The sequence below is a fragment of the Desmodus rotundus genome, chromosome 5 (assembly GCF_022682495.2).
Source record: "Desmodus rotundus isolate HL8 chromosome 5, HLdesRot8A.1, whole genome shotgun sequence".
NCBI classification, from domain to species: domain Eukaryota; kingdom Metazoa; phylum Chordata; class Mammalia; order Chiroptera; family Phyllostomidae; genus Desmodus; species Desmodus rotundus.
Window position 1 is genome coordinate 8,228,149 of NC_071391.1, and position 269,308 is coordinate 8,497,456.

Here is a 269,308-nt window from a genome sequence, read left to right on the forward strand (position 1 = left end):
AACATGAGTCAGGAGCAACAGTGAGACACCAAAGGCTTCAAGTTCCCGGGGTCCCAACTACAGACTGATCCTGGCCTGCCTTGGCTGAACACTTCATGAACGGTCACATCCCTCTCCACATCTTGCTCTTAAAACTCTTGGGTGTGTCTGTGTGGGGATGGGGTTGGGGCAGGGAGGTAGGATGAGGGTTTAAATGCTGTGGGCCCACCAGGGTCAAATGCACTCCTGCTCTTCCCTGGTTCATCAGAAATGGCGCCCCACCCCCTACATTTAGAGTGTCTTTGCCTCTCCAGACTAGAAGGGGCTTTTCTCCGAAGCCTTGGTGGGGTTACTGATGGGATGATGGAGAGAGCAGAGGCGGTGTGGACCACTCCTATGTTCTCTAGGTTCCATTCTCCAGCTTAGGTGGGCTTTTGCTTCTTGTGGCACCTGGGGGAACATTGGAGAATCTTCTACACCAGCCCATGGGCATGTGTGGCCCTCAACCAATGACTGGGAGTCGTTTGTGGGTTCTGCACTTTTGAGGTTCCGTTTATAGTCCAGAGTACTTTGTGGGAGCAGGTGGGCACTTCATTCGGCAGGACTTGAATGAAATCACACCCACACTGGATCTCATCCCTTCTCTGCCTTGCTTCCTCTGCTCCCTCACTAATTTTTATGGGAGCAACTTGGAAATAAATCACTTGAACATGAAATTTCATCTCATGGGCTACTTCTGGGAAACCTGACCTGAAACAGTCCCCTTTTTCAGGCAATTGACCAGTTTAGCTTCCCCTCCCATGTGTCTCTACGGCACCTTGAAGTTTCCCCGCCATGCAGCTTTGCCCTGGCTTGATTTTCTGAGAGCCCTGCTAGACCACATGTTCCGGAGGGCAGGAATCTCACTTGCCTCATTCATAAGCCCTTGGAAGTAGATACAGTCTCCATCTACCACATCGTCATTGTTAAGTCAAGGCTAATACACAGGTTAGGTATTAGGTAACGGGTATTAGGTTACAGACTCAACTGCTATAACCAAAGCCTACATAACAGAGGCATAAATAAAATACACTTTCATTGCTCTCTCATATAACAGTCCAGGTGGCTCCCCAATGATGGGGACCCAATTCTTTCCTGTTGCTTTGCCATCTTCACCATGAGGTAGCCATCTCTTGGTTTAATGTGGCTGCTCCAGCGCCTGACATTACATCTGTGTGGCAGTTAGCAGGAAATAGAGAAAGGAAAGAAGGATGTGCCCTTTCCCCAAAGGACATAACCAGAAGCTGTAAATAATTCTTCCCCTCACATCTCATTGGCTATAAGGAAGTCACAAGGGCACTATTAGGTGAAAAGGAGGCAAGGAAATGTGCTCTTCAGCTGGATGGTCCTAGACGAGGGGTTTGATTACTAACGGAAGAAGGAGACAATTAGCAGATCCCGTTACACCCTCCCGCTTCAGTGAAGATACGCTGAGTTACATGCACTGGGAAGACGTACAGCCCCCAAATTTCAGGGGTTCCACACAACTGGGGTTCATTTTTCACTCACATCCAACACAGGTTGGCAGGGAGCCCTGCTCCTCACAGCCCTGAGGGAGAAAAGCTGAGGGGTGCTCCCTCTTGATGCAGTGGGGGTGGTATGGCAAACTGGACTCCGGTTCTCAAAGACTGCCACCAGGAAGGGACACACGTCACCTCTGCTCACATGTGTGTGCCAGTGTGAATTCTACAGCCCTGCCCACCCTGGTGGGGGGGTGTGGCGCTAGGTGTGTGTGACCCTGTTACAGATATGTATGGCAGGTAACGATGGCCACCGGCCTCTATTCCCATGCCGAGACTTTATTCTCCTTTGGTCCTTCCCACCCTGCCCTGCAGCCTCCCTTGGCCCATAGACACATATTTGCCTAAGATTATATGAGAAGACATACACTAGGCTTTAACAAGTGGGGAAGCCAAGCAAAAAAACCTCCAAAAACTACACTTTAAGAAAGCATATTTATAATCATAATTTTCTATTTATACAAGAGTTCATATATGTGTGGGTTATGCATCAATTTAATTAAATAATAATGAAAAGAAATTAATGAAATATATATTTTCTAAACCCAACGAAGTAACAATACCAAAGCTGTACCATATTAACCACACAGTAGTATCAGGTTTAAGTTTGGGTGCATGTTACAAAAGGCCAAAAAGAACCATACCTTGCACTAGATAAAACTTGATTATTTCCTCCCACTTAAAACAAATCTGGAAGTAGGCCATCCAGAGCTTGGATGGTTTGCATTTCCAAGGACACCTCATGGTTTAATACAATCACAGGGGTTCCAGCCATCACATCTGAAATCCAGACAGCAGTTGAAGTGGAAGAGGTGAAAAGACTCACCTCCTAAGCTGGATGGGCTCCTTTAAATCTCCCTCCTAAGAAATCCCTCTGCGTACTCTGCTTATATCACAGAGCCACCCGGTTATAACCAACGGAAAAGGAGCTTGGGGAATGCAACGTTTTAGCTCCTGGGCACATTGCTCTATAATAAAACATGCTCTGTTTTTAAGGAAAACCAGGGAATGGATGATTCTGTAGGTAGCTACCAGTCCCCGTGTCAGAGGCACAATACCTTTCTGGCTGAACTGATGCCTCACTGATCGAGAAGGAAGGAGTGAGAGCGAGAAATCAGCCAGACGGATCTGACTTCCAACTCCAGGAAAAAAAAAAAAAAAGAACAAAGTCTTCACTGAAAATCTGAAGACTAAATTGGGGATTATATATATCATATAGTTATACTTCTTTTCAAAACTGCTTTTCCAACCCAGTTCGCAAGTCTTCCTCCCTAGCTCAGCCTGTCAGACGTCTTGTCTTTGTTACCTCAGATGCTGACTTACCTGTGTAGTCCTCCTCAATCTGTTTACCTACTTCTCCACCCAGTCAACCAGAATGGCAAGATCCAGGGCTGAGGGGCTAAGCACACAAATAACTTTGTAGCAAGGGATAGAGGAGGCGCAATGAATATTTCTACTTCAACGTATTTTGCTCCTGATATGTGCAGCCAAGGATGTGACTTTCCTGAGGTTGGAGATGGTGTCTGTTCGTTTTTGTACCCATAGGTCTTAGCAGTACAAGTATTCGGTGAACATGTGAAAGGTATGATTGTCCTTCTGTCTGTCTGTCTGTCTGTCTCTCCATGTATCATAGCCACTCTGAAAATGAATAGAATTGGGTGTAATTGAGGCCTGGTATGCCGCAACATAGGTGCAAGTGAACGGAGACCAGGACAAGGGGGGTGGGGTAGATCCGAGGTGAGGAGAGCAGCTGGGAAAGCCAGAAGTGGCCAACAGCAGGACACAAGGCAAGCAGAGCACACTTTTCCAATGCCACCTGCCTCAGATGACTCGCATTTCCTGCCACTTTTTTTGGCCCTTCTTCCTTTGCCCTTATTCACTAGCTTGGGTTATTCAGAAGGGCCAGCTGCCACCTGCCCCCATTTCTAACTAAAGAGGAGCTTGACATGACCCATTTGATGCAGAGAGTATGTAGCAGTTTGCCATTCCCTCTCAACAGCCCCGGTGGAATCATTGTGTCACATTTACAAGAAACTATTGTCATTTTTCGAGCATCTATGTAGAATGATGTATAAAATAATCTCTGTCTGTCCTTACAGACGTTACTATCCAGGTAGAGTGAACGATTGTAGTAAGTGCTAAGAAAGGAAAATACGTGGGGTATTCGAAGAACATACAGGGGATGGGTACTTACCCTGTCTTGGGGGTACCAGAGGGGCATTCTGGAAGTGGACCCTAAAACCTAAAGTGTGGCAGTGACATAAATCACAAAACAGTGGCTGACGCAGTGGTTTACTTCCCTCTCCTGTGAAAGCCCAGGGGTGGTCACCTAGCAGTGTCATGGTGCTCCCTGGTATCAGGATTCAGGCTCCACCTATTTTGTTGTGGCACCAGGTATGGCCTCCATTCCCAAGGTCTCCTCAGGGTTCAATATGACGACTCTAGTTCCAGCCATTATATCCACATTCCACATTCCAACACAGGACCAGTGAGTGAAAGGATTGCTGAATATATGAGACTCAAGCAAGTCTATCAGTAATGTTTTCTAATCCCCCCTCCCAAACTACTACATGCATAGGAGTAAACATATTGTACAAAAGGGCTTAGGACAAAACATTAATGTCATCTACCTTGGTCCTTCCCACCCCTCAGAAACAGTTTCAGCCCAGCTTTCTGGCAGCTGCTGTCAATGGGAGACACTGACATAACGTTCAAAGTGAAATGTTTGCAAAACCAACCACGGAATCCCTTAAATGAGTTACTGGTGTCTCAGAAGAATCAGTAACTGGAATTGCCTTCCTCACTGATTCCCTTCTGGGCTTTAAGGGATGATGGCTGATTGGAGAAGGGTGATCACTGGACCCAAGGTGGTTAATTGACAGGCTACCTGGCAGCCTATGAAATGGCAAGAAAGGGGACGCTCTACCCAATTATCTTAACCAATCAGATCCATTCTCTCTAGAAACTGAAATATAAATCTTGGGCCTATCTGCGGAAAGGAAAGGGTAATACAAAAGATAAAGAACAGAATCAAGTAAGAAGGATGAGTCTTTGAATACAGACCGCAGCCCTTGGTCTGCATGGTTAGGTGACCCAATGATTCCCATTTTGCAGAAGCTGGTTTGCGTTGCATTTCGGTCACTAGCAAAGATGGTCTTAAATCAACATTTAATAAGTTTCTGCAACTCTCCTCCTGGAGTCCCATTTTTACAAAGCTGCAATTTTGGACGCTGCTGAGAGGCAAAACCTGAAATGGGATTCAACTCTGTACCTTGTTGTCCAGCACAAGGCCCGGAGGGGAGAGTGCAAGCATCAGGACCCTCCTTCGTGGGTCATCAGCCTCGTAATTGCAGACAGGAAGAGGCATAAGGATGCCTGTGATTTGTTAAAGCACTACCCACACGGGTGGACTAAAAGTGTTATCTAGGGCCTGGGGAAACAGGTTCCTCAGGGGAAACTACTCAAGAGTTGTTTTGCGGCGCCTGCCAGTCAGTTCCAGACTGACTTGCACGGCCGTTTCCCAGGAGACACTTAGTTCTGTGGTCCCTCCAGTCTTGGAGCCACGGCGTCAGGAAACTGAGTATTTGGTTAGCGTGGGGATTCCGCAGTCCGAGCTCAGGTCATCTAGGGCGCCCTCTGCGTGCTGGCATTCTATTAGTTTTTCCCTCGGGGCGCCTTTTGCGCTGCTTCGAGGAACCTCCCCCAAGCTGAGCCCTGTAAAACTGCAACCCCTCGCCTACCCAACCGAAAGCAGGCGGAAGATCTGCGCAGGCGCACTCGCCCAAGGGGACCTGGTCTCCACCTCCCGGGCGGTGTTCCCTCCTGGGGGTGGGGCCAAAGGCCTGAGGGGGAGGGGCGGGGCGTCCGCCATCCTGGCGGGGTCCCGTGGGCCTTCCCGTGGGTGTGGTCCCTCGTGCCCGAGAGTGTGTCTGGTAAGGGGGGCCAGTGTGGTGACTCAGAGGAACGTGAGGTGCCCAACGCGGTAGCGGGACGAGCGGTGTGGGCCCCGCTCCCAGACCCGGACGTTGGAGGGGAGTCACATCCGGCAGGAGGGCCTTGCGGACCCCGGAAGTGTGGGCGTGGGCTGTGGTTTACCCGCGGCAGCTGTGGCAGCTGGCGGCGGCCGGGGCAGGTGAGTGAGACCCGGGGAGGGGCAAGGGCCGGGACGGGGGTGGCGCTGCAATGGCCGTCGGCGCGCCCCCTCCTTCCCGCCTCACTCTGGTAGAGGCCGGTGATTGGGCACGAGGGGCGCGTGACTGCCGCCGAGGTCTGGATCCCCGGCCCCTCGCAGTGGGAGGGAGGCAGTGAGGGGAGGGCGCGAGGCGCTGCCCCGGCGAACCCCGCAGGTCGCGCCTCCGGCCCCGCCCATCTCACCACCACGCTTCACCCTCCACTCCCTGTTTGAGCGTTTTGCCGGTCACAGTTCTGGTGACGTTAGAGCCAGTTTGCCCATTGTACAGATGGGGAAGCAGGCCCGAGAGTGGGGTCGAACCGGCAGAGGACTCGCGGGAGGTGGTGGCAGAGTGGGGTCGGAGGGGCACTCTGGTCTTCGACTCCCTGACTTGTGCCGTTTCTCCAGGGCAGTGACAGCATGGGCTTTAAGCCTGGACTCTGTTCTTATACTTTTTCCTGGACCCAGCCTCGGACTGCCCAGCATCACCGACCAGTCCTGATCCTGGCCTTGCTGGGGACCAAGGGCATTGGTGTGTGCATGTGTGTCTGTGTCCAGCATGGGCCTGGTACTTCCTGGGTACAAAGGGCGGTGTGTGTGTGGTGTATGTCTAGGCATACCGTAAACACATAAATAGACTCCTTGACTTACAACAGGCTTGAGTTCTGATAAACCCATGATAAATTGAAAGTAATTCAGAATGCATTTAGTACACCTACCTTTCTGAATGTTGTACCTTATAGACTAGCCTACCTTAAATGAGCTCAGAGCTCTTAGACATGAGCCTACAGTTGGGCACGATCATTTAACACAAAGCCTATTTTATAGTAAACTGTCGAATATCTCAGTTTATTATGCGTATCACTATTGCACCATCATAAAGTCGAAAAATCGGAAGTCAGGACCCTCTGTGTCTCTCCAGCAGGTGCCTGGTTCCCCCACGTTTCCGCCCCCACAGCCAGTGGGGTGCCGATTTCCCACTTTCTGGGTGAGGGGAGAAGTGACCTGGGGCTATGTTGTGCGTTACTGGCGGAGTTCACGCTGTACTTCAGGGTCTCAGCCCCTAAGACAGGTCAGTGCTTTCTCAGCCACGCCGGGTCTGGACTCACTCGTCTGAGCAATGCCCACCTTTAGCTCTGGAAACTTCAGAGTCACTTCCTTTGCTCCAGCAGGATCCCAGAAATCCCGTTGCTGACTCAGGCCTTTGCCGCCCTGTAGATCGGGCTCCCTGCCTTTTATGCAAGAGTCTTCTTTCCTACTGGTTCCTACTGAGACCCACGATGCTGCCACCTGGCTCTCAGGTCTGCGACTGTCAGCCCTTGAGCTGGAGGTGATGGTGACCGAGGATTTGGGATGGAAAGCCTTTTTTTTTGGCTGATTCTGGATGGGAGTGAGGACTTGGGGCAAAATACTGGACACTGAAGTGAGAGTCTTTGTTCTTTTCGGTCGTAGTGCCCAGAAAAGCTTTTTTCCCTATATTATCTTGGAAGTGTGGTTTGGTGCCTTTGTCATTTCCATCAGGTAAAACATTTTTATTGTAGATTTATTTATTCGTCTCGGCAGCTACTGGTGGCGGTATTTTAGGTAGCAGTAACCGATTTCTTGCCTGGCTGTGCATGCTCTCGGCACTGTTCAGAGGGCTTTGTGAACATACTGAACTCTGAGAACACTGCAGGGTAGGTGCTGGTCCCATTTAACAGATGGAAAGTGAGTTCGAAAGATGGTAGATGAATTGGCTGGGGTCACACAGCCTGTAAACAGCTGAGTTGGAATTTTTAACCTGTTACTCTCATTTCAAAGGTAATGTGTACTTGCTGGACCTTAAGAATCATCTGTGATGCTTATTAAAAATCCAGAGCCACACATATGGAGATTCTTGCTCAGACTCTCTGGTGGGGGTCCCAGGAATGTGTAATTTTAACATAGATACTGGGTGATTCTGACATGATAAGGAAGGTTTGGGAAGCACATTACCTGCAGAAGTGCAGATATGCTGAGCTTGGAAGTGATATTTTTCCTAGGGAATCGTGTTTTCTTTTTCCTCATGCCTCGAAATTGGCTAATCTGACCTAAATCCTAAAAGGGCATGGGTGTAACTAGCCATGTGAATCATCTTTGGACACTGCTGGCCAGTACTAGTAGGGTTTTTCCAGACTGGCCTAATCAGGTCTTTGAAGACTTTGTTTTAATCTGATTGAATCTCTGTTGTTTGGAAATACTCTTAGTTTCTGCTTAGGGTCTGGAGTTCTCGGAAGATTCTGACTTGTTCCCGGAAAGTTGTCTCTTATCACAGAGATCTCCGTAGTAGCAGCAGTCTCTGAGGCTTTGGGAGCTGTAAAGGCCTAGTTGCTTCACAGGTGCTTCCTCCATGGTACTTCTTTCACCACTCACAAGCTTTTCCCTTTCACAAGTTTGTGACAGACTTGGGCAAACACCAAACAGGTTTGTCATGATTTATTTGGGGCTGGTGGAGCGGGCCCCCTGGGGCCTAGGATGGGCTGGAAAGGAGAGGAGAGAGAAGCAGAGACTCACCCATGTATGGTAAACAAGTATCCCAGGTCAGGTATACATAGCATGGAGGACATGTAAGTACTTTTAGTCCCACTGCTAATTTATCTGCTCCCTCTTCAGCAGGGTTACGAGTAGCAAGAGTCAAAGACAACATTATAGTGTTTATCCTCTTTCTGTACAGTAAATACTGTTTCCAATTTAATTTCTTTGTAAACAGAGGATGTATTTTACATGATTTGAATTGTTTCGACTGACTGAGACTTATTTTATGGCCCAGGATATGGTCTACTTTCATAAATGTTCTATGAGCACTTGTGAGGAATGCATTTTCTGTTGCCATTGAGGGGAGCGTTCTGTAAATATCACATCAAGTTGGTTGGTAGTGATGTCAGAAGTCTTCTGTGTCCTTACTCCTTTTCTTTCCACTTGTTCTATCAGTTATTGAAAGAGGGGCATTGAAATGTAACTATAATTGAGGATTTGTCTATTTCTCCATGTAGTTTTATCATATTTTGCTTCCTGTGCTTTGAATCTCTGTTATTAAGGGTATAAAAATTTTGGAATGTTATGTTCCTTTGATAAATGGACCTCCTTTATCATGAAATAACCCTTTTAATCCCTGGTAATGGGTTTTTGTTTTTGTTTTTTTTGCTCTGAAATCTACTTTGTCTCATTTTAATATAGTCAATTCACGTTTAAAAAAATTAGTGTTAGTGGATTAATATCCAGAATATATAAAGAACTCCTACAGCTCAACAACGTAAAAGCAACTTGATTGAAATGGGCAAGGGACTTGACTAGACATCTCTCCAAAGAAGACATACAGATGGCCAATAAGCACGTGGAGACATGCAGCATCACTAGTCATCGGGGAAATGCAACTCAAAACGACAGTGAGGTACCACTTCCACCATTAGGATGGTTGGTATCAAAAAAATTAGAAGTGTTGGCAAAGTTGTGGGGAAATTGGAACACTTCTTTGTTGCTGGTAGGAATGTGATATATGCAGCTGCTATGAAAACAGTATGGAATTCCTCAAAAAATTAAGTGTAGAACTGCTGTATGATCCAGCAGTTCCATTTGTGGGTGTACGGCCTAAAGAGGTATAAGCAGAGACTCAAACATATTCGGGCACCAATGTTCACGGCAGCATTACTCACAGTAGCCAAACGGCAGAAGCTGCCCAAGTGTGTCTTGACAGATGAGTGTGTAGATACCCACCATAGACTATTCCTCAGCTTTAAAAAGGAAGGGAATTCTGACATGTGCTACAACATGGACGAAGCTTGAAGAAATAAGGGAAACGAGCCAGTCACTAAAGGAGAAACAGTACACGGACTCTCTTATGGGAGGCTCCTGGGATGGTTACAGCGACAGAGGCAGAAGAGGAGTGGAGGTTTCCAGGCCCTGCGGGGCGGAGGGACGGGGCGCTAGTGGGACGGACTTCCGGTCGGAGATGATGAAAACGTTCTGTAGGTGGAGGGTGCTGATGGTCGTGCGACAGTGGGAATGTGCTTAATGCCACTGAGCTGTACCCTTAAAAACGCTTAAGATGGTAAATTTATGTGTGTTTTACCACAATTAAAGTGATGGGAATTTTAAAAATTAGTGTTAGCACGATACTTTTACTTTTAAACTAGTGTGTCTTTGTATTTAAAAAGGGTCTTTTGTAGGTAGCGTATAGATGGGTTTTGCATTTTGTAAAATCCAGTTTTACAATCTCTTCCTTTTAATTGGGATGTTTAGACCATTTAGATGTAATATGATTATTAGTATAGTGGGGTTTAACTCTTTCATCTTGCTATTTTTTTTTTCAATCTGTTCCATGTTCTTTCCTCCCATTTTCCTTTTCTTCCTGACCGCTTTGGGATGGAGTCACTTTTATGATTACATTTTGTTTTCTTTATTAGTTTATTCGCTGTCACGCTTTTTTGTGGTTGCTTTAAGATTCATGGCATGCATCTTGAACTTGTCGCAGTTCACCAATAAGTGGTATTGTGCCACTTCACATTCAGCACGAGAATCTCACAATAGTATACTTTCATGTACCCCCTCTTGGCCTTAATAATGTTATTGTCACAATTTCACTTCTATATTGTTATAAATCCCACAGTACATTGTTATTATTTTTGCTGTAAACAGTCAATTATTTTGTAAAGAGATGAGAGAGAAAAGCTCTTTTATATTTACTTACATGTTTATCATCTCCAGTGCTCTTCATCCCTCTATAAATCCAGATTTCCAGTTTGTTTCGTGGTCCTTCCGCCTTGAGGGCTTCATGTAATGTTGCTTGTAGCGCTGGTCTGTTGGGGATGCGTTTTTTCATCTTTTGGATGTCTGAGAAAGTCTTATTTTTTTGCCTTTGTTTTCAGAAGGTATTTTCTCTGGGTGTAGAATTCTAGATTTATTATTTTTCTTTCTGTATTTAAAGACGCGGTTGCAATGTCTTCTGGCTTGCATTGTTTCATGTGAGTAATTTGCTGTCATTCTTATTTTTTTGTTCTGCTCATAATGTATGTTTTTCTCTTCTGGCTGCTTTTCTTTTTATCACTGGTTTTAAACACTTTAATTATGTTGTACCTTGGTATGGGTACCTGGTTTTCTTCATGTTTCTTGTGCTTAGGTTAATTGAGGTTTTTGGATCTGTGGGTTTTTAGCCTTCATGAAATTTTGGAAAATTTTCAGATAGTAAATTCTTCAGATGTTTTCTCTATTCTCATTTCTTTTTCCTTGATGACCCCAGTTACATGTCTATTAGGATGCTTAAAGTTGTTCCACAGCTCTCTGATGCTCCTCATGTATTCCCTGAATATTCTTCTCTTTGTGGTTTGTTTCGCATAGTTTTATTGCTGTTTCTGCAAGTTCCCTGACCTCTTCTTCTGCTGTGTCTAAACTGCTGTTGGTTCCATTTGATAGACTTTTTATCTGAGACATTGTAGTTTCCATATCTAGAAGTTTGATTTTTTTTTTTTTTTACATTTTCCATGTCTCTTTAACATGCTCCATCTTCCCTTTAGCTTCTTGAAGATACGGAATATGGTTGTAATAACCATGTTAATGTCCTTGCCTGCTAATTCTGTTATCCATATTTCTGAGTCTGTTTCTATTGATTGATTTCCACCCCCCCTCATTATGGATCATTTTTATTGCTGCTTTGCTAGTTTTTGACTGCGTGTCACATGTTGCAAATTTACCCTGTTGGGTGTTGGATAATTTTATATTTCTGTGATTATTCTTGGCATTGTTTTGGGACACTTCTAAGTTACTTGGAAACAGTTCGATCCTTTACGTTTTGTTAGCTGCGATCAAAGCAGCCTTTAGACCAGAGTCAGTTTTTTGCACTACCAGGGCAGTACCCTCTTCGGTGCTTTATTATGTCTCGTGAATTATGAGGTTTCCCCACTCTGGCTGATGGCAACACAAATTGTTTTTGGCTCAATTTGAGGTCTAAGGATTGTTACCTCTAATTCTGGTGATTACTCCCTGTACTCAGCTGAAAACTGGAGGGGGCCCTCTGCACATTTCTAGAGCTCTCTCTTTGTGCAGCTCTCTCTTTTCTGCCCTGCAAACTCTAGCTCCCGTAGCTTCCCTGGACTCCCAGCTTCCTCTCCCCAGCTTGAGGAGACTGTTGGGCTCTGCCTGGATTCCCCCTCCCTGTGCCACGGCTTGGAAACTTTCTCTAGGCAGTGAGTTAGGGCAGTTGTCGGACTTACCTTGTTTGTTTTCCTCGCTCAGGAATTCCCCGTGCACTGCCTGATTCATTGTCTGACAACTGTTGTTTCATTAATTTGTCTGGTTCGCAGTTGTTTGAGGCAGGGGAGTAAGTCTGGTCTCTTCCTCTGTGTTTGCCAAAAGTGAAAGCCCCTGTCTAGTTAGCAGTCACTGAGTGCCTTGTATGTGCTAAGCATGGACCCGGGTGCCGGAATGCAGACATGAGTGAGACATGGGCTGTGCCCTTGGTGAGCTCATATTCTTGCTGGGTAAAGATGTTGATTCTTACGTAGTAAATGCTGTGTGATACTTACAGAGCACCATGACCATGGAGGGCAGGATGAATTAATTCTTTGGGAGAAGCAAGGAACACTTCCCAGAGGAGCTAACATTTGAAGGATGGGCAGGCATTTTTAAGCTGGAGAAGGCATAGGAAGGAAATTCCAGGAGGAGGGAACAGCAAGAGCAAAGGGCAAGAGGAAGGTGGCACAGCTCAGGACTCCTTAAGGGCAAGGCCCCTATTGTATCGATCATTACGTAGATGTGGAACATTTGTCAAGTGATTGGAAGTCTGCTGTTGGTTCTGGGAATAGGGGGAACAGAAAGAGTCAGGGTTGGGTGGGCCTCCCGTGGGGGAATGTAGGGAGATTTGTCTGAAAAGGGAGGCTTGGGGTCAGCTGATCCAGGGCCTTGTATGCCAAGCCAAGCAGCACAAGATTTTGAATGTCATTCCAAAGCACTGGGGACTATGGAAGGTTTTAATCAGGGATGTGAGAGTGTTGATCGACTGTTCCCTAGTGATTACTGGGGTGTCAGAGGGGTGGGGTCTGTTAGAATCTGGAGGGCAGCTCTGGAGATGTTGGCTCAGAGCAGATATCCTGTGTGAGGGCAAACACGAGTCCAGAGCTCAGCGCTGCATCTGGCGTTGCCACCTTTTCTTGCCTGGTAGATAATGGCCTTCATGGAGTTCTGCCTAAGTCGAGAGCAGAGGCCAAGGAGCTTCTGGCCTGGGTTCTTGTTTTCTGTGGCTACACTATTGCCCTGAACCCAGCGGCCTGCCTCTGGTGGGCCCAGAAGTGTTTTGGCTGAGACACCGCTGGCAGGGGTAGGGTTCTGTAGCTATCCCACCTTATAGTGTGGCCTGGGATGACCCCACATCAGTGAGAGCAGTGAGTGTGACCACCCTGGACTTTAAACAGATACACCTGGAGTGATTCCTTACAGACTCCTAGATATTTGTCCTGAGTGTGCTTTTGCTTTGACCTTAATCTTGATCCTTCCTAAAGGGATGTTGGAACCTGCTAGCTCAGCTTGCTGTGTACAGATTAGATAGTGTGGGGTGGGGGTGGAGGACTGACAACCACAGATCGAGATCCTCCCGAGTCACCTGAACAGTTGGGACAAAGGAGAAACAAATAGAAGTTTGGCGTGAAGCAGCCGAGGGTGATTTTCTTTTCAAGTCAGAGCCATAGGCCTGAGAAGGAAGAGGCTTTGCCAAGTGGGTGGGTTGTGCTTTACAGTCAGGAAGTTTCAAGAACAGGCTACTTATTAAATAACCTGTTTTTGGCCGTCACACTGACTGAAGCTGAATGCTGTCGATCTGAGTTACATCCAGCCACCAGAGTTCTGTCGCTCTGTTGACCGATGCCATCCCTGGAGGGGTCTCAGGTTCTTCCTCTTCAGTGGCCGCGTGGGAAGTGCCTGAGTTGCAGAGGTAGGAGTGGGCTGAGAGTTTGAGTGGCCCACAGTGGTGTGAATTGTGACCACTCATTTCATTCTCACAGACTCCCTTCCCTGTGGAAGAAACCAAGGGACGGAGAGCTCACGTAACCTGCCCCCGCTCCCCAGCCAGTAGGGACTGAGAGCGTAGGGCTTTCTGCTTCCTAGACTCCGAACCTTCAGTCACTGGGCTTCCCCTGCAGGGCGGAGTGGAGAGGAGTTGCTGCTCCCGGTACCACTGGGAGATCTGGGGCACCAGGGCCCTGTGCGCCTGGCCCAGGAGTTTGGCCTTGTCCTGAGGGTAAGGATATCCTGGTAAAGGAGAGTAGGTGCCACACTGGTACTTGCTGAGGACAGAGTTATTCTAGGTTCTGAACATCAAGAGGCCCTGTACCTTAGGAGTGTAGTTGAAAGATAGGAGCAGTAACCACCATTGATTAAGTTTGTACCTGGAGCTGGGCACTGTGTTTCATGGACATGGATTTGACTGAGGTGAGCGACAGTGCAGTGGTGAAGAGTGTGGGCTCCAAAGCCAGGCTGCCTTGGGTGAAATTCAGGTTCCGCAACTTCTCTTTGGCTCAGTTTTCTTGTCCGTCAAATGAGGAAAACCAAGGCATATACAGTGGCGAAGGTCCGTTGTGAGGGTCACACGAGCTGCTAGATAGAGAGTGTCCAGAACAGCGCTCTGCGCGTGGTAAGTGCTGTGCGCGTGAGCTCTGGTCACGGCCATCTTTGCTGTTTCACTGGTGGGGCTGTGAGATTTGGGCAGGGGCGTGTGGTAGGTAGTGAAGCCTAGTTCCATCCCTGCCCTTGAGGAGTCAGCCCCCAGCGGTGCCGCCCTGCCTCTGCTCTGCCTTCCCTCCGCCTGCTGTCCTCTCTCCTGCACCTTCTCTATCCTGAAAGTGCCTGCCCACCCTCCAGGTGTCAGCTCACCTGTGCTGCTTTCCTTGCTCCCTCTCCGCAGACTTCATCCTGCCCCACCCCATGCCCTGTGAGTACCAGATAGCATTTCTTCACTCTGCCCTTTGGGTGGGTGAGACATTGTAGCTGAAAGGGAGTAGGGGAGGGTGGCGTGGGGGCTGGGGCAGTGGCCAGGCTGGGAGGGTTGGGGTCAGCAGAGGTGAGGGGTTAGGACAGCGGTTTTCAAACCACATCTGGGAAGGCGCCTGGGGCAGGGGGCTCTTGAGGCTTAAGGGTAATAGGGCTCTCTCTCTACCCCTTTGCCCAGAGGGTGGCTTCTGATTTGTTCTGTGCACTGAGGGTTTTGGAGTAATGAGTAATGTTTGAAAAAAGCCAAAAATGTCCTCCTTCAGGAAAAAAGTTGAGCCCTGGCCAGATGGCTCAGTTGGTTGGGAGCGCTGTCCCGTACACCAAAAAGGTTGTGGGATTGATTCCCGTTTAGGGCATATACCTAGGTTGTGGGTTCGATCCCCGGTCAGTGCACATGCCTAGGTTGCAGGTTTGATCCCTGGTCAGAGTGTGTTTGGGAGGTAACCAATCTCTCACATCAGTATTTCTTTCTCTCTCTCTCTGTCTCAAAAAAAAAAAGAAAGTTGAAAATTAGAAAAACAACAGGAGTGGTTACGCCAGGTGGGAACAGAGCATGGAGGTGGCATGTCCTGGCACTGTGTCCTGACTGCCCCCGCTGGAGGGATAGGTGGGAGGGGAGGGGAGGAGGGAGGGAAGAGAGGACTAGCTTTAGGGAAGGCAGAGGGAGTGGGCAAGAGTGTTTTAAAAAATTAATCCAGGTGGTTGTAAGGAAGAGACCCTGGAGGTGGGAAGACGCTTTTGGAGTTTGTGGAAGGACAGGGATGGGGGGCACTGAAAAGACGGTAACAGCGACTAGATAAAACCTGGTGATTGGCCCCCAGAGGTCGGGGGGCGGGGCCTCTGCCTCCAAGATGGCCTGGGGGATTGGAAGTGAGAGTCCTGATGGGAACGTGGTGCAGGTGGAGAAAAATTAGATGAGAGCGTCCCTCCCACTTGGTATGGTAATGGGGCTCATCATTCCTGAGTTCTCACTTGGGGGCCTGCCTCTGGGAAAGAGGGGCCAGTTGGACTTATTCAGTGGACACCAGGAGCATTCTGCTGGTTCTGTAAATATTTACGTGCAGATGACATTTCCTTCAGAAGCCTTGTCCTGAGAGATTGTACCGTGCCCCGGAGACGGATGGGCACACTTACATTTGGGGACCTGTGTTCCCTTGGCAACCCTCTGGGACCTGAAGAGCCCTCCCAGATGGTGCCCAGAAAGGTTGTCAGGCAGCGTTTTACACAATAAAGTGTGAGAGGTGTGAGTGCATGTGAATTAATGCTACCTAGCACCTGCTTGGTGCTTTTCCTAGCGCCTCCAGAGACTCTCATTTAATTCTCATTAAATTCTTACAGCAACCGATGATTTTGGTAGGATTAGCCCCATTTTACCAATAAGAAGCAGAATAAGAAAAGCTGAATAATTTTTTAAAAATCCTCACTCGAGGATATGGTTATTGATTTTGGAGAGAAAGGAAAGGGGAGAGAGAGAAAAAAAAAACATCGATGTGAGAGAGAACATCTGTCAGTTGCCTCCCGTATGCTCCCTGACTGGGGATTGAACCCACAACCTAGGTAAGTACCCTGACTGGGAATCAAACCCACCACCTCTTGGTGAGCAGGACGACGCTCTAACCAACTGAGCCGCCCGGCCAGGGCAGAAAGACTGAATAATTTGCCCAGGGTTAAGTAGCTAGGAAAAGGTCAGGCTGGGGTTAAATCTGGGGCCTTTTGTCTCTAAAGCCCTGAACTCATACCTTTCCTGCTGTCTTAACCACTTAGCATTGGGGGTGGGAGGGGTCCTAACCCCAACTCCAGAAGTTCCTCCGAAAGACTGAACACTGGAAAGGCCTCCCTTCTGGGGCTTGCATGCCAGCCTTTCAGAACTGCAGGGTGGGTGAATTCCGTGGTGTTGTGGGCCACGTGAGACTCGCATATGTTTGATTTGTTACCGCCTCCAGTGTGAAGTCAGGTGACTCAACAGCCTGATACTTGGCTCTGTGGCTGGAATCATTTTGGAAGAAGAAAAAAAATAGATCGAATCAACCAGTGTGTCCTCATTAAGAAGCAGGATTAGAAAGTTTGCTCCCGCAGCCACAGGTATTCTTTGACATGAGGAGTGGGATGGGGCCAGGATTATAACACCCTGGGATTGAATTGTGCAGGTTGCTATGGTAACAACTTTCCTATGCCACCATAGGTAGATGTGGGGAATTTGCAAGGAACCCCAAGGCCTTTATAACTCCCCTTGCAGGGCGATTTCAGGCTTGGAAGTAGCTGGCAAGGTCGTGGTGTCTGGTCACAGTGAGGAGGGGAGTGGAGCCAGAGAAGGCGGCAGTGCCAGCCCAGCGGCAGTTCCGTGTTAGGATTCATTAACTGCGGTCGTTTTGCTTGACTCAGCATTGAGCCCCAGGGGTGCCAGGAGTCGCCCCTAAGATTGCCCCCAAGAAGCAGAATTAGTAATGCTTGTTCAGTGCCCGGGAGCCTGCACAGCCCTGCTCAATCGGAGGCACGGAGGCACGCAGGCCCCACGTGGCATTGTCCTCAGAGTGCCCGTGTGCTAGAAAAGGAAACTGAGCCTAAGGGACTTGATCAAGGCTACACAGCTAAATCGCTGTGGAGCCGAAGCGCGAAGCCAGAGCATCTGTTCCCACATTCTGTGCTTGTTCCCTCTGCATTCTGTGGGGGGAGAGCGGGCTTTAACTGTTTTGAGGTGAGGGGCAGCACAAACCATCTCTAGGACTGGCACACCCTACTCTGATCTGAGCACCTTGCACTTAGAAAATGCGACGTTTTGCTTTCGTTTTTTATCCCCCCCCCACCCCTGAATTTATTCTTTAAAGGACCTGGTAACAGTTGAAGCTGTTTGTTTTTGAGTTTTTGAGCTGAACAACTCTGGCAAAGATCCTCATTGAGCAAGATTGATCCATCAATACATTGCTGTCCCCCCAAGCCCCATTATGGCTGGGTCTGGAAGGCTGCCTGAGTTTGAGCCCTCGCCAGCCTTACGTAGACATTCTGCAGCCACTGCCCCCTTCCTCCCCAGGGCAAGAAAGGATACTGCCTCTGGCCTAAATCCACTAGGGTACCATGTCCTCTCCTTTGAGCCTCATCTTCCGCTAGATCACATTCCCTGTGTTCAAGGCATGTGAGATTGATTCAGTCAAGATGCGAAGTAGTGGAAAGAAGTTGAGATCCAGAGATGCCAGCAGCAAGGGCCAGTGGCCAGAAACTTCGGTTTTCAGTGTGTGGGTTGCAAAGGCCCAGGGGTACAGCTGTGGAATGCAGGGCTCCTGTAATGTGTCACCTGGCCCCTCTGCCCTCCCCCTTTCTGTGGAATCTGTTCTCTTGGCAGCTGTCTCTCTTGGAGGATATGTTGATTTCGGGTTTAAACCACAGGCCACCCAGTTTTTGACCACTTTGAATTGCCTACTGGAATTTAAAAATGGGGAGATGGCACATGGGTCTGGATTTCGAGCTTCCTTTGGAGACCAGCCCTCCTACCCGCAGGAGGTGCATGAGCTCTGCCGGAGCCCATGCTTTGCAGAGGGAGACGCTCCCCTCCCAGAGGCTTGGCCTCCTGCATCTGCCTCGTCCTTCTGCGTGCAGGGTTCGTGACTTCCGTGATCTCTGACGGACGTGAAAGCTGCAGAGGAGACAAAACCAAACCAAACAAAGCAAAAAGGAAAAAGAAAGAGAAAGAAAAGAAATCCTTTTTCCCCCTCTCAGGGCTTGGTATCAAGGACTACACAACGTTGTCCCCTCATGACGGAGGGGACACAGGTTAGCCCCTTCCTTCCCTGTCCACCTTGTTCCCTGACTGGTCTCCTTGGAGTTCATGGTGTCATTCCCAAAGGAGGTGTTGTCTTGGCTGTACCTGTGCACGCTTTGCAGCCACCTGCCTCCCTCACCAGCCTTCTCCTCCCATCCGTGGCTCCCACGAGGGCCCTGCTGTTGTCTGCCCTCCCTGCTTGGGCTCCCATCCCAGTACAAGCATCCCCTTTGGTGAGGCCTTGGGGGCTGCTGGCACACCCACTCCTCAAGCTGTCCACCTTCCCACTTCTTACTCCACTGGTCCCCACCCCTGTTACCCTCCCTCTCACCACCATCCGGTGGGTACTGTTTTGCTTTCTGAAACGAAACTGAGGTCCTGGAGAATTAGCTTCAGTTTTTATATTTTAAGGCTGTGTCTGGCATGTAGTAAGAACTCAATAAATACTTATTTACACCCCTCTGCCCCCACTTACCCTTCCTCCCTTTCTCTGGGTTCTTATATGGTACTTGGCATGTAGTTTATTCATTACTACGTGAATGAATACACAATGTGTTTATCAGTAAAACCATGAAGAAAGGAGTGAGGTGTGGAAAGTGGAAGAAGCCCTGTTCTCACATCCTCACGTCACAGATGATGCGTGTACCAGCTGGCCGACTGGTTCCCTCCCACCCTGCCTCTGTCCGTTCTTCTGCAGAGGTGGTGGGGGCTCTCTGCGTGCCACTGGGAGTACAGAGGTGAACACGCCATTTCCTTCCCTTTGTCTTCTCATCTCACCCTTCTTTCCTGTGCCCTCCTTCCAAATAGCAGACTTCAGATGCTGCCCCACCCCCGAGTACCCAGTATCTTCCTGGGTAAGTGGAGGGGGTTCCTGGTCAGGCCCCGGTGCTGGGGTGGGGTGGGGTGAGGTGACTGGACTTGTCAGGCCCTCCAGACACAAAAGCTCATGGCCTCTGGGCCCCCACATGGCTGCCCGGTAACCCCCAGTTCTCTGAGTGGTGACCTCCCTGGAGGTTGTGGCCACTTTGAGTAGCACTGGTTGGGTTTTTCTGCCACGTTGGGTGACTGGGAGGCAGAACGCTGCCAGCAGTAGGGGCCTTGGGCAAAATATTGTCCTGTTCCTTTCTCCTTTTCCAAAGTAAGGATGCAGAGAAGTGTTTGCTGCTTTCGGCCTCCCTGGTTGCTCTGACTTCTGGAAGAAAGGCACCTATAGCTTCCAGGGGCTGGTGTTACTCACAGGACAGGCATTTGCCTGTCGGGGTTTGAGATGTTGTCAGTGGGCCTGGGTAGGGTTGCTGGCGGGGGCCCAGGGGCCTGGGGCTTACAGGCCTGCAATCTTGGCATCTTAAACTATCCTCCTGACTTCCCCGTGAGGGTGAGGGGTGCTGGAGCAGGTAGGCAGAGGTGCTTGTGAAATGTAAATACCAAACAGCTTGTCAGACCTTTCACAATACTTGGCAATACTTTCACCATTTCTCTCTGAGCTTCCTTTCATCCCTGAAATAGGGGAGATTAAGCCTTGTGTTCACTCTGCTTACTAGGGTGGTTATGCAAGCCAGTGATTTTCAACTGGTGTGCTGCATCGAGAGGCACTCTGCTGTGCCCCAGAATCTTGAAAACATGCGATACCCGGCCCTAGCTGGGTAGCTCAGTTGGTTAAAGCACTGCCCCGATACAGCAAGGTTGCAAGTTCAATCCCTGGTCAGGGCACATACAAGAAGCAACCAATGAATGCGTAAATAAGCGGACAACAAATTGATGTCCTTTTCTCTCTGTCCAGAAAAACAAAACAAAACAAAACATGCAGTACCTGACTATTTAGTCAGGGGCACTGACCCCTCTTCCCTTAGATTGTCAAATAAAAGAATGACAACAGCTAACACAACAGTGGCCGTCTGGTGTGAATGAATCAAAGTTATACCTATTTTTTTGTATAAAAAGTATATTTTGGGGGGGTGCTGCAGAATTTAGTAATTCGTTTATGTGTGCCGTGAATTGACAGGTTGAAAATCACTGATGTAACTTAATGGGAGAGTCTACAAGGGCTTTGATCTCAGAAGAGAGGGGCCCTGTGACCATCAGGGATTGTTTAGCCATTTTATAGGGAGGGAGAAGGAGCCCCTAGAAAGTGTTGGCACCTATGGGTGTGGGGTCCTGCCCACGTCTCCTGCCAGCAGTGCCTTGTGAGGTGGTGCGAGAGGAGGCGACTGGGCGGTGGAGCCCGGTGGAAGGAGCAGCAGGCTCGGGTCCCCTCCTTTGTCACCACAGGCAAGTTGCATGCCACCCTGCCTTAATTTCAACACCTGTAAGTTTGGGGGTGTTCGTCTTTGCCAGTCAGGGAGTGCCAGAGATAGTCCCCACAGACAGGAGCTATAACCTCCCGTCCCTTTCGTCTCCTGGGTTCCACACCCTGGAGCTGGGAAGTCACGTTCCCACACAGGATGGAATCCTCTTCCTCAGTGAGGGACCACAGGCTGGGGGCCCGATGCCAGGCAGAGGGTGGTCTAATTAGGACAGCAGTGTGTTTCCCTCATGGCCCACTTTGGGGAGAAGTGTCACTAGAAGACAGCGTGACTCTTTGGATCAGCAGTGAATGTCATAGGACTTCTGCCACACGGAGCTCAAGGCAGTCAAACAGAGCCAGGAGTGGCGCGGCAGATTCCAGAGAAAGGTGGTCATTTGGGTGGTGGTCGGAAGGCACTGGGTCTAAGGGGGCTGTGTGTCATGGTGCAGTGGGCTGCACAGGTCAGCGCACCCCTGAATAATCCGGGGTGCTCACTTGTTCATTGATTCCTTGATTGGCCACCATTCTTTACTTAACACAGGAAAGTCTTTCTTGCTTAATACGGAGTGTGGAAAAAGTAGGTTTAAAGTTGTGAGTGAGTCATAGAGTTTGTGTTATTATTCATTATTCATTAGAGTATTACAACTGTAAACCTACTTTTGCCCACCCCCGTAATTCCAGTCACTGATCACCAAACTTTGGTGACAAGTTACGACCTTGGTGCTGCTGCTGCTCCTGTCCCTGTCCCTTTCCAAAGCAGCAGCAGCAGTAGCCTCACACAAGTTTTAGCACCATCAGGCCCCGCTTTGGGCCCCCTGGGACTTTCAAGCCCAGCAGAGGGGGCTTGGGAACTTTGCTTCCCCAGACTCATCCACCAAACCCCGCGTTCACTACAAGGTCAAGAAGGGTGGATACACACACCAGGTCCACAGAGGTGTCAGTAGTACCCTTTTGTCAGCCCCAGCGGGAAAACAAGTCAGGATGCTGTGAGGTTTTATTTTGGTGACTTTACTGTGATCAGAACATCTGCCTTTTGGGGGGGAAGTAGTGGCTGGTGAGAGCCAGCCAGTTGGCTGAAGGCCGGGTCCTCGTCAGTCAGTGCCTCCTCTCAGGTAAGCTCCGGTGCCTGCCTGGCCCACCCACACAAGCCAGACCAGAGGCACTGAAGGAAAGTGCACCCAAGGTCCTGGCAGAGACTCACTTGGAGCCCCTGCATTCCCGTCCCGCCTCAGAGGGATGGGCTTAAAGCCCTTCTGCTTGTCTTTGCTTTTCCTCTGTCAGATGAGGCCACGCCCACCAGATGAGGCCAGGAGCATAGAGTTCTCTCAGTTGCAGGAGGAAAGTAAGATCATAGATGCACAGCTAGTTTGACCCAGGTGGCTTCATTATTATAACATCATTATAAATTAAATTAGGACCTCCAGTCAAGATGGAGTAATAGGTGGACATGCTTTGCCTCCTTGCGCAACCATAGAAAGAATTGCAATCAGATCTCAAAACTAATAATACCCAGAACTGTTAGAAAATAGAGCTGTATGGAAGTCCAACAGCCAAGGATTTAAAGAAGCCACATTCATCCAGGTGGATAGGGGGAGCAGAGTTGCAGAGATGGACGGAGATGATGTGGCGGAATGACAGTCCCACATTCACGTATGGTAGATAAAAATCAGAAGGGACACTTCGGGAGTGAGTGATCCAGCCCCAGGCCAGACTGCACAGCCCAGGGTCCCAGCACCAGGAAAATAAATTCCCATTACTTCTGGCTGTAAAAACCGGGGGTGGGGGGTGGGGGTTGGGGTGGCGGAAGAAACTGCTGTATTTTAGTTGCTTAAAGGGCCTGCAGAGATTTAGAATGTACAGAAACCCACCCACTCTGGGTTTCACCACTAGGGTAGCAGCTGGGAGGCACCAGTTGCATACGGAAAGTGGTTGAAGTGGCTGGAAATGGGGCGAGTGCTGGACAAACCTCCAGAAGCCAGGCAGCAGCATTGTCCCCTCTCTGAGTCCTCCTTCCTCCCCCAACAGAGCCACAAAGCGGTGAAACGGTTGCCCTGCCCTTGCAATTACCTGAGGCTCTGCCCCACACAATTTACAGGTGCCTTTTCTACAATAGGCCACACTACTAAGACAGGGAGTCAGAGCAGCTCTACCTAATAATGCAGAGAAACAAACACAGGGAGGGTGCCAAAGTGAGAAGACAAAGAAATATGGTCCAAATGAAAGAACAGAACAAAATCCCAGAAAAAGAACTAAATGAAACGGAGGTAGCCAGACTATCAGATGCAGAGTTCAAAACACTGGTGATCAGGATGCTCAGAGAACTCACTGAGTACAGCAACAACATAAAGGAAGATATGAAGGCTACACTAAGTGAAATAAAGAAAAATCCACAGGGAACCAACAGTGAAGGGGAGGAAGCCAGGATTCAAATTAACAATTTGGAACATAAGGAAGAAAAACATTAAACCAGAACAAAAAGAAGAAACAAGAACTAAAAAAAAAGCAAGGATAGACTTAGGAATCTCTGGGACATCTCCAAATGTGCCAAGAGCCAAATCATAGGGATGCCAGAAGAAGAGGAAGAGCAAGAAATTGAAAACTTACTTGAAAAAATAATGAAAGAAAACTTCCCTAATTTGGCAAAGGAAATAGACATACAAGTCCAGGAAGCACAGAGAGTCCCAAACAAGTTGGACCCAAAGAGGACCACACCAAAGACACATCATAATTAATATAAAGTTTGAAGATAAAGAGGGAATCTTAAAAACAGCAGGAGAAAAGCAGAGTTACCTACAAAGGAGTTTCCATTAGGCTATCAGCTGATTTCTCTAAAGAAACCTTGCAGGCAAGAAGGGGCTGGCAAAAAGTATTCAAAGTAATGAAAGTGAGGACTTACATCCAAGATTACTCTATCCAGCAAAGCTATCATTTAGAATGGGAGGGCAGATAAAGTGCTTCTCAGATAAGGTAAAAAAGTTCACCATCACCAAGCACTTATTATAGGAAATGTTAAAGGGACATTTCTAAGAAATAGAAGATGATCAGCCATGAACATTAAAAAGTCAAGAAACTCACAACTGTCAACAATTGAACATAAAAAAACACAAAAATACAAAAAAACCCTAAGCAAACAATTGGAATGGGAACAGAATCATAGATATGGAGATCACATGGAGGGTTATCAGCCGGGAGGGGGCAGGGGGAGAATGGGGGAAAGGTACAGGGATTAAGAAGCATAATTGGTAGGAACAAAATAGACAGGGCCATGTTAAGAATAGCATAGGAAGTGGAGAAGCAAAAGACCTTACATGCATAACTCATGGACATGAACTAAGCGGGGAGATTGCTGGAGGTAAAGGGGTGCTGGGAGAAGTGGGGCAGAGGGGGAAAAACTAGGACAACTGTAATAGCGTAATCGATAAAATATACTTAAAAAATTAAATTAAGATCCTTGGAGTCCTGGCTCATGTGGCTCAGTTAGAGCATTGTCCCGCATGCCCAAAAGTTGTGGGTTGGTTTCCCATCAGGGCACATACCCGGGCTGTGGGTTCAATTCCCGATGAGGGCGCATATGGGGACGCACATGGGAGGCAGACAACTGATGTTTCTCTCTCACATCGATGTTTCTCTCTCTCCTCTCCAAAAAAAGTAAACATTTAAAAATTTTTTAAAGAACCCTGGAGATTCTAAAGTTCTGGGTCTGGAGGAGGTCTCAGGGCTCTGGCTTTCCACAAGGACTCTAGGTGAATCTGACGTACGTGATGAGAACCGCCCCCCACCTCCCACACCTACTAGTGAGGGCACGGCCACTTCCTAGCTGTGTGACCCTGCGTTAGTGCAAGATTCAATGAGATAATGTAGGAAGAGTGCAGGTGTGGCAGGAGACTCCACGGAACGAACTTACTCCTAAGGTTTCCTCGCGCCCACCAGGAGAGCCCTGAGCTGGGCCGCAATTCCCTAGGACGGGCACCAGCTCTCCCCTGAGCCACACCCCAGGGAGGTGTCTGGCTGGGCAGGTACTACACTAGCAGCAGGCAGCAGGCAGCATAGCCTCGGGCAGCAGACTATGCATCTTTTGGTCCCAGGACACCTTTCACTCCTAACATTACTGAATTTCCCAGAGTTCGCATCGATGTGGATTTTAGCTGTTAATATTCACTATATTAGAAATTAAAAGAGAGGGAATTTTAAAACACAAGAACTTGCAAGCACACCCATTGGCTGCCAGAATGATCCCATGATCATGTGCCAGGTCCCCTCTGAAAACTCCATTGTTTGTGAGAAAGGGAGTGAAAAGAAAACTGTTTTGGATTATGAAAGTCATTCTGACCTCTTGGACAGCTTCAAAGGGGCTTAGAGACTGCCCCTGGGGGTTTGGGAACACACTTTGAGAGCCATTGGCCTAGAGTGCAGGAGAATAAACCCTGGAGCCAGACTGCCAGGGTTTGATCCCCCTGGGCCACAGCAGCCGTGTTGTCTAGCCTCTCTGTACCTTAGTTCCACATCTGTCCGAGCAGCTGCACCTGGAACAGAGCCAGTGCTACGGAAGCCTTGGCCATGACTAGGACCCTCACAGCCACTTCCCTTCAGTGCCCCTCCCTGGGTGGAGCAGGGCTGGGCACTCTGCTGCAGAGCCCCAGCAAGCTGGGCCACCCTGGAGGCCGTAGGAATAAGTAAGTTCTGAGGTGTTGCAGTCTCTTGCCGGCCCTTGTTCTAGTTCAGGCCTCGTGCTAAGACAGTGCTCTTGCCTACTGAATCTCACTGAACCTTGCACTAACCCATTTTGCAAATGAGGAGCCTGAGGCTCAGTCAGGTTGCACGCGGCGGGGTCCTGGGGCTGGTAAGTGGCAGGTCCTGGGACTCAGACTTGGTCTGCTGACTGACCCAAGGCTTCCGACATGTTTCTGATCTTCTTGACATGTATCAGAATGCTGCCCTGCTTGTCCCACTGCTGGCGGGGCACTAGGCCTCCAGAGCTCTGCTCCTCCCCAGGGCCTGTGCAGTCTGCTGTCCCTTGCCCCGGCTTCTAGACCACGAGTTCTGGAGCAGCAGGGGGAGGTGTAGACAGGGTGCAGGTTTGAGTTTTGACTCTGCCATCTGCAAGTGGGACAACTGCCACCTCACAGGATTAGGAGGGACAGCACGTGTATTGTAAAACCCATTCTTTGGTGCTCAATATCCAGTAGCCTCCGTTGTCACACGACCAGCAAGGAGCTGTCTACCGTCTTCCTCAGACTCTGGCCCTGGATCAGTCGCATCAGCATTTCCTGGAGAGATTCTGCATTTCTGGGCCCCTCCCTGGCTTGCCCTGCAGGTGGGGCTCAGCTGCACACTGAAACCTGGCATTCCTTCCTTGCAAGGTTGGGGGCTCCATTCCACCCTCGGTAGATACTGGACATGGTTGGTGGCCCTATCTGGGCAGCTCTTTATCAGTAGGGTGGCTGTACCCAGGCATACCTGTTTTATTGTGTTTCCAGAGGTGTTGTGATCTTTACAAATTGAAGGCAAGGTCCTCCACCGGCAAAAAGTTTAGAACTCACGTTACTGTGGCACTTGTTCCATTGCGGTGGTCTGGGACCAAACCTGCACAGTCTCTGAGGTCTGCCTGTGATTTGTCTAAACCAGGATGTTTTTATGTTTTTGAGCGTGGAAAGGGGCACCGTTGATAGCTACACTGGGAGGTCAGGCGTAAAGCAAGACTTTCCTGGAAAATGGCAGCAGGGGGTGTGTGTGGTCAATATTTATCAGTTTCTCTTCTCAGCTCTCAGGACCCTAGGAGATGCCTCTGTTTCTATTCCAGATGGGGAAACTGAGACCCAGAGAAGGTTGCTTCTGGCTATAACCTTGGTCCTTGATTCCGAAACGCCTCCTTGGCCGAGTGGCAGGTGTTGGCTCACTGGAGGCCAGCACTGGTGTGGGGTTATGGGGGACTTCCGATTTCCTGTAGTGTCAGGATCTTCAGAAAACTAACAGCCTTTGTAATGATAAAACCAGCAGTAGTGCTATGAAACGCCTACCTGGAAAAGATAGAGACAGATAAACAGGGAGGGTCCTGCCAGCAGAAAGGAAGTGAGTACTGGGTGCGTTTGTGTGTGTGCTGCCTCTTCTTAGTCCCTGGGGTCTGGCTGGGACCTCTTGTCATACAGACGATCTCTCCGTGTCCCTCTGGGCAGAATGACAGAGGGAGAGGACTGCTGAAACTAGCTCTTTGTCAAAGCGGACGTTCTATTCAGGTCAGTCAATTTTTTCCCTCCTGATTGCCTTGGAAGCCAATTTGGCGACTTTTTTCCCCTGTGGTAATGAGGATGGGGACGTGAATGTGACGGTCCAGTTTTGTGGCATGTGGGGAGGATGGCAGTTGCAGAAAACACTGAGGGGACCCTGTCAGTGGCCTAAATATAACCCACGGCGGCCTTTGAGCCTGTGATGTCGAAGCCCACGGCCCTTGCGTGTGAGGGTTGGGTCTATTTCTGGTTCGGACAGAAATAGACGCCTCCCAGAGTGGCCGCTGTCATCAGTGCTCACAGGCCACCTTGGGCCAGTCTCTTCTCTATCCCTGGCTGCCTGGCTCTCTCCTCCTGCCCTTTCTGCCTGCTCCTTGGGCAGCTTCCTCTGTGTTCTGCCCCTGGCTGCCAAGTGCTTTCACGTGTCCTGCTGTCCATGGTTTGGGTGGAAGGAGTGGCTCCTTGGTCTCTGGGGGGAGAGGCAGACAGGGAGGCAGGAACACACTAAATAGGACCCTTACCCTTCCTTGAGCCACCCCCCTTGAGAGTGGAAGCATCCTCACAAAACTCTTTGTCTTTCAGATAATACAAATGGGCTCGGGGGGTCTATTCCCCACGTGCTTCACTTCCTCACATCAGCATCATTCGGTGTTTACAGGGCAAGATGGAGACCCTGAAAGACAAGACCCTGGAGGAGCTGGAGGCGATGCAGAATGACCCGGAAGCCATTGGCCGGCTGGCCCAGGAGTCCCCCGAGGTAGAGGCAGGCTGTCATAGGGCCTAAGAAGGGCCTATGGATGGGACTGAGACACTTAAGGAGTTTGGGTCAAGTTTATCTCCCTTTCCTGTGGCCTTCCCCATGATTGGGACCCATAGAGATGCCCTGAGGTGGCAGCCCAGTTCCCTCTGGCCCTCTGGGGGCTCTTGGGGGCAGTTCTAGGGAGTCTGGGGCCCTCACTCGAACCTGTACACCCCAGCATTTCTGCACTGTTGTTGCAGCCTGAGTCTGGAAGCAGTTTCTAGAAGCCCTGGTACCGTTTTGTAGCTGCCTTTCCCCGGGGCCTGTGGCCCTGCACCTCCAGGAGGAGGCATTCTCAGGCTGGGGTGTGGGCCTATCTCATTGATCCCGTTTGCAGTCATTCCGTGGGGTGCCTGGTCAGAGTGCTTGCTCAGGGTTTGAACTCACGCCCATCTGACTCTAGCTGAGGGCTGAGTGTTGTGGTTCCCCACTGTGGGCAGTGAGTCCCAGAAGCCTCTGGACCAGCCTGCTGTGCGGTGAGTGGTAGTGGTGATTCCTATGGTCGAGCGTCCTGTTCTTTTAGGTCCAGGACCTGCAGCTGGAACGGGAGATGGCACTGGCCACCAACCGGAGCCTGGCTGAGCAGAACCTGGAGTTCCAAGGTCCCTTGGAGATCAGCCGCTCAAACCTCTCAGACAAGTACCAGGAGCTCCGGAAGCTTGTGGAGCGGTGCCAGGAGCAGAAGGCAAAGCTGGGTAGGGGCGGCTGGATCCCGGGAGGGTGCTCTGGGGGGCTCTGTTAACTCAGGGGCCCACTCAAGGTTAGACTGGGGAGAGCTGCTAGAGTAGCATGGAGGCCCTGACTGGTGTGGCTCAGTGGGTTGGGTGTCATCCTGCAGACCCACAGGTCACTGGTTTGATTCCAGTCAGGGCACATGCTTGGGTTGCAGGCCAGGTCCCCAGTTGGGGTGCATGCAAGAGGCAGCTGATTGGTGTTTTTCTCGCACGTCAACGTTTCTCTCCCTCTCTCCCTCCTTTCCCTTTGCTCTAAAAATAAAGAAATAAAATCTTTTTAAAGAATAGCATGGAAGAATAGATGCCTTCTCCCTTCTCCAGGATGGGAGAGGGCCAGCAGTTCCTGCGGGCCACCATGTCCCAGCCCTGTGCTAAGAAGCACTTCGCGTGCATTTTTGTCCCTACGGCCACAGAAGGGTGGGTCCTGCTGTTGCTCTCATTTCATAGATGAGAAAAAGGAGGCTCCCGGATCCTGGAGTGTGGCCAAGGTCGCACAGCCAGCTAGCAGTGGAGCTGGGATTCGAATCCACAGAGCCTGCTCCCTGTGCTGCCGCTGTCGGCTCGGCCAGCTCATCTTCTGCACTCTGCAGGGCTGGCCCCGGCCTTCTCTGTGCCGGACCTGCCATCTGTGAGGTAGCAGGGGCTGTTGAGGTGTGACAACGAGAAGTGTGGTGCCCTGTGGGGCAGAACAGGGCTGGGCTCAGTTGAGCTCCTCTCTGCTCAGGAAGGTGACCTGAGGCAGCCCCCACAGGGTGGTGGCTCAGCCTCAGCACACACAGGATACTCTGGGGGCCTTGGCGGGGACCTTGGCCTCCAACTCTGAATCCTCCTGAAACGTTGGCCTTTCTGCCCTCTGTTCCAGAGAAATTCTCTTCAGCACTGCAGCCAGGGACCTTGTTAGATCTTCTGCAGATCGAAAGCATGAAAATTGAAGAAGAGTCTGAGGTGAGAGAGAGGGTCATCGGCACCCCCTGTTCCTCGGGCAGCATCAGCCCCCAGAGCAGGAGCCCTGTTGTGAGCACCGGGGGGCCTGCAGGGGGCAGACAAGGGCGCATTAGTAGGTTGCAAAGATGAGTGGTGCCCTTTGCCCCAGTGGAGGCCCTTTTAGGCACAGAGAACAGGGACCCCTTTCTGAAGCAGAAATGGGTGACTGATGGCAAGGTCACAGGCAGCTGGCAGGCCTGGACGGAGGGCAGGGCAGCAGGGCCCACGAGGACTAAGGCCAGGTCCCCAGCCCCTCCGCTCCCCTGGGGCTGCGTGGCCTCTCTGCTTCCTCTGAGCACCTGTCCCTTCTGCTGCTGTGGGCGGGTGGGCAGGTGGCTCTCTCCAGTCTCCGTGCGCTGGGCCCAGGAAGCTGCCAGGCCCTCCCAGCCCCTGGGCTGTCCGTACCAGTGAAACGGCAGCCAGTGTTCCTAGCTTATTCAGCGCCCTCGGGCAGTAGCCATGGGGGTCCCTGCCCTCCAGCAGCTGATAGTCTGGTGAGGAAGACGGAGTGAACCGTGGAGTGTGTTTGTCAGCAGTGAGGGGCCAGAGAGGGCGGGGGCTGCCTGGGGCAGCTCAGGTGGGAGGGTTGGTCTGTGACCTGAGGGACCACGGGCAGCCTCGTTCCCAGCAGGCCTCTGTTGTCACCTGACCTATGTCTTCCAGGCTATGGCTGAGAAATTCCTGGAGGGCGAGGTGTCCTTGGAAACATTCCTGGAAAACTTCTCCTCCATGAGGTTGTTGTCCCATCTGCGCCGGGTCCGTGTGGAGAAGCTCCAGGATGTGGTGAGGAAGCCCAGAGCTTCCCAGGATCCAGCTGGTGACACGCCCCCCCTCCATCCGCCTCTGCCTTCTCGCCCAGTCCCCCAGGCGACGCCCCCTGTGGCAGAAGAGCAGCCACCCCCGCCACTGCCACAGGCTGCACCTGCAGGAGTACCTCCCTACCCTTTGCCCTACAGCCCCTCTCCCGGCTTGCCAGTGGGTCCCACTGCCCAAGGCCCACTCCAGCCAGCCCCCTTCCCGGTGGTGTCCCCACCCTCCCTTTCCTACAGTGGGCCCTTGGGCCCCCCATATCCGTCAGCCCAACCGGGACCCAGGGCTGCTGTGGGTTATTCCTGGTCCCCACAGAGGAACACGCCGCCCCGGCCTGGCTATTCTGTGCCTCCCTCTGGTGCCTCTGTGCCGGGGTACCCCTTGGCGGGGGGCCGGGCTCCCAGTCCTGGTTATCCTCAGCAGCACTCCTACCTCTCGACGGGAGGCAAACCTCCTTACCCAACACAGCCCTCACTCCCGGGCTTCCCAGGCCAGCTCCAGCCCTCAGGCCCCCCTCGACCTCCCTACCCCCCTGGGCCTGCTCCCCCCTATGGGTTTCCATCACCTCAGGGTCCTGCTTGGCCTGGGTATTAGACAGGGTCCTGGCCCTTGGCCCTTCCCTACTTCCACCTGTACCACACCTTTGGCCCACCTACTGCTGAGATTCGAGGTTAAATTGGAATTGGAGTCGGCATTCCCCATGGCCGTGGGGGGACCTGGCTGGGAGTCTACAGGCCCCGGTTGTCACGTCACTTACCAGCCTCCCCTGGGGAAGGACACGCCTCCTTCCAGCGACTGCCTTAGTTTGTCTGGTGCCAGCCCGGCTGGGAGCACAGCACCCCTCTGTGGCCGTCTGCATGAGTGAGCTCCGCATCTGTGACCGTCTGCTGTGTCTGCGCCTGAGCCCAATGCAGACCCATCTCGGTGGCATGGCAGTTGGCGGGTCTTCCGGTCCCTGCTCACCCCCCTCCCCTGGGATGTGGCATATTCGACCTGGTGCCTGCACCAAGGGATGCAGCTTTTTGTGTCTCTGGTCCATTCAAGGATGGCCTGCCCCAGCGCACCCTGGCCAGGGCTGGGTCAAGGGTGAGAACAGGGAAAACGCTCCATGACTCTCAGTCACATAAAGCCATAATGGAACTCTGATGAGCTGGCGTCGGATAAATGTGCTGTGTGCTGGTTTGAATGGCAGCAGGAGGGCCAGTGCAGTGAGAAGATGGGATTGTGAGGGTGGACCCAGACCTGGCTTGCGCTGGTTGGAAAATCTGGGGGGGTCACCTCGGACCCTCTAGCTGGATGGGAGGGGGCAGCTCTGGCCCAGGAGATCGTGGTCACATTGGTGGTCACTTAGGAGTAGAGCACCAGGTCACCTCCCCAGCCACCCTCTCTTTGCTGGGGCCCTCCCCGCCCGTCCACTCCTTGAGTGCCTTGAATCTCTTTCGAAGCAGCCCCTCCCTCATCCCCTTCCTCTGGCTCCCTGGTGTAACCCCCACCCCAACATCCCTCCTAAGACATCAAAAGATGCCCTTACAGTAACCTCCCAAATGGTGCTTCCTGAAACACCATCAGTATGTTGGAGCCCATTTCTTTGCATCTCTCTTGTCTTCAGAATGTCAAAGGCAAGGATGGTGACTCTGAGCCACACACAGCCCCCTGTACACTGGGGGTTTTGAGCATGTTCAATGATAAAAACGACAACAGACCAAAGGGGGCGTGAGGAACGAAGCATTAACTTGGCTGTTGCAGATGTGAACCAGGTCTCAAGGGCAGACCCTGGAGCTGCTACCAGTTAGGGAGTCATATGTGCCTTGAAATGTCCACTACACGAGCACCCAGAGTCTGGGGTGCTGGGGGCCAACAAGGAAACTCGACCTTCTGGTGCCTGCCCCCTCCCAGCCTGCGTGCCACCAGTGGGAGCACAGACGAGAAGCTCGATTCGCGCTGTCGGTCCCTTGCCAATTGTGCTTGCTTCTCATAAGTTATTTATAAAGAGAAATCACTAATGGACTCTACTGGTTCAAGTGCTTTGGAACTGGGTGAATGACCGCTTGTATGTTGTATAAATAATTGCCACAGTAAGCTGAGGTGTCCTGTGCAGTGCTGTGGCTCCGGTGGGTTGGAGAAGTGGAGAGGGCCGCTTGGGGCGGTGGGGGGCGGGCACTGGTTTCTTCTGCCGCCTTCAGGATCACGCCCTGCTGAAAGGCCTCCTTGATTTGTGTCCACAAAGCCCCTCTATGTGGATCTCATCTCCTGAGCTGCCGCCCTCCCCGCCCCCTCACCCCTGGGGCCTGGCTCTTAAGCATTTCCCTTTCCCCTGCTACTGTGGTTTTCCATTTGGGGTATTTCATTCCCATGCCTGAGCCTACACGTTTGCCTCGCCCTTGGTGGAGAGCTTGGACCCTGCAGGGCACAGGGCCTTCCTGCCACCTGCTGGGCTGACGACACCTGCTCTCAGCCTGTCCAGGAGCCCCAGCTGGGGTCTGGGTCTTCCTGTCCAGTTTCTACGCCGGGAGAGGGGCAGTGGGCTGCTAGAGTCCAGTGGTCCCCTGCCATGGGCAAGCCTGCCTCCTTCCCAGCTCCCTGCTAGCTCAGTGGGTTGTCATGAGGCCTGGGAGGGGCTTCTGCTTTCAGCAGGAAGGGCGGCTTCCGGGGAGTCAGGAGACCAGGTTTCTGATGGACCTGCTTTTCCTTTCCTGCACAGTGACACAGGGTGACAAGGGCAGGCTGCCTGTGGACAATGCCCAGAGTCACCAGTATTGACAACAGGGCCGCACACGCTGTGTGAAGCTTTCAATGTGCCTTATCAGGTCCTCTCAACAGCGCTTTGATCCTCCTACCCCCACCCCCGTTTTTACGAGGGTGGGTAGTTCTGTGACCGGGGCGCACAGCCTAGCGGGCAGGAGTGGGGCTTGCCCCCAGCTCTGTCTGACCTGGCCTCGGGCTCCTCTGCATGCCTCTGTGGTACCAGAAGTGGTCAGACTTTGAAAGGCCACAGCGCTGGGGGGAATCAGCCCACGGTTGAGAGCCCCTGGGCTCTAGTCAAATGTTCCCTGCCTTTGTCCCCTCCTGAACTCTGGCCTTGCTTTGCAAGTGTCCTGCGCTGAGGACGCAGGACACCAGGGCACACTGGACAGCCTGGCTTTGTAGGAAGAGGCTGAAAACCTCACTTGAGGGGCACAATCAAGTCGCTTGCTCTGAGTTGGTGGCAGGTGCACGGAGCAGCTGAAGAGGGAGTGCCGCCTTCCAAGAAAGGACTTGGCTCAGAGCGGCTGCAGCTGGTCGCCCAGGGTGTGGCACCCCTGCTGGCCCTTGCTTTTCCTTCTCGCAGGCCGTCCACACCTTAGATCTGGCACACACTGGCTCTCGCATGCTCCCCCGCCTCCCTCCCCGCCCACCCGTCACCACGACAGACCACAGTGGGCCTCTGCTGCAGAGAGAGCAGCTGTACAGGAGACAGGCGCTAAGTGTCAAATGTAGAGCCTCAGAGAGGCTCCTAGCTCAGTGAGAAAGGACGCTTCACTGACAGGTCCTTTTGCCTCAGGTGTGTTCCGTGCAGCACTCCCAGGGCCCAGGCACCTGGCCATGCCAAAACCAGCCTTGTCACTGGGTAGTCCAAGTGTGCTTTCGTTTTAACTTGACATGTAGAGAATGTGCTAGAATCAGGTGGCACACTCGACTGCCTCTAGGGTCAGGTGAGTAACACAATTCAGGGGAGTGGCCTGGGGCGGGGGACACACGGGTGAGTGCTGCCCTGTCTGGCTGCCCTTGACCTCTGGCAGGTGGCTGTAAGGTGGGAATACAGACCAAGAGGTCATCCAGGTCACAGGGCTGAGGGCGAGGCCTGGCTGGTCTGAGGGCCTGTGGGCAGGGTCTACCTGCCCAGGCTGAAACTCGGCCAAAGTGTCCCCAAGGCTGAGACATTCAGTTGCTGAAGCAGGTCTTTTTGGAATGCATCACCTGCAACCACCGGGAAAACAGACTTGTGCCTCAACACCACTCTGAGGGGGGTAGGGCGGGGAGTGTGTTTTTAAGGTAGGCCATGGTCGCGCTGAGGCCCGTGTGATGGCCAGGCTAGAGATTGTCGAGCTTTTATGGAGAAAGGCGCTGGTAGGAGGCATCTGCTTCGCACCCTCTGCCAGACCTAAGAGCAGCCTCTCAGCTCCCTTTTGAGGACCCTCCCCCCTGCCACACATGAGAAGGGGGCAGGTTGCCCCTGTTTCTGGACTCCCAGCTCAGTGGGGGTGGATCTGGGCCCTGGGCTTGGCCCCGGGGCTCTCGAGGGACCCGAGTCCAGAGCAGGGGCAGGGCAGACGCCTGGCAGGAGGGTGCGGGGGGGTGGCAGAGTGCTCACTAGGAGCACCCTCTCTACCCAGGATGCGTCTGGTAGTCCCTGGTGCTCTCCCAGAGTGGCTTCTGAAGCTGGGACCACTGGTGTCTGCTGCTCCCGGCAGGTCCAGTGACCAGTTGGGTGGGGAAAGGCCCCAGGTCCCAGAGGTGCTCTCGTGTTCTCAGGGAACCCTCTGAAGCCCAGGGGCTTAGTGAGGCCCTGCACGGCCTCTCCCGTCACTAGAGCCACAGGCCCTGTGCAGCTGTCCTCTGGCTTGTGTTGGAGGAAACCCAGGCACCTTGGTTCGGTGTGTGTCTCGGCTCTCCTGCCAGTAGGGGAGACTGTTTGTGTTGAAGGAGTTACTTAACCCACAAGGCTGTTCAGCCTCGACCTCTGGTTCTCCAGGGAGGCAGTTAACTGTGACCGGCTGAAACCCCTTGAGTTGTGCACTTCTAACTGCTGTGCAAAGCAAAACCCCCAATCAGCCAGGGTTTACTGGGCCCCCTCTTTGTGCCAGGTCGTCAGGCCGCACTACGGCCTGTAGGGCTTGACAGCCAGCCCCAGTCCCTGCTCTCTTTCAGGGAGGCACCTTGAAGCAAGGGGCTGGGGGAAGCCACAGATGGGGGGTGGAGCAGGGTGCAGGGTTGGGGCCCACACATCGCCCTTGCGGGGGCTGCTGGGCTGCGCTGAGCTGCATTGTGTCAAGTGTGCAGCCCTCCCACCAGAGGACTGCTGAGCTCCCTCGGCGGGCGCCCCTGCCCTCAGGCATCTCCAGAGGGACAAGGGGTGACCCTGGACCGAGGAGGCCGGACACTAATTCTCAGAAAGTAGAAAAGGCGTTATTTACAAAGAACATATTAAAAATATACTAGAGTACTCAGCTCCCACCGCTGCCCCCGGCTGTGAGCTTCCTGGCAGTCCTCACTGGGGTCCAGGTCTGAGGCGACAGCCGATTCTGCTCGGGTGCTACTACCTCCCACAGTCAGGGGCGGGGCCTTCCAGGGCCCGGCCCCCCCAGATGTTTCTGTCCGGGGCGGGGGTGCTTATTTGTGGGCTCTGCCCTTTTCCAGCTGCCACATTTGTGGGGGTCGGCCGAGCTGTTGTGCAGGTCTCCCCTGGTCCAGGCTCCTGCAGGGGTGTCTGAAAGGCCCCCTGACCTCCGTCCATGTTCTGGCGGGGGCAGAAATCAGGGGAGTATTTCCAAGCGGCAAATGCAGAATGTTCTCAGGACAAATGGTCTGGCTCTGAATGTTAGTTCCTATTTTCTGGGTCTGTGTGTGAGAAGGGAACGTGTCAGAAAAGGAAACCTCACACCCTGGAGCTGGTTTTGGGAGGTGGGGGGCAGGCCCCAAGGCCCCTGCTCAATGTCTGGGTCAGGGGCTTCTCCCTCCTGCTGGTAGCCCTGGCGTAAGCGCACCAGCAAACCTCCTAGGGGCTCGTTTGGGCGGTCTCCTGAGATGCAGTGGGAGAAGTAGTGTTAAGGTCTGGGAGTCCTCTGCTCTAATTGCCAGATCAGCTCCCATCCCCTAAATCCTCGAGGCTTGCTTATTCTCTCCCTTCACACGGGCACAGACGTTGGAATCCCCCATTCATGGACGGGCACGTGGGCGGGAGGTAGGAATCCAGTGGCTGGTGCTTATCCCCAGGGCGGTGTGGGGATCCCGTGCTTACCTTTCACAGCCTCTGCGCCCCGTGTAGGTCGTAGTCACTGTCAGAGGAGTTATCGGGCTGGGCGGAGACACGATGCAGGGCCCCTTCCAGAGCTGCGGAGAGAGAGGAGGCCGACTGCAGCCGGGCTCACCCCACCAGGCTACACAGACAGAGCCCTCAGAGCCCAGAGCCCCACGGGGTGTCAGGGATCAGAGGGGCTTTAGGAGCTGGTGGCTTGACAGCCACAGATCTGTTTTGATCAAATCAGCCAAATGTTCGCTAATGATGCTGAACTCCAGGCTCCCTGGGGCTTCATTGTTAGTGCCAGTCTGGGAGCAATCAATACCGGACTCCCGCGGGCCTCCGGGTGGCTCTGTTCTGCCTCGTTTGCCATCTCACCCGCAGCGCCCTGCAGAGATGCCGGTCTGTGGAGTCACAGCGGCGCTGGGGTTAATGGCATCCCAGTGCCTTCTCTCTAGCTGAATGGCCTGCTCAGGCCGTACTCCTTCCACACCCTGCTGTGAGCGCCCTCAGCAGGCAGTTCACCCCCCTCTCCCCAGGTGCCCGTCTCTGGGTGATCACGTGACCCCTGCTCCACCCCTGCCAGGCCGCCTCGGAGCACTGGCTGTGCTGACCTGGGTAAGCTGAGACTTGGGAGTTCCTGGGAGGCCGACTGTACTCATTCTCCACGTGTGAGGCTGTGGGGTTCTCGACCTGGGATCGGCGGACAGTCGTCGCGTGATCACGGTGGAAAGACACTGAGCAGACAGACGCAGGAGACACCGTCATCACACATGCTGACTTCTCCTCCTCCTTCCCAACAGGGGCCCGGAGCTTTAATTTCTTTTCCCACTGTGCAACGGGGAGGGCTGCAAGGGCACCCGCAGCTCCTCTAACACGTCTCTTTTCCTTTCTCTGGACAGGTTCATACTAGCGGGGGTCAGACTTAGAGCAGCTTTGGACTGGCCAGCAAGCTGATTGGCAGGTTGGGCCTTTGGTTGGTCTGTTAAGTCAGTCATCAAGCATGTTTTAAGCAGGGAGTTGAAACAGAAGAGATAGGGCAGGTATATCCCCTGCCCTCCCAGAACTGAGGGCCTTTATTTATTTATTTATTTTTAAAAAGACAACAGGAAGAATATGAAGCGGGAGGGAGGAGGAGAGCCGTGGTTCTGCCCAGGAGGGTGGCCCTGGTGGGGGCTGCAAAGAGAGAAGATGAAGGCTGGGTGGGGGTTGGGCTGGCTGCATGAGAATGTTTTACAAGTGGCCTTTGGAGGTTGTGCCATGACTGAGACATTGATGGAACTGGCTTGAACAACCTTCTTCATGTGTCCCTGCTTTGAGTATGAGCCAGGCAAAAATGCCCCTTAAGGTTCTGATAAGCCCCGCAATGAAGAACCGAGTCCAGCTTTGCTGCACGCCTGGCCGTGCAAATCTAAATGGTCACGGAGTCCTCCTTTCTGAGTGCCACCCGTTCACACCGTCTGGCACAGCCATCCCTCAGCCACACGGTGGAGATGGGCAGCCCCCGGCTCCGTAGTCAGTCAGCATGAGCCTCAACTCTGCCTTCAAGGCTTCCTTCCTGAGCCCCGGGGACACTGGCCGGGCTGAGGGCGGACCCTGCCTCCAGGGACACTTACTGTTCTGGCTCATTCCTGTCGGGCCAATCCATTGGCGCTGCTTCTTCTGGCGGACTGGGCGACAGACGGGAAAGGCACGTCAGGGTGGAGGCAGGAGTAGGGGGTGAAGGGGGTGGGGAGGAGGGGCAGGTGCTGCTGCAGGGGGTGACTACTTCTGGGTCTTTGGGGGCCTCGGTTTTCCGACTCGCTGGGGAGGAAACTGCATCCCTCTCTTGCTAGAGGTGACTGGTTCTCCAGCAGAAACGACTTCAGAACCAGAATTAAGATCTGGGAGGGTGGTAGGGGCCCAGCCAACACTGCCTGCCTCTGGGCCTTCTCTTCGCAGCCCCTCTAATCTCACTTCCTTGTCCTTGAATCATGTTCTGAGTTCTGCAAGACGAAGGCAGCAACCTGCTGTATTCACTAGGCGAGGAATCGCCCATTTTGTAGAGGATACTGAGGCTCCGGGAGGAAGTGGCTTAGTCACCATCAGGTACAGCTGGTAGGTGGTGGCACTGGGCCTGCGACACGTGTCTCCTGAGGTCGGAGGCCGTGCTGATGACCCTCTGGGCCCATCACCAGGTAAAGAAGGCCTCACGCTCCCTTTGGCCAGGAGTGGGTCTCAGCAGGGCCCAGGTGTGGGTGACTCAGCCACTACACTGTTCCTGACTTTCTGTTTCTGGTACTTTGGGCAGAAGACACCCAGGGGATGGGAGAGGGGTGGGGCTGGGGGTCCAAGCAGAGGCAGGGGCCCTCCTCATCCCCCCACACAGGGGCTAGAGAGGGAGGTGGCTGAGGCACCGGCACCTACATTTCTTCACCAGCTTCTTGTAGGTGAGGGGGCCACACACGACCAGCAGCACCGCCAGGAGCACGAGGGCCAGGATGATGCTCGCCACGGCGCCCGCGCCCAGGCCCGCCGGGTTCGGATCCTTGCCTGGGGAGAGGCAGAGGGCTCAGCTCAGTTCCACCCCGTCGGCGTTGAATCTGCCCATTCAGAGGGAAGGGGCTACCCGGCTCCTCCCCGACATTCAGCGGCACGTGTGGAAGGCGGTCACCCAGCGGCTGTCCCTCCACCATCTCCGGGATTCCGCGCTGCACGTTCCTCCGTTCCATTTAGCCTCTAACACTCGACCGTCCGGCTATCACTTGCTGCTTTGGTAATCAATTACTGAACTTCCTACCATGTGCCAGTTATAAGTGATCATCTTGCCACCATGTATGGCACCAGTACATGGTCATATACCCATAGCCGGCCGTCCATCCCTCCGTCTCTCTCTCTAATGTGTTACTCAGTTACCGTTCGTGGAGCAGTTTGTTCCACTTGGCCCTTGCTTTACTGTCGTCCATCCTGGACGAGGAGAAGACAGAATGGCGTTCTGTCCTTCACCGGCTGCCTAATAATCATGGGCAGTCCTCCCTTTGGGGCTCACACTCACTGCTGTCTGAGTGCTCTTGCCTCCCACCTCCCATCTGCCATCTCTCCATCCTTTTCTGGGGGCCTGGGGCTCCCTGTCCTGCTCGCTGACCGGTCCTTACAGGGAAGACCCAGAACTGTCTCCGTCTGCGGTGGGCTGTGGCCGACTCACATGTGACAAACACCCTCCTGCAGCGGCTTGTCTCCTGAAGCTGGTAGCACTGGGACAGCTTCTCCTGGTGACAGACGAGCCCCCGGGAGGTCTTGTCCCCGGCATCCCGCACCTGGTAGGAGCTGAAGCTGCCGCACTGCTGCTCCCCGCACACCTCCTCCCATCGTGAGGAGGCCTTGGCTGGGTTGCTGTGGCACAGGGCCTCCCACTGCCGGCCCTGGCGCACCTCCACGTAGCCTGCACACGTGCCGCTGCCCCGCACCAGGCGGCTCTGCACCTTGGGCTGGAAATCTGAGAGGAGAAACAGTGGGAGATGAGGGGGCAGGCTTGGAGGGAACCACCTCCACCCTGAGCCTGCACTCTGGGCCACGGGACCCCACGCCACTGGCAAAGGAGCGGCCACCTCTCAGGGGCCTCGGTGCCACACAAGATGACTTTCCTTTCTGTCCTTTCCTTTTTCTGCCACCGTCTCCACCACTTCCCCCTTTTCTAGGCAGCTGCCAGCAGCTGTCCAGAGACGCCACAGCCCGGGCCCTTTGATCGGTGGCGATGCCTGTGGCGCCACCAGCAGGGAGTGGGAAGAGCAGTGGGAAGTAGGCTCCCCTTTCCTCTTAGAAACATCCTCTCATTTTCCTGCTGCTCCTTGGGAGGCGGGAGGGCTTTTCAGGAAGGGAAACTGAGGCCCAGGGGTGGGAACTCCCTCCTGCTCCAAGTCCTGGCAGTTCCCGGGTTGGGGAGACAGGAGCCAGAAATCCTGCTGCCCAGGCCCTGCCGGTCAATGTAGAGGGAGCTGGGATCTCACCAGCTTTGGCCAGTTTCCATAGCAACACCCACCTTCAAAGGCCTAGTAAATCTATTTAGAATAAATGTCAAAGGCCAGCTCCCTGGGTGTGGTTTGCGGGTTGCAGCCTGCAGGAGGGCTAGGTGGGGCAGAGAGCCAGCCTTGCTCCCCTCCCCAGGCCACGAGACCCTGGGGGCCAGCTTCTGCCTGGAGGGGGCAGTGTTGACTAAGTCACACTAGACACCCAATAAGTGGGGGCCGCCCCACCCACAGGAGAGCCCTGGGGTCCTGGCTGTGTACCCACACATCCCTGGACCTGGCTGAAATGCAGGCCCTGATTCAGTAGGTTGGGGGTGGGGTCTGAGAGTCTGCCTTTCGAACCAGCCCCCGATGACGATGACGTCCAAGCTGCCGGTCCTGGACCAACCACCCTTTGAGTAGCCAAGGCTTAGATAACAGGCTGTGGCCCGACCCCGCTCGGGTGGAAGTCAGCTAGTGCTCTGTGACAGCGATACTCAGCCTGCGTGCCGCTAGAATGCTTAAAACACACACCACCTGACAGTGTAGTCAGGGGCACCGGCCTCTTCTCCCTTAGACTGTCAAGGAAACAAGTGACAACAGCCACCACCACAATAGCCATCTGGTGTAGATGAATCGAAATTATACCATTTTTTTTTGTCAGATAGGCAAAAAATGCATTTTTTTTGGTGTGTGCAGAATTTTAGTACTTAGTTTCTGTGTGCCAGGAGATGAAAAGGGTTGAAAATTACTGATCTGTGAGATGGGGCAAGAAATGTCACCTCCTTGAGCCTCGGCTTGCTCCTGTGCGAAGCGGGGAGGATAGTAGCTCCCACCTCCGAAGCTGCTGTGAACATGCAGGAATGCTGGAAGACTTCTTACAGTGTGGATCCGCCAGAACCCTCCCTCGGAGAGAAGCCCACCCCTTCCCAGGCGGGCAATGACTTTCTTCCTGGTTTTGAACTGCAGTCTTTTTCCCCTCAGGTTGCCCACTGGTCCTGGTTTCGGGGTCCTGCAGACCAGACTCATCGGCCACCTCCCCTCAACCACACCAGCATCACCAGTTTCTTCCACTTGCTGCTCTGTGGCTGGGAAGCCTGTGCAGGAGGCCCCTGGAGACCTGCTCTGGCTTCTTGGCGTGCTGCACCCAGGGACCTCCCACCTCTCACTGTCTGCAACCTCGCTGTCTGGGGGGGTTTACAAACTCCCTTCCTGCAAGGCTGGTCCTGCCACCTGCCCCATCCTGCTCTGGTCCTCGGCACAAGCCACGCTTCCCACCGGCAAGCCTTCTCTCCTCTGCTCCACTGTGCTCCCCTCCTCCTTCCAAATCCACTGAGCAGATCCTGCCTCCTCCTGGAAGTCCCGCTCACCTTGCCTCCCCGAGTGGTGTGGTGTTTGGGGGCATGTGGACTTGTTCGAGTTACTTTGCAGAGATTCCCAAGGCACCTGGTGTGACTACAGCCTCCCCATCCCTCCCTGCCTGCCTACTGCTTAGAGGCCAACCACCAGCCCCTGCCTCCCTGGTGCACTCCATAGTGCCCTGGACCCTGAGCTACATGCAGGGGTTTGGAGAACATGTGGTGACTGACCTTCTGGGGACGCCCCTGGGCCTGGCCCAGTCTCACTTACCAGAACAGATGAGGGCAAGAACTCGGCTGTCCTTCCGGGGCTGGACTTTCCTGAAACACTGCTCCAGAGAGGTACAGTTGGTGTTCTGGATCTCCCACCGAATTGGCAAGGGCCCGATCTCCCCTGGGGCTTGTGTCCTGGCTGCCTTGGCCTCTGGCAGGCGCTTCAGGAAGGAGCCACACTGCAGGGCCCCACAGATGAGGTCCCCCAGGTCCTTGGGCTCATCCTGGTCCTCATAGCTGATGGTGCCACCCAGGCTGCCCCTGTAGAATTCCACCACGCCCGTGCACCGCAGGCCCTCGGGCCCTGGCACCAGATGCAGCCTGGGAGGCGCTGGGGAGAGAGCGGGAGGGGTGTGCGTCTGAGCACTGACAGCCGGCGGGGGTGCCCTCCTTGCTCCTGGATCTTGGCTCCAACACACAGACATGTGAATGACCAGCCAATGGACCTGGGAAGTGGTGAGGTCCCGACTGCTGCATGGGGCGTAATTCCACTAACACTTTCGTGTTTGACCAAAACTCAAACGTAACTGGGCATCCTGTGTTTCTAATCACTGCGTTGGACGCCCTCCCCGGGGGCCTCAGAATCCTCTTACCCGTGGGCTCTGGCGTGGTGGGCGGCGGCCTTGTGGTGGGAGGGCTCGTCTTCTGTGGCTCTGCAATGAGACATTCTGGTGAGGGGCAGAAAGAGCCGGGAGGGCTGGGGGCAGTTCCAGAAGGACCCGGAACGCATGCTGTGAGTGCCACCTGCTCCACACGTCGTCTCTAAACCTCCTGTGAGGTGGGTGGCACCAGCCCCCTTTACAGTTGGGAAAACGGAGGTTAAGAGGAGACCGTGAAGTCAGCAGGTCCTTGACCTTTTCCATCTTACCAGACAGGTGCCAGCACCCCTCAGCCTTCCCCTTCCAGTTCCCCACCAGTGAATGTGGGGGGCACTGTAAATCTGGGACCTGTTTCCATCTGCCTACTAAGGCCCCGCGTCTGAGGTCCTGGGCCTCAGGGCCGGTGTCCAGGCCGAGGGGACCCACCTGAGCAGATCAGGCCCAGAGGGGCCCTCTGGTTTGCCGCGCTGGAGTTGCAGCTGGAGAAGGACCCCAGCTGTCCGTGGCAGATGACCTGGTTCTGGGGGCTGTTGAAGTAAGAGATGTGGGCCAGGACCAAGGCGTCCCCACAGTTCAGCTTCTGGCAGAGATTGGAGACCTGCTTGGGGTCCTCCCAGCGGTCCGGACTCTGGCCCCAGCTCCGGCTGTCCACTGTGTGCCACTTGCTGTCAAACTGGATCTCCAGCTGGCCCTGGCACCGAGAGCTGGAGCCTTGTAGTCTCAGCTGGAGCTCTAGGGGTCAGAGAGGAGGGGAGGGTCAGGCTGGGAAGGCTCCTCACTGCCTGCCTGTCCCCAGGTCCGGGCCTGGGCCCCCACCCCCAGCCAGGCTCCCTTCTGCCGTGCTCCTGTGACTCATCCTTTGGGGCACTGCAGGGACTTCCCAGAATTCAGCCTGGGGCCTCTCCTGACCCAGGCGGCCCCCTGAAGCCGCCTGGAGCCAGGCCGGGAGGATGGGGCGCAGACCTCAGAGCCAAGGGAAACTTGGAACAGTGGGCGAAGGGCCCTCGCCACCCACGGTGCAGCAGAATCCGCCCGCTCCTGGGAAGTCTGTCTCCGTAGATCCGAGGTAGGCCTGGTGCCTGTTTCTTTTTCTCTAACTGTTAAAATCAACTTTATTGAGGTGCAATTTGCACACAGTGAAACGTACTCGTTTCAGGGGCACTTGTCCAGGGAACTGGACAAATGGCATACATCTGTAACACACCACACTCTCCATGTAGAACCTCTCCATCACCCGGAAGGTTCCCTGAAGCCCGCCTCAGGCCGCGCTGATCTGCTTTCTGTTGCTAAAGATTACTTTCTAAAATGTCATGTGAGTGAAATCATCCAGCATTTTTGTTGTTTGCTGTTTTTTTCCAGCCTGGCTCCTTTCACTCAGTGCTGGAGATTTCCCCCGTCGCTGCCTGGCTCTGAGTCCACCCTTTCGGTGGCTGACCACACTTCCTGTGCGGACATGCCGCGATTCGTGTGTGCATTGGCCACTTGGGTCGTTTCCAGGCTCGGGCTACTATGAACACTCATGTACCTGCCTTTGTCTTTTTGTGGGCACACGCTCCCGTTTCTCCTGGGAGAACACCTAGAAGCGGAATTGCCTGGTCACAGGCGGTAGGAACATGGCTTTTGTGATTTGCTCAAGCTCCGTGAAGGAAAAATATAAGAATATATGTTTGCATTTGCATAAGGAGGTTCTGGAAAGATATGCCAGAAATGAGTGAACGTGGTTATTGCTTGGGGTGTTCAGGATGGGGGAGAACTGGACAGATGGGGTGCTTCATGGCCGTGGAGGGCATCCATGTGCAGGTGGGCATGTTAATGTGTGTGTGTGGTGGGGGGACTCTCTCTCTCTCTCTGTCTCTTTGGGTTGGGGTTCACCCTGGTGGAGGTGCTGATTTCTTCATCGGCTGGACCCCCTACAGCCTGATAGAATCACAGCCCTGCTCCCCTTCCCCACCTCTGCCACCAGGCCTCCCGTGGCTCTTCCTCACCTGAGTCGTGGGGCCTTCCGAGGCAGGAAGTGACTGCGGAAAGGAGAAAGCAAAGTCAGGAAGTGAGTCTCCCTCCTGCTCCCACTTCCTTCGCCCACAGGCTGAGCAATGGCCTTCTCTGCCCGCCCCCATGATCCCGGCGTCTAGGTGTAGGGCTTCGCATGCTACCCTTGTCCTCCGGGTGGGTCATGAAGTCAGTTTAGTGGGTTGCAACCATGATCTTTCGTCCCTGTTTTAAAACGTGACTTTTTAAAAGAACAGACAGTCCACTGGGTTTTCCTTTGGTCACAGTGCTATGGATGTTAGCGCAGACGTGGGTCAGGGTAATCGCCGTCACAATCAGGTCACACAACAGTCCCACCCCACCCCAGGTTCCCTCCTGCCATCCCTTTGCACTGACGAGCAGTATCACAAACATCGATTTTTTAAAAAATGAAATGGACTAGAAGAGAGGATGTCAGAAGGCACCGCGCATTGTGAGGGCAAGGATCCCTTTCCGTGCCTCAGGCTGCAAAGTAAAAATGTCCTGTTATGTTGCTTTCAATCAAAAGAGTTTGTGGTCCTGCCCTGGCTGGTGTGGTTCAGAGCACGGGCCTTCGAACAAAAGCTCACTGGTTCGATTCCCAGTCAGGGCACATGCCTGGGTTGCAGGCCAGGTCCCCACTTGGGGGCGTGCCAAAGACACCTGATCAATGTTTCTTTCACACATCTGTGTGTCTCTCCCTCTCTTTCTCCCTCCCTTCCCCTTTAAAAATAAAAATAAAAAAAAATACTTTTTAAGAAGTTTGCACTCCACAGTTCTAGGGAACCAGGAAACGAGCCAGGGATGGAATCCAAGACCAGGTTGCTGCTCTCTAGTATTCCCAAGCGGGACAAGAACGGCAGCAATTTATCCCTCACAGCTCCAGTTTCCAGGGGAGGGCGTCGAAGCTCAGGCTTGGATTGGAGGGGACTTGGCTCTGGTGGCACAGCCACTTGGTAGGGGAGCCAAGACCACAGCCCCGGTGAGCCTGGCACAGCTCCTGCCTGGGCTCAGCCAGTAGGAGTGTGGGCCATTTGGGAAGTTCCACCTCCTCCCAGCCCCATTGTGGGAAGAGGGGTCTCCCAGCAGGGCAGCCTGTGACTAGCTGACCTGTGGCTGGGCTGTCGGTTGACCGGGGTGGGGATGGGGTGCGGTGGCGTGCCCGTATGTCCTCAGAGCCCACCCTCTGCATTCGCCACCCAGCATCATCACTCACAGAACAGGGGTTTTGACTGCCGCCTGTCTGACCCCTGGACTGATCTTTCCATTGGGGTCCGAGGTCAGCACTGGGTCATGGAGACTACGTTATAGAGTAAATGGCTATGTTTAAGTTCTTTTTTGAGAAATTGTTGCTGGGTGTTCAAATTAATAGGTTTTTTTTAAAGCCAGTTCTTGCCTGAGCATTCTGAACCCGTGGTAGAATTTTAAGGGGAGACTTGCAGCTCACTCTCTCCCCCCAACCAAGATTCCTTGCAGTGGTCATCCTGGCCCTGTGATGCTCGTCCGTCTCGGAGAGAGCCTTTCATGGTTGCCTGGGAATCCTGGGCCGCAGGAGGGGAAGGTATTTCTCATGCAGGGGGAGTGTTGGGCCCAGAGCAGTGGCTGGAGCTTGGGCCCAGGAAGGGAGGGTGTTGACCAGCTGTCAATCATCTGATCTGCTGCAGTGGGCAGGAGGACATGGTGGAGATGTCCACGCTTAGGAGGTGAAAGAGGAGGCAGGAGGCCCCTGGTCATGCCCTCACTCTCACCCCTGACCTCCCACTCCCACCTCCCTCTAGTTCCAGCTCCCCGTAGTGAATGGGGCTGTCCACCTTTAGGGAGTCATTTCTTTGGCTAAACCATGAGGGCTGAGGCAGCTTGGGGGGGCACTTAGGGGCAAAGGGGACACAAGGGTCCGCCCTTTGGTGCTGTGCGGGTTTTCAGACACTGATCCCTTTCTCTGGGTGAGGGCAGAGCCCTGCCACCGCCTGCCTGCGGGCCCTGGGGGCAAGTCCCTCAGCCCCCTGAGTCTCCGTTTCCTCATCCACAGCATGGGGACAAGGCAGGGCCAGCTGTATAGTGACCAGAGGATGAGATCAACGTAAAGGACTTAGCCCGGTGCCTTCCCGGCCCTGTTCGGTGCTCAGAGCTGCAGCTACTGGCAGTGGCGCCGGCGGGGCCTGGGGCGTGTGTGGGGACGAGGGAGCTTTCCCCTCGGGGGACTCCCTGTCTAGGACCCTGGGAGAGCCAGGTCCCAGGGCTCACACTTGCCTTTCTCACCTGGGACCCTTGCATTCCCAAAGTCACCTTGGTCAACATTCATTATTAACAGCAGCTACCATTACTGAGCACTTACTGTGTACTTGGCCCCTGGGGTTGTTCCTTAAGGGTGCCATTATTAATGTCCCGCACGGCCTCACAATGTGAGTCAAGTATGTTCGTGGAAGACATATCGGGAGAGCGTAAGTGCCCCCTCCAGGGCACCACTGCCAGCAACTGGCAGGGCCTGGGTTTGAACTATAAGCTTGCTCTCTACTCTCTGCCCCCACCATTGTGCCTCCCAAGTGCCAAGTTGGGGGTGCAGAGATGAACGTGACCCTGACCCTGACCCTGAGGAGCTTGAGCCCCCAGGCCCGGAAGCCCGGGGGCCTGACCCTTGTGGCAGGTCTCACCCAGAACAGCCCAGGCCCTGCCAGGAAAGACGGAACGAGCTAGACAACCAAGGAAAATTCTAAAACAGAAAATGCCCTGTTGAGAAAAGACGTCTAGGCATCCTAAGGCTTTGGCTCCCTCTGGGTGTCCGTCTGTCCTCAGCTGAGTAGGATTTCCTGTCTGTCCCTCCAGCAGCGTCCTCATCATTTACAGCTTGCACCCATTCCCAGGCATTTTTATACGTGAACTCTCTCAAACCGCATCACAGCTCCGCAAAGCAGGTACTGCTGTTCTAATCCGCATTTTATAGATGAGGAGATGGAGAGCGATGAACTAGCCCAAGCAGCCAGTGAGTGCTGGGGTCGGAACTCTCGGCCAGGCCTCTGGGAGCCGAGTGTGTGCTTTTTGGCCTCCAGGCCAGGCTGCCGCCCTTCCCTTCAGAGCGAAGGCCGAGGCAGCCGACCCTGTGTTGTGCCAGCTCCTGCGTGTTCCTGGTGGGCGAACCTGGTGAGAGGGGCCGAACCTGTGGCTCTCTTCAGTCTGTGAGACATGCCTTGGGGTGGGGGGGACTCCCCCACACGCTTGCTGCTGGCTCGTGGCAAGTCACTCTGCCTCTCTGGGCTCCGTGTCCTTGTCTGTAAGATGAGGACATTGGAGTCCATGATCCCTCACCCTCCCTGAGGTTCAGAGGTGGACGCTGGGGTGCGTCCTGGGTGCTTTGTGCTTTCATTCTGCCCAGGAAGATACTCAGGTTTTGATTGCCCGCAGCTGATTTTAGCTGCTTTGCACAGGGGTCAGACCAACATCCTCCTTCCCTTGAACCTGGTGGATGTGCTCAGGGCTCTCTGACGCCCTTCCTGCCACAACGTACCCCACCGGCCCTCGCCCGCAACCTGAGGTCCAGGTTCTGCTGTGGCAGAATCTGCAGAGAGAAGCCTGGAGACCCTTGAGACCATGGGGGACATGGCGCACGGAAGCATGGTGCCATTTCCTAACCCGCTATCCACAGCGGCACCTCAGCTGCTGGAGCTGGGAACGAAAATTCTCCAAAGGCCCCTTCCTTCTGCGGCCAACCTTCCCTGGAAGCCCAGGAATGTAGGACTTAGACTGACCACATCCAGGCAGAACTCAGGACAAGAAAAAACTGGAGTTAGAAGGCCTCTTAAATCCCTGGCTGGTGTAGCTCCGTGGATTGAGCGCGGACTGCGAGCCAAAGTGTAGCCGGTTCGATTCCCAGTCAGGACCCATGCCTGGGTTGCAGGCCAGGTCCCCCCAGTGTAGGGTGCACGAGAGGCAACCACACATTGACCAACGTTTCTTTCCCTTTCTTTCTCGTCTCCTCTCTCCCTGAAGATGAATAAATAAAATCTTTAAAAGAAGAAGAAGAAGGCCTCCTTACTCCCCCTGAGCCCCGTTTTCATTTCTGCGTTTGCAGGGATTTCATCATTTTGACTCCGCTTGCTCCAACAGGTCTCGGTGAGGAGTAGATGAATTCCTGAGTGGCTCTGAGGCCATGTCTATCTGTCTATCTGTCTATCTCTCACACGTACATCCTCTCCTCGTCTCCTACCTCCCCTCTGCGCTCGGCTCCCAGCGCGTGATTCCAGTTTCGGCAGCCCTGCAGGCCGCATCGGGCCCTGGATGAGTTTCACTGGCTTTGCACGTTAAAAACTGGGTGGCCCATTTTAAAAAAGGTTTCTTTTTGTTTTGTTTTATAAAAAACAATCCCAAGATCCAGATGTTTTTGAAAAAGGTCTTTCTGGCCGTGCTGGGCCGTGTCACCGCCAGCCCCAGGCAGCGGCCTGCCCCTCCGGTTGCCACGGTCCCTGAGGTAGCCTCCTGTCCCCTGCGTCTGGAGAGCCTCGGCCCCAGATACGGGACGGCCCCTGCAGTGTAACGCAGGGATTTTCACACCGAGGAGGACGCGCCGAGACTATGAATAGCCTCCTAGTCGGTCGGGTCAGGGTTTGCACCTAGTGCGTCTGCCAGAAACTTACCACCGCTGCCTGGGTTGGGAATCGCAGACGAAGGATGGCGGGCCTGTGTGGTGGGGCCCACTTTCCATACTCAGGAGAGCCCAGGCCAGCCTGCCTTCGACTCACTGGTAGGCCCTGCCTGGACCCCCGGACACCCTAGGACACGGAGGGCACCCGGGATCCCGGGAGGAGCTGGGACATTGCCGATGGTGACAAGGGTGATAGTGAACACTGACTGAACCCCTCCCCGCTGCAGACCCCAGGGCAGGCGAGAGTTTATCACGAAGACCCTGAGGGCCTCATCTGCGGGGGCTGCCATCACTGTCCCCCAGATAAGGAAACCAGAGGCCTAACTTAGTGAGGTTTGAAGTCAGGTCTGCGTTTCCACAGCGATTCCTCCATCTAGTCCGGGAACTTCTCAATGTACAGCAAACTCCACATGTCTGAGGGCCTTTGGGGGCATTCTGCCTTCTCCTTCCTGTCACCCCCTAACCCCTCTTCCCTGGACAACACTCGTCAGCGAGCCATGTCTAACCTGCATCAGCATCAGGCCTTCGGGGGAACAGAGATCACACGGCCCCAAATTCTGTTCCTCTGGCTGAGCCCCCGAGGAAGTGACTGGTTTAGGATTAGGAGCTTTTTTATGTGCGAGACACGCAGAGAAGCTCACACCAGCAGAGCCAGGGGACTGGAGCCTGCGGGGGGGACGGCAGATCTGGCCGCTCATCTCGCTCCCCCAGGGCCCGTGCCAGTGCGCAGACAGCGAGCCCATCCCGGGCACGGTGGCCCTCATGGTTTAGCTTCTGGCTCTCTCTCCCTGGGGGCCTGCGTGTCTGATGGAATTTGCATGAGCTTCTTGCCACATGTGTCTCCACGGTGACAAGTCTCCTTTTCGTTCAGAGGTTCATATAGCTCAAGACTCTGCCACACATGGGGGCTCATTCTTTCTACCCACAGCCCTGTGTTGAAGGGACCAGGCTCACCCCCATTGTAAGATCAGGAAACTGAGATCCAGAGAGGCTGAGTGACTTGCCCAAGGTCACACAGCTCGCTGGTGGTAGAGTCAGGGCAGAAAAACAATCACCATCACTGGACAGGGTCCCATGGGAGCCTACTGTGGGGAGACGCCGGAGCCTGCTCGCCCCGGGGTACAGAGAGGAGAAACTGAGGCTGAGAAGAGGGAGGGCTCACTCCGGAAGCCTGTGTGGGAATCTGTGGGCCCTTGTTACCTCTGTCAACTGCCACCACTTTCCTCCCCTGTCCCTACCACATCTCTCCCTGCTGTGGCCCCAGGGGTAAGGGAGTATTGGGGTGCCTGCGGGAGCCCTGGAAGTCCAGCCTGGGAGGGAAATAACGATGATGATGATGATGATAGCAGTAGTTATAGAGGAAGTGGCCACAATCCCTCATCTGCAATTCAAAATCCAAACCAAAAGTCTTTCTCACGCCTTTGGCGGGAGGGTACCGGCAGGCGTTAGGGTCCCTCTGAGTGTGTGAAGCCGTGCTTCACTGCAGAAGCAGGCTCCCAGGGAGTGTGGCCTGAGGCCTGGCTGGCGGGCATGTTGGCAGCACACAGCCCATGTACAAGGTACCTTCCACCATCTAAAACATTCTGAACTCCCAAAGCAACTGGCCCGGGGTTCAAGGTAAGGGCTGTGGACCAGGGACAGGTGAGTTACTGTCTCTCTCCAGGGTGCTCAGCACACTTTCTCCTCTGCTCAGTTCGCTGGAGGAGCAGCCCCAGTCCCCGTGGAGGCCCCACAGCCTGCGGGCCAGTGCCCCTCTGCTCAGGGCCCTCCCTACCAGACTGTTCTCAAACATTATCTTCTCGTGAGGCCCGCTGCATCCTCCCAGGTACAGCACAGCCGCCCAGCGCTCCCAACCCTCCGACCACACCACTCAGGACTCCGAGCACCGTGCAATCACCGGCCCACTCCATCTCTCGTCTGTCTCCCCATCACACCCCGACTGCAACGTCGGACCAACCAGGCAGGGTTTTCCTTGTTCACTGCGGTGTCCCCAGCACTTAGAACGCTGCCTGGCACATAGTGGGTGCTCATCACATAGTTGCTGTCTGAACGAATGAATGAAAGAATTAGATTTGATGACTAATTATCCTTTGAGGCAGTGACCCCCATTTTCTAGATGAGAAGGCTGAGACTCAGAGAGGAGTTCTTGTCGTTCGGGAGTGGCCACGTAGAAATCAGACCCAGATCCGTGCTGCTCTGAGCCCCGCGGGCCTTCAGGAGCGTGCACACGACCCTCGGGTACACACGGCACACAGCACAGACGCACGCAGCACGCACACACGGTCACCCGTGCGCCCACATGCACACACAGCAGGGGTTCAGTCAGGCTTGTCAGGCGGAGTTGAAGTCCCTCCCTGGTCGCAGTGGAGAAAACCCCTCTGAACGGTTGGAGCTGGGCACAGCGACCGGAGGGCCAGTGCCGGCCCTCGTCCCTCCGTTCCCCGTGGGGGTGCTGGGGCCTCCTCACACTTTGTGCCCAGAGCCAGCGGGCCTCAGCTCTGCAGCCTGGGACACAGGCTGGGCGGCCCGCGCGAAGCAGGCGCCTCCACCCCCTGCCCCACAGTGAAGTCGGTCACTTGTCTCGACCACTGCTGTTTCCCCGGGTGCACTGATCACAATATTTGCACATATTTCGAGGGCTCGTTTACTTGTGCTCTGTAACGGGTCTCCTCTGTCAGCCTGGCACACAGTACCAGGTCCTGTCTTGTTCACTGCTGTATCCCCAGTGCTGTGCACAGAGCTGGACACATAGTAGGTGCTCAATAAACGTTTGTAGGCGAATGAATGAATGAAGAGCCTGTGCCAGAGTGTTGGGCAGCAGAAAGATGGAGGGGTAGGCCAGCTCTGGCAAGACCCCTTCCCACCAATCTTACCTCACCTTGTTTCTTACTCTGAGAGTAGTAATAATAATTTAATAATAATAATAATAATTACTACTAATGCTTCTTGAGTGTTTCCTCTACGGTATGCCGACATTCTGACTAACTCTTTACATGCATTGATTCATTTAATCCCTAAAAACCTGTATGAGGCAGGTACTACTACATTCCCATTGACAGAGGGGGAAACTGACGCTTACAGACGGGTCGGAGGTCACCCAGCCGGCAAGCGGCAGACAGGTATTCAATCTGCAGAGTCTCTGGGACTGAGGGCAGCGGCCGAGGAGAGCCACTGTGGGAAGCCATGGCCACTGCCACCCCCATTCCACAGGCAGCTTCATGCCCCAAGGTCCCTGAGTCATGGGCACGGCCCAGAAGACCAGGCAAGAGGCTGCAGCATCCCCAGGGCTGTGGTGGCCTCTGTTCTTGGAATGGCTCAAAGGTCCCTGTGCTGTCTGCTCCCAGCTCCAGCCCTGGACCTTGGGGTCCCTAGACCTTGGTGGCTGCAGGTCCACTGGGGGCAGTTGTGTCCTGTGACCATTTTCCTCCTCAAGGGAGTGGCTTTGGCGGCCTCTGCTCTTAGCTAAGGGTCCTGAGGGGTCTCCACGAGAGCGAGAGTGCTGGGCCGGGGTCAGCTCTGCTGCCCACGAGCTGCTTTGCCCTGGGCTTGCTACTCGGACCTCAGTTTTCTCCACCGTGAAATGGGGACCCTGGGCCCGCCTACTTCCTAGACTACTGTGGAGCTTACAGAAGAAAATGGCTCTGAAGGTATTTCCTAAGCGGTGACCCACTGAGCAACAGGGATGTTTATGATCTACCAGTGCACACGCGTGTGCGCACACACACCCGGGGGACCACATGCTCCTGGGGTCCCAGGTGATTCCTGCCCTACATGGGCTGAAGGTGCGGCCGCCGAGCCGCCCTGACTCTGGGCCCCTTCGGGCCATGGACCTGTGTGGCCCTGCCGGGATCCTTGGCCCGCAGTGGGTCCGGGCGGGAGGCCCATGGCCAGGACCCCATCCCATACCAGCCACCAGCGAGGGGCAGGTAGGGATTGAAGGGCCTGGACCTAGGACTGCCCAGGGCCGAGGAGGCCACAGCAGCTCCTCCAGAGGGTCCCGGGGGGCAGCCCGGGGCCCATCTCCAGGCCTCTGCCCTGGAGGCAGAAGGTATTTTATGTTTCCTGCAGTCCCGTGTGAGAATAGCCATGTGAACATGTGTGCCGTCGTCACATGCTCGGGGGAAGGTAAGATGACATTTGGAGGCATGTCTGGCCCTTGAAAACATGTGTAAGCACATTTCTCACACATGCACACACAAACACACCTATTTACACACACACACACACCTAGTCACACCTGCACGCCAGCTTCTCTAGAGGGGACTGAGGGTCTCCTGAGACCTCTCCTTCTGAACTGGGAAGCTGCAAGCTCCTTCCTGTTGCCGCCCATTCCCGTCCTGGGATCACTCACCCCTCTCCCCCACTACACCTTCCAAACCCTCGAGAAGAGGTCAGATCCCTTCTAGTTCACCACCTGCCTCTTATACAAGGGGAGGTGGAGACCCGGAGAGGTTCGGGGACCTATCCTAAGTACACATGGCCAGACTTGGAACCCAGGGCTCAGGCCTTAGCATGAATGGCCACCCCTCCCGACCACTGGCCAGTCAGTGACGGCCCCAGCAGCAGGGCCCTGGTCCTGAGCTAGAGTCCCAAGTCCCTGGGGATGGAGAACCCCCAGCTTCTACCATCTCCCCCCGAGCAAACAGAAGGTCCCAGGTTGTTCCATTAGTGGCCCATGGGGACAAGGGTGGGTTCTGAAACCCTTCCTTTTGGCCTGGAGGATACCCACAGTGAGCTCACAGCCTGGCTGGTGGGCCTGGCTGGGACCCCACTGGGGACGGAACCAGAAGGACTGGGAACTACATCATGTACCTTTGACATCTGCTTAGCTACGTTCTCAAAGGCGGTCCCTACCCTGCCTCAGCCACCCTGCCCAGAGCATCATCAGAACTGCCCAGGAGACCACGACTTTCCTGTCCCCAGAGGCATCCAAGTGAAGGCTGGACACTCGCGGGGCAGCGGGGAGCTGCAGAGGGAAGCCAGAATTAGAGGGAGCTAGCGACTTGATCGCTAAGCTGAGAGCCCAATTTAGCACAGATCCCACCTGGAAGGCCCCAACGGGGCAGAGGCGAAGCAGAGTTGAGGCGCCAGGGTCAACAGGGGTGGGACAACAGGGTCAAGAGCGAAGCAGGGGCTGGGAATTCAGACAGGGATCCTGGTGGCCCCGGTCTTGCATGATGCTCTCGAGAGGAGATGTGCGGGCCTTAGAGTCAGACCATGGGAAGAACTGGCATCTCCCCCCTTGCACGCCAAGCCCAGGTACCCGGGCAGATGCCCCAGGAGGGGTACTCACCCAGCACTCCCAGCAGGCACAGGGCAGCCAGCAGCAGTTGCTGAGACTCCATGGGCATGGCCTCCTCCTGCTTCAGCCTCGGCAAGTTCAGCACCCGTGGGTGAGGCTGTCTACCCCCCGTGTCTCCCTCTCAGGGAGGAGGGGCTGGGGCGGGCAGACGTGGGTAGGGGTGGGACTGGGGAGCAGGCAGCGTAGGGCCTGCGTCACCCATGTTTGAAGTTGAACTGTCAACTTCCTCCGGTAAAACCACCCGTCCCAGTTCGAATGGCTTCTGCTAGCTTCCTGCCCGAGGTGCCCAGGGCTGGGGCAGTGCCCCGATCACGCCACACCGGGGCAGGGCTCCTTCGAGGGAGGTGCCTGGCCCCACTGGGAGCAGGCTGAGGGGACAGAGAGGCAGGGGTCCCACCGGACCGGTGCTCAGCTGTGTTGGGGTGCTGAGGACGGGGAGGTGGAGGGCGCTACGCCAGTTCTTGCTTCAGGCTCAGTGATGAAAACCCCGACGACACCCTCCATCTCTCCTTACAGCGGGAGGCGGGAGCTTGAGGCAAAACCCCACAGGCGGTATTTAACCAGTAGGCCTGGGGGACCGCTCCTCCACAAACGGGGGGCTTGCGGCAGTGTGTGTGTCTGTGCACATGTGTGTGTGTGGGGGGGCGAACTCCACGTCAGTGTGTGTGTGATCGCTAAGTTGGTGTGAGATGGCTGTGTCCATATTGCTCCCAGTGGGCCTGGAATCAACCTCTGGCCTGCGAGAAAGGGCAGGGTGGCTGGATTTCTGTAAAGTGGGTGTGGGGGGCGGGCCTGGGACAGGGGAAGGGCTTCGGCCTCCAGGAGCCTGTGCACTGGGACGTAGAGGCAGAGGCCTAGATTCAGGCTCCTTGGGACTCCTCACAATCTGGGCCATTCCAGGCCAGCGTGGAGACAGGAGAGCTGAGTGCGAAGTGTCAGAGGGTAAGGGTCCTAGCCACTCCTCCCCCGCTCCCCTCCCCGAGGCAGCTCCAGGTCGTCCGGGTCTGGTGCTCTCCTTCGCTGGGCTGGTCAGACTCTCTCAGCAGCTGCCCAAGAATAGCTACTTAGCTCCCCGGCATCTAACACTCCCCAGCCCTTGCTACAAGAGGCCGGGAGGGTTTCAGGCACTTGAATCAGTCCATCAGAGGGAAGAATTGAGGCATGACATCAAGAAATGAGGACCCCCATAATAGGTGTGATTGGGGGCCACACCCACCACCTCCTACAGGATTCGGAGGTACTTCGACCCCTCCTCAGGTGACTGCGGAAGCCTGTAACCAGCCCTTCCCGGCCCTGCAGCCTGCCCTCACGGCCATCCTTCCTGTCCTGTGACTCTGGAAATCCCAGAATTTTCATTCGTTTGTTCGTTCATTCAGTCAACAAATCTACGTCCTATGCCAAGCACCAGGGACAGAGATGAATGGTCTCTGCCCAGCTGTACCCTCCAAGGGCCCCTCTGTATAATTTTTCTCCTAAAGACTCGGTGTTTAGAAGGCTTTCATTGGTCACGTTAGCTGGGTGTAGGAAGTGGCCCTTCACAGCCGGTTTTTACCATATCAGTTTACATACTAGCAGTTTGAAAGGGAGAAAGGCTTCTGTCCGTGCTTGTGTGAGCCAGGGGCGTGGCCTCTTTTCATCTTCCCAACTGACAGGGGAAGTGGGCAGGGTTTTCCATTTCACAGGTGAGGAAACTGAGGGCTCAGAAAGGACCACACTTGGCCTCTGGAGGTCAGAACTAAGACTTGAACCCACGTTTCTCCCACTTCACAACACTTGCCACTACCCTCCACCCTCCACTGTACCAAAAGCAAAGAGCACAAATGAAGATTTTGCCTTTTATTTGATCTCAGAGTCTTCATCACAGGCAAGGTTTTGGTTTCTAATCTTTTTATTTGTTCTTGGAAAACGGAAAGCAGCTCAAGGTCTGGGGTTGCTGCCTTCCAGGCCTCTGGGACTGGTACCACCGATCCCAGGGGCAGGGGTCCGGCCACTCCCAAAGCCTCCCCCCTGGAAGCGCTGCCGCCCACCTCCCTCCTCTGCCTCCTCAAGCCCCTCCCTCCCTGCAGCCCACCCCCATCAGTTACCACACCCTTTCCCCCACCAGGCCTCCAGGCCCACTGTCCCCGCTCAGACCCCAGATCCCTGGCGGGAGTTTCCTGTCCTCATCACCCCCACTTTCCATGACACAAGAGGAAGTCAGCTGAGCCCGGCTGGGTTTTCCATGCTGCCTGGCCGGGGTGGAGGCCGAAGGTGGGGGTGGGGGCGGGGGTTAGCAGCCCCCAGGGCTGGGCGTCAGTACCTCCTGGGCCTCCGCTGGAGAGGCACCTGCCTGCTGCCCTGGCCACACCAGGTAACCACGGAGTGTGTGTTCGTCTGTCAGTGGGACAGCCCAGGGCTGCTTCAGCCCCTCTGGGCTCCTTGATTCCCCGGTGCCCCCAGGATTTGCCCTCCTTGCCAGGGCAAAGGGGCCACAGGGTTCAGTGGGGAAAGAGGAGGAGCTAAGGGCTGGGAGGGAGGGTTGGGTGGTGAAAGGAGAGGGAGGAGACCCTGAAATGTGATGGGCACATAGTAGGACCTTAGTGTTTGTTGAATGAATGAATGAATAAATATATGGGATGGTTCCCAAAGACCAGAGGATGGCCTGGTGGCCAGAGGAGGTGCCTCTGCCCTGAGATGGGTGGGAAGAGCCCGGCAAGTGTTTGCTTGTTGAATGACTCAGTGACCTGAACCCCTGAAAACCTGTACTTGACAGCCTGGACAGGGACCCCCTGAGGGGAGCAGGTTTTGCAGCAGCCCCTACCCCCGCCCTAGCTCAGGAAGTGCATCCCCTCCCCCAGCTTTGCTCCTGCTCAATTACATCACTGGTGGGGGCTGGGGAGGGGAAGGAGGGACATAAGAACTGGCTTCTAGACCTAGATGGGTGGTGGAGGGGCGCTGGCCCAGCTGGGCACCTGCGTTTGAGTCCCACCTCCGCCCAGAACTACCATGTGGCCTCTCACGGCCTCAGCCGACTTATCTGTAAACTCTGGAGTTGGATGGTCGTGAGGCCCGTTCTCCTGTTCTAGGGCTGCACCCCTCCCCGCAGCCACACTCCGGGTGGCAAGGGAGGTGGGTGGGGGATTTGTATTAGAGTTGGGTGGGGGGATTTCTCTGTCCCGGGACCTGGGGCGTTTGACTCTTTCTCTTGAATGGGTTGATGTCAAGTGCCAAGGTTTTGGGGGAGAACAGAGGACAGAGCACTGGAGGAGGCCCGGGGCGGGGCGTGCTGGCTCTGCGTGGTGGCTCCCTGTGTGTGCTTTTCCCGAGTCCCAGGTGGACGTGGGGCCTCCCTCGGGGCTGGCCTGCCCATACCCTCCCGGCCTCTCCCAGGGGTCTGGAAGGTGCTGTCAGACGACACTGGTCTCACATCCCTGTGGTCAGATCTTGAGTAGATGACTCATGCAAGATACCTAAACTCCTCACCTGCAAACTGGTGGCTAGAAGATGAAGCAGGTGGAGTAACTGGTGCAAAGGGCGTAGCACAATCCTCGCTGAGAGCCAGGGCTCCAGGTTATGGTTATAACCGCAGTAATAACCACAACTGACTAGGCGGGTGACCTTGGGCAAGTCATGTCCCCTCCCTGAGCCTGATTGTCTTCCTCTGTAAGATGGGGGTATGGAGAGACCCCTGCACTGCTGGGCTCTGGGAGGTTTCCTTACAATGTCATGAAGGGCTTGTAAACTGTAGTGAACTCCCTTGAGTGTGAGGGTTGGTCGGCTCTGGCTTCGTCCACCCCAGCCTCCGCCCCCAGGATTTGTGCACCAAGGCCCAGCAGCTACCTGTGAATGAATCAGCCTGCGCTTTTCACTCCTCCCCCCACCCCAGGGCCTGCGGCAGGCCTCCCCATGCAGGGTGTTCGGGAAGCATGCGTCCCACAGGCCATGGCCTCCCACCGTGTGTGTGAATCACATTTCTGGAGGACTCAGCGTTCACGGTTTCTCTTCTGTTGCTTCTGTAAGTAAGATTGGACTTGTTCGACCGTGGAGCCTAAGTTTTGATTAAGAAAATAAGGCCACCTACAAGATAGAGTAGGACGAGTGTTAACCAAACCCATTTTTCAGACAAAGTAACTGAGGATCAGACCGCATAGGTGAATTCCCCATGGCACATAACTAATCGACAGTGAGGGTTGGACCGGAACCCCAGGTCTCCTGGTCTGCGGACCACCCTTTCCCAGCACAGCCCCTCTCTCTCTTCTCAGGCTGGTGCTTCCCCTGCCTTTTGGGGGCCTAGGAGGCCCACAGACCCAGCTCTGTGTGCTCGGCCCGTAGCCAGCACTCCTGGAGCCTCAGATCCCATCTGTAAAATGGACACAGCAGAACTATCTGAGGAGTGTGGCGTTTCTGAAGCCCCTGGTGCTGTTGGAATCTCTTGCCTGTCTTGTTTCTTTCTTTTGTTAACCAGCCCAAGGCTTCTCTTCCAGCACCCAGAACCTGCCACAAAGCTATTTCTAGAACAGATGAATGATTGAATGGCAGGGAGGCTTTCAGCAAGGGCACATGAAACAGACAGACCAGCACTACCTCCCCACCCCGCCCCCCGGCCTGAGCTTTCAGTCCACTGGGAGACCACCCGACAAGCAGCTGGGGCCACAGTTGGGACAGTGTGTGAGAAGGGCTGAGCCTGAGGGAGCCTTCAGGAGGAGTGTTGTCTAATCTGTCTTCTGTGAAAGCCAAGGAAGGCTTCCTGGAGGGGGTGACATGCAGACTGAGACCCGAAGGGTGAGTAGGAGTTTGCCAGCTTGGCAGTGAGATTGGTTTTTCTGGATGAGGGGAAAGAATTCTGGGTTCTGTTATTGTAATAACTGTATTACTGGAGGTAAAAAGGGTCTAGAAGTTGGGGAACCTGGGCGTCACTCCTAACTCAGCCCCTCCCCAACTCTGTGACTTGGGTTGAGTGTCTCCCCCAGGCCTCAATTTATCTATAAAATAAAGGGGGTCCACCAGATAGTCCCCAAGACTCCTCAATCTGGAAATTGAGACTTGAGGTCTTACTTTTAAAAAAACATTTTCCAGAAGCTGAAAGATTGACACATCCTTTTTTTGGAAGGACAAAATGGCAAAAGCCACATTTTTTTTTTTTTTAAAGCTCATAGAGTGTTACTTTTAGAGAGCCTTCCTGTGCTTCCCAGGGTTCTAGGCAATATACATAAGGGTGTTCAGGCCACTGAGGGACAGCGGAAAGATGGGAAGACAGGAAAAAGGCAAATAATTTCCACCCCAATTCCACTCTGGAGAACAGAGCAGCCTTCAAGAAAGAGGACAGAGTCACAATGGACTGACATGGAGAGGTGGCCATTCTGCTCAGGGAAAAAACAGTTTGAGGACAATTTGTATCCAGCAATCTTATTTCCATTACATAAAAACATGAGTGAATTGAAAAGTCAGATAAAATGTTTCTGTGTTCACAGAAAAATGTTTTGCAGAATGCTCTTCAAAATAATGATAACAGATTAATTGTAGGGGATGGAATTCAGTAGAGATGGTAGAGTGAAATGGGGTTGGGTTTTAAAAAAATTTTATTTTATGCACTTCTGTATGTAGTTTTTATCAAAGAATGTATATTATGATTTTGTGATGAAACATAAAACATAACAGGGTCTGCAGAAAATCTTTTTTTAAAAAAGTCCCATGTATTTATTTGTATAATTATATATGACATATAACATTTTTATAATACGGGTTTCTTAACAATAAAAAGGATGCACGTTTATTGAGAAAAATCAACACGTATAGTAGAGCAGAACAGAAAATAAAACCACCCCGAATCTTAATGTTCAACATAACCACCGTGGACATGTTAGGGAATATATTTGCACTCTTTTCTCTACTTATAATTATAATTATACTTTGTCTCAAGATTAGTATTATGCATGATACATATCTTTATATTTAAGAGATCTATACTTTATTTAAGTATATAAAGATGTACAGGATGGGGCCAAAGTAGGTTTAGAGTTGCTTGTATGGAAAATGATATAACAATTAATAAATAATAATACAATCATGAACTGTATTTTGTATAGTTACAACTGTAAACCTGCTTTTGCCCCAGCCTCTGTGTGTGCGTGTGTGTCCTGCTTTTTCTCTGAAAATATATCATCTCGGGTGCCTTCCCATGCCCTGGACTTGGGCAACGTGTTTTTTTTAAATGGCTGCACAACAGCTGAAATAGAAAAGCCCGGACGACGTCCTGACGTCTGTGTAACTGACCTTTACTAATGGATATTTGCATTGTGTATTCTCCCTCCCGCTCTCTCTCTGTTAAACAACTGTGATAAGTGTTTTTGCACAAACATCCTTTTTTCATCCTTTTATTTTCTTTAAGTAGAATTATTTGAATCACTCCAACTTCATTCTAGTAAAGCTGAATGCTGATGGGCTGAGTTCACTTAAAAAGGGGCAGACATGAATAGGTTTGAGATCATGTTCAGGGTCAAAGTTGTTTCTATTCTGTGAGTGGTCACTCCAGGCACCCCGTGACAGGCAGTGAGGGAAGGGCCCAGACACACCTGGGACGGCAAATTTGAGAAACTAAGGCACATTTTTGATGACTTACTGAGTGTCCAGGGCTCTCCTATACGATCTCTGCTTGTCTGGTGATCTGGACCCCTTGATGTCTGGTGCCCCCGGCCCCTTGGTGGGAGGCTCTAAAGAGCCGGCCGCTGGCTCTGTTTTAGAGATGAGGAGACCCTGAGAGATGCGGAGGCGGGCCTGTGTGGTCAGCCTTGGCCTGGGGGAAGAAGCAGCTCCACAGGCACCTGGAGCAAAACCAGTTCCCACGTGGGGTGAAGTGTGGGAATGCACAGCCCAGAGCCTTCCTGCCACTTCTGGCCCACCTGCAGGGCAGCCCTCGCCGGGATGTGCACCCCAGCATGGCCTCCGTGGTATTAATCCTGGAAGCCCGGCTGAATGCAGGGCCGGGTTGTTTTGACCCTTTGAGATGGTCTAGAAGCAAGTATTTATTGGCTCTGTAGGTGGAGGTAATGGCGGTGGTGAAGGTGATGAAGGTGACGGTGGCGATGACATCAGTGATGGCGATGACGATGGTGGGACAATGACAGTGATGGTGATGAGGATGATGAGGAGGAGGATGACGATGGTGCTGATGGTGTCAGTAATGACGATAATGACATTGTCAGTAATGATGGTGACAATGAGGTTTGTGACAATGATGGTGACAATGGTCAGCATTCACTATGGGCCCACAAGGTGCTCGGGCCTCTGAGGATTGCATTTTCTCATTTGTTTGGTTTTTTCCCAACATGAATGTGCCATTATCACAGAATGATTTGAGGTGGTTTACAGATGAACTTCTTTGTCTTAATAGCTAAGTGTTTTAATTTATGTTAATTTAATATACTAGTGTAGGGAAGGAAGATACTTTTCTCTACCCATCTAGGTTCTTTTAGCTGGTCTGCTAATTAAATAGAAACGAGACAGATTAACAAGAGAAAATGACCAACTTCAATTGCATATATGTGTACAGACGCTCCACATATATGAGAGACCCCATGTATGAGAGAGGCGCAGGGTCAGAGAGCCCAAATGAGGTGTTTATGGCATTCTGAGCTAAGGATGAAGTAAGGCACCTTGAACTTTAGAGGGGAAAAAAGTCATTCACAGGATGATAAGAACAGATGTTCAATAATTAGAAGTTTGCTCGGCCCTACAGATTGGTCATACAAAATTATTTGTGGTGATAACTCTTATTATGGGCAAAGCCCCCAATTTACATTCTTTAAGGAAGAGGTAAAAGTCTCTTGTGAGATCACAACGGCTTGATTGCCTTCATCTGAAAACAATTCATGGGCGAAATGGCACATCAAGGGGAGGCCTGTTCTGACTTCCCTCGCTAGAAAATAGGTAACCGGCACAAAAACACGTAACTGATGAGAGAGGGTAATAAAGTTATATTTTTATTTTTTTAATTAATTAATTTATTTTTATTAAAGTTTTATTTTTAGATTATTTGGGTAAAACCGCCGAGTTGATTTACAGGAAAGATATTAATACTTGGTACTTGGATAAGGTAAATCCCACGAAGGTGGAATTTAAATAGTTGACATTTGGGACTGTTAGGGGCAGGTGCCTTTGTTTCCCTACTTTGCAGAGGAGAGAGTGGAGGCTAAGAGTAATTAGCCTGAGATCACAATAGGCAAGTGGTAGAGCTGGGATTTGGGCCCAGAGGCTTAATTTCAGACACCTGCTGTTTGAACGCAGGGCGCGGGCGGAAAGGCGCACCCATCACCCGAGTAGGGCTGTGCTCTTGTCCTGACCTCTATCACCGTAGATCGCTGTTGCCTGTTCTTACGCGTTATCTAAACGGCATCGCACAAGTTGTACTTTTGTGTGTCTGGGTTTTTTTTTTCACTCAACATTAAGCTCGGGAGATGCGTCCTTGTTGCTGTGCATAGTATAGCAAGACCTTGTCCTTCTTCGTTGCTGTGTAGTATTCCATGGGTTGATGATCCCATAATTTATTTCCCTGTTCTACCACGATGGGCTTTGGGGTCATCCAAAGTCCTCATTTCTTAACCTTGAGGCTCTGCTGCCACCCACAGATACCTGCACCTCACAGGGTAAACCAGACTTTCTCTAAAGAGCTAGAAGCCGAGGAGGGATGTGAATCACACAAACCCGCAGCTACAGAGGCAGGTGCTTTCCTAGCTGCAGAGCGGCCTTGAGGTGGCCTGAGTGGTGAGTGGTTTAGGCAATCTTAATGCTGCTCTTGCAGCCTTGCATTTTACAAAGCACTACACCACCCCCTGCCTCTCCCCGCCCCAGTGGGGGGAGTGCCTGTCCCCATGCTAAAAATGAGGAAACTGAGGCGGAAGGAAGTGACTCCCACACCACCTGGCTAAAAAGAAACAGAACCAGGATCTGAAGAATTTCCTGATACTAAGTCCTTGGCTATTAGCACCTCCTTCTAGCTGCCGGAAAATCAGGGAGGGGGGTTCTTGCCAGGTCTTGGAGACCCGGGGATTTGAGTGCCTTCTGAGAAGCCTTTAAAGCCAATACTAGTCCTTGGGTTTTTGAAGTAAAAAGCTACCTTCCTGTGAGCCTCACTTTATTTCATTTGCAAAACAGGGGGAGGGTCCGTGCCCCCCCTGCAGGGGGGGGGGACTGTGGTCTCCCTGATCTTGTCGTCCTCACTGCTCTCCTCACTGTTGAACTTTCACATTCAACCACCCAGGGAGGAAGGCAGCACAGATAACACCTACCCTTTTGCAGAGAGATGAATGACCCGTAAGGAACCAGCAGGGACCCAGGGCTCCTGACCCTGCCCAAGAGGATACCTCCTCCCCACTGCCCCAGGGCTTGTCCACTAGGCAAGGCCTGCTTTTAGGACCTGGCTCACCCTGGAGACTGGGGGTCTGAAACACAGGACATAGGGGCACAGCGCCGTTAGGGGCTTCCCCAGGACACACGGCAAGAAGGGTCAGGCCAGGTGGGGGCCTGATGATCCTGCATCCCACTGTTTGCAGGATGGGCCCGGGGTGGGAAGGTTGGGGGATGTGTCACAGAGAACCACAAGGCAGACCGGTTCTAGGGCAGCCTGCCTGGTGGGGATGGGGGTTAAAACGGGGTTCTAGGGCCCCTTTCTGTGGTTTGGAAAACTCTGCAGGCCAGGAGTAATGATACCCACCCCATCGGATTGTTGGGAGGCCTAAATGAGGCAAAGCGGACAGAGCTCTGAGAAGCGCGCCTGGCACAGACCTCCCCCGGCCCTGCTAAGGAGTGCAGCACAGATGGGCAGGCACGTGGCACTGGGGCCAGGTGGACCGGCACCCACCCCTCCCCCCACATTGCAGAAGGGGAGGTGTGACCGTGAGAAAGGTGGCCCAGCTGTCAGAGCAGACGGAACCAGCACAGAGACTGTGACCATCAAGTGCTGTTCCCTTGATTCCGTGACAAGGCCACCCTGCCAGGTTTCCAACAGGCTGCAGAGGGACATGTACCCGTGGCATATAAGCCACACCCGCCTGTGGGCCGCAGTGGGGGGAGCCGCAGAGAAGCTCCTGGTCTAGGCTGTGTGTGTCTGTGGGAGCTGGCCACCCTCTGTGCCCTGTGAAGCTATTGTGACTGATGTGTGCGGGCGTGCAGGGCTGGCCCAGGCCCGGGATGAGACAGGCAAGGGGAGGAAGGCCTGGGGTTGATGCGGGGGCAGCGCACCCGGGGGGGGGGGGGGGGGGGGGGAGGGGGGAGGTCTGGGTGGGGCGTGGGAAGGAGTGTTGGGGCGGAAGGAAGCTGGAGCTGGTCCTGCCCCCTCTATCACCCTCAGCCCCTCAGCCAGGCCCTGGCCCAAATCTTCCTCCCCCAGGAAGCCCTCCTGGGTGTGGCCTGCTTGGTGTCCCTCCATCTTCTTTTCTCCTCTAAGCTCCCTTCCGACTTCCCCTTTCTGACAGAAGGGTTGGTTAGAAAGGCTAAAAGTCTAAAATTCTGTAATCCTGAGAGCTCATTCTTCTCTAGGCTTTGCTAAAGGTACATATAGTGTGGCCACAGGCTGTACCGAGAAGTTCCAGGTCAAGTCCAGATGGTAGGATTGGTGAAGGGGATGGGATAGTGAAATGTGTAATGTCCCAGGGGCAGCCAGCATGACAGCAACCAGTATGGACGGTCACGCAGAGAGCTGCTGGGCCTGCAGCCTGGCTTCTGCCTCCCCGGGGGCTGCCCCTGGCCGGGAAAGCTGTCTGGTGCACGGGGCCTGGGTGGGGCAGGGCTCCCGACCGACCTCTGGGCCCAGGCCTGCCTCTCGGTGCTCCAGTAGCTGTCTGATGTCCTGTGTGTGCATTTGTGCATTTTTCTGGGGAGAAGAGCCCACACCTTCAGTCCGAGCATCTGGGCCTCCCTAGCACCTCAGAAGGTTCTAGAACCCATGGTGCAGGACGAGGCTGTGCAGTGTGGCGGCGTGGTTTCGTGCTTAGCTGATTTGCTGGGCTTTGCTGCAGAGACCGCACCGTCTCCCCACTTAGAAACCCGCTGCTTGGGGACCCGGGCCTGGCGTGTTTTGTCTGTATTGCTGGGCTCCGTGTGCAATCTATTGTCCCGCCAGAGATCGCAGCTCACCCACATTTCTGTGGGCTGCCGGGTCCCACGACGAAGAGGCTCTGGCCCGGGGCTGGCTGTGGGGACCCTGAGGTGAAATGAATGTCAAGTGGCTGACGCAGGCCCACAGTCTGGAATGGCATCTGGGACTTCTGATTCTGGGTCCTGGGTCTTTTCATCCCATCATTCCCCAACCTCACAGCCTTCCCTGTTGCCATGGCAACAAGAACAGGGGCTGGAGAAAGTTACTATTGTGCAGAACTGTTTACTGGTCTTTCTCTGCATGGCTGGTTTACCCACCCCTCACCATGACCCTGCAAGCCCGGGATCTTGTCCCTGCGTGCAGCCACCGGCCAGCGTGGATGGATAACCAGGCTGTGGTCCAGTTGTCTCACCCCTTGCGTCCCCCAAAACTGTGCTGTCTCCTTGCGTTTTCATGGCCTCTTTCTGCATCACCAAGGGCTTCTCACGCTCCAGTCCACAGCCCACTCATTTCAAGCAAAATTCTAAGTTCAACACCTCAGAAGTATGCAGGCTGAGAAGCTCTGACACTGAGCCCCAGCGGTCCCCTACTTTTGGTTGACAAAGGACCCTCTTATGCTTTGTCTGAGGCCCCCGGGAATTTGGGGAGCTTGGGGATCAGGAGAGGGCATCAGACTCAACGTTGCTCGGCCTGGCAGGGAGGAAGGGAGTGGCCGAACCTCACGCCGACGGAAGGTTTCTTTTTCGTTCCTCAGGTCTGTGGGGCCTGGGGACCGTGGGTTTGGGGGTCTTGGAATGGCTAGGCCCAGTGTTGGGGTGCACTCACGGGGGCCGGGAGGGGCAGCCACTTGTAGCTTCTCAGGGGAAAAACATCTCTCAGTGAAAGAACAGTGGCAGATCTGTTATCAGCGACACGAACTGTGAAATGCAAGTTCCTTTCCTATACACTCCGACACTGAAAAATGCAGACTTTTCTGAGAAGCTTAGAAAATAAAAAGGTACCAGTTTCCAATCCAGGTAGTCTGCCTCCATCACCGGGCTCTTTGCCACTGCGTGGGGCCTGAGTCTGAAGGTGGACAAGGGGGACCGAGGCTTTCTCCGTCCAGCCCACCCACAGGCCCAGCGGGGTGGGCCCCTTTTAGGCCATCCAAGGTCCCCTGTGCCTCCTTCCTCCCAACACTCCCCCTTTCCCCTCAGTACCGGACTCAGTTTCCCTCCCCGTCCCTATTTCCGAGCCAATGGGCCCTCATGGAAAAGCAATTTTTATAGATGGCTTATCGGCCCATCGAGTGAGGGACCTGCAGTGAGTTGCAGGCGCTGCCCAGAGGATGGAATTTCAGGCTGGGCTCTCTCCGAATTTATGATGAACTCAGGGACAGACAATCTTTTTGTGTCAAATCTGTTTCTGTATTTGTGTTTCTTTAGCACGTACTGCCAGAAGCTGGATGACTGAGCCAAGGGTTTTTACAGCTCTTGGTTACTAGTGCCGAATTATGTCACAGATGGTGGGGAGCTCTGTACTCTTCAGTCAGCAGCATCCGCTTTATTCCTGATTCGGTGGATATAAAATATCGCCTCGGTTTAATTGTCATTCCTTTTATTCCCGATGCAGTTGAAAATGTTAATGTGTTTGCGAGTGATGTGTTCGCCTTCTTCTGTGAACTGTCTAAGCACTTTCCCACGACACTTCCCGAGCCGACAGAAACAGTTCACATCCACACTGACAGGGTGGGTACCAGTCGAAGGGGGCGTCGAGCACTGGAAATGTGGCTAGCGTGACTGAGAAACTGAATTCTTAATTTTATTTAGATTCAGATTTAATTTAATTTACGGCGTTGGTTTAAATCTAAATGAAGTTAAATATGTGTAAATAGCCAGGGGCTAGTGGTTACCAATTGCAGAGTACGGGGCTAAGTCTTTCCCCGATTCTGTATTGCAGGCTCAGTGGGTGTTTTTTTTATTGATCCGTGGGAGCCCTTTATATGTGATGGCTACTAATCTTTTGTCATGTTTGTTGCAGATATCTTACCCAGCTTGCAATTTGACCTTTACTTTGTTGACTGAGCATCAGAATGCTGGGTAGCCAAATCTCGTGATCTTTTCTTTTGTGGTTTCTCCCATAGCTTCAGGCTTAGAAAGCCTCCCCCTCACAGAGGCTTGATAAAATTCTCTCATCAACTTTATTCGAGTCTTTCTGTGATTTTTTTCCCCCTTTAGCCCTTTAATCCACCCAGAATTAATTTTGCTGTGTGGTGTGAGGTACGGCATGTCTTAGTCATTTCTGCGCCTGGCGTAGAATACACACAGAGTACAGTTCGACTCCGATGGGGCACTTTGGCGCTACAGGTCACGCTGGGTGGCATTAAATAGTAGATAAACTGCCGCTGCTTACACCATGGGCATGTTTTTACATTTTGATGTTTGTGAAGATTTTAAGAACATAAGAGAACAAGCAGTGTACAATGTTGTTTTCAAGGAAAGACACAAACTCCTACCTGCAATATCAACTATTTAAAGAAAATGCAGTGAAGATACTGGAAACAATATTAATAGTGTGGGGAGGGGAGAATTTTCCTCCGTTACCCTTCTGTAGTTCTCCCAGCTGGACCAGTGATAAAATGATAACGCTGACACAGGACTAGACTAACAGGAGCAAAGGTTTAACGGGTGCCCTGGGAGAGTCGCAACACGATGCTCAGCTCACAAAACGAGGCTCAAAGAAATGACGGAGCCTCGCACCTTTGTATCTTTTTTACACAAAGAAATAATACATGCACGAGGAACTGACAGGACAAAGAAAGTTACTGACCATCAGAACGGAATCGAAGCGAGGCTTGGGTATTCATTAATGAGGAATTGAGACAAAGTAGCAAATTCAAGCAGAGGCAACAAGATTCAATTAGACTTTGGGGCTCTGGGTTCACTTGAACATTCAGGGGTGGCTTCCAGGAGCCCAGAGCACACCTTTCACACAGGAGATTGATCTCCTGCATTCAAAGAGGTGAGGGAGGTCCAAGGCGCCTTCTTGACACCGGGTGCTGGTCAAGTAACTTTAATTCAAAGTAATCAATATGCCATCATGGGAGATCTGGGGCCGGCCTGCGTTGGGCCCTGGCCGTAGTGGTTGTCTCTGTGTGGCTGGTATTTTCCCCTGCCTCTCTCTGAGCACGTCTGTGCGTCCCCAGCCCAGGACAGCACTTGCATGATCAGCAATGTTAAACGCCGTACCCGGAGAGGCACTGCATGCACCGGCCACCTCCAGCTCCCACAGCGTCCTCTGCAAAGCCAGCACTTCCCACGGCCAAGCTCTGAGTTTAGGGCGGGGTTGGGGGAGCTGTAAAGGGGAAGGGTCCTCCTGATTTTGGGGGTCTGGCAAGGTGGGACTGAATTCCTTTTCAGCACTCAAGCAGGCGAGGGTCTCAGGCGGGTGACGTAAGCCGGGAGTCCTTTCTCATCTCTAAAGTAAAAATAATGAGGATACAACCTCTCGTTGTTAATCACACACACACACAGCATGCCATGTGCAAACTTACATGTATAATAGAAACATATTCAAAGAACAGCCACATAAATTTTTAGGAAGCGACATTCCCTTATCTCTGTCATTCACCACCAGTCTGTCTCCCTAGATGTAAGTAGCCATGACTCACATTGGGGCTGAATATTTATTTATTTTATTTGTTTGAGGGATGGGGGGAGGAGGTAAAAGGGGAAAGTAGGGGAACATGCACAAAGGACCCACGGACAAGGACAATGGGGTGGGAATTGTCTTTGGGATCAGGGGTTGGCCAGGGCAGGGGAGAGAGCAATGGGGTGGGGTGTGGGGTTGGGGATGGGGACAACTATAATTGAACAACAACAAAAAATTTTTAAATATGATACTTACTACTATAGAATTGCTTTTTTTCTTTTCCACTTCCCAATGCATCGTGGGTGACTTTCCACAGCCATACCTGGGATTTAGGTCAGCCTCTGTGACGTCTGCGTGTCATCCAAGTAAAAATGTGCCGTGACGTGTTTCACCCTTTTCTTTTTCCACACTCAGTCTGCTCCCGGGTTTATGAGGGGAGCACAGCCGACGTGCCTCCAAGCATGTGGGTTCAGTGTCTTTCAGGGTGGATTCCCAGAGAGACGTGATGTTGCTTTGAGTGTGCGAACATCACAGTTTTGAGAGAGAAGGCCTACGGTCGGTTTAAGAAAGTCGGACCCGTGGACGCGATCCCTGTCAAGGTGGAAATGCGCCGGTCGTCCCCCACTCTCTCAGTTCTCGGTGTTCCTGAGAGTTTTTATTTGTATCTGCCTAATAGGTATAAGATATCTAATTATCTTTTACATTTTTATTTCTTTAATTGTCAGGAAAATTGAACATTTATTTCATGTGTTTTTCATGTATTTTATATTTCTTCATCGGTTAGTTATCTGTTTGTGTTCATTATCTATTTTCCTTTCGGATCGGCTGTGCCTTCCTGGTGGACTTATAGAACGCTTTTTATGTAGTTTAGATACTAACTCTTCATCTGTTACATGTGTTCATCCATAATTCTTCATCTATTACAGATACTTTTTACCAGCCCGCCATTTTGTTGGCAGCAATTTATTTTTATGGTGTTTTTCACTACGTATAAGCTTAACATTTTTATGTGATCAAACTTTGTTTCTTTCAGTTGACGGCTCCCAGTTTCTATATCGTGCTTAGGGACAGGCCTTTACCACGCTGAAGTTATAAAATTTTTCTCTTATATTTTCTTCCAATATTTTTGTTCTTTTATTTTGCTCCACAAACATCTTTATTCCACCTGTATTTTTTTTAGTAGGGTGTGAGATGTGACTCGTTTTGATTACTTACAACCATCTTTATAGTTTGTATTTTACATGTATTTTCTCCAAAAGGAGACCCATTGCTTCAACACCACTGCTCGATAACGCGCATTCCCTCACGGCTCAGAACACCGTCACACTATTGTATTTCCCTGTCAGTCTTGGCCTTTTCCCAGAGTTTCTCTTCTTTTCCATTAATTGGTTTATTCCCAAAATGGCACACCCAGTTTTAATTTCCGTAAGTCTGTAGATTTAACTACACTTTTGATATAGGGAAGGACGTTACTCTTCTTAAACAATTCTTAGTTATCCTCGCTCATTTTCAGATGAATTTGTCACATCTCCTACCCCTGGACAAGTCCTAGGAGACTGAAATTCAGTGAATGTGCAGATCGCTCTGAAGCAGTGTTGACGTGATCATAAGCTCGAACCTTCCCATGGAAGGTCTGGTAGCAGATGCAGTAAAAATCTGTGTTCTGGGCCCTCGGTTTTCCCCAGTTATAAAGGAGGAGGTAGGGTTGGAGACGACGTTCCCTTTGGGTTCTACAATTGCAAACAACAGTAAGAGCAAAAGCACCACGTATAGGCCCAGAGCGCCGTGCCGGGCACGGGGACACAGAGGTACAGAGGACAAATCTCGGCCCTCCAGGATCTTCATCTATCAGCAGACACACGGGGGCAGGAAATTATGGCCAATCTCCAGATAAGGTGTTCTAGATTCACGGACAAAAGTAGGTAAAAGAAAAAGAAATCAGTAACAGTGAACGGAGGGAGCTGCACCTGTCAGCTGGGCCAACAGCATCCTTGGGGATGCTCTGTAGGTGGCCCACGCGTTCACTGGCTCTGGTGAAATTTCAGGACAACAAAATGAACAGTGGTGCCTCTGGGGCAGTTGCAATCCTGCTACCCCTGCTCCAGGCTGGGTTGTCCAAGGGTCTGCGGATTGAATGGATAAGTGAGCAGTGTGGGGTGGAGAGTGGGGCTGCCCCCCACGAGGCAAGCTGATACCACATCCTGCTGATTCAGGCCTCTTGGGAAGCCCTGACTTTCATCTAGAAAACTCCCCAAGGTGCACTGCACACGGGGTTGGAGGCCCTGGCTTCTGCTCCCTGACCAGGTCCTGACTTGAGTAAGCCTCCCTTCTCTCTGGGCTGGCAGCAGAGTGGACCGAGCAGATGGTTTCTGGTGCCCCGCTGGCATCTGAGCCACCAGAGCTGGCTTTGCAGTGTTCTTTGGCGTCTCGGCCGAGTGTGACGGCAGTTAGGGTGTATGTGCTGGTGGGTGACGGTGGGCAGTGACTGAAGGTGGCCCTGGTGTAGTGCGGAAGACCAGGGAAGAGTGGGTGTAACCGCCCCACGCTCACACTCTCTGAAGCCATTTTGATACCTTGATTCACCACGTGGCCCTTCTCCCTGCCAGCACCACCCTCTCTGGAATCGGCCTCTTCGATTCCTCCATGCAAGGTGAAACACCTGTGGTCCATCTGTGACCCTCTGCCCCAGGCAAAGGCCCATAGAGAGCTTGAAAATCCCCATGCCACTCAGTCTAAGCAGAGGAGCCCCCCTTCCTTCCCACTAGTGTCTTTGTCGGGTGGGTGACAGCTGCTGAGACGGAGACTTGGGCCTAATTGTCCCAAACCTATGTGAACTGAACTGGCTCTCACCTTCCAAAAGCAGGAAACTGAGGCCCTGCAGCATCCTCATTACCTCCCCCTCTGGGACTGCCCCAGGTGAGGCCCACTTCTTCCCAGAAGCCGACTCCCCCTCCCCCTGCACGGTGGGGTGGGTGGGGTCCTGTAACTGCGCCTCAGCCTTAGCTCTTGAACTAAGATGTTTATTTTCAAAGCAATGATGTGGGTCATCTCTGCAGATGGCTTGTTCGTTCATTCATTCATTCATTCATTGAATAAGGATGCACTAAGCACCGGGCCTGTTCTGGGCACGCTGCATACTAAGATGGATGGAACGCAGTCAGAACCAGTAGGATAGGTTCTGATCCTACTGGATGAGTGCCTTTCCCTTGGCCGTAGCAGGTGATGATTTGGTAAATTTCCCCCAGGCTGTTGGGGAGGAACGTTTCTTGTAGAGGGGTGGGGTCCCATCTGGTGGCTCTGACATGGGGGTGTCTCTGGAGACCAGTGGGGGATTCCTTGGCCTGTAGCCTTGGGCTCGTTCTTGCTTCAGACCATATTCCCTAAAGCCGGGCCCAACCTGGCGACTCTGCAGGGCCTTGAGCGTCATGGGGCGCATCTCCTCTGTGACTCGGCTGGCCTGTGGTCTGACCAGGCCACACCGAGGGCCACACTGCCGCATGAATCAGGGTGGCCGCCACAGTGGTATTTGCTGAGGGAGCCTCCGTTTCTCACCTTGGGTGGACAACTCCCCTCCCCCAGAGCCAGCAGCACCACCCTCTCTGCAGGAAGTGGTTCTTCTCTTTCTGTTCCCCCCTCTTCAGTGACACAGGGAGGCTTGAGGCCACGGAGAGGAGAGGCAGGGCTGGAGTGCCAGGGCCTCAGCTTAGACCACTCTGCCGGGGCAGTGCCAACCCCTGGCTGCACAGACAGCCCGGGGGGGTTTTCAATGTGTGTTTCTGTTTTATTTACTATGAATGTGGGTTTATGGTGACTGTAAAATTATCCGTAAGACGCAGAAAAGAATAAAAAAGAGAGTAGGGTACTTAGCCCTGGCCGGGTAGCTCAGGTGGCTAGAGCATCATCCCCGACACGCCAAGGTTGCGGGTGGTTCATTCCGGGTCAGGGCACGTACAAGAGTCACCAATGCATGCGAAAATAAGTGGAACAACAAGTTGATGTTTCTCTCTCTCTCACCAATAAATAAAACTTAAAAGAAAAAGGAGAGTAGGTTACTTATAGGCTCACTAACGTGGCAGTGCTGACGTTTCCGGCGCCATCTTTCCAGACGCGTTTCTGCACCAACACAGGCCTCTATAGAAAAAGAAAATGAGGTCATGCAGCGCAGTTTTATGCCTGATGTCACAGCCATCGGCCCGAGTTAGGACACATGGCTCCCCCTCGTCTTTTTCACAGGACTCATGGTTTATTCATGGCCTTCCCACGGTGGGGACACTCAGCCGGTCCCTGTGGTTCTCTTACCAGAGAATCCCTTGGGTACCCCCTCCAGTCACGTGGCCGCTCCTTCAGTGACTGCCTTGCAATAAATCTCTAGGTGTGGGGCTCCGGGCCACAGGGATGTGCACTTCAAGGCCAGGGTATCGCTTTCTGTGTTTTGATCAGGATCTGCTTTAGATTGGGGTGGAGGGGGAATGACCCCAGTCCCCTGATGTCCTCTCAGGCCGACTTCAGCCGTCTCCTCTGACTCACTTTCTCCTGGGGCAAAGTCAGTGTGGGTGCCCGTCCTCTCTCCAGTAGGTCACTGTCACCATTGTCTCTGCCCGTGCTGCTCTGGAAGAAGCAGGTGGGAGAGACAGGGTGGAACAGACGGAGCCAGGACTGAGCTTGGTGTCAGGTTGGGGGCGGTCCCCCTCTCCTCTCTGCCATGTGTCATTGGGCCTTAGCCTGGGTGTCCCGACCCGTGAACCAGGGAAGCTGAAACGGTGCTTGGGGCTTACAGAGGGTTAAATGGAAAGAGTGGTGTCCAAGCTCGCTGCAAATTGTGAAAGGTAGACAGATGTGAGGGGGACAGGAAAGCAAGAGGCGTCTTAGAAGTTGAATGAGAGGAGAGGGGAGAGTCATGGGAACCAAGGGGTCTCTTGTCCCCACCTCCGAGGGGGCCCTGCTGGAGACACCCTGCATACCCGCGATCCTGCTCTGGGTGTGGCACTGAGGGGCCAGGAGCAAAGGGAAGAGCTTTGCTGCCGAAGCTGTGTCTCCAGAGGGAGGTCGCTGAGCCTGGACTCATTCATTTATTCAACCTAAATACCTACTATGTGCTGTTTTTGGTGTTGGGGATAAAGCTGTGGATGAAACAGACCTGAAAGACCTCTGCCCTCATGCTTCTTACTTTCTAATTTAGAAAGATGGACAATAAACAAAATACGTAAAAATGCAGTGTGTCAGATGGTGATAAATGCTGTGAAGGGGAATTGCAAAGAGGAATGGCAATTTTAAATAGGGTTGTCAGGGAAGATCCCACAGTAGTTGAAGGAGGGAGCTGTGTGGATATCTGGGAGAAGAGCCTTCCAGGCGGAGGGGGCGGGCAGTGCAAAGGCCCTGAGGCAGGGAGGCAGGGAGGCAGAAACAGTGCGAGCAGAGTAGAGCAGTAGGATGTGAGATTAGAGGTGACTGGCCTCATTACAGGATCGCTCTGTGTGTAGCACCGATGGGAGCAAGGCCAGAAAGCAGGGACACCAGCAAGCAGGCGAGAAATGATGGAGGCTTGGACCAGGGTGGCCGCCAGGGAGGTGGTGGAAGCAATCGGATTTTGGCTACACGTTGAAGGTGGAACAAGTGGGATTTCTGGCTGGAATGTACATGGGAGAGAAAGAGGAGTCTGGGAGACACTGGTGTTGGACAGAACACCTGGAAGAACGAGGGAGCGCTGTCTTGAGGTGGGGACTCTAGTGACCTTGACACTAGAGATGCCAGAGAACACCCAAGCGGAGGTGCTGAGTGGGCAGCCGGCAGTGAGGCCGGGGCCCTAGCTGTCCAGACTGGGGACACGATGGCTTCACCACTGTGAAAGTGAGAGGGATGGTGGGCGGTGGCAGCAGGGTCATGTGAAGTCACTGCCCGGCCGATCTCTTCCCTCAGTTGTGCCTCAGAGAAGAGAGCCAGACCGTTCCACTCAGAGTCCACCCCATTGCACTGGCAGCCATGCCCGCCCCACCCCCTCTCCTGCCTTTGTCAGTCACCTGGTGTCTCTGTGTGGGGTGAGGGAGGGGGTTGCTATTTTGAGCTGCCTCCACCCCACACTGAGCAGAGGAAAGAGCATCAGAGCCCATCAACGCCAGCCCCAGCTCGCTCCAAAGAAACTAGGTCAGTCTGAGCTGGGGGCCTCTACAACCAGGCCCCATTGGTCATTGATCCGAGACTTGCATGTCCCTTTTCCTAGCAGGAGCCATCTGGGTCCCGGGTGGCTCTGGTCGCCCCGCTGCTCCTCTGTTGGATCTCGGAATGTGAACTGGCCAGCTCCTTGTGGATTCCAAGCGTGGGCCAGGGGAGGGTCCTTGCGTCCATCGCATTGCCCCCGGCAGACTCGCGCCCCAGGCTGACTGGGTGCCGGCCACCATGGTGACTAGGAAATTCAAACAGGTTTGCCGAGTCCCCAGTCCTGCATTTCGCCGGAAGGATCAGGCTCAGGCAAAACTGCCTTTGACTAAGACTTTCATCTTTTGATCAAGCAGTTCGCTCTGAAACAGATGTGTACACAGACACTGTCAACGATTTTTCAAAACCAATTTTGATTGAGTTATAACACACTGCCCGCCTTGTGTTCTAGAGCATTCCTGCCCCACCCCAGAAGGCTCCCTCGTGCCTCTTCCGGGCAATAGCGCCCTCCCACCCTGCACCAAACCCCACTCTGACTCTGTCACCATCCATTACTTTTGTCTCTTCTGGAGGCTCGTGTAAATGGAATCAGTGTGTCGATCTCTCGTGTCTAGTTTCTTTCGCTCATAGTGTGCCAGGGAAATTCATTCATTTTGGGTGTAGCAGTGGCTTGTGCCTTTTTATTGCTGTGTGGTTTCCTATTGTATGGATGTCGCACTTGTTCAGTGTTAAAGGTTTTGCTCGAAGCAACCTGGAGGGCTGGATGCTGTGTCTTTCTCAGCATTGAATCCACATGAACCTGACACAGAGCTTGTCCAGTAAACGAATGAATTGTTGTTCCTTCTGGTAATTAGCTGGGACTGGGTCTGGGCCACACAGTGCGTGGTTACCGTGTTTGCAGACCAGCTCAAGGTTGTGCTGGGCTTATCTCTCCAGACCAAGTAGTTGCTCGTGAACACCTCTGGGGAGGGCCTGGAGTCCGGTCCTTGTCCCTCCCTCCCGCTCCAAGGAGTGTGTCCCTTCCTCCATCAGGCACATGGCAGACCATCAGCACCTTGATACAATCCTGGTTTGGGGTTGCATGAACCCCTGATGTGACCCCGTTGTTTTCACTTTGGGAAAGGGGTGGGGACATCCCTACATTAAGTAGTCTGAAGCAGTATGTGCTGCAGAGGTGACATGCCTAAGCCAGAGTGAGAAGACTGGATGCTGAAGCCTTGCTGTGTGACCTCGGCCACACCACTACCCTCTCTGGGCCTTGCTTTTCCCATCTGTACAAGCAGTCTGGCTTTGTCCCATTTTGGGTGCTTTCAGGGGTTCTGTCCACTGTTGCCACACTTGGCTGTGGGAGCTCACAGGGTGAGACAAGTGGGGGACATTTCAGAATGTTCCTCCTCTGGGGTGGGCTGATTCCAGTGCCATCGCAGAATGGCTTCTCCAGGCAGAAAGCGGCTGCTCAGCCAGGCGTGTTGCTGATAAGACAGCTCCCCCAGCCCTGCCCTCGTCTTTGATGGTGAAATGTGAAATCAGGAAGCGGCTAGCTCTTGAGTGAAGTTGTATCGAAATGAATCCTTCAAGGCAAACGGGATCTTGATTTTTTTTTTCTGTTGCGTGGTTGCCATTTCCTGAGTGGGAACATAACAGATGACAGGGTACTTTCAGTTAAAAACCAAGACACATGGATGATGGAGTAAACATTGAGTGGGAATGCTGGAAGCAGGGTCTTTGTGGGGAGACAGGCTCCTCCCAAAGGCCCTGAATCTTCTGCCTTCATACACTGAAGCCAGTCCACATAGTCTAAACATTTGGGTGAATCCAGATGAAAAGAGGATAGATATTTTGTCTACGCTGGCAGCAAATGTATGACATACATATGACCACTCCATTCCTATGCCCATAACAGACATCACTAATCAATCACAGCGTTCTTTTCTCCCAAGTTCAGATGCAGCTCAGATTCATTCCCAGCACAAACAGCATTTCATACCATCTGGTCCGGGATGCAAATTGAAATCTGTTCGTTAACTCCGGTCTGTGCTGTCAGCCTGTCTTTGCCCGCTGTCTTATCTGTGGACTGCGTCCCAGAACTGAGCATGTTAATGCCATATGTAAAATACGTAAAACACAATCTTTCTTTCTCACTGGTAATTCCATGGGGCTTGGCCCCATCTCTTCTTTTTGTGGGAGGTGGCCTGCTTCCCTGCATTTGCCCCAGGTGTTCTCATAGTGCTCCTGGGTTACCTGCAGCCTCGGGTTGAAAACAGAGCAGGCAGGGTACTTGACAGGGGGGCTACTCGGTGCTCTATGAACCTGACCTCTGTGATTAGCTTTCTTTCTCCCTGAAGTGGCAATAACATCCTCCTTATTTTTCCACTGGGCTCTCTCTAAATCGTTTTGGAGGTTTTCTGTGGACCTCAGGCTTCCACAAGAAAATAGACTGCTTTCTAAGTGAGATGTACCCTGAACCCCCAGGGAGAGAACAGAGAAAAGATTTTCTGCACCATCATCCCCAGGTCCATCCTGCATGGACTGTGCTGGGTCTCCTCACCGGTTCCCACTCCAAGCTTACGTTCTGTCCAGCTCTTCCTGCAGAGAGCTGCCAGCGATCTCTGTCCAGCAGGGATCTGGTCACATCACCGTTGCCCTCCCCCCACTTAAAACCCTCTATTCCAAGCTCTTCGGTCCCTCCCGCATCATATATACCAGCCAGGTAACATCAGTGACATAACTGGATCAGACAGGGGAGACAGCAGGCAGTGATAGGGTCTTCAGTGAACTCAGGGCAGGGGGCCGGCTGTACCCCATCTGCGGAGAACCATCCTAATCCTGACTGTTGACACAGAAGGGTATGGGCTCCATGTTCCCAGATCTCGATTACCAACACAACCTGGGAAATTTGAGTTTTGGTATGAAATCTTCCAATGTTTAAGTGTTGGTTTATCTTTTTGAAAAGGCACCATGTGGGCCTCATACCCGCGTGTTGTGACCTTTGCTCGTGCTATACGCTCTCGAGATGCTGGCAGTCCTCCGCAATGCCACGTCCTTTCATTACCGTGACTTCCCACACCCCGACCCCTACGCTGATTTGGAAGGTCACCTAGTCCTCACTCATGCTGTGCTCATATCAGTTATGTGACTTTGGGCCAGATGAGGGAACCTCTTGGTGACTTAGGTCTTTTCCTCATAAGATGAAAATAATAATGGCACCTACCTCAAAGAGAGATGGGGAAGATTACATGAGTTAATGAATTGTAAATGTTAGAATTTGTTTGGTATATTGTAGGTGCTAGGACAGAGGTAACTAACCTTCTACTGTTGGTTGTCACCTCCTCCGAGAAGCCTTCCTAGACAATCTGAGGACAGACTGGCCCCCTCCCTTGATCCTGAAGCTCCTGTGCACCCACATCGCAGTACCCATCTCACTGTATTAATGGTTGGCTTCTCAGTCTCTCCTGGACGGTGACCACCTCGGGAGGAGGAACTGTGTCCGCCTTTCCATGCACAGCTCCCACCAACACTGGGCCAGGGAAGGCCTCTGTAGAGGTTTATTAAGTAGGTGGACCTTGAATGAATGGTGGGCTGGCGGTCTGATGAGTTGTCTATTTCAGGCCAGGCCAGAGATATACTCCTTCTGGAGGCACAACATGGGGGGCTTGTCTGGCCCCACTGTGGTAGGACATCCTCTCTCCCAGCAGCAGCCTTGGTGATGGAAGCAAGGAAACAGGAAGTGAAATTGACAGACACTGACCAAACCCCTTTCACTTCAGGTGTGAATGGAAGGGACCTAGCCCCTTGAAGCTGGGGAAGGGGGTTGGCGTGAGTCATGGTGTGTCATCGAGATTTTTCTGGATGTGTCTTTCAGTTTCAAAAGCGTGAAGCACGATTACTATGGGTGGAGAAGCTGGTGTGCCAAATGACTGTGTCCCACACGGGACACTGCTAATCTTGTCTGGTAAAGTACCTGGGAGTTTTCTTTGCTCCAGGCGAGACTGGTGGTTGAACTGTTGGCCTCACAGCGGTGTTATGGTTCCATACAGTAGTGTTCCTGAACCTCTGAGCCCTGACTAATTCTTCTGCCCTTGAGCTGATGTTAAAAAAAAACACACACACACAAAAACCCTCTGTGGTCACAGTCAAGATGTAATGATAGACTCTGAGCCCCGAGAGTCTCACCCAGCCCACTCTGGCACGTTTCGGGGATGCTGTGAAACTCGCTCGAGCTGCCTGTCCTCATAAGAGAACCAAGCGAGTGGGGGTAAGACGTTCAGATCAGCAAGAGTTCTGTTTCTCGCTGGTTGTACAAACAGGCACTTGCCGGAAGCTGCCTCAGTGGGAACGAGGAGGAGCTTCATGAGGGCCCTATCAAGTCTTTGCTGGGAATGATGGAGGTTTTTTCCATTTTCTCATTTTCCATTACTTGAATACAGTTATGACCCGGGACTTTTTGTGGGGGGGGTCCTGGCTGCATGTTTGTGATTTTCAGGAGTTCTGGTGGGAGTTGGGTGGGATGGGGATGGGGCGAACCTGAAACCTGCCCCAAATTTGCGTTCCATTCATCACTACCAATTACCCTCATCGTGTGGGTAACATGTTCGAGAGAAGCGTGGCGTGGGGGAAAGAAGATGGGGTTTGGAGTCCACTGGGCTTGGTCCCTCGTGGACAACGTAGGGTCTCTGAGTCCCAAGTCCTCATCTCTAATAACTCATTTGTGATATAGGATTAAAGAGACCGTGTGCAGACAGACAGGTCCTGGGACAGAGTGGGCGAGGTGTGGTTGCTCTCATCGGTGCCCCTGCTCCCATCCCCACCTCCAGGCAGATTGACCTTGAAGCTGGAGCAGGTCAACTGCAGCGCCGTGCACTCCCATGGCATGATCCTTTCATGACCCTTCATCTAATTTTATTTGTTTCTCTTGGATCCTTCTAAAAAGAGGGCTCCCCAAATTATATGAATTAAATTACACTAGTCCAGTAGGATCCGGACCCATCCCTGACTGTGTGCTGTGAATAATGAAGAACTGGCCGCGTTGACTGTCAGAATCTTGGCTTCATCTGTAGATAGGGCCCGACTCTTGACATCCTCGTTCATCTTGTTTGCAGTTGTTGTGAAAAGCATTTACTTAACACCCCCGATGAGACTCATATCCCCTGGAACCAGTCGACCTGTGTAGACAATAACTGGGTAGTCTTAGCTGCAAAATGAAAGGTTCCATGTGGTATTCATTTGAATTAGCTTCAATGGCAAAGAGAGTAGTAAGCGTGAAGCCCCCTAGTTAGGGGTATTTTCAGCCGACAGTGACAATACATACGTAGTGCTTCGAGGTCTCCCAGGTGGGGTTTCAGTGGGCCAGCAACGGTCTGTTAAGGTGAGCAGGACAGGGGGCACTATTATTCCTTTAGTTATAAACCTGCTGCTCAGCTGGTCTTCAGCTGGTTATTCAGGTTGCTTGTTCCATAATTTAGCAGTAATTTCAGCGTGGTCCCGGGAGGAGACCTGCTCTGCCACCATCTCGGACCCCCTATCACCCTCCTTCAGCAGGTGCACAAACAGACCCAGAGAGGCTATGGAGTTCATTCCAATTCATACTGTCCCTAAGAGGCATGGCCAGGATTCAAATACAAGTCATCGAAACTCCAAATTTGGCACTCTTTCAACTGCCACCACGTTGCTTCTCGGAGAGGCTGCCCACAAAAAGACCAGGGTGGCTATGCCAACAGGTATTTGCTCTTTCTGGAGGAACCTCACTTTAACTCTACCTACTGTGGGTCTGTGAGAGCTCAGACAACTGGGCAGGGCCTGTGTGCTGGGTTCTGTGCCCGGCTCAGTCACCAAGGCCTCTCCATCCATCCAGGCATACATTACTCTCCCCCACCCTCTCTCCATGATTGTCAGGTTCAAGGTTAACCTGAGGAGGATGGCAATGGTTCAACTGGTGGGGAAACCAAAATGCACTGTGGGAGAGGTAGAACAGAGAGGCTGTTGGGGAGAGCACAGACTCCGGTGTCTATGACCCAGGTTCAATCCAGATCCAGCCACTTACCCCGTAAGTAATTACATCTCTGTGAGCCTCAGTTTTTGTATCTGTGCCACAGGGGTAATAAGACCAGCTACTGCATGCATAGCCTAGGCCTGGGGATTAGCTCAAAATATGCATGGAAACCCCTTAGCGCACAGCCTCTATCGACATAGTTAATAACATGGGGCTGGTGATGAGCGCTTGCCATTGGCTAACCTTGGGCCCAGGGGGAGAATGTCACACTGCACGACATTTGAAGTACTTGGCAGCCATCATCACTGACCGATGGTGATGGGTAATGGCTGGACCTGCCTTTGGGGCATGTGCTGGCCCACAGGCTCAGGAGTGCTGGTGTCGCTTGCCTGGGCCATGTGGGAGCTCGATGGGGTGGGGTGGGGGTGGGTAGGGGCCCCCTGATGGCCCACTGTGATCTTTGTGACTCTGCACGTGTCTCACCAGGAGGTAGGGGTAGAGTTGAGTGGCTAGAGTGGGAGGGCGACGGGTTGGCTGGGTTGCACTTTAGGACTCAGCTAAGACGTGTTTTCCCAAGAACTGCTCTGGCTGGCAGGGTACAGATGGGACTGAGGGCAAGGAAGGCCCAAGGCAGGTGAACTTGCCAGGGCCACGGGACCTGTGGGACACGCGGGCCTGACGGCGTTCTGCAGGCAATCCAGGGAAAAGCACCTAGCCTGTGGCCAAGCTCCAAGGAACCTGAAATCCAGCCTGGCTCCCTTTGGGGGTCCAGCAGCCCTCAGCCTTGGCTGAGAATTGACTGGGGAGCTTAAAAAAAGTCCCTCTGTCCAGGCTGCACCCCAGACCAATCAGGTCAGGATTTCCAGGGTGGCGGCCAACGTCAGGATTCTGTGTGCTCTGAGCTCAGCCTTCATCCTGCAAATTATGAACAGCCGCATTTGTTATTGTGAGTACTAATAGTACCAATTCTGATTGTCAGCAAGTGGGGACGATGCTGGAAAGCACTCTGTACGCCATCGGGGCCGTGCAGGCGTAGCCATCAGGTCACCCTCTGGTACTGCGGGGCAGCCCTCCACTGACAAATGGCTCCCATCAGGGGTCTGTGCTGCTATTACTCTTAGGGTGGCATGTGTCCCATCTCTGGTCCTGTGTGAGTAATGGAGCGTTGACGAGATGAGGAGGAGGGTCTTTGGGGTCTTCATGACGCTGGTCTGGGGTGTGCGCTGACCAGGACTGGCAGGCAATGGGTGTGGCGACTGACTTTGTGGGGTCCATGGCTCAAGATTGGTGGGCCATCTCTGTCAGCCGCCAGCCACGTGACTTCCCCTCCCCAGGCCTCAGTTTCCTCCTTTGCACCGGGGGATCTGTGTGTCTGCCAGCATGGGGTCGCTGGGCGAAGCCGCTGCAAGGCTTCTGCTCCGCCATGTGCTTTGCAGCATCTGAGCTGCACACCTCTGAAACCCCAGCACCAGGCTTGGGGCTTCTCTCTCTCTTTTTTTTAATTACCTCTGACTCAGCAAATTAATGCTGCACTCAGCCACCTGGATCTTTCTCTATTTGCATTGCTCTTTTCCTGCATTACTTGGGGCCGGTAATTCTCAAACTTCTTAAGAATTACCCCAGGTCACTTTTTAAAATGCAGCTTCTTTGTTTCAGTTGGTTCAGGGAGTGGGCTCAGGGATCTGCCTTTTCATAAGGGTCCTCACTTTTTATTTGAGTAATTTTCACAGCCCAGTGTGTGTGGGGTGGGAAGTGGGGGGACCCAGCCCCATCCCCTCTCTCCTTCATCCCAACTCCCTCCCTCCATCACTTATTATCCCCTTTGGGCACCTGTGCCTGGGCTTTGGCATAAATAGACCAGGTGTGACTCCTGCTCGGAGGCTGACAGTTGTGAGACAGAACCAGGTGTCTCATCTCTTTGGGCCTCAGTGTCCTTTACAGTTTGACTGTAAAGCAGGGTGACAATGCGGGGCTACACAGGCATCAGCCAGTGTTGTTCCAGGGCTGTGTGCCTGCCCAGCCTCCTGGGGAACAGACGCAGCCCTGCAATGGGCAGAGCTCTAGGCTGGTGTGGCAGGCGTGAGGAAGCTCAGGGCTAATGGCCAAGTCTAATCTGAAGCCCAAGGGACTATGATGAATGGCTGTGAGCTGAAGAAGGGGCACTGTGATGAATGGGACATGTCTCCAGCCCTGTGTGTTCTCAGGAGGCCTCCTCTGAGCTGCTGGGATAATAATAGCAAGGATGAGGGTGATAAGAGCTGCCGGTTTCTGAGCACATGGCTGTTTGCAAGGCGTCTACCAAGCGACTGGTGTCTTTCGCTCATTTAATCTTTACATCAGCCAACATGAGACTGCTACTGTGTCCATTCTAGAAACGAGGAAGAGCAGGCCAGGCTAGTAACTCGTAGAGTTGATGCTGGATCGGTTGGTGTGGTTACATGCAGCTGTGCCAGAGCCTTGTTAATAATTAGGGGGGGGGCGTCTCCAAAGCACATTACAATATTCAAGGTACTGGAATCTGCATTTATCCCTAGAAGTACCGTATTTTGCCGTGTATAATGCGCACCCACATTTTGGCCCAAAGTTTCAGGGAAAAAATCTTTTGTGTTACTTTTTTAATTCAAATTTTAATTGGTTTCTATTTAGATACTTGTTTTTGTATTATAAAGGAATTTTAGTATTTATTTTTGAACATATTATGGTACAAGAAATTTTGTGTAACAAATAATGACAAAATACAAGAACAGATACAAGGTATTTCAGGTACCATCCATGTATAATGCACATCCTTATTTTTCCCTCAAACATTTGGGCAAAAAAGTGCACATTTTGCATGGAAAAATACGGCATATTCACCAGGTACTTTTCAAAAACAGCTTAGTACAAGCATTATTTACATACCATAAAATTTACTTCTTTCATTTGCATAATTTAATAATCTTTAGCAAATCGCAGAGCTGTGCAACCAGCCCCAGAGTCCGATTTCATGACAGTGCCGTCACCCAGAAAGACCCCGCGGGCCCACTTGAAGGCACCCTCCCTCCCTACCCCAGCTCCAGGTGGCCACCGATCTGCTTTCTGTCTCTGTAGCTTTGCCTTTTCTGGATACTTCATAGACATGGAATCATACACTATGTGGTCTTTCAGTTTGGCTTTTGCCACTTAGAACGATGTTGACTTTCCCCCAGATTGTTGCGGGTGCCAGGACTTCTCCTGTGGGTGGTATTCCGTTGTCGGAGAGACCGTTTCGTTTATCCAGTCACCGGTGAATGGATGTGTGGGTTATTTTCTGCCTCGCTACCAGGTTCTCATACTGTTACTATGACATTTTACAGCCAGAAAAACCCGAGGGCTGAGTGTCCGATGGACGTAGAAGCTAATATCATGGCTCTGGCTTTCGGGGAGGCTTTATTTGCCAGTTGACTGGCAAGAAGACAGGAAGTAAGGCTCAAATCTGTCTCCCCAATCCAGGGTTCCAGGCAGGATTTTAAGGGATTTCAATACCAGATCTTCCTGGACAGTGGCCCCTTCTGAAAGGGTTCTAGCCTTCAAATGCTGATTGCATCCGAGCTTTGGTTCAGTGGGAGTGGGGTGAAGTGTATACAAGCACAACTTGTAAGTGGTGTTTGCAAGTGTTACTTGTTCAGTGTGGCATCCAAGGTCTTGTTAGAAGCAGGATAGGACCCATCTGAGCTGGCTCTGCGGTTAGAAGAGTTGTCACTGTCCCCCATCTGGCAGCTGCAGTGTCTTGGCTAGTTAACTCGTTAGAAAGGCTCAGCGCCAGACTCAAACCCAGCTGCCCAATTTGAAACCCATGCCATGGTCCCCGAAAGCCCTGGCCTCAGCTACAAGCCTGGGCAGCCAGTTTCCTTTTGCTTTTGAAAGTTCCTTCTCCTCCTCCTCCGGCTTTCCCTCTCCCTGGGATGGGCAGTCACCACCACCAACTAGCCACCAGCCACCACCAGCTCTTCCTGAGGTTGCTGAGACCTGGATATCAAGTCAACTGAGTAGTGAGTGGCTCCCTCCCTGCCAAGAGACAGGCGCTAATTTCCTGCAGTGGTGACAAGGAGGGCAGTGCTGTGTTGTTTGGGTTTGACCTGGCTCCCCCAACCCGGACAGGTATGAAAGCTGGGTGGGCACTGAGCAAGGCTTTGGTATTAGTTGGAGAATCTACAAGTGCTGAGAAGCTGGATTCAGACACCAGCTGCTCAGGGCATACAGATGGCATTGTCTGGCCTCTGTCTCACCTCCCATGGTGTGGGGGAAACAGTGCTGGCTGTTCTGAGGACTGACTGTTCACAGCACTGCCCCTGGGACATCCACCTCCCAGGTCTCTGGTCCCCAGGGCAGAGCCCTTCCAAAGTCCAGGATTCAGGCCATGGCTGGGGAGATGGGACGAGGCAGGGGCTCCCTGTGGTGGTGGTGGTGGGGTGGGTAACAGAGACTGGGCTCACTTGTCCCCTCAGCTTTGAAAGGTTTGTTCCAGGGAGACAGGGCTGGGTGGGAACAAGGGTCTTCCTGGGTCCACCCCCAGCACTAGATATGGTCCAGCCAGCGGTTCAAGTGGGCTTGTGTGAGTGCTGCTCTCTGTAGACTCCAGTGACTGCCCAGGAAAGGAAGCGTGGGTATGATGAACTCCATCCGTTGGCTCCACCGAGATCCCGTCTCACGGCTGTTCTCTTGGGAGGGCACTTAGGTCCTTCAGTGAGGGGAACGGGGGCACTAGGCAGGAGTTCAGCCAGACCTGGTGGGATCCTGGACATCACAGGGACAGTGATGTCACTGTCCCTGTGGCCCTGGCTCAAGCACCTTACATTTCTGAACCTCAGTGTCTGCATCTGTAGAATGGAGGCCAGATACCTGCCCTGCCTTCTGCTGAGCTCGCTCCCAGCATTCCTAGGGAAGAGAAAGCAGCCTGGACTGGGGCCGGAGAGGACCGCAGTGGCAGAATGGCTTGCTCTGGCCTCTCAGTTTTCTGGACTCCTTCCCAGGCCCAGGATGGGGCAGCTGTGGGCACCTGTGGGGGCTGGAGGAGGAGAGTAGTTCTGCCCAAGCCCTTGGAGCTGAAATGCTCGAAATTTAATTCCCCCCATGACTGGTTCATTTGAGCTGGTTCTTATGAATCAAAGGCCCACATATGCGGAAAGCCACACTCACAGAGATTTTAACGAAGCCAGAGGGAGCCGGGGTGGGAAATGGCCTTTTTGCGGCAGGAACAGAGAGACTCACAGTGATACTCCCATCCTGACGGTGCCCCATGGTGTTGAGAGGAGCAGTTAGTTCTGTTCAAAATAACGGCTGCCGTGCAGTGAGCTTTATGCCGCCATTGAAACCCATGTAGCAGCTTGCAAGGGCGGGAATCGCCGACACGGTGTGAGGTGACACTCTCCAGTCGGATGTGGGGCGTTAAAGTGTGATCACAACCACGGCGTGTAGTTTAAGTTGTAGTTCGTTACTTTGTAATTTTTTTTATCTATAAAACACTACATGTGTAATGTAGACCTATAATTTCAATTTTAAAATATTGGTTACTAATTATTGACCAAAATGAATGTTTATAGCTACATAGTCCCCACTTAGTGAGCTTGGTTGACCCGTGGAAACAAAATCAGTCAATTCACCTTGAAAAGGAAAACAAAAGAAATCACACTAAAAGCATAATTTTCCATCACAAAGCATCATTTCATTACATGATAGAAAAAAGTAGAAAAGAAAAGTGTTCTCTTCCCTTTTCTGAAATTGCGGTGGTTGGTTTACAAAGAAAACAGAATTCAAGGAATTCAGCTGAACCTGCTGAGACAGTGTGTGAAAAATAGATGTCAAAGGCTTTGAAAACTCAGAAGCAGTAATAACCACAGAGCATCAACAGCTAGGATTTATTGGGCGCTTACTGTATGCCAGGCACTGAGCCGGAAGTGCCTGCAGAGCTCACCATGTTGTCACAAGCATGTGATGGTGATGCTGATGATAACTGTGCCACTATTAGCAGGTGGCATTTGTCGTGTGCAGGCCCTGCTCACGGCGCCTTTCATGCTCCCTAAGAGCTCACTTTGAATCACACAACCCAGGGAGATGAGAAGACTGAGACCCAGGGAAGGAAGTAAACGGCCGCCTCGTGGTGTGAGGTGGGCACCACGATTAGCTCCACTTCACCGGAGAAGAAATTAGAGGCCGAGGGAGGCCGAGTGACTAACTCAGGGTCACAGGCACACGCACAGCTAACGCTGGTGGAATGACTAAATAACTGTGTTGCGGGGCACACGTGGGTTTGGAAGCGTTTCTTTGGAAGCACTCTCTTGTGGTGCTGCGCTGGGCATCGGGCTTTATTACAATCTGAACCACTAGCAGACACTGCGGCGCGGAGAACTTGCCGTCACCCTCGGCCAGGGCCAGATCTTAATGACAGCGTGGCTGAAACTGAGTTTAAAAGAAAAGGTTTCATGCAGCCAGGCAGGTAGCTTCCTGCGATTTCAGTTGAAACCAGGCTAGGTTGTCAAGAACAGGCAGCCAATGGGCCCCAATGAAGGGCCCACCTGGCCTGCAGGTGGGGATGGGGGATTGGAAGCTATTCTTGCAATGGGTGGAAGTGGAGTGGAGAGAGGAGGAGATGGGGAGGGGAGGGTTTTGTGGGTGAGAAGGGGCTCACTGGGGCCTTGCCTGGTGGATGGACCCAGGCGAGGGCACGCTAGGGGCAGGGGACAGCAAGCACAGAAGCTTAATGGCCAGAGGAAGGTGACGGGTGTGCACTCTGTGCAGAAGTACACCTGAGGCAGGTTTCTTTCTGTGTCTGTGTAGGAGTGTGGGAGTGTTAGGTAGTGGAAAGGTTTTGTTTCTTTGTTTTGTTTTTCAGCTCAGACTTTCTCTTAGTTACCTTGGAACCTGGTAGGCCGTTCATTAGGATCCACAGGAGATGGCCTGTCAAGGGCAATTTTAATTTACTGACTCTGCCACCTTTACCTGCTGGGCAGGGAGAATAGGTCTGTTTGGATGGTTGAGGACAAAACGTGGAACAATTGAAGATGTTGTGAAAAGTGCCGGCAAAGCATTTTGTTTTGAAGTGGCGGGGACTGGGGGTCTCAGATCAGCTCTTCAAGCAATGCTTCTTCCTCAGGTGACCCAATCCTCAAATGTGGGGAAGGGGCTGGAGTCGGGGGACCAGTGCTTTGTCCTGTCTCTGCCTTCTAACATGTATTTATTCCCCTTCTCATTGCACCAAGGATGAGAGGCAGTGTTGCACAAAAGGGATCAGGGTAAAAGATGAGAAGAAAATCTGGGTGACAGGAAGAGAAGGACACAAAGGATGAATCTGGTGGGAAGCTTGTCTCTAAGATGCATCATACGCCCGAAGGTCTATCTATTCGTCAGGCAGTGGGGCATTGGCTTGCTTCCAAGGTCAAGCCAGCCCCCTGAGGACTCTTTCTACTGTCTTGAAAGACAGTCTCATCATCTCTGTGAACTATCAACAGTGAGTTTCATGGAGCGTTTTCTTATAAAATCCCTCAGTGTCTGAAGGTCTGGCCCAAAGCACAATCCAGGGAAAGCCATTCTTCAGAGGCCAGAGCAGATGGGTGCCCGTGAAAGAGGCTTCAGTTGCCGTCTGGGCAGGGGTGTGCCCCTAGAGGGTCAGGCCTCTCTAAGCCTGGTTTCTAAAGTCAGAGACACTATTTAAAGCTGGGAGTTTAAAAAGGTAATCTTTATTGTATCTTTCCCATTGCCAATGTTCCCTTATACCCCTCCCCCAGCAATCACCACACTGTGTCCACGTCCACGAGTCCTTTTTCCTTTTCACTCAATCCCTCCACCCCTAGCCTCCCCCGACCTCACTAGCTGTTATCTGCTCTCCATCTATGAGTCTGTCTCCGTTTTGCTTCTTAGTTCAGCTTGTTCGTTAAATTCCACATATAAGTGAAATCGTATGGTTTTTGTCTTCCTCTGCCTGGCTTATTTCACTCAGCATAATGTTCTCCGGGTCCATCCATACTGTTGCAAAGGGTAAAATTTTCTTCTTTTTTACAACTGAGTAGAATCCTATTGTGTAAATATCCCATAGTTATTTCATCCACTCAACTATTGGACTGAAGCTGGGGTTTTTGATGAGAGTTTTCCCTAAGTGCCTCCAGGAACTGCCCAGTCCTCAGAAATTAGGAGATGCATAAAATATGCTTGGAACAGTTCCTGGCACATAGTAGCCCCTCAATAAAGTTTATTGTTGCTGCTGTTGGCTTAGAGCTAAGGTGGCCAGTTGAAGCCCACTCATGTGCTTGCTGCAACATCAAAAGCTTTTTTGCTAAGAAGGTGCCTGTTTTAGAAGCATTTGCAGGGGATACGGTGTTGCTAGTAGGTGGATTATTGAGAGATTTGCTGCAGAGCCACACAGAGCTCAAGGCATCCTAACGTGTGCGTTTTAGGTTCAAGGAAAGATGCAGGAAAGAGAGAGGAGGAGTGTGGGGTCATTCTGCAGAAGAGAGAGTCAGAGACTGGGTGAGAGGCAGGGGACTGCATAGCCATTCTTCACCCAGGGATGCTGGCCTGGCTGAGGGCCACCACGTGTTTATGGTCCCAGGTGGCATGGGAATCACTTTCCAGTCACCTTCAGAGTAGAAAGTAGGTACCATTTAAGCCTGGCAGGTGTTTGACTGCTTTCACAGTATCAGAGGAGTTCTATTCTTCAACTGTGCTGTTTATTCTAAATTGTACCGCACACTTTGTGCTCTTAAAAAATTGCCACCTCAGGAGCTCAGCTGGAGGCATCTCAGGGTTCATCTGATGGCCCCCCATTCTCATGTCACAAAGGGGGACACTCGGCTCTGATGGGGCCGAGAATTAACAATTGTGAATTAACAATAGGTAGGGCAACTGGCTTGGAGGCTGACTCACAGTCCCGCTCACTTACTGATACATTAATCCCTAAGTGGAATATCACGAGTGATCTCCAGCAGGGGATTGGTTAAATAAATAATGGCAGATCCATACAACAAGATGTATGGGAGGAAACCTTTTAATGCAGACCATTAGAAAAGAATGAGGTAGATGGGCTTTTATTGATGCATATGTCTATGACATATTGATGAGTGAAGGGCATTTTGCAAAATTGTATGTTTATATATGTGAGTATCTACTATTGTGCAGTAAAACGTTAGCAGTGATTCTTTCCTGGAGGGGAGACTTTTCGATTGTTTTCACTTTCTTCTCGATGTTTCTTGTGGAGTTAAGCCTTTTCCTTTCAATGAGAATGGATTTATTATAATAAGCTGTGCTAATTTTGAAAACTGTTCATTGCTCACTTACAATAGGTTTTAAAAATCATCAAAGAAGTACACATTCATAGTGAAATACTATTTTTTAAAACTAGAAAGAAAAAATTCCCCACCCAATCCCACCCTCCCGGGTGTCGCGAGCCACTGCTAGGTTTGTTCGCCATACATTTTGCTGGGGGGTTATAAAAAGAGCCACTTCTGAAAACAGCACAAAACTTTGGTCTACACACCAGCATTGACTGAATGGTCTTCCTAGATATTGGACATCCAGTTCTAGTTTTTCCTTATGGCACGTGGGGTGACAAAAATATTTACTAGAGACTTGGTTTTCTAAGAATATTTAATGGCGTCTTACGAGAGGAAAAAAGTAGGATGTAAAACTCAATGGATTTTAAATTGTATGTGTTTCCATAAGTGTGTCTATTTAAGGAACTGGACAGGCACGGAAACGTTCGGAAAGATGCACAGCACGCTGTTGGCCTCGGAGGGAAGCCTCTTCGTTCTGTTTTACAACCAATATTTTGTTTCAAATTTTTACTGGGAGGAAGAAGTGCCTGTCTAAGGAAGGACCCATTTTAGGAAGTTCCCATAAGATAAAAAGTACAATAAAAACACACACAACTTCACTCAGCCTAGGAATACACATAGCAGGATGGTGAGTAGGATTTTGAACTATAGTTTTACTCTTGTTTGTATTTTCTAAACTTTCTACGATAAATACCTGTAGCTTTTATAGCCAGAAAGTAAACCACAGCCATGATTATAAATGCCTAAGATGCCTAGGTGACCCCCAAGCCTAGGAAATAGGATACACTTACTCTAAACCACTGTTAGCTACATTTGCAATCTGTTTTCTTCAAACTCTAGACGCTTCTTCACCTGAGTACCTCTAAGTGTGAAACAGTGGGTCCACTTGTCAATCTGAAAAAGGCTCAATAAATAATCGCGATTCCACGTGTGTTTTCAGACGTTTTGACACTCTGTAAGGCATTAGTTGCGCTGGAGGGTGAAGAAAAACGTATTGAGGCTAGTACTTGAAACTTCAACATGCTGTTTAAAAGTAAGCCTCTCTGGGGGGACAACAAACACCATACTTCCACTCTGGAAAAGGGTTTGGCAGCTCAGCCAGTGAAACGTGCATCTGCCACGCAGCACAGTAATCCCGTTGCAGGTGTCGACGTTGCAGAGAAATGAAAGCGGAAGATCCAGACACTTCCCTTGTACACGGGCGTTCACAGCAGCGCTGCTCCTACCAGCCCCAAACTGGAAACCACCCAAATATCCACCAGCAGGTAAAGGGGCAGACTGTGGTGTACCCACAGCTGGAAACAACGGATAAGGACAGCCAACCAATAACGATGCGACAAGAGGACGAATCTCCCACCCGCAGGGAGGGAAGAGGGCAGCGACAAGAGTGCACCCCCTCCAGCTCCGTTTTGGTAGGGTTCTGGAAGTGACAGAAGTAAGCTACAGGGACGAAGAGTTGCCTGGGGCCGGGATGAGCAGCGGGACTGCACGGGGCGTGAGGGAACGTTCTCGGGTGGTGGAGATGGTCTATACCCTGGCTGTGGTGCTGGTTCCAGAAGGAGACCTTTGTCAAAGCTCGTGCAACAGTCCACTTACCACGGGCACATTTTGCTGTATATAAATGATACCTCTGTAGAGCTGATTTTATAAAGAGGGAGTTTGTTCTATGCAGGGCCAGCTAGATGATTAAGAATTCAGGTGGTGGCAGCAGAAGATCTAAACCGAGCCCAGGGCCCTTCTGGGGAAGTGTGTGTGGGGGTGGGGGGTGCAGCACAGGCCCTACGCCCCTGAAACTGGCCCCGATTCTATTTCCTGGAGATTCAGGCACCTTCAGATACTCTGTGTATGTGTGCGTGCGCACGCATGTGTGACAATACAGAAATGGGATCTCACAACAAATGCTATTTTTAAATTCACTTTTTTTAACTCAGTGATATGCTGAGGTCATCTCTCCAAGCCAGTAAATCTGGCTCAACCACATTCTCCAGGGAGCGTTCCCTTCCCGGTGCGGGTGGGGTGTGTGTTCATCAGCACGCCACCACTGGCGTGCCACCCTCCTTCTGCTAGCGTGTTAGGGTGTTTTCCATTTTTCACGAGTAGCAGGACCCAGCCCCCACACCGCGTGGGGCTCTGTGCAAGAGAGATTTGCAGGCCTTTCCCAGCAGCGCGCCCCACCCCGCCATCTCTGACTGTGCGCAAAGGTTGTTTGCCTTTCGCATTTCCCTTCCCGCTTTCTTTTTTACTTGAGCTTTAAATAGTCTCTATCATCTACTGTCTGCAGTGCAGAGGCCTCTGCCCCACTCCCTCCCCCAGAGCCCGTGGGACCCAACTCCTTGCACCCGAACCAGATCTTGTCGCTTCAGGGCCGCAAAGCCCAAAGGCTGGAAAGCAAGGCTGCAGCCGGGGTTCCTCAAGGCCAGGCAGTCCATGGCCCTGACCTGGGAGGCCTGCCATGAAATGTTCCCTGCTTGCCACCCAGCCCTGCAGCGTGAGGGCTCCGGGTCACCCTCTGTCTGTCAGGCAAACATTTCCTCACTCGTCCGGCCATCCAGTGCCATCGACAGTCATCAGGGCTGTTTGAAAGAGAAGTGAACGGTGGCCTCTGACCAGCTTCATGGCCTCAGGAAAGTCACCTGACACCCTTGGCTTCCACTTTTGTGTACAATGCGGTGGTTTTTAGGGTCCCGAAGTTTTCATCCAGGCCTGCCTCTCCCCCTCCGGAGCAGGTGACACTTTGCTCAGCTTAGAGGGACTTGCGTCTGTCCTGAGCAAGCAACTCCTCTGCCAAGAGAAGACAGGCGGAGGAGGAGGGGGCTCCCATGGGAGGGGGCTACCCTGGGGGCAGGGGCAACTGACCAGTGAACCCCCCCATCGGGTCTTGGCTAGACAGGTGCCTGGTGCCATGTTAGTGCGTGCCTTGGGCAGTCCGCAGGAGGGCTCTCAGGCCCCGTGTGGCCTCCTGTCCCTTGGGAAGGAGCACTGGGGTTGACCGGCAGTCCTGCCCGCAGGGGGATTTGTACACTGTCAGTGATCAGCAAAGCCGCCGGTGAGGACAGACTTCACTCAGTGACAATTCCTGCACCTGGGAGGAGAGTGCAGGGAAAACTGAGCTCAACTTCAATTCTCTGGGGGTGGCTGGGTGCTTTAAACAGAGAGTGAGGCAGTGGTGGGCCTTGGGGAGAGTCAGGGGAGGGGGAACTACAAAAAGCGGCAGGGCAGAGGGTTGGTCCATGACTGGGCCAGCTGTGCCTCTAACTAGCATTTATCACAGTTAGGCTTCCACCCTCCCTCAGGGTCAGGGAGGCTGGAGTGCGTCCTCCCGTGGCAACGGTATTCAGAGGAACGACTCTCAGGCCCTTGGGAAAGGCACCCGGAGCTGCAGGAGATGCATCATACTCCCCAGAGGGAGGGAGAGAGGGTTGGCAGTGCTTTAAAATAATGTAATGTAACATTTCATTTAAAATGAAATAGTTTAAAAATAATTGCTCTATCGAAAGGGTGGTCACGGGGCTTCCCCACCTGTTGGGTGGAAAAAACAGTGAATTCTTTCGTCTGCCATGAGCTTCTTCCAGACAGGGACGCAGCGGCTGGGTGGTCCAGGATGTGGCCTGAGGCTGCTGGAAGCCACACTGGAGCTCCTAGCAGGGCCCCTGTCTCCTAGTGCAGGGTTTTAGACCGAAAGGTTCACGCTGAGGTTTCTGCAGTTGTCAACACAGAGGACTTGCCTTTGCCCTAGGCTGGTGGTCTCCAGGTGGGAACGGGCCCAGGGAGACTCCAGGGAATAGATTCCAGACCCTCGACCTCCTTCTGTGATCTTCCCCCAGTCCACCTCCTTCTGGACCCCCTTTCATAATCGCTCTTCACCCACTTGACTAAAATGATGAAACCTACCCCATCCCTGATCCTCCTGGACAAAAAAAGTACTGGGGCACCAACAAAGGGACTGCTTGAGGCATCACAGCTGGTGGCGAGGAAGTAAACAACTCTAAGACAGATCATTTTGCAAAGCAGATGGTTTCTAGTTTTTAATTTTGACAGAATCTTGAAAATCAAGAAGTAATTTGACGCTAGATTGTTTTCTGATGTTTGGCATCTAATTTGGATGCAGCTGAAAGAATTGAGTGGCATCACTATAAAAAAATTCCTTCTAGCCCTGGCCGCTGTGGCTCTGTTAGTTGGAGCATTGTCCAGTAATCAAAGGGTCACCGGTTCGATTCCTGGTCAGGGCACATGCCCAGGTTGTGGGCTTGATCCCCAGTTGGGGTGCATGCAGGAGGCAGCCAATCAATGTTTCTTTCTCACATCAAAGTTTCTCTCTCTCCCTTTCCCCCTCTCTCGAATGAGAATAAAATAAACCTTTAAAAAAATTCCTTCCGAGCCTATCTAGTCAGTTCATGCATTTATAAAAAAAAAGAACAACCAGGATGCTAATGCTTGTCTTCTTTTAGCAAGAAATAATATCCATCCACAGATACATTAGCTAAATGCATGGTTGGGAGGATCTAAATACCTCATTAAGAGAAAGATACATTTCCTATAAAATTTGGCTTTTTGTGGTGAATAATTAATTATCAAGATTGTAATATCCATGTTATTTTTAATTTGTTGTTAATAACAATTATAAGAATTGTACCATAATCTAGGGGAGAATTTTTTTTATCAAACCCTTGTAACCACAGGAAATGGTAAAGTTTTAACATTTTAATTATTATACATTTTTGTTTTGAAGCATGATAGGATGATTACTTTAAGACTTCAAAGCATGAAAATATGCCAGGATATTATTATGCAGAGGGAGTAGAACAAGAGTTTAAGAAGAAGAGGGAAAATGTAAAATTATGAACTGTTCAAGGATGGCTTACTCACATATTTTAAAAATAGGCGATGCTTGCACTGCAGGGGAGGCAAATTTTACGTCTACTAGCTTAGCTTTTTCAGCTGGCCAGAGAATTAAACTGACAGGAGACAGATTAACAAGAGAAATGCACACACATTTGCATAAGTGTTATGTGAGGTGGAAGCCCGCATAAGGACCGAAGATCCAGAGAAACAGCCGGCCCTGTGCTCTGTTACAGCAGGTTGAACAAAGAGACACAGTTGTGGAAAAGTAAGTAAACTATCTGGGGGGCTAACAGGAGAGAATTGTCGATTAACGAGGCCTGTTTTTACAGAATTGTCTCCACCTCAACTTCCTGTCCTTAATGACACTTCCCTGTGGCATAAGGAGGACATCTTTCATACGGGAATTTCATCTCCTGCTTTTAAGAAAAAAGAAGGAAGGTCAGAGTGTTTTTCCTGCATTTGCTGTTTTTCAAGTGCCTTTAACTCGGACTAATCCTTATGCCAAAGTGGCCTATTTTGGGGTGGCGTATTCTGCCACCCTTCAATACCCATGTTCATAGCAGCACTAACAGTAGCTAAAAGGCGGAAGTAGTCCATGGGCAGGTGAGTGGATGAGCAAAATGTGGTACATGCACAGAGTGGAATACCATCCAGCCTTGGACAGGAAGGCAGTTCCGACACCTGCTACCACGTGATGGATCTTGAGGACCTTACGCTAAGTGACATCAGCCGGTGACAAACAGACAGTACTATATGATTCCACTTGTATGAGCTCCTTCGAGCAGTCACAATCGTAGAGATGGGAGGTAGAATGGTGGTTTCCAGGGCCGGGGGCAAGGGGAGTGGGCCATCGCTGTAAGACAGGGGTAGTTTCGGTTTGACGAGATGAAAAGAGCCGTGGATGTGGATGGTGGCGGCTGCACGGCGCTGCGAGTGTTCGATGCCGCCGATCGGTAGTCAGGCACGGTTTAGACGGCAAATGTTGGATTGTGTGTATTTTACCACAATAAAACAATTTGAAGAAAAGGAAGGTTAATCTCAAAGTTCTGCCCACCAGTTTCATCTAAAAGAATGACGTAAATTAAAGTGTGACATTGACTATGAAATAGGCCTCAAATCCTGCTGCGTCAGACTCTGGATGAAACGCTTTAGAAAACGGCTGGGGAATGTGTGAGGGCCTCTGAAGCAGCGTTCTGGAAACCCTTCCAGTAACACAGGGCGAGCAAGTCTCACCCTCGGCACAGTCCGCCCAGGGCTCGGTTCCATAGGGCCTGCAAACTGAGCACGGTGTTTACATTTTTATTTTTTTAAAGATTTTATTTATTTATTTTTAGAGAGAGGGGAAGGGAGGGAGAAAGAGAGGGAGAGAAGCATCAATGTGTGCTTGCCTCTTGAGCGCCCCCTACTGGGGACCAGGCCCACAACCTAGGCATGTGCCCTGACTGGGAATCGAACCAGCGACCCTTTGGTTTGCAGGTCGGCACTCAATCCACTGAGCCACACCAGCCAGGGCACATTTTTAAATAGTTGGAAAAAAGTAAACAGGAGACTATTTTGTGACAATAGAAACTGATGAAATTCTCACTTTAGCACCCATAAACAGAGTTTGATTGGAACACGGCCACACTCGGCCATCCCAGAGTGTCTCAGCTGCATTCACAGCACTGAGCGCAGAGGGGCGGTTTCAACAGAGACTGTGTGGCCAGCAAGTTCTGAAATGTTTACCCTCTGACCGTTTACGGACAAAGGTTGCCAATTGCTGCCCCGGACCCCAGACTCAGGAAAGCTGCCTCTGGCTCCAGCTGTGCTCCGAAGCAGGGACAAATCGTTTCACCTCTCTCGTCTAAAGAAATTAAGCTGCTGGGACAAAGTGGTCTTTCAGTCCTCTTCTGGCTAAAAACACTTGGAAGTCTGGGGAGAGCAATTCGAACTCAGGTGTTAATGGCTGAAACCTCCCAGGAGAACTTGCCTGTGGAAATGTCCCCTGAAGAGGCAACTCCTTCTCGGAAGTGTATAAAGTGCTAGCTAACAGCAGGATTTCGGGCACTAGCCCCCGGTTGGGTGGATGGTGGTGATTTTGGCGAAGGGGCTCTTCCCAGCATCATGTGATTTCGGTGTCTGTGGTGAACAGACAAAGGTTTGTGCAAATCAGTCTGTCCTGTTACAAACACCCACCAACTTCCCCAGAGACCAACCCCGGTTCGTTCTAAGCCCACGAGATTCCCAGGCCCCATAGGCACCTCAGGGTAGACCAGACACAGCATAGGGCAGAAAAGCACTGAGCCGAAGCCAGCCCCACCCCTGGTGCCAGGCTAGGTGGCTGGAGGGGCACGGCAAGCCTGCTTTTCATCCCCTCCTGTGAGGCCCTGGGAGGGAGCTGTGGAGAGGCCACCCAAGTTACAGGCAGACCAGGGACAGGCCACAGCTGGCAGGCCCTGACATTCCAGGTCCCCTGGAAGGGTATAGTGTGACCCCCTCCCTCACCCACACTGGTGGTCTCTGCACTGGGGTCTTGACCAGAGGGTGCACAGTAAACAGAGGAAGGGAGGACTGGGTGTTCAGGGTCTCCCTCTCCCTCTCCCCAGCTTCCCCCGGCCAGGCAGCCAGCCATCCTCTGCCTCCCCCTGGGTCAAATATGGCCAAGCCAGCTTTCATGGAGGGACAGGCTGGGAAGAGTTGCAGGAGGGGGGTGGCAACCCAGGGTCAACAGGGTCCTAGCCTGGATGACAAGTGGCCCTGGGCCATCGCAGACAGCCCTGTCTCCTTGCTCTGGCCCCACCTGACTGTTGGGGTTCCAGGCCTGGGGTTTTCAAACTTTTTAATTTTTCTGAAGAAACCAGAAATCTGGAATTATATATGAAGTCTAATTTTCAAATGTTGGTGGTTCATTTAAAAAAAAATTATAAAAACATAGAGCTGGCCTTAAAAAGCCCAACTGTAGATTACATTTGGGCTCCAGGCTACCGGTTTGAGACCCATTCGAAGGAAAAGCCTTAACTGTGGACTCGGGTGCTGGACTGGTGTCTCCCTCGGGCCCGACAGTGTGGCCCCCAGGCCTATCCCAGGAGCCCCTGAGCACCGATTCTTTTCATCTTACAAGTGGGGTAATGGTCCCAGACTTTGTAGGCAGCATGGGGCTCGGCTCCTCTTTCAGGGAGAGGGCCATACTGTGGGGAATGATCCTCATGAATGTCCCTCCTTTCCTGGCTTGGAGACGTGGCCGTGTTTTCCGATGACAAGGAAAGGGAAGTTGGAGTCTGAGGTTCTGCCCCCTGTGCCTTGTCTCCTTGCTTCTGGAAGGGAGCGGGGAAGGTGGCCTGGGCAACCTCCTTGGACCCTTGTATGTGGTACCAAAGGCCTGTGTGACCTTCTTCCCACCCAAGGAAGCCTCTCAGACAGAAGATGGTTGGGATCCTGCTGACTGAGAGTCTGGGGAGGGGGTGGCGGCTCTGATGGTACCGATAACCTTGTCGCCCGCCACGTGAGGCTGCGTTCGGTTTTCACGTGGGTGTGTTGCCCTGGTCCAGCCCCAGTCCCCGGAGCCCGTGGTGTGTGGTGGCAGAGCGTAGGCCTTGGACTCCACAATCTGAGTGTGAATGCCATTCTGCTGCTAGTCACCTGTTCTTCCCCAGGCTTCTATATTTCCAACCGTAGGAAGGAGATAACAGCACTGAGCCCATAGGCCGTTAGGATTCAGTGCAGTCAGGTGGGTAAGGTGCCTGGTGCAGAGCAGGCGCAAGTAGGAGGGGGTTGGACCTGGAGCAGGGTAAACATGTGCAAACGCAATGAAAACGTAAGGAAGGAGGGAGGGGGACCATTCTAAACCCTGCATAGTAAGAGAATTATTTCTGCTTTTGGAATACCTTGTGATTTCCACCACGGTGCTCCAAAGGCTGGCTTTTCCATTAAACTGTGTTTCATCTTTTCATCTTGCTTCATTAAGAAGTCATATACTGAGGGCTCGGTGCCTGAGTGAGGGGGTCTTCCAGCCCCCTCGGGCAAGGCTCCTACCGCACAGGGCTCACTAATAAGCAAAGAACAATGGGAGAGGTGTCTGGGGCCCTCAGGAAACCTGGGCATGTCCTACTGGGGGCACGCTGGGGCGTCTGCTGGGGCAGGGAGAGCAGGGGAGGGGCAAGGTTGAGCCTTTTCATTGTTTTAAATTGGGGCAGAAACGAGGTAGAACAGTGGCAACCATTTACAACTTTTTTTAATTGTATTTTTTCCGTTACCACTTATCCCCCCATGCCCTTTCCACCGCCACCCACACCCTCCCCCCCCACCACAATCACCACACTGTTGTCCCTGTCCCTGGGTTCTTTCTCTTTGTTTTTTTTCTTTTTCACTCGATCCCTCCACCTTACCGCCCCAGCTGTCAGCCTGCTCTCTATCTGTGAGTCTGTCTCTGTGCTGCTGGTGAGTTCAGTTTGTTCATTAGATTCCACACATAAGTGAAATCATATGGAAACTTCTTAGAAAATTGGGACACAGATGTTCAGGTTGCAGCATAATCTATTTATAGAAACACACGTCAAAGGAACGAGCAAGACTGCTTCGCAAACAGACAGAAAATTAACCAAAGACCTTTCAATGCTGTGTGACAGCGACAGTCTCTTTCCTGGAGCGCACATGTGCCCTCTGTGTCTGACTCTAATGCCAGCCGAGGCCTCCTCATTCCATCCCTCTCCAGAGACAGGGAAAAGTCACGCTGCGGGGTGGCAAAGGGGACCTCAGACCACCCCAGGGATTTTCCTGAGAGCTTCCCAGAGCCAGGGGACAGATGCTTTCCACTCTGCCTCAATTGTGGCAGATTAGTGAGACCCACTCCTCTTCTCCCTGCAGCTGGCCCCTTTGTGTTTCCATTCATCTTGATAGAATAATGCTTTATAAAAAGTATCAAAGGAGCGGTGCTAGGAAGGTGGGCGGCGAGCAGAGAGCTCTAGCGCTCGCTCATCTCCTGATGTGGGTGATTCAGATTTGGCACCAAAGGGATGTCAGAGGCGCCCGTGTCTGTGTCTGAGGAACGAAAGGTCCTGGGACTGAAGCTGGGGACTGCTTCTCCCTCCCTCTCTCTCCAAGAATATAGTCGTCGTACTGTTTTTCTTAGGGACATTCTGCTAGAATTCGGGGAGGGGGTGAGGGCAGAAAAGACAAACAACTCCAGGCCTTGGCCTTGAGGAGTTTGTACTGTTGATGGAGAAAACAGGAAAAGTATAAGAAGGAAAAAGCGTATGCAGAACCGAAGAATGAAGCAAATGGATGGTGGGAGGTGGGAGCCAGGTTTCTCGGCACTGAATGGGGAGGTCGTGGGTGAACAAGAGAAGGCTGGGACGACCCGCTGGCTGAGAGTCAGAGGCATTGCTCTGGGCTCCTGTTTGCCTTCAGATACGTGAGTCCAGGGGGCTACGCATGGAGGTGTGCATGGGCTTGTAAGGGGATACACGGGTTCTGTACACACATGCACACACATACATCGCCTTGCTCTGTCAGCTGACGGGGCCTGGAAACAACCACCCCCCAGAAGCAGCAAGCACACCTGCAGCCCAGACGTTGGTTTCTGATTTTATTCTCCAGCGAGAGGAGCCAGGGCTCCCTGGAGAAGTGGCTGCTCGTAGCACTGGAGCAGGGGCTGTGCCAGGTGAGCCGGAGCATCTTGCAGTTCCCAGAAGTAAGGAAGTGCTCGAAAAACAAACACAATCTCACCACGATGGGCCTGTGGGAGGGTCCCAGGAGCCCGTAGGAGGAGCTCCCAGCGGCCAAAGCTGCACGGCTTGAACTACTAAAGAAACTAGTACCGGATTATAACCCAAAGTAACGACCCACAACCCGCACTGATCACAATAAATGGTTGAATAAATAAATAGAGGGGGGAAATAGGCAATTCTCCCGCGCAGAAAAGTTCCAAATAGTTTATGTAGGTACTCCATCCTCAGCACTGTTGAGTGTGGGTTGTACATAGAGACTTCCTTCAAACGAGCACAAAGGTGGGGAAGACTGACCGACGCTGCCTCAGCCAGTGGCCAAGGTCACCGTCAGCACTGGTAAGATGTTGAAAGAGGCACCATGGATGGGAGGTGCGGAGAATGGCCCCTTCCCTCCGGGGTCTCCTCCCCCTAAACCTATAAGCCCAGTGTAAGAATGAGGAAAACATCAGACAAGTCGGAGTTGGGGGTCATTTTACAAAATACCTGACCAGCACTTCTCAAAACTGTCGCAGCTCTCAGAAACAACCAAAGTGGGAGAAGCTGTCACAGCCGAGGGGAGCCACGGGATGATTAAATGTCATGGGGTGTTTGGGACAGGATCCCAGAGCAGAAAAGGGTGTGAGGGGGAAAGGAAAGCAATCTGAACAGCATATGGACTTTGGCTGAGGATGATGTTCCAGTATCGGCTCATTAGTCGTGATACATGAGCCACTCTAAGGTGTTAATGTTGGGGAAACCGAAGCCGGGGTGCAGGAGAACTTAGTACTATCTAAGTAATAGTTCTTCAAGTCTAAAACTGCCCGAACATGAAAAGTTAATGTTTTAAAAATGAAACATGCTACGAGAAGAATGGGGAGAAAGGCTCGCTTGCAGCCCGAGCCGGAAGCAGGGTGATGTGGGCCCGAGGAGGACTCAGAACAGACCCTTGGAGACTGAGGCAGCTCGGGCTGCTCCGTCTTCCTGGGTGTGACGGTCCTGCACCTCGTTTCTCACACGCTGATGATGTTCTCTTGTCTCCTCCAGCTCTGAGCTGTCCCTGCGGCGTGCCTGCTCTCCCGGGGCACCTGCCAGCCCCAAGGTCACTACCTCTGGACTCCGAGGATCCCAGGAATGTTGGGATTCAGAGAAGCGAGCTCTACCTGGATACTCGTCCACCCCTATCCCACCCATAATTGTGTCTGTGCAGCTTGTGAGCTTCCCGAGGGTGCCAGCGCTTCATGACAGCCGGGCTCTGAGGGCGCCCATTCGACTGTCAGGAAACGAATGCCCCTGGGCTTGTAACCGCAGGGCAGGATCATCGGACCACGGGTCACACGCGAGAAAACGATGCCCTTTCAATTCTGCACCAGCCTTTCCCGTGACATTGAGGAGAAAGTCGCAGGCTGGCGTGAGGATGTCTTCATGCCTCCCCACCCTTGTCTGTCCCTGTCCCCACCTACAAGCAAGGACAGGCAGGTCCCAGGCTCAGACTTGGCAACCAATGTATCCAGAAAGAGTAACAGCATTGCTTTAATTTACAATTGCCTTAAATTTGCAGCAAGTGGTGGTGTTGTAACAGCAACATAAAGTTTCCTTTAAATGCATCTTAAAGCAATTTGAGACTTAGAGAAAAGTTGCAAGAATAATACAAAGGATTCCTGGATACTGTTCACCCAGATTCCCCCAGCGTTAACATTTTACTGCTTTATATTCTCTCTCTCTCCCACCCTCTCTCCCTCTCTCTCTCTCCCTCTCTCTCTCCCCCCCGTCCCCCATCTCAGTCTCCCCTTCCTACCTATCCCCCCACATAGATTTTTTTTTCTGAGCCATTTATAAATAGGTTGTCCCTGTACCTCTGAAACGAACACAGAATACTATTGAATGTAAACTGTCATTGTAATTTTTTTAAAGCTTGTTCCTTTACTCCTGAGTACTTTCATACTTCAGTACGTATTGCCTAAAAGCAACACAGTTACTCACATAACTACAGAACACCTGTCAAAACCAGGGAGTTAACACTGGCACGCCACTAGTAGCTGATGTGCAGACCTCACCCCGTTCCACCGTCTGCCCCGACACTGTGCTGCCAGCAAGGGCAGGGCATCCCAGACTACACCTCGCCACGTCTCTTTAGCTCCTTTCATCTGAAACCGTTCTTGTGTCTTTGAGTTTTATGATATTGGCCTTTTTGAAAAGCACACTGTGGATATTTTGTAAAATGACTAAAGATTCCTTTTACAATAAATCTAAGTTTTGAAAAACGTGAATGCATTGAAATAAAACCTATGAATCAGGCAAGAGAATAAAACATCCTCAGGAAAAAAACAAGAACTGAGGTTTGGGAAATATTGGTTTCAATCCACTTTATTCTGCCTCTGAATGGCCATCACCCCACACGGCAGGGGGTTCCCCATAGCTGGAGCTGCAGGGTGACCTGGCTACCTCTGGCCCTGCACTATCCCCCCAGGTGGGTGGCCTGGGACAGAAGGCCACAGTGGTCCTGACCTTAGAGCCCACGAGGGCCTTCTACACAGGAAGAGATGTTCTTGTTGACAGGCGAGTGCCTGTGAGCCGGGCGGCTCTGCACGGGATGACAGCTGTGTCTCCGGCTGTGGCCCAGTGCCTGGAACTCCAGCTCACTCTCCCTGCTGCCTGCAGGGTGCCCCCACCTCCTTTTCAATTTCCCAAGAAAGTGAGCCAGAGCAGGAAATGGAGCAAACAGTGGGAGGTCAGGGCGCTGCCACAGAAGGGGTTTGGAGAAGAGGGTGCCCCTCGTGGTCATGTGACAGGGCCTCACTGTGTCCTCGCTTGCAGAAGAGTTGGGGGTCATCGACCCCAGTCATTTTAGCATCTCATCCTCAGAGGACAGCAGCCTCCACTAGCCAGGCAGGGAGTCTGAGTGAGGACCAGGGGGAGGTATGGCCACACCCGGAGTGGAGGGAAGCAGGAGTTCCGATCTGGGGAATAATGGCATCTCCTGGAGGGAGAGCAGGGTGGGGCCTGGCCTGGCGGACGTGGGGAGGACGTGTCTGTGAGTGCATAGACTTGGGCCATTTTCTCTCCCCGCTGTGCGACAGTGGATGGGAGGCAAGTGTGACCTCGGCTCAGCAGTGGCAGGGAAGGCAGGAGACCCACAGGCAGAGGGGTGCTGTGAGCAAGGTCACTCGGAAGGGGAATGACTCTTGGGCAGAGCCCATGGTGCTACAGTGACTTCCTCTCCTCCTTCTGCACTTGGGGGCCAGGGCTCTGGGCCTAGGGAAAGAGAGATGGGGACCAGCACCTGTTTCAGCCAGGATGGTGTTGGGTCCTCTCGGGGGGAGCTATCCTTCCCCAAGGAAGAATGTCTCTCTGTCCTTCCTTGGCCTCCAGCCCCCTTCTGGCTCTCCTGCCTCTGCCTCTCCAGTTTCCTTCCTTTCCTCCTTCCTGCCTGCTGTGTGAAGCCCTACTGGGTGTCTGGCTCCCAAGGTCCTAGCTGGGTGTCCTTGAACTAGGTCTGAGACTCCTCTGGGCTTCACTTTTCTCACCCGGAAGACAATAGATTTTAGGATACCTTACTTCCCTGAGGATTTGGGGTTTGAGGGTTAAGTGAGCCACACCTGTAAGGGATTCAGGACAGTGTCCAGAGGAGGGGACCAAGGCGGCCTTGTGGGGCCTGCTGTCTCTTCCAATGTCTGCCCAGAAACAGGCGGCCTCCACTTATATTCCTCTCCGTCTCACCACTCTCTCTCTCTCTCTCCTCTCCCTTTGTCTTTCTCTTCTTTGTCTTCCTCTGTTGCTATTTTGGTCCTTCCTCGATGATGTTGGTGAGGGGTGAGCCTCTTTTCATGTCAGGATGCCAGAACCCCGTCAAACTGGTAAACAGCTGAAGGATGTGGGGAGAGATGAACTTTCCACTGAGGCGACTTTGAACTCATCCTTCCTTGATGGGTCTCCCCTGCTCCTCCTCATTTTGGAGCCTCCATGGCCTCGTCACGAAGCCGGGACCAGGGCCTGGGGCCACGACAAAGAGGGGTCCACACCGAGGGGCCCCACGGCGCTCCAGCCACCTCTGCCCTGCTCCAAGAGCCATCAGGAGGGGCTTAAGGAGGGACGGAAGTGGAAACCACAGATGGGGCGATAGGGAGGGATGGGGAGCTGAGTGGTGGCTTGGCAGATGTGCCTCAGAGGTGAGGTTTCCAGTGGAAAAGGTTGGGTACCGGCAGGCGATGCCCCACCGGGAACATGGAGCCATGGAGCCTGACTCCTGGGACTGGCCTCCCGGCCACGACTGTGCAGCCCAGAGAGCAGACAGGAGCCCAGGACCCTGGTGGGACAGTTCTGCCCGAGTCCCGTCCTCATCCTTCGGGCTCTCCCAGGTGTCAGGAGGAGACAGATAAGCGGCAGGGCTGAAGCAGGAATGATGTTCTCACTGGGCGGTCAGATCAGTGAGCATGGAAAGGGCCCTTTAAGTGTGGCCCTGGGCGTGTCAGGAGGCCATGGGGAGGAGCAGCCAGGGCCCAGCCCTCCACATCAAGCTGACAGCCCAGGGAAAACTCTGAATCTTCTGGAGCCTCGGCTCCCTCGACCCTGATGGGGGGGTAGTAGGAACACCTCATGGGATGTTGTGAGCGCTGATGCATCAGGACCTGTAAAGGACCCAGAAAGGGCCTGGCGCTGTTTCACTGCGGGATGTGGGCACATCACTGAACCTCTTTGGGCCTCGATTTTCTCCCCTGGGAAAGAGTGGGTTTGAGAATTGACTGTCCTCAGTCTCTTCTCTTAGGCTGGACCACCTGTGACCTCATGAGCCACTGGGGGGCTTGTTCTGTCTTTGCTCATGCCATCCCATCAACCTGCACTGCCCTCCCCTCTCCCGGTCCATGGCTAACTCGTACTCGTCCTTTGCGACCCCACTCCAGCATCGCCTCCCCAGGAAGCCTTCCTGGGTGGCCCCTCTGCAGCAGGGTCGGGGGCTCCCCTGGGCCCCACACATTTGCAGGGCGTCATTCTCCCACTCCATGCGCACAGCCATAAAACTGCTGCGGTGTCTCCACTCTCGGGTACAGCCCCTCCCCGTGTGGATGGTTCTAAAACCTGGGTTCATTCAGCTGCCACCTCCATTCAGCATCATGGTGTTTCCTCTCTCAGAGCCTTGAGGCTTTTTACAACCCTGGTCTCTGGCTTTGTCTGTGAGTTCCCTCAGATGGATGGATGGTCTGAGCCCCCTGGAGACACAAACATCAGCGGGGGAGGGGGGGCCTCCCGGTGAGCAGCCCCGACACCCAACCCGGGAAGCCGGCTCTGTAGGGTCTGGATGCCAGCCCTTAGACTGTCTCCTGCCCAGGAAGCTGGGAAGGGGCAGGGGAGACATGTCTCAGAGTAGCCCAGGTTCTCTTGGACTGGTGCATGGAGAGGCCAAGGATGGGAGAGGGGGCTTTGGTGAGTAATGAGGGAGAACTCTGGGGGAAAAGAGGGTGTCACCATCTTCCTGGGGGGTGAGGGTGGGGTGGAGTAAGGCTGGATTGTGACTGGGCTATTAACTCTCTGAGTGACCTTGGACAAGTCCTTTCCCTTGCCAGGCCTCAGCCTCCTGTTCGGTCCAATGAGAGCAGGACGAGATGCTCCTACCTCCTCCAGCACGAATGGCTGACCGTCTTCTCTACTTTTCTCCCTTTTCTCCTTTTAAGGAGATCGCTCACCTCTATTGATTAATCTACCCTTGAGAGGAAGCATGCGTTGCAGAGACTCTAACCCTTGCCATCACCTGCGTGGTGCCTACCACTGCTGTGCACACTTCACAGACGAACTTCTCAGCAAAGGCTCAGAGATGTTGAGTAACTTGCCCGAGACCACACAGCCAGGACAGGGTGGAGTCAGGATTTGAACCCAGACTGTCTGACAAGGAAGGCTTTCACAAACTGCTCTGGAAGTCTGTCCCCGCCCACCCCACCCCTGGCTCCTCCCCTAGGAATCCCCCTTGGCCTGGGGAAGGGGGCCCATCACAGCAACAACCACATCCTGTGACGGTTGCCGTGGGGAGTGCCAGCATTCTCTCCACCTGTGGGACAGGTGAGCCGAAAACTGGCCCTGCTCAGCCCCGCTCAGCCCCGCAGAGCAGGATCCCGCAGCCCAGCCTCCTCTTCCCATTCCCTGATCTGTGCGGACTCAGCGGAAACCTGAGCCCCAGCCCTCACCCCAGAGGTGGAGCTGGGCATTGGCCGCTGCAGCTGGGCTCACATACCAGTGTCTGAGCTGGTGGAGAATTCCTTTCCACCAGCCCCCTTCACATCCACCAGCCTCATCTCCAACTCCTCCCCAGCCTGGAATCAGCCTCTCGGCCAGGCAGCTCTGAGCACAGAACCCCCTGGCATTATCCTGCCTCAGAAGTTTTGGAGGCCCGGGTAAGAACTCACTCAGCACAGCGACTTCAGCCCCGCTGCGCCAGGGCCCGTAAGGGGCAGATAGATCAGGGAGCACGGTGGCTGCCAAACTCACGGGTGGCTGTCTCAGCGTCCACCTCCCCCAGGGGGCAAGCCCTATATCCTCTTGTCCCTGTATCCCCAGCATTTTCCACAGCGCCAGGCCACAGGAGGTTTTCCAGTTTGCCTCAATGGACAGAGCCACCCCCACCCAACACACACACAGCCTGGTGTTCTATAGGGTTCAAGGGTTTGTCACTCCACGCCTAGGTTTCATTCAGCAATTGGTTTAATCTCAGGATACTCAGAACAGGACACCAAGCAGCTGGCCGTGAGCCCCGCCCCCCACGTGACCCTGCCCTCCACTGGCCTCTCTGGGGAGGCTGCTAGTCACAGTTGTGGCTTTGGGCATGATCTTGCCTACTTACAGGCTTCTCTAGGAGGCTCTCACCCATCCACACGGCTAGATGGGGACTGGGGCTTGGCGAGCCTCTGGACAGAGGCAGACATCTCTGAGCCTCTGCCCCTTTAGGGACTGGGACCCAACTCAGGGTCTGTCCTGGGATCATCTTTGTAAACTGTTGGAAGCTCAGAGTGAGCATCCGGTGTCCAGGGACAGTCACTGCAGAGCAAGGCGGTGACCCTGGTGGGCTCCGAGGGCCTCCAGAGGCAGGGCTGGACTCAAGCCCCAGTCCCTTGGTGGTGGGGGATGGGGGGGAGGCAGTTGTCCTGCTCACTGTCAGCTGGCTGTGCCCAGGAAGGCTGGGCTCCCTGCTCTGATGGAAGCCTGGATCCACCGATATGCTGCCCCCAACCCCAGAAGCTACCTGTCAGAGGGACGGCAGCCCAGCAGCCCCTGCTCGCAGTGCCTCCTGGGCAGCACTGGGATAGGTCTGTCTCTGCCCCTGTCGTTACTTCTGGGCCCCAAGCTGTCTGAGACTCAGGGTGCCAAAGCACCAGACTCTCAAGGGGCAGAAGGGGCATCAGGAGTCATCTGGTTCAACCCCTCGGTGCCGCTGCCTGACGAGAGGCTGCCCAGACTGCTTGCCCATCGCTGAGACAGAGCCCACCATCTCTCGGAGGCAGCACCTCCACCTTGGGGATGCTTTTTGGCGCTGGCAGAGGGCTGTGCCAGCAGGTTCCGCCCGATGGATGGAGACTGAGAAGTACAGGGCGTGGAGCTTCCTTCATCTCTCCAGGGGAGGCCTCTCAGCACCCTGGGGCACAATCTGGGAGGGTGGGGTGGGGCAGGGGAGTAGGTAGAGCCTGAGTCCAGTGGAAGGGAGCCACCTGGAGCCTTGCTGGGCCCTGCCTAAGCAGCTCCGATGTCATCGTAGTCATCGTCATCAGTAGAATCAGGCTCGGGAACGGAGGGTCCTGTGTGGCCAAGAGGCTCAGGTCAGGGGGACGCTCAGGGCAGCAGGAGACCCAATCATTCCCCAGCGGCCCCGGGACAGAGCCCAGTGGGTATGAGTCCACGCCTCCGCCCTGTGGCCCTGTGGGGCGCGGTGTGACAAGAATCCCATCTCATCATCTTGAGCAGTGCCACCTCCCTCAAGGGAATGTGGCCTATCTTTGTTCAGGGCTGTTGTCCCTACGCCAGCACAGTGCCTGATGGATGATGGATGCTGGGAGCCTCTCTGCCACCACAATGGTCCCCAAGGGGTCATCTGGCTGCTTCTGCTTGAATGCTCCCACTAATGGGGGGGTTCACTTCCTCTCAAAGCATTCTCTTTGAATCTCTGTCCAATTTACCTCCATTTTCCCTACCTCCTCATATTCTTGTTTGTTTTTTTTAAATCCCTTTACCTCTCTGCTTTTCTCCTTGGGCTGATGTACCCAAGAGATCCAGAAGTCCCCTACTCATCTCTGTCCCCCCTCCCAAGATCCCCTCCCCTGCCCCTGGCACCTGGACACCCAAACTGCTCTGCCGAAATGGGCTGGGGCGGCGGCTGGAAGTTCTGGTACCACTCCCCAGATGAGGTGCTGGAGCTGTCGTCAGCCAAGGGCCCTGATGGAGACAGAGACAGTCGGTGCACAAACTGCCAGAGCTGGGAGGCCCTCAGGACTCCATGGAGTCAAGTCTGTAGCCTGATGAATGAGGAAATGAAGGCCCAGAGAGGGGAAGAGACTTGTCCAAGGTCACACAGCAAGTGGCTACGGAGCTGGGACTAGGATCTTGAACTCAGCCTGGTTCAGGGCTCTTAGCTTTATGATTTCTCCGGCCAGGTTGGCTACAGGGCACACACAGAGCCCCCCTGGCTCAGCTTACCTGAAAAAGTTCCCTGGGAGCCAGCCAGCTCCAAGTTTGGGAGCTGCTCCTGGAGGGGGCTCCTCTCTGAGGAAAAGCCCTGAGGGTTCCAGGGCGGCAGCCTGCTGCTGGGGCTGTTGCAGTAGCCCTCCCCAGATGATGTGCTGGACCCGCTGTCACTCCTCGCGTGCTGCTGAGGGCCCAGGGAGGGGGGATCTGCAAGGCAGGGTCCAGGGTTGGCAGGTGGGACCTGGGAGGCACGTACCTCTTCAAGTCCCAGGCCAGGAAAGGGAGAAGGGCGAGGAAAGAAGAAGGCTTTAGATTAGATTCGGCAAAGAACGGAGTGCCACTAGGAACTGTTGAAGTCAGGAAGGACCTGTTGAGGGGAGTGGCTGGAGCTTCCCATGGTGAGCTCAGCTGCTACGTCTGGAGGCAGGACTGGCACTGCCCCCTCTGGGGCCCACCCCAGTCCAACTCACCTTCCTCCAAGGGGGGCATCCGGAACCTGTTCTGCTGGACCTCCTCATCTGTGACTCGGTGTCGCTGGGAATCTACAAGCAGACGTGGTGAGAAGGGGTGAAGGCTCCATCATCGCCTTGTCCCTGGAGCCTGGAGGAGGGCGCCCCCGAGGCTAATCTGGCGAGAGGACGACCCCAGGGGCCCGGGAGGGCTTAGCCTTCCCTGTCAGATCCCAGGCTTATGTCCTAGTCCAGGAAGACCCAGAACCTCGGTCTGAAACCAGCGCGGGGACAGGCTGCTTCTGGCCAGGAACCCTGCAGCCTTTGTCCTCAGCTGCCCCTCCCTCTACATAAGGAAATACCAAGTCCTGGGTTCTTTCCTCGTGTGATGTTGCCCCTTCAAGGAGACGGCCCAGAGCACAAGCTGGGGAGGTTCGGGAATCTTTCTGTCACAGCTTCTGTGGCACCTTCGTTTCAGAACGAAGGAGACGCAGACTCATAGGATTTTACGGACTCCAGCATCTGGAACCTGGGAGTCAACTCCTTCAAACCTGGGACCACTGGCTCCTAATCCCAGAGTCCCAGGATTTGGGACTCTCACTCTCACACCTTCCACACCTGGGCTCAGGATCTCAGGTTCTAAGGCCACCTCAGCCCTGGGGCCCCCAAACACCAGTGCAGGGACAGCAGTGGAGCCATTTGCATCTCCCCCCAGAGGCCCTGATCCAGCAGGTGTGGCAGAGATGGCTGCTGTCCCCTCTGTCTCTTCTCCCCTCCTGTAGTAGGGGACCCTTGGGCCTTTATCTGGACACACAGTGGCTCAGGACAAAGGCTTCATCTCCCTGCCTCTCTTGTGACTGGTGGGTTTAAGTCCAGCTGGTGAGCCCTGAGTGGGAGCCATGCGGGCATCTCTGGCCTTAAGAGTAGGGCATGCCCCACCTTCCCTTCTTCCTTCCTGCTGGCTGGGGTGTGGACATGGTGGTGAGCCACTCTGAACCACGTGGACAGGGGCAACATCAGGGCTGCAGAGTGGCAAGAGAGAAGGAGCCTGGGCTCTGGCCAATGTCTCAGGACACTGTCATTTGGGGGTCTCTATCACACACAGCCTAGTTGTCATCCTAACTTTTGTAGTAGGTACGGGGTAAGGCTCAGGAATTTGTGACAAGCTCCCAAGGGACTCCACAATAGGAGTGGGATTCTCTGCTCTCATTCAACCTCCCGGCTTTGCGTGGGCCCTGCCACCCCAGCAGGCAGAGAGGAGAGCTAAAGAAGCTGGACAAGAGGTGGAGCTGGGCTCACAGTGGAGGCTGGAGTGAGGGGGTGGAGGACAGGGCATAGAAAGAGCGTGGGAGTGTGCGGGGAGCCATCTGAACTGTTCTCTCCCCGGGACTTCCTTGTATCTTACACAGACTCAGCCACCTTCTGGGGAGTGTCAAAGGACAGGTCTTAAAACCCTGCATGGCCAGAGGCAAACGCAGGAGGGAAGAAGGTCCAGAGTGGATATGCCTGTAGACATGGAGATGCCTCCAGGGTCGAAAAGCACTTTGAAAACTTCAGTGTAGGGCCATTTACGGTCAACACAGTGGGTAGCAAGGGTGATTCCAACCTCGTTGTGCGGGGGTCATTAGGTGGGACCTACTGAAGGTCCCCAGGCAGCTGGGCCCTCTCCCTGGCTCAGGCAACAGGGCCGCTGGGCCCCCGGGCCCAGGCACTCACTGTAGAAGGTGGTCAGGGCCACGGGAGGCTGGGCGCTGAAGTCGTAGTGCTCATAGTCAGATTCCGAGCTGGAGTCGGGGTCTGCGGGGGTCGGGGCCTGGGCGGGCAGCTTGGGAACTGGGGAGAGAACAGAGCAGGGGACGTGGCAAAGTGGGGGGCAGAGGGTGCACGGAGAGTGCCAGGCAGCCTCTCTGTCCAAGACTCCCCAGCCTGGGTTTTCCCAGCTCTTCCCACCCATTTCAAACAGGAAACTAAGTAACATGTCCTTCTGCGACAAACACTTAGCAGTCACTGCACGCCAGGTGCTGTTCTACCGTGTACAAATATCATCTCATTTAATTCTCATAAAAACTCTGTGAGGGAGGGACGGTAGTGTCCCCATTTTACAGCTGAGGAAACTGAGGCCCAGGGTTCTCCCTTGCCCAGAGAAGCAGGCGGGGTGGCTCTTAACCTCCAGACCATCCTGTGCAGCAGGTGCTGCTCGGTTCCTGGCCTGGTTCTGCTATTCGCATTCTCTCCTCGGATATGCGGATACTGCAGAGAAGAGTAATAATATGTGGCTGAGTTTTGCACTGGTTTTCAAGGAAAGGAGATTTAATATACTCACAATGCAATGTGATTACACTCCAACTCCTTTACGAGAGTTTCAGGAGGTATAAATCCGTATGTCATAAAACATGGATGAATGATCTATTTTTTTTTTTTCATTCAGAAAACATGAAATAAAATCATGCTCCAGGAAAATCTTGATGGGGCTCTGCAGGGAGGCTGATTGAGCAAGCCATTGAAAGAGGTATTGGTATCACAACGGACTAGCCAACTAGCAGAGTGGAGATTTCCAATGAGAGCCAAGTCCCAAATGCCCTGGGTCGTGTTTGTCCAGAGCTCAAAAGCCGAGGGTCCCAGAAGGATGGCACTGGGAGCTCACCTGCCCGTCAGACTGAGAATTGAGGTCCTCATGGTCCCACAGCCACTAGTGGGCTGGCCCAGGTCTCATCCCCGGCGAGGGCACTGCTTTGACATAAACAGTGGACCCTCCAGAAAGCATACCCTTCCTGTCATCTCCAGCCCTCCCCTCCCCCGGGGTGGCTGACATCCTACCTTCTTTGGGGATGGTGATGGGGACCTCTTGATAGCTATTGACCCCTGCTGGGGTGGTGGTAGGTAGGTGTTGGTGGTTCACCATAGCAGGGAGGGCTGAGGGAGGGGAGGCAGAGATTCTACAAGTTATTTTTTGGCCCCTCCCGGTCTGCCTGGTTCTGTTCTCATTGAGACACCTCCCTCCTCACCCCCCCCACCCCTGCAAATACACACACACACGCACATAGTCTGATCCTCCCATGGGACCCACATTTTGGTCCACTTCTCCTGGGTATGCTGGGAAAATCCTTCCCATCAAGAGGTGGTCCTGGGTCCAGCGTTGGGTGGTCATTGCTAAGTCGCTGCTACTCTTGTTGGGTCCCCCCAAGCTCACATCCCCCTAGGAGGGTTGCACCTCAGGCCTGCTTTTTCCCATCCCTGGGCCTGCCCTATGGCTCCCAGCATTCTGTACTTACCGTATTTTCCTTTAACTTTAAAGAAGATGATGGCGATGAGGATGAGTGAGCCAAGGAAGAGAATTCCCAGAATGATAGAGGTGATGAGGAGCATTAGCTCCCGAGATTTCCAGTCCTCCATTTTCACTGTCACAGAAGGTTCTGGAAGCAAGAACCCCAAATCAGGGAGAAAGAAGAATGGACACAGACTTCTCCTTGTCCTTATTCTCACCTCTCCATGCTGTCTGCAGCTGAGCCACTTTTTCTTTGGACCTAGGCTCCTCTTCCCTTTAAAATTTTTTTCTCATCTGCTTTTAGGTGCCTTGTACATAATAGGTGCTCAAGAAATACATCCTGAGTGAATAATTGACTGAGTGAAACTTTGCCCTGGCCCCCAGGCCACAGGGATCTCTCTCTGCTTAATTACTGAGCACTGACAGTGTGACAATGGTGTCACAGGCTGTCCTAGTCTCTGTCTAGTGGGGAGATCAGTAAGTCAGCTCAACCGCATACAGTGCTGTGATGGAGCTGTGGGCGGGGACCTGGGGGCATGAGGCTCTGCCAGGGCCACCTAATTCTCTATGGCAAAGACAAAGGTGGCCTTCCCAGAGCAGGTGACTCCGGGCCACCCCTGGTAGTGAACATGCCAGGGGCTCCAGGCCTGGACTAATCATCACAAGAATGCAGACAGTGTACTAATCCCTGTTCTGAGTGCTTTATGAAAATCCATTTGTTGGAGAATCACAGCAACACTAGGAGAGGTGCTATGGTTTTCAATCCTTTTTTACAGTCAAGGCATCTAAGGCTCAGAGAGGTTAAGAGCTGCCCAGTATCACACAGCTAGCAAGAGGCACAGCTGGGATTTGAGCCCCAGCAGTCTGCCCCGAAGCCAGCCAAGCTACACACAGCTGGCAGATGCACCAAGCGTGGGTCTGGGATTCAGAACCTTGGATGCAAATTCCAGCCGACACTGGCTGGCTTTCGCTTCACCTTCTGAGCCGGACCTCCTTCCCCTGTGTAAGGGTTATGATAAGACCTCCCCAGGAGGCTGCCAGGAAGACTAGTGGGCTGGGAAGTCATGACCCAGAGTGCTGGGCCAGCGCCTGGGACATTGTAAACACACTGGCTGTCACTCAGCGTCCTCACCATCTGGCCCGTGTCAGACCAACTCAGCTCTCCAGCTCTCTCCTCCTGCCCTACAGGAGCTCACAGGGGAGTGGGGAGCAGACTCCTGTCCGTGGAATACCAGGATTTAGGGAGCTGTGGAGCTGACACAGGAGGGTGGGGAGGGGAGAGGGCCACAAGGCACCAAGAAAGCCCGGGGGAGACGAGTCCAGCATCTGGAAGTGGGCGACGGAGGGCGAACCGCCAGGCCCCACCCAGGCAGATACGCACTCACTCACACACAAACGCACGCGTGCACCCGGGCCTCTGAGACACTGCGAACCCAGCGACACTCACCTGCGGTGGCTGGCTGAACACTGGCAGGACCTACAGGAGTGGACAGATTGAGCAACCTCTGGGAACCTGTCAGGAGGCACAATTCATTCAACTTGACACACAGCACCTACTACGTGCCAGCCCTCGAGCCTGGAACTGAACATGACAGACCGGTGACTTGGAACTGGGGGCACAGTCCCAGGGGGGCACCTGGCTAAGGAAACCTGTCCTTCCCACCCCTTACAACAAGGAGGAACAGCATGGATTAAATGCTGGGAAGGTCCTTTGCTTAGAATATGGGGCTGATAAAAGATCTCTTCCTTCTGTAGGATCTGCTACAGACCACAATTCCCTTTTCCATTCGGTCGGGTTTGTTCTTCAGGTGGGCCTCAGGAGGTGGGAAGCTGGCACTCTCAGTATTATCATAAGCACGTGACAGGTAGGGGATGGCAAAATCCCAAGGTCCCATGGTGCTACTCTCCGATTTCCCAGCTACCCCGGGAGTGGCTATACCGGCATCCACATAGTCCCCAAACAGAGGCCTTCTGGCTGGTAAATAGCGGCACTGGACCCCATAGCCCGGCATCGGAACCCCATGGACACAACTAACACCGTGTTTCCTCAGGTCTAACGCTCTCGCGTTTTCATACCTTAACACCTCTGAAATCGTTACACCTAACGATATGTCAAGAGTTTATTTTGGCAGCATTTTTGTCCATTAATGTACATAAAGTAATAGTGGTGTGATGTATCAGTGCCGTCTCAGATTTGTTAAAATATGGTAGAACCCAATTCATAGAGTGGGTGTGGGGCTTAGCCAAAGTAAGACACCGCACGTGCCCAGCAACGTCTGGCACATGATCGGGACTCCAGACACTGCCACCGATATTATTATTAGTGTCTCCTAATATTATTCTTCCTGTGGTCACCAGCCCTGGGACAGCAAGGTGGTTTTATCCCCTGAGCCAACTCCAGTCCACAGAGACCACTGATTAGCATATAACAATGCCATAATAACTATTGGATTCTGAGGCCGAATAGAGGATTTGTGGAAAAGATGCCCTGACCAATTGGCAGCGCCTGCCGGGGCATGCTGGGGACAGTGGCCCCTCCAATGCTGCTCTTTGTCATTCTTGATCTGGTCTACACTGTGGTCCTTGGGCTGCAACCTCTTAGGCTGCGGATTCAGGTGGAATTCCTGGGCCGTATCTGAGGTGAGGGTGTGGAGGGGCTGCGGAGAGAGATACCTGAGCAGAGGACCCTGGCTGCCTTTGACTGTCTGCAGAGGTTGGAGTTGTTGAATCTCCAGGAGCACTCCGAGAGGGTGGGCTCGTCTCCCCTGCACGAGTAGTACATCCTCCCCGACAGGGAGTGGGGCAGCCCCTTGGGTCGTTCGGCCACAGTCCCGCAGCCCAAGGCCTGGCAGAGCACGTGGGCCTCTGATGAGTACCACTCACTGTCACACACAGTGCTCCAGACCCCACGGAAGTGTACCTCCACCTGCCCCTCGCAGTGGTCAATACCTCCGGTTAGGTGCCAGGACTGGTGCTCTGCAGGGGAGAGGTGGGAGGCAGCGTCAGGCCATGATCTTTGGGCCCAAATCCCCACCAGCCCACTCCCACGAATGCAAACACCCCGCAGCTGATCGGTCTCCAGATCTGTGTGCTCTCCCCCCAGGATCCGCACCCCCTGTCGTCTGTTCGGGCTTCAGTACCCTACATCCTTGCTACTCCACGTGTGGTGCGTGGACCAGCAGCAGCAGCAGCAGCGTCTGGAATCTTGTTAGAAATGCAGAATCTCAAGTCCTGCCCCAGACCGACTGAATCAGAATCTGCATTTAACAAGACCCCCCACCCAACTCCTATGCCTATTATAGAGAAGTGCTGGCTGGACCAGACGGCCTCATCTGGACTGCCCACAGCCTGCTCAGGGCCTCCCTGCCTCCAGCGCCTCTCCCTGCTCTGAATCAGGTGACCAGCTCCTGCTCAGGGGGAACTCACCCTAATGCCACCTCTTCCAGAAGATGGGCAGGTTTATCCCTCTAGCTCTGGATCGCCTGCAGCCTCTAAAACGGCCCCTGGCTTCCTTTCTTAGGGTTTTTACCACTCACTCCCCGGGGTTATGTTTGTCTGGGTCTCGTCTTCCCTCCGGGATGGTGACCAGGCAAGGACAGGGACCATGTCTCCTGCACTAACTCCAGGCCTGGTGCCCAGGAGGCCTGCAGTGAGTGCTGGTGGAAGATGGGGGTTCAGAAACGGCACCCACTGACCTGAGCACACCACGCCAGCGTCCTCCTTGTGGCCACAGTAGCCGTCTCCAGGCATCCCTGGGCAGTCCCACAGGTAAGTCTCGGCCCCTGAGCAGTTCACCTGGTCCCGGTGGATGGCTCCTCGGCCAGGGGCAAAGTGCAACCCCGGCAGGGCCTTGATGGCCCAGCCGCAGCTCAGTTGCTTGCACACCACGTCGGCATCCTTCAGGTCCCACGTGTCGTCACACAGAGAACCCCACTGGCCATGCTCCAGCATCTCCACGCGGCCAGCGCAAGGGCTGCCACCCTCCACCAACCGCAGTGCTTGATTCTCTGGGGGTGGGAGGGTAGGGGGTTTGTGGGTGGGGCGGGAAGAGGGCCAGGAGGGGAGGCGGTGGTAGGACTGGGCCAGATAGTTGTGGGCGGGGCTGTGGGCCAAATGAGAGGGGCTGTAACCCTGTAGGCAGGACAGGGGAACCCTGCAGGGCTGGGACTTGCTGAGCAGAGGTGGGGGGACTGGTCAGGACTAGGGTCCTGGAGAAGCTGGATACTTTGTAGGCGTGGCCGTGGAGTCCATGGGAGGGGCTAGTAACCGGGTGCAAACTCGTGGGTGGGGCCAGACACCTGTGGGCGGGGCCTGAAAAGCTGGGCTGTGGTCCTAAGGGGCCCTGGGAGCTTGTCATATTCATGCACACTGGGTAGGGGCGGAGATAAAGGAGACAGAAGTCCAGAGCAGGATGAGGGAAGGCACCAGCAAGTAAAGCCTAAGACTGTTAGGATTGGGGACCTAAGGGGACTGGTTGCGGACCAAGCGGGCCAGCTGGAGATCTCGCAAGGGGAAAGGTCCGCAGGCCAGATCTGAGGAAATTTTCAGAGCTGGAAATGACACAAAGTGGCAGTCCCTCCGGTGTGGGGGCCAGTTGTGTTTGCGTTGGTGGTCGGTGAGGGGTGAAGTCGGGGGGAGGGGGGGGAGGAGGCTAGGGTCCAGGGCCCAGGGCTGGGGACAGGAGTGAGGGGCGTTGGCTAAAGGCCGCGGGAATGGATGCTCTCTCCCCCTCCCCCAGCAGGGGCTCTGCTGGTGGGCGAGGGGCAGGCCGCTGTACCTGCACAGGTGACCTGGGCCGGCCTCCCGCTGATGCACTCCTGCTCCACCACCTCGCAGAACTGCCAGTCGGCGCTTCTGCACAGGACTTCGGGTGCCAGGGCCCGTGTGGCGTTCGGGGTCCCGCTGGTGTTCCCCGAGGCCCAGTCCGGTGGCAGTTCCGACGACAGCGGAGCGGGCGGGACCGGCACCAGCTCCGCCCCGCCGCAGCCCAGCACGCGGCACACGGCCTCCGCGGGGAGGCGGTCCCAGATCTCCCCGCACAGGGGCTCCCAGGATTGTCTTAGCCGAACCTCCACGGTCCCGCTGCAGCGGCTGCTCCCGTTCACCAGGCGGACCCGGGGCCACTCTCCTGGAAACACCAGACACCAGCTGAGGCCTGGGCGAATTCGGACTCTGCCCACGCCAGGAATGCGGTGGGCCCCATTATGGACCTGCTGACGTGACTTTGGACAATTCTCTACCCAACTCTGGGCCTCAGGCTTCCAGGCTGCAAAATGGGGCTGAGTGGGTTCATCCCCAACCCCCCTTAGAAGCCTGACCTTCTGGCTCTCCTTGGAGTCAGGAAGAGGGGCTGAGGGTGACTCTGAAGATTAGGATGAATTAGGCCTGAGGCAACGGAGAACCAGGGATCCAGTCCCCACAAACCCTCCTCACTTGCCCCTGTCTCAAGAGCACCCTTGTGTGAAGGAAGGGCAGAGTTCTGGGCTCAGAGGCCCTCCTGGTATTGCGGGCGCCATGCTTCCCCTCCCAGGCCTCTCTGCGGCTCCCAGGGCACTAGCTGCCAGGGAGTGCCACAGTGACCCCAGAACCCTGGGGTCAGAGGACGTGGGGCTGGCGATAGGGTTGCAGGTGTGCGGTGTGTATGATGGCTCTCCCTCCCCCAGAGCCCTTTCTTGGAGGGCCCACCTGCCCGTGTTTGCCCAGGATTGCACCCTCAGTGTCAGGTGCAGCTTTGCACAGAGTAGGTCCTTTATAAATATCTGTCGAGTTCATCTAAGACCCACCTAGTGGAACCCCCCCAATCTTCACCAAGGCTCCTCTAGCTTGTTCTCAGCAAATCCCTTAAAAATGTTCACTGAACACGCTGTCGTGTGTATGTGACCTGTTATCAGTGGCCTCTCAGAGATGGTAGTTCTAAGATCTCCAAGGGAATCGAATGTGGACCTGCAGACATTGGTTTAGGAAGCTGACCATAGATCCCAGAAAGATCATTTCCTCACCTGGCTCCAAGGTCTGGCTCTCTGCACCGCTGGTGTTGTGCTGGCCGGAAGGGGCCGGAGACGGGTGACCTGAAATCAACAAACAGCAGCCATGGTGAGTGAGTGGACTCAGGCATGGTGAACTCAGGCATGGAGGGCACGGACGTGTCCTGAAGGGCAGGGGCCACTTTCTGGAGCCTGCCATGGCTATATGGGGCCTTTGGAAAAGGACATGGTCCTGGACCTTGGTTCCTTTGCCTCCCTTCAGGGGAGGGAGATTCTCAAGCTTTGAAATTGCGGCATTCTCCACTTCATCTGTGAATTGTGCGCATGTCCTTGGAAATCACAGTAGGACAGAGAGGAAGGACCAGGCTTTGGGGCCAGACCCACTCGCTGGCTGAGTGACCATGGATGGCTCGGTCACTTTCTCTGCCAGAGTCCCAACTTGTTGGCAAGGCACGTAGGAAAATATTGTGGGCTAAAAGGAGATAATATCTGTAAAATATTTGACGTACAAAGGAATCTTGAAAATGGAGTTATGTTTAGGAAACACGTTTTTGTTTGGAAAATTTGAGAGATTCATACCAGACTTTAGGGTAACTGGTGCCTCCTGAGCTGTGAGCCATTGGACGACAAAGGGGGCTTTTGGACCCTGGGAAATTAACATTTGTGGAGGACTGATTATGTCAGGTGTTTGCATACATTATGTCCACTTGGCCTTGGGAGGATGACCTGTTTGGTCTAAATCAGCATCTTCCTGGGCCCTTTGGCTTCTGTTTGGCTCAGCCAATGGGGAGCCCCAGCAGAGACAGGAGGGAGGTCATGGTGTTTATTTCCCTGGCTCCCTCCCAGTGAGATCCTTTGGGCAGGCTAGGTCCTTCTATTGGTCCTCTCAAGGTAGCCAGCCACCTATCCTTGACTCTCTCCTTCTGTGTCTCATTGGCCACTCCCTGGTCTTGTGTCCTTGGACCAGGGTGGTAACAGCTCAGCTGCTCTGAGTATTGCATTATCCTTTGTAAAATTGCTTTTGTAAATAAGCCCCCTTCAAACTTCTATTTTGAGTGTTCCATCTGTTTCCTGTTAGGACCCTGAGTCATACATGGCCCAAGGCCACCAGCTAGCAAGTGGCAGAGCCAGCCTTTGGACTGTCCCCAAGGAATGGGCTCCATGCAGGACGGGCAGTCCCGTTTACAGAAGCACAAAGGGAGAGCTGTAGCAGGGACTATCGTACTCACAAAGGAACGCCTCCCCACTTCCGGGCCTCTTGTGCTTACTTTACACAGGGGCCATTGAAGCCTAGGTAGGTGGACCTGTGCCCAGTGCAGGGCCAAGGTAGGTAAGAGGCAATGAGCCTCCTCTAGCTCATTCTTCTCTGTCATGGCCGTATCTGAGGTCCTGGGTTCCAGATGCCACTACAAGATGAAGGGGGATGTTGACCCGACCGGAATTTTGTGTGAGTCAGAAGTGAACCTTTACTGTATTGAGTCACGAAGACTGGGGGTGCGTTTGTTACCACGGCGTGGCCTGACTGATACAGGGGCTGCAGACACGGGCATGCCTGCAACACGTTGTCAGCCTCACCTGAGAAGGCTCCACGGACTCACACCCAGATGAGCCTGCATGCATACGCACACACACACACCCCTCGGGACAGAGCTCTCCCACGAGCACCTGTCTGGGCCACTCCATCACTCAGACGGAAAGTAATCAGGCCTCTAATTGCCCACCCTCACCAACTCCCAGCGTGGCTGCCCAGCCTGAAGCCTGAAAGAGAAATGACTCAGCATTCGGACCACCAACTCCATGACTGATGCAATATTCAGAACAAGGATTCAGATGCCCTCGAGTTAGGATTTTGGAATCCCAGTTCCCATGGCAACCGTCCCAGTGCTCCAGTATGGTTTTCACATATTTCCGTGTGTGCTGGGGAGATGGGGGATTGAGATGCTGGCTGCAGTGCATTTGTGTGTGTGATTGTAGTGGGTGCGTGGGTGTGTGATTGTGATCGTGCATGTACCATTGTGCGTGGGTATGTCTGTGTGTGGGACCATGTGTTTGCGCGCGACCATGTGTGTTTGTGGAGGGCTCAAGTTCAGTTCTGTATCATCTCTTTGGGTCTGGGATGCCACTTTGTCATGCATAAAGGCACACAGGTCTTCTACTAGACCAGAGAACCCTGGAGGGCAGGGCCCAAGGCTGAGTCAGCCCTGTGCCCCCAGGGTGCCCAACACAGTGTTTGTTGATTGACTGACTAAGAGTGAGAAGGAGCTGCCAGCTCCAAGGACAACTGTTGCCCAAGAAGTTAAAAAATACTTTAGATAAATTAACCAATTTAATTCTCACAGCAAGCTCACAAAGTGGGGAAACAGAAGCACAAAGTTTAGTAATTTGCCCAGGATGAACTCAGCTAGAAAATGACAGAAGCTGGGACTTGAACCCAGCTTCTGTCTAGTTCCAGAGCTCACACTCTTAACCACTCTGCTCCACTGAGTTGAAACCCAACATCCTGCTTTCTGTTTCAGTGACAGTGTCAAGGGTGTGGGGCAGGGAGCACTGACAACCAGGCGGTCTTCCTAACTCCCTCCAGCTTCACGGGCTGGGCCAGCCCTGAACTTACGAATGACAGCCCAGCCCCCAGTGGTGATACAAGTCAGCATGCAAGCAAGCCCCAGGGACTAGTCTCCAAAGGGCTGCTGTAGCTGCCTGAGCTGAGGCAGCACATCATTGGCCGAGAAAGGTGATGGCAACGTCTTCGAGAGCCCCTGCCCCACAGGGCTTCAGCCACTCAGGTCAGAGCAATCGAGCCTCTTTAACCGTCTTTTGTTACCAGGTCCCACGACAGAGGATGTTCAGTGGCAGGACATCCTCTCTGCAAGCCCAGATTGCATTCCCTCCTCTTCACCACCACACCCAAGGGGAAGTGAAGGACAATTCATAATCTCCACGGAAAGGAAGCTCAAAGATAACGCAACGCCCCGGCTTTGGGGTATGTTGGGTTTCTGGAACGCCTCCTTTTTCCCCCTGGTGCTCAAGAACGTGAGCCTGTGTGAGTGACCATATCCTGAAAGCTGAGAAATGAGCGTATTACGTCTGAATTCAATCCCATTAACGTTTGCTGAACTGGTACCAGGTGCCGGGCCTGGAGCAGGAATTAGGGAGAGAAGCGTAAATGGGAGGGTCCACAACCTTCCCTCGAGCATCTGCTTAACTGCTGCCGCTCCAGGGAATTCTGTCTTCATGACTTAGAATGGAGGCTTTGGGAAAGAGCACAGTGGTCCAAACCTATTTCTGCTGTGTGACCTTAGGGAGGTCACTGAGCCCAGCTAGACTTTGTTTTTAACCTGGCACTGGGCATACTACATGGGCCACATCGGATCACTTTGAGGGGTGCATGGACACTGTATGTGAAATGCTTGGGACGTGGTACATGGCAGCTGTCATTCTTGTCCCACACTCTGAGGCTCTGACCTGCTTTCTCCTGTCAATTCCTGAGTGGACATGAGAGGCCATCTGGCCATTGACTATACAGTTGACTCTTGATTAATGCAGGAGTTAGGGGTACAACCCCCAAAGCAATCAAAATTCCGCGTATAACTTTTGAGTCCCCCAAATGACTTATAACCTACTGTTGACCAGAAATCTTAGTAGTAGATAACATAAACAACGAATTAACACATATTTTGTATATGAATTATATACTATATTCTTACAATTAAGTAAGCTAGAGAGAAGGCACTGTTATTAAGAAAACCATAAGAAAGAGAAAATAAATGCATAGCATTTATTTTTTAAAATTCACGTATACGTGGACCCATGTAGTTCAAACCCATATTATTCAAGGGTCAGTTGTATAGACATTCCACCCCAAGCAAAAGATGGCTCTAAGGAGCCCTCAGTTCTCTGCTCGGCAAAGGTTGTTCCCCAAAGGCTGCATTCTTCATTCTTTCCTCATCCCTCCCCATTTCACTTATGAACCTTAGCCAAGCTCCCCCCACTCACACCCTGCTCTCCCTCCCTGGCTCTCCATTGTGTCCAGTGGTCCTGGAGATGAGATGTGGACTGCAGTTGCCATGGTAACAGGAGTTCCTCTCAAAGCCAAGGCTCCTGTGGTCCTGGTCCCGAGGCTTGCTCAGGTTCGCGTGCCAAATTATTCCTTCTTTGCAGTTACCAGATGGTAAGATGATACATCCCAGACTTAGAGGATTATGAGCGACTCAAAATAAAAATCCTGTGGGACGCTGGGAAGGAGGTGGCTCCAAGGGAGCCAGAGGCCAGACACTGGCCCCCTCTTCTTGATCCCCCATAAGAATTCAGGCCATTGAGAGCCAGAGGTGGATGTCCCGGTCCCTCCTCCCTAATTCCGATTCAGTAGGTCTTGGTGGGGCCCTTGAATCTGGTTTGGGTGGAACCATCTGCCAGGGCTCGGGCAGCAGACAGAGCATTGGATTCGAATGGAACAAGCCTGGGATCAAAACCCAGCTTCCTGCTCACTAACGGGGCCTTCGGCAAATCCCTTCATCTGCATGACTTGCCCCCCCTCACCTCATGGGTGCAAAAACCTCACAGGACTGAAGTAAGATGAGGAGACAAACCCAGCACCTATCCGGCAGTAAGCACCCAACAAGATCTTGCAGAATCCTTGAGCACAAACGTACACATGTGATAGGTGTGTGCGTGCAGATGTACAGTAGGTGGGAAAAGCAGATTATAAACAAAATAAGCAGGATGATCATATCCTTACAAATATGTGTAGAAAAAGTGGCCACGATGCCTCCTAAAGTTGAAAATGTTCACACTTTAACGCCCAAACAACAGCTCTATGTATATATCCTGGAAAAACATTCTCTGGTATGTTCATGTGCAGATAGATACAGGGATTTTATTCTTGTAAAGCACTGCTTCTAATAGAAAAATTCAGTAGTAGTCTCACCCAGCCCACCAGCAGGAAATAATGAAAGATACCATGTTATTGTCATAGATTGGATTATTTAGTTAAAAGAATGAATTAGACTTATATCGTGGTCTAGATCTTGAAGACATAATATACTGAGAAAAGAAAGTTGTAGAACAATATGTTCAGCACGATATCATTTATGTGAACTCTACCACGTGTACCACCTATTGGGTGTTGATACAGTTTGTGTAACAGAAGTACAAAAACATGAAGGAGAAGGGTGGGCCCGCCCACCACACTTTGGAGCGAAGTGCTCTGGGGATGCGGGGTAAGGAAGTATTGGAACAGTGTCTGTATGACGTTCCTTCCTATTAATATAGAGCTGAGCAAACATGGCAGGAAATGCAAAGATTCCTTAAATCTGCGTGGTGGGAGTGCCTGAAGGGTCCCACCTTTGCTAAGATGCTGTCAGCACATGTGAGTGTTTGCAGTACTTCTGACGAAATGTCTGGAAGATTCTACAACAGGGTAGTGATAACAGTTATCTTGGGAAGTAAGTTCAGCATTGCTGTTAAGTTTTTTCTTTATTTCTAAATTCTGTAACATCTGTCATATACATATATATCACTTTAAGTGATGAAAATAAAAACATCAGTGATTCAAATGAGAACATACGTGAAAAACTTTGTAAATACCCACTGCCAATGGTTCTTGTGTGCTGATATGGGTAAAGAAATCTATGGGGTTTTAATAGTTTTAAATTCTTTAATCTCCTTCTCAATGCTTGGAGATAGGCTTAATCATTACCCCCACTCTGCAGATGGGAAAGTTTGGGGTCCGAGAGGTAAAGGAACTTTCCAGGACAGCAGGGCTCTTACGAGGCAAAGCAGAGATTTGAACCCTCACGGAGGGTTTACTGCATTCCCTTAATTACCACCTGACCGACACCGCGGGGCACACAGTAAATGCTCAACGAATCCTAGTTACCGTTACCACTCATGGAAGTGTCTGTAACTCGCCTCGCCTCCACCACTTCCTGAGCCAGGCCAGCGGCCAGGCCTGCTCTGGGCTCCACTGTGGGAACATGCCGTTGAGGGGGCCCCAGGCCTGCCGTCAGCCCAGGGCACAGCCGGGAGCCCAGGTGTCAGGAGCTGCCCCGAATCCTGAATCCCCTCTCCCTGTGGCAGGTGCAGACAGAGGCGGGAACCAAGTGCTAGAGGAACCCAGAGGAGGGAGAGTCCAGGAAGTTACTGCAGGGAGGTGACTCTTGAGCCAGGCTTCCACAGTTACAGAGCATTTCACTGGGGCAGGGGGAGCAGATCCACAGGTACCGAGGACCCTCTCTGTGTCAAGTGCTTTCCTAGAGAGCCCTCATGATGACCCTGGGAACAGATGCCATTGTGAAGCCTGTCTGACTGACAAAGAGGCTCAGAGATACCAAGTTCCTAGCCCAAGGTCACACAGCTTGGAGTTGACAAAGCCAGGAGTCAACTCCAAGTTTGTTCCCCAGATTCACTCTTTGCACTGTATCAGGCAGCTTCAACCAGTGAAAGGAGGTGGGCAGGGGGTGCAGCACCAGCAAAGGCCTGGACTCAGGACAGGGCCTGGTGTGTTAAGCTAGAGACTCAAGGATAAAGAATTTAAGAACAAAACCCCCTAGAGCTTGGCCCTCTGTGCACAGGACAGGGCAGGGTTTCAGGGGAGCTAGAACTCTGCTGGGCCGCACAGGGTTTCCCAAGAGGCCTGCCCCCACCCACCAGCTCTCAGGAGGGACTCTGGCTTGAAGTCTCCTCGAGGTGCTGGAGCAGCAGTTTCTGGGGGAGCTTGAGCGTGGGCAAGGGGTGAACACCCCCTGCTCCCAGGCGTGGTGCTGAGACCTCTCTGAGGTGGCCTAAAGCCCCTTTCACATCAAGCATCCAGAAGACCCCAGAAGTCATTGGCATTTCTCCTACAAAGGAAACACAGTCCTTCCCAAGCAGGTGGGACTTCTGGCTGGGACTGGGAAGTCTCCTTGGGAGAGCAGGGGCCAGACATGGCTCAGCAGCTGTGTTCACCCAGGCTCGTCCCTGTACCCATCAGCTCTACGCTACAGGGGCCGCCTCCCCACCCACCACTCATCCAGGTTCAAAGGAGGAGCTGGGAGACACTGGGGTTATTCAGCCTGACTCTCATAGCCACCTGTGTCATTAACAGCTGGAGGTTGGCAGCGGCCAACAGCTGTGTGGCCCACAGGACCCAGGAGTTCAAGTTCAGGGAAAAAATTTGGAAAGGAGGTAGCATCTGAATGCTTACTGCGTGCTCCTCCTTTATACACACGGCGCACGCTCGCTTATTCATCTCCATAAGGGCCTCAGGAAGCCTGTTTTCCAGAGAGAAAACCGAGGCTCAGAGGGGTGAAATGACTTGCCCGAGGTCACAGTTACTAGGAGGTGAAAAGCAGAATGTGACTCCAGGTCTCTTTAAGTCCAGGCACACATTCTCAGCCCTAGGCCTTCGGGTTGCCTCATACTCCTCCCCACAATGCACCTCTACGGTGCTCCCGAGGTGGCCGAAAGTCTTTCACATTCCTGCCTACATTAACCCTTAGCATGGAGGACGTGCCCTTCATGCATCCCTTCCTGTGTTGCTCTCTCCATGGCAGGCCCCACGTGGCGGTGGAGGACACAGAGGTACTCAGAGTGGATGATGATCAGGAATAAGTGTATCCCGTGGTCAGAACGAGATGCTCCGGGGGGGGAAATAGAGGTGAGAGGGATTAAGGCTGACTCCAAAGGGCAGAGGACAAGTGGGAGGGATCTTAGCAGATGAGCAGCAGTTCCCATGGATGAGAAAGTGAAGACAAGGCGATAGCCAGCCTTTGCCCAGCAGTCTTGAGCTCTAACCTGCACCTTTCCAGAGGGTGAGTGGGCCCGGAGGTGAGGTCACGTAGGGCAATGTGACCCACCACTCTCTCTGGACACCCTCCTCTTCCTCCTTGTCAGTGGTCTGGAATTGAGGGGTTTCCCCGTCCTTCTTTGCAAAGCTGCGTGAGCCCTGACTGACGTGCTGGGAAGACACTGTGGCCTTCTCAGCCCCTGAAGCACAGTGACAGATAAGACCTCTGGCCAGTGCCTCTCCCCATGGGACCAAGTGTGTAGGGCTCCCAACTGCGGCCACTAGACACCTGGCTGGATGTTTGGTCGATGCCAAAGTACGACGGAGCCTCAGGAGGTTTTGGAGGGGTTGCAGGTGGGCCTCCTGTCCTCCCAATCCACTCCTCTGGCTAGTGACTTGGTTTCCAAACTCCAGAGTCCTGGGAGCAGAGAAGCTGAGAAGCCACCCGCATAGGGGTGGGGACAGCCTGGTAGAGTTGGGAGTGTGTGGGCTTTGGGGTCAGACTGATGTGGGTTCAAATCCCATCTCTTCCTCTTGATACAAGAATCTGGATTTCTTAACCTCTGAGCCCCCGTGACTGTGGTTCCCATACATGGCGATGTTAATCTCACCTTCCTGGGGTTACCAGAAGACTGGGAGAGAAAATGGGCACCACAGGGCTTGACCCAACTGCCATTGTGAGGACACTCTTGCACAATCCCTTACTGCCACTGAGACACCCCAGTACCCTCAAACTGAAAGTGTAACTGTGTTGGTGGCAAGACCTGACCAGAACTGGTACAAGGCTGTTCGTAGTCATTTTTTATTTTGTGTGGTGTGAAAATCATACATTTCACTGCAGAAAAGTTAATACATCTGATTCCAGTGGCCGATCAGGCTCCTGCTGACACGTTACATACTATACAACTTATGCACCATGTCAGCTTTCGCAAACCTAGACGGTCCAGATTCTGCATTGCACCTGGCCCCACAGCCTCCAGAGAGAGAGAGAGGACCTGGAGCGGTTTTCTGCTTTTCCCCTGAAGCAGTAGCTGTGCAGGCGATGTGCGAAATTTCAGGCCAGAAAAGCTGCCCTAACTTCCCCTTCCTCTCTCCTTCTCTTTCCTAATGGAAATGCATCTTAGCAAAGAATCTCTTTTATAAATCAGGAAGGAAAAGGCAAACAGAAGAAAAATGGGCAAGGGGCAGGAAGAGGCTCTTCACTGCAAAGGAAATGCTGAGTATCCAGCCTCGCAGTGGCCAGAGAAATACAAAGTGAGGCCACAGGGAGATACTGCCTCACTTCGCTTGTTCGTCGACCATGAAGAAGTGTGGCAAGGGGATAAATGGCGGTGGAAGGAGACTGCACTCAGGTGGTGAACACACACTACAATGTACAGATGATGTGCTATAGGATTGTTCTCCTGAAACCTGTATGATTTTATTAACCAATGTCACCCCAATTAACTCAATTTTAAAAAATAAAATAATAAAATAAATTCAGCCTGTTGCATGTTTCTATGTTTCTGGTTCTATTTTGTTTGTTAGTTTATTTTGTTCATTAGATTCCTCTTATAAGTGAGATCATATGGCATTTGTCTTTCACCAACTGGCTTATTTCACTTATTATGATATTCTCCGGTTCCATCCATGCTAGAGCAAAAGGTAAGAGTGCCTTCTTTCTCTCTGCTGTATAGTATTCCATTGTGTAAATGTACCACAGTCTTTTTATCCATTCATTTACCAGTGGGCACTTAGGCTACTTCCAGCACTTGGCTATTGCAAATTGTGCTGCTATGAACATAGGGGTGCATAGGTTCTTTTGAATTGGTGTTTTGGGATTCTTAGCATATATTCCCAGCAGTGGAATCGCTGGGTCAAAAAGCAGTTCCATTTTTAATTTTTTGAGGAAATTTATATTGTTTTCCACAGTGGCTGCACCAGTCTGCATTCCCACCAACAGTGCACTAGGCTGAAGGGGAGGGGGAGGAGGATAATGGTGGAAAGAAGGGGCAGGGACTGAAAAACATGTGTGAATGACCCACGGACATGGACAACTGGGTGGGAATGGACTGTGGGAGCAGGGGTGGGCTGGGTGGAGGAGTAATAGAATAGTAATAGAAGAAAACAAAAATAAAAACAAATTTTGAAAAAGCAGTGTGGTAATACCGCATGTTGGTGAGAATGGGGGTCAGCGGGGACTCTGTGCCTTGCTGTGCGGGAGCCGCGTGGGCACAACCGCTTCAGAAAACATTTCCATATTCAGGACCCAGAAACTCCACTTCTGAGTCACACACAGTCACACACTCACACACACACACTCTGCTATAGGTCGAATTACGTCCCTCTTAAAAAGGTACGTTGCAGTTGCAGTCCTGGCTCCCAGTACCTCCAAATGCGACCTTCTTTATTGTGGTGATGTTTCTACAAGCCAAGGAATGCCAGGCAATGCCAGCAAATTGCAGGAAGAGAGGAGAGACGCCCGGCAGACTGTCCCTCACGGCCTCAGGAGGAACCAACCCTGCTAACGGCGTGGGCTTCAACTTTCGGCCTCCGGACCCGGGAGACGATACATTTCTGTGATTCATGCACTGGGATGCGGGGCTTTGGTACGGCAGCCCCAGGAAACTGAGTCACACACATGCCTGCAGCAAAGGCTGCCTCCCGTGGCAGGCGCTGGGCTGAGCCCAGAGGAGAGCTCCTAGGGGATTCTAGAAGGGAGGAGGAGGAACCCACAAAACAGAGGGACGTGCTCCTCCTTCACTTCCAGATCCCCAGAGTCTGGACACCTATGAGTGCTTCGTGGGACTTAGTTACGTGGCTCTGTTGACGTGGCTGGACCTGAGACAGCCTCCACGGGTGCAGGGGACTAAAAATTATCCATGAGGATATTCAGAGAGGGCTTTGAAGTCTAGCTAGAGAACACTGACTTACGAGGTGCCCCCATTTCCCCCCTCAGAGGCAGGAGGAGTCACAGAGAAGGTGGTGGAACCTGGAATCGGACACTCGTCCATGTTCCCACAGCCGTCCTGACCAATATTGATCAAAAGTAGCCCAGTGCCCATCAGCACAGCCTCCTTCGCGCTGCTGAGACCCAACGCCCACGATGCAGAGAGACCTACACACTCCCTCCGTCAAACTCGAAAGGCCGTGCCGTGTGAGGGTGCTGCGGGAGGCTTCTTTTAATGTGGTTGTTACAACGTTTTTACAATAAGGATGACTAATGTTTATATCATGTCTGATTTTTCAGCTGGAATTGGGTGGGAGTGACGATGAGAGGAGGTAGAATTGAGACCAGCTACTATGATGACTTTGGGTAAGTCCCTGCCCCATTTCAGAGTGAGTTGGGCCAGCTGGGGTCTGACTGCGGGCGGGGGGCAGGGTGACTGCCTCTGATTTTAGGTGGCCGACCAGGCTGTGCTTGCCGCCCTCACAGCACAGCCCCACTGCCCTCACTCCTCCCCCCCACTCACCTTTCCACCAGGTAGCAGACAGTTTAAGATCCCAGATTAAATAGTGTGGAATCACAGAGTAAGCAACTTATTCCTTTTCGAATTCTTCAGTCTTTGGGTTTTCAAGACTTCTGTGGGGCTGCTCAGCCCTTAACCCCCAAACGCTTTTTAGCAAGGGGAGGGCTGACTCAGGCCTGAGCGGCAGGCTGGTTAACGACACTTGTTTTCAGTGTCTTATTTCTTTATAGGAATATATTCTAGCTATTGAAGTAATACTGGTTTGAGATATATGATAGTGAGAGAAGATTCCTAGGTTTAAATAATGTACTTATGTTAACAATGGAGTTGATTGTAAACAAATATTTAATAATAATAATAATAATTGTATATATGTTCAAGCAAATTAGATCACATTCTTTTACTTCAAGCTCTCCGATGACTTCCCATTTCCTTTGAATTAATTCCAAGCTCATACGTGATCTGTATTCCCTGACCGACACCTGCCAACCTCTCCAGCTCCATCCCCTCCCCCGCCCCCTCCCTCTGTCTTCTCCTCAGGTGCATCAACTTCACTCCTGCCTCAGGGCCTCGCATCTGCTCCTCCGTCTGCCCCAAAGGACCTGCTGCTCCCTGGTTGCTACATTCCCAGCTAATCTCATTCATCTGAGCTCTGCTGAAATGCCCTCAGAGGCCTCACCTATGTCCCCGTATTAGTCACTCGCGGTCCCCCTTGCTTTGCTTTTAATTTCCTTCTTGCACATACTCCTCTCTGAAATGGCGCCACTTTTAGAATGTGTTTACTTGTTGGTCTACTTTCTTATAAACTCAGTGAAGCCTGGGGCTCTGTCCTGTGTCCTCAGTGCCTAAAAACAGTGCCCAGCACTTAAGGGGAGCTCCACAAGTGAATGGGAAACATTGCAGAGGTGGAGGGGGAGCTGGCTCTGCCAGCAGAGGAGCCAAAGCAAGTCCCGACATCTGCGGCGAGGCAAGATGGCGGCCGTCAGAGGCTCAGCCTGGGGGAGCTCACACCTCAGCCTCGTCAGCACCCGCCTTCCAGGCTCTGAGCCAGCTGTCTCCCACCCACTGGGCCAGCAGAGAAAGCCAGCGACTCAAGTCAGCACCTAAACGCGTGTGGAAGGAATGGTGGTTATAACATCATCAAGAAACTGTTGTTATAACTGACTCAGGCCAGAGTCATCCATAATGTTTGAGAGGGGGCAATATATTTACATATTCTCAAAGAATCTACCCACAAGATACATATGAATTTAAAGGAGAAAAGAGTAATTGTACCTAGCAGACCTGATTTTGGTCAAGCAATGGAAGTTACACTAGCAGTGATGGGACAAACTTGTAACAAAGAATATACACAAAGCCACTTTAAAATGGAGTTAGAGCTGCCTCCCTGGATGGACTGCCTGGCGTGTCTTACTTGTCAAATCTTTGGAATGTTACAACTGAGCAGAATAACCTCAGACTAGGCCAGAAGCAGTGTCTCCCAAACAACTGTTTGCACAGATAACAGGAAAGCAGACACTGTGGCCACCTGACCGAACAGTAAAAACATTCTTTAGAATTAGTATCACTATGATGGCACCTGCAGAAATTCCTTCTTTTTATCCATACCCCTTGCTTCTACTTCCTAAACAATATTTTCGCTTTTGTCTGCGTTAGTGCTTTCTGAATGGCTATTCTTTTGGATCTCAAATAAATGCTCGTTGCCTCTCCCTTTGGCCTTTTACCTTGAGGTTGACAAGCTGACACCACGCTTCTGTGCTGTTCCTGCCAAAAGAAGCAGGAGCTAAACCTGATCGGGAGGAATCAGCAGACAGACCTGGACGAAGGACATTTGACAGAGTAACTGGCCTGTACCTTCGAAAAGGTCAATGTCAATGAAAGAGAAAGAAAAATTTGAGAAACTGTTCCAGACAAAAGGAAAATTTAAAAAATATATGAGAGTAAAATGTAGTACATTAAATGGAATCTTCCTCTGCTTTAGACCAACTGGCGAAATCTGAACGAGACCGGCAGATTATCTGATAGTGTCGGACCGTTGCTAACTGCCCGAGTTCGAGAACTGTGCTGTGGAAGAGAGTGTCTTTCCTTTCTTTTAAGCCCCTTTGAACCATTTAGGAGGAAGGGATGTTATGTCTACAAACTACTCTCAAATGGTTCTGAAAAAAATAGAAAAGCAGAGAAAATGATGAAGTGATTGTGGTAAATTGTCAGCAGTTGGGAACTGAGTGAAAAGCATATGGGACTTACAGCTTCTCAGTATGTCAGAAATCATGCTGAAATAAAAAGTTTTAAAAAAAAAGGCCGAGGATGGGGAGGGGTGGGAAAGCTGTTGAGATGGCACAGACCATGTGAGACCACATTGGACCACAGCCCTCCGCTGCCATCTCCCATCGAGGGGAAGCCCAGGATGCACCTGGCCTGCTCAGGCTCCGCCAAGCCTTTCTGGAGGGTGGGGGGCGGGGGAGGGGGAAGAGGCCCTGGGCAGAGCCTGCAGACCCAGTTTCTCACCCTGCTCCGTGACCTTGGGCACACCACTCCCTGCTCTGCACCTCAGTGTCCTCCTCTGGTCAACAGGGAGGTTAAATGTCAAATCTCGGCTGTCTTCCAGCTTGCGTACAATCACGATATTTCTAGAACACTCTCTGGAGAGTGCAGAATGTCTCCAAAGGGCTTAATTTATTTGGCGAGTGTGTTTACTTTACTTTAGTGAAGGAAGGGGGGGGGGGAAGCCACTTCTCGCTGGCCCTGGGCATGTTCCCTACCTCTCTCCCCCACCCAGTCTAGCTCCCAGACATCCTGGGTTAGACGTGAAAAATTACAGCAAAAAATTATACTGAAGCACAGGCAGAATCCTCCCCTCAAACCCCATTTAGAAAGAAGCAGCGGGTGGGGAGGGGTTGGGGACCAGAAAGTGACTCTGTCAGCGCTCAGCCACATGGTGCGGGCTCGCAGAGCGTGAGTCTGAGCCGCTGTGACACGCACAGGGCTGCTGCCTCTGAGCACCGCTGCGAGGACCCAGTGCCTGCACCTCTGCCTCAGGGCTCTGCAGGCGACTTCCAAACTGGAAGTGGGGTGCTCAGATAGGATCCCCAAGACACCTGGAGGAGCTCCTGGCTCCGAGGTTCCTCCTCCCTTGTGTAGCCTGTGTCCCCGCAGGGCCCTGGCCACCTGCACCCGCACAGACCCCCCGGGCATCTGCTGGCCCTGCACAGGCAGCCCAGTTCAGGGTGTGACAGAGTGGTTGGGCGGCCTGGAAACGTATAGGCTGGACCTCCTAACGTGCTGCCCACCCTCCAACACATGCTGGAGACCCAGGGGCACCCCCTTTGCAAGGGGATCACTTTCACCTTAGGGGATCCCAGTCCAGCCTCTTACCCGGGCCCCACAGCTTCCTCCTCGCCCCATCGTCCTGCCTCACTGCCCGGGCTGGACTCCTGGAGGCTCTCTCAGTGCCATTAGCAGGCAGAAGGCGGTCGGGCTACGGGAGTCTACAATATGTGGGTGGGAAGTGGTCTTCCCTCTCTTCTCTCTCTGCTGTCCCTGTGGGCCCCGGCCCCAAGCCCAGCAGCAGCTGTGGCCATGGGGTCCCAGAGCACCCCAAGGAGCCCTGTGTTTCACCACCTACCTCCCAGCCCACATCTCACGGAGCCTCATCCCAGCCTGGGCTCTGGAGGTTGCCAACGACCCGATTTACAGCTGGGGAAACAGGCCCACAGTGGACACTCGGCCAGGAAGTGATTTCTCACCCACAGGCACCTTCAAGGTTTTTTTCAGCCTGTTTCCACCACAGCCCAGCTGACAGGAGATGAGGTAAAAAGTCCCCAGAAAACGGAGGGACCTTCCCTGCAGAAACCTTGAGGTGCAGAGTCCACCCGAACTCTGCCCATTTTCCAGGGCTGGGAAACAGCATGAACGTGGAGTCATCGAGTTAGAGATTTGTTACCTGTGCCATCTGGGAAAAGTCACTTCTCTCTGAGCCTGTCACTCAATTAGTAAAATGGGGGTGGTAACTCATCCTTCACAGGGCTGCGATGTGAAAAGGCAGGTTTGCACATTTACCAATGCCGCCCGAGAGGCCACGGTCCTGTGCTCGCCCGGCTCGCGTTGGTCAGTCCACTGGTCTTGTCTGTGCTCCTGTACAGGCTGTCACTCCGCTTCGTGTTCCCCTGAGTTTTAGCTCATTGACCCTCATGACCACCTGTCTGGATGAATCCGGAGATGGAAAACAGCCTGGATCTCAGCAACTTTGGGAGCTGCGGTCCCACCCACCCGACATGCCCCATGGGATCAGCAGGGCCGTCTGGTCACAACAGCCTGCAGCCAGGGAAACCCTTCGGGGACTGTCACCTTTCCTGCCCTGCCTCCAGGCTGCTGGCCAAATGGGTCCTTTTGCCTAAAATGCCTTTTCCCCACCTAATTTTTTATTTTGAAATTAGAGACTCCCAAGTAGATGAGAAAATAGCACAGAGAAGCCCCCTGCCCCCATCAACCAGCTTCCCCGACGGTGACAGATCACCATCGATAACTGGAGTAAATCGCCCAAACCAGGAAGCTGATGTTTGCACAGCACAACTATCTCACCAGTTTTTGCTGCACTTACTTTTTAGTGTCTCTGTGTCTAGGATAGTTTGCCACCCTCCTCTGTACGCACAGCCTTCTGTCTCAGCTCCCCTGACCGCGGTGACCCCCTCTCTGGGAAGCGGCCTGTGCCTCCCTCCTCTGACTCCCAGCTCCTGGAGACAGCGCAGCCCAGGGATGGAGACCTTACAGACATGGACCTAGCCTCAGCATCAGCCACCAGCCTGGAACAAAATACAGTCACCCCTCAGTCCTCGTCAGCTTCAGAACTCGCCAAACCTTGTGCTCATCACATTTTGACAAGAAAAGAATGCTCCCCACTCAGTGCCCCTCTCTCGCAATGCAACAGAGGTCTACATGTTAGTCAGCCTCACGGCAGCTCGAGAGCCGTCCTGCAATCGCCGGTTTCGGCACTCGTCACAAGTTCCAGAATGAATTAGTGGACACGTACCGAGGCACCAGTGGGTAGAACTTTCTGAACCTCAGTTTCCCTTCCCATAAAGCAGGATGGCTTCCCGACGCCCAGGTGGGACAGGATAACCACGGCTGATCTTTGGAGAATGGCACGTCCCCTGCAGAGCAGGCTGGTTAGGCTGTCATCGGATGGCACCTGTGGTCACACCTCCTCCAGGACGACCCTTGTGGGGTTCACCACCTCCCTCACAACAATTAAAGTGTCAAGGGCAAACCTTCACATCTCATGTCTCAGTGCCCGCAGAGGGCCTGGCACACAGCAGGCGCTAAATAAGTGTGACTAGACACCCTGCCCAGCAAGCTCTCCCTTGACGCATGGTGGCTCTTTAACTTGACCTTCGTTCATTCCTGGCCTCTGTGGGCAAGGTTAGTGTGTGGCAAATCCTTCGAGGCTGGGCCACGGTGAAGGAGGCAGCCACTTTTGGCCCCATCTGTCCCTGACAAGCCTCCCAGGGGTCCCCAGGGCCCCTGAGGCCCCTGAGGGCAGCCCCTGGATGCAGTGTTGGGGCCGCGAGCCTGGAACGGTAGCATGTGGAGGAGATGCCTAACACTTGGATGGAGCCCCGAGGGCAGCAGCCTGGAGACAAGCCAGGCCACTTTCTCCAATGGAAATAGCACTGAGCTGCCCACCCGGAGACCTAAGCTCAAGTCCTGCCACTTATGAGCTACAGACTTTAGATGGGTCTCTCAGCCTCGCTAAACCTCAGCGTCCTCATCTGTACAATGGGGTTGTCACATGGGCGAATGAGCTCATCACGCACACGGGGTTGTGTTAACCACTGATGCTGCAGCTCCGCGTACGAGGTCTTTGTCCTCGCTGGGTGACATTCACGAGCTAACCTTGCGGAGCAATGCTGCGCTCAGACGTTTGCAGATGCATCATCTACGTTAACTTTCACACCTCGGTGAGCGGGTGTTTTTTTTCTGTGGCATACATGCACGGAAAAGCTAACCTGGGTCACGCAGAGCTGGGATGGCGGCCCCAAGCCTGCCCCATGCGAGGGGGTTTCACCTTGTGCCCACCCTAGGGCTAGTTTCTAGCAGATCTGCTCCACACCACCAAAGCCTCAAGGGACAGACAGAGAGGACTGGGATTTTTAGGCCGGTCTTTGGTGTTCAGTTTGCTCATTTTTGCAGCAAGGAAACTAGGGCCACAAAAAGGAAGGAACTTGTCCAACATTACTCAGCAAACCAGAGCCAGAGCGAGTTCCAAAATTCCCTTCCCTACCTCACGCCTCCTCAGGGCTCCTCCTTCCCCCTGTAGCTGGGGCTCAATTTCCCTGAGCTGAATCGGGGGGCATGAGTTTGGGCGCCATCCACAACTTCAAGGCTCATCAGGAAAATCCAGGAGCTACTCAGGGTGCCTGCGGACAGACAGCGATGGGGCTATCACGTCCAGGGTGTACCCTGGGAAGGTGAGCAGGCAGCTTCCCCAGGCTCTGTCAGGCATGGGGGCGACTGCCCACCTCCGCTGTCCTTTCTCTGGACCAGCATTTCCAAAGTGTGGGGCACACACCCAAAGGCTGGAAAAAAGATTTAGGCTGTTGCCGACAAGGCCCTCAAACCACCACGTCCCTGAAGGAGGGCACGTCCCCTTTCCCTTCTAGCCTCTCTGCCTACTTGCAGGAGAAAGTCTCCCGGCAGGCTGGTCCTCACTGCCTCTCCGACACCTGTGACCCTCCCCTCTGAGCGCAGGGAGAGCGGCTAGCATCCGGCCAGAACCGAACGGCACCGTTTTGTTTCCATCATGTTTATTTTCACCATCACTACCTTCAAGGGGATCTGCAACGGCTTTATCTTTAAGGGAGCAACACGAAGTGGGTTTTTTTTCCTAAAGATAACTGTATTTTCACTTTAAAATCAATTAGGAAAGAGTATTAAGTAAATTGCCAGGTAGATGGCAGCTCTAGCAAACATGGGGAACTCACCATGCCCCAGCCTGGCTGAGGGTGGGATGGAGGGACTAGGGACGCTGTGACCAGCGAAGGAGGTGGCCCTGGGGATTCCAGCCCTGCCACAGTGTGCTTGGTGCAGGCCTGAGCACCGGTGTGGGCGTGAGTTGGCGGTTTCAGGGCTGTGGTCCAGGCAGAGAGAAGGTGGCCCAGTATCGGGTTGGTCTTTTCCTACAAACTCTTGTCTCGAAGCCCCAGTTGGGGCTGCCTGCTTATTCCTTTATCCCTGGGGAAAGGCTGATTCTCAGCCTGTGAATTCAACATCTGGGAGACCAGTTTAATTCCTGAGCTTCCCTCCCTATGAGAAAATGAGGCTGGCGTGACTGAGTGAGGGAGGCTGTGGGCGGTGTTTCTTCCTCATTCTAGATCCCTCTGTGATCATCTACATGCAGCTGCGCGTGCCAGCCCCAGCGGCCCAGCTCCCTTGTCCCACGTCATACGTCACCACTGCAGACAGCCATGCTATCTGTCCCCACCAGCCATTGACCTGTGACCAGAAAGGCAGACTAAGAAATGTGTTATTTATATATCTATGAGTTGTAGTCTTGCCAGGCAGGGAGAACATGAAAAAAATAGTAAACGTATTGGTTTCATTTAATCCAATTAAATGATGGGGGGCGGGCAGACCTTGACAATTAGGTCAAGGGTCCAGCCCAGCTGGAGGACTCGGGCTCTCAAAAAGGAAACTGCATGTCGGTCAGCAGCACGACACAATCATACCTTCTACTTTGGCAACAAAAAAGCTGGCCTTCGCTCCCCTCAGCCCGCTGGGAAGGCAACTCCAGCCAGCTCCAGGTAACCCAAGTGACCGGCTGCACAACTCTCTTCCTGGGAAGTGGCTTGTAAGCCCAGGCAGATTCAAATTTTAAAAAATAGTGATGGAATAAACAGGAGTCCGTAGTATTTTGTACATTTCCGTTAAGTGAAAGCTGGGTCAAGCTTGGCGTGTTTGTGTACAAAGCCCTGTCTTTGCGATGTTTAAGAACAATTGCCCACCCGAGTTTCTCCCGTGGGCCATGGAATTCATGGATGTTAGCTGCAATTTTAAGTTGAACATTTAAGAGAATTCGACAATGTCTGTAAACAGTATCAGAATATTTAAGAGAACTTACTATTTACTTTGTTTATAAGTTCATTTTATAGATCAAAAGCATTCCTTGAAGTCCTTGGGAAAGCTCTGTTTCTTAGTGGTATTCGAAGCATTTATAAGAAAATCAAATGTATTAAATTAATAAATGTAGTGTAGAATATCTAAGGCAGTGCTGTTCGATACAAGTATAATTCCAGTGCATTCAGGGTGGGGCAAAAGCAGGTTTACCGTTATGAGTATGCAAAGCAGTTCATTCTTATATTCATACTTATTAATTATTGTATTATTTTCCATATGGACAGCTGTAAACCTACTTTTGCTCCACCTTGTATATTATTCTAAATTTTCTAGTAGCCACATTTTAAAAAGAATAGGTAAACACAATTGTAATAAAATTTAATCAACTCAACAGAGCCAGGATATTATCATTTCAACCTGTAATTCACATAAAAGTTGTTAACGAGGCCCTTTACATGGTTGAACACATGTCTAAAACCCGCCGTGGATTTCACATTCCCAGCCCCTCTCGGTGCAGACTGCCGCATTTCCAGCGCACATTCTAGTGGCTGACGTATGGGACAGCAGAGATCGAAAGGAATTTAATCAGCTGCGTGTATCCTTGGCATTTATTATTAAGGAAGCTTGTTCTGTTCAACCTGACTGACTGAAATATTACTCAAAGTCACCTTGAGAATCTTTGTTGAAAACTGCTGGACTTACACAAAAAATGAGATTTGGGTATTGAACTTCTAAGTTCAGGAAAAATAGGTTTTTTAAAAAAATTGTTAATTTAAGAAACCAGCAATAGCCTTTTAGGCCTTGAGAACATCACCAGCCACAGTCCAGATGATGCTAGCCATCCACCTCGGCGCCGGCCGGGCACGGAAGGCCTGGTGTTTGCTACCTCATCACACGCAGAGGTCAGGTCTGACTGAGCCCGCAGGGAGAGCCTGCCCAAAGTCCCCCATTCGGCCGACGGGAACACTGAGGTCCAGAGAGGAGGCGGCGCGCACGGTGAAGCAGAGGCCACGCCTGGGCAAATACCTCCAGCCTCGCCCACCCTCTCGTCCAGTCATGGGCCTGCACAGTTCATCCCCTCTGCCTCTTCCTCCCCAGCTGGCTGACCAGGAAACTGAGGCACCGAACTGGAGGGAACACCAGCAAAGAACTGCAAAGCATGGCTCTCTAGACCCCAGTCTCTGCCCTGGTCATTCACAGCACAAACCAAGCTCTGATGAGACAGCCCAGACCCCAGGCCAGCCTGGGCAGAGAACTCGCTGAGTGTGGCCCGGGATGCAGCCTAGAGCTAGGACTGTAAGGGTCCCTGCTCGACGCCCACTGCCATGACCACATCTGCCAGGGCCCCAGAGGGCCAGACTCTAGCCACCTGCAGTCCCAGGGCGCAGCCTGGTAACCCCACCAGGCTGTACACCCCACTCTTAGAGTGAAGGCCCTGAAACTTCCTCGTGGGCCTCGTTCTCCCGGCTCCTGTCCCTCACTCTTCTCCGTTAATTCCATTTCTTCCCTTTTTTTTCCCCTTGGAGGAGATGGGGATCTCCTTTCCCCATCCGGGTCTGCCCAACACACCAATCGGGCCAAGGAGAAACCCACAAGCAGATTGGGGCCATCCTGCTAGGGTTCGGGCCTGCTGGACCAGGGCAGACGGGAAGAACCACTCAGGGAGGACCGGGCCACAGTCTCCCGCACGTCAACTCTCTCTGGCCACACGAGAGGCTCCCTTGGGGCTCCCTCCACTCTTGGGGGGCTTTGGTGCACAGTTTCTGCCTGGAATGCCCTTCCTGCTAGCCCCTGTTTCTCAGTAGTAGGGCAGAGACCACTGGGGACCCTTAGGAGGGTTTAAGGAAGACCCATTTAGTGCCATTAAATCAAGTAGTGCACAGACTGCTTCCTGCGCAAAGTGCTTTCAGTCGCCCTAAAAGGTCAAGGAAAAAGCAACGATTTGGAGCCACGTGTCTGTCATCCCCCTCAGCTCCCCTTATTTTTTCCCCTCAGCTCCCCTTAAACAGAGGCGGCAAGGCACAGGCCTGAGGCTCAAGCGCTTTTACATTCTCTTGACTCTTCGTGAGCACGTAATAGAAATTGTTTTTCACCACTATTTATTTTTCTGCCTATCTTTACCTTTACTTATGGTAGATGATGTAGGTTTTCCATTGGTAATAGTGACACAGTTTCCTTCCAAAACTAAACCTGTGTTAGTACCCAGTGAGTCAATCGAACATAAATGCAGTTTCAAAAACACATGGCACATCCCTGACCGTGCTGGGAGCGGAGCAGGTCGGGCAGGAGTCAGGACGAGACTAGGACTGAAGTGCAGGGAACTTGGCTCCAGAGGCCCCTTCGCTTCACTGTCCGGAGCTCTGCCCAGGTCCTGAGCTCCTGCTTCCCCTCGGGCACTGTTCAAGGTCAGTTCCCGAGCCTGAGGGCTGGGTAACAGACCTGCAGACTCAGGCTTCACTAGGAGCCAGAGCCGGCGGCTAGGCCTCACGGAGAAGAACAGAGCGTGGGAAAAATGAAGATGGGGAGGCAGGGGTCCACTCTGACCATCTGTCTGTCTCAGCTCAGGGCAGAAGATGGCTGAGTTCCAGGTACTCCTGGTGACCAGGGTGTACCCACATGGGGCTGAAGGCACTCGTATTCCTACTTCCAGGGTTAAACAGCTTTCCCCGAACCAGCGTGAGGCCAGGAGGCTCGGAACAGGTGGTAGAGGCAGAGAAAAGAGGGTCCCCAGAGCTCCCCCAATGTTCCCAGTCCTTCCAGCTGTCTCGGAAGTCCCTCCCAATGGGATTTGCCACCCCCACTGCCAGGTGGCCCTGGACTCCCTCGGCCCGGAATTCTGTTTCCACATCAGTCTCCTTATCCCCCAACTGTGAGGGCCCATCCGTGGCAAGATCTCTTGTGTTCCTGGGCCCCTGCCCAGCTCCTGCCAGCTTGGGCCCACATTCAGCAGGGCCAATAGCATCCTATGAGCACAGCCCAGCACACAAATCTTCTGGCCACCTGATGCCCCAGCCCAAGTCACAAAGGTGCCCTGGCACCCAAGGAGAGCTCGGAAGGAAAGGGAAGTAGTCCTCAAGAGCCTTTCTGCTCATTTGTGTCTTACACTGCCCCAGATAGTTGTGCCAGAGCCACCGGCTGCCCTCAACATCCCTTGAGTTCCAGAGTTCTGCTTTTAGACAGCTCTACTGCGAATAGCACAAACCTGGTGAGCCCAGAGCCTCGGCTCTGGGGTTGACAATACAATTGCCAGTGGTCCCACCTCTCTGGAAGGCGAACGATTCCTTTCTGAGAGCTGGCAAGAGCGAGGGAATGGGGGAGTCCCCCAGCCCGCGAGTGGGTGGCATCCCCCTGCTCCGATCCTGGGAGCCCATCGGCAAGAGCACACATGCTCCCAATCTCAGCCTCAGTGCCCTCTCAGCTCTGTCCGGGCACAGCCCAGCCACCTCCCCCAACGGGGTTCCCGCACCCTCTCTGGGCCCTGACGCTGTTGGCACAGCTGGGGCCTCCCTGGTCTGAGAGTACAGCCTTGGCTAAAAGGCTCTGGAAAGGTGAGTGTGAGAAAACATCCAGAAAGCGGGCCAAGAGGCCAGCACCCAAGTCCTTCAGCAGGAGTGACCGGAGGTGGGAAGGGGGGTTACCTGAAAGGGCTGCCATCAGCCATCCGGCAATCACGAAGAAGAACCTCATGCCTGGCGCCATCTCTGACCGCTACACGCGTCCGCCAGCGGGAAAAGTCATCCTAGGGCCAGGAAGTGGACACGGCTGCTGGGTGCCCCTCACACCTGCTCTGTCCTTTGCCGATCTTGTTTGTGTCTTCCTCTTTGCGAGAGAATGCTCTCTGCACGCATGTGGGCAAGCCCAGCCTGCAAGTGTCTCTCACATCTCTGTGCTCTACTTGTGGTTTTGGTCTCCAGGAAGCCAGGCTGGGAGGGAGAGCCCAGTGCCTCTGCTGCGAGCCCACCAAGCCAGGAGGGACCCCAAGAGTCACGGTGAGACACACACCCACACACACACCCACACACACACACCCACACACACCTGAAGGAAAGGGGAAGAGGGAGAGCATGCCTCATTTCTGGAGACCTGACACAGAGTAGATGTCCAGTCACTACGGTTGGAAAAGTGAACGAGGGACCCACTGTCTGTCCCACCCCATGGAGTCCAGCTCTCACGGGATTAACCCCCAAGGGTTACCTTGTCCTTGGGTGCAGCGGTGGCTGGGGAGAAGGATGATGTGGTCTGGCAGTTATGCAAGGGAGAGCCTCCAACGTCCCCTACAGAATCTCAAATCGGGAAGGGCCGCAGGGATGGTTTGTCCCCCACCTCCTCTGCAGGCTGCAGCCATCCCTGAGATGGCACTAGGGAGGCCTGTGCCCAACCCCCCCACCCCCGGTCCCTCAGACGGCGTTCGTTCCTCTGAGGGGTCAGGCATGGCAGCTGGGCCCAGAGGGATGAGTGGGATTTCAGCAGGTGGGATGGTGGAGGCCTCTGGGCCAGAAGGAGTGGAAGGAGCAAATGGGGAGGCAGGACACCCAGGACTGGTTGGGGAACAACCAGTTGTCCAGTCGGGCTGCACTGGGCACCCGGAACGAGGTAAGAAGCAAGTGTACTTAACTCACCACTGAGCTCTCCTGTGGGGTCTACAGTGGGTGCTGCATAACTGTAGCTGAGGGAACAAAGAAACAGCTCAGTTAATTTAGTCGTTCAAACACAACCCTTAAAGAAGTTGAGGAACCATGGAGAGCCAGACTCCTCCCACCTAAACCCTGCCCACCCTGAGGGGTAGAAAAGGCTGTGGCACCAGCTGAGGCTGCCCTCTTGTGGAGGGTCACTGGTAGCACAGATGGTGGATGGGTGCTTCAAGCCTCCAGATTTAATTTCATTCAACTGATACTTTTTTTTTTAATCCTCACCTGAGGACGTGCTCATTGGTTTTAGAGAGAGGGGACGGGAGGGAGAGAGGGAGAGAAACATCAATATGAGAGAGAAACTCGATTGGTTACCTCCTGTACGTGCCTGGACCGGGAACCGAACCTGCAACCCAGGCATGTGCCCCCACAGGGAACTGAACCCACAACATTTTGGTTTATGGGAGGACTCTCCAACCAACTGAGCCACACCAGCCAGGGCCATTCAGCTGACGCTTTGAGAGCCGTCCGCGTAAGGAACCCTGGAATGCGCTCTGGGGAAGGCGACTGAACCACCGTCCTGCCCGCAAGGAGCATGCGGTTAACAGGCACAGGTGACCAGCCTGCGGGCCAGGTAAGATGGACTTTGGAAGGTCTGCTGAAGAGCAGAGTGACACACATTTGATGGGCCGGGGAAGATGGCTAGACTTCTGCTTTCTTTTTAGACTCCACAAAGAAGTGAAATTGTACGGCATTTGTCTTTGTCTGGCTTACTTCTCCTAGGTCCACCATGTAACACACGGCAAGATTTCATTCTTTTTTTATTGCTAAATAACATTCCATTGTATGCATATGTACCATATTCTGCCGTGCACTTTTTGCTGAAATTTTTGAGAGAAAAATAAGGATGAGCATTATACATGGGCATAATGATTACATACCACGGGTATAATAGTGGGTATAATAATCCATGTATGATCTGCACACAGAAACACGGGTGCCCATTATACACAGCAAAATATGGTACATGTGGTCTGTCCAGAAGGCATCCAGCCACGTCACAGGAAAAATAGAGACATTACTGAAGAAGATACAAGATACAAGAAACATTGCACAGAGGACAATGACACCTCAGTCCCCTTTAAAGTAGGCACCTTGGGACCTCACACAGTTCTCCCAATTGCCATCAGCTGCTCCATTGTATTTTCCTGAATCTCATTGACAGTCTGAAAGCTCTTCCCTTTCAAAGGGATTTTAGTTTTGGGAACAGCCAGAAGTAGCAGGGCGCCAAATCTGAGCTATAGGGAGGCTGAATCACCTGGGTGATTTGATGTTTCTCCAAAACACTCTGCAGGAGAGGTGATGCATGAGCGGGCGTGTTGTCCTGATGAAGCTGCCAATCACCAGTTGCCCACAGCTGTGGCCTTCTGAGTCATCTGAATAGTTTCCACAGATGAATGTTCAAGCTTAATGCAAAATTTGATGCAGCTTCGTTGCTCTACTCGCTCAGTCATTTTGAATGCAACGGCCATACAGTCCACATGCTCACTCACTGGCATCTACCGCCCCCACTGACTAGTATAATGAAGTTGTCATTGTTCACACATGCGCATTCCAGTCCACTCTCCTTGGCTGCCAGGTTACATTGATGTCATGCAAACCGTTCTTGTTATATAACAATGGCTGGACTTTTTCCGGACAGTGTGTGTGTATGTGTATGTATATATCTCTCATCTTTATCCATTAGTCTACTGATGGACACCCAGGTTGCTTCCATAGCTTGGCTGTTATAAGCAATGCTGCGATAAACATGGGGGTGCATTGTAACTACTTTGCACGGAGACATATGGTCACTAGACTCATCATGGGGATCATATTACACGGTACATGAATGTCGGGTCACCATGCTGTACACGTTAACCAACACAGTATTGTATGCCAACTGTACTGTAATAAAAAAATGTAAAGAAGAAGAAATTAGGACACAGATAGATATAAAGGAAAACCCTTGTGACTACAGAAATAAAATGGCCATCTGTCAACCAAAGAGAGAAGAAACAGACCCGGCCATAGGTACCACAGCTTTCTTTTTCAATCACATAAGTGATTACGCTGGGTTTTCCAAGGTGGGGCCGGGGACCCGCGAGGTTCGGTAAGGCCCGCTTTGGGACTTCCCACCACCTGACGTCTCTCACCTGGCCGGGCTGGGTGCTGTCAGGAGGACCTGGAGTAGCCACGCCCACCAAACGTCCCCAGCCTGACCCCCCACCCCTGCCCCCCATGAATGCTGCTGGCAGCGCAGCCTCTGTATTTCTTACGTGCACTGGCAGCTGCAGCCAGATGTGCAGGTGGGGAGGCTCATGCCACCAGAGAAGGCTCAGATGCCACCCGAGGCCTCTGCAGGGCCACTTTGGCACGTCACCGCGGTAGGCGAGGAGGCTGCCATGTGAGCACGCTGGCCCACAGTCGCTGGAATCTCCCCAATTTCAAGAGCAGCCAGAAATCTTGAGTTGTATGTGACCATTTCTGAATGTTTAAGGAGATAACGAAATCTAACTAATTTTTAAAATTAAAAAAAAAAAAAAGCAAGAACACACACTTCACACCATGTGGCCAAAGGCTGCCTGAGCCAGACCGCATATGCTTGTGGGTTGTGGTCATGGACCAGCTGAGTCTCCTCGGTACCGAGATTCTGCTCTCCGGCCCCGACAATGAGCGTTGAAGCCCTGCCTGGGTGACAGTCACACCGATCTTCAGAATGCTACTTCCTCTACCTGTAAGACGCAAATCGTCCCTATGGTCTCCCCAACTAAGCAGGTCACCAGGACTTTCCCTAGTCACCTCACCCTAGTGCCTGGCCCCGCACACCTTGGGGAAGAGCCTGGGCAGAAAGAGAGAAATTGTGCTTCTCTCGCCTCTGATGCTTTCCCCTGCGGGCCATGTTGTTACAGGGGACTTTCCCGTCACCTACCACACCCTGACGGTCACTGACGGCAGCTCAGCACTCTCCCTGCGGCTCAGCTCTCCGGATGGCACTTGTCCTATCCACCACCCTCGTACCCTTGCCAAGAGAGGGCAGGGCTGTGTCACCACACCCTGGGGATCCTGAGCTTCCTCCCCGCAGAGGTGGAGTCAGCTGAGCTGGACCACCTGGGAGGGGCTGGGAGGCCCCAGTCTCGGCCCACCTCATCCAAAGCACTTGTCCGTGACTGCAGGGACTGGAACAGAATGCAGGCTGGCGAGCCCTGCTTTCTCGCTGTCACCCTGCCAAGACCTGTCCCATCGGTCACAGCGTGGCTTCTTACCCAATATAAAATTTTTACAACCCTGTTTTGGGTGGTCTCTATAGCTTTTACAAGACTCCATTTATGTTAGCTTTCAGCCTTGCTGATGCTATTCTTACAAATCTGGGCTTGGGACACTCTGTGTTCCTTTATCCAGTCAGCGTTTAGTGAGCACCTACTGTTTGCCAAGCACTGGGCAGTCACTGGACATAAAACAATGAGAGTTAGACAAGCCTCTAAAACAAATGGTGCTGGACCAACTGGACATCCACATGCAGAAAATGGACCTAGGCACAGACTGTATGCCCTTTGCAAAATTTAACTCAAAATGGATCATAGACCTAAATGCAGAACATAAAATTATAAAACTAGAAGGTAGGGGAAACCTGCATGCCCACGGGTGTGTAGACACAACACCAAAGAGGATCTGTGCAGCAAATAATCTGGATTTCATTAAAATGAAAAGTTCTGCTCTGCAAAAGACAATGAAAAAACAAGATGCAGACTGGAAGAAACTATTTGCAAAAAAGGCACATCAGATAAAGGACTGTTATGCAAAACATACAAAGGACTTTTAAAACTCAGTAGAAAACAACCTGATTTAAAAAATTTGCAAGCCCTGGCTGGTGTGGCTCAGTGGATTGAGCACCAGCCTGCAAACCAAAAGCTCACCAGTTGGATTACCGGTCAGAGCACATACCTGGGTTGCAGGCCCGGCCCCCAGTTGGGGGCATGCGAGAGGCAAGCCATCGATGTTTCTTTTACACATTGATGTTTCTCTCCCTCTCTTTCTCCTCCCTTCCCCACTCTCTCTAAAAAATAAATAAATAAAGTCTTAAAAAGAAAATAGGCTGTGGTTGTTGTGTCTCAGTGGATTAAGTGCTGGCCTGTAAACCAAAGGGTCGCCAGTTCAATTCCCAGTCAGGGCTGGGTTGCAGGCTGGGTCCCCTGTTGGGGGCACATGAGAGGTAACCACACATTGATGTTTCTCTCCCTTTCTTTCTTCCTCCCTTCCCCTCTCTCTAAAAAAATAGATAAATAAAATCTTTAGAAAATGAAAAGAAAATGGGCCAAACACCTGAACAGATACCTCACCAAAAAAACATACACAGATGTCAGAGAAACACATAAAAAGATGCTCCACATCATGTGTCGTCAGGGACACACCGATTAGAATGGCCCAAACCCAGAGCACTGATAACATCAAACACTAACAAGGATGTGGAGCACCAGGAGCTCTTGCGTGTTGCTGGCGGGAATGCAAAGTGGTGCCGCTGCCTTGGGAGACAGTTTGATGGCATACTTACAACACTAGACAGACCCCCACCATACACACAAGCAGTCATGCTCCTTGGTATTTACTGGAAACTTACATCCACACAAACACCTGCACACAAGTGTTTACAGCAGCTTCATTCATAATTGCCCAAACTTGGAAGCAACCGAGATGTCCTTCGGCAGATGAGTGGATGAAGCTGTCCATCCAGACAACTGACTATTATTCGACACTAAAAAGAAATGAGCTATCAAGCCACGAAAAGACACGGAGGAAGCTTCCATGCATATGACTAAGTAAAAGAAGCCAATCTGACAAGGCCGCCTATGATATGATTCCAACTCTATGACACTCTGGAAAAGGCAGAACTACGACGGCAGTAAAAAGATCAAGGGCTGTGGCTGGGGGCGGGGGGCGGAGGGAGGGAACAGGCCGAGCACAGAGGACTAGCAGGGCAGTGAACACCCTCTGTATGACATTAGAATAGTAGACACAAGTCATCATCCAGTTGTCCATGAAATGCAAATAGCAGCAGTGAACTCCCGGGTGGCTGGGATGTGTCAGTGTAGGTTCTTCCCTGGCAAAAGACAATGTTCCACTCTGTGAGCGATGTTGGTAGAGCGGGAGATTTTGCATGTGTTGGGGCAGGGGGTGTATGGGAAATCTCTGCATCTTCCCCTCAATTTTGTTGTAAGTCTGAAACTACTCTATAAAGAAATGAAGTCTCTTTTAAAAAAAGTTAGATAAGAGCCGAAGGAATTTCTCTTCTACTGGGGAGGCAATAAGCCAGTCACTGAAGGAGCACCGTGTGCTCGGAAGAGGTTACAACAGGACAATGTGGCAGAGACAGGATGCCCAGAACCCATCAGGCAGCTCCTGCAACAGGATGATCAGGGAAGGTCTCTGTGAGGAGGAGACATAGCAGTTGAGACATAAATAAAGAGAGGAGGCTAAGAATAGTATAGGAAATGTAGAAGCCAAAGAACGTGTACGTATGACCCATGGACCTGAACTAAGCGGGGGAGAACGTGGGTGGGAGGGGGTGGGCAGGGTGGAGGGGAACAAAGAGGAGAAATGGGACAACTGTAATAGTATAATCAATAAAATACATTTTTTAAAAAAGGAAAAAAAATAAAGAGAGGAAGTCAGCTAGGCAAAGACCTGGAGGAAGAGCAGTTCTGGCAGAAGAAATGGCAGAGGCAAAGGCCCTGGGGCAGAAAGGAGCTCAGCACGTGAGGGGAACAGGAAGAAGGTCAGTGTGGCTGGACTTGGGTGGACCTGGGGCTGCTGTGAGGTTGGGGGATGGCTGGGGTCACATCTCCCTGGGCTTGTAGGCTCCAGGGAGGACTGGCTCTTAACCCAAGGGCACTGCACAGCTTTGGGGAGGGGAGTGCTGAAGCCCGATTTTGATTTAGTCTGAGGTCCATGACCCCCTCAATCTCGACTTGTTTGTGGGGCGCTGTGTGGCATCACATGCTTCTTGATGATGCCTGCTTCCTTCCTCACGGTGGCATTTGCACAATCTGAATTGCATTTCAGAGCTTCCCCTGTCACTCAGCGGCCGGGCAGTGGTTCAGTTGCCATGAACCAGCAGTCATCCTGCCTTCCTTCCTCCCGGCTCCACTGGGCCTCAGTTTCTGCATCTGCAGAGTGGGCGGGTGGGACCACACGCCATATGGCCTTTCCAGTCCTATCATTCCAGCTTTGGGTGGTGACTGGAAGGGGAGAAATGAAAGTGAAAGATGGAAAGTTTTCCTCCAGGTTCCAGGAGGGCTGGTGGGGGAGGGGGGGGGCGGTGAAGTAGGAGGCAGAGAAGAGATGTTTTTAGAAAGCTGGGCAGGCAGGGACACCGTGACCCAGGCTTTCATTTCTCCTAAACACCCCGCGGCGCCATGTGACACAGCCGGGTCACAGGAGCAGTGAAAGGGGAAGCAAGGGACTCCCCGGGTTTCTCAAGAAGCTGAGGGCTGGACAAAGGCCCAGCCAGGAGGGAGAACCTGAGGGGACCTGGAGGGGAGCCAGGGGACAGAGAGGCAGTGGAGGAGTCAGTTGAGGGAGTCCCTGTGGGAGGGCCCCTCCTCAGGGCATGGCCAGGTGTCACAAGGGGAGGGGACACCAGTGAAGAAAGAGCGACCAAGCGGGGAGACCAACTGCAAAGGAAGGGGAGGGGCAGAGAAGTGAAGGGAGGAAGAGGGGGTTGCTGAGGACCAGAGGAAGGGAAGAAAAAGTCCGGGTGGAGAAGGAGGAAGAGCTCGGGGGTGGGAGGAGCGGAGAGAGTTTAGAATTGGGCAGGGCAGGGAGACCCTGGGCAGCAGAAGAGGGACCCGGGGGAGAGAGAAAGGCAGGGAGAGGGGACAGGGAATCAGAGGGGGTAAGAGGGGCCCAGAGTGTGAGCCACACGGGGTGAGAAAGGAGGGCGGCCAGTTGGGAGGCAGGCCAAGAGAGGGGCCGCGAGCAAGGGGTGGAGGCTCGGGAGCGGGTAGGATGCCCGGGCCGCGCGCCCCGAGGGCGCCCCCCGGGCCCGGGGAGCGCCGGCCGCTGCTGGAGCGCACGCCGCGGGGACCCCGGCGGTGGCGGCGGGGGGCGGCGGCCGCGGTGCTGCTGGTGCAGATGCTGGAGCGCGCCGCCTTCTTCGGCGTCGCGGGCAACCTCGTGCTCTACCTCAACAGCGCGAACTTCCAGTGGGACGGCGGGCAGGCGTCGCGCGCCGCGCTCGTCTTCCTGGGCGCCTCCTACCTGCTCGCGCCCGTCGGCGGCTGGCTGGCCGACGTGTACCTGGGCCGCTTCCGCGCCATCGCCCTCAGCCTGCTGCTCTACCTGGTGGCCTCCAGCCTGCTGCCCGCCACCGCCATCCCCGATGGCCGCCGCTCCTTCTGCGGGGAGCTGCCCGAGTCTCCGCTGTCGCCCGCCTGCCCGTCACACGGCTGCTCGCGCCCCTGGCACTCCCCCTACTGCGCGCCCACCCTCTACATCGGCCTACTGTTGCTCGCCCTGGCCGCCAGCTCCGTCAGGAGCAACCTCACCTCCTTCGGGGCCGACCAGGTGAGTGGCATGTGGGCCGCCCTCTCTGCGCGGGAGTGCGGATGGAAAATGAGGGACGTAGGCCGAGACCCAGGAGTCAGGAGGCTCTGGCTCCCGGGGTGCCCTAGGGCAAACCACTTCCCTCTCCGGGCCTCGTTTCCTTATTTGAAAGTACAAGGGGATGCTCACTCGAACAACAATACGACGACAATAGTAATTCCCAATGTTTTAACTCATGTAATGCTCTTAACGACCCAGGAAATAGGTGGTACTACTAAGTCCGTTTTACAGATGAGGACAGTAAGGTTTCAGAACATTAATCACCCTGCCCAAGATCACAGAGAGAGCAAGCCAGGGAGCCAGGCCTCACCCTGAGCCCCATCTTTATGTGTTACAGGGGTCTGGGGACTCAGGCCAGAGCAAGCCTCTTCCGACCACCTGTGCCAGAGGCTGAGACAGGCTGCCTGTTCAGATCCCAGCTCTGCCACTCACTAGCCAGGGGCATTTGGGCGAATATCTTAACCTCAGACGGAGCCTTTCTCTGGACCCTCTGGACAGAGCATGGCACATAGGAGGCATTCAGTAATTATTTGCTAAATGAATGAGTAGGTGCCAAACGACACAGTTATGTTAGTAGCTCTACTCAGTGGGATAATAGACAACAATTAAAAATGATCTGGCATGATTAAAACAACTACGCACGGTGTCAGTGAGCAAAAGCAGATGCAGAACTGTGTACAGAATATGATTACAGCCTGGCTGCTGTGGCTCAGCGGATTGAGTGCCAGCCTGCGAACCAAAGGGTCGCTGGTTCGATTCCTAGTCAGGGCACGTGCCTGGACTGCAGGCCAGGTCCCCGGTAAGGGGCCCACGAGAGACAACCGCACATTGATGTTTCTTTCCCTCCCTTCCCCTCTTTAAAAATAAACAAATAAAATCTGTAAAAAAAAAAATGTGATTACAACCAGGTGAAAAGAATCAGTGCCAACTAAAGGGAACAGCCTGGCAAAGAAAATTGTAACAGTAGTGTGTATAATCACCAAGCTAACTGTACTTTTTTCCTGATGGTCCCAGTTTTACAAATGCTCTTCAGTTGTGTGTTTTCCAATCATAAAAGGGGCTTTTTAAAAAAGGAATCATTGCATCCAGCTGGCATCCACGACCCAGCACCCAACACAGTTCCGTGTCCATCGCCAAGAAGACCCCTCAAAGTCTCCGAGGGAGTACAGTTGTAAGGAGTCACTTGTGAGCCTGCGGGATTCTTCCTTTGATGGTGGGGGACTCGGTGCCCCCAGGGCAGCCCTGTCCATTTGCTAGCCACTGTCGGCCTTCCTTCAGGTCAGGAGACCCCACCATCTGATCCCACCATCTGCCAGTAGGAATCTCTCGTCTTCCCTTACCTACTCCTTCCTTTTTTTTTAAGTATATATATTTTTTATTTTGTAGAGAGGGGGAGGGAGAGAGAGAGAGGGAGAGAAACATCCATGTGTGGTTGCCTCCCACATTCCCCCTACTAGGCACCTGGCCTGCAACCCAGGCATGGGCCTGAGACTGGGAGTCTCACTGGCGACCCTTTGATTTGCAGGCCGGTGCTCAATCCACTGAGCCACACCAACCAGGGCCCTTACCTCTACTCTTTCATTGACATCCCACTCCACCCTCAGCTGTCTTTAACCTGTGCTCTTGACTTTGCTGACCTCCCGAGGGCCTCCTGACTCTCCCTCCTCCCTCCTGGTGGCAGAACTGGTCTCCAGGACTCCAGGCTACCAGGCAGAATCTTCAGGGGCATCAACACTGACGACAGCTCCTGTGCATCCTCCCATTTACTGGGCGTGGACTTTGGGCGGCACAAGGGTCCTGACCTCTAGGACAGTTCGGGAAAGCTGAAGCGATCCGAGGCGGGATGGACGTCCTTGGATTTGCATTCTTTAAAATGGCTCTGGCTGCAGTGGATGGGAGTCACAAGCATGGGTGCAGCGGAGCGGGGAAGGGCTGCTGTGAATTCAGGGGGCTGTCATGTGGGGGGTGGGAGGGCTCGGCACCATCTGGCAGCCATCTATCCCCAGATCTGCATGTTTAACACACCGCGGTTTCAGAAGGGGCCATCTATCATTCTCGACAAAGTGCTCATTTATATCCTGAATCGGCTGCCTGGTCTTCCCCTTAGAGTCGCAATTGTCATATCCATTTACATCCAATTAAGAAACGGAAGTGGCTGTTCTTATTCAATTTTCTGCTCGAAAAGTCTACAGCACAGATTCTCACTGTGGGGGACATGCCTGTCCCCCTCCATCGCCAAGAAGACCCCTCAAAGTCCCCGAGGGAGTACAGTTGTAAATGCTGTACTCTATGGATTATCGTTTCACCTTTGGAAAAGGAAGGAGATACGTGCCTTTTCCTCCAATGCAACTACTGAAAGGAAAGCTTGACGAAAGCTTAGCTGTTGGAAAGATGTGTCTCTGGGCAGAAGGAGAGCGATGGTGTCTGAGATGGGAGGGTCATGGACAGGGCGAGGGCTTTAACAGTGCACAGAATCGTTTATCCAGAGAAGTGACCTCTAGTCCTTACTGTGTTTTGTTTTAAGGAATGCTGATGCCCAGGCCTTTCCCCAGGCCTGCCCAGTCAGAATCTGGGACCAGGGTCTGGGAGGGTGGGGCAGCCAGTACAGCTGACCCGAGCCAGCAGACTGGAAGGGGGCCTGGGGCCTGACTGGTGCAGATTGATTCAAATCCTGCATAAAGATTTTCAGCTGCTCTGCCCTTGCTGCGGGCCTGAATTTTGTTTTCCTCCCGCCCCTGGGGCTGTGTCTGGGGCCACCTCTGCTTTCCCTGGTTATGCCAGCCTTGTTTGATTGGGCGTATGTCAGGGGGAAGCAAGGCAGGGTGAAGGGATGAGCCACAATGGAAAGCCGTTTGCACCTCCAAACCGTGGAGGAAATTCTCATTTAGACCTCTGACTGTTCTTTCTGTAATAAGCATACATCACATTTAATCATGTGGAACAAACCTGAGATCTTTATTGGCCTCTTTATGATTATAAAGGTGATGCATATTGTAGGTTGCTCAGTCAGGGACAAAGGGATAAATCAACGAGAAATGAACACAGTGGCATCAGATACATCTGTTCTGTGCACTACTTGGTGGCAATAAAAAAGCAACATGCGTCCCAGGCATGAAAAAACAGCTGTGCCCAATGTCCTGATCATTAACAAGTGACTCCCAAGAAAAGGGCTTATCCATTCATTCAACAAATATTTACTGAGCATCCATTTAGTGATCGTGGACTAGGAAAGTGCCGGAATGCCCACCTGTGGACCCAACAAGTGTCTCTGTGGGAGAGGGGCTCAGGTACAGAGAATATGCCATGGCAGGGTGCCCCTGGCCCCGCTTGGCCCTCACTCTCACCCCTGCCTGTCAGGTGATGGACCTTGGCCGCCATGCCAGCCGCCGCTTCTTCAACTGGTTTTATTGGAGCATCAACGTGGGTGCTGTGCTTTCGCTGCTGGTGGTGGCCTTCATCCAACAGAACATCAGCTTCCTGGTGGGCTACAGCATCCCCATGGGCTGCGTGGGCCTGGCCTTCTTCGTCTTCCTCTTCGCCACCCCCGTCTTCATCACCAAGCCCCCCACAGGCAGCCAAGTGTCCTCCATGCTGAAACTTGCTCTCCAAAACTGCTGTCCCCGGTTGTGGTGCCAACCCTCCGCCAGGTAAGGAGAGCGCTCTGGGTGAAGGGGGCCGCCGAGCCTGGACAAGCGCCTGCTTCTCCTGGGCAGTCACTGCCCAGCTGGAAGGCATGCTGGCAGCCCTTTAGCATGACGTGATCTCAGGTGCGCCGGAGCTGCCCACTGTGACTGAGGTTGGCGGTGGAGGTCAAGGTGCTGGGATAGGCGATGGGCTAACTGTAGAAACTATGAGGATGTTAATGGTCTTGACAGCGATGGTGGTGATAAAGGTAGGGATGATGGTGTCAGTAGCAACCGTGAAGATAAACCCTGTCAGTGTCGATAACGATGGCAGTAGAGGTGGCGATGATGGAGACGAAGGTACCAGTGAGTGTTGTTGGGATGCGATGTAAATAATTCTACACTTCCCTGATATGGAGTGTAAGGAAGTCTAATAAGTCAGCCAAACTGGCTCCTCAGCCATTAGCTGGCAAAGAAGGGAGGAAGGCCCGAATGCTGTTGCGCTTGGCCCTTGTACGATGGCTTCCTTCTGCCTCTCTCCTCCCTCAGTTCAGCAACGCCTTCTGTTAGGCAAAGCCGGCTCTGGACCCTGAAGGCAGTTACAGCGCCTGCCAGTGGGATCTAGAAGGGAAAGGGGCGCGGCACGCTTTCCCCAGCCTCGTGCACTGCTGCGGGGCGTGTTTTAATGATCCCTTGCTGCCAAACAAACCACCCTGGAACTCAGTGGCTTAAACAACCACCACCTCCCGTGATCTCTCACAATGCTGTGGGTGACTGGGGTCAGCCAGGCAGTTCTGCTTCTTGTGATGTCACCGGGGCTGCAGTCATTTGGGGACTTGAAAGGGCTGCAACATTCGAGGTGGCTCACTTATGTGGCTGGCAGTTGATGTTGGCTGCCAGTGAGCACCTGGGTTCCTTTTCATGTGGCCTCTCGGTGTGGCGGGAGCTTCTCACAGCAAAGTGTCTGGGTTGCGAGAGGAGAGAGTGAACATTCTGAGGCGGGGTGTTGGCAAGGGTCAGTGAAGACACAAGGTTGGCCCAGACTCAAGGGCAAGGAGAATAAACCCCACCCATTGGCAGAGTGGCATGTCGCACTGGGAGGGGAGGAGCCGATGGCAGACACCCTTGGAAATGACCACAGTGCTATCGCCCCTTTTTAAGAATCTCAGTGAGGCAAGGCTCTTGAGCAGAGACTTCTGACAGCAAAGGGTAGATGGTAAAAGCTGCAGAGTGGTTGATCTCTCCTGTCTCCCGGAATGTTCCCTTCACTCCCTGCCTCTTTGTCATGTGGGGAGAGGGCTGTCAAGTTCAGGAGGATGGACTTGGAGACAGCAAGGGGAGGGGGAGTTTTGGCATATCAGATCTGTGACAGCCTCTCTCTCCGAGTCAGGCGTGGACTGGGACATCCTCGGTTCCCATGGCAGATTGATGCTACAAGACAAAAAGTCCCCCAAGACTGCGCGCCACAATCTCTGGTCTTAACTTCCTTCAGGACCCAAGGGGCCGCAGCTGTAGGGCGGAATGGGTCTTGACCAGCCACCTTTGCTACAAAGGAAGTGATCACATTGACAACAGCAGTGCCAGCACTGAAAAAAAATGACGATATAACAGTGACCCCATTCCTAATGGCGAGGAAGGGGAGGACACGGGCAGTGGTGATGATGGAGAGGATGGGGAAGGTGGTCCTGACGGGGGACAGCAGGTGGGGCTGGTGTCGGAGATGATGGCTGTGATGACTGACTATCGGGCCGTGGGACTAAATCAGGAGAGAATGGTGGAGGGGAAAACAGTAACCATGGTGACGATAGCTGCCATTTTATCTGCTGTCCCACAGGGACCCTCAAGGTGCCCAACTGCTGCCCAACCAGCAGACTCCCTGGCCTGGCCCTTCCCCCCAGGAAGACATCGCCAACTTCCGGGTGCTGGTGAAGATCTTGCCGGTCCTGGTGACCCTGGTGCCCTACTGGATGGTGTACTTCCAGGTGAGCACCCCTGCCCTTTCGCTCTGGGGCAACTGGCTCCCTAGCCCCCTCGCCGTTTTTGTCTCTCACCATGGAAGCCCAGGGCATGTGGAAAGGGGAAGGGGTTCACGAACGGCCCAGCTGGCATGGGCTAGGCACAAGGCCACCCCTGTAGTTAAACATCCGTGGGTGGTAGAACATGAGGAGCTCTGGACACAGGGCCGAGGCCCCGTGACTCAAGGCCCGCCTCTCCGGGCCTCTGTTCCCTCGCGTGGAAAACGAGAGGCTCAGACAAAACGAGGTTCTGCAGCCTCAAAACGAGAGGCTGCAGAGCTCTGCAGCATTCGGGGTTTCAGAATGTGGCAACAGGGGCCCAGAGAAGGTCTGATGGTGGACCAAGACCCCACAGCAAGTTGGGGGCCAGCTCAGAGCACTGAGTACTGTGTAACTGTGGTTCCCCACCTGGCTGTGCCTGGGAAGCACCTGCGGAGCTTTTAAAAAATAAAGATTCCCAAGGCTCTCCCCAGACAACTGAAATAGGACTGCTAGGGGCTGTGTCTGGTGTGATCAGCTTCTCAGACGACGCTGATACTCAGCTGGGTTTGAGAACCACTGCGTCCCAGCCCTCCCCAGGGGGAAGATGAGCAGGTGTCTGTCTGCACGTGAGCTCGAGCGTGCGTGTGTGTGTGTGTGTGTGTGTGTGTGTGTGTAGACTGGTAGCAGCCTAACCTCAGCCCCTAATCCCCAGACCACAAGGTCATTGCCTTCCATATGCCCTCCACAGGAAGTTTATTTCAAGCTTCAGGAGATGGAAGTCATGCGGGGCCAGCCTGCTACTTGGGGGTAATAGCAGAGAGGTAGAGGGTGTCCTCCGTGATGGGACAGGGACACGGCATGTGCGTGTGCCCATGGCTGATTCCCGCTTGTCAGAATGTTAACATCCTGGTGGGTGGGGGTGGAAGAGGGATGGGGGTGGGGGATAAACTGTAATGGGAAAAAATACAATAATAAAAAAAAAGAATATTGACATCCTTCCACACCAGTTGATAAATAGCTGCTGCCTGGTGCAGCCCAAGTGCCCGCCCCCGGCCCCAGCCCCTCTGTGGGACTCTCCTGCACGCCCTTCCATTGCAGCATCTGGAGGGGCCAGGTGCAGAGCATTTCAGCGGGTCAGTGCCTGCACGTTTCCTGGCTGCGGCAACCTGTGGGACTCAGCCTGACCTTGGTGTCGGATAAGCAGCCCCCGCGGGGACAGCTATGTCATTATTTTCCCCATGTCAACAAGCATTTATCCACGCCTGCTCTGGGCCAGGCCCTGGAGACGCGGTGTGAGTCCCACCAGCTGTGCCCAGCTCTGGAATAAAGTCGCCTGCACTTTAAAGTGCCCAACTTGCAGGCCGGAAGCAGAGTGAAGGAAGCTCCCTGGCCAAGTCTGCTTCACAGGAACAAGGAGACCGTGGCAGTCACTTTCCCCCTGAGGCTGGGGAGGGGACAGCTGCCCAGCTGCCCTGTGCTACTGCTGAGAAATGCCTGCCTAGAAGCTGGGGAGTCCTGGGGCTGGAGGCGAGGAGGCCAGCTCTATTCCAGCTTCACCTCCATCTCTCTTGGCAGATGCAATCCACATATGTCCTACAAGGTCTTCACCTCCACATCCCGAACATTTTCCCAGACTATCCTGGCAACAGCTCTGTGGCTCTGGGAGCCCAGAACAGTGGCTATAAGGTGAGAGATAACTGGCGTGGTCAGCCCCCCAGTTCAAGCCAGGCTGGGGGCTTCCTCCTAGAAGAAGAGGCAGAGATGAAGCTGCCTCTACACTCCCCTTGCCCAATGGCAGGGTGTCCTCGGGGCACAGGAAAGGCACCTGGAGGGTGGGCAGACTTGTGCCTCAGCCCAGCCACCCTGCCGAGATGCTCAACTGCTCAGAGGAATTCGGGCCAGCTTCTCTCCCACCCACTGCTGCTCAGAGCGGGTGGTAGCGGGTGGTTGACCCCGGGCCTTCAGGTCAGGTGCGCCCTCCTCACTCTGCCTTGTCTTGTGCTTCTCTGAGACCCGTGCCTTTTACCAGGACTTTCCAAAGCAGTTTCCTGGCATTTCAGAGGCTCATAAAATCAAAGATCTTCAGAGCTGGGAGATGAATGGCATATCGGCCACCCTACCTCCCTTTGTGGCCCATGGCCAACTTCACTATCAATCATGACATTCTTTATGCTGAGCCCGCACATGTTCCAGGCAGCTGCCACCAATGGATGGAAGTTAGAGGAACCTATTTACCATTTGTGATTCCCCCCCCACCCCCCCGCCCAATTACACAGCTGAGGAGTGTGCCTTCTGGGCCCGCACAGAGCTCCTTCCGCCCTGCTAGCCTGCCTCTCTGGCTCCCTCTTGCCCAGATCCCGGAGGCCTGGCTCCTCCTGGCCAACGTCGTGGTGGTGCTGATCCTGGTGCCAGTGAAGGACCACTTGCTTGACCCTTTGCTGCTGAGGTGCAAGCTGCTTCCCTCGGCTCTGCAGAAGATGGCCCTGGGGATGTTCTTTGGTTTTGCCTCCGTCATTGTGGCAGGTGTGCGGGCCTGAGTGGAGGGGAGTGGAAGGGTGGCTGGCTTAGTCTGGGGGCAGGGGGATGCCAGCTCCACTGTGGCCGCTGCTGGAGCCGGGGGCCTGGGCCAAGTACACCCTCCACCTGTGGGTGCCAGTCTTGCCTTCCCAGAAGGTGTGAGCTGAAGCAGGCTTTCCTCACTGAGTCCAGTCCCCCCACATATGACAGATGAGGAAACTCGGACCAAGAGAGAAAAACATAGTTTCACCAGTGGGATGTAAGCTCCCAGGGGGCAGGGATTTTTCATTCCCTGCTATGAATAATGCATCTGGGCATTAAATAAATGTGCTGAGTGAATTTTCCAAAGACACACAGTCTCTTAGTAGCATATGGGAGCTTTTCTTTTAAAAACTATTTATGCTCTTCCTTCTTCCACATCAAAAGAATTTGAAGCCACTTGTAAAAAAAAAAAAAAAAGGAGCTTGGTTTAAGCTGCCTTTCTTTCTTTCTTTCTTTTTTAATTTAATTTTATTTTTTAAATATATTTATTGATTATGCTATTACAGTTTTCCCATTTCCCCCCTTCACTACACTCCATCCTGCCCACCCCCTCCCTCCCATATTCCCCCCCTATAGTTCATGTCCATGGGTCATACTTATAAGTTCTTTGGCTTCTACATTTCCTACACTATTCTTACCCTCCCCCTGTCTATTTTCCACCTATCATTTATGCTACTTATTCTCTGTACCTTTCCCCCCTCTCTCCCCCTCCCACTCCCCTGTTGATAACCCTCCATGTGATCTCCATTTCTGTGGTTCTGTTCCTGTTCTAGTTGTTTGCTTAGTTTGCTTTTGTTTTTGTTTTAGGTGTGGTTGTTTTTTACTGTTCATATTTTTTATCTTCTTTTTCTTAGATAAATCCCTTTAACATTTCATATAATAAGGGTTTGGTGATGATGAACTCCTTTAACTTGACCTTATCTGAGAAGCACTTTATCTGCCCTTCCATTCTAAATGATAGCTTTGCTGGATAGAGCAATCTTGGATGTAGGTCCTTGCCTTTCATGACTTTGAATGCTTCTTGCCAGCCTCTTCTGGCCTGTAAGGTCTCTTTGGAAAAATCAGCTGACAGTCTTATGGGAACTCCTTTGTAGGTAACTGTGTCCTTTTGGCTTGCTGCTTCTAAGATTCTCTCCTTCTGTTTAATCTGGGGTAATGTAATTATGATGTGCCTTGGTGTGTTCCTCCTTGGGTCCAGCTTCTTTGGGACTTTGAGCTTCCTGGACTTCCTGGAAGTCTATTTTCTTTGCCAGCTTGGGGAAGTTCTCCTTCATTATTTGTTCAAATAAGTTTTCAATTTTTTGTTCTTCCTCTTCTCCTTCTGCTACTCCTATAATTCGGATGTTGGAACGTTTAAAGATTTCCTGGAGGTTCCTAAGCCTCCCCTCATTTTTTTGAATTCTTGTTTCTTCATTCTTTTCTGGTTGGATGTTTCTTTCTTCCTTCTGGTCCACACCATTGATTTGAGTCCCAGTTTCCTTCCCATCACTATTGGTTCCCTGTACATTTTCCTTTGTTTCTCTTAGCATAGCCTTCATTTTTTCATCTAATTTGCGACCAAATTCAACCAATTCTGTGAGCTTTCTGATTACCAGTGTTTTGAACTGTGCATCTGATAGGTTGGCTATCTCTTTGTTGCTTAGTTGTATTTTTCTGGAGGTTTGATCTGTTCTTTCATTTGGGCCATTTTTTTTTGTCTTGGCGTGCTTATTACATAAAGGGGCGGAGCCTTAGGTGTTCACCAGGGCTGGGTAATGCTGGTCACTGCACTGTGACACTGCACATGGGGCTGGGGGCCGATAGGGAGCAATTGCACTTGCTCCAGTCTCTGGTGGATTTCAGTCACTCCCTCCACTACCCACAATCAAACTGGGCCCCTCTAGTGCTGATTCCTGAGTGGGTGGGCTTGTGCATGCTCCAGGACCCTGTGGGTCTCTCCAATGAACTCTCCTGTGAGGCTGGGAGTTTCTCCTGCAGCTGCCTCAACCCCCACAGGTGTTTTCAATCAGAGGTTTGAGGCTTTATTTCCCCGTGCTGGAGCCCTGGGTTGTGCGGTCTGCTTCGCTCCCCTGCCGTTCCTCCCGGTTTATCTATGCGCGAATGTGGGGCTGCGGGATCTGCCAGCTGCAGCCTGGCCTGCCCCGCTCCACAATCTGCCACCTCGCTGGGTCCACCAGCCGCCACCTTGCTGCGAGTCCTCTCTGCCCGGTTGCCCATCTCCGCCCCTCCTACCAGTCTGGATGAATGTTTCTTCTTTATCTCCTTGGTTGTTGAACTTCCATACAGTTCGATTTTCTGTCAGTTCTGGTTGGTTTTTGGTTTTAAGTTGTTGTTGTCCTTCTTTTGGTTGTGCGAGGGGCACTGTGTCTACCTACGCGTCCATGGTGGCGGGAAGCCGAGTCTGTCTAAGCTGCCTTTCATGCTGTTGCACCAGCCTCAGGCCTTTTCACTTCGTCACTTAATGATCCTGAAGTTTCTTGGAGTCTCTGAGCCTCATCTTTAAAACAGAGAGAGTGGTTCCTGTAGCCCTGGTGCAGGGCCCAGGCTCCGCCCACACGGACTGTAGTCTAGCAGGAGTGCTGTGCAGATTAAGCAGAACGAGCCTGGAAAGCACCCAGCGCCATGCCTGGATCACGAGTCGGAGCCGGAGGAATGGGCAAACAGTACTGTGTTGCAAGGACGAAAACCAAACTAGGCTCTTTGTAAGCTGTGTGCTTTAATGCATTTTGTCCTATTTCATCCTCACAGTAATACTGGGATTTTTATTCCAACTGGGTCTCAGCGAGGTGCAGTGATTATCCCACGGTTACGCAGTTAGTCAGTGGCAGGGCCAGGGTTGGAACGCCAGTCACCTAACCCCACATCCTGTCTTTACTCCACCTGAGCACAGCTGTCTCCTAAGCAGTGAAGGGGAAGGAGGTAAGATGAACTTGAACGCCAGGTTAGAACCCTGACTGCAATACTTGGTGCTGCAGTAGAGGAGTCATGTGATAGCATGAAATGTGGGCCAGCTGTGAAACCAGACTCACTGGGGCTCAAATCCTGCCCCCATTACTTATCAGCTGTGCGACTCTGGGCTGCTTGCTTAGCCTGAATTTCTCTTTCTTCATTTGCAAGAATGCCTAGCATGCAACAGGCTCTCAATTAATGAACGTTGTTTGTGTTAGTGAGTGTAAAACCTAGCTCTGAGCTTCCTAGCAGGCAAGGCAAAAAGGGAAGTGTTAGAACCCAAATCTTGACACACATACACCCTAGTCCAGTATTCTTTTCCTTTCCTGCTGCCCAGTCAGTCCTTGGCTACTTAGTGAACCCTTCCATATGCCAAGCTCTGCCATGGGCTAAGCTGCCCGGAGTGGACCTGGCTGTAGTCACCCTCTCTCCCCCACCAGGATTCCTGGAGATGAGGCGTTTAGAATACATTCATCACAACCAGACGATATCCCAGCAGATCGGGGAGGACGTGTACTATGCAGCACCTCTGTCCATCTGGTGGCAGATCCCCCAGTACCTGCTCATCGGGATCAGTGAGATTTTTGCCAGCATCCCAGGTATGCTGGACCCCTCTCCTGCTCTTGCACCAGTGATGGGCTCTGCCTGGGGGAGCCTCGAAGTCGGAGGTGTCACGGGCACAGCCTCCAGAGCCCATCTGTACGGAGGAGGCAGGATTTTCCAAGTGTGGCTGCATGTACCCGGCGGGCATTTATTAGCACCTAGTTTGTGCCAGGCACTGTGGTAGGTACTGGGGACCTGGAGGTGAACAAGACACTTCCCATGCCAACTTTCCACATGTCCCCCGCTGCCGCGTTCCCACACTGCATGTCTTTGCCCTTGCTCTTCCCTCTGCCTCAGATTGAAAGTGAACTCCTGTTTCCCCTTCAGTTTGGAGCCTAAATGCCATCTCCTCCACGAGGCCCTCTCCAAGGTGCCCCTGGGGCAGAGGGGGTCCTCCCTGTCCCTCCCTTGTCATCTCTGTCTCTGTCACAGCACACAGGTTGCTGTGTGGTAATAATGCATTTACCTGCCTGCCTCCCTGGGCTGGTCTGTGAGACGAGAGCTATAGGGCTGGGCTGGGCTCTTCAACGAGCCAATAGCAGGGGCTACTCAGCTGCAGACACAGGGGAAGGCTGGGTGGGACTCACTGATGGGGATCGAAACAAGTCTCCTGAACAATAAACCCAGTGGAGAGCTGTGGAAGTGACTACAGTGTGCTGGGGAAGCCCTGGGGCAGGGTGGAGAGGGGACAGAACTCAGTGGGTGGCAGCCAGGCTCCCGCAGGATCGAACAGCAGAGGCAGAAAGCCAGGCCTTGCACGGAGAGTGGGGGGTGGGGAAAGGCTGGAGGCGCAGGGAGGTCCTTGTGGGTTGAGCTTGGATGTTGAGACTTTTCCCAAGGGCAGCAGCCACTCCCCAAGGGAAAGGACCCCATTCTCTATTTTAGACAACTGGCTGAACTGGGAGGAGGAGGGGAGATGGGCAGAGGCCTGGCAGGAAGGGACTGGGGCTCGGATTTGGCCCAGGACAGAGGGAATAGAGGGCTAACACTGAGAGGATGTTTCTGAGGTTGAATCAAAATGATTTGGGGATGACACTGAAGGTGGGCAGAAAGGACAGGGGACAGGGAAGGTGAAGATGGCAGGGAGATGGGGGAGGAGGGGAGCCGAGGCTCTTGGGACAATGTGAGGGTCATCCATGGGGTGGATGAGCAGAACACAGGCGACAGGTCAGGGAAAGCCAGGGCGGAGGCTGGCTGGGGGTGGTTCCCAGTGGCAGGGGCCTGGGCCCCTTTGGTCATCCCTCTCCTCTCTCTGCAGGGCTGGAGTTCGCCTACTCTGAAGCCCCGCGCTCCATGCAGGGAGCCATCATGGGCATCTTCTTCTTCCTGTCGGGGGTGGGCTCACTGTTGGGCTCCAGCGTGGAGGCTCTGCTGTCACTGCCGGGGGGCTGGTTATACTGCCCCAAGGACCACGGTGAGTGGGGGCCTCCCTGGGAGTGGGACATAGGTGGAGGGAGTTGGCAATTGCTAAGTGCTTAGACCCCCAGCAGAATGTAGGAGCAAGCTGGACTCAGAGAACAGGGTTCTTGCTGAAGCTGGGCCATTGCCCACAGTGTGGTCCCCTCCTCCTGGGGGCCTCAGTTTCCTCAACTGTCAGTGAGGAAGCATGGAACTCAGTGGGCCTCCAAGCTTCCTTCCTGCATCTGGCACTCTGCCATCCCAGTTGAGGGGCCACCTTTTCCTGTGGTATTTGTGTCTGAAGCCCCAGAAAGAATAGCTAGGCCCAGGGCGGCCCGATGTTATGTGCCCAGGGTCTTCAGATCCCACCTGCTGGCCACACTGCTTCAGCTGCCAGCTCCAAGGGAGCCCTGCCTGTCCCCAATGCCATCATCCTCCCTTTTCCCCAGGGAACATCAACAACTGCCAGATGGACCGGTACTTCTTCCTGCTGGCCGGCATCCAGGCTGCCACGGGCCTCCTGTTCATGTGGATCGCTGCTCGCTATGACAGGGTAGCCCATGGCCCAGCTGCCCAAAGCTGTGCCAGCAGGGACAGGGGCTGACACGCCCCCCCACCGCACTTCACCCCCTTGATTCCTTCCATGGGAAAAAAAGACAACAGCCGTCCCGCTGGGGTTTCCTTCTCCATGTATTTTGTACCCAGTATTAGGATGACAGGGTTCCCATAAATAAGGGGCATGAGCCTCTCCTCACGACCGTGGTCCATGACAAGGAGCAGAGCAGAGGGGGCCTGGCTGGGAGTCCTTGTGAGGGACCAGGCAGGGGACTTGGGTCAATAAGCACCAGAGGACGAGCAGGAGGCTGCCCAGTCCGACAACCCTGGGCCAGACAGGCTGGGGAGGGGTCAGGAGCTGCCCCGGATCCTCTCCATGTAGCTGCGAAGCTCCTCGGGGTCCTTCAGCCCCATGTCCTCACACACCCAACGGATGTCCTCCTCACCTGCCACCAGGATGGACTGCACGGCAGGGGCCCCCACGGGCTCCTCGGGCAGCTGGTCTGGGGGGGCTGGCGCAAACGTCACAAACTCTACGCGCTTCCGCCGCCCCCCAGCTTCCTTCCGGGCCAGGGTGCCGGAGGAGCTGGTGGTGCCCCCGGCGGGTGCCTGGGCCAGGGTGGGCACCTCCCCTCCCCCGCTCTCACAGGGGCAGCCCCTCTCCCCCTTGAGTGGGCCAGGGGACTGCCGGTCCAGCTGGCGGCTCAGTTCCTCCTGGTCAGTGCCCAGCCAGACCCAGTTGTGGGGCTGGGGGGAGGCAGGGTCCGTGGCGCTGTCGGGAGGCTCCTTGCGCTGGTAGCGCAGCACGAACACCACGCCGTTGACCAGGAAGATGAGGATGGCCAGGCAGAAGATGCCCAGCAGGGCATACATGCCTAGCTGTAGATCAGTGACCCGCTGAGGGGCAGGCACCATCTCTTCCTCTTCCCCGTCCTCCTCTCTAGCCTCTGCCTCCTCCTCCTCCTTCACCGCCTCTTCTGCCCGCTCGAACTTGCCCTTCACACCTCCACTGTCCCCCACGCTGCCTGCCGCCAGCCCTTCACCTCCCAGACTGGCCTCCGTGGCTGGTGAACCCTGAGCAGGGCTGGAGGGGACGGCGGGGGCAAGGGTGGGAGCAGGAGGCAGCCCAAGCCAGCCGGTGCCAGAGGCCAGGGGCACACGGTGGCGGCCCCGGCGGCAGGGCTCGGGTGGGTGCAGAGACACATGCAGAGGCAGCCCCTCGGTGCCTGCCCCACTCACCACCACCCTGAGCTGGGCACCCCGCTCCTCCGCTGGAAGGACGGCGCTGGGCTCCTCGGCGGAGACGGAGAGCCCCAGGTCACGGCGGTCGTAGAGCTCGGCAGGGGCCAGGGTGTAGTCGGAAAAGGACAGCCACAGGGAGAGGGCCACCTCCTGTGGGGCACACGGACATGGGCAGAGACGCGAGGGCACGCATGCATGCACACAGAGACCACTCCCACAAAGACAGGCCACACGGAAGGGGAGAGACCAGAGAGGAAACAGACACGAGCAGATGGACAAAACACAGGGAGAGAGGGGACGTGCGTCAATCACCTGTTGGCCACTTAGCCCCGGGGTCTGAGTCATCAGGAGGGTCGTCAGTTATTAATCAACCTCCCACTGACACACTCCAGACAGCCACTGCTTGGTCACCTCCAGCCGCAGGGAGCTCACTACCTTACAGGGTAGTCAGTCCTTACTCTGAAAACCCTAAGGTGAGGGGTCAAAGTACCTCCCATTCCCCTGTCATCAACCCCCACCTGGAGATGCTGACCTCATCCCCCTGACCCCCAGTTGTCACCTGCTTTGGGGCGGGAAGGGCTGGCTGTGCCCAGCACGTGGCTGTGACCTCCCCGGGGTGGGCAGTGCCCCGGCTCAGGGCCAGTGATATGCCCGTCACTGGCTGCACCCGAAGCTCCAGCACTGAGACTTTGTCGTCCGTCACGGCCAGCGCCTGCTCCCCCAGGATGGAGTCAGACAGTGGGGAACGCACCTGAGGGTGAGAAGGAGCTGGTGGTGGGGGTCCTTGTACATGGACAGCCTTTCCCATCTGAGACCCCCACAGCCCCACAAAGGGATGGGGTTTCTGCTCCCCGCCTCTGCAAAGGCTGCTCTTCCCTACCCTCTGCACTCCAACCCCACACCCTAAATACATACCTGGACTCCAGTCCTACCCATGGGACTGTTCCCTCCTCTCTCAAGACCAGGTTCCCACACATCCAACCCCAGCCCTCTATATCTAGAGGACTTCCCCCACTACACAGGTCACCCTATTCTCACCCAGTCCCCAGTCCCACCAGGCTCACACCTCCCCAGGTACACCCTGAGCCCCTCTGACACCATTCACAGCTGCCCATGACCATTCTGGGGGCCACCTACACTTTCCTCAGAGGGTCTGCTCACCTCGATGGAGGTGACCCCGGGCTCCCGGCCCACCAGGACATGGCCGTCCTCCAGTGAGGCTATGCGGGGGTCCTGCACGTGGGCGTGCGGCGCCACGAGGTGGGACACGTCCAGCAGCCAGTCGGGGCCGAGCAGGTGGGTGAGGCGGCGGCCGCCGTCCAGCGGGTGGGCCGCAAAGGGGACAAGGAAGCGCACACCAGCACGCTGGTACTGCAGGCGGCAGCCCCGGGCTCGCGGCTCTGCCTCCTCCCCGGCAGCCACTGCCTGGGGCTCCTGTGCCCTGCAGAGAAAGGGCAGCCAGGACGAGGGACCCGCTCAGCACAGGCTCCGACCCCGGCCGCAAGGACCCTTCTGTGGGAGACCGCCCCCAGCCCACAGTGGGCCCCATTCTTTACACTGCACCCACACTGCATCTGTTGGGCCAGGCCCCTCCATTCCTGATTGGTGCCTGTGCCTGTCCACCAAGCTGCTCTCACCTTCCTCCTTCCCCTAACTGGAACCTGGTGGTGGCAGGAGGAGAGCCCCCTCTTTTGCAAGACAGGGGCGCTTACTCTCTGGAGGTCTTGGGAGCTCAGGTTCTTGAGGCCACTGCACCCTTGGGCTCTGGTGGGACCCCTCAATATTTACTGAGGTAGGTTCCATTGTAGGCTTTGAGGATATAGCAGTGAGCAGAAACTCCTTCCTTTAAGGGTTAATGTTCTAGGGGTTAACATTTGGTGGAGGGGGAAGCGCATCCCAAACAAGAATCAGAGGATACCACAGAATTGCGGCGGGGGAAGGAGAGAGAGGGCGGGGTGGGCGGGGATGGGTGGAAGGAACCACAGCCATTGGGCAATTTTTCAGACCCCAGCTTGAGCCCATGCCCATGTCAGGCCCTCTGTCAGTCCCAGAGCCACTTCGCCAAGGTCAGCCAGCTTCTTCAGGCCTCCACTCACCCTTCAGCCAGGCCTGGCACCCTCCAGCCTCGGACCTGCTCCAGGGTGGTGTCGGTCAGCTCGATGCGCAGGGGCAGCAGCGGGGCCCACACGGTCAGCCGCAGCGAGGCCCGCAGCTGGCGCCACCAGAAGTCCACCCGCACACCTCGCGCGCCCCGGCTCTCCTTGCCAGACACAAACACGGCGTCACAGGCCTCGGCCACCTGTGGGAGGGCAGAGGGTGGGGGGTGGGCTAAGGCAGGGAATACAGGTATGAACCACAGAGAACAGTGCTGACCCCACGCCCTAAGAAGGGGTTCAGCTGAAATTCAGGTCTGTATTTTACTATAACGCGTGTCCTCAGACTAAGATTTCACTGTGCATCCAAGGTCCATTCTCCTTGGAGGAAGCAGCCACTCCAAGTTCACTGGGGGTCAGCTGAGGAAACTGGCTATTTGCTTACAACAGAATCTTTCTTCTGACAGGGAAGGGTTTGAACCCCAAAATTTGCCTCCTTAGTGCGGCTTTGGTGCCGGAGCCACCTGGCAACCAGCTCCAGGTAGGTGGGCAGAGGTAGAGGGGCAAGGCAGACCTGCTCGCCCGAGCCCTCAGGTAGGAACAAGTCACACGGGGGCAAAGTGCCACCAAAGTAGCCAAAGACACCGTTCTCCGCGCAGGCAGCTGGGATTTAGAAGTACAGGCTCTGAACTTCCCCTCTTAGAACTTCAAAAATGGGGAAAGTTGCCCAGCACCACCATTTTTTTTTTTTTTTACCTCATAGGTCACGAGGATACAACAATAATAACTATCATTATTTTTATCACCATTATACAATTATTATTATAACAACAGTAGCTGCTGTTGTTTCCGCTCCGGCTCTCTGCTGATACTGTCATAGGGTGCTTTTAATGCTTGCAGCATCCCTAAAGTATGTTCCCACTTTAAAGCTTAGGGGACTGCGGCTCAGAGACGCTAAGAGACCTGTCCGCAGTCACACAGCTAGCTGACGACAAAGCGTTCCAGAAACAGCAGCTTTCCCACCCCCAAGTGCCTGCTCTTATCTCCCCACGGCAGTTCACTTGCCAATGCAATAATGAATGTGAAAGTGCCTATGTTGGGGGCTGTTGGGGTTCCATAGCTCCCACTTGACTCTGGAGAGAGGTGGGGGAGCAAAGGAATTAAAGCTGGGGCTCCACCCAAGAGATTTCTGGTGCCAAGAAGAAGCTGTCCTCTCGGGGGCCTGAACGGGGATGAGGAAAGCGGTGTGTGCATCACCGTGCACACATGTACATTCACGTGGGACTGGCAAGTGCCACTCACCTGCAGGACCTGTGCATTGGCCGACTCGCAGCCAACGTGCTCTGTCACCTCCACCAGGGCCCCCCCACTGTCCACGGTGACAAGGCGCACGGGGACTCGCCGAGGCACCCCAGTCAGTGGTGCTGTATTCACCAGCTCCTCGGCCTGGAGATGCAGAAGGAGCTCAGCCCCAAGCTTTTCACTTCACTCAGCTCCCCACCAGGCTGGGCAGAGGGGCCACCCCTTACCTTGGCCAGTGGGACGAGGGCTCTTATGTCCCGCTCTGATACCAGGATCTCCCACACCATTTTGTCCTTCTCTGCTTCGGGGGCCTGGCCTGGGTACTCCAGTTGCCATGTGACAGGGCGAGTGACTGCCACACCCCCACTAGTACCATTGTCCACCAAAAAGTCCACCCATAGGAACTCCGACAGTTCAAGGGGGCTGCTGGCCAGAAGAGAGAGAAACTGAGTGCTCACTAGCAGCCGGGCACTCCTGGATTCATGCGGTAGGTCCTGTGATTATCCCCATTTTGTAGATGGGGAAACTGAGGTACAGAGGTTCTATAACTCAGCCAAGGTCACACAGTGAAAAGTGGCGGGGGGTGGGTGGTGGGGGCTGGTGATTAAACCCAAGCTTCCCGGCTCCAGAGGCCAAGCTCTTACCCACTCTTGTCACCTGCAGGATCCATCCCCCCACCCCCTTCCCCCACCTCCACCCCCCACGAAACTTTGCTGGCTCTCCTGTCTTCTTGGGCCTCCTCCACTTGGATCTCAGCCTTCCATAGTCATCAGAGTGGCATAAAGCACCCGATTCAATTTCTATCAAAGAGGAAGCTTCACTTCCAAGCCCCAGGGCCGCACACGACCCCCAATAAACCTCACAGCTCCCTTTGACCTAGCACCTGCTATGTGCCAGGAACTGGCCTGAATGTTGGCTCTGTGGTATCTTTCTTCACTTTCACAGACCCTGACGGATGCATTGTTATCGCCATTTTACAAGTGAGGAAACTGAGGCTTGGGGGTAGTGGTTGTACAGGGAGGTTAACTGGTTTGCCTGAGGTTATTCATCCACAAAATGTCAGAACCAGGATTCAGACAGCACCTTCGAAGCCCATGGCCTTGACCCAGGCTCAGGACATGCATAAGAAGAGTTTGAAAATGTTAAGAACCGCAGCTGGGCTTTTGGGAATATTAATGGCCCCCCAAAATGGACCCATCACCAGATGGTGGGAGGAGGGGCAGTGGCTGTGGGGGCTGTGACTGGGGGGCCAGGATAGGTTGGCATCACCTGGAATGAGGCTCGCAGACACTCACTGCACCTGGCATGTGAGTGGGGGAGGATAAATAGCAGCTGAGTGAATGAATGCTGTATCTGCTTTGTGCTGCTTCCTTGACGGTGTCTGTTCTTGTGCCTGCTCCTTGGGAATATGGATACGGCACGCAGTGCTCTTCCCTGGAGCCCCCAAAATCTGCCTGCCAACCTTCCCTCCTCTGCCCCCACCCCCAGCGGAGGGAGTTACCCACCTGGAGTCTGGCCCTGTGGGCCCAGCACGGTGGCAGGTGATGAGGGTGGTGTGATGCTTGGAACCCTTGAAGCGGTCAAGCTTAGCAGTCCAGAGGGTGGGCTGGGCTGGGCGGGCAGCTGTCACATGCAGCCCCTTCTTCACCTTGATCCTGGGGGGAGGACACAGGTCCAGGTTGTCAAGGTGGGCGCTAAGCTGTGGACAGGATCCGAGGGGAAGCAAGGGGCTGAAGACACCAGCTTCCCGTCTGGCCTCCCCTGGTTCAGGCCTGAATGTCCTCCTCAACATCCTCTGACCCAGAAGCACCCCGTCTCAATGCAGGTCACGCCATACAGCTCTCCCCCACTCCAAGACCACTTACGATTCCCCACTTGGCCGCAAGTTCAAGTCTAAGCCTGGTATTCGAGGCCTCCTAGGGTCTGGTCCAGTTTTAGCTTCAGCTTTTAGCTTTTACTCTCTGCTTTAGCTACACCCAAAGTCCTTCCCCCCACACACAACCCCATTTGTGCCTCTAAGCCTTTGCTCAGGCTGTGCCTTCCGCCCGGCCTGCCCTTCCTTTCTTCATCTGCTGATTCGTCAAGCCTCCAGCAACCCAAATACCATGTCCTTTAGACAGCTTCTCCCTGGCAGGATGCATTTCCCCTCCTCCACCCCTAACCCAAGCTCCCACAGCACTCTGCACCTTCATGAGAGTATACAATCCGGTTCACGCCCATCCAGCTCTCTTCCCTACCACTGGGGGCCCCTTAGTGCCAGGAGGGGAGGGGCCTGGGCCTTGCTCCTCTCTCCAGAGTGGAGATAGAGGGCTGGCGTACTTTAAGGTCCAGGAAAGATCTAATGAGTATATGAGTGAGCATAGGAAGGCGTGAGAATCAGGGAGATGGGACAGGCACATAGGGAAGGGACACACACAAGCCCAAATGCGGGAGACGCAAGTCACACTTTGCAAGTCCTTGTCACTGGGATAGGGTTGGGAGGCTGCTTTGGGGGAAGTTCCTGCAGAAGAGGACACAAAGAGGAGGCCCTTCCCTGGGAGAGGCGTGGAGTCTGTCCCAAGATGAGGGGCCCATGGTGAGGGAGGCAATCGGGAGAACGTGGGAATGAGACCGGAGCAAACACCCTCCTGAGGTACCAGCGCATTAACGCCCCCAGGCACTGCCCTTGCCAGTTGCCAAGCATTTCCTGTTTTCCCTCCCCAGGGCCTCGCAGGGGCCCTGTGAAGCTGGTGAGTTAGTCCCCCTAGACAAAGGAGTCTTGGGAAGGTGCCAGGAGAGGGGAGCTTCCTACCTGTGACTTCAAATTCAGGGCAGGGCCCATTGCTGGGTCTTGCCTGCTGCTGGGGCAATCACAACCCTGGACCCCAAGAGGACTAGGTACCTGCCCAGTCTTCCTGCAGAGGTTCCCGCCTGCAACCCACCCCTGGGGGCCCGGCGCTCACCGCAGGGTCAGGACACTGGCTGTGAAGTTGTGGCGAAGCAGGAGGGTGGCACTGAAGGGCTGGCCGGGCCGCACAGGCACATCGGGCACCCGCAGGGTCACTGCCTCATCCAAGGGCACCTCCTGGTGCTGTGGGGGGTCGGCCGGGCGCAGCTCCACACTGCCCACTGGGAGGGCCTGTTCCCCAGAGTCCTCCTCCTCACCGGGGCCACAGCCCCCAGGGCCCTTGGCGGCGGGCTCCAGTGTGTAGGCCAGCTCCGCCCGCGTGGTGGAGTCCTGGGCGAACCAGTGCGAGGGGAATGCCAGCTCTACCACGCAGGCGCCCAGGGATGGCTGCAAATACACGATGGCCCTGGTTGGCAAGGCAGGAAACCCAGAGCTGTAAGGGTCCCTGACAGGCAGGGCCACCGCGGCCCAGAGATGAATCCCAGGCGACACAGCCAATGACAGACAGGGCTGGGCTGAGGTCTCAGAACGTGTCTATGGGCCACTCTTCTACCTTTGGAAACAGTCTCATTCCCTTCAGGCCTCCCCTAACCACCTGCCCCAGGACCTCCCCGACGGCCGCTTGCGTTTCTCAGAACCCTGGACTCCATGAAGCACCCCTCTCCGGTGGATTCCTGTGCGAGACTCCAGAACAGTGGGAACTGCAGTTATACAAGGAATCCCGACAATAATGCAAACCCTCGATGAAGGATTGCTCTGTGCCAGGCTCTACGTTCACCTCGTTCACTATCTCTTCCAACTCCGTATGAGGTAGCAATTGTTATTACCCCATTTTACAGATGAGGAAACTGAGCCTCAGATTAAGTCACTTGCCCACAGTCATATACAATGGACTGATCTCCACAAGGGGCCCTAAATAACCCTTCACAGGGTCCTGTGAAAGCTAGCAGAGATGGAATGGAGTCAGGTGGTCTGTGATCTCCAAACTTCCCACCAGTGGTGAGCCCTCTACTCGGAGACCACCCTCTGGCTCATGCCTAGCAGGGCCAGCCTAGGTGGGTCCCACCCACTCACCTGGAAGCGGCAGGCTCGGTGAGCAGTGCCTGCGGGGTGTGTGGCGTGGAGCCGGGCACAAGGCAGGCTGCCAGGTCCTGGCGGCCAATCCTGACCTTTGAGGTGGAAGAGGACTCGGGCATGGGGTTCTGCCGGAGTCACAGCCGCTTCCACTGACACAGCCCGCACGTCCCAAGGGACTGGCCGTTGGTGGGGCTCAGTGACCCGAGGAGGGACAACCTGCAAGGAGAATGGGGGTGCTCAGAAAGCAGGTGGTTGGGGGAAGTGGGATGTGGGAAGATGGGATGCCAGACTTCCAATTCCAGCCTGGCAGGAGAGAACCTTTATGGGCCTCAGTTTCTCTCTCTAGAAAATGGTAAGCACAGCTGGGGATGAGGCAGGCCCGAGCCACACACAGCACACCTTGGCTCTGACTCCTGTCAGCCTGGGAATGCCTGGTGCCCGTCCTTACCTGCTGAGTGGCAAAGGGTGGGTACGAGGCCCGGAGAAGTGGCTGGGCCCTGGGCCAGGGCTGCAGGAGCAGAAAGGTCTCAGATCGGGAGCCCAGAGAGGAGTTGGCAGGTGGGTAGCGGCCCACCTGCTGCACACGGAAGTGCTCAGGGGCATCCAGGAGCTCCAGGGCTGCCGGCAGGTAGACGCGGTCCAGGGGCTCCTGCTCACAGTCCACTACACAGGGAGAAAGGATAGAGATGGTGACAGCTCCGGAGCTGGCAGGGGCGCAGTGGTGGTGGGCAGTGGAGGAAGAAAAGGGTTATAAACCCCCTGGGATGTAGGGGGAATCTCACAGATGAGGAAACTGAGGCCCAAAGAGGGCCACACAGGTAGCATGCCCCAGGGCTAGGATTTGACTCAGAGTCCAGGACTGGATGCCAGCCCCAGGCCATTCCCTCTTCTACCTTCCTCCCTCCAGCAGAACCTTCTCAATGCCTCCTCTTCCCCCATTCCCACCCCCATCATTGCCTCTGACACCAAGGCATTTGTGGGGTACAGTTCTCTCCAGACAGAGCCTATGAGGTGAAAGATGGGGACCAGGTGAGCTTTGTAGAGGTAGAAATCCTTTCTCTGTCCTTAGGTCCTTGACCGGACTTAGTTGGGCATCCACCCTCCCTCCTTCATCATCACCACAGCAACCTCACATCAGTTTCCCAAACCTGCTCCCTTGTTCCCTATCCCAACTGGGTACCAAGAGTGGGAGGAGGTGGTATGGGTGGGCACCATGAGCCTAGAAGGGAGTCTTGTATTCAGTAACCAGGACAAAGGACCACTAAGACCATACTTGGTTTGGTCTTACTCACTACTAGTTAACCCCAATACCAATAATTAACAATTTTAGAACACTATACACAAGCTACCATTTAAAACACTTTACGTACATGTTATTAACTCTTTCAGCTTTGGGTGTAACTCTGAGAATTAGGTATTATGACTATTAATCTCATTTTATGGATGCAGAAAATGAGGCTGAGAGGTCAAGGTCCTTTCCTGGGGCACCACAGCTGCATGATGGAGCTGGGAGTCAGAGTCTAGGCATCAACCACCAGGCCACCCTGCCCCCACCCTCTACCTCTCTCACCTTATGCTGCTTGCAACAGTGTTCACTCCCTAGACTGTGGGTCTCTCCCTCCCCCTTCTGGGCCAAGAGTGAATGCTACCTCCTTCAGGAAGCCCTCCATGATTGCTTCCCCTCTCACCCATCCCCTCTGTTATACGCCCCTCTGGCTGCCTTCTCTGAACATTATCAGCTGGGACCTTCTTCATCCTGGATCACAAACTGGGCAGCTCTCCCAGGAGAGGCTGTCCTGGGAGCCTGGAGACCTGCATCTATACCCTAACTCCCTCAAGGAAGGTCAGGTCAGTCATTTCACATCTTGGAGCCTCCGTTTCCTCACCTGTAGAACTGGCACATTGTGACACTGTAGGCAGGAGAGGGCTTTCTAAGCTGTGGAGTGCTCCACGGAGGAGGGGTTATTGCTGCAGCATAATGGATGTGACAAGGCTTTCCTCATCTCTCTGTGTAAGGGGTTATTAGGGCTCCCACAGGGTCCCCTGGGGAGGGGAGCAGGTGGCTGAAAGCAGCCCCAAGCCAGCTCCCTCTCAGCTCCATTGCTGGGCTGGGGGACTTGGTGGTTTCAACCTCCTTCAAGACCCTCCCCATCAATGAGCATGTGCCTGAGACACTCCACCCCCGCCCCAAAGAGTAACAGGTGAGTGACTATGGCTCCCAGGGGACAGCCACAGGCCTCCCTTCCTCCTCCATTGCCTGGGTAATTACAAGATGCTGGGAAGCCTGACTCCCACGACTCCTGGCATCCAGATCTCAACTCTGTCCCTGAGGGTGAGCAGGGTAGAGAATGTCTCCCTCTCCCCCACTCTTCCGTGGCACCCTCCACCTAGCAGCCACAGCCACAGCCCCCGCCAAGGGCAGTCCACCCCAGGAAACAAGCGAGTAGCTGCCCCTTCCTCCAATGATGGGGATGCCCACAGGGCTCAGGAAGGCACGGATGGGGCAATCTCTTGGGACTCCAAGGTCAGAGAATTCCTCGGGGGCAGGAGGAGGGCGGCTACATATCTTGCAGGTCCCAGGCAGAGAGGATGCTTCCCATTCCCGGGGGTGGGTTCGTGGTGGGGAGAGGAGGCTAGGAGCCACGGGGGTGCAGCTCTGTGGACGGCGTGGAGGGGAGGCTCGTGGGAGGTGCGGGACCCGGTAGGCGTGCGGGGGAGAGCCAGGGACCCGGCTGACCCTGGGTCAGGAAGGAGTTGCCGGGCTGTGCGAGGTGGAGGAAGCACGGGGGCAGGATCCCGGGGTGAGATCGCGCCAGCCCTCAGGGCACGCTGCGGGAGAGCCCGCTGGGGTTGAGTCCGAGCGCCCGCAGGTTCCCGGCTCCGGGGTATCGCTTGCGCTCGGCTTTGGCCAGGGCCCAGCCGCCGGTCGCCCGCCCTACCCCACCCCTCCCGCTGACCTCTCACGACGTCCAGGGCGAGGGCCACCAAGAGGCAGAGCCAGGGGCCGCAGGGCGCCCGGGGAACCGCGGCCGCGCGCCCCTCCATCCGGGCGCACATCCTTCCCGCGGGAGGCGGGCACTAGGCGGGCGGCTCAGGTGGTCGCCGGCTGCCCGACATTTCCCGCGCTCGCTCGGCGCCGGCCCGCCCCGGCCAGCCGCACGCCCGCGGCTGCCGTTCCCAGACAATGGAGCGGGAGCCGGAGCCGGAGCAGGAGGTGGGAGGGCGGGAGCGCACGCAGCACCGGGGCTGTCCCTCCGCCCCGCCGGGTCCTAGTGCCCGACGGATGCCCTACCCCCGGGCGCCCCCACGCTCCGAGTCGGGGACAAGGCCACTTCCCTGGACGCTGAACAGCGGGGCACCGACCCGCCTTTGCCAAGAGCGATGGGACGCGTTCCGCTCGCTCCCTCTCGGAAGCTCCTGACTAAGGAGGAAAAAGCCACTTCCCCTGCCTCTGCCCCGCCCCACACGCAGCTCACCTGTAAAGGCATCTGACACCTGAATCAGAACCTGAATTCAAGGACAAGGCGGACCGTGCTACAGGGGGGAAAAGGGGTGAAAGGGGGCCAATAGGGCCGGGTGACAACCACTTGGCCTGCCCTGGCAGAGGGCCACTCCTGGGGAGGAAGGGCTCTGGGTGCGGGCAGCTAGAATTACACGCCCAGCCCCATCCAGAGGGACGCCTGTGGGCCCAGGAAGTGTGAGACTTGTCTCTGCCTCCCAGATCCTGGCCTCCCGGCCCGGCTTGCCAGCCAGCAAGGGTCCGGGGAGGTTCCAGAGCTGGGCACCTGGCTGAACATTAGCATCTCCAGGGCACCTAAAAAAAAAATAAACAACACCACAAAACAAAGATGTGCCCAGGCCCCTCCACAATTGATTGGGTCTATGGGCTGGTTGAGAACCACAGTGCAGGGAACTCCCGTCTGTGGGGGGGAAGGAGGGCGGGCTGGCAAGTCTCCTGGCAGCAGGCCAGGCCTTGACACTCCCACACAAAGGGGTGGGGGTGCCGCCCAGTTCTTGGAGGTTTTGTAATGGGGCATGCCTCCCCCATTCCGCATGGTCCTGGAGGGAAGGGCACCTGGTACCGGCCTTGCTTCCTGCCCCCGCCCCTCCTTCCCTTCCTACCAGCTTGGCACTGGCCCTGCCAGGAGAAGTCAAGAAAGCTCTGGGGCTCTACAGAAATGGGTTTAGCTGCAGAGGGCGAAATCGAAGCAGTCCAGACTTTGAGTCATACGTGTTACATGGAACGAGATAGTAAAACAGCGAGCACTTTATTTAAAAACCAACCAAGCACTGATAAAAATATATATCACTGCAGCTGTGATTCCACATCGGGCCCCAACAGTGAGAACTGGGCATTTATTCCCTCTCGTGTCATGTGGGTCTCATGCCCGGCCTGGCAGAGGAGGGTGCCCACCTCCGCGAGAACCTCAAAGGATGACGGACAGCCCTGCTGGAGCAGGGCTGGCAGGCTCCCCCTGCTCCTCACAGAGCATGTAGGGGAAAGGGCTGTGGTGCCATCTCTGGTAAATCTGCTCTGTGATCCTCCCAGGCCACTGCAGTGGGCCCTGATCAGCAGCTCCTTGGTGGCAGTGAGTGGAGACAGAGATGGAGACCCGCCTGGAGCTTTGCAGACAAGAAGGAGTCCTCTTTCCTCCTCAGGTCCCTGAAATCCCCACAGGGGATCTGACAGCCACCGCACAGTCCTACGTGCAGGCACAGCCTATGAAGCAGTCACCTTTTGCTTTGGCTGAAGGGGAATCAAGGTCCTGAGAGGAACCACTCTCTTCTTGACACGGAGCGACCACAGCATGCTTTCTTATATGCAGTACAGCAGCGGGCAGGCGGAGGGCCCGCTGGCTCGGATTAAGGCACTTGTAACAGACTCAATGTACATCTTGCCCCCAGTCCCACGGGGAAACACCCGCATTTCTCTTCCCCTCAAGTCCCATATACCCTTCCTTTTTCCCACGTTGGGCAATGAAGGGGACAGGAGCAGGCCTTGAGGGACAGTGGTTTGGTTGGAGCACAGAGCTGGAAGGAGCTGGAACTTGGCAAGGGAGGGGCAAGAAAAGGACAGGAGAGCAAGAGCAGCAGCAGGAAGGCAAGGTGGTGGCAGAGTCACAGGCGGCCAGTGGCAGTGACGTTTGCTGAGAGCAGATGCAAAAGCTGGGGGAGTGGGGCGGCTGCTCTCCAAGCTACCCTGGCTGAGATAGGCGGGAGGAGGGCGGGGGGCAGAGAAAAGGGTAAAAGAACAAACCAACCGCAGACAGAGGACGAGCAGGGGGAATGGTAGTCCTCCCTCTCAGCTAGGGGGTCTGGTGCAGAGATCAAAGTTCTGAGGGTTCAGAGGCAGGGCAAGAGAGGGGCAGGGGGCTGGAAGGAGGTTCAGTGACCCAGAAGCAGCTCAGCTCTTTGGTATGGTGAAGGCAGCATTGTCAGGCGTCCTCCTCACTCCTCTTCCACACCCCGGGTCCCCTTGACTGCTCGCCTCTGCCGCCAGCGCATCTCCTCCACTTGGCGCTCTAGCGCCCGAATCTTGGCCTCCAGCTGGGCCCCCGAGGCCCGGCTGCCAGTGAGCCGGCTCAGCAAAGCGAAAAGGGTCAGCAAGGCCAGGAGGAGCAAGGCCCTGGTGGAAGGGTCAGGCACCGACCTCACCAGGGCCACAAAGCCGACCAGGAAGAGGACAAGCTTCAGGCCCCACAGGATCCGCCCCAACAAGGCCAAGAGCAAGCCGAGGATGAGGGACAGAAGCCAATAGATGACCAGGGCTGCCCCGCCCCACAGCAGGAAGGTCTGGACCTGGCTGGGGCTGAGCTTCAGGCCCTGGGTGAGGTGATCTCCTGAAAGGAGAAGAATCACAGAATCAGCCAACCTGGAGTGGTAAAGGGCCGGTGGGGGAGGGGGCAGTTAGAATGCAAAGACAGGGAGGACTTAACCCCCACCCCACCCACCGCCTGCAAAGGAAATAAAAATCCTTTCCCACAGGGTCACAGAGATGCGAGCCTGAACCTCTGGGCTCTGGTTCCTGCCAGCTGTGGGTAGATTACTTCCCTGGGTTGAGCCTGTTTTGTCTACAACACGGGAGTCATTCTCATTTAACTCATCCAAGTTAAATGAGATACTATGGCTTAGCATGATGCTTCTCCTGACGTGAAGCTAATGCCTGGTAGGTGGTGGTAGTTTTGGGCCTGCTCTTATGCTGGCCTCTGGGGAAACCTCGGAGGTGCCAGGAGGCTGGGGAACTGTTTAGACGTAGAAAAGACAAACCCCCACAAACAGGAAGTGATGGGCTAAGCTCAGCTGACCTAGCTAGTTGTCTGCCACTCACCATCGAGTCCCAAGGCATTCAGCAGCTGTGCGGAGATCCCAGACAGAGCGAAGAAGCCCACAGAGATGGCTGAGGAGACGACGCCCATCACCTGAGACACCGTCTGTGGAAAGAGCAGTGCTGAGACGGACCCGTAACGAATGAGGCTCTTCTCCTGCAAGCCTCCCACCACTGCACAGGCGAGGCCTGGCAGGAGCGTCTCCCACTGCCACTCAGCCGGAGGTTGGTCTGCCCGGGCCTGGCTGAGGGGCCCCTTCCGCAGTGCACAGGGATGGCACAGGCCACTTCTCCTTCCTGAACGAGGACCCAGGACATCTGGGCCCTAAGTCAACTGATTTGCTTGAACACTTGCTGGTCGTGGCAGGTGTATGTGGGTGGGGGAATCGTTAAAACCCTGTCGTAGTCACCCTGTGAAACTGGGGTCCTCCTAGCCTCCCAGGGAATCGTGAAGGTGCGTTGGAGTAACAGCTGTAAAGGGCTTGAATGTTCAGTGAAAAAGGAGCCAATGAGCTCTCCTGTATCATGGGTGTTATCAGCGATCATCTGAGCCATTCAGAACGATCTATCAATAGTATGTAAACCTGTGTTTGGGACGCCATTAGGCAGAAGAGACAGCCTGCTTTAAGCCCCTGAGTCAGCCCTGCCCCAATCTCTGCCGGTGAAAGGATATGTTGCCAACTTCAGACTTTAGGTCAAATGTAAACTAAAGTCAGGCTCTACAGTCACCCAGTGACATGGGTTTGTAAAAATGACTCACTCCCAGCCTTTCTGGCAAGAAAGGACAGGAACCCGGGAGAGATGGGGGTGGAGCTAAGGGCCTCAGGGTAGAATTTGAACAACGGGAGTGCAAATGCTTCCTTGTGTAGAATTTGGGGCTCTCTGCACTGGGGATCCTGGCACACAGAAGACAAAGAGCCGAGATGCGGTGGCCACAAACAAGGTCCCCTCCTTCACCTCTGTCAGTGCACGCAGTCCAGCAGGGACCGCCTCCCTCACCTCAGACACCAGGTGCACGGTCTCTGGCCCAACCCAGGCATCCAGCGTTCTCCTCACTGACCGTCCTGTCTGGCTCAAGAGATCAAGCGGGACCTCCCTCTTCTGCTGGCCTGGATGCGCAAAGTCTTGAGGGGACTCAGATGATGCTGAGTGTAGGAGGACGAGGGCCACCAGGGCCATCAGGATGACTTTAGACAGAGGCTTGCTGAGTGGCCAAGTGCCACTGGAACCTGCCATGCTGGGTCTGTAGGGAGAGAAGCACAGGGTGAGCAGAACAGCGTCGAAACCCACCGTCTCGGCCATGCCCTGCCCAGCAGCCCTCCACCCCAGCCCTGTTAGTTCAGAAAGACAGAAGTGGACTTCCCAACTTCAGCTGGGCACAACCACCTGATTCACGGATTCCTCTTCCACATTCTTTACCACCTGCACACTAATTAACCAGTGAGGACCACTCAGTGCCCTGGGGTAGATGAGAAGATCTCTCTAATGCTCACTCCAGTTCTGTCCAGGTAGCTTGGTTGGTTAGAACGTTGTCCCGGCACGCCAAGGTTGCCAGTTCAATCTCCGGTCAGGGCACATATAAGCAATCAACGAATGCATAAATAAGTGGAACAAGAAAATTGATGTTTCTCTCTCTCTCAAATCAATAAATTAAAAAGAAAAATTTTACAGGCTGACAAAAGTCTGAAGGCCTGTCTCTGTGTCTTAGGTGCTTTGGGCATTAAAAAAAAAAAAAAAAAAAGCAGCAGCCCTGGCTGGTGTGGCTCAGTGGATTGAGTGTGGGCTGCGAACCAAAGGGACACCGCCAGTTCGAGTCCCAGTCAGGGCACACGCCTGGGTTACAGGCCAGGTCCCCAGTGGGGGCCGTGTGAGAGGCAACCACCACATAGATGTTTCTCTCCTTCTCTTTCTCCCTCCCTTCCCCTCTCTCTAAAAAAATAAAATAAATAAGCCAAGGAGTGTATAACCTACTTTCAATAAAGCTAATATAAAAAACAACTTAAAAATAGCATACAAATAGGATTACCACCGTATACCAACACAAGGAAAAGTGCTCGGTTCCCTGCTCAAACAAGAAGGTGAGTGCACGTATGCCACTTGCTCTGCAGGACCAGGTTTGGGAGGTGCGTGTTACCCTCCTCCCCCTTACCGAGAACCTGAGACAGGAGTTAGGTCACTGGGCGAAGCAGAAAGGCCAGGATTTGAACCCAAGCTTCTGCTCCCAAATTGCATACTCACTGCAGTGAAGGGAAGAGAGCAGATCTCAACTGTGGCTGCTCACTGGAATCACGTGGGAGCTTCACAAAGGACTAACTCCGCTGTCCCACACCCAGAAGTTCCGATGTCACTGTCTGGGTGCAGCCTTGGCTTAGGCCTGAAAAAGCTCCGCAGGTGATTCCACTGTGCAAGCTGAGACCTGCAGGCTCAGAAGGAACTCAACTCTCCAGCCCACAATGTAGGCAAACGGTTAGAAAGCACAACCTTTAAGGAAGGACATTATTATTAATAAAAAGCTAACCATGTACCACTTATCTCACTTAATCCTCATAACAACCCATCATGTAGGTATTGTTATTATCCCCTATTTGACTGATGAAGAAACCAAGGTGGGATAAGACACAACTGGAAAGACTAGGATTTGAACCCAGGTGCGCCTCACACACACCACCCTGCCAGACAGTCTCCAATGTTAGTCTCGGGAGTGATTTAGAAAGTCGCACCACAGATTATCCGTGAGCTAGAAGGAATTTGGAATCTACCAATCACTTCCGTGAATCACTGGTGACCATTCACTTAACCACTCAGTGTCTTGTGCTCTGGTCTCGTCTAACTTGTGATGCTATGCCATGGACAAGTTAAGGCCCAGCAAGTTCCAACTTGTTGAAGCAGCTGAGGATCAGCCGAGAACTGTTTTCAGTCCCAACTTCTCTTTGTGACCATGCTTGAAAAATGTCAACCGGCCCCGGCAAATACCCTCTTGTCTTCCAAGGCTCAGAAATGAACCTGTAGCTCCAGGGAGTTTCCATGATTCAGACCTTGTGATCAGTGGGTGAATCGTACCTCTGAGGTGGGAGCAGTCAGTGCTTGAAGTTTCTGCAGCTACGAGGGCACCCAGAGAGCTGGCCAGAAATTGGAGCCAGCAGAATGGAGGAGAGGGAAGGGAGCGTGTTTGAGAAAGGGTTATTTATAAAAATATCGCATTCAGGCACTTTCTGGCCCTGAAACAGCTGCTCTAAGTCTCCCCTGAGACCTGTAGGATCAAGCAGGGCTAGAAAACATGCAATTCATGTGGAACGACCCCAGGCTGGGAAGCCGCCTACTCTTTTTGGCACAAACGAAGAACCAGATGGTTCCTGCCTACCCGTGGTTGGAGATGAAGAAAGCACAGGTCAGTTTCGGGGCTATCTGGGTCATAACCACACCAGAGATGTAAAGAGCAGGGTTGCTATATTGGGTTGGATTCTAGATCCAAGGACCTCCACCAGCAGGAATCAGATGTCGCCTCCTCCATTCTAGAAGGTCAGGGTGACATGAGCTGTCCCCCTCCCGCCCCCCCCCCCCAAGGCAGCTTGGTAGTTCTGCACTAGCTTCCACTTTCAAGCGGCCACCAGACCCAGTTGAGGGGGGCTGGGGGACCTTGAAATAAGCCCTCCCCAGTGAGGCTGGTATTGCCCTGCCAGCTGACCTTCTGAAGTGCACTGGAAACCTAATCTAACAGAATTGTGGAGTGTGCCCTTTGCAGATAAGAGAGCAGATTCCTGGCCAGTCTGTTTTTTCCAATTGTTTTAACAGGAGCCTTTCTCTTTTCTTCCACGTTAATCCCAGGCAGCAAGAATCTGACCCATCACCATTACACCTCCTCACTTAAGCCCAATCAAATGCTTTTACTAAAAAGAAGCCATGGTCAAGAGCAGAAGCAGTCTCGAGCTTTGAGAGAAAGTACGTCTGAAGTGTCTTCACCTCCTGCAATGCCTGGCCTCAAATAGCTCTCACTCAGTGATAACTGTGTGTGTGTGTGTGTGCACATATGCATTGTGTATGCTGCTTTGTAATTTACAAAGTGCTTGTTATCTCACCACTTCATTTAACGTTCAGAGCAATCTTATCAGGCATTGCTACTCTCCACATTTTACTCAGAAAACTATGGCTTAAAGAGGTTAAGTGAGGTGTTCAGTTCACACAGCAGAACTGTGTGGAGTCTGGACCTGACTCCAGACCCCAAAATTTAAATCTTGCCCTTTTGCTCATTTCACACCCCCACACTGGCTCCATAAGACCCAGTCCCTGCCCTCAAGGCAATTACAGTCCTCCCCAATATCGACAAGTTCAGAGTGAGAGGACATCCAGACTCCCAGCATGAGCCTACACACCAGGAGATGACTCACCCGCTGGGCTTACAGGTCATGGTTCCATATCAAGAGGTATGAGGATGGCAAAAAATTGGGACCAGACCTTCCAACTGTGGTGCAGATAGCTGCAATACGGCTCAGGCAGGGCCAGGAAAATCCGGCTGAGCGTGGAAAACTGCTTCCTTTAACTGTGGTAGTGAGAAGGCACTATATGTTTAGGTGTGGTTTGCTGAGAGGGCAGGGTGGGGCGGTCCACACACCCCATGCCAAAGCTCCTTCCTCTGCTTAGTTTCCTTTCACTACATGAATCACGACGTGGCAGGAGGGGCGACTGAGGTAGTGCCCTCTGCTGGCCCTGATTTCCCCATCATTGTTCAGAGCCGCCCCCACCGCGCAGTGATTCTCAACTCTGGTCGGCCATCAGGAGGTCAGACTCTCCCAGAGAGGGCTCAGACTTTTGTTTTCAGAGCTTTCAGGGATTTCTGAGGCATAACCATAATCAGTAGTACAGGGAAAGGTATACTCTAGGTAAAGCCCTGGAAGCGTAGCAGTGTACAAAGGACCCTCAATTTTGGTCCCAGGCTCAACCTGCCACAAATTAGAAGCCACTACCTTATGCCCACTACTTTATCTGAGTTTCAGTCTCCTCCAGTGTGAATGGGGTTAAGCAGGGTTAAGAGTTCTTGCAAGTTAACATGTTTCTGCAAGAACTTTGTACACTGTAAGCATCTATAGAAATGTTGCAGGACACAAATTGCCAATACACCACTCATTACATTGTAGCAGAATTTAGCAGTTTATATGCCTGCCTCCCCTTTTGGCCTTTGCGCATCTCCCGGTCAGACTTGACAGCTAACTTTTTTTGGAATCCCCAGCGCCTAGCATAGAATGATGATGAGTACATGCTTATTAAATGAATATTAGAAGCTCCCCCAAGAAGCCGAGAGGGTAAAACGGAGAGCCCTGGAGAGGAGGAGAGAAGCTCTTATTTTAAAGTTGATCCAAATTTGCAGCGGCCACCCAAGAAGGGCAGTTATGTTGTAAGGAAGCTCTTAGACTGGGCGAAGCTGCTACCGCGGAGAATGAAGTCAGCGTCTGGCAGGTGGGGACAGCCCCCGCTAACCCCCTGACAGCTGCTTCCCAGCCAACTGTTTGGGGGCAGGGCGACAGGCAAAGGGGCAGCTTCCCAGCCGTATGAGCCCTCCCCAGGGGCCAGCCTCTCGGAGACAGGGTGTCAGTGGCATGCGCTATTTCGAACAGCGTGTCCTCTGCCAAGCCCTTGCTGGGTGGCGACTCTGGCAAGGGACCCGGCGTGGCCCATAGGTTCCGGGCACCCTAAAGAGCTAGGAGCGAGGCCGCAGGATGCTGGGCCATGGAGTGGGGGTCGGGGGCGAAATGCCCAGCGCTGGCCTCTCTCCCCACCCTGACCGTCGCCGCGCCGCTGCACCGCCGCACCTCTGCAAGACTTCTGAGCACATCTCCGAACCCTCTGCTCCCGGGAAAAAGAGTGCCTCCTGTTACCTAGTAACGACGCCCCCTGTTGCATAGCAACGAGGATCCGGGTCCCCAGTTGCCTCTCTCCCGCCGCGCGAAGTCCGACCCCTCCCCAGTCGTGCTCTCCAGGCCTCGCGGCTCCACCCCGGCCCCGCCTGCAGTGGCTGACGCCTCCTAGGCCCGCCAGCCCCGGAGCTCCAGTTTCGGCTCGCACTCACCAGTCTTCGGCCACTGCTACTCTTCACGTGCGACTTCGCTAAAACCCGCCACCAAACCCGCGCCTCAATCCCCGGGCGGTGTTTTATTCTCTGCGCACGCGCAAGGGGGAATGTACTCTGGTGCCGGCCGCAGCCCTCCTTCCCCAAACTGGGTGCGCTATTGCGCATGCGCCCTACTCTCGATTTCCACTCCAACACCCCCCCCACCCCAAAACTTTTCCCCCGGGAGAATAGTGGGATTGGAAGCCCGGGCTGGGAACGGAAGTCTCTGGCGGGAAGAGAGAAAGATGTGACCATATCTGGGCTGTAGAGTGGGTAAACTGGCTCTTTGAATTCGTTGTCGAAGCCTGTCCGCCTCTCCAGCCCCTAGGCATTTCGGGCGATGTAGTCTTAAGACCACCTCCGTAGTTCCTCCTAGGCATTGTTCTAACGGAGGGGCGCTCAAGAGCCCTTCGTATTTTGAGAAACTTTTCGCGCTAAAAAGTCACAAAGGGAAGAGGTATTGGAGCAGTTAGAGCCACATAACGCGGGGGAAGTGCATCCGCTCTCTCTGAGAGCGGTTCCACTTCCGAACTCTGCAGATGGCTCCCAAATGTTCATTCGATTGTGGGGAAGGAAAGGAACTGACTCCCTTTCCCACTTCTACAAAAAACGGGCGGCGTTTGGTGGGGCGTGGCAGGAATGTGGAATGAGGTGATTCCTTCACTGCTTTGTAATTCTAGGCACGCCAGTTCATTTCTCTGAGTCTCAGTTGTTTATACTACAAAAATTCTTAATAGTAGCCCTGGCTGGTGTGGCTCAGTGGGTTGAGTGCCAGACTGATCTGAAAGATCACTGGTTCAATTCCCAGTCAGGGCACTTGCCTGGGTTGTGGCCCGGGGCCCCAGTGGGGGGTGCATGAGAGGCAACCACACATTGATGTTTCTCTCCCTCTCTTTCTCCCTCCTTCCTCCTTCTCTCTAAAAATAAATAAAATCTTTTTTAAAAAAAATTCTTAATAGTAGGTGTGGGGATTCAATGAAGTAACTGAGTGTACTTTTTTTTTTTTTTTTAATCCAAGTTGCTATCTTAATCACATTGGCTGCCCTGGGAAAGCTCCCCTTTGATGTTAAAGCAGTTCCTGAAACTCAACACTCTAAAACTGGACGGTTCCACCCCCACCCTCCCACCCGAATCAGCCTTCTAATTCTGTCTTCTTCCCAGATGATATGCACAGGAGTAACAACTAGTCTGTCACCTCGTCCAGTTGTTTCTTTCCTTCAGACGTTCGTCAGCGCTTCTGTCTTGCTCTGGACCCTCGTCACTTCCTGCCTCAGCTAAGAGTCTCTTTCTCCCCCAACAGGCTCTGGTAGCATCCCAGATCCCACCTTCCAGCCTTTCTAACATTTGCAACTTTGCCCTTGCTTGTGAAATTGTTTCTGATTTGTAGGACTACCAATCTCAGGCCACAGACTTTCCTGTGTAAGAAATGTAACTTTTCCCCCTTATGACTAGTTAATTTCTTTTCAACTCTCTTTTCCACCAGAGTGGTAGAAACCGATCTCAGACAGTTCAGGGTGTTTACCACCCTTGATTCATGAGGTACATACCTTTTGGAAAATTAACATAGGGCCACAGAGGGGAGAGGGGAAGGATTCATCTAATCCTCAGTGTCAGTTGTTTGAGCTGCATTATCCAGCCTGATCCTGTCTGTGGAATGAACTCAAAGAGTCTGGAGACTTTGCTAGAAATATATGATAAAGATTAAATAAAAGGTCTTAAGAGTTTGCAAACTGGGAACACAGCTAAGCAAAAACCCCAGAAGTGTTCCAAAGAAGAAAGAATAGTTAATAGTTCTCACAGTAAAAAGTACATTCTTGAGAATTATCAGTCCTACATTTTTAGCCCTATGATTGGTCCAGATGTCACGTAGTGTGGACGATGGATGCCAGGTGGTCCAGAAGATGGGTGCCAGGAGGTCTGGCCACATCAGTGGTCTGGATATGTGAGTCCTTCAAGGCGTACTCAGAGGATTATCCGGAGTTCTTGTGTATTTCCAGATGTATATCCTAGTATTGACACAGGACCACAAGGTTCAAAAAGTTTAAGTTCCCAGGCTGGTTAGAACAAGAATTGAGTCTTTCCTCATGCCTCAACCTCCATAATGTTAATGACTTTAGCTGTTAAAGTGACTCTATTTTATATAGTCCCTATCTTCATTCTTTCTGCAGTCACTTGTCCACACAGTTTGCCACTAAATCTACCCAGGAAATGGAGCTTCTTCTATATTATTGGCCAATGGAGCAGGGCATAGCGTTCCTTTCTCAGGGACCTACCAACAGCTATGCATACATCCCCTTCCTACTGTGTCTCCCTTCCCAGCCTAGGAATTCTGTACCTCCTCTGGGGAGAGGTTGAGATTGGGGGGAATAGGAAGGACTCTGAGATCAAGTTCTTACCTGTAATATTTCCTGCAAGGTCAAATGCCCTGAATCCTTTCTGTGCCCTCAGGGGTTGGCGTTTCAAACTCAAAAGCCTTGAAAGGACTCCCCTTTTCCTCCTTTCTTCTGTCACAGCCATAAACTCCTCAGTAGAGGGACACCTCTCATTTCACTCACAGTGGTATCCCCAATGGCACAGTGCCTGACGGGCACACAATGGGTCCTCAATAAAGATCTGTCCAATAAATGAGTTACTGGGTCTCTCTCCCATTACTCTGTCCCTTTCCAATCCACCCAGTTAGTATCTTTCAGAGGAATCTTCTGGAAGTGTGGTTATTACTCCAAAGCTCAACTGCTGTTCTGCCACCAACCCAAAAAAGCCTAACCACCTCTGGTTCAAGGCCCAAACCAAATGGATCCATTTTAGTGTCTACCACATTCAGGAACTTAAGATACCTGGCCCATCAGGCAGCCTGTCATTCAACCAACAAGTTAGGAAGTTCCTGCTGTGCCAGGCACTGTGTCAGACTGAGAAACAAGGGTGACCAGGACAACCGCGGGTTCTTGCCATCGCAGTTTACATTCTAGTGGAGAACCCACACATCAAACAGATACTTGCTAACAGTTCAATGTTCATAGTTATCCAGAGTGGCTCAGAGGAGAGTTATAGGATGTAGTGGGGACTAAACTTCAGTTAGGGGGTCAAGGAAAAGGCCCCAGAGGAAGCACCATTTAAGGTGAGGTTGAAGTTTACTTTGAAAGGCATGAGAGAAGGGAAAGAGGGGGTTGACGAAAATGTTCCAGGCAAAAGTACTAGAACCAGCCAGAGTGGGTAAGTTTGAGAACTTGAAAGGCCAGTGTGGCTGGAGAGAGATGAGGCGAGACTGTGGAGTTCTCACAGCATGGACTAAATGGTGCAGTACTTAGGGGAAGAGACTCCTCTATCAGAAACACCCTCATTCAGGTCTCAACAAAAAATGCCACCTCCTCAGAGATGCCCTCCCTGCTTAAAGTAGCCCATCCCTGTGATCCACAGCCCCTCCCGTGCCCTTTACTTGGATTTGTTTTATTCTTAGGATTTACCACCCTGGGATTTTCTCACGTGTTGATTGTCTAGGTGTCTATGGGTTCCCCTGCCCTGTGACCCCAGAATGTAAGCTCCAAGAAAGCAGAAACCTTGTCTTTCTTGTTCACCGTTTGTACCTCCAGTTATCACAAAGGAGGTGCCCAGTCAATATTTGAATGAATGAAAATCCTGGGGAGTAGTGAAAATGATTTTTCACTGAAGGTAGAAGCCTGGCTGTTCATTGGGAAGTGGGTCCAAATAGGATGCACGACCAATTAGAATGCTATTTTGTTGGTACAGGGGAGAGTTGATATTAGTCTGGACAATCTTGCTTGGCTTTCAGGATAATGATGACAAACACGAATATTTACAATGTACTTAACTATGCATCAAGTTTAGTTCGAAGCACTTTTTAAATATTAAGTCCTCATCTCAACCCTATGAGTTAATCCAACCTTTATTATCACTGCTCTCTTTCACAGTTGAGGGAATTAGGCAGAGGAGTTCACACAGTTTACTAGCTGGGTGGAGCTGGCGGTGGAGCACACACCATCTGACTTCGGAGTCCACGCGTACTTGCAACTTTTATTCCTCTCCAAGCCTCTGTGCTGCTTCTGCTCTTGGGATGCCCTCTGTTCTTCTCTTCTATCTGAATTTGGCCCCGTGTCAAAGTCAGGATCACAACTCTTGAGGGAAGAAGACTTCACTGAACACACTTGTCTGTCCTGCTGCTGGGTCTGGATCCCTTATAGCCCACACCACACGTTCTGTACATGATTTCTGGGAGTATCTTACTTTATAGTTATCCACAAAGAATTCTACACGATCTGAGTTGGAAGGGACCAAGAAGTCATGTAGGAAAGGGTCAGAAAAGCTGAAGACTTGCCCCAGATTGCCGAGCAAATTGGTAGTAGAGGCAGGACCCGAACGGTTTCTTGGCCAGTGTTGGTCTCTCAATCCATGTGCATCTGTGCCTTCTTCACCGGGTCACCTAGCAGTCTCTCAAAGGGTAGTCCGAGAAACACCTCCGAATCACGTGGGGCACGTACCGAAAATGCAGGCTTGCTAAGGCTGACCTCAGGAATATGCATTTTACCAAGTTCGTTAGGAAGTTCTCGTGTACACCAGAGTTTGCAAGACTACGGTCCCACGGCCCAGCGCGGACAGGTCTCAAAAATGTTGCTGAATGTCTTTGGCTTTCAATTCCCACTGCATCATGGGAAATGTAGTTCCGGATCACTTCTCGGGCGGCTGCAGGGAGCATTTTACGGAAGGAGCCGCGTTGGTCCGGAAATAGCCGAGTGTTCTCTGGCGGGCCCTTTCCTGCCCCGTTGCATTCTGGGAAAGGGCAGTTTCCGTTGGGTGCTGGAGTCTGAGGCGCGCGACCCGCCGCAGTCCCACGTGAAGGGCTACGCGATCATCGCTCGGCGGGGCTTCTCCCCGCTCGCCGCGGAGCGTCCCGGAAGCTGCGGGAACAGAACTGGCCCGCGACAGCTCCGAAGCTAATCCCGGAGCTCGGTGTGTGGCGCCTCGGAGCACAGCGACGGCGCCATGTCCCTAATTTGCTCTAGTGAGTATCGGCTGCGGCCGATCGCGGGTCGCGGGAGGCCGGAGAGGGGAGCGGGAGGATCTGCAGGCCACTGCGGCGCCGGGGCAAGGCCGGAGGTGAAAACGGGGCTCTCGGGGAGCAGGGCGGCGGCCTGTCAGGACGGGGGTCGTCCTCTTCAGCGAGAGATGCATTTGCGCAGCGCTTTACAGTTTACGTAACGTCTCAAGTTTATTATCGTGACATCACTGGGGCCAGCCACCTCGTTTACGCAGTGGAAATTGAGGCCTGAACAGAGGGATCTGGTGTAGCAATCAGGATACCCAAGGCTGGTGCAGGATCCTCCTCCGATAGGCTTTGTGACCTGGTGCTCGGCTCTGGGCCTCAGTTTCCTCTGCAAAACGAGAGCAGTGCACTGGGTGTTGTTTGAGCTCCCGCTCGGTCGCAGAGCTTCTGCAGTTTGCGGAGTGAGCGAGCGAGAGTCAGTGACGGGGCTGGAAGCCAGGTCTCGATCTCCCAGACTCACCCTGCAGGACTAACGAAAACAGCGTGCGTTTATAAAGCCTTTAGTAGTTTGCAGTGCGCTTCCAAGCGTGTGGTCTCATTTTATCCTCACAAGAATTCTTCAAAGCTGAAGTAAAGGGCCGTTTTTTCAGATGAGGATGTGAGGTTCAGGGAAAGTGTGGTTTATCGGATGCTGCACAGTTAAGTGGCAGAGCTGAGTGATGGAGCTATGTTCTCTGATCGCGAATCCGTGCTTTTTTCAGGCTTATGCCGTCTTCCCTTTTGGCATTTTACTGTGGCCTGAAGATGTTTTCCATTCCCGTTGTTCCATCAGGTTACTAGTTTCTCATCCCTGTCTCTTTGCTTTCTAACTCTTAAGCCTTTTACTCTTAGAATCTCTTCCTAAATCCAAAAACCGGCAGGGACAGAGGGAGGAAGGAAGGGCCGCGGAGACTAGGAAAAGGAGCACTTCACATCGAAGAAGGCACAGTGTGCGGAGTATCTTCACGGTTATTGCTTCCTTCCGGTCTTGAGGAAGCTTTCTTCCACATCCCCCGCACGGTCCTTCCTCTCCTTCGCTCGCGCAGCCGGCAGACTGTTGCCCAAGTGCGTGTGGCGCATCTGCGCGGGCAGAGCAGCTGCGACCTCTGCCTTCGGGAGGTGCCAGACTGCTGAGACGGCTGTAGACTGCGGGGGGGGGGGGGGGGGGGGGTTGTGAGGATGGATGCGTTAATCTCTGGAAAGTGTGTACAGGTGTGCTTGCTGGGTGGCTCGTAAACAACATGCAGATGATTTGTGTTGTTATAGCTCTTACCACGTCGCTTTGTAATTTCTGTGTCTGGTGATGCACCTAGGCTGTGGACCAGAGGTTTTCAGCTGGTGTGCTGCAAGGATTTTAAAAACATGTGATACCTGACTATTTCGTCAGGGACACTGACCTCTTTGCCCTTAGATTGTCAAATAAAAATATAACAATAGCCAACACAGTGATAGCTATCTGGTGTGAATGAATTAAAATTATACCTATTTTTTGTCAGATTGGCAAAAAATATGATACAGTTTTGTTGTGCCAGAGAATTTTAGTAATTACTTTATGTGTGCCGTGAGATGAAAAAGGTTGAAAGTCGCTGCTCTGGACTGAGATTTGAGTGGCTTCATATGTTGCTCCGTGTCCTGGAGTGTAATGGTGCCCGAGCATCTTTGTTCAAAAGGAGATGGGCAGGGATGATTGATTGGCGGCTCTCCAGGTGCCTGGCTCCTAGTAGTTGTGCAGTAGTTGTTGGCTATCTGACTGTCTGAGACTGATGGAGAAACTAGTTATGTAGCCGGAAAGCACTCTGGGGACAGTTCAAAGCTGGCTTGGTGTGATGTCTTGATTCCTGTTGGTTGAGTGGGGGGACACATGGCCTTGTTGAGGCCAAGCAGCAGAGAAGGCATCCCCTTGGCCCAAGGTGCCTCTCGCCACCCCACGTCCACGGGCCTACCTTTTCTCTGCAGTCTCCAATGAAGTGCCAGAGCACCCGTGTGTGTCCCCTGTCTCTAATCATGTCTACGAGCGGCGGCTCATCGAGAAGTACATCGCAGAGAACGGCACAGACCCCATCAACAACCAGCCGCTGTCCGAGGAGCAGCTCATCGACATCAAAGGTGCCTAGAGGCTGGCCGCCAGCCAGGGCCATCTCAGCTCAGAGCCGGAGACGGCGGGTGGTGGTGTCAGCGCGGGAGGAAGAGAGGATGGCCTGTTCCTGAAAGCTAACGGGGAGAAGAGTGGCGGAGGAGCCTGGGTTATGTCTCCTCACGCTCGCTTTCCCTCTCTCGGCAGTTGCTCACCCGATCCGGCCCAAGCCTCCCTCGGCCACCAGCATCCCCGCCATTCTGAAAGCCTTACAGGATGAGTGGGTGAGTGCCTGGGAAGGAATCGATGTCTTCCTCGCTCGAAGACATCACCGGGCTAGGACTTGGGGGTGGGAATGGTGGGGCGTTACTTTCTCTTTGGAGGGGCAGGGTGCTCGTGGGGGAGGAGTCTGGTTGCTGCAGTCACGCAGATCTGGGTTCCATGCTTAGCTCCGTTGCCACGTGACCTTAAGCAAGTGGCTCAAGTGCACATTCTAGTTACCCTGACTGTACGACATGGCTTAGTGCCTCTCGGGGTTTCGGAAGAATTAGAGTGTAAACTTCATGACATCAGGGGCTTGTTTCACCTGTGGGTGTGTCTCGGCACCAAGAGCACTAAAATACGAACGAATGAGTGAACGCATCTTGAACTGCCCGGCACGGTGCCGGACACGGTAAGGGCAGTCAGCAAACAGCTGCAGCGCTATTACTCCCTCTTGGTGAGGTGATGGCGTCACAGCTGAGGTTTGCTGGTGAGTTAGGGGAGGTGGGTGTGGGAAAGAGCTGGCTCCCACTCCTGTTGGTGTGCCCTTTGGGTCCCAGATACTGGGCTAGGCCGAGGGATGGAGACAGTGTCCTCTTTGCTAGGGCTGAGTGCTGGGTGCTCCCAGCCCCTCCCCACCCCTCACAGTGGTGTTTCCTCCTCCCAGGACGCGGTCATGCTACACAGCTTCACTCTGCGCCAGCAGCTGCAGACAACCCGCCAAGAGCTGTCCCATGCGCTGTACCAGCACGACGCCGCCTGCCGTGTCATCGCCCGTCTCACCAAGGAAGTCACCGCTGCCCGAGAAGGTGCTGCCTCTCCCTCCAGTCCCCCAGTCTGGGCTGGTCCTGCTTCTTCGTATCCCATTGCTAACGCTGTCTTCTCTCTCAGCTCTGGCTACCCTGAAACCACAGGCTGGTCTCATTGTGCCCCAGGCTGTGCCAAGCTCACAGCCAAGTGTTGTGGTGAGTGTTGTCTCTGTCCCCTTTGCCAGCTGCCCTTTTGAGTGCGGTGGCTCACGTGGCTCTCCTGTAAGTGTCTTTGGTGTTCCATGCTTCCCTCACCCTCACCTTTCCTCTGTTCAGGGTGCAGGTGAGCCGATGGATTTGGGCGAGCTGGTGGGAATGACCCCCGAGATTATCCAGAAGGTAGGTCTTGCTCTCACTTGGTGGGAATGCTGTGGGCCTCGCTGTTCACCCTGAGTCCCGCATGAACAGAAACCCCATCCACACGCGGAAAAGGGAGAGTTGTGCCGAGCAAGGACTTGGGCCAGACTGCCTGGGTTGGTATTTTGATGTCACCATTTATAGACTTTGTGACCTAGGACTGAGTTAACCAACCCTTCTGTGTTCATTTCCCTTGCTTCTAAAATGAGAATAATAGTACCTACTGTGTAGACTGAAGGAATTTAACAAACTAATTACTGATAAGTGCAGCTTGTAGCTCTTCTTGTTATCGAGGTCCTTTGCAGATATTAAAACACTTTGTTACATGTTTTTTTCCCCTGAGGGAGACAGGACAGGAATTAGCGCTTTTATTTTATAGATTGAGAATCTGAGGCTCAGCTCAAAGGTGCACTCACAAGACACAGAGCTGGCCTGACATCCGGCCCAGCGCTCTGTTGCCTTCACGGAGCCCCCCTGGGCAGGGCTTGGTAGTTATCTTTGCCAAATGGTTCAGACTGTCGCCTTGCCTCTCAGCTCTCATCTTAGTGGCGTAGACCTGGTCTGGGAGCTCTGCAGAACTGGCTCGCTCCTCGCCTGGCCATTTGTCACCTCTGTGGCCTTGGGCAAGTGACTTCACTTCTCTAAGGCTCAGTTTTCTCCTCTGTGAAACACAGCCATCAACACCCACCTCATAAGCTTCGAGTGAGAGTAGAAGGAGATGGTGTTTGTAAGCCTTTAGCACAGACCTCGGCAGATAACGAGTTTTTGCTGATGTTACCAGCATCCGCCATGCTGATGTCTTGACACAATAACTTGTCTTACATTCAGTATATTCTCCTTTCTCTTCCCCAGCTTCAAGACAAGGCCACTGTGCTAACCACGGAGCGTAAGAAGGTAAGTCTTCTCCCAGAGCAGGAGAGAGAGGTGGCCAGGTGGAGGCAGCTGACCCCTTAGGAAAGGGGGCTGTCCGAGCCCTGCATTCATTGCCGTTTTCCTTGGGGGGCTTTTGCTTTTTCTCAGAGAGGGAAGACTGTGCCTGAGGAGCTTGTGAAGCCAGAAGAGCTCAGCAAATACCGGCAGGTGGCATCCCATGTGGTGAGTGGCTGGGTCCTCTTGACCTTGGACATAGGGCCCTCCGTGCTGTTTCTGGCTGGGCAGGCTAGCCCGGAAAGCACTGGCAGAGAGCCGTCCGGGGCCTCTGGCCCCATTTCTAGCCTTGGCTGCTAAGTTGTCAGGGCTCCTCTTCCTGCGCAGCTCTGGCTTTCCTGGTAATGCAGTGAGGGAGGTACTGTGTCCAGGCAGAAGGCCAAGTGCCGTGGATAAGGAACACAAGTCACGCTTGTTCCCTGGGCTCGGGCTGGCCATGGGGCAGTTGTGTGGCTCTGTGGCCTGCCTGGATTCGGCCATGACTGGGTTTGGTGTGCGCAGGGGTTGCACAGTGCCAGCATTCCTGGGATCCTCGCCCTGGACCTCTGCCCTTCCGACACCAACAAGATCCTCACTGGTGAGAGCTGGCCTGGCCCTGCAGGCCGAGGTGGGGGCGGCAGGGAAGGTTCATGCTCCTGTGCGCGGGCCTGGGGACAAAAGTACCTCCTTCAGCAGAGGGACCTGGAAGGGCTTGACTCCTTTTTGGATCTCATGTGGGTCCTTTCCAGGTGGGGCAGATAAAAATGTTGTTGTCTTCGACAAGAGTTCTGAGCAAATCTTGGCCACGCTCAAAGGCCATACCAAGAAAGTCACCAGTGTGGTGTTTCACCCTTCCCAGGTAAGGGGTTCTCCCGGCCACCCTGAGTCCCTCATTCCCGAGCCCTGTTTCAGTGGTGTAGGATCCCAGAACCCACCCTCGTCCCCTGCTCTCTCCTTGGTAGAGTGAAGTAGACCCAAGAAAGATCGCTGACTCTCTAGAGTGGACATTCAGGGGTCTCTGTTTGGAGTCATGGGGTTCCTCTTTACAGGACCCGCTAAAATGGGCCTTCAGAGCAGGGGGAGAGAGGAAATGTGTATCTTCCACAAGCATCTTCATTGAAATAGTTTGTGTCGGGAAAAGGACAAAACCCTACTGTGGTGTTAATACAAGCTACAGAAAGCAAAGCTCAACAAAATCTCGACTCCGATCTGGAGAAGTATTCCCGTGGTCCTCGAGAGTGGGGGCGAAAAGCTTGCTGTTAACTGTGGAAAGCGGGGCGTGTTAAAACAGGTGGGGACTGCTGGTTCAGAGGGTCAAGGCAGCTCATGAGACCAGCCCCACGACGTTGTGGGATTTGAATTCTTAGATCCAGGGCAGTTTGGGTTTGGATCTGCAAGACGGTGGCTGGGTTCGTGCTTGTCATAGTCAGCCTTTCCCTGTACCTTCAGGAAATTAGAGACGGAAGGGTAACGGGGAATTTTTCATAAAACAAACTTACTCAAACGAAAGCACTCTTTTCTTAACCACTGGGTGTTAACATTGCTCTTACGACGTCATGTTGACAAAGACGGGGGGTTGGCTTTGCCTTACGGTTTGTAATGTCCTGACAAGTAATTAGTTGGTGACACTATGCGAGTTTCTCCTGTCCCAAATTTTACTAAGAGTCCTTAAGAAGTGTGGGAGCCAGTGAACATGCTCTTGCAGCCCCTGCAGACCCAGCAGTGTTCAGACCTGTGCCGTCCCAGAGAGTGGGCATTGCCTGCCGGCATGTGCTTTTTTCCATAGAATAAGTCAGTCCGTTCCCCAATTGGAGTAGTCCCATCTCCCTGAAGGTGTAGGATATTGCACTCTGCTGCAGTTATGCTTTTTACCACTAGATGGCGAGGCCGCCTCTCTGAGGCCCAATGTTGTTGGATTTACCATTTGAATGTCATTTGCCAGTGGCCCTCTCAGTGTCATTGGTGGGTGGTTCCAGGCAGGGCAGGGCGGAAAGGAGAAGCAGCTGCTGGGGTCATAGCTGTCCCCAGCCCGTTTTGTGAGAATGATACGGTCTGCCTCTTCTCTCTCACAGTCTGCCTCTGCTTTCCTCTAGGAGCTGGTGTTTTCTGCCTCTCCAGATGCCACTATCAGGATTTGGTCGGTCCCGAACGCCTCTTGTGTACAGGTTGTTCGGGCCCATGAGAGCGCGGTGACAGGCCTCAGCCTCCACGCCACTGGTGACTATCTCCTGAGCTCCTCTGATGACCAGGTGTGGTCCCAGCCAGGGCCTTGCAGGCGGCCTTGGACACGGTGGGAGGAGGGAACAGCTCACCAACCCCAGCCGGCTCCCCGGAACCCCAGGGAGGATGTGGCCCCTGCCGAGAGGGGCTGGCTTTCCCAGGGTTTGCCAAACTAGGCTGCCTGCTCCCTGAAGGGCCCCCACTTTCTCACTGGCTTCCTGTCTCTGTTTTTCTAGTACTGGGCCTTCTCTGACATCCAGACAGGGCGTGTGCTCACCAAGGTGACAGATGAGACCTCTGGCTGCTGTAAGCTGTCTCTTCGTTGTCTGTTACTTATGTTTGTGTTGTATCTGCTCACTTGTTCTCGTGAAAGTACACTTAGCTCCAGGGCCTGCTGGGTGCCAGGCATGGCTCTGGTCACGGTGGGGAATGGGAGGAAGAGGAAGCCGCCTTCTGCCAAGCCTCGTCTCCCCCAGGGGGCCCTGACCGCGAGTCCCTCTCCCCTCTCCACAGCTCTCACCTGTGCACAGTTCCATCCCGATGGACTCATTTTTGGAACAGGGACCATGGACTCTCAGATCAAGATCTGGGACCTGAAGGTAGGACGTGGGGCCTCCCCCTGGGCCCGAAGGTCGGAACTCTGAGGGCTGCTCAGTGTGATACGTGCTTGTGGCCTCTGGTTCTAGGGCTCTCCCAGGGTGGAGAGTGGCTCTGTGTGTGTGATGTGGTCAGGGTAGCCTGGGGACTTGGGCTGGGCCATCCACCCCCGCCATTCCTTCTGGCCGCCGTTCCCTCAAAGACAGGTGGGGGGACTTCTCAAAGGTGGGAGTTTGGTGAGCTCCATTTCCTACCTGTCACGACCTGTGGGGGACATTTACTCACCGCCCTCCGTCTGTAGGAGCGTACCAACGTGGCCAACTTCCCGGGTCACTCGGGCCCCATCACCAGCATTGCCTTCTCCGAGAACGGCTACTACCTGGCCACAGCAGCCGATGACTCCTCTGTCAAGCTCTGGGATCTGCGCAAGCTTAAGAACTTTAAGACATTGCAGCTGGATAACAACTTTGAGGTGTGTCCCCCTCCCCCACCTCTCTCAGTTTCGTCCTTGCTTGTCGATGGTTCATTGAATTAATCTGAACTTGTCTTCATTCCCAATTGCCCCCTGGTTTCTGTTCCTCTCGTGTGACTTCTGTTCTGGCTCTGGCAGGTGAAGTCACTGATCTTTGACCAGAGCGGAACCTACCTGGCCCTGGGGGGCACAGACGTCCAGATCTACATCTGCAAACAGTGGACAGAGATTCTTCACTTCACAGGTAGAGGCTGGCCCTGGGACCCTAGGGGCTCTGGGTGCTCTGGCCTTAACCGGGTGAGGAGTTTCTAGGGGTAGGCATTAACATGCCTCAGCAACTTTTAACCACAACCTAAGGCAGTAGAGTTTAGTGACTAAGAAAATGGACTCACGAGTCAGAGAGCTTGGCTTTACATGCTGGCTCTGCCTCTTCAGGCTGTGTGACGTAGGGCAAGTTACTTAACCTCTCTGGGGCATGGTAATAGTACGTACCCATTAGGGTCGATGTGAGGTTTAGATGAGTGTGTGTATGAGGGTGCTGGAACAGTGTCTTACACACAGAAAGGATCTTCCATTGTCACCATTCAGTATTGTGTCCTAGTCCCTTGTGGGATTAGAGGAGTGAGTCCGGGAGGCCGGGTCTTCGCACTAACGGAATTTCTAGTCAGGCTAGGGAGGCAGAGGTAAGTGACTTCGCACCCAGTTCCTTATTGCGACGGTAAGTACCAGAGAAGAAAGGTGCAAAACGCTGAGGCAGTGGGTAACAGGTCTCCAGCCTCCTAATAGCTGTGTGGCCCTGGGTACGTGGCTTTCCCTTTCAGTGTTGCAGCTTCTCCGTCTTTAAAACGGGCATGTAGGTACTGCTTTGCAGATTGTGCCAGCTGGTGACACGGGGTGGCATGTGTGGTGACAGGGTGCCTGCTGCACACTGGGGGCTGGATCAACAGCAGCGGCTGCTGTCTTTGTTGGCAGCATTCTTGCCCCCGTTAGCAGGTTGTGGGCAGGACTCAAGATGCTTCCCCGCCCACACGTACCCCTGACCCTGCCCAGCGTGTGGAGTTTCAGAGGCATGCAGGCCTAACTGTCGGGCCCATGGGTGTGGGCCCTCCCTGGACCCCCTGTTCCGATGAGGAGTCAAGTGAGGTGGAGTGGCAGGCTGGAAGCCAGGGGACTGTAGTGGGGAGCTGGCTGGCTCCAGGGGCAACCCTAAGCTTGCCTGGAGGAAGTTGCACTAATGTTCATGAACTGCCTGAGCACCTTGGGGAGTGTAGCCCAGCCCCTTCTGCCCCCGCTCCAGCCCTGCCCTGTGTTCGGGGCCCAGGTTCCCTGGAGCTGGAACCCTGGGAGCTCGCACAAGCTGATGGGCTGTTCCAGTTACATGCAAAGAGTTAGAACTAGATAGATCCCAACAGGCTGATTACTGAAGTTTAAACCAAGCTGAACACTCAGCTGCATTTTAAAAACAGCAAGATGTGCGAAGTGGCGAACCGGACTCTGCGTGCCTCATGGGTCAGTCAGTGCCCTCTGCCCAGCTCACAGTCAGCTCCCGCACTTGAGCAGAATCGCAGTCGCCCCCAAAGCTAAGGCCAGGGGAAAGGGTAGTCCTCCATTCGCTCAGCCCACCAGCAGAGCTCGAGTGCCCACCCCGTGCACATGCCAGGCACTGCGTGCGGCCCTGCAGGTGAAAGTAGTGCAGTAGGCGAGAGCCCTGCCCTCGGGAGTGTACAGCCCGAGGGAAAAAGCCAATCAGTCACATGCACTGTGGTGAGCACCGGGGGTGGGACTGGATGGGAAGGGGAAACGCCCCTCACGATGCCTCTTGTTTCTCTCCTCAGAGCATAGCGGCCTGACCACAGGGGTGGCCTTTGGGCACCACGCCAAGTTCATCGCTTCCACGGGCATGGACAGGAGCCTCAAGTTCTACAGCCTGTAGGCCCTGTCCCTTCTGACAGGAGCTGGGCCTCATCTCAGTGGTGGGGTAGAGTTAGGGTTGGGATGGGGGGAGGAAGGGGAGACTACTGGGGGGGAGGGGTCTATGGGGTGGGGCGTTCACATCATTTCACTCTGGTCTGGGTGGTGGCCCAAGAGCCATGGCGGCCTGGGCCACCCTCCTCCGTGCAGCCTCCAGGCCTGATGGGAGCAGACGTGGGAGGTAGCACTGCCACCCTCTGAAGGCTCCGGTCGGAACCCAGGCGTCTCCCCTCATGTGGGTCACTGATGGTGGTGGCCATTCCACACCCACCTGGTTTCAGTTCCTGGGAGACGGGGACTGGCTGAGCCAAGGGAACTGTGAAGGGATGGGCGCGAGGGCTCATGCAGGGTTTTGTAAGCAGTGATCTAGTTTCATTAAAAAAAGAAAACAATAAACGTAGCCCCCTCCCTGTGTGTGTCTGTAGCAGGAACACCCGTGCAGGGCGGGCGGGCGGGGACGCTGCGGGACATGGGCGTTGGGAAGCCTGGTGGTCACTCTCACCCCCCAAACCCTTTTTTAAATTTGCACAACGGAAATCAAAGAAAATGAAAACAAATCTACAAGCCGTTTGTCAGAATGTATCTTCGTGTGTCTTGACATGTCGCTCGTGCTGCCACTTGCCACAAGCCTGGCAGGGAGGGAGAAGTGTGGACAAGGTGGCCTTTTCTTGCTGGTGAGGAGCTGGGAGCCTGTGAGTGAGGTCTCTTCAGCTGGAAGTGGTAGGCAGCCTGCCCCTGTTTGGCTGAAATCAGGAGATCTTTGTAACTGGCATTTGGGAATCTGAAGTAGGGCCGGCTCGAGGGGAGACAGCCAGTAAATCGTAAATAAAAAAGACCAGCAAACAAATGCACTGCATAGGGAGTTCAGGCGCAGCACAGGGCCGCTTTAGCCTGGGTGGTCAGGAAGGGCCTTCGGAGGTGCCAGTAGTCACGCTGAGGCCCGAATGGGGGCTGAAAGCAACAGGCAGCAGGGAGGGTCTGAGACCAGAGTGGTCCAGGTGTGTGGGGGGATAGGAAGGAGGCCAGCGCGGTGACCACTGAGTCTGGCTGCAAGGTCCGTGGCCCCCTTGATGAGCAGTCCCAGCTCGGTGCTGGGGTGGAACCCTGACAGGGATGCGTGACAAGGATGTGAGCGGAGGGCGTGGAAGTTAGTGACTGCAGATGAGAAAATGTGCCGGGAAGGGGAGCAGAGACACAGATGGTACCTGGAAGGGGCTGTGGGTCAAAGCAGGGTTCATATTGATGCAGCAGAAGACCCCCTGCCTGAGTGTTGTTGCTGGATCCCTGGTCCAGTCAGCTTGGGCACGCCGTGTCACCCCTGGAGGGTCACTGTGCTTAGTAGCCAGTAATACCTTTGAAAACTCCCGCAGGAAAGAAACCACTTCACTATTTAACCCAGTTTTCAAATATTTGACCTGGAAAGCCTTTATGTGTATTTGCAACCCCTGTTAACTGTCCATTGAACTCGCCTTTTGGGACACAAGCCAGAGTTCCATCGTTTGTAAGTAGGCCTGTGGTGAGCCTGCTTGAGCACGCAGCCTCCTGTTAGTTCGGGTTCTTGTGGCCGACTTTCCAGGAGCCGGCGATGAGCGGGCGTTGGGAACACCGGGTTCCCGACATTCGCCAATCTACATGGGCTGTTAGCACGTATCCCCAGCCACTTTGGGGTATTTATTTCTTAAGATTTGAAAAGTACCATTACCCTTCGTAAAGAAAAGACCCTTGTGCTGTTCTCCCGAGCTGGGGCAAGCTTCAGGAGGAGGGAGGGGACTGCCGAGTGAAGAAGGGAGGACTGATGGAGCCGGGGCTGCAGCAGGGTGCACCCTGAGGCTGAGTGGGACCCCAGGGCTAGCATAGCACTCACCAATCTAATGGCTTGGGCCAGATCTTAATATGTCTTGTAAGGTCCGACTTTCTAGGAAACTAAAGAGGTGAGGACAGGTTCTTGGGGGACCCAGGGGTGGGTAGGGGTGCGTGGTGTGTCCACGTGTGTGTGTGTGTTTTCTGTGGGGATGGGGAGGAAATGGAATGCATGTCAAGGGGACCGGAGCCACGGCCTTAGAACAATGAGTCCGGCCTGTGTCCTGGCCTCTGGCAGCCCAGTGGTTGGGTCACAAGGCTCTGAAGTGCTTCCGTCTCTGGCTCGCCACCTGTCCACTCTCATGTCAGCAGACAGTTGTGTGTGAGGCACTGCATACATTGTCTCAGTTCTTGAAACAGCCTTGCTGTCCAGCAGCTCTGAGCGGTTTCGCCATCCCCCTATGGGGCCTCATGCCGCCGCCTCTGCCGTCAGGGCAGCGAGTGGGAGCATGGACTAGGCACGCTCTCTGGGCTTCGACTGTGGCTGTGGCACTTGGCGTGGGACCTTGGGCAGGTTATTTAACTTCTCTCTGTTCCCGTTCCTTTGTGAGGTGGAGGTGGGAGGGGGGACGGTGCGAGTAGTGTGAGGATGGAGTGGATTAGTATGTGAGAAGTGCTTTCAGCAGTGACTGCCCCCAGTAAATGCCACCTGTATTTTCATTGCTGCTGCCATTTCTGTTACCAACACTCCCGCTGCCACTAGTGCCACTGCTACTTCTGTGACTGCTGCGTTTGGCCCCTGCTGACACTTCTGTCAACACCACTACTGCTGCTTCTGCTGCTTCTGCTGCTCTGCTCTCCCTGGAGTCTCCTGCCCCAGACAGGCCAACCCCAGGAAGCCTCTGGCGCCCAGCTCTGTCCTGGCAGGTGAGTGGCCTCGCTCAGCCCGCGGCTCACGGCTCTGGCCTAGCTGGCACCACGTTGCCTTGGAGGTGCTTGTGCGTTTGTTTCTCAACCAGCTTTGCATTTCGAGGGTGGGGCCGTGTCCTCCTTGCTGTCATGCCCCTTCAGAGATTCAGCCTCGGGGCACTCTCCGAGTCTCTCCTTGGTATGTAAGAGGAGGGGCATGATGATGGTTAGTCATTTCCACCAAAACGGACTGCAGAGCTGCCACCCCTTCCTGTCACAGCTCCAGGGTTGGGCTCAGCTGCCTTGTAGGTGAGCCTTTTGGAAGTTGGTCTCAGATTCTAAAGGGCTCACCTTCTCTGGGTCCATATTGTCAGGCTCACGACGTTTGTATTTAGGGTCCAGGAGCAGTCCGTAGTCCCAGGTACCTGAAGGGAGATCAGTTGGAGGTGAAACCAGTGCTTATTGCTTCTCATGTGAACTTGAGCCCTTGGAGGATCCATGCCCCAAGCCCCATGTCCCTCCACTGTTGAAGGTGGAGGCACATGTGCAAGGCAGCAGCATTGTCAGTCTCAGTGCGCTGTCCAAGGCAGCCACCTGGGGGCACTATAGTCACACCAGCCTGTCCCATAACCTTGGCCCCAGGGCTGAGCTTTGTGCACTACAAGACAACCCTGCCACAAAGGCGCTGTTTTTCTCCCCATTCTGCAGATGAGACCAGCTCAGAGTGCCTTGGTTTACCCAGCAAGTGCCCAAGCTGAGGTTTTAAGCCGTCTGGCCTCAGAGACCAAGCCGACTACCCCATGAGCAGCCAAGACAAGAACAGACAGCTCGAGTTTCCTAGGAGCCTAGCGTTGCGCTCACAGGTGGGCTCTGGGAGTCCGAAGCCCCGGCTTGAATCCCAGCCCTGCAGCGCTCCGTGGCCGGTGTCGCTGTGCCGCATCTGCCTCCACGTGTCTACCTCTGCAGGCGCCCCACAGAGCTGACCGGTCAGTGAGGCAGTGCAGGGACAGCACCCAGGGAGCACTCGCAGCTGGTCTCTGGCCCCTGCTTCTGCCAGCACTGGCATCCAGGGACACTGCCAAGGGCATGTGGCCTGTTACTCCCGATACCTGTGTCACGAAGGTTTGGTCGGCCTCTGCCTTCTTCACTCCTTTGTAAGGCTCTGATGACACCAGGTGGCTGGAGCCTAATCCAGGCAGGAGGCGGGGCTGTACAGATGAACACACCATGGACTGGATTTCTGATGGGGGCGCCACTGTGGGGGGGGGGTGTGCAGCCGTTTTGAATGTCAGGGAAGTCAGGGAGAGGTGACATAGGCTCATATTGAAGCAGTAAAAAGTCACTAGGTGGACACAGCAGAGGAACAGAGGAGGGGTGGCTGATGTAAGGAGAGGCCGTGCTGAAGTAAGGAGGGTTGAGAGCACATTCAAGGCCAAAGCCAGGAGGAGAAAAGAGACAGCGGGGCAAGTGGGGCAAGAACGTTGGAGAAATGCCCAACAGGTTGTATTAAGGCTCCGCAGTCGCTGGTCCCAGCCAGCAGCGTGAAGTCTGAAATCCCCCGCCTGAAGATGTTCAAAATGTGGAACAGGTCTTCAACATCGTAAGAGTTTAGGTTTTTTTTTTAATCGTGAAAGACTCATTTAAAAGTGTCTAAAATGTGTCTTTTCAGTTTAAAGAATAGTAAGCACCCTTGTATCCAGCACCCAGCTTAAGAAAGACAGCGTTGGGGGCCTCTGTTCTTCCAGGAATGACCCCCCTCCCCTGCAGAGGAAACCACTGTCCGGAAATCGGGGTTGATCATTCTTTCGCTTTAGAATTTTACTGCTATATTGGGGGAGGTTTTGCTTATTTTTCAAGTGTATGGAAGTGAAATCACTAAACCCGCTCTCTGACTTCCTTTGCTCAACACCGTTCCTGAAATCTACCGGTATCGACACCCACAAGCTCAGGTCACTTGCAACTGTGCAAATGAAAGCAAACGGCCGAGCAAGTCCCCCCAGGCGCGGGGCCAGTGCTCACTGGAGGCAGCAGTCACCCACAGTCACCCGCAGGTGCAGTGCTGCCGGGCCTTTTATCAGGGCAGGGCATGCGGGGAAGAGGCCAGCTCAGCGTGCCTCAGCTTCCTGGGCCGTGGTGCGCTCAAGCTGCGAGGTTAGAAAGCACAGCAAGTCCTCTGTTGTCCTCGGGGAAGGGGCACGGCAGCAATAGGATGTGGCAGGACCGTGGTCCCAGCCCCCGTCTGCCAGTGCGTGTTGTGTTTGGGAGTTTGCACCAGCCTTCCTCTGACATGATCGAGGGTCTTGCGTCCAGACTGTGCGGTGGCAACTGCTCGTGTGCCCGGGCAGCAGCAGGAGTCACTGCATTGCACCCGTGACGGGATGCGCCAGCCCCAACTCTGACATTGTTGGGGGCTGGGGGTCCAAGCAATGCACTTGGCAGTGGCTGGAGGCCATGGAGCCTTGTAGGAGGCCAACTCCTTTTCCGGGAGGCCAGCCTGCAAAGGATAAACCCTGGACAGGTTAACCTCTCGTTCACTGTGGAGTTCCATCATGGGAGTGTACCACAGTGCTTTTATTTTTATGTCCTGTTGTTCATAATGGACATGAAAGTTGTTTCTTTTCTTTTTTTTTTTTTTGCTATTATAATCAATGTTTCTGTGCATATGCTGGTGCAAGAGTTTCTCCTAGGATATTAACCTAGGAGAGGATTATTGTGTAGATAGTACAGGCAATGACAAATATTTTCAACAGGGTTGTACCAGTGTACAGTGACCAACAGTAGTTGAGAGCTCCTGTCTTCATGCCCTCGCCAACCCTCAGTGTTCTAACGTTCGCCGGTCTGGTGGGGGTATGATAGCACTTTGCAGTCCGCTCTTCGTGGCCGTGACTACTGAGCATCTCATCCACTTACAGGCCACGTGAGTTTATCTTTTACAATGTGATTCCTTGTGTCCTTTGACCGTTTTCTATTTTGATTGCCTTATTGTTTCCTACTGATCTGTGGCAGGTTTTATATGTATATACTTTTTTTTTTGATAGCGATCCTTTGTCAGAGTGTTGCGAGTATCTTCCCAGTTTGTGCCTTGTCTTTTGACTATGATATCTTGTGATTCAGGTTCGGGAAGGCTCGTATTATTTGTGGTTTCACGAGAATTCTTTGAGACTTTGAAATCACATCTTTTCAGACAGAATTTGCAGTGGCTTCTGTCTGAAGCCAAGGGATCACTTTAATTTAATTATCACCCTGGGATCACCTTAAATTAAAGTCAGCCCTTGAGTTTTTTCCAAACTGAACCTTTGAAAGTCCCCCCACCCTCGGCCCTGTTTAAGAATTTGGATTGCACTCACCAGTGAAGAGGGACTTACACTTTAATTCTCAGGAAAGTTTTTTTTTAATCTGTCAGCACCAAGATCAAGACAGACAGGCTCCCTTGCCACCACTTCTGTGCAGTGGGCACATCTCCCCTTCAGTCCTGAACTGAGCCCCAAGCCCTCCGGAGTCCCAGCTTCGACAGCAGCGCTGCACCCAGACTCCCCTCCACTGGCCGGCTCTGTGCTTGACCTGCGGTCCCCTGTACTCATCAAAGCGGAACGCCAAGGTTTGCAGGGTTCTGTGGAAGGCCCGGAATAGAAGCTGGTTTTACTCCCTAGAGTTTTTGCTGTTACTTTATTTTTGTCCTAGGTGTACGTCTTTTTTTTTTTTTCTTTTCCATGGTAGCTCAGCAAAGATTGCATCATGTTTTTAAAATGTATCTATATAATCTGTCATTGGATTCACACCAGAAGGTAGATCCGGGTCTCTCGTCTTCCTACTGCGGGGACAGAAGTGGCGCCTTTATGAGAAATGCACTCACTGGAACGTCCGGGCATGGAGCCACAGCTTGAGGAGTTAGACTTTACTTAAGCCGAAGTAGTCTCCCTGTTTGTTTAAGACAGAGCACCACGGCATCAGTTTGATCTCAATCACAGTGTAAGTCGGAAGGAGCCTGGGGGTTTGACGGAGAGGTGGGGAGTCCCTTGGGTCTTACCTAGCTGTGACCACTGCCCCTGCCCCCCTCTCTAACGGGGCAGGAAGAGAAAGCCTGGCAGGCCCCTGAGCAGCTCTGCTTCCTGCCACAGGTCAGCGAACGTGGTTTGTTATCACCCCATCAGGTGTGACTCACATGTTCTCAGGGCTCACTCAGGTGCCTGTTTGTGTCAGCAGGTGGTTTTAGGGGAGGGAAGTTTTAAGTTGGACAAAATTTGGGCTAGATTTTGATACTCAACAAAGCCAGAGCTTACACTGCTCCCTGGCAGGAAATAGTGGGGCAGCTGGTGCTGCAGGGGCCCTCGCGGTTCCCGTATTTTGCACTCAGACGCTTTGACGTGGAAAAGTGACCTGCAGTTTGTCAGTTACCAAAGTCACCTGTCCAGACTCTTGACCTGTGCGACTTTGACAGGAGGGAAACACGTGCGCTGTCACAGGAGTGTCGTGACAAGTAAATGGATACTTTAAAGATTACGTAGGGGACGGGAAGGTCCTTGCCACACTGAAAGATAAAAATATGAGGGAGAAACAAGTGTTCACTGTTACATAAGTCTCTCAGACGGCAGGATGGAAGAACCCCACACAGAAAGCCTAACGGAAGATAGGGTGTTGACCCGTTACCTAGCGAAAGCTCTTTACACGCAAGGAAAGACACGGAGAGGCAACTTGTAAGACACAAGTGGCTGTAAAGATGCTTGGCTTCTAATCGAAGAGGTCTATTTTTAGAGAGAGGGGAAGGAAAGTAGAAAGAGAAGGAGAGAAATATCCATCTATTGCCTCTCATATGCACCCCGACCGGGGACCGAACCAATGACCTAGGTATGTGCCCTGAGTGGGAATCAAACCGGTGACTTTTTGTTTTGTGGGATGATGTCCAGCCAACCGAGCCACACTGGGCAGGGCAAAGAGGTCCATGGTACGTCAGCGATGCCATTTGCCTTGTGACAGGCAGACAGGCAGAGATTGCGGGTGATAAAATCAGTGGCGGCCAGGCTGTGGGAGAGCAGGCCCGCGCTGTCCCAGAGCCAGACCATCCGGAGGGGGTGAAGTTTTGGACCCAGCTGTTCTACAAGTTTATTCCAGAAAGACAGTAACAAAGAATTGCATGCTGACATAATGGTGTTCAGTACTTGTTGTTCTTAACAGACCTGGTTTCCATTAAGTATATAATTCAACCAAATTATGGAGGGAAATGTATTAAAAATAAATGAACTTCTGGTCAGAATGGAGGCATAGGTAAACATACTTTGCCTCCTTGCGCAACCACGGAGATAATTACAGCTAGATTTCAAAACAACAACCAGAACTTTCAGAAAATCGAGCTGTATGGAAGTCTGACAACTAAGGGTTTAAAGAAGCCACATTCATCCAGATGGGTAGGAGGGGCAGAGTCACGGAGATGAGCAGAGAGGTGCAGTGATGTGGGGTGGTGCGCTGGGGCTGGGGCAGTGGGCAGATCAGGTGGCCCCACACTCACAGGAGGTAGATAAAAATTGGGAGGGATACCTTGGGAGTGAGAGATCCCAGCCCCAGACCAGACTGCACAGCTCAGGGTTCCAGTGCTGGGAAGATAGATCCCCATAACTTCTGGCTGGAAAAACCAGTGGGGGTTAGGGCAGTGGAAGAAACTGCCAGATTTCCTGGAGAGTCCCTTTAAAGGGCTCACACAGATTCAGAACATACACAAGCCCACCCACTCTGGGATTCACTACCAGGGCAACAGCTGGAAGGGTGTCAGTCACACACAGGAAGTGGGTGAAGTGACTGGAAATGGGGCCAGTGGCAGGCAAACCTCCAGAAGCCAGGCAGCAGCATCGTCCCCTCTCGGAACTCTCCCCCAGCACAGAGCCACAAAGCAGTGAAGCAGGTTGCCCTACCCTGGTGATTACCTAAGGCTCTGCCCCACACAACTTACAGGTGCCTTTTCTAAGACAGGGAGTCAAAGCAGCCCTACCTCATACGCAGAAACAAACACAGGGAGGCTGTCGAATTGGGTAAACAAAAATATGGTCCAGTTGAAAGAACAGAACAAAACCCTAGAAAAAGAACTAAACTGAATGGAGATAACCCACCTATCAGATGCAGAGTTCAAAACACTGTGATCAGGATGCTCAGAGAATTCATCGAATATGGCAAAAAATATGGGAAGAAGTGAAGGCTACACTAAGTGAAATAGAGAAAAATCTACAGGGAACCAACAGTGGAGGGGCTGAAGCCGGGAGTCAAATCAACGATTTGGAGCACACGGGAGGAAAAAGCATTCAATCAGAACAGGATGAAGACAAAAGAATTTTAAAAAATGAGGAGAGGCTTAGGAACCTCTGGGACAACTTTAAATATGAACATCCAAATCACAGGGGTGCCAGAAGGAGAAGAGGAAGAGGAAGAGCAAGAAATTGAAAACATAATGAGAGAAAACTTCCCCCATTTGGCAAAGGAAATAGACATACAAGTACAGGAAGCCCGGAGTCCCAAAGAAATTGGACCCAAGGAGGACCACACCAAGACACATCATCATTGAAATGCCAAAGGTTAAAGATAAAGAGAATCTTAAAAGAAGCAAGAGAGAAAGTTATCTACAAAGGAGTTCCCATAAGAGTATCAGCTGATTTCTCAAAAGAAACTTTGCAGACAAGGGACTGGCAAGAAGTATTCAAAATGTTGAAAAGCAAGAACCTACAACCTAGATCGCTCTATCCAGCAAAGCTATCATTTAGAATGGAAGTGTTTCCCAGACAGGGTAAAACTTAAGGAGTTCATCATTACTAAGCCATTATTACATGAAATGTTAAAGGGACTTATTTAAGAAAAAGAAAAACCAAAACCACGAACATTAAAGGGCAACAAATTCACAACTATCAACAACTGAATCTAAAAAAACAAACTAAGCAAACAACCAGAACAGAAACAGAATCATAGGTATGAAGAGCACTTGGAGGGTTATCAGCTGGGAAGGGAAAGGGAGAGAATGGGGGGAAAAGGTACAGGGAATAAGAAGCATAAAGGGTAGGTGCAAAATAGACAGGGGGAGGTTAAGAATGGTATAGGAAATGGAGAAGCCAAAGAACTTACATGCACAACCCATGGACATAAACTAAGGGGGCGGGTTGCTGGAAGGAAGGGGGGTACCCAGCAGGCGGTGGGGGGGGGGCAAAGGGCAAAAAACGGGACAACTGTAATAGCATAATCAATAAAATATATTTTAAAAAGGAAAAAACAGACACAAGATGTCTGTGTGTAAAAAACCGAGAGAAGTCAGTTCCGTGATTCTAACTGGTATTCATAGAGCTGTGCTTTGTGTGAACACAGCACAGACGCCATTTGTAGAAGCACCTTCCGAGCGGTACACAGACGGGTGTGGGGAGAAGGAAGCCCTGGTGCTGCTGGAGCCAGAACCCGGCGTGTAGGAGCGAGCCAGCCTGGCTCCTCCAACCCACAAGCAGGCCAAGAACGCGCACCCACTCCACACTAATCCTGAAGAGTGTACCCTGTAGTCCCTGCCAGGCCAGCGAGTTGGGACAGAGCTGTCATCCATCCCTAGCTGCAGATGGGGACAACAGTTCCAGATCAGGATGTTCCTCTACTGGCTTCCATAGCAAGGGCCTGGATCTTCCTGCCCAAGTGCCCTGTTCTGCTGCCTCCAGCTAGAAGCCTGAAGGCAGCAGTTTCCTCTAGCCCTTCCTCATCTTGGGCTGTAAGCTTGTCAAGAAGGAAGGAAGGGGGCGGGGGTGGGGGGGAGGGAGGGATGGAGGAAGGAAGCAAGGAAGGAAGGAAAGAGAAAGAAAGTGAGAGAATGAGAGAGGAGAAGGAAAGAGACGGAAGGGAAGCATCAAGTTCGGGGCAGGAGGAAGAGGACGTTCTGGCAGTCAGTAGCAGTCAGTAAATGTTGGCTAATGGTTCTGTAGCACCCTAGGGATCCTTCCCTACGAACTCCTTTTCTCTAACACCCTTCTGGGGTAGGTGTCATTCCCGTTTGCAGATGAGGAACCGGGCCCAGGAAGGTTCAGTAAATCGATGTCACACGGCTGCTAGGGGACGGAGCCAGGGCTGTAACTGGAGCAGCCCGGCTCCGGAGTCCCTGTGTCTGATCAGTACCCTGGAGATGGAAGAGAGGGAGGAGGCCAGAGCGGGGGAGCCCAGCACCACGTCAAGGCTACTGGCCTGGCTTGAGCACTACAGGGTCCTTTGTGTGTGTTCTCTCAGGGAGGGTGTCTGACTTCCCCACCAGGTTATTCTCTGCCCGCCAGAGGCTGAGCCCTTCACCCTCCCCACCCCAGCCCCCACCCCGAGCCTACATCTCCACATCCATCTGGGAAGGTCTTTGCTGCAGGGTCAGAGAGGAAGGCCTTGCCACACATGGGCAAGCAAAGGTCAGCAGCCCAGCCAGCGCAGCACTGACTGGTCTGGGCCATGCTATTCATTCCGTGCTGACCATTCCTGTGCGGCTACTTCTGGGGGGCTGAGGGAGCGTGGTGGGGGCTGGTGGTCACGAACGTAGCCCCGCATCCTCTAGTGGGAGGCTGGGGGACTCCAAGCAGGACTCGGAGGGCCTTCTTCATTCAAGCCAGGCTCGGTTCTTTCTGCCCCAGGAACCCTGGGTTCCCCTTATCTGTGACAGCAGCCAAGCAGTGGGCTTTGAGGGCGCCCAGTGAGACCCTCTGTGTCCGCGTGGAGGTGGCAGGTCCTCCCAGGCCGTGAGCCCCGCCAGATGCCTGATCCCCAGATCCGGTGACCCATGACTCTGCCACGATTTTACCTTCCTGCATCTTGACCTGTCCTGTGCTCTCTGCCCAGAGTGCCGCCTTCCCTCACTGACACACAGTCTTCCGAAGTCGGGCCTGGGCGCTGCAGGCCTCCCCAGCAGTGCTGACAGAGGCAGTTGTGGAAGGACAGAGCCAGCCCCACGGACCACGATCTCAGACAAAGGAGATTTCTGCCCTACTCTCTACAAAGAGCGTTCCACAACAGATTTCAGTAGGCTGGAAACCATGGTTTATTGAGCCTGTTCACCCTCTGTCATCTCCCGGAGCATCTGGGTACGGGCCTGACGCAGGCCCACGGAGACACTGATCCCTAGGACCAGGGCAGCAGCTGCCAGCAAAAGGACCACCCAGAGGAGAGGCCTCAGGTCGGAGTTCTGGGTGGAGCCTGCAGGGGGGAGGATTTGAAGGATGTCAGGGCTGGGTGGACAAGGTTCCCCTCCACACCTGACCCGTGTAACCTCAGGGTGGTGCTGACAGTGATGGCCCTGGCCTGTCTGCGTTGTTCCCGCTGACTGAAGTGTCACCATCTCCTGCCCTTACTGCTGCCTGAGCTTCTGTTTTGTCTACACACCCTGGGTGGCCCTGGCCGGAGGAGCCCCCCCACAGGCCCTGGTACCTGAGGGCCCCCGCATAGTCTCCTTCCTGTAAGCATCCACAAAGCCCACTGGCCCTGGAGAGCTCACGATGTCCTGCGGCTCAGCTGCATCCCTGTGGGGGCTCAAGGATCGCCGCTGTCCTGCCCAGGGGAGGAGCCACATCTTGGGATGGTGTCCAGGCCCCTGGTGGCCCAGAAGCAAGGACCAGATACATGAAAGAATGCAGAACACCTCCCCACCCCCTGCCCCAGACTCACTGGTGGTGCTAGAGCCACAGGTGGTGGAGCAGGTCTCCAGCCCCGAGGGGGAGCAGGCAGAGGCGCTGCAGAAGAAGTATACCTGGGGAGAGGAAGGCTGTGACCTGGAGCTGGTGCAGTGCCAGGGGAGGAAGCACTGAAGCAGGGACAGAGGACCCAGGACCCAGGTGGGCAGGGGAACACCTGGGCATGGGGACCAGGACTGAGACTGCAGCCCCTGCCCATGAGCTGCAGAGGCACAGGGGCCGTGCCCCAGTTTGGAATCCACATGTTCTCCTTCCAGATGGCCTGGGTCCTCATGGGCAGGAACCACTGCCCTCGGCGGAGCCCCAGCCCTTGGCCTGTTCCACCAACACTGCCCCTGACTGCAGAGCCCCTCGGGAGAGCCGTCTTGCTCTTCGTGCCAGTGACTGACAGAGGGAATTGCGAGGAGGTGGGGCTTGACCAGGCCTGGCCTCCAGTGACTCCTCACAGAGGGCAGAGGGGCAGACGGGTTAGCCCTGCTTCCAGAAACACAAGGCCAAGGGCAGCTCTCAAAGGAGCAGCAGGAGGAGTTGACCCAAACAGCCTGCAGGAGGCCCGACCCGCGGTGGGTGCCCCCTCATCTAGCAGGTCAGGGCGTGGGCTCAGGAAGAGGCTCACAGCTGAGATGAGGGTTAAACCGTCCTGTCTACATCTGATGTAAGAGGATGTAGAGATCTGTGTGTATTAACGTGAAAGACACACACTGTTCAGTAGAATAAAGTTACAGGATAGTGTGTGGCATAGGTGCCATTTGTCTGTATGTAGAAACCCTAAACATACCCGTTTATCCCCGTTACCTTCTGGAGAAGTTACTAGGTTGTAAAAATTCAAAGCAGAATTATGCTGCACACAGTTTCTAGAGTCCGAGCGAGGCCACTCTCCACACTGTGACCAGCGCTCAGGTTTAGGGTCGATGGCATTTTCCTGCCTCCCACTTGAGTTGCTTCCTGGTCACCTCTGGGCTTCCCTGAGGCCAGGACCCGGGCTCACTGCCCTCCTCCATGCTTGCTAAAACCAAGCCCATTGGAGAGTCTGTCTGCTTCAGCTTCAGGGTGCCGGAGGGGCCTGGTGACAGCAGGTGCAAGGAACATGGGACAGAACATGGCACTTCTTACCGGTCCCCTGAGGGCCCTCTGGGAGCCAGAGTCCAGGAACGCGAAGGTGGCCACGGTAAAGCGCTGGTAGTGAGTCGGGAAAGGCAGCCGGACCCTGTCCAAGGCTACCATTCGGGTCCTGTAGTTGTCGCCTTCGAAAGGACACCTGGGAAGGAGAGAAGTCGAGGAAGCTGCCCACTGGGGGAGGGGAGGCAAGCAGAGGGAGCCCTGGGGCCACTCGAGCACCTGCCACCACTCACCCGTCTGACAGGATGGGCCAGTGGGGCTGCTGGAAGGGGTTGGCGCTGGGGGTGGCCCAGCACCGGTGCAGCAGAAGCACCAGACGGGGGTCCGTCCTCTGCAGGAGCCGGACCTCCACAGGGACAGGCTCCAGCAGCAGCCTCACGATGGGATATTCCCTTTCCTCGTAGTAGGAGCGGAAAGTCTCGTCTGCGGGAAGAGGGGGCGTGAGCCTTGGGGCCGTGTGTCTGCCACGTGGGGGCACAGAGGGGAAGCACGGAGACATGGTACCCTTGGCAATGCGAAGCTGGAGCCGCAGAGGGCCGGGCTGGGTCACAGAGGTTGAGGAGGGGAGTGGTAAGACAGATGCCTGGAGGGGCAGGAAGTCACTAGCATTGAAGATGCAGCGAACATGGATCCTGAAGTTCAGGTGAGAGAGAATGGGGGGAGAAGACAGAATCATTGCATCCTGCTTGCATAGTAGACCAGGCACCCATGATGTGGGTGCAACAAACAGGGCCCAGTCTGGCAGGGCCGATGGACGCCACCCAAGCAATCGCTAGGGGGATGTGCACCTCTGCCCCTCTCCTCGGCCTTCCTCAGCTTCCTGGGACAGCACCAGCCTGCCACGCCAGGCCCTCTTCTGGGGCTGGGCACAGTGGATGGAGGCCTGGCCATGTGGGGGTGGGGCATGGGGCTGACAGATGCTCACCTTGTTCTGACCTTTGAGGCTCCCTTGGAACCTGCCAGTCAAGCCTAACGGGCAGGCCTGGGTTCGAATCTTCTTCGTGTTTACTGGCCATGGGACCACAAGCGAACGGTTTAACCTAAGCCTCAGTTTCCTCGTTTGTAAAATGGCAATAACCCCTCTCCTTCTGAGGGCTGCGACAGGGTCACTAGGGTCACAAGATTGCACCCCAGTGTCATCACGGTCCCTGTACTTGTAGCTGGTCTGTTGTTGGATCTGGTGTCCCTCACTCAGCCTGTGTCCCTCGCCAGCTTAAAGTACCTCTGCACAGTCTTGGCACAGACACCCTGAGGTGTCTGCAAGAGTAGTTGACCCCACCTGACCCCGTCCACCTCACCCCTGGCTCCTGAGTGCTCTGCCTTCACCCCTACTTGAGACAGGGCCCCGGGTTCCCACCTGGGCTAGGGCCCCTGGAGGAGACAGCCTGTGGATGGAGACGGGACTGGAGCTAAGTAGCTGCTTACAGGCATCAGGGGTTGCTGCCCGGACCCGCAGGCCTGTCCTCCGGGTGCCTCCCACATGCTCCTGCTGGGCTACAGCTGCTCCCCCTCCGGCTCCCTCCCTCTGGGGTCCCTGGCCCCGGGGGGCTAGCTGCCATTGCCCTTAAATCCAGGAGTCTAACGCGTGACGGCTTTGTCCCCTCACTCCCAACCGCCTTCTCCCTTAGGTACTTTTTTTTTTTTAAAAGCAAAGGCACTTGACCTCTGATGCCAGCCCCTCACCCCAGCCCCCATGGCAGGTAGGGTGGGCATCTGCTGGATGCCAAGCACAGAATGTCTCCAACCCATGGTTGATGCATCAGCTCTAGCAGGATGGACAGACAGGGTGATGTTGGTGCCTGGCCGCTGGGGTACAGAAGCAGGTGTGATGAGCGCAGGCTCCTTCAGGGGCACCCCCACGGCCATCCTGGGCACCTGGGTGGTCATGCCACCTGAGTCAGCAGGCCCCGGCGGCCCCTGTCCTTGAGGGGTTCTTCCTCTGCTCCTCTCCCCACCGCACCCTCAGGGAGCCCCAGCCCCAGGCGCATCTGCCTCATCTGTGGCTTTAACTTCTGAGCTCAGGAGGCAGCCTCGGCCGCAGCCATAGCCTCACCTTCTTCCTGGGGCCCAGGGGTGACACCTGCAGCCTCATTTGTGGTTGCTTAGTCTCTGAGCTTAGGTCTCAGAGGGAGAAAGCTGGGAGCTTTGGAGGACTCTGGCCCTTTCCAGTGCTGCTGTGGCTTCTACCTGCCAGGTGTGGGCAGACCCTATTTCATGTTCACAGTCGAGGCTGGGATGAGGTCCCACAGCTGGCTAATAGAATTTGACCATGAGCCCCAATGGCTCTATAACCTGTTCTAAGCTCACCCATCCCCCTTCACTCCCAAGCCCATAGCCCAGCCTTTCTGAGGAAGGCTCCCCCTCACCGGAAGGTGCCGTCCCGTGTGATGGAACCCTGGGGTCCCCTTTGGACATTGATGACAGATGCCAGCTGGTTCTCATAGATGAGCTGATTACCAACCACCTGGGGGAGGAGACAGCTGGCTGAGGCCCTCCTCGGGGCAGCAGTGCTGGGCACCGGCCCACGGCCCCCGCGCCTACCTGGACCGTGGTGCCGCAGCGGGTGAGAGGGAAGTGGAAGACCACGAAGGACTCAGTCTCCTGTGTCGGGGAGCAGCTGGCGGGGGCGTAGGCCAGGTGGACGTTGGCCAGCGTGACCCTGTGGGCCAAGGCTGTTTCTTGGGACACCACCAGGACGAAGTGGCCATTTCTGAGGCACTGGACAGTCGCTGGGACAAAGCAGACCAAAGAGGCTGATCAGAGCTTCGGGGGTCGGTGTCCGTCCAGCAGACCCGGGTGGGGGGCTGGTGACAGTCAGAGTGGCGGTGTCGGCCTAGAAGCCAGGACACCTGGGTTCTCTCCCGCTCTCCGCTCGGGCTGCGTTGGCTTGCGCAAACCCTTCACAGACCCAGATTCTCTCGCTCATGGAACCAACAGTGGAACTATAGGCTAAAAGTAAGATCACCATCACATGATCATCCAAGCTGGGATGTTCTAATCTAAAGGCAGGGGGACACCTGTAAAGGTACATCTAGTAATAACTCCCTGGGACACCCACCCAAAGCTGTTCTGCAGTCTACTCTGGGGTCAGGCTTTTCAAGGAAGAGGGCAGAGGGAAAAGCCTCCTAGCACTTCAGGATTCAGGGAAAGTTGTACCTGTGTTGCCATAGTAACAGGGAACATCTCTGGTGCTGTCATAGCAGCAGCCCGCCTGCTGACAGGCTTCCTTTGAACTTCTTTTCACTAGGCAGGGGATGTGCCCAGAGTCCCCCTGACACTGCTCCGGGGTCAGGTTAGTACCTAGGGTTGGTGACAGAGGGGTGAGGACATGAGAAGCAGCCAAGACTTCCAGGGGAAAAGGAAGGAGGTGGCTTCTTGAGCCAGTAAAGGGCTGTCAGGCCATGTGATACTCCAGAAGGTCCAGGACTCAGGGGTACGTACACAGAGGAGTCCTACGTACCTATGTAATCTGGCTTGATAACCTCCCATTGCTCCAAGACGCCTCCCTGCGGACGAGCCCAGGTGGGGTGTGTGGGTCCAGGCCCGAGGGAAGGTGAGGCAGGGGGCGGACGCACAGAGCTGTGCTCTGTGGTGGGGCTGAGGGAACTTGTGTTCGGGGTAGAAAGTGAGAACGTGGTGGGTGGCACCAGCTGGCCGTCCAGAGTCATCCAGGTGTGTTTTGGTTTGGGACAGACCAGAGTGACATTGTGCGCTATGTCGACGTGACCGTTGGGCAGCACAGCCTCTATGAGCACTCTCAGGTGGGAGCGCCCGTCCTGCAGGTGAGAAGGCCAATAGGAGAGGTGCAGCCACTCAGCATCCAGGCTATGGGGGGCCCAGCTGGGTGTCCGGCAGGGGGCTGGGTTTGGGGGCGGGTACCCAGGACTTAGTCCCTCTCATCCGCCAGCTCACTAAGTGATCTTGGGTGCCCATGCCTCCCTGGTGCATGAGGGGCCTCCCCAGCCCCACCCTGTGTTAGGCCAAGCTGGCTCCCAGCTGGAGGTCTCCCTGCCTGCCCCCCCCCACTCCCGGAGCAGTGAGTGCTCCCTACCTTCTCCAGCACGTGGCAGCCTTTGTAATCAGCAGAGAAGACTGCAGGCCCCTGGGGCTTGGCCGTCACCCAGTGGTAGCAGATGGAGCAGTTGTTCACCTCAAATTCGTTTCCAAATTCATCTGGGGTGGGGGAGGGAAGCGAGGGATGGAGGGAAGGGGTCAGGGAGGCTGCGGCGTGAAGCCAGAGGCTGCTGGGGTCTGCTGAGAAGACTCCCGACTCAGGAGCAGGAGACCCAGGTTCCAGCCTTAGCTTTCCCTTAGCTTGCTCTGTGGTCTCAGGCAAGCCCCTTCCCCTCTCTGGTCTCAGCTTCCACATCTGTAAGGGATTGGGTGGCCCCAGCTGGTCTCAGGCTCTTTCTAGCTCAGCTCCCCTGTTGGCAGCACTCAGCAGCAGCAGGAATGAAAATACGGTGGAGAAATAAGTAGGTCTTGGGCACTGGGCTGAGTATTTTATACCAGTTCCTTCGAACTTAGTCATCTCAGCCTGGGGATGGGGCAGCTGAGGACGGTTCGAGTGAGCTTTCCCAGGCGCACACGATGAGCGGCAAAATGAGGATTCGAACCTGAGATTTCATAGAAAGAGCTGAGAGTCTGTTTGCCTGGTTGACTGGCTGTTGCAGCCACTTCCCTTGGGGATACCTGCTAGGTGTTCATCCACCTGGTCAGCCCAGAACAGCCAGGGCACCCTCTGGGTATGGTCACATCCCCTGCACTCCTGTTCAGCCCACATAGCAAGTTTGGGGTCATCTTTCCCATCTTACAAATGAGGAACAGGGGCTCAGAGAGGTCAGGTGGGTTGTTCAAGATCACACAGCTTAGAAGCTGCAGATGCAAATCCTGATTCGAAACCCCCTCCCTTTTCTCCCTCGCAGGCCACACCCTGCCACCGAGGGAGCTGTTTGTGGACCAGCAGCCAGGGTGTCAGCTGGGCGTGGTCACAAATGCAGAACCAGGGCCTACAGCTCAGCACAACACCAGGTGATTCCCTGGTCACGCTGACCGACAAAGGAGAAGCTGCCCAGGCACACCAGGGAAATTGAGGTTGGGAACCAGCCTTCCTCCCGCGGGTTCCCAGTGTGGTCGGGGTGGGGGCCGCCACCCTCAGGCTGCAGGGAGGCCCCTACTCTTCCTGTTCCCGTGACAGGGAAAGGACCCAGCTACCCACCGCTGCCGAGGTTGGTGGGGCCCGGGATTCAGCTGGCACTCACCCACCACCTTGAAGCGAATAGTCTGGCCTTGCCACGGGAACACACGCAGCTGCATGCCGTTGAGTCCACAGTCATAGCTGTGCCGCAGGCCTGGGATGCCAGGCTCGGGGTGTGGCCGCTGACCCAGCCCCAGAGTGGCCAGCAGCAGCAGCATCAGCAGGGCCACACAGTGATCCCAGGCCATGGCCAAGCCTCCTGACATCAGAAACAGCGTGGACCCCCCAATAACCCCTCCCGGCCATACCCAGCGAGGGCCCAGGACTTATATAGGAAAGGTGGTAGGTGGGAACTTCTAAGGGCAAAGGGGGTCCACCTGGAGGGGCGCTTACCTGGCTCCCAGGGGCTCTGGTGAAACTCCTGCCCCGAAGGTAGGGGAAGGTGCCCTCCCAGCCCGAGGCCCTGAGGGGTTGCTCTGAAAGCTGCCTCTCACCCTGATTTTCTGCCCCGCAGCTGGGACTGATGCTGGCTCAGCTGAGTGGGCCAGGGGCTGGGTCCCTTGGCTGGGAGGCAGTGCTGCAGGCCTCAGGCCCACTGCCCTCTTTGCCCCCTTCCTGCCCAGACAGCAGGCGGCAGCTGCAGGCAGTGGGCCAGGTTCGTTTACACCCGACTCCTCAAAGCCAGCAGAACAGGCCCTCAGAGGCAGGGCCCTGCCCTGAAAACTTGCAGCGGGAGGCAGTGTGTGTGTGTGTCAGGGGGAGCGACAGGTGAGTAAGGAGCACCTCCTAGAGCTCTCCTGAGAGTTAGGGCAGCTCATGTGACCAAGGTCATTACTAATAAAAACTAACAGGAATGGACAACTAGATGTAACCTGGCCTTCTGGATGGGCTCCTGGGACAGCAAAGGGACGTCAGGTAAAAGCTAAGGAAGTGGACTTCAGTTAATACCGACGTATCGCCCCCGGCTCGGTCACGGAGATGCGGGCGCCGTCCTCCCGTCGGGCGGTCATCACAGGGGACACTGGCTGCGGGGTGTGTGGGGACTCCCCGTGCTGTCCCCTCGGGTGTTCCGTGAATCTAGAACAGCTCTAGGAAATAAAGTCCGTTAGGAACAAGAAGACTGGCTGGCTTCCGCACGCCCAGCACAGTCTCAGGGCCTGCTTGTTCCCTTACGGGTCATCCTCCCAGGGCATCGCCCCCTGGTTCCCTGGGCCCGGGGCCTGGCCGAGTCCAGCACAGCAAGTGCTAGCACACATGGCTAGGAGACTCTGAGGCGGCGGGAGTGTGCGGGGCTTGGAGGGAGGGGTCCAGGCCGAGTCCCAGTCACATGCAAGCTGGGAGGAAGACCCTTCATTTCCCTGAGCTTTGGGATCCCTGTTTGCACGCTGAGGCTGATGATGCTTTTACCTCGCAGCACTGTGGGGTGATGCAGCGATTTCCAACCTTTCTCGTCTCAAACTAATAACTAAAACTAATAACACAAACCAATAGCTAAAATTCTGCGGCATACCAAAAAAACACCTTTTTTTGCCCATCTGACAAAAAAAAGGTATAATTTTGATTCACTCACACCAGGTGGCTATTGTTATGTTGGCTGTTGTCATTTTTTAAATTTGACAACCTAAAGGAAAGGAGGTCAGTGTCCCTGACTAAATAGTCAAGTATTGCGTGTTTTAAAGGTTCTCACGGCACACCGGTGAGCCTCTTTGGCCACACTGGTTGAAAATCGCTGTGGTGATGATTTACTGCTTAGATGGGGAAGCTCGGTGGGTTGGCTGTGGGAGCAGAGCCAGCGGAGGCACCGACAGGCAGTGGGGCTGGGTGGGGTGGAAGCGTTTCTGCACGACAGGGTGCTGAGTGGCAGTGGGAGGAGACCGTGGGCACAGAGCATGAGAGGGTACTGTGTTCAGGCACAGGGAACTTGGGGACATAAGGACATAGAGCGGCTGGAAACAGGGGGCTTCAGCCTGGAAACAGCCTGGAAGCAGGCTGGCAGAGGGAGGAGGAAGCCCGGGTCAGAGACTGGCTGCAGGGGAAAGGGGATGGTGAAGTGAATGCTTCCCGAGGGACAGCAGAGGTTCACAAATTCTGATTTTGAAATGATTTCAGGCTTGCTGCACAGAATTTCTGTGTACCCTTTGTCCAGAGTCGTCCAACATTATCTGGTAACTTCTTTTTCCATTCGTCTGGCTTTCCCTTTCTCTTTCTGCGCACACACACACATACACACACACTCTTCCATACCATTGGAGAGCTAGTTACAGACATAATTAATTCCTCCTTTACCCTATAAGGCATGTAGTGTATATTTCTTAAAAACAAGTAACCACAGAGAAAAGATCCAAATCAGGAAATCAGCATTGCTATAACACAATTGTGTAATCTCCCAACCTTACTCACTCATCAATGGTCGTAGTGATGACTTTTATAGCCAAAGAGAAAGTGTTTTGTTTTCTGTTTTTCCTACAACTGGACCCAGTCCAAGGTCAGGATTGTGTTTCTTTAGCCTCCTCCTATGTGGGACGGTCCCTCTGTGACTCTGTTCTTCACACCCTTGGCATTTTCGAGGCACGCAGGCCAGTTGCTTTGCGTTTGGGTTTCTCTGCTGTTTCCGCCTGCTTAGATTCAGGTCGGGCATTTCGGGCAGTTTATTAGTTTGCGTGGGCTGCCGTAACGCATTCCCAGAGACCGGGTGGCTTAAACGGATACTTATTTTCTCATAGCTCTGGAAGCTGGAAGTCGAAGTCTCTTTGTGTGTCCAAACTTCCTCTTGTAAGGCCACCTGTCAGACTGAATGGGGCCCACCTGTCAGACTGAATGGGGCCCACCCTACGGGCCTCATTTCAATGTGATCACATGATAAATATCCTATCTCCAAATAGAGTCATATTCCAAAGTCCTAGGGGTTAGGGCTCCAACATATGGGTAAGGGGAGGTGGCGGGGGTCGGCGCGGTCCAGTCCTGAACAGCCAGGGCCACCCCAGAAGTGATGTGGAGTTCTGCTCTGTGCATTCCACCAGGAGGCTCATAAAACGGTCCGTCCTATTACTGCTGATGTCAGTTCGGTCCCAAGGGCAGGATAGGGTCTGCAAGTTTCTCCTCCATAAAGGTTCAATGTTTCTCTTTGTAAATAGAAAGTATCTGCGGGGGAGATACTTTGAGGCTATGTAATCAGCCTGTTCCTCAGGAGCTCTATCACTCCTTCGGTGTTTATTTGCTTCCTCCTCTAACCCAGAGCTTTCCCTGGGGCGGGGAGGGAGAGGATGGGGGTGCTTTAGGTGGCAGGGACCGTGGTAGCCAGAGGAGTTGACAGACCTGGGATTCCATTCTGTGCTCACTGCTCAGGAGTGAAGGGACTTCCCCCGTCTATATAAAATAGGGATGGGAACAATCCTGCAGGGGGTGGAAGTAAGTAATACACAGAAAGGTGTTTCCTAACTAACCATAAACCTTACCCATGAGGACAGTGTGTCTTCCAAGGGCCTTGGATGGGCAGAGAAAGAGCAAAGGGGTTTTCTCAGGGCCAAGGGCAAAAGGACCTTTGAGAAAAGCCATCCCAAACTGTCCTGGAGAGAGGGAGGCCCGAGCCCTTGGTTATGATTCAGAGCTTGTTAGCCTGGGAAGGAACCCAGCTCCCCCACTCACCCACCAGAGACCTTGGGAAAATCGCTTACCTAGCTGGCGACTCAATTTCCTCACCTGTGTAATGGGGCTAATAACAACACCTAACTGGTAGGGTGTGTGGGGATTTAGTCAAATAAGCCACATAAAGCACTGAGAACTGTCTGCAGGTCGTAATCATTAGAACAGGACAATGATCAACTTACTTTTTAAAAAATTTATTTGCCCTGGCTGGTGTGGCTCAGCGGTTTGAGCACCAGCCTGCAAACCTCAAGGTCACTGGTTTGGTTCCTGGTCAGGGCACGTGCCTGGGTGGGGGCCAGGTCCCCCGTTGGGGGCGTGAGAGAGTCAACCAATCGAAGTTTCTCTTGCACATCGATGTTTCTCTTCCTCTCTGTCTCCCTCCCTTCCCCTCTCTCTAAAAATAAATAAATAAAATCTTTAAAATATTTATTATTATTAATTTTTTATAGGAATCAATCATTGCCCCATCCGGTGTGTCTCAGTGGGTTGGGTGTCATTCCACAAACCAAAGTGGGTGGAGTGGTGGTCCCCCCAAAGCTATGTCCACATCTTAACCCCTGGAAACAGTGAATGTTACCTTATGTGGAAAAAGGGGCTTTGCAGATGTAATTAGAGATCTCGAGAGGGACCACCCTGGGTTATCTGGTGGGCCCTAAATCCAATGACAAATGACAAATGTCCTTAGGAGAGATGTGGAGGGAGAGGAAGGCGGCATGCGAAAGGGAGGCGGAGACTGGAGGGATGCGGAGACTGGAGGGATGCAGCGCCCAGGACTGAACGGAAGGATCCTGCCCTGGAGACCTCAGAGGGAGGCGGCCCTGCTGGGACCAAGATTTCAGACTCCTCGCTTCCAGAACTGTGAGGGAATACATTTCTGACCCCGTAATCCTCAGAGAAGAAACCCCTCTGCCCTGCTGAGGCAGCTGGGCAGTGTGGGTGCCTGTTTGGGAGGGACCCCGAGAGCTCCATGGCCAGGAAGGCAGGGAAGGGCAGGGGTCCGGCTGCCCCTCCTATCCCTGCAGCCCTGGCCAGAGGCAAGCCACTCCCCTGGCTGGGCCCCACTTCACCATCTGTGAATGGAGCAGCAATGTCGGCCTCATGGGCTGTTCCAAGAGGTGCCCTTATTCACGAAGCACCCAGCACACAGTAGGTGCTCATAAAAATCCGTTTCCCCTCTGGAGGAGCAATGGGCATAGGCATAGGACAGGGGCAATATAGCTTTTATTTAAAGTGCGTTCCAAGCCCTAGGATAAGATGACAATGACTGAGCTGTGTAAATTTGCATTTAATTGGGCCCTCAGTCTTTGCTCCCTTTTGCTGATGAAGCTTCTGGGGGTCAAGGAGCATTCCTGCAATGTCCCAGCGCCTTAGAGATACTCAGTCAACATGTTGCGAACTCAGCAACATTATATTAGGGCCAAGGGGATCCCCATGGGGCCTCCAGAGGCACAGGTCCCTAAGGCATTTTCTAGAGAAAAAGGCAGTGAGATGTTTATTCTTGTAGGGGAACCTCAGCTGCACTCCCGCCATGGGAACTGGCAGGACAGGCCTCCTCCCCGGGTTTCAGGGACCCAGAGCCATGCTGGAGACCCTGAGAGGCCAGGAGCAGTGGGGGCCCTGGGCGGGGCTTGCTGGTTGGAAGCAGAGGACAGGAGCCTCCAGCAACCAGGAGACACGGGCTCAGGCTGAGTTGGAGAAGGAGAACATCCGGGCAGAGAACCTCTGTGGAGGCCTCTGCTGTGTCAGGCTGCTGCCGCAGGCAGGACGTCAAGACTTCCAGGTGGACCCTCTCAGAGCTCAGAGTCCAGAGGAAGGGCACCGGGGGGGCCTTTGGCAAAGGCCTAAAATTCTCAACTTGAGCGTGGGTCTGGGGTGCTTGGGTGGAGCCTGGAGCAGGTCCTGGTGGAGAGCAGGGGCTTATAGAGCAGGGGCCTCCCCTCGCCGTTGGGAGGATTGGGGTAGATGAGGAGCTAAGGGCTCTGCTCAGAGGCTGCTGCAGTGAGGACATGAGAGCCAGCCACCACTGTTTTGGCGTTGCTGTTGTCTGCCACGATGCTGATGTGGGGGCCTCAGTGGGCCTGGGGGAGGAAAGGGAAGGGACATGTGCCTTGTTCTAGCTGCCAGGGCAGCTGGGGCCTACCTGGGGGGTCATAGACTAACTGGAGAGAGAGGGGCCCAGGGAAGCTGGTGTCCCCACCTGGCTTCTCTGAGCACTGGGATGAGTGGCTGGGAGGGAGAAGAAAAGTGGGTCTTCAGCCCCAGCCCTACCCAGTCCTGTCCGGTGACCCCCAGGATCTAGAAAAAGACATAGCTACCCTCAGGGCACAGGCCCTAGTCCCTGGAGTACAGCCTTCTCCAGAGCTTGGCACTTGATGTCCACGAGAAAGACCCAAAGTCCGGTCCATCTCTGCATCCACCTCGCCTGCAGCAGCTGGGGAGAGAAATCCGAACCTAACAGGCCTCCACGGGCTCTCTGCTGCCTTTGGGATCTGTCCAGACTCCCACAGCCTCTCGGATCCAGTGCACCACCCACCAGTCCCTGCACAGTTCCCCTCACCCCAGCTTTCTGAGATCGGCAGTGTCTCTGGGCTCCCCAGAGGATGCTCATGGCGTCAGGTGTGTTTAACAAACAGTCGAGGGAATGGGCCAGTGTCTCCCCCAATTCTAGTCCTTTCCCCCCGCTGTCTCCCTCTGCCCCTGCCTTAGGAAGTGGGTGTTCCTGTTCCTTTCCGGCCTCTCTAGAAGTCAGTCGGGCAGTTCTCTCTGTGGAGCACGCCTGCTCCTCTCCCCACCCCCTGGTTTCCCCAGGCCTCCCCCTCCTCTGGGGCATGCGAGCCTCTTCTCCCTCTTTTGTCTCTCAAGGCGAGCGTTCTCCCGTAGGCTCCACGGGCCCTTCTTTTGCTGTAACTTGTTTCCTGAGCTCATTTCTTCTATGGCTTACTTCTTCTACCTCTGTGACTTTCTAAATAAACTATCTCTAATTTAAAAGAAGAAGAAGAAGCAGTGGAAGGAGGAGGAGGAGAAGGGGAGTCAACCACTAGGAAGTGCAATGCATGGCAGGGAGCAGGCGAGGCCTTCCCGGGAACCCTCCAGCCCCTTTGCCAGGAGACCCTGGAGTCACCAACATGCAGCAGAGGAGCAGTATGACAGGACACTGTGGGAGGCCCAGGGGCCCCCTGCATGGCCAGAAAGCCCCTCAGGGACCCGGCCCTGACCATGCCACCATCTTCATTTCTGCTACCCCTGATCATACCCTGTCATCGGTCAGTGTTCATCCCCACCCCCCACAGCCTGTACCTACCAGGCCGTTTCTGTGCCCTTGTTCGTGCCCTGTGCTCCCTACTCCAGGATACCATTCCTTCCCTTGGCCTCTTGGTGGACTCCTACTCACCCTCCAAAACCCTCACCAGAGGTTGCCTCCTCTGGGAAGCCTTCACTGGTCCTCCTTAACAGAGTCTATCTACCCCCCACTCCACCCTCCCACTGCCTCACTGGGGATGCTGCCACCTTTGCCCTTTGTGGTCACTTTTTTACACACGCGCTCCCCACCCTCGTGACATGCGACTTGGGGACCAAGACTGTTCCTCTACTTTATCTCTTCATCACCAAACCAAGCAGAGGGTCCGACACGTGGGAGGGGTTCCAATGTATGTTTGCTGAACAGAATGAGTCTCCAGTGCTGGAGACTCGACCCACAGAGGCCCCCACCCCTCTGGGTCCATTGTTACCAGTGGCCTGGTGCCATTCTCTCTGCCTGTTTCACTGTTCTTATTTCTTTTTAAGATTTTATTTATTTACTTTACAGAGAGAAGGGAGGTAGGAAGAGGAACATCAGCGTGTAAGAGAAACGTGATCATTTGCCTCTCATGTGCCCCCACCTGGGGGCCTGGCCCGCAACCCAGGCAGGTGCGGAATTGAACCTGACTGGGAATGGAACCAGCGACCTTTCAGTCCGTGGACCAGAGCTCAGTCCACTGAGGCCACACCAGCCAGGGCAACTTTCTGTTATTGTTAACTGATATGCTAGTTAATCCTCACAGAACAGCAATGGCATATTAGCATCCTGGGGCTGCCATGCAGAGTACTCTGTTCCTTCCTCCTGCACTTCCCCTACATGCCAGCCTCTCTTAAAAGCACGGCCCTCTGCACACTTGGGCTCACACTTCTGGGCACACACCTTTCTCCCCACGTGTACTTTCACTGGCTGCTGTAAAGGGAGAGGGATGAGCAGGGGCTGCCAGCGGTCGTGTCCCTTCCCCATCTCCAGTAGCATGGAGATTAATGCTACTTGAACACCAGTGTGACAGCTCACTCTCCGGCTGTCCCCGCCTCCCCCCACCCCACCCCTAAATACACACGTACAAACAGTCTGGGCCTGAGAGCTATTTCCTCCCTCAGCCTCATTCTGCTGCCGCCTCCTACCCAGTGCCTCTTGTCTAGCTGCTGCCAGAAGCTGACCGCCTCCGGGGCTGGAGTCCTGTGCCTGCTCCCTCTGTGCCCAGGTAAGGAGGAAGTGGCCCAGGGACTGGGCAGCCCAAGTGCCCTCTCTGGACGCACGAGAGAAGGTACAGTTTTACCAGGGAAGAGGGCTGTTAACAGCTAGGATGGCAGAGGGCTGAGTGCTGAGTGTACCAAAGACTGGGGGGGACTTGCAGCTCAGAAGCAGCCGCATTTTCTTTGGCATTAACTAGGATTATGCGACAGTCTCAAGGTAACTGATCCAAGCTCACCTGGCCAGAAAGTTGAGGAGCCGGGATTCAGACCCAAGTCTCTGACTCCAAAAGCTTGCATTCTCTGCCCACAGCCCCCTCCCAAATCAGAACCCTTGCTGCTGGGCTCCCTCAGAGTCCTGGCAGGCTCAGGGCTGACTCTGCAGCTGGAGAACCAATCAGGATGGGCCCCCGAGGGCAGCAGGACTGTGCGCTCTGAGTATCCCCATGGGACCTGGACAAGCAGCTGCTGGGCTTGCAGAGAGGGGATGTACTTGTCTGTCTGCTGGCCGTGGAGTCCCAGCTCTACCACTGCTGCTAAGAAGTTGGGCTAGTTGCTTCTCCAAAACTCAGTTTCCTCTTCTGAAAAATGGGGTCTCATAGGGTCATCGTCAGTGCAATTGCTCCACAGACTCCAAAGTGTAAGGAAGTATGAGCATTCTCAGGGAGCATGGCCCCACTGCTCCCCACCCACCTGCCTGCGGATCCCCGGCTCTAAGGGGCTCATCCGCCAGGAAGATTCTAGACTGATATCCCAGGACCTCACCTTACAAAAGAACATAGTCCCTGGAGATTGTTTAGTCCTGGCCAAAAGTGCTTGGCCTGGAAAGACAAATACTGAAGACCACCCTCCATCCCCTTTCCTTCCCATCTTCCTCCACCATCTCTTACTTAGAGCAGAGGGAGAGGGAAGAAAATGGCTAAGTGCTAAACTGTTACTCATCTACACATCTACACGTCTGTATTGTTCAGGTGGCCTTGGGCAAGTTATTTAAACACTTGAGTCTCAGTTTTCTCATCTGCAAAGTGGGATGGAGAGAAGTACTGGCATTTTCCCTGCAGAGCCACGAGTGAGAGAGAGCACCCCTGTAAGAAACCTACCACAGTCCTGGGGTACCGGGCACAGGAGGGGGCCTGGGACAATCTGAGTTCCCCGCCCCTGCCGCATGCCTCCTACCTCCTCAGCCCTCACCAATCTCAACCAGCTTCGCACACCAGAGGGTCCTGGGCTTTTGAAGAGGCTGTGGGCATGCACATCTGGGGCGTCTGCCCATCTGCCAGAGGCTGGCTTCTGCCACAATTCCCTGAGTAGTTGCTCAATTAGTATCTGTTGAATGGGTGCACGGGTGAATGAATAAACGAATGGACAGGCTGGGTTTCCTGGGGCAGGCAGAGCCGCTGTGGCTTCCATTCAGCCAGGGGAGAGGTCTTCCACTGGGTCTCTGGTAGTTCCTCCAGCTCAGCTCTCCCTGCTCTTATCTTAGTTCCTCTTCAATTATCAGAGGAGGGGCTAGCTCCACTGTGTGCTGTCAACACACCCAATCAGCCACAGCTGTGGGAGCAAAGGGCCCCAAAGAGAATCTGCAGAGAGTCAATGTCTGTGGGGGGGGAGGGGGCGGTGCTGTGGGCTGGGAAGGACAGCATCCATTAAAGGCACAGGCTCCTTCTGTCTGCCAGGCCAGCTGAACCTGCCTGCCCTTGAGGTGAGGCCTCAGTCCTGCTTCAGCTCCCCAGGGACTGGGCAAAGGAGTCAGTCCTTCCTGGCCTGACTGCGTTCCTATTTCTCCATGTGATCTTAGGCCATCTGCTTAATAATAGTGACAAGGACATTGATGTAGTGTCACTGTGTGCCAGGTTCTGTTCTAAATACGTACACCCATTCGTTCACTTAATTCTCCCAGCACCCTCTGAGGCAGGTCACATTATGACTGAGGCCCATGAGCAGAGAGGGCCGCAGACTCCGGAAGGTTCAATGGCTTACTCGAGGTGGCACCGTTAGCAGGTGGGGGAGCTGAGAGGTACTCTCCCCCACCTGGTCGCCTTTGCTCGCCTCCACGGATCCCCGGAGGCCTCACCAATAACACTCGTGAGTCAGACTCCTGTCTCCCCGCCAGGGGCCCCGCTGCCCTGCCCACCTCAGCGCCTCCTTCTCTCTGTCCCAGCGCCCGCCATGCCGGCCAACGTCACCACGAAGCTCCTCTGCCCCATCCTAGAGGAGATGACCCGCCTCCAGCAGCACAGCAACTCCAGCATCCGCTACATCGACCACGCGGCGGTGGTGCTGCACGGGCTGGCCTCCGTGCTGGGCCTGGTGGAGAACGGGCTCATCCTCTTCCTGGTGGGCTGCCGCATGCGCCAGACGGTGATCACCACCTGGGTGCTGCACCTGGCGCTGTCCGATCTGCTGGCCACCGCCACGCTGCCCTTCTTCACCTACTTCCTGGCCGTGGGCCACTCGTGGGAGCTGGGCACCACCTTCTGCAAGCTGCACTCCTCCATCTTCTTCCTGAACATGTTCGCCAGCGGCTTCCTGCTCAGCGCCATCAGTCTGGACCGCTGCCTGCAGGTGGTGCGGCCCGTGTGGGCGCAGAACCACCGCACGGTGGGAGCGGCCCACAAGGTCTGCCTGGCGCTCTGGGCCCTGGCCGTGCTCAACACCGTGCCCTACTTCGTGTTCCGGGACACCATCCCGCGGATCGACGGGCGCATCATGTGCTACTACAACCTGCTGCTCCTCAACCCTGGGCCGGACCCCAGCGCCACCTGCAACTCGCGTCAGGTGGCCCTGGCCGTCAGCAAGTTCTTGCTGGCTTTCTTGGTGCCGCTGGCCATCATCGCCTCCAGCCACGCCGCTGTGAGTGCCCGGCTGCGCCAACGCGGTCGCCGGCGGTCAGGCCGCTTCGTGCGCCTGGTGGCGGCGGTGGTGGCGGCCTTCGCGCTCTGCTGGGGGCCCTACCACGTCTTCAGCCTGCTGGAGGCGCGTGCGCACAGCGACAAGGCGCTGCGGCCGCTCGCGTGGCGCGGGCTGCCCTTCGTCACCAGCCTGGCCTTCATCAACAGCGTGATCAACCCGCTGCTCTACGTGCTCACCTGCCCCGACATGCTGCGCAAGCTGCGGCGCTCGCTGCGCAGCGTGCTGGAGAGCGTGCTGGTGGACGACAGCGACCTCACCCAGGGCAGCAGTCGCAGGCGCCGGGCCTCCTCCACCGCCGTCCCCAGCCTGCGCAGGCCCCAGGGCCTGCTGGACTGGCTGCGTGGTGGCAGCGCAGGCCCATTGGCGAAGGCCCGGGCCGGGTCCCAGGAGGAGGAGGGCCCCCTGAGCCGGGCGCTGAGCACCACCTCTGGTTAGAGGCACGGTAGCCGGCCTTGCCATTCTCACCGGAAGACAAAGGCAAAGGCAAGGCAGCAATCCAGCGAGAAAGCATCCTGAAGGCACCACCGATAAAATGTAGACAGCCCAGTTCCAGCCTGAGAGTTTAGTCTGCATTTTATAGCGTCCCGTGTGACTCAGTGAAGCCTTTTCCCGAATGGAGTTAAAGCAGTCTTTGCAAACTTCACTGCGCACAGGCCACCTAAGGACCCAGCGGGCGGGCGAGGTGCTGAGATGCTGCGTTTCTAACAGGCTCCCAGGAGGTGGTGTCTGCGCTGCTGCGCCAGGGCCCACGTCGCGGGAGACTTCTCCAACCAGGGCTGTAGACGGGCTGCCCCCCCCTCCCCCCAGGCACACAGGATGCTTCTCCCTGGAGCTCAGCCTCACCAGATGACTGGAGCACGGAGGGGTATTTTTACATTACACCAGTAATGCCTCTTTGGAGTAGGGAAGTGAGAAGGGTTTGGGGAATGCCGTCCCAGTCCAGCCTCTTCCCGCTAGCCATCTACGCAGGGTTTACTGGGCTGGATGTTTCAGGCCACGTCCTCGCGGGGTAGGTTCTATTAGCCCCAGTTCTCACAGAGGTGCGCATGGAGATGCAGGGAGGTTACCTAACCTGCCCCCTGTACAGGGTCGGCATGCTGATCAGGAAGCATTACTTGTTCACTGACTGATTAGTCAGTGAGAAAATACCCTGACCCAGGGAGTACGAAAGTAATGGTGTGGGAGCCTCCGTCCCTTCCCTCTGGCCCAGCATTGTTCAGTGTTTACAAGGCGGAAAGAGCAAGGGCGTGCTGTGGTCGAGGGTTTGGGAAACCAGGGCTAACCACAGTGCAGTGGGCGACTGTACTGATGGTCTTCTCAGTCTTGGGTGTTTTAATGTGCACAGCGGCTGCCGAGATCACAGCACGCGACACTCCCTAGCTAACGTGACACCTCAGGGTGCCCGTGTTCTGTGGCTTGCTCTGGGCAACACGGGCCATCCCAAGATCTTTGCAGCACCCACCTCCCCACTTGGGGCTCCCCATAGGGGCTAGGTGGCTACCACTCCCACTTGTAGCTGTGAGGGGCTATTGGTATGCCTGCCACGGCCGTCCAAAGCACCACATCCATCTCCTCTGCCTGCCGTGGATGTGAGGTCCGACTGCTGTTCTCGGCTCTGCATCCCAGGGCCTGGCACAGAGCTGGTGCCGGAAAATGTTTGGTAGATGAAACATGAGCGGAAGAGCCAGGATGAGAGACTCTTGGGACCGTGGTCCAGTGCTCCTTGAGCCACGCTCAGGCCTGGCAGGTTAGCTTACGGTTCACTCCCCGCTGGGCAGGGCCGGCCCACAAGGGCCCAGCCCGCTGGACAGCAGCATCCAGCCGGCAGAACAAACATTCCGTCACAGCACCCTGCCCCAGTTCCCCCCACCCCTCCCCTGCTTTACTCACAGCACTTCTGCCGCCAGACACGCAATAAATTTTATTCGTTTACTGTTTTCTCCGTAAGAATGAAAGTTCAAGGGCAGCGACTTCTGCCTGCATTCCCTGGAACCTAATCTGCGCCTGTACACCGCAGGTGTTCAATAAATACTTTGGTTGTAGACTGGATGGGTGTGAGTCAATTCGTTCTCCAGGGCTCCTTCAGAGGCTGGTACAGGGAAGAGGGGGCTCGGAGGGAACACTGCTCCCGGCAACCTCGCTCTTTCACCTTTTGGTGCTGCACAGTGGGTGGAGCTGGGTTTGGGGAGGGGGGGTCAGTGGGGTGCAGTGGTACCCAAAGCAGCTTTTGGGAAGGTATGGGGGAGCTGGATTCCTGACAGCCTCCTGGCCTGGGGTAGACCCAGGACCTTGGGACAGAACTCACGCATTCAGGAGAGTCACTCTTCAGTCACTAGCTCCCTGAGAAACCAGAATTTACTCTCCTTGGTTTGAAGGCACTTGGAGAAGGAGGGAAGCATAGAGGAGGGCACTGAACCTCTTCCCCCGCCCCAGCCCCTCATCTCCGCCAGACCCCAGGCTTCCTCTGGGCCTCTGTCTCACAAAGACCTGCCTGAGAGCCCTCAGAGGCTCTGAGCCCCGTCTGGAGTGGGGCTCCTGTGTTGGAGCCAGAGTTGGGATGCTGGGTCCAGCGGAGGTGTGTGACCGATGGCTTGAGAGGTGCCATGGCTGACACGGTGGCTGGCTACAGGAGGCCTCTGGGCTGTCCTGAGCTCAGACCTTGGCCACTGGCCGCTGGGGTGGCTGCTTCTGCAGCAGGGCCAGGGTGTCCCGCTTCTCGATGGAGCGCAGCTGCTTCTTCTTCGCCCGCTTGAGCTTGACGGGGTTTCGGATCTGGGGACGTGTGAGGGGAGGGTGTTAATGTGGCTGGAGTCTCCGCCCTGTTCCCCAGGGAAAGGGAGGCCGGGGCCCTCAGCAGGAGAGCGGGGACAAGAGGCAGGGGTAGAGGCAGGAATGCAACACCCAGACCCCCAGGCAGGCCATACTCACCACTTGGACTATCTCTGCCTTGCGCTCGTTCTCCAGGCGGCGTTTCAGGTTCTCGGCCCGTCGCTGTTTCTTCTCCTGCGATGCACAGGGGAAGGGGATCTGGGTCTGGGAGCTGAGGCAGCTCTGGTCTCCCAGGCGCCCCAGGAGTGAGAGTTGGCAGAGTTCCCAGGGTGGAGGGGAAGGGCCCTCTACTCCCGAGCCCTGGTGGTATGTGGGTAGAGGGGCGGGAGGGAACAATCTCTGTCCCATGCGACCAGAGCCCTCCATGGTAGGAAGGTACTGACTCCACCTGAGAAGGTGGGCGTCTGGGCCGCAGTTGAGGACAGGGGTTTCGACGTGGCTGGGGGACTTAGACATGGTGGCGTGACACTTGGGAACTCAGGCACATGTACATAGTGGCCCTGGAACCACTCCCTCCTTAGCTGCCAGGGAGAAGGGGTGGGCTCTTCCTTCATTCCCACCTTCTCAGCCCCTGAAGTTCCTGTGCCCAGGTGGGGGGGCTGGGAAGGGTGGAGGCTGCAGAGCAGAGGCTCTGGTTCGAATCCTGACTCTGCTACTTCTTAAATGGGTGACCTTGGCCAAGTTATTTAATCTCTCTGTGCTTCAACTGACCCCATCTTTAAAGTGAGAATGACCACATAAGCTTGTTTTGAGATGAACGAACACATGTAGTGGGCTTGTCACCTGGCCCACTACGATCACTGAGGTGAACCTAGAGGGAGACAGCCCTGGGAACGGGACGCTGTGTGATTTGTTAGCTTTGCTGGCTGCTGTCCCCAGTGGGGCCAGGGTGGAATGTGGGTGTCGAGGCTGCTGCGTGAGCTGGGGTGTCTCTTGGCTTTGGTAACTTAGGGGAGCAGGGGTGGCCTGGGCCCCTGGGGAGAACGAGAAGTAAGACTCGGGCCGGCAGTCAGAAGGCTGGGGCTGGGGGCTGGGCAGGCGGACCTGGACAGTGAGAAAGAAGGGCTGTCTTGCCCAAGGGGGAGCTGGGGCCACACAGGAAGTAAGATAAGGCCTTAGCACCGGGCAGCAGCCAGACCTTCTAGAGGACCTTGGCCACAGGCCGAGGCAGGGCGACTCAAAGCAGGGGAGAGATGACTGAGTGACTGGCCCACACCCTCCCCTCAATGGCCAGGCTGCGACCACAGGCTGAGGTAAGGTATTTGCTTCCTGCTGTGCCCCTGGGATCACCAGGTGAGTGACGTCCTGCTGGGAACCCTGGTCTTGGGGGAGCAGGCGCTGGCCAATGCCAATGCCTCACATTCTCTGTGCGGCCTGCTGGGGCTTCCTGGGGACTGAAGAGGTTGGGTGTGAGCCTCTCATGGGGCCTTTCTGGCCCTGGGATGAGTATCAGGGAGAAAACAAGGAAAGTGTGGCAGCCACCTCTTGGAGAATGAGGGTGACAATACTGGGATAAGGCTTTCTGACCTGTGAGCATTGCCCACCTGAGCAGGGACCCCCGACCCCACCTCACTGAAAGTTCCTATCACTAGTGGGCCACTTGGGGGCTTCTTACCGGGCCTCCTCCCCATCCTTGAGCTGCACGTACAGCCCCAGGCAAAACTGGACAGTCCACTACACTGTGGTCCCAGATTGTGCTTCTGCTTCCTGCCAGGCTCCTGCCTCGCTGTGCCCGCAGGCTCCAGAAACGCCCAGCCTCCCCCCCCGGCACCTGTGCCAGTTTCCCCCTCCCCAGGCCTGTTACAGCAGAGCTCAGCCCTTGGGCTCCAGCCTCAGCCTGGCCGGCCAGCCCCTCACCTGCCGGCGCCTCTCCTTCTCCTCCTCCAGGTGCCGGGCAAAGTCCTTGGCCAGCTTCCTCTCTTGCCGTTCCTTCATCTTCCGCTGCCAGGATGTGCGCAGGGGCTTGTCCTGAACCATCTGGGAGAACCTAGATGGGGGAGAGCGGGCACTCCTGCAGCCCATTGGAGGCACCCATGTCTTCCCCCCTCAGTTCCGGGCTCTTCCCCCAAACCCAGTCAGAATTACCTCCCCGCCTGCCTGCATGCCGGGCAGGTGGCCCTCCAGGTCTGCCCAGACTCAGGGTAAGAAACAGCTCTGATCACGCTGGCTGCCATTTCTTAAGCCCTGGTTATGTGCCTCTGAGAAGGGGACTCCTGTTCTCTCTGTTTTACAGAGGAGCAAACAGGCTCAGAGAGTTAAATAATTGCCCAAGGCCACCCTGTTCCCAAATCCCTGCTTGTGACCAGAGTCCGGGCCACTCGGCCACTGCCATTAAGCCCTGCTGCTCTCCCCCAGCGCAGTCGGCCAGCACAGGAACGCCTCTGCAATTGGGGCGGCAGGCACGGGCGCAGTCCTCTGCAATGATTCAGCAGCTCTCTCCCCGGTAGGGGAATGTGAAAATGGAGCGGGCATGGGAGGTCACCAGGGGAAGTCTTAATTTTCTGAAGCGCGCTGGTGACACAGTCATAGGAGGAAGGAGATGGCCTCTGTGAGAAGGCGCACTGCGAGACGTCAGGGGGCAATGACGCACCTAGGGCGTGCTGTGAAGCAGCCCAGGAAGAAGGAAGAAAGAGTAAATAACGCCAAGGAGCACGACAAAGCCAGCCCGGCACCACGCCGAGGACTACCGAGGCTGGTGACGAGCGCGGGGTTCATTAAGCCGTGCTCTGCCCTCTGTACTTCCTCTGAAGCCTGTGTGGGTGTCCCACGGGCCTTCCTCCTGCGCAGACCCTCTCACCGTGGCCTTTTTGCCTCCCCAGCCAATTTCCTAACTTCCGGGAGAGCTTCTGCACCTCCATGACCATCATGTGGTGCCCTGAACTGCCCCAGCCTCGGAACGCTGTCCGAGGGGAAGGGTCAGTCCAGCTCTTCTGGGCCACCTCCTCCCTTCTTGCTCCTCAGGAGCCTGGCACACACAGCCTGTACCTTGATGCCACACCTGCCCATCTTCAGGCTGATCCCACCCCACTCCCCTCACTGTGCCTGCCTCTGACCCCAGCATGCCCCTCACTGCCCCTTCTTCCCCTCCCCAAGGGCCCACAGCTGCAGGCCGGGCCCCCTAAGCAGAGAAGAATGGGGCTGCCATGTGGACGGCCTCCCCCCCCACAAATGGGGTCTGAGCAGTCAGGAAGGGCCAGGCCGTGGGGACCCGGACACACAGGCCACAGGCCGCAAGGCCACACCCTTCCGGAGCAGCACTGCCAGGCAGAACTCCCTGTGATGGTAGAGATGCTCTGTATTTGTGTTGCCCCACAGGGGCTCCAGCAGCCACACTGGCTGTTGGGCACTTGATTGTGCTTGGTGAGACTGAGGACCTACGATGTTAACTTTACTTAATTTTAATCCATTTAAATTTAAAGAGCCACACGTGGCAGGGGCCCAGGTATTGGGGGGTGCAGTTCCAGAGCATCAGTTCTACCTGGAGGTAGAAGGAAGACAGGCCTGGGCTCCAAGGCCTGAACCCACCACTTACTGCTGTGTGACGCTGGGCAAGGCAGCCTCTCTGAGCCTCAGTACCTCCACATGTTAAATGGAGGAGAGAATCATTCCCATCCCAAAGTGTGGTGGGAGGGTTAATCGAAACACAGCCAGAGAAGTACTCTGCACATAGTAGGTGCTCAATAAACACCACCCTTCAGCGAAGGGAGACGGCACATCCAAGGAGCACCGTGCAGAAGGTGGCATTTGGCATGAGCACAAAGGGTGTGACTGCAGCCAGGCCTTCCCGGCTGTGACTGCCTCCCTCCATCGCCCCCTTTCCTGGGCCATCTCCTGGAGCGGGGGCTCACTCTGCTGCTTCCTCAACGATCCTAGACATCAACTCAATGACCTATTGGCCCTCATCCACAAGTCCTGCCTCCAGCTTCTGAAGGTGCTTTAAATCCTGCTGCTGCAACAGCCCCCTTACTGGTTTCTGTTTTGTCCCCAGACCTCCTACGGTCTGTTCACACCTGGTTTCTCTGCAGGGCCTCGGTTTCCTCATATGTTACATGAAGACAATCCTCATACGTAAAACGGACAAACCTGCTGCTTCACTGGGCTGATGTGCGGATTAAACGCCATGACGCATGCTGGTCCCTCTGTCTGAAAGGCCGGTCCCTGGCTGATGCTTCCTAAAGTTAGCACTGTCCTATATACCCAGATACTATATACCCAGTGTCTTTGCCCACTGCTATCTGTTCAGGTTGTTAATCACAAAGGCAAATAACCTGAACAGATAATAGTGGGCAAAGACAGGCCTCACTGCATCTTATCAAGTAATGGCTGGTTTACTTGTTTCTGCCTCCCTCCCGAGACGGGGGGGGGACAAAGGTAAATGCCTGTTGAGTGAAAACACAAACGAGGTGCCATAGGAGAGTGCCAGAGACACCCTGAGGAGGAAGGCAGCACAACAATAACCATGCCGTCACCCTCCCTGGGGTGCCAGGGCATTTTACACATTCTGATGATGATGACCAGTTTGCGTGAGTTCTCGCCAACCCAGCGGCTGTCTCCAGGCTGCACCGACGCCCCAGTACCACAGAGAACCCCACCCTGCCCAGCTGCGCCTCCCCCCCTCAACTTCACCTCTTCTTGGAGCGGTCCTTCCACACCCGCCCCGACTTGGGCTTTCCCTTTGGGATTACAGGAATCTCCACCTCCTCCTTCAACTTCTTGGGCGCTGGGGACTGGGCTGAAGATCCTTTTCGCTTCTTTGGCCACTGGCCGTCTCTCCCCGGCTCCCCGGCTGGAGGTGGCTTGCTCGGCTGGCGTTGACCCCGCGTGGAATCAGCTGGCTGAGATGTCAGGTCCTGTAGAGGCGGCGAGGGCTCGGGGTCCGGCGCTTGCTGACCGGGTTTAGGCTCTGGCGATCCTGGGCCCGGCTGCAGCTGATGTCGGAGGGACCCCACGGCCAGCTCCTCCCTGCTGTGGGCCAATTCCGCGTCCGGTTCCTCTTGGCTCTGGAAGAACTTTGGTGACTCCCCACTGGGCTTTGGCTGACGTCGGGGGGATTCGAGATTCGACTCTGGTTGTCTTCGGGGAGACCTCAGGCCTGCATCTTGCTGACCCTGGGGGGATCTTGGGCCCGGATCTCTAAGGAGAGACCCCGGGCCTACCCCCGGCCCTAGACTGGGTGATCCTGGGCACGTTTCCGGCTGACTTTGGGGGGACTCGAGGCCGGGTTGCCTCTCACGCCGAGGAGACGCGGGCTCCGTCGTTTCTTCTGGATTCGATTCGAATTCCACAAGAGCCGGTCTCGCCTGCAAAACCGAGGTGGGGCTCTCGGGAGACTCACGCTTTAGGTCTCCCAGCCGCCGGCTGCGCCTCAGCGGAGTATCCATAGCCCAGCCGGAACGTATCCCAAACCCAAGCCCACGTGCAGTCTCTGGGACTACCGGCGCCGTCCTATGACGTCAGCGGACGCCACGTTCGTGCCGGGCGCAAGCGGCTGTTGCTAGGACAGCCAAGTTAGTTTTAGGCGGGGAGGCGGGGTTGGCCGCCCGACGGGGGCCTTACTAGGCGCATGCGCAAAGCCTGGCGGCGTGTTTACCTGTGTTTGAGTTCTAGCTGGAGATCTGCATTCGCGAACACGGTCTGGGGTGGGGGGCGGAGAGTGTGCGGGCAGAGAAGGGAAGGGAGACGCACTTCCTGGAGAGAAGGGAATTGGAAAAAAGATCTAGGAATTCCGTAGGCAAGGCTGGGTGGAAGCTGCGCTAACTCACGCCTGTGCAACTGGGTAGGGGTGTCATCCTCGGGCCTCAGTTTTTTCATGTGTAATGTTGGTGATTTTGCACTCGTTCAGTGTATCTAAATGACCCTCACTCCTGACTGCCAGAGTGACCGTTACCTGGCAGGTTCCGGGGGTGGGAAGTCTCTTGTCTTGAGTTATATGTTAAATGTGCACATCCTTGCCTTCTCTTACCACACCCTGTGCTTAAGTACCAAATTTATGGCTCCCTCTTTTCAACACTTCCAACATGCGTGAAGCTGAGGTACTGGTAAGATGCACCACCTTTGTCCTGGCATACCCGGGTCCTCAGCCATCCTGCATACCCTCTCAGCTGCCCCTTTTGCCCTGTTCTAGAAACAGGCTGGGTGGTCTCTGAGCTTCCTTTCAGCTGAAACAGTGATATTTGCCCCAGTGTGTGAACCTGCCTCCTCCCCTCTCCTCCCATCTTTTCGTGAGACACAGGAAAGGTTTTGAGTCATTCACAGCATGAGTCTTAGGAAGAACATCTTGGAAGTTGCCCAACTGTATCCAGCTCTTCTCCAGTGTTATTCTTGGAACTGCCCGGGGAATGGACCTCTGGGATCCCAGGACTTCTGACCCGCTCTCCCAGTGGCTTATTTTAGAAACCATTGCTTCTCCAGTGGAAAGGTTGTGAAAGGGCCTGGGAAGTCATCCAAGGATGCTCAGGGGCCAGAGGAGGAAGGTCAGGACAGACACCTGGGGCCTCAGTGCTGAGCACAGCTTCCATCTGCCGAGTCACTCTGCAGTGTCAGATGGAGCCCAGCCTGTCTTGACCACTGATCACGGAGGAGGTGAGGAGGTTTCAGACAAAGGTCCCTGGAGGATGACAAAGTGGATGGAGAACCCGTTAACACCTCTTAGTCCTCGGCTGGTGTCACATGGCATCTGCAGTGCATCTTGATGAATCCAGCCTGCTGAAAGGCCTCCCTAAGGATAGGGTGACAGCATGGCTTCTCAAACGTCCCCCCATGTGCCCTTGTGCTGTTATCATGTGTTAGTCCCTGTCTCAGCCTCCTCAGGATCCTGGGCCAAGGAAGGCCCTGCAGGGAGGCTTTGCCTCTGTCTGCTCTCCAGCGATGCAGTTCCCCACTGCAGAAGCAGCTCAACCCATTCCCGCCCAGCTCCTCCAGCCCCTGACTCTCAGTTCCTTAAATTCCTGCGCTTCCCTGGAGACCCGAAAGGCCAGCCGCTGAGAACCACACCCAGCATGTGCTCCTTAGGGCGCCTCACTGCCCCTGCCCAGCATCGGGTCCCCTCAGCTCCCTGCTTCCTGAGCTCCTGTCCTCAGCGGGAGGGGTGGCTCTCAGATGCCCAAGGGATCATATCCCAGCCCTGCTTAAAATACTTCAGAGGATAACCTCAGGTCCCCTCCAGGGTGGTGTGAGAGATGGTTAACAGACCGGGGCCCTTTGGGTGTCCCTCGAATCATATGTGGGGATGCATTGTCAACCTAGGCATCAAGTGAACTCTGGCCCAGAGCCCTCCACTCCCACGTGAGCTGTTTGTCATCATCGGTGTGCAGGGTCCCAGGGAGACTCCTGAATTTTTCAGAAAAGCCTGGTGTGGCAGTTGGTGTTGGGACTCTGTTCTCTTACTTCTTTGGTTTCTACTGCAAACACCCCAGCCCCATTGCCTTCTGGTGGCCAGATGCCAAGGGGGTTCTCTGCGGCCCCCCCAGGACCCAGCAAGATTGAGCCCCACATGTCTACTAAGGTAAACTGGTCATTCAAGCACACTTTTCTGGCTTCTTTCCTGTCCCTGCCTCAGTTTCTCACTTGTAGGTGCTCACTGGGGTCATTTTGTGAACAGACTATTTGCACTTAAGTCCTTGCCTCAGAGCCAGCCGTGGAGGAATCCACCGGAAGCATGGGGGTGAGCAATTACCGGGCCAGGCATACTTTCAGACGCTCTGCATGTACCAACCCGTGTAATTCTCATGACATTCCCGTGAACAGGTGCTATTGTTATTACTCCCATTTCGCACATAAAGAAACTGAGGCACAGAGAGGCCTTGTAAAGGTCACACAGTAAATAGGTGGTAGACGTGGAATCCATACCCAGGCTTCCTGACTGCAGAGCCACAACCCTTTTATGAGGAAATCTCCCTCCGTGTCCTGGTAAGGAAAAGGGGGCGCAGGGAGGCTAAGGTGCTTGCCCAGAGTCGCTCATGTACACATCAAAGAGCCAGGGGTGCGGTCCGCTTAGCCGCCTCCTGTCCCACACGTGGGCCCCGCTCGCCCCTTCCTCACACTGACCGGGGTCTGGGCACTGGGAGGTGCTGGGTGGCCCGTCGCCCTGTGGGCAGCTGTGGCTCTGCGTGCGTGCACACCGGGAAGAGTGCTGAATTGGCAATACGGACTTATTTCTGTAATGTGTGATCTGCTGACTGAAGGAAACCGTGTTACCAAAGATACGGATCAGGTGTTCTTTGAGCCATTGCCACCCCCACCCAGCCAAGGGTGCTGCTGTTGAGAGGGAGTGACGGTCCCCATGGCCCTCAGCTCGGGACCAGCGTCAGAGACGAGCAGGGAGAGGGGAGTGGGAGGCACCCGCACACTGACTGAGCACTGACTAAGTGCTGGGCCTCTCCTGGGTGCCGGTTGGTTGGTTTATTTGTTGTTTTTATTCAACATGGAAGTTTTTTTTGTTTGTTTTTTTAAAGAAGAGCAATTATTTCAGCAAAAAATTTATGGGGAGAGTATGTTAGCAGGGTTTGGGGTGGTAAAAGAATGTCTATGTTTCTTTTCCATTGTGAGGAAGTTATTTATATGCCTTAAAAACCAAAAATCAGGAAATAGCTTATGTAAACATTTTTTGAGAGACAGCGGCAAGTAGCAAATGAGTGAGTTGAAAATACACTTAGAGGGGTTTCAAATACCCTGCACGACCTGGGCCGCTTTACTCTCCGACTTGATTTTCTGTCCATCCCTGTCGTCCGTAAACCCACTCGAACTCAGATGGACTCTTTCTATTACACAGACTCTTCGAGGTCTTTTCACCTGCATCTCTCCTCTCTGGACTGTTTTCCCCTGGATCATTCCTGGGTGCTATTTTAATCCCCTGGAGCGGTGCCGGAGGGTGACGGTCTGCATTAGGACTGTGCTTGGTGCTTGGTGCTCCACGAACTGAGCATTTGCTAAGTGTGTGAAGGCAAGCTCGTTAAAGCCCCACCCCTTCCCCCTCCCCCGACAGGGATGAACGTCCAGAGTTTACGCACAAGGAAATCCGAGGCTGGGAGAGGCTGGCATTTGGTGTCAGGTGCTCAAGGAGAGGGTGCCCGGTGCAGGGACAGGACTGAAACTCAGGGCTTCCTGACTGCACGGCCCGGCCCTTACTCTCACATCCACCAGGCCCAGGATGGGGGCTGGGCTGAGGATGTGCTAGGACTTGGCAGCTGCCATGTTGCTGGGTGTGGCTGGAGCGAGCGCAGGACCCCGCCGAGGCGGAGGCGTCCCTGGGCTGAGTGTGGCTGCCCTCTCTTCCACTCAGGGTTCTCTTAAGTATTTGCAGGCGGTTTTCCCGTCGCTCCCCCAGAAATGTCTTTTTTCCATACCAAAGATCTGGTTCTCCTGCCGTCTGTTCCATGACAATGTGGTAACGTTTGGGGAAAGACCCCCGTTCTCTACAGCCCTTCCAAATGTGGCGCCCAGGCTCCGTCAGGCACCCAGGTCGACCGCCCCACTGGGGACGCCGGGGGCTTGTCAATTCCCTATTCCACGACTCCTATCGGTTTGGCCAGGTTCCCATCCCCTTCCCAACTGTGAGCCAATGGAATCCCTCAGTCTGGTTCCAGCTGATGTTCCCTGGATCCTGGTCCTGAGCTGTTGGTTTTTCTGGACAAGTGCAGGCTTTGTCACTTGGCCTTGCTGCATCTCGTTTTGACCTCTTTGGAGTCCCCAGCTCTCTCCTTCAACATGTGCAGCATGCACCCCCCCCCCGCCCGCCCCGCCCTCCAACCTTTGCGTGTGTGAACCCCTGCTTCTTGGTCCCTTGAATCAGGCCCTGCTGAGAATGTGCAGCAGGACCAGACTTATCATGTCGGTTCTTATCTCGAGCACTTTATCTCTAAGGTTCATCTTTGGTGCTCCAGCCACTCAGGATGAGTCTCAGATTCTCCAGAGGAGGGGCCGAGATCTCAGCAGAGGGGATGGAGGGGAGTGGAAGCTGGGACCCCTGCTGGGAAGCCTACGGTGGTCCCCACAGGGCATTGCCCGGGTGTAGAGAAGCTGCCCAGGTTGGGAGGAGACCTCTTTGCTCAGCTCTTGTGCACCTGCGAAGCTTATCTCCTGATCCCCTCACTGCATCCGCAGGCTTTGCTGACACAGGAAGGGGGCAGACCTGCTATCCGCTCTCCCCTCCCCATGACAAGACCTCTGCCCCCTCCTCGGGCCCTCCCCAGTCTCCATAGCATGTTCCCCTGCCCCAGGCAGGCCAGGGATGGAGTGGGGTTGTGCTGGGGAATGAACACCTGGGTCAGGTGGGCCAAGAAGGGGGACATGGTGCCACATACCCTCTCTCACCTTCAACCTAGTAACAATGTTTCTCAAGCTTTGGCAAGCATCGGAATCTTATGGTGGGCCTATTCAGACATAGAGTCCTGGGTCCTGACCGCAGAAATTATGATTCAGTAAGTGTGGTGTGGGGCTGAGACCCTGCAGCTCCAACAAGCTCCTGGGTGATGCCGCAGCTGGTCGTGGGCCACCCTTGCGGATGCGATATCCTGTAGCGCAGGCTGAGTGCTGCACGGAGAGCTTTCCTGCCTCGCCTGCCCATGCGTCGTTTATTCACCCACCGAAGATTTACTGAATGTTTATTCTCTGAGAGGCACTGGGAGCACAGCTGGGAACCGAGCAGCTGGGGCCCCTGCCCGGATGGCACTGACGTTGGCTTGTGATGCTCGAATCTCAGAACTACCCTCAGGCTGAGCAGGAACTGTTTCCCTTATCCCACAGGTGAGGAAATAGTGGAGAGGTTACGTGACTTGCTGCAAGTCACACAATGTACAGTAGCAGGACTTGATCTCAGGACGCCCGGCCTGAAGTCTGGCCGCGCGCCCTGGCTGTGCGCCGTCTCGGCTCATGGGGCTGGGTTTGGATGGTGAAGCTACAGACCCTGGACCTGTGTCAGTGGTGCCAGCGGGGGGCTTCATCCTTAGGTCTGGAAGGAGAATGTGATGGGTTCACCTGTACGCTCCCTACCCCCCAGGCCCCCCCACCCAACTCTCAGTTCCTAACAAATCGGAGTTTCGAAGTGAGTCACACCCTCTCCCTTCCTCTCCGTTTGCATATTCCTGCCCCATCATTTCCTCTAACATCTGGTTTCTCTTCAGCTCCGGCCCTTCCAGGGAGATGGCTGTCTTCCCCAACCAACATGGCAGCCTCATGTCCGTGCAACCCCTGGAAACCTGCCTTCAGCAACCAAGGAGCAAATTATGAGGCCCCTTTTCTGAAGCATGGGCCAACTAGGCCCCTAGTGTGAGGGTGGAATCTGTTGGCCCTGCGTCAGAGAACCTCTGTTCTCTCCACCTCTGCACACGCCGCCAGCCGTGGATTGGCCTCACATCTGACCGAGCTGCTGAAATGAGTTTTCCTCTGATTCAACAAATTTGCTTCTCCATTCTTCTCGTGCTGCCTCAGGAGCCTCAGGCTCCCCCGGTGCAGGACAGAGCAGCTGTCCCCTGAGCCCACAGGGTCAGCCAGGCCCCTTCTCGCGACCTGATGCCCCGAGGCTCGCTCTAGAAGGACAGTTGCGAGAACAAACAGGTCATTTCCCTCACAGGACCCTTCCTATGCTTATGAATCCAAAAACACATCATTTCTGGTAATTTTAGGGACATAAAAATTATAGCAGTGTTGATGAGAAGACATTTTATTGCAGTGGCTTAAAAAAGCACAAAAACATCCTCATTTCCCTGGAAGTTTAGATGTCAGAGATTCTGCCCAGCGTGGCTACTGAGCGTGGAGGGTGTTTGCAGGTGTTGTCTCATTCGATTCTCGCGGCAGCCCTGTGAGGAAGTTGGTCCTGTCCCCTGTGCTTTAGAGGCAAAGAACTTTGTCAGGGCCAAGAGGGAATTTGAATCCAGGATTCTGCCTCCAAAGAGGGGGCATCTTCACCCACCCCTCTCTGCCGCTGCGTTTTAGGCGTTTAACTTAAATCAGGGATAAGGCCCGGGCCTGATTTCCTATTCTTTAAAAATAAGGCACAGGGTGGAATTTTCGAGTCATTAAGAGTGACTTCCATAGAGAGCAGGAGCTGATCAATCAAAGTGTTATTCTATTTTTATTTTCCTGTTCAAAGTAAAATATTACACAACACTCAGATATTATCACTCTCTGCTTGAGTGGTTTGGGCTTTGCCTGAGAGATGACTCAGGGTAGATGTAGAGATTTTCGGAAATTAGATGCAGAAAGTGGAGAAGATGGCACTTTCTAAAATTGGCTGCGACTCTACCTCCTGCCCATGTGCCCTTTCTCCCATGTGACCTTGACACCATTTCCCCTGAGCTCTGGGGCCTAGGTCCCCCCAACCCCAAACCGAGGTGGCCCTTTGTGATTGCCTTGGCTGAAACGGTATGGTGGCCCTGTTGCTCTGTGACTTCTGAAGCTAGATCATAAGGATGCCACGTGCTTCTGCCTGGCTTCCACAGGGTGCTCACCCTTGGAACTCAGCTGCCCGCCATTCTGTGAGGAAGCCCAACCCACCTGGTGTGGAGAGACCACACGGAGACCAGGGAAGGTGATCCAGCTGACAGCCAGGCACGAGTGAAGATGCCTCTGGATGCTTCGAGCCCCTACCTGCCAGGTCACACCCAACTTTGAGTCTGCCTCACAGAGGTCCCAGAAGTCAGGAGGCAGAGCCAGCCTCTTCCTGCTACGTCCTGCACAAGTTCTGTGCCTCACAATCTGTGAGCACAGTAACATGGTTGTTTTACACCACTACGGTTGGGGTTGTTACGCGGCAGGGGTAGCTGGAACAGAGTCTTTTGCTCACAGCCAGGTGTCTGTCTCAAGGGAGAAAGTCTCACGGCCTTTTTCACACTCTCTCCTGGGGCAGATGTGATGGGCGGGGATGACGCTCCACCATTACTTCATCAGGGGCAGATTGCAGGGGCAAGCTCTTCCTTGTTCTTTAGTCATCTATTAGTAACATGTCAGCAAATGCTTGCTTATTTGTTTATTGTTTGTTTCCCAACGACTAGAATGTCAGTTTCCTGCGAACAGAGTTATTTTTTCCGTTTTGTTTGTCACTGTGTTCCTGAAGTCCAAACTAGTCCATGGTACTTAGTAGCTGCTCAATTAAACATTTTTGAATGAACGAGTGAATGAAGAGGACAAATCAAGCAGGTAAAGCTGTTGATGACGCTCTCTGAAGATACCTTTGCTAACATTGCCCCGTCCTAGGCATTGGGATAATGTAAAATTATTCTCTGGACAATGGCAAGCTCGCATTGTGCTGGGAGTTGTTGAGAATCGTGTAGAGAATAGGATAGAGAAGAGAGTAACAGAGAATATTTAAAAGAGTTAGGAGTTAGGAGTTAAGAAACATTGAGAATCCCAACCTTTTCTTGAAATAAAGAAAAAAAATATGAAATGTATGATGAGTGGTAGGTGGATTTCAGGTGTATATCAAGGAGTTTGCTCAAGGAATCTGTTCCTGGACACCATTGAAAAGGACTTAGGATCAGTCAACAATAAGAATCGATTCAGGTGAGCTTTCTTTGTTGCCTGGTGTGTACTGGGTGTCATGAGGTCCTCAAAAGTGTAAGATGGGGACGCTGTCCTCAAGCTGTGTTGAGTCCAGCTGGAGAGATAAAGCCGAAGTCCGTGAGACAGCGAGCCCACTAAAGCAAGCTAGGCCCGCTGGTAAAACTGAGAGGGTTTCACCAGCTGAGGCTCCTGAGGGTGAGGCAATGTCAAGGAGGGCTTCCTGGAGGAGGCAGGCCCAGGGGATTGAGAGACTGGCTAGGTGGGCGGCTTCTGCAGGCACTGACCCAGAAGCACCCTGAACTTTCACAGGGATTCCTCAGAAATCTGCTGCTTGTTTCTCACACAGCTGGTGGGAAGGAAATTTGCGGCTCTTTGGCCAACATACTCGTAAGTAGATAAGTAAATACTGAAGCAGGTTATACCCTTAAGTAGAAAGAAAACGTCCGTGGGGTATTTTTGTGATGCACGTTGCAAGTTGCTGCACCCCTTGGCCAGTGGCCCGGAGACCGGCCAGCTGGCGGCCCGCGGGTGGGCATTGCCCGGCAACCCAGATTCTGAAAACAAATAATCCACTGCAAGGGCTGTTTACCAAGAATGCATCTGAAAGCCTTTAGAATGTCCCCTAAAAAGTGGTTTGGCTGCAATGGAAAACTACAGAGAGAATAGCAGCTGCAGAGAGTAAACCACGCCTGAGGTACACCTCCACGTTGAACATAAGGAAAGAGGGCTACAATTCTTATTAATGGGAAAACGACTTCTTCTCATCCTCGTTAGGTTAACCTTACACAAACATGGAAAGGTTATGAATCCCAAGGGGACAGGCTTCTAGCCTGCCCTGGGTGCCCAAGTGGTTCTCGCCTGCCCTGCAGGCAGGCCGATTTCTGCGGGGCCGCATGGTTCTGCTGGGGAGAGACGACTAGTAACGTGTGTGGAATAATTTTAGAGGCTCCCAGAAGCCATGATAAATGCCGGCGATCAGGGCGGCCACACCTGGAGGAATGCGTGTCTGTGGAAGTGCCCAGGAAGCCCCAGCTTGGAGTCTCTGGCCTGAGACTTTCCTGGCTGATCCCTCCTTGACCAGTTCTGCTCCGTTCTGGAAACTTTTTGGGTGCAGCCTTGAGCAGACCCCACTAGGACCAGCCACCTCAGCGGGTACCCAGCTTCTGTGCTTGATGCCACACCACCACCTGGTGGCCTCTCGTCATATGTCCGTGGGGCTTTCTGCTGAGAGCGACTTTTCCAGGGCAGGTGCTCAGCTCTGGTGCCTTATGCTTCTCCATCTTTTGGGCCCGAGGCGCTCACCTGGGCACCCCTGCTGCTGGCAGCCAGCTGCACCACAAAGGTGTCCCCCACCCAAGGCCGGCACACAGACAGCCGACCAGGTTCAGCCCCGTGCTGACCTTCACCTGCCATGGACACCAGAGAGCCTGTCCTTACCCAGCCAGCAGGGGAGGGCGCTGGCCTCCTGTGCTGCAGGAGTCACTGGCTTCTTTCACGGGCCTTGATCCGGGAAGAACCTCTGACCTGCCCTGGGGCACTAGCAACCCGCTACTGGAGGTGAGGAAGACACGTCTGCTCTGACCCGCTGGAGCTAACTCAGCCATAGCCCGAGGATGGCTCCATTGCTGGTCGCACAGGCAGGGCCCGCAAGGCACAGCCAAGGCCCACAGCAGGCGTCATTAATCAGTCCTCACCATCCACCAGAGTTGGCATGGATATCAACGCTCCCTGCCAGCTGTTGGGGTTGAATTGTGTCTCCCCAGCCTCCCAAACACTTGTGGAAGTCCTAACCCCTGGTGCCTGTGAATGGGACCTGTTTGGAAGGAGGGTCTGGGCAGATGTATTAGGTTGAGACAGGGTCATACTGGATTAGGGTGCGTGATCCAAGGGTGGGGTGGAGTGTTCCCGGGTGGATCCCCAATTGTTGGATCTCAGTTTGCCCGTCTGAAAAGTAAAGGTTCATCGGCAGGAGAGGTAGGTGGTGAAACACGGTGTTTGTAATCTGTAGCAGTTAAAGCAAAGGACAGGATGACCCCAGAGTGACACAGATGGACCCTAAACATGGGGCTGAGTGGGACTTAAAGACAAGAAACAGAGCGAGACCACAGAGTGCCCTTTGTGTAAATTGAATGCTCACTACAGAACCCTTCAGAACAAAGCCATACACACTGAAGAAGTCGCTGCCTGGGGCGGGGGTGGGGACGAGGCTGGGGAATGCAGGTAAAGGGAATGAGTGAAACAGGTGGGGAAGGGGTTCAGATGGGGTGACAGCTGCCCCAGGCTCCCGCTGACCCACATGCATTTGAATTTCGACAAGCCCAACTTTCATTTCGCTCCCGGGGAAACTGAAGACCAGCGAGGTTATGTAACTCGTCTGGAACACACAGTTGTTAAGGAGGGAAGCTGGGACCTGAATCCAGGACAGCCGGTTGCAAACCTGGGTTTTTCCTGCTTTAGGACACCTCCCCTTCTCTTCCTGCCCTGCAGGCTAGTTAACAACACCTGTCTGCATAGCTTCGTTACTGCAGGTTAGCTGCCCTGCTGGATTACTGTGCTCCCTGAGATGGGCAGGGCCAGGAGCTCAGCCCATTTGCTCAGGTCGGTGTGAGGCAAGATAAGGCGGGCCTATGTGTGAACTGCTCCCTCTGACCCCCACATGCACTGTTCAGTGCACAGCCTTACGCTGTCTCCCTAAGCAAAAACGGGAGACATGTATAAACCTCCACTCCCCATCTCAAATTACTAGTGAACACAGGATCAGAGAGCAGGGACGTCCCCAGTGTCTGAGACCTGCGGCTTCTGACCCTCCATCAGACTACGGGGCCCTCTGCCTAGCAGCCCAGTCGCCTCCTCACCCCACCCAACATTGTTCCTTCTCTTCCTTAACCTGCCCTGTGTCACTGCTCCCCAACGTGCCTCACTCAGTCCTACTGCTGAGCTTCACAAGCCACACCTACAGCCTGTAGTCCGTGCCCCTTACCCCTTTCCTCGCCAGGTGTTCCGCAGTCTTGCTTGACCATAAGAATCGTCTGGGTGCTTGATAAGCATGGACCGTGAGTCCTCTCTCCTGGCCCTAGCAACCAGGAGAGGCGTGTGGGAATCCCTGCTGTGGGCACACCCCAGGGGGCCCCCTGCCCCGGCCTATTGGCCTATTTGCAGCGCCCGGCGCATCCCACCCATCCCCACAGCCCTGCTTTGCTCCTGTTGTAGGAATGAGGTCTCCTCCTGACTTTGAGCCCCACCCCCTGCCCCCGCACTGCACCGGCATCTCCGCTCCCGCATCTGACCAAGTTAGCTGGCATTTCTGAGCCTCTGTTTCCTCATCTCCAAAGTGGAGGGCAGAGTGGAACATGTGTCCCAGCGGATCTTGTGGGATCAAATGGGATGCTACAGGCGAAGGGCCTAACAGTTCCTGACAGCATACGAGTTAGCTTCTGACCTGACAGGTGCAAACCTGCAGGCCTGGCACGCAGGGCTCCCTCGGGTCCTGTGACCTGTCCTAAATGGCCTCCCTTCCCAGGTGCCCACCTGCCCTCTGCAGAAGTAGCTGCAGCCACTGTGATAGCCTCTGTGAGTTTCCTTTTATAAGTGGGTGTGTGCCGACCGCCTGCCAGCCCCAGGTCCGCCCAGGCAGGCGACGGCCAGACCAGCGTCCCAGGCCCTCTGCCCTCTGCCCTCTGCCGACCTCCAGAGCCCCCGGATGATGGCCACAAGCCCATTGCGAATGCCGCTGCTGTCCCTGGAAGGTCAGCCCATTTTCCACGCTGACTTTGACTTACACTTTCTGCTGCCTACTCCTTCTCGCTGAACAGCACCCTGAGATCGTCAGGCCAGTTGGCACACACGGTTACCATTTCCAAGTACTTGTCAGTGTGCTTCCTACCTTTCCTGAGACTGTGCAATCAAGTCGAATTCAGAAACGACGTGGATGCAGCCATGACCCGCCCTCCTCGGCTTCAAATTTTGAGCTCATTGCGATTGCCTCATTGCTCTCAGGGACTCACTTCATAATAGATACACGCCATGAGATTGAACTTGTAAGATACGTTTATAATAACAAATGGCCACCTTTATCTGTTTTAGTCACAGGACCTACCTCATGAACTGATGGGGGATTAAGTGACGTCAGCCTTGGCCCAGAGTTGGTGGCTTCGTAAAGATTCAAAGAGCAGGCTCTGCCAATGCCTAGGGTAAGAGCCGAGGCAGGAGGATGGCTCCGAGGCAGGGGTGTGCCTGGGGTGTCCATGGCCCCCCAGAAAAGCCAGTGGCAAGCCAGGAGGCAGAGAATCATAAGTGAGATCACAGAGGTGGGTAGCGAGTCACTGTTCCTTTATTTTCATCCCGTTTACATTATTTTTGTCATTAGCTTTTCTTTATGGAAAGATACTGACTTTCTTTGTTGCTGATACAAAGTATCCCTCTAAAACATTGTTATGTGAGAAAAAAAATCAGTGTAAGGGAACAGGAAGGGAATATAACACAGTGCACAGATAAACACAAACTGTGAAGACTGTGCTCGGACATCTGACGTTTGGGGACCGAGGGAGGCGGGCCTCTCTCCCTCACCTCACTCTCTTAGCGCGAGCGGCTGTGGAATTTGGAGGCCGAAGTCTCACCGGCAACCTCAGCTGGCCCTGACGCCGGCTGTCAGAGCCGCGCAGAGGGGGTTGCTGGTCCCTGCGTCCACTGCCCCTCACTGTGCGGTTGGAGGCCCTGAGGCCCAGGGAGGCAGACCGTCTCACTGGCACTTTGGAGGGAAGAACTGGTTGTGGTTTCTGTCAGACTCAACACCCCTTCTGCCTCCACCCTGAACCCGGGGTCCTGTCCTCCCAGAGACTCTAGAGGAGCCTGAGCCTAGGCAGGGCCGGGGCCTCCTGGGCCCCACATGGACAGGCTCCCTGAGCTCCCACCACAGACTGGGGAGAGCAGACAGGGAAAGTGGAGGGTGGGAGCGGGCGCTGTGGCTGAGCTGGCAGGGTGGGTGGGGAGGGCCTGGTTGTGCTATGGACCAGCTGAGGCAGCTCTAGCTAACCAGGTGGTGCTGAGGCCTTATGGGGGCTGAGGGCCTGGAGGCCTCTTCTGTGCCCGAGGGGATGGGGACCACCCCGCCTAGGCCACCAGTATGGGACAGACAGTTCTTGAAACAGCATCATTTGCCCCTATCAGGTAACGGCCCCCTGGGGAAGGGACCACAGGGCCAGTTCTGATGCTACGGCAGGGCCAGCCCCTCTTCACCTCTGCTTTTGCTCCTCTTGTGCGTCACCTTGAATCACGTCCTCATAGGATGGAGGAGGCCCACTGAACCCCAGTGATGTGTCGGGAACAAGGGACAAGTCATCCTTCTGCAAAAGAGGAGCCACTGTCTCCAGAGCTCACGTACATGGAGAAGTGGATTTTGACAAAGCACTTTCCCACCGGCTCACTTGTTGAAGTCTTAAGGCCCCAGTGAAGGTGGGGAAACTGGGGCTGGAGAGATGGAGGGGCTTCCATGAAGGGGGTGCATGGGTGTGTGGCTCTCTCTACCTCCTTGTTCTTGAGAAGGGAGCAGGGAGGGGCCCACCGGGCAGTCAACTGACTGGGCCTCACTCCTGGCCGGCCACCAGGGTGCAGGTGACTATATGCAAAACACTGTGTTGGCTGGGCCAGGTGACACCCCAAAGTTCCTCTTAGCTGCAGGGCATTCTAGGAGCACGTCTAATGCTAGAGTGTCCCCAGCCACTGCTGCGTCGCCCTCATCCCTGATCCGTGACGAGGGTGGCACCACCCAGGGCTGCAGAGCCTGTCCCTGCCACTGTCCTCTCAGATGGAGGAGGCCACAAAGGTCTTTGGTGAGGAGACCACTGGCTCTGTGACCTGGGGACGTCACTTAGCTTTTCTGAGCCTCACTCCTCCCCCTGCAAATAAGAAAGCAGAGCCTGCCTCCCAGAGTGGTTGCGAGGTTCAGGGAGGTCGGAGCCTCCCTGTGGCAGGCGGAAGGATGGCCCCCAAGGACGTCCATGTCCTCATCCCCGAACCTGTGACCATCTTAGGTTACATAGCGAAGGGGCGTTAACGCTGCTAATCAGGACACCTTGAGATAGGGAAATGACCCTGAATTTCCTGGGCGGGCCCAGTGTAATCACCAGCACCCTCCACAGAGGAAGGGGAGACAGAAGAGGGATGTTCGAGGATGCTGGAGGGAGGGGCCGCAGGCCCAGGCATATGGGCAGCCTCTAGAAGCTGGAACAGTCAGGGAAACAGGTTCTCCCGCAGATCCTCCAGAAGGAGGCGACCCCGTTGACACCTTGACTCTAGCCCAGGGAGACCCACTTCAAACTGCTGCCTGCCAGAACGTCAAGACACAACAGCTGTGTTTGTGATGATTTGTCACAGCAGCAACGGGGACCGATACAGTCGTCTGCAGCATTTAGCCCAGTGCCTGGCACAGCAAGTGCCCCACGTAGGAACAATCACTGTTAATTCCTGCAGCCAGGTGAGGGGCCTCGGTCTCCCCACCCCGAAAAGTGGGGTGGGCCTCAGTGGCTTCAGGCCCCCTGCCAGCTCTCTGATGCCCTAACGAGAAGACCTGCTGCTACGTGACCGGGCGGTGAGTAGGAGAACTTATTTACATAAAACTCGGGGCCCCCACCTCACATCTGTGTTCCCTGAAAACTCAGCAGGTGGTCGACAACCAGAGTGCTAAATTTGCAGGATTGTGGGGGCATCTACAACATCCATCTTCATAGTGTTCTAAAGTTAAGCTTGTGAGTTTTTCTCTAATAAAATGAGCCTGGGAAATCACCTCTGGGGCGAGGGCAGAATTCTGTTTCCTGGCCTTCTGTTCTGTCAGTTACACGTACCTTGGGCTGAGGCCTGGATTTCCTTGCCAGCTGCTGTGTGACCTTTCTAGGCCTCAGTTTACTTACCTGCAGAATGGGGAAGTAAGCACCTACTTCAAAGGGTTGCCGAGAAGATTCAGCTAAATAATCACGCTTACCTGAAGTGCTTCCCAGAGAGAGAGCATGGTGTGCCTGCTGGGCTCGGCCCCGGGGACCCCTCTTGCCTGCCCTACCACAGCCAAGCCCCCCAACATGCTCCAGCTCCCCCAGACCTTCCCTGTCCTGTCGCCGAGCCATGGCAGGTGCTGTCCCCGTGCTGGAGGTGGCTTCTCTCATCCTGGCCCGAATCCTGCCCTCCACAGACCTCCCGGATGAGGGCTCCCAGCCTTCGGAGCTAGGAGAGCAGTGGCCAGCGGCGCGGAGAGCTCATGGCTGTTTCCCTTTGGTGACCCCGCATTTGCCACCTCAGCTGCCATTCTCTGCCCTGTGCCTTCTCTCCCCCACTGTACTGTGGGCTGCCTCTGTGGCCTCGCTATTGAATGGTTGGCAATGAGTGAGAGACACAGTCCCCATGTACCCCCTGCCTGAACGTCCCTGCCTGAGCCTTCTGTTTCCTCTTGTCCCCATCCCTTGGGGGTCTCACCTCTGCAGACAGGCAGTAGTCCCTGCAGGCTATGACGGCCGTGACACCTGACAGGACGACCTCCAAACAATTGAGGCAGAGCAGGGCCAGCTCCATCCTCTGGATGTGGACCTGGGGGAGGCAGGGACAGGGTGAGGCCTCAATGGGAGCCTGCGCCTATCACACCGCACAGGCAGGGGTCAGGCCCAGCCAGCAGAGGGCACTGGGGCTTCAGCTCCCAGGTGTGCTGTGTGGGGTGGGGAGTGGGTCTGGCTCTGTCACTGCTCTGTGCCCAATGCCTGGCACCCATGAGTCCTCGGTGAAATTTGTCTTATGTTTGAGGGCTGGAGAACCTCATGGGTTCCTGGTGGAACTTGGAACAGCAAGTGGCCTTAGGCATTAGTTCATTCAACCCCACTTAGGTGGGGTTACTGGGGCTGGGCTCAGAGGTAAGGCGTGTCTCTTTAGAGCTGGGGAGGGAGGAGACAGGCTGAGGGCCACTGTGCAGCTGGGACATCTCCTGGGGCCAGAACATTCGGCGAGGGAAGTGTGTGTGTCCGAGCACGGGTGTGCTCACACATGTGTGTGCTTGTGCAAGGTGATGAAGAAGAGGGAGCCAGTGTGGCCAGAACCTCTGGAACCTGACCCAGAGGCCCTCAGCCACGCATGTGGGGTGGCTGGTCCACCTCCTGCTTCAGAGGCAGCTGTGGTGACAGAAGCACTGGGCTGGAGTCACAGACCCAGCTCTGAGTCCTCACGGCACCCCCGACTTGCTGTGGGGCTGTGGGCTGTCCTCAGACCTGCCCCACTCTGGCCTCAGTGTCCCCATCTGTAGCAGTGGGACTGGACTCAGTGATGTGAGTGACGCCACCTGGGCCCTGGTGGAAGTTTCCCGAGAGCCAGAAACTTGCCCTTGGCCAAGCCCCCCGGCAGCAACTTCCTGGGAGTCAGAGGACCCTGGGGGCCTGGGCACTCACTGTGCTGTTGGTGTACAGTCTCCAGACCAGGGGCTCAAAGGGACTCTCCAGAAAGAGATCCTTGGCAATGACAAAGAGGCCGGCCAGCACACAGAAGACGCTGGTGGAGTTTGTTATCAGGCACAACACCTTCTACAAGCAAAAAATAAAAGTGATAATCATTGCCCAAAGGCGAGAGACCCTGGTACACCTCGCTCAGGCCTGCCAGCAGCCTGCCCTGGGGCCTCAGGAAAGACTCTGCCCATCTCTGGGCTGAAGGCTCTTGTCCAAATATGACTTTCTTAGCTGGCTGACCACTGAGAGGCCCCCATGGAGACCTCCAACCGGGAGAGGATTGGAGGATGCTGGGGCTGCCTCCAGATCCATAGGCTTTGTAATAAAGAAAGATGCTTCTACTATGTCTCCCTCTCACAGCTGGCCCCCACCATCCTGGAGTCAGATATGCCCACTCAACACCCAGTGGGCCACTCCCCCAGCCTCTGCCCCACAGGAAGGGGCCGGAGGAGCCCTGAAGGTGCCCCGTCCTCACACACCCCAGATCTGCCTCCTTCCCCACCCTCCACGGCCCCTGTAATGTCTCTGGTCCTCATCATCTTGGGTTAAGCGTCATTCCAAGGGCCTTTTACCGAGTGCAAACCCCTGTAGTGAGGAAGTATATGAACACAGGGAACCTCCAGGCTCTTGGGTTCGGATGGACTTCTCTGAGGGAAGAGGAGCCCTGTGCTCAGCTGCAAGAAGGGGGAGGCTTTTGGCTCTGAAGTTCCCTGCCCGGGAGGAACAGGTGGGTCTTTGCAAGGCATCTCCTGTCTCTGCCAGTTAAACTGTACAACACCCTCCTGTTCTCTACACCCTCTGGGAAGATGGGGGCAGCCACAGCCCAGACCAAGCTGAGGGCACAATGTGGACCAGCCAGGGCTTCTGGGGCAGGCGGTGGACTGAGGCCAGAAGTAGGGGTGGTAGGGCCAGTTCTCTGTCACCCATGTCCATCAGCCAGTCCTGTGTCAGTGTCTACTCTGTGCCTGCCCCCAACTACCCTCCCTACCCCCACCTCTAGGCTAGAAAGATGCTCAGGCACCTGGCGTACGGGAGAGAGTCAGGGGCCAGGTGGACACAGAAGCCAGCCATGGCAGGTTAGGAGAGATGCGGCGTGTGAGCCGGACTCTGAGGTGTGATCAGCAGTAAGTCTGGCTGGGAGAGAATGTGAGGTGGGGACAGGGCAAGATGCCAGGCGAGGGGCAGCCAGCACGGGCAGGACCACAGTTGTGTCAGGCTGGTGCTCTGCGGTGGGAAGCAGATGGGAACCCAGCTGCAGTCTGGGCCTTGCACCTTGCTGATGTGGGAGGCAAGCCGAGGGCACCGGGGAACCAAGGAGGGGCTGACAGCTGTGGGGTGATGAGGGCAGACTAGCACCTGAGAACAGGGTGGACGACACCTGCAGGCCAGACAGGATGGTGGGCAGAACTGGGGTGCAGGAAGGGCAGTGAGTGGAGGGGAAACACGTGGAGTCAGGGACGTGCCTGAGGGGCAGACCTCCAGGACCTGGCGCCTTTCTGCGTGGGCGCCCCCTGCTGTTTTGAAGACTTGTGCCTGCTCCACCACATCCTGGATGGCAGCCTCTGGAGTCTCCGCCACACACAGATGCCCTGCCCAAGGGGACTCCAGGCTGGGGATGGAAGGGCATGATCTCAATTCTCCAACTTACCAGAGAGGTTTTTGGAACCACTTTCATTGCTATCACCGAGATCCCTGTAAAGAGGAACTTCAGGCCAGATTTGAAATAGTCATAAGAGAGAAGCTGGGGTTCCTTGAAACCCACAAATTCCTTCCCTTCCCAGTGCTCGCTAAGAAAACCCACCTGTGGCAGCCGGTGGGGTTGAAAACCCCATTTCTCCAACAAAGGGAGCTCAGCCTGCCCACCACATGGCCCATCCCAGGCCCGCTCCAGCCAGCAGCTCTGCCCTCTGCTCACAACCCTCCATACCTGGGATGGAGCTGTGCCCTGAGCTCCCAATGCCCTCCCAGTCCGTCCCTCTTCCCCCATTTTATTAGCCCAAACCCTCCCTCTTGGATCAGCTGCACTATCCCCTTCACGGAGACCCTTAGTCCTTCCTGAATCCTGCAGCGGGGAGGAGCTTAGCTCTGCATCAAGGTCTCTGGTGCATTCCTGCAATTATACTTTCAAACGCTTGTTGAGTTCCTACTCCACCAGGGGCAAAGGGATGAGTGGGCGCTGTGCATGGAGATAGTCCCGTCTCTGTGCACTGCAAGCTTGGAGCCAGCACAGGGGACCAGAGTGACAGTGCAGGGCTGGGACTCTCGTCTGAGAGGAGCTGGGGCACTGTGCGAGCAGGACTCCACCAGGGTCCAGAGTCGGGAGGGCACCCTGGGGAGCCTCGGGGAACTGTGCATGTACTGTTCTCTTCTCATCTTGGGAGGACAGGAGCCGCAGCTCACACCCTGTCCTGCAGACTGGCCCGGGCAGAGACTCAGGCACCAGGGATGTTTGCTGCATCCAGCAAAGGCAGTCTGGCTGCACTGAGGCCTGATGGAAGTCCAGCGCCCCTGTGCGTGCTCACCCCCTTCTCTGCTGGACTCGCGTGTTAAATGAGGGGAGAGTGCAGGAAGCCGGGAGTGTCTCCTGGGAAGGAGCTATTTCCAGCATGACTGGAGGACGGGCGCAGAGAGGGACACTGGAGAAGGCACTGGCCGATGCTGCCCTTTCACGAGCTCTGTCTGTCCCACCACATCTGGTCCCAAATGCCGCGGCCCCGCACCCAGCCCGTGTTTGGCTCCTCCTCACAGAGGCCGCTCCCCAGAATGGGTACCAAGACTTCAGCACCACCAGGTGAAGGCCCTCGACTGCAGAGACCAGGGTAGTCCCGAGGACCACATGCAGCACAGCGATGACAACATGGAAGGCCTGGGCAGGGGACAGGGTGCCACTGTGAGAGGCCCAGCCCTGAAGGAGGTCACTGGTGCCCTGGGCCAACCGGCTGGAATGAGTCTGCTTCCCACCGTCCCAGGGCTCCTGGTGGATGTGCAAGGCAGGACCACTCCTCGGGAAGGCAGATGGGGATCACGTAGCTGTTCTACCACCCATGACCGGGGTTTGGGGGGATGAGAAGGGAAGGGAAGGGACGACTTCTGTTGCGGACTTCCTACGAGCCAGCGCTGAGCCAGTGCTGGTGTGGGTGTGGGCAGCCTCTCGCCGCCTCCCACGGTGCGTTCAATGTCAGGATGAGTGTTAAACAGGGAAGCTGGAGGCTTTCTCGTCTTCCTCCATCCTCAGGGCTCCCCAGCACCCTCCTCATGTATCCCTGTCGGCTCCTCCCCACCCCCAGGCCTCTAGGAAATGGTCACTCACGCCCAGCCCCTGGAGAAGGATGGTCCTCTTCCGGGGCCTCTCCTGGTGCCAGTCCGGAGGCAGGGGGAGACTGGTCTGGCTGGGCTGGGCTGGGCTGAGGGCCTGCTGTGGCTCAAGCCCCCCAGCGCCAGATATGGGGGCAACGGCGGCTGCTCCAGTGGCTTCTGTTGCCATGACTTGGGCCAAGGATCCTGGAGGCCGGCCAAGGAGACAGGTCGAGTCAGAAGCTGTCTTGTTCCTGGGGCTTCAGCCTGGGTGACGCTCAGTGACTGCCACCTCCTCCCTTTGGACCAGGGCCTTCCAGAACAGTGGCTGCTCTGCCCCGCAGCCCTTGAACTTGATTTGAACTGGAATAAACTGGCCCCAAGGGATGGGGAGAAACTGAACTGCCGCTCACAGCCTCTGTGCGGTTTGCAGGGACACAGCTCCTTCCAGGGCAGAAAAACAAGGAGCAGACAGACTTCCCAATGATCCAAAGCCAGAACTCCCCCACTCTGGCAAGTGCAGTCTGGCAAAAGCCCTGGTGCCTCAGGCCTGGGCGGGTATGGTGAACCTACTGTCCCCGATGAGGCAAATGAGGGTGGGTGGGGATCAAAATAATTGTCCCACCACCTGCGGCAATGGGGGTGCCTCCTGGGTTTGGGACGATGGGGGTCGGAAAGGAAGGAAACTCCTGCTGAGGACCCGCTGTGAGCCAATACCGAGCTAGACGGTCAATTTTCAAGAAAATAAGTCAACATTTGGAAGTACTTTCTCTGTTCCTAGCAGAGCCATAAGCATGTTACCTTCACGGTCTGAATTTATCCTTATCCCTGCGCCCATTTTGCAGCTGATGCTCAGAGAGGCTAAGCCACTTGCCTAAGGTCACACAGCTAGCCAATGGCTGGGATGGGACTTAAAGCCTGGCAGCCTGGCTCCAGAGCTTGTGGACTTAAATCCTCCATGTACAGTTGCCTCAGTGAATGAAGATGCACATTCTGGGTGTTTCAATGGGGAGCACTCTGCAGGGGACTCAAAGCACCACGTGCCGAGACCTCGTATGTTGTATGTTGATGCCGTGTGGTACATCAGAACTTGGGGCTGCCTGGTGACTTGGTAAGAAAAGCTGAAGTCTGGAGAATGGAGTGGATGGGGGCTGGGAGGGGAAGAGAGGGGGGTCGGCTGTAGAGATCTTGGTAGGAGATGATTCTCCACGGGGACGGGACTAATGAGGAAATCCTTTAAAGGAAGTGGACTTTTTTACTCTTTCTAGTAAGAAGAAAGAGTGGGGGGCACATTCTCCCAGGTTTTGATTCTGACTGTGTGAGTTGAGGAGGTCCTGTGGGAGCATCTGTACTTCGCAGCTTCCCTGCCGTGATGGTGATGGTGAGGCGGGGAAGGAGCCTCAGGGGCCGGGAAGGACAGCAGCCTGGACGACTGGCCCCTGAGCAGTGTGGAAAGGAAAGGACAGCGTTGGAGAGCCAAAGGGCCAGATGGGGCTGCGGGGCTGGTGAGCACCAGTGCTGCGCTAGGCACTGTGCCTGCTTACCCCCGTCCAATCCCCAGGAAGTTGACTCCATTCCATGGAAAAAGAACCAAGGTTCAGGGAGGTCAGGTGGCCTGTGGTAATAGCTCCAGATTTAGGGGGGAGGGCTGAGGGGAGGCTGAGCCTTTCTCCTTCCTGGGCTCCAGAAGCTGAGCCCAGAGACACATGACTCTTTTCTGTGACCTGACCCAGTTATGCTTGGGAATTTGTCCCTCTCTCAATTCCCAGCCATCCAGGCCCCTCTGACATAGCCAGCTGGACTGAGGAATGTAGCTGGTGACGGAGACCTATATCCATTAGCCACGGGCCGCAACTAGAGTTCCGTGAGCTTGGGAAGACAGAGGAAGCGCCATCACTGGGAAGCACAAAGGAAGGAAGACCTCTTGGCCGAGGGGTCTTGGATGGAAGAGGTTGTCCGGGGGGATAGTGTGTTCCTGGTCACTGGAGGTGTGCCTCCACCTGGCCTTTGCTGTCCAGAGTGGTGGCAGTGGGAATGGTTCAAAAATCCACGAGGGAATTAGAGTCAAGAAGCCAGAGTAACCTTCGTCAAAGCGTGTTCCATGGAACACTGGTCCTGACAGATCAGCAGCAAAAGGCTTCCATGGTCAAACACGTCGGGGGACCCTGGATATCACCTTCCCGCTGTTCAGCATATTAGAGGCCTGAGAATTCCTGCAGGGGAGCGCTCTGTTTTAATGATGAGGGCCTTTCCCAAACTTCATTGGCCGTGGAAACTTGGTCTCATTGTCCAATAATTCTACCTACTTGGTAAGCTGTGGAGAACGCTCTTGGCCTTAAACTTAGAGACGTGTGTTGGTGGGGGTTTTTTTGGTGGGGGAGGTGGTTTCTTTGCCCTCCTTCTGGTTTTCTCGTGTGCCTATCACAGCGTGGGTAGGGACTGGACTGTGATCTCCAAGGTCACTGCCAGTTCCACACAATTCTCTCACATGGCAGACAGCTGCTACAAGGGACTTTGTTCAACCAGGAGAGGAGTCAGAGAAGGCTGGGGTTAGGTAGCCAGAGGGAGAAGTCTGCTTGTTTGTGAAGAAGGTCATGAACTCTGAGTCCTCAGAAAGCTTCTGCCTGTGATGCAGACCCAGGAGAACAGTGTGGGGGGGTGGGGAACTATTTTAGCCTTGACCCCTCCCTGGTTCCTGCAGTCAGATCACGGCCCACAGGACCAGCCAGCCTGGCATCCCCAAGAACACCAGCTACCACCTGGGTGCTCCCTGGGTCTCCGGCAGGGAAAGAGCTAGGACCCTCCAGCCCCCCACAAGCGAACTAGGTCATGAGCACTAGAGGAGCATGAGCCTGGGCCAGATGCCCGCTTTGCTCTTTGGGACTTTGCCCCTGGGGCAGGCTGATTACATCTCAGCGTGTTAGTCTCCTCACCTGTCACCTGGGGAGCGCTAGTGGCTACGCTGGGTTGGGGAGGGGCTGTGGGGATTACAGCGGGATCACATCTGGGACCTGCAGGGCCTGGCGCAGGCAATAGATCAGCCTGCTGTGTGCCTGGAATCCTGCCATCCAGGCTCCATCTGGCCCATGTCTCGTTCTCATTTAAGACCTGACGAGTCCTGTCCGCATCGTCTGGAGGGGTGGCCACCGTGGGGGGTGGGGTGGGCATGAGGGCTCTGGGAAGGGCCCGAAGAGGGAAAGAGAGCACCGAGTGTATTGAACTAGTGGTCTGCGTTTGTCTCTGGAGTTCTGCAGACAGAGGAACCTGCGACCCTGATCAGACTGTGCTGCGCAGGCCTGGAGGACAGGGAGAGCTTCCGAGGGTGTCTATGTACACGCGTGTGCACACACATGTGTGCATTCATGTATGCATCCATGTCAAGCAGAGAAAGGCAGTGGTTGAGAGGTATCAAGTCACAACCATGTGACAGAGGTGCTGGAGGGGGACCGGGGACCCCCTTAGAGGGTTGGGGTTGGGTAGAAGCTGGTTGGAAATAGCTGTAAGTGTGCCAAAGCCAGCCCCCCCAGAGCTTCAGGACGCAGCGCTGGTGCAGAGAGATGTTCACCTGCACAAAGGGGGTGGGCCCTGCGGGAGACAGAGGCCTGCACACGCGGGTGTCAGGAGGCCTGGACTCCACACCTGGCTCTGAGTGGCCCTGGGAAAGCCCCGTTCCCTCTCTGGGGCTCTGCTCCCTCAAAACTGCCGCTCTGTGTGTATGAGTTTTAGGGATCGGAATGGAAACGGCCCCTCCCTGCCTCACCTCTAATGGTCAGCGACTGCAGGGGGAACAGGGCTCTAGGGAATGAATTCCTCTGTGGGGTAGATGTGTGGGTGTCCTCCCGCTTCCCAGAGCCTCCTGACGCGCTAAGGGCTCACAGTTGCTCCCTTTTGGGAGTTTGAGTTGCGCCCTTCCCCCAAGGGTGCAGCCTGGCATAGGAAAGCCCCGCCTCCTTGCCTCGGGGTGGGACCAAGTCTGTGCTTCGGAGCGCACCCCTCCCACCCCCCTGCGGGATCAGGCTGAAGCGACTGTGCAGCTCAGACCACATCTGTCCTGGGCTCATCTCACCTGCCTGGTCCTGCTTCCCTTGGTCTGCTCCTCCTGAGAGCGGTTTTCGCCAACCAGCGGCACGGAATCCTTGTCTCAGGCGCTGCTTCTAGAAATCTGATGGAGATTCCTGCTGGAGAGGGTGGAGGGACCACTCACCTGGCTCTGGGACCTCTGCTCTGAGCTCCCAGACACGCTCTGCCCTCTGGACTCACATCGGTGTCACGGAGAGAGTGCCTGGAGATCAGAAGTTCTTTGTAAGATCAGACTTTGGATCTTCTGCCTCTGGCCCCACCTGCTGCATCTTGCCCAGCTGCACATGAGCTGTCAATTTTCTGTTACCCCCAAACCCAGGCAGGTGGAAACAGCACCCTCCTTTAGAGTTGGGCATTTCCTTTGGCGAGTCAAAGTTGACCATTTAACCCGTTTACAGAGCAGGACAGATGAAGTGAGGATGACTGTAAAATCTTCATAGAGTCAGAGGTTGAGCCTTTCTAATTCTGGAAAACCACAAACATTCACAAAAGTGGGGAGAATGGCCCGGTGAACCCCACGTACCATCCCCCAGCTCGGCCGTCCTCAGCTCTCAGACAATCTGTTCTCTGACTCCCACTCTTCTCCCCAGTTGGTGAGCAAAACTCAGACATCTTATTGTCTACTGTTTATCTCTCAAAGATAAGGACTTTAACAGTCAGTACGACCACGTGTCAAAACTAAGAATTAAAACGAGCTAAGTTCTGGCGCTCACAGAGGCACCCATACGGGCGATGCCGTGACCCTGTGGCCCTGGAGCCCTGGCCCGCACAGCCCGACGGCTCTGTGGAGGACAGGCTCAACGCGAGGAGTCCAAAAACCTCTTCTTGCCTAGTTCCTGCAACACGCTAGACAGCAAACATCTAGTCAGTGTTCAGGTGTCTCTCATTGTCTTCTTAGCACCTGCAACCTTTGATTGGCTTCAGTCGGGTTCCAGGCACCACCCACAAGTGGCACCAGGATGATCTGGCCTGGCACCTGTCCCCACATTGCCCCGGAGGATGGCACCTGACACGGTGGTTCTGGTGGGAGAGGTGTGGGTAGGCTCTGAGCACCCTCAGCTCCCACCCTGGGCTCCTCCTTTCCATCTGTCTACACTGTTAGGCCAAGGAGGGGTGCATCTCAGAGGGCCACCCCAGCCGGCACGTACGACTTCAGCTTGCTGAACCCAGCATAGACTCTCAGAGCGGATTCTGGGCGGCCTGAGTTCAAGCCTTGATTCTACCACTTCATAGCTGTGAGGCCTGGGGCAAGTCATTAGACTTCTCTGGGCCTGAGGTTTCCCCTCTGCAAAATGGAGATAATAATACGTATCAAATTGCTAAACCATTAAATGACTTAGAATACACGGAATGCTTGCAATCAGGGCCTGGCATGTAGTGGGTGCTGTGTGTAATAAGTACCGTAGTCACCATACACTCTGAGGAGCCACTCACGCTCAGTTGTCAGGCATGTTTTAGGTCAGACACGGGCAGAGAGCAGCGCTTGCACACTCTGCCAGGCCCACTGAGACGTCACTCCCCTTCTCTCAGACCTGGGGCTGGGCAGCCTTGCTGTGAAGGATGAGCAGGGGGAGGCTTCTTGGAGGAAGTGGCATCTATACCAAGCTCTGAAGGAGGGTTGGGAGTTAAAAGGGACAAATAGGGGAGCATGTGCAGCAGGGCAAACAGGGGACAGCATTCCAGGCAGAAGAGTCCAGGGGTTCAGTATGGCTGCCAGTTCAAGTGTAAGGAGGGTGGGAGAGCTGGGCTGGAGAGGCGTGAGCCTGAGATGTCTCCAGATGTCTCATAGCATTTGGACTTTAGCCTGAGGGCAAAGGAGAGCCCCATGTGACCTTAGGCAGAGCAATTCCATTTGCTTTTGTACTTCAGAAAATTCCCTTTGGCTGTTGTCTAGCCCAGAGAAGGGTTGGGCCAGCTTGGAGCTGGTGACACAGGTTAGGGGGCCTGGAGGCTGCTGCCAAGGTGCAGGGGAAAGATGCCTGTGGTCCCCAGGTGCTGGGAAGGAGGATGGGGAGGGCGGAGGGAGCTGAGAAAGGACAGCAAGGAGGGAGAATCAGTAGGAGGCGATTGTACATGGGGCTGGGGGAGGCGGGGGGCCAGGAATGATGCTTGGATTCTGGCTGGCCAGCAGCCAGGCCTGCAGTGACACTGACCGACAGATGGATGACTTGCGTTGGAGTGGAAGATATAAGTTCCTTTTCAGCGGCACCTGAAAGTAGATGCTGAAGCTGGCTAAAGAAGAAATTGGGGTGGGAGACTGGAGGGGGATAGACAGCTCAGGTGAGCTCCACGAGAAGAGGGGACTTTGACTAACATCTGGTGTCCCCAGAGCTTGGACACGTAGGCCGCCCTCAAAGCACCTGCTGAAGAAAACATTAAACGAAACCGCAGCAGCAGGTAAGGTCCCCTGGGGAATGTGTACAGTGCATAGAGGAGAGTCCAGGGTAGGCGACGCTTAAGTAATGAAGGGAGTTGTTATGACCACAATATGGGTTTTAAAAAGCCCATTGATTTCGGTGGCCATGAGGTGAATGCCAACAGCCTCGGAGAAAGCATTTCAGTGGAGTGAACGGGAGTGAGAAGTGGACTGTATTTAGGGGAGAAAAAAATAAATCCAGGGCTGCAGGGCATGAGGGGGTCAGGATAGGGCTAGTTAGGCTGGGAGAGAATGAAGCAATTTTCCCATTTTCAGAATTTAAATGGGTGAAAGTGTAACTGTGGTGGGAAGATTCTAAGGTGGCCCCCAAGAACCCTTCCCCTCGGGACCTGTGATGTGCTTCTAATTGCTAGGCAGACGATTGCAAAGGCGGTGAGAGGCCACTCCTATAATTAGAGTCTAATGTAAGACTTCATCTTCCCAGCAGACTTGCTCTAGGGACTTGCTCCCTAGTTGGCTGTGCCAGGGCCACGCCCACGCGTAAGATGCTGGCAGCAGCCTCTGGGGGCTGAGGGAAGCTGACAGCTGGCGGCCAGGAAGTCCCATAGCTGCAAGGAAATTCGTTCTGCCATCAACCTGCATGAGCTTGAAGTGAGTTCTTCCCCAGCCAAGCCCCCCATGAGCAAGCAGCCTGGCTGACACCTTGACTGTGGCCTTGTGAGACCCGGAGCAGAGAACTAAGCTGTCCCTGATCCTCAGCACAGGACTGTGAGACAACAAGTGTGTGCTTCTTTGAGCTGTTAAGTTTGTGATGATTCGTTACATAGAAACAGATATCTAATGTAGAAACGTTTTCCTGTTCTTCTTTTCCTACTCAAAAAAAAACCTAATTACACAACAAACACGTACAGACCCATGAATTTTTACCTGTGTCTGCACCCATGTAACCGTCGCCCAGATCACGATACAGGACATTTCCCGTGTCCCCAAAGCTGCCTCATGCCCTGCTCGCTCAGAACTTGCCACTCTCGCTGGGTGTCCAGCCTGGGCGTGCAACCCAGGATGGCTGGGAATGCGGCCCAACACGAAATCGTAAATTTACTTAAAACATCATTAGATATTTTTGTGTGAGTGTGATTACATATCACAATGTATTTAATGTGTGGCCCAAAACAACCCTTCTTCTTCAGCATGGCCCAGCGACGCGCCAAAGGGTTGGACGCCCCTGCTTGGGGGCAAAACCACTCCGCTGGTTTCTACCATCATCTGTTTACATTGCCTGTTCTTCGTGAAATTCCTCTGAACAGAGTAACGCAGCATGTCTTCTGGCACCTGGAGACGTATCTGCGGGCGAGCTGGCCAGCAGTTTACTTTTTACTTATTCATGTTTTGTGAATACACCACAACTTATGTACCTGTTCTATTGTTGATGAACTCAGAGATGCTTCGAGTTTTTGCCTATTAGGATTGAAGTCGCCATTTAAAACTCTGTACCTGTCTTTTTCTGGACAGAGTCCCTCATTTCTGTCGGGCGTGGGGCCAGGAATAGAATGCTTGGTTACGTCGCATGCTTCCGCTGGTCCTGCCAGACATTTTTTCCAAGGTGGTTACATCAAATCATACTCCCTCCAGCAAGGTTCAAGAAGATGAGCTTCCGAAACTCACTTGTATGGCAGCCTTTTAAATTGTAGCCATTTTGACATGGTGTGGTACTGCATTGTGGTCTTAATTGTGTTTCGCTAATGACTGATGATGTTGAACACACTTATTAGCCTTTTCGATAGCCCTTTGTCGGTGAAGTGCCTGTTGAGTTCTTGTCCATTTTCAGTGGCGTTTTGTCACTTTTCCTTATTTGTGTTTAGGAGTGATTTATATATTTTCACGCGAGCTCTCTGTCATATATTATGTGTTTCAAAATCCCCCCCAGTCTGTGAAGCATTTTCACACTTATGGCAGGGTTTTTTATTTTTATAAACAGAAGGCTTTAATTTTAATAAACTTTTATTTACCACTTTTTTTTTATGATTAGTGCTTTTTTTTTGTCCAATTTGAGGAATCTTTGCTTATCCCAAAGTATGTAAGATATGTTCCCATTCTTCAAGAAGATTGTTTTAGCTTTCAAAAAATTTAGGTCTGTGACTCATCTTGAATTAAGTTTTATCAACGGTGCGATATAGAAATTAACGTTCTTTTTTTTCTAGACCAATATTCAATTGTCCCAGGACCATTCATTGAAGAGAAGACCTTCCGTCCCCAGAATTGCAATGGGTCCTTCCATCCGCGGGTCACAAAGCAGATGAACCGCGCAGGCGAGGGCCTGTTTCCGGACTCCCTGCCCCGCGGACCCGCGTGTCCGTTCCCGCACTGACTCTGCGCTGTCCTCGTTATGATCACTTTACCGTAAACTTCGAAGGCTGCTGGGTGAAGTCCTCCACCTTTGTTCTTCTTCAAGGTTTTCTGGGTTATGTTAGAGCCTTCGAATCTCCACAGGAGTTACAGACGTTGCTTGTCAATTCCGCCCCCCCACCAAATAAACTGTTTGCATTTTGAATAGGATTGTTTTAAATCTGCAGACAAACTTGGGAGATAAATGGCATTTTAACAAAATCTTGAGCTTTCCAATCCGAGGACGTAGTATATGTCTTTATTTATTTAGATCTTCATTAATGTCGCTTAGTAATATTCGGTAGTTTTCAGAACCCCTCTTTTTCACGGTAATTATTTCTCTGGCTCCCATCTCCTCTCTGGGGCAGAAAACCTAATTTTTCCACACAAGGGTAACGAGGTCCTCCCCATCCACAAGCCATGATCTGTCCTCGCTGGCCTCTCACCGGTGGCCACGGTCTCCACTCTGATTTGTTACAAAGCTACTGTCTCCCACAATACACATGGCACAGCAGCCCTCAGCCCCTTTTGCTCCTTCTTGGGAACACAGAAAGCTTTCTGGGGCTTTTGCTTCGATCCACAGGGGAGTGCAGGGCGGGGTCCTGTCCCCAGGCACAGCCCTCAGCCGTCACTACTCCTCCTTCTGGCTCTGGCTCTGGCTCCGTGCTGTCTGGACATGCGGCATCTCTAAGGGCCCTGCAGCCTCTTCAGGTTACAGCCTGGGATGTGAAAAAGCATCAGCTCTTTAACTCCTCTTATTTGATCTGTGGTTTTGGTTCTCACATCTCTTGAGGGACTTAGTCAACAGGGGACAGATGTGACAAGCCCGGCTTGAGGAAGCCCTCTCTTCCTCCTTTCCTCACCTTCCTCCCTCCCTCTCTCCAAACTCCTCCCCTCAGTTTAAAAACGTCTGATGTCTGTAAGGAAAACTGGTCTTCAACCTGCAAACACATTCCCCCCCCAACTGTATACTTTGCTAAGCAGACTTCAGTTCCCAGCTCCAAGTCCTCAAGCCTCCTCTCTCAATTTTGAAAGCCATAGCTTGCTGTGACCCCCACTCCAGCTTTGCCCTTGTGTGGCCCTGGGAGTGAGCGCCTTCTTAAGTGGGTCCTCGATGGCCCCGCTCTTGTCCCAGCCCTGTGGCTGGGTAGCACATAGGCACCTAGCTGCCTACCCCTCCTTTGGGAAGACCTCACAGAAGGAGCACCATTAAAATCAGGGTTTGAAGGGGGAACTGGAGTTTGTTAGGTGGGCTTGCTCAGGAACGCAGCCCTGTCCCAGTCTTTGGGATGAAGAAACAGGAGGCGGGAGGGGAAGGGGCTACTGGGAAGCACTTGGTTTGGACTGTGGGGAGCCCTGTGGTCATGAGCCATGACATCAGGTGGAGCTGGGTTCAAGTCCCAGCTTTGCCCCTTAACAGATCGGTGGCCTTGGGTACTTGATTCAACCTCTTTAAGCTTCCGTGTCCCCAGCCGCCGAGTGGGGATATGAACGCCCGCCTCCCTGGGCTCAGGGGCGGACAGGACAAGTGTGAGGATCACACCACGTGGAGCTCTCACCCCAGAGGTGCCCTCTGGCTGTGACAGTGGGTCAGTGACCCAGGTCTTCTGATAAACACGGGACAGCCCTTCAAAGTCGCTGAGGGTGAAAAAGAGCAATGCAAAGTGTAAGCCACGCTGTTTATTTCCATCTGTGGTGTGGATGGGATGGGCGTCGCCAGGGCCTCTATACCAGCTGGAGGGGTCTCCTTAGCCCGAGGCAGCCCAGCTCCTGGTGCCCTTTGGGCTGGAGGGAGGTGGGGGGTACAGGGAGGTCCTAAGCCTTCCTGGGAGGGGCCACCATCACTGTGCATCGGAGGGTGATGATGGGGTCCGGTGGGCTGGCTCCGGCTTCCCCAGCAATGTCCCCGGACCTTGGAAGTGGGCAGCCAGAGTCAGCACCAACTCCATTTTACAGGGAAGGGAAACGAGCATTTCCGGAGCAGTGGGGCAACAGTGTCTGGCTCAGACCGGGCCTTCAGGGAGCCCAGCAGAGCTGGGGGGCCGCAGGTGTCACCGGGTTCAGTGATTTCATTTCATTAGGAAACAGGCCTGATGACGTGGGGCAGCAGGTTACAAGGACAGAGCTGGTCCTGGGGCCCCGAGCCACGAGATCAGGCCACTGCCAGCTCTG

General features: G+C 54.0%; 11 protein-coding genes and 1 long non-coding RNA gene across 22 annotated transcripts; 5 read left to right on the forward strand and 7 right to left on the reverse strand.

Annotated features, from left to right (window-relative positions):
* Positions 1-5,379: 5,379 nt before the first annotated feature.
* On the forward strand, positions 5,380-34,529 carry VPS37C (VPS37C subunit of ESCRT-I). 5 transcript variants are annotated; one of them, XM_024574046.4, is made up of 5 exons: positions 5,380-5,670; positions 27,621-27,719; positions 28,285-28,456; positions 29,358-29,440; positions 30,143-34,527. In XM_024574046.4, the coding sequence occupies exons 2-5, from the start codon at positions 27,627-27,629 to the stop codon at positions 30,881-30,883; spliced, it is 1,089 nt and encodes a 362-aa protein (XP_024429814.2). In that variant the 5' UTR covers positions 5,380-5,670; positions 27,621-27,626; the 3' UTR covers positions 30,884-34,527. The 5 variants fall into 5 exon arrangements, with proteins under 5 accessions (XP_024429814.2, XP_053780545.1, XP_045039291.2 ...); XM_053924570.2 differs by lacking the exon at positions 5,380-5,670 and adding an exon at positions 6,220-6,241 and having other exon boundaries at positions 30,143-34,529; XM_045183356.3 differs by lacking the exon at positions 5,380-5,670 and adding an exon at positions 6,286-6,781 and having other exon boundaries at positions 30,143-34,529.
* A 634-nt stretch (positions 34,530-35,163) lies between these two features.
* Positions 35,164-54,551, reverse strand: CD5 (CD5 molecule). The gene is made up of 11 exons (XM_045183496.3): positions 54,437-54,551; positions 44,486-44,518; positions 42,927-43,232; positions 42,495-42,554; positions 41,900-42,232; positions 39,472-39,762; positions 38,694-38,819; positions 37,904-37,957; positions 36,902-37,024; positions 36,288-36,379; positions 35,164-35,887 (listed from the first exon to the last, which is right to left on the reverse strand). The coding sequence occupies exons 1-10, from the start codon at positions 54,492-54,494 to the stop codon at positions 36,291-36,293; spliced, it is 1,473 nt and encodes a 490-aa protein (XP_045039431.2). The 5' UTR covers positions 54,495-54,551; the 3' UTR covers positions 35,164-35,887; positions 36,288-36,290.
* A 2,172-nt stretch (positions 54,552-56,723) lies between these two features.
* Positions 56,724-103,307, forward strand: LOC123478080 (uncharacterized). The gene is made up of 3 exons (XR_006653199.2): positions 56,724-56,795; positions 58,311-58,439; positions 102,143-103,307. It is a non-coding gene; the product is annotated as an uncharacterized lncRNA (long non-coding RNA).
* Positions 103,308-107,780: 4,473 nt separating this feature from the next.
* CD6 (CD6 molecule) lies at positions 107,781-151,114 on the reverse strand. 2 transcript variants are annotated; one of them, XM_024574267.3, is made up of 16 exons: positions 150,989-151,114; positions 143,397-143,443; positions 142,972-143,051; positions 142,416-142,516; positions 119,470-119,538; positions 118,248-118,598; positions 117,166-117,477; positions 116,144-116,446; positions 114,918-114,983; positions 113,478-113,618; positions 113,023-113,118; positions 111,922-112,038; positions 110,227-110,298; positions 109,769-109,963; positions 109,406-109,507; positions 107,781-108,873 (listed from the first exon to the last, which is right to left on the reverse strand). In XM_024574267.3, exons 4-16 carry the CDS (start codon positions 142,474-142,476, stop codon positions 108,809-108,811), a joined length of 1,950 nt encoding a protein of 649 aa, XP_024430035.2. In that variant the 5' UTR covers positions 142,477-142,516; positions 142,972-143,051; positions 143,397-143,443; positions 150,989-151,114; the 3' UTR covers positions 107,781-108,808. The 2 variants fall into 2 exon arrangements, with proteins under 2 accessions (XP_024430035.2, XP_045039271.1); XM_045183336.2 differs by lacking the exons at positions 113,023-113,118; positions 142,972-143,051; positions 143,397-143,443; positions 150,989-151,114 and having other exon boundaries at positions 142,416-142,700.
* On the forward strand, positions 149,857-164,850 carry SLC15A3 (solute carrier family 15 member 3). The gene is made up of 8 exons (XM_024574478.4): positions 149,857-151,007; positions 154,404-154,693; positions 156,504-156,651; positions 158,242-158,352; positions 159,021-159,189; positions 162,615-162,773; positions 164,036-164,191; positions 164,625-164,850. The coding sequence occupies exons 1-8, from the start codon at positions 150,450-150,452 to the stop codon at positions 164,777-164,779; spliced, it is 1,746 nt and encodes a 581-aa protein (XP_024430246.3). The 5' UTR covers positions 149,857-150,449; the 3' UTR covers positions 164,780-164,850.
* A 3-nt stretch (positions 164,851-164,853) lies between these two features.
* Positions 164,854-176,714, reverse strand: TMEM132A (transmembrane protein 132A). 2 transcript variants are annotated; one of them, XM_053924530.2, is made up of 11 exons: positions 176,289-176,714; positions 173,780-173,994; positions 173,329-173,547; positions 172,310-172,641; positions 170,873-171,022; positions 169,595-169,790; positions 169,368-169,511; positions 168,069-168,271; positions 167,134-167,413; positions 166,532-166,723; positions 164,854-166,122 (listed from the first exon to the last, which is right to left on the reverse strand). In XM_053924530.2, exons 1-11 carry the CDS (start codon positions 176,386-176,388, stop codon positions 165,082-165,084), a joined length of 3,072 nt encoding a protein of 1,023 aa, XP_053780505.1. In that variant the 5' UTR covers positions 176,389-176,714; the 3' UTR covers positions 164,854-165,081. The 2 variants fall into 2 exon arrangements, with proteins under 2 accessions (XP_053780505.1, XP_053780504.1); XM_053924529.2 differs by having other exon boundaries at positions 169,595-169,793.
* Positions 176,715-177,580: 866 nt separating this feature from the next.
* Positions 177,581-185,869, reverse strand: TMEM109 (transmembrane protein 109). Of its 4 annotated transcripts, none has more exons than XM_024574378.4 (4): positions 185,718-185,869; positions 180,656-180,899; positions 179,660-179,762; positions 177,581-179,171 (listed from the first exon to the last, which is right to left on the reverse strand). In XM_024574378.4, exons 2-4 carry the CDS (start codon positions 180,890-180,892, stop codon positions 178,780-178,782), a joined length of 732 nt encoding a protein of 243 aa, XP_024430146.2. In that variant the 5' UTR covers positions 180,893-180,899; positions 185,718-185,869; the 3' UTR covers positions 177,581-178,779. The 4 variants fall into 4 exon arrangements, with proteins under 4 accessions (XP_024430146.2, XP_045039426.2, XP_045039427.2 ...); XM_045183491.2 differs by lacking the exon at positions 185,718-185,869 and adding an exon at positions 185,527-185,680; XM_045183492.2 differs by lacking the exon at positions 185,718-185,869 and adding an exon at positions 181,895-182,004.
* Positions 185,870-190,540: 4,671 nt separating this feature from the next.
* Positions 190,541-200,857, forward strand: PRPF19 (pre-mRNA processing factor 19). The gene is made up of 16 exons (XM_024574358.3): positions 190,541-190,773; positions 192,751-192,900; positions 193,076-193,152; positions 193,797-193,938; positions 194,021-194,094; positions 194,215-194,277; positions 195,148-195,189; positions 195,316-195,390; positions 195,724-195,799; positions 195,951-196,060; positions 197,295-197,450; positions 197,658-197,727; positions 197,935-198,020; positions 198,320-198,490; positions 198,629-198,734; positions 200,326-200,857. Exons 1-16 carry the CDS (start codon positions 190,755-190,757, stop codon positions 200,421-200,423), a joined length of 1,515 nt encoding a protein of 504 aa, XP_024430126.1. The 5' UTR covers positions 190,541-190,754; the 3' UTR covers positions 200,424-200,857.
* A 468-nt stretch (positions 200,858-201,325) lies between these two features.
* ZP1 (zona pellucida glycoprotein 1) lies at positions 201,326-219,420 on the reverse strand. Its single transcript, XM_053923836.1, is given in 17 exon segments — positions 201,326-201,412; positions 203,522-203,595; positions 204,032-204,149; positions 204,280-204,425; positions 212,184-212,216; positions 212,219-212,344; positions 212,576-212,695; positions 212,813-212,894; positions 213,952-214,096; positions 214,191-214,380; positions 214,462-214,589; positions 216,324-216,421; positions 216,499-216,686; positions 217,114-217,257; positions 217,418-217,733; positions 218,009-218,130; positions 219,219-219,420. Coding segments are annotated over 17 exon segments (2,319 nt in total).
* Positions 219,421-227,180: 7,760 nt separating this feature from the next.
* Positions 227,181-232,250, forward strand: PTGDR2 (prostaglandin D2 receptor 2). The gene is made up of 2 exons (XM_053925414.1): positions 227,181-227,301; positions 229,452-232,250. Exon 2 carries the CDS (start codon positions 229,460-229,462, stop codon positions 230,636-230,638), a length of 1,179 nt encoding a protein of 392 aa, XP_053781389.1. The 5' UTR covers positions 227,181-227,301; positions 229,452-229,459; the 3' UTR covers positions 230,639-232,250.
* Positions 232,110-238,490, reverse strand: CCDC86 (coiled-coil domain containing 86). The gene is made up of 4 exons (XM_024574407.3): positions 237,659-238,490; positions 234,890-235,019; positions 233,132-233,206; positions 232,110-232,975 (listed from the first exon to the last, which is right to left on the reverse strand). Exons 1-4 carry the CDS (start codon positions 238,411-238,413, stop codon positions 232,856-232,858), a joined length of 1,080 nt encoding a protein of 359 aa, XP_024430175.2. The 5' UTR covers positions 238,414-238,490; the 3' UTR covers positions 232,110-232,855.
* Positions 238,491-250,846: 12,356 nt separating this feature from the next.
* Positions 250,847-262,536, reverse strand: MS4A10 (membrane spanning 4-domains A10). Of its 2 annotated transcripts, XM_024574475.3 has the most exons (8): positions 262,361-262,536; positions 258,311-258,501; positions 257,747-257,866; positions 256,649-256,705; positions 254,947-255,078; positions 253,991-254,101; positions 251,765-251,871; positions 250,847-251,276 (listed from the first exon to the last, which is right to left on the reverse strand). In XM_024574475.3, the coding sequence occupies exons 2-8, from the start codon at positions 258,482-258,484 to the stop codon at positions 251,177-251,179; spliced, it is 801 nt and encodes a 266-aa protein (XP_024430243.3). In that variant the 5' UTR covers positions 258,485-258,501; positions 262,361-262,536; the 3' UTR covers positions 250,847-251,176. The 2 variants fall into 2 exon arrangements, with proteins under 2 accessions (XP_024430243.3, XP_045039377.2); XM_045183442.2 differs by lacking the exon at positions 257,747-257,866.
* Positions 262,537-269,308: the final 6,772 nt, after the last annotated feature.

Excerpts from the sequence above, each read along its gene's own strand:
- PTGDR2 (XM_053925414.1), top strand. The coding sequence starts at position 229,460 with ATGCCGGCCAACGTCACCACGAAGCTCCTCTGCCCCATCCTAGAGGAG.
- SLC15A3 (XM_024574478.4), top strand. The coding sequence starts at position 150,450 with ATGCCCGGGCCGCGCGCCCCGAGGGCGCCCCCCGGGCCCGGGGAGCGC. Across the intron at positions 154,694-156,503 it reads TGGTGCCAACCCTCCGCCAG|GGACCCTCAAGGTGCCCAAC; the intron begins GTAAGGAGAGCG and ends GCTGTCCCACAG. Across the intron at positions 162,774-164,035 it reads GATTTTTGCCAGCATCCCAG|GGCTGGAGTTCGCCTACTCT; the intron begins GTATGCTGGACC and ends CTCTCTCTGCAG.
- TMEM109 (XM_045183490.3), bottom strand. The coding sequence starts at position 181,888 with ATGCAATTTGGGAGCAGAAGCTTGGGTTCAAATCCTGGCCTTTCTGCT. Across the intron at positions 179,763-180,655 it reads CCGTGCACCTGGTGTCTGAG|ACGGTGTCTCAGGTGATGGG; the intron begins GTGAGGGAGGCG and ends CTCTTTCCACAG. Across the intron at positions 179,172-179,659 it reads GAATGCCTTGGGACTCGATG|GAGATCACCTCACCCAGGGC; the intron begins GTGAGTGGCAGA and ends TTCTCCTTTCAG.
- MS4A10 (XM_024574475.3), bottom strand. The coding sequence starts at position 258,484 with ATGGCAACAGAAGCCACTGGAGCAGCCGCCGTTGCCCCCATATCTGGC. Across the intron at positions 257,867-258,310 it reads TCCTTCTCCAGGGGCTGGGC|GCCTTCCATGTTGTCATCGC; the intron begins GTGAGTGACCAT and ends TCCCCTGCCCAG. Across the intron at positions 251,277-251,764 it reads CAAGAGGAGCAAAAGCAGAG|TGCCAGTGAGACGGTCTGCC; the intron begins GTGAAGAGGGGC and ends TTCCCTCCAAAG.
- VPS37C (XM_024574046.4), top strand. The coding sequence starts at position 27,627 with ATGGAGACCCTGAAAGACAAGACCCTGGAGGAGCTGGAGGCGATGCAG. Across the intron at positions 28,457-29,357 it reads GGAGCAGAAGGCAAAGCTGG|AGAAATTCTCTTCAGCACTG; the intron begins GTAGGGGCGGCT and ends CCTCTGTTCCAG. Across the intron at positions 29,441-30,142 it reads AAATTGAAGAAGAGTCTGAG|GCTATGGCTGAGAAATTCCT; the intron begins GTGAGAGAGAGG and ends TATGTCTTCCAG.
- CD5 (XM_045183496.3), bottom strand. The coding sequence starts at position 54,494 with ATGCCCATGGAGTCTCAGCAACTGCTGCTGGCTGCCCTGTGCCTGCTG. Across the intron at positions 39,763-41,899 it reads TCTTGCCCTCATCTGTTCTG|ATTTCCAGCCCAAGGTGCAG; the intron begins GTAAGTGAGACT and ends TTCTCCTCTCAG. Across the intron at positions 38,820-39,471 it reads CAGGAGGGTGTTTGTCACAT|GCAAGGATCCGAACCCGGCG; the intron begins GTGAGTCGGCCA and ends GCCTCTCCCCAG.
- CCDC86 (XM_024574407.3), bottom strand. The coding sequence starts at position 238,413 with ATGGATACTCCGCTGAGGCGCAGCCGGCGGCTGGGAGACCTAAAGCGT. Across the intron at positions 233,207-234,889 it reads AGAAGGAGAGGCGCCGGCAG|GAGAAGAAACAGCGACGGGC; the intron begins GTGAGGGGCTGG and ends TGTGCATCGCAG. Across the intron at positions 232,976-233,131 it reads AGGCAGAGATAGTCCAAGTG|ATCCGAAACCCCGTCAAGCT; the intron begins GTGAGTATGGCC and ends ACACGTCCCCAG.
- TMEM132A (XM_053924529.2), bottom strand. The coding sequence starts at position 176,388 with ATGTGCGCCCGGATGGAGGGGCGCGCGGCCGCGGTTCCCCGGGCGCCC. Across the intron at positions 169,794-170,872 it reads CCCACAGGGCCAGACTCCAG|CAGCCCCCTTGAACTGTCGG; the intron begins GTGGGTAACTCC and ends TCTTCTGGCCAG. Across the intron at positions 169,512-169,594 it reads CCCTCGTCCCACTGGCCAAG|GCCGAGGAGCTGGTGAATAC; the intron begins GTAAGGGGTGGC and ends CTGCATCTCCAG.
- PRPF19 (XM_024574358.3), top strand. Across the intron at positions 195,190-195,315 it reads TAACCACGGAGCGTAAGAAG|AGAGGGAAGACTGTGCCTGA; the intron begins GTAAGTCTTCTC and ends GCTTTTTCTCAG. Across the intron at positions 198,021-198,319 it reads TCAAGATCTGGGACCTGAAG|GAGCGTACCAACGTGGCCAA; the intron begins GTAGGACGTGGG and ends CTCCGTCTGTAG.
- CD6 (XM_024574267.3), bottom strand. The coding sequence starts at position 142,476 with ATGGCGCCAGGCATGAGGTTCTTCTTCGTGATTGCCGGATGGCTGATG. Across the intron at positions 114,984-116,143 it reads AGCCAGGGTCCTCTGCTCAG|GTTCCCAGAGGTTGCTCAAT; the intron begins GTATCTCTCTCC and ends GCCTCCTGACAG. Across the intron at positions 112,039-113,022 it reads CATCACCATCCCCAAAGAAG|TTCCCAAGCTGCCCGCCCAG; the intron begins GTAGGATGTCAG and ends TTCTCTCCCCAG.